At 43.4% G+C, this 288,358-nt stretch overlaps 2 protein-coding genes across 8 annotated transcripts; both read right to left on the bottom strand.

Annotated features, from left to right (window-relative positions):
* Positions 1 to 37,726: 37,726 nt before the first annotated feature.
* On the bottom strand, positions 37,727 to 169,575 carry PRDM2 (PR/SET domain 2). 7 transcript variants are annotated; one of them, XR_011247554.1, is made up of 11 exons: positions 169,449 to 169,575; positions 152,189 to 152,262; positions 134,870 to 134,987; positions 133,172 to 133,275; positions 123,061 to 123,213; positions 113,155 to 113,281; positions 87,627 to 87,737; positions 77,099 to 81,455; positions 57,952 to 58,016; positions 46,723 to 46,839; positions 38,537 to 39,721 (listed from the first exon to the last, which is right to left on the bottom strand). XR_011247554.1 is itself a non-coding variant. In XM_069544901.1 (10 exons), the coding sequence occupies exons 2-9, from the start codon at positions 152,195 to 152,197 to the stop codon at positions 46,719 to 46,721; spliced, it is 5,100 nt and encodes a 1,699-aa protein (XP_069401002.1). In that variant the 5' UTR covers positions 152,198 to 152,262; positions 169,449 to 169,575; the 3' UTR covers positions 37,727 to 39,721; positions 46,696 to 46,718. The 7 variants fall into 7 exon arrangements, 5 of the variants coding, with proteins under 5 accessions (XP_069401002.1, XP_069401004.1, XP_069401001.1 ...); XR_011247553.1 differs by having other exon boundaries at positions 46,696 to 46,839; XM_069544901.1 differs by lacking the exon at positions 57,952 to 58,016 and having other exon boundaries at positions 37,727 to 39,721; positions 46,696 to 46,839.
* Positions 169,576 to 247,304: 77,729 nt separating this feature from the next.
* PDPN (podoplanin) lies at positions 247,305 to 282,763 on the bottom strand. Its single transcript, XM_069546042.1, has 6 exons — positions 282,361 to 282,763; positions 258,464 to 258,582; positions 256,670 to 256,817; positions 250,576 to 250,614; positions 249,923 to 250,034; positions 247,305 to 249,104 (listed from the first exon to the last, which is right to left on the bottom strand). Exons 1-6 carry the CDS (start codon positions 282,425 to 282,427, stop codon positions 249,098 to 249,100), a joined length of 492 nt encoding a protein of 163 aa, XP_069402143.1. The 5' UTR covers positions 282,428 to 282,763; the 3' UTR covers positions 247,305 to 249,097.
* Between the last annotated feature and the right edge of the window lie 5,595 nt (positions 282,764 to 288,358).

The raw sequence follows: 288,358 nt of genomic DNA on the forward strand, positions 1-288,358 counted from the left end.
TCCTTCCTTCCTGCCCTGTGCTTAACTTTACTAGTTACCCTGGTTTCAGCCTGTTTCTTCCTCCAGAAAGTCTTCCCTGACTTCCACGGCTGAGTTGAGCATTTTCCACTGTGCTCCTTTAATTCACGGCACAATAGAGAATCTCGTTTCCACTTGCCCAGTGGCACTTATACCTTATTCCAGTAGCAGAAACAATGTCCTCTAGAAGGTCTCCTCCATCACTGCACACGTCATCCATGGGCTATCCAGTCCAGAGACCTGTCCACTTTAGCCAAAGGGGTGGACACAGGACCAAAGACAAGTCAAATTCTCATGCCAAGCCAACCTGATATTGATCAAGGTAAGGAAAACAGTGAGAATCAAAGACATCAACCCTGGAAAAGACCGTCTGTGTTTCCTATTCCTTAGATCCCTCTAGCTGCTGCCCATTTCTGTCCTTCCCAAGCCTGGCTGTTCAGCTTCTTGTTCAGACCTGTGAACCTTCCCATAGCCTCCCAGTGCACACTGTCTTTGGCTGAGGTTAGCCGGAGTTGGCTTCTGTTAACCAGAAGCCCTGAGGTTCTCTAACATCCCAACCCTCCCTCTGCAGCTACTGACAGAGATCAGTGGCTGTCACTCATCTTCATACCCTCTGCAACGAACACAGGATCTGGCGCCTGGCAACTGCTCACCAGTTTACTGAGTGGAAACTCCTTGTGCTGATCACTGAGTAATGCTGCTTTGATCTGCTGTGTCAAGAGCTGTCAATCTGACACACAACACACACTGATGAATCTGCTTAGGGATGTGAGTGCTGGGAGACAAATATGATAGGCCAGAAAGACATCAGGCTTCCAGCCACATGGACCTGAATTTAGAAGCCAACTCCGGAATTTGTTAGATATTACTCAAAAGCACAGAATTCACCTCTTTGTCTCTGCATCCACAGCATTGTACCTGGCACCTGGGCAGGTGCTCAGGATGTGAGAAATAACAACATCTAAGAACACATCACATAAGCCAGTCTTACCTTCAGCATCCTTAGAGGAAGATCATGTAATTTCCCTCTCTGGACTCTTGAGATTTAAACATGTTTAAGTGTTTAAACTGGTTAAACATGTAACACGGTTAGTGGTCATTATGTATCAACTTCCCCTCTGGTCAGGGCGTGTCCAACCTTCCATGTTTTCCCTAAGGCATAACCATGTTGTGCAAGAAGAGACTTAGTTTAACTCTGCTGTCCCCACCTCCTCCATCCCAGTTATGTAAGTCTAGAGTCTGTAGGGAGGAAAGACTTCTTCCCTCTACCCTCCAAGGTTTCCCAATGGGGCTTGCAAATTAAGACCAACAAGATGTTGATTAACAACAGAAAAATAAATAGAAGTTTCTTAACAGCACACCTGATCATGGGAGAGAGTCAATAACCAGGACCTCAAAGGGGTGGTTAGAACTTAGGGCTTCTATAGCATCTTAACATGGAGAAGACAATGGCACCCCACTCCAGTACTCTTGCCTAGAGAATCCCATGGACGGAGGATCCTGGTAGGCTGCAGTCAATGGGGTCATGAAGAGTCAGACACAACTGAGTGACTTCACTTTCACTTTTCACTCTCATGCATTGGAGAAGGAAATGGCAACCCACTCCTGTGTTCTTGCCTGGAGAATCCCAGGGATGGCAGAGTCTGGTGGGCTGCCATCTATGGGGTCACACAGAGTTGGACACGACTGAAGCAGCAGCAGCAGCAGCATCTTACATTTGTCAAGAAGTGACAAGACAAAGGAAATGGGTTTAGTGGTGGCAAACTGTGGAAAGGTAAATATATAGGGGAAAATAATGAAGGATAAGGGTTGATTTAGTAAGGTTTGCTAGGTAGATTCCTCTGGTGCCATCTCTGGACCAAAGAGAGTTAAGAGTTGTCCTGAGTGATTAAGAACAGTAGAAAGGAGAAGGCAGAGGATTTGTCTTATGTTAGCTTCCTCTCATTAAGTCAAAGTGGTACATTTTAAGGTTGTGCACTCTGAACCCTTTGTGTCATACACAGAAGCTATGACCTAGGATGCGAAAAAAAATTTAAAGCGTTGGTCACTTAGTCACGTCTGACTCTTTTTGACTCCATGGACATTAGCCTGCCAGGCTCCTTTGTCCATGGGATTCTCCAGGCAAGAATACTGGAGTGGGAAGTCCTCTTCTCCCGGGGATATTCTCGACCCAGAGTTCAAACCCAGGTCTCTTGCATTGCAGGTGGATTCTTCACTGTCTGAGCCACCAGGGCAGCCCATGACCTAAGGTAGCAGTTATCTAATGACAGCTCTCCAGAACATGATCACCAGGACTCATGTGAAAGCAAATACAGTGTGATGTAAAGAACATTCCAGAAAAATGCAAATATGCACATATTTACTTCAAATGATCTGAATCTGTACTTAGCTGCCCTGTTAATCTGTTCTCTGAAAACTCTCCCATATCTCCTCCCACCTCCCAGAAGAGCTTAGGAAGTCATGTCTATCTGGAAGAGCAAACACTCTTCTTTATCTTTATCAAGTCTGCAAAGTTTGTTTGTTTGTTTGTTTGTTTTGCAAAGTCCCAGATAATAAATAACCTCCAACCTGGTAATACCAGACCACCTTACCTGCCTCCTGAGAAACCTGTATGCTGGTCAAGAAGCAAAAGTTAGAGCTAGACATGGAACAACAGACTTGTTCCAAATAGGGAAACGAGTATTTCAAGGCTGTATATTGTCACCCTGCTTATTTAACTTATATAGAGAGTTCAGTTCAGTTGCTCAGCCGTGTCCACCTCTTTGCGACCCCATGAATCACTGCATACCAGGCCTCCCTGTCCATCACCAACTCCCAGAGTTCACTCAAACTCACATCCGTCAAGTCGGTGATGCCATCTAGCCATCTCATCCTCCATCGTCCCCTTCTCCTCCTGCCCCCAATCCCTCCCAGCATCAGAGTCTTTTCCAATGAGTCAACTCCTCGCATGAGGTGGCCAAAGTATTGGAGTTTCAGCTTCAGCATCAGCCCTTCCAATGAATACCCAGGACTGATGTCCTTTAGGATGGACTGGTTTGATCTCCTTGCAGTCCAAGGGACTCTCAAGAGTCTTCTCCAACACCACAGTTCAAAAGCATCAATTCTTCAGCACTCAGCTTTCTTCACAGTCCAACTCTCACATCCATACATGACCACTGGAAAAGCCATAACCTTGACTAGACAGACCTTAGTCGGCAAAGTAATGTCTCTGCTTTTGAATATGCTATCTAGGTTGGTCATAACTTTCCTTCCAAGGAGTAAGCATCTTTTAATTTCATGGCTGTAGTCACCATCCGCAGTGATTTTGGAGCCCCCCAAAATAAAGTCTGACACGACACTGTTTCCACTGTTTCCCCATCTATTTCCCATGAAGTGATGGGACCAGATGCCATGATCTTAGTTTTCTGAAAGCTGAGCTTTAAGCCAACTTTTTCACTCTCCTCTTTCACTTTCATCAAAAGACTTTTTAGTTCCTCTTCACTCTCTGCCATAAGGGTGGTGTTATCTGCATATCTGTGGTTACTGATATTTCTCCCGGCAATCTTGATTCCAGCTTGTGCTTCTTCCAGCCCAGCATTTCTCATGATGTACTCTGCATAGAATTTAAATAAGCAGGGTGACAATATACAGCCTTGACGTACTCCTTTTCCTATTTGGAACCAGTCTGTTGGTCCATGTCCAGTTTTAAGTGTTGCTCCCTGACCTGCATATAGGTTTCTCAAGAGGCAGGTCAGGTGGTCTGGTATTCCCATTTCTTTCAGAATTTTCCACAGTTTATTGTGATCCACACAGTCAAAGGCTTTGGTATACTCAATAAAGCAGAAATAGATGTTTTTCTGGAACTCTCTTGCTTTTTCGATGATCCAGCAGATACTGGCAGAGTACATCATGCAAAATGCCAGGCTGGATGAAGCACAATCTAGAATCAAGATTGCCGGGAGAAGTATCAATAACCTTAGATAAACAGATGACACACCCTTATGGCAGAAAGTGAAGAAGAACTAAAGAGCCTCTTGATGAAAGTAATAGAGGAGAGTGAAAAAGCTGGCTTAAAACTCAACATTCAAAAAACTAAGATCAAGGCATCTGGTCCCCTCACTTCATGGCAAATAGGTGGGGAAACAATGGAAACAGTGAGAGACTTTATTTTTCTGGGCTCCAAAATCACTCTAGATGGTGACTGCAGCCAGGAAATTAAAAGATGTTTGCTCCTTGGTAGAAAAGCTATGACAAACCTAGATAGCATATTTAAAAGCAGAAACGTTACTTTGCCAACAAAGGTCCATCTAGTCAAGGCTATGGTTTTTCCAGTGGTCATGTACAGATGTGAGAGTTGGACTATAAAGAAAACTGAGCACTGAAAAATTGATGCTTTGGAACTGTGGTGTTGGAGAAGACTCCTGATTGTCCCTTGGACTGCAAGGAGATCAAACCAGTCGATCCTAAGGGAGATCAACCCTGAATATTCATTGGAAGGACTGAAGCTGAAGTTGAAACTCCAATACTTTGTCCACCTGAAGCAAAGAATTGACTCATTGGAAGAGACCCTGATGCTGGGAAAGATTGAAGGCAGGAGGAGAAGGGGGTGGCAGAGGATGACATGGTTAGATGGCATCACTGACTGGATGGACATGCGTTTGAGCAAGCTCTAGGAGATGGTGATGGATAGGGAAGCCTGGCATGCTGCAGTCTATGGGGTTGCAAAGAGTCAGACACGACTGAACAACTGAACTGAAGTGAACCTGGTGGCTCAGACAGTATAGAATCTCCCTGTGATGCAGGAGACAAGGTTCTATCCCTGGGTCAGGAAAATCCCCTGGAGAAGAGCATGGCAACCCACTCCAGTATTCTTGCCTGGAGAATTCCATGAACAGAGGAGCCATGGGGTGTAAAGTGTTGGACATGATTGAGAAACTAACATTTGCACTAGATAGTAAATACTTTAGGCTCTGTAAGCCACACAGCCTCTGTCATTGCAAGCTACTCATCTCTGACCTAGTATAGTGAAAGCTACAATGGATGTGACTGTGTTCCAGTAAGACTTTTTCATAGGCACTGGAATCTAAATTTCATATAATTATCAGGTGTCACAAAGTATTCTCCCTCTGATTTTTTTTTAATCCATTTAAAAATGCAAAAACTATTCTAGCTCAAGAGCTGTGGGCTGTATTTGCCCTGCAGGCCAACATCTGCCAGCCTCACCTAAATGAAGGCTTAGCTCATCCTTGACACAGGGTGGCCATCATTAGCTGCTCACTCCCCTTTCCAGCCACAGCACTCTCAGGACCCTGCACCCCAGGAAAAAACCTGCAGGGAAACCAGAGAGGAAGTCTACAGGGAACAGAAGAAGCAGAGGCCATGGGGAAAGCTGTGGAAGTAGACCCAGGACAGAAGTCAATTACTTCTGCTTGCTAATTTGTCTAGCCCTGGGCAATTCAGTTACACTGTCTAAGCTTTGGCTTTCTCTTACACGAAATGGATCTATTCCACCTCGTGAGACTGTGAGGATTATGTGAAATAAGCTACTCAAAGCATTTCACACAGCCTGGCACCCAGCAAGAGCTTAATGGAGGCTGGTCCCCCATAGGGAATGAAGGGGACATTCCCATTTTTTCAAATGCCAATTAGCCTGAAGAACATCCACACATTTACAGAATGTATGCACAGAATGTATATACATTCAGAACAAGCTTGCTGAGCCCTGATAAGAGAGAATTGTGTTTGATCTCCTGGGTAAGAATGACCTCCTAAGCTATTCTGGAAGGTGGGAGATGAGCCCATTTTTCGAAGGCAGATCAACAGGGCAACAAGCATGTACTAGTTGGCAGGGGTGGGAGGGGAGTGGGAAGAGGCTCTACTGACTTTGTCCTTTGGCAGCAGGAGCTCAGCCCAGCTTTCCCCTGATACCCTTTTTCTGTTCATCCTGCTCACTAGTAAGGCTTAGCTCTGCCGCTAAATTGCAAGCAATCCCCTTGCTATTTAGCTGCCCTTTTCAAAAGTTTGGATCTACAAACTGCAGCCCAGGTCTTTCTGCCACACAGAGCAAGAGAGCCTCTAACCTTCAGGAATAAATGCAACTGGGGGCCTGGAACAATACAGCTGGTTCATCTAGATTATTCTCAAAATGACTATCAGTAATTCCAACCTTCAAGAACCTCAACAAATTCTGCTGCCCTTCGCAAGTAACCCATGGGGTCGGCAGAGACTGTGGGCCTGATTTCTCCCTCTGTCCAGTCCATCGTCCTCCCTCCAACAGAGGTGGACCCCAGAGCGCACCCTAATGAGCTCCCTGAGCAAGAACTCTGGCTCCAAGTCTGCTTCCTGGAGAACCCAGACAGCGACAGGAGCACAGTCAGCTCCAGGGTCAAATTCCCTGGCCAGACCGTGGGCTGGACCACTTGTGTGAAACTCTTCCCAAGTCTCAACTTCTCACCTAGAAAAGAATCTGTGCCTTTTAATGTGTGTCTGTGCTCAGTCGCTTCCGTCATGTCCAACTCTGCATGACACCACGGACTGTAGCCCACCAGGCTCCTCTGTCCATGGGATCCTCCAGACAAGAGTACTGGAGTGGGTTGCCATGCCTTCCCCCAGGGAATCTTCCCCACCCAGGGATCAAACCTGGGTCTCCTGCATTGCAGGTAGATTCTTTACCACTGAGCCACCAGGGAAGCCCATGCCTTTTAATGGGATATGGATAAAATAAACATGCCAGGCACATAGTATACCTCCTAGATTCATCCTTGGAGATGAGAAGTCTCATAGACATGCTAGAAGCCAAACAGGAAAGACTCTGAAACAGCCAAGGGGATCAGAATACACCACCCCAAATAAGTCGTATTTAATTGATCTCATGCAGGGCCCTGTGGGACTCCAGGGCTCGAGGCTTTTGTGTCTCTCATTTCTTTGATTATAGGAAACAGTCTTCATTCAGCCTCCTTGACTTTCCCTGAGTTCCAATGGGCTGATTCAAGCCATTGGTAATTAGGGAAGGGAGAGGATGCACGACCAGGGGGAAAGAGCAGAGCCTTGGGGCAAGGTCCTGTTTCTCCATCAAAGGATATGCACAACAGAATCTCTGAGCTGCTCTGCAGAAACTGAAACCCCCTCCAGATGGAAGAACTTAATGATTAACAGTGATATGCTGCTACCAAGCATGTGGACCCCAGACCAGTTGGACTAAATGCTGATGATGTCAACTTCTTACCTCACCACCAACACATTAGAAGAATGTCCACAAGATGCTTATGCCCTCTTTGAACAATAAAAGTTCTTACTATTTCCCCAAAGTTGGGATACACAGTTTTGAGGGTATTAGCCTGCTGTGGCCCCCTTTTTGCCTGGCAAAGTAATAAAACTATCCGTTTCTGTTGTTGTCCAGTCACTCAGCTGTGACTGATTCTTTGTGACCCCATGGATTGCAGCACGCCATGCTTCCCTGTCCTTCACTATTTCCTGGAGTTTGCTCAAACTCGTGTCCATTGAGTTGGTGATGCCATCTAACCATCTCATCCTGTCATCCCCTTCTCCTTCTGTCCTCAGTCTTTCCCAGCATCATGGTCTTTTCTAATGAGTCAGCTCTTTGCATCAGGTGTCCAAAGTATTGGCGCTTCAGCTTCAACATCAGTCCTTCCAATGAAAATTCAGGGTTGATTTCTTTTAGGATTGACTGGTTTGATCTTCTTGCTATCCAAGGGATTCCTTTTCTACTTCACCCAGAACTCTATCTCTGAGATTCCATTAGGCACCAGTGTTCAGAGAAGCTGAGCTTTCAGCATCAGCCTCCCCCTATCTGTTGAAGCAAACTCCCCCCTTTGCAAAGGAGTTCCTCTCCCACTTCTCATATCAGAAAGGGCAAAACTACTACTAATCATTTTTTTTCTAAGGTAAGAAGTAGATTTAGAGAGATACACATTCCAGACACAGAATGTGGCCCATCTCAAAAGACACCTTTTTAACAACTGTGTTTGTTTTGGCCGTGCCGCATGCAGGGTCTTAGTTCCCCTATCAGGGATCAAACCCAGGCCTCCCTCAGAAGAAGCACAGAGTCTTAACTACTAAACCATCAGGGAAGTACTTCAGTAGGCAGAATCTTCTGAAGCAGAACCACTCCCAATCACCAGAGAGGACTCTAGACTCTTACCAGCCCAGAGATGGCACCAGAGGAATATGCATAACCATTGCTAAAATAACAATTACCTTCCATTGTTTTCCCATATCTATTTACCTTCCAACAATTTACTACCCATTTTCCTTTGCCTTGTCACTTCTCCATGAATGTATCACTTTTTGTTAAAATGATATATAAGCCTCCAGTTTGCAACATCTATTTGGGGTTTTCACTGAATTTCCATATGGGAAATAAATAAATAAATCTTTTTCTCCTGTTAATCTTTTGTCAGCTTAATTTGCAAGGCTCCAGTCACTGAACCTAAAAGGGTAGAGGAGAAAGTTTTTAACTCTCCAACAACAGCATGGAAAAATAGGGCACATGGACCATAAAACAGGCACATGTAGCTTGTTCATTCTTTTCTACGGTTTGAGGTCTGCTTCTGAGCAGTTATAGGTCAGTGTATATAAAAAGAAATAACCCAGTTATAACACACATTCATTTTCTCTAGTGCCTTGCACAAGCCCAGGCACATATATTTGAGTGTGGACGTTCAAATATCCAATGGATAAATAATTAACTGAGCAGATGGGACAGAGGGGAGGATATGGCTAAGATTAATTCATTCCAATACTTGAACCTTTACTCTTTGCCAGGCATTTTTCACAGTACTTGGAGATATAGCTGTTAACCAGACGACCTATGCCCTCAGAGAGCTCAGTCTAATAGAGTCTATATGGATTAAACAGGCAGTCACAAAAGCATAATTGCCAAGAGCCAAGTGCCGTACAGAAAAATCAAGGGTAGGATGAGATCAACAGGGGGACTCGATTTAGACAAAGGGATCAGAGAAATGTTTAAGTCATTACTTTTTTTTTAATTAATGTATTTTTTATTGAAGGATAATTGCTTTATAGAATTTTGCTGTTTCCTGTCAAACCTCAACATGAATCAGCCCTAGGTATACATATACCCCCTCCCTTTTGAAACTCCCTCCCCATCCCACCCCTCTAGGTTGATACAGAACCCCTGTTTGAGCTTCCTGAGCCATACAGCAAATTCCTGTTGGCTATCTATTTTACATATGGTAATGTAAGTTTCTATGTTATTCTTTCCATACATCTCACCCTCTCCTCCCCTCTTCCCATGTCCATAAGTCTATTCTCTATGTCTGTTTCTCCACTGCTGCCCTGTAAATAAATTCTTCAGTATCATTTTTCTAGATTCTGTATCATATATATGTGTTCAGTTCAGCCACTCAGTCATGTCTGACTCTTTGCGACCCCATGAATCACAGCATGCCAGGCCTCCCTGTCCATCACCAACTCCCAGAGTTCACTCAGACTCACATCCATCGAGTCGGTGATGCCATCCAGCCATCTCATCCTCGGTCATCCCCTTCTCCTCCTGCCCCCAATCCCTCCCAGCATCAGGGTCATTTCCAATGAGTCAACTCTTCGCATGAGGTGGCCAAAGTACTGGAGTTTCAGCTTTAGCATCATTCCTTCCAAAGAAATCCCAGGACTGATCTCCTTTAGAATGGACTGGCTGGATCTCCTTGCAGTCCAAGGGACTCTCAAGAGTCTTCTCCAACACCACAGTTCAAAAGCATCAATTCTCCAGTGCTCAGCTTTCTTCACAGTCCAACTCTCACATCCATACATGACCACTGGAAAAGCCATAGCCTTGACTAGATGGACCTTGTTGGCAAAGTAATGTCTCTGCTTTTGAATATGCTATCTAGGTTGGTCATAACTTTCCTTCCAAGGAGTAAGCGTCTTTTAATTTCATGGCTGCAGTCACTATCTGGAGTGATTTTGGAGCCCCCCAAAATAAAGTCTGACACTGTTTCCACTGTTTCCCCATCTATTTCCCATGAAGTGATGGGACCAGAGGCCATGATCTTCGTTTTCTGAATGTTGAGCTTTAAGCCAACTTTTCCACTCTCCTCTTTCACTTTCATCAAGAGGCTTTTTAATTCCTCTTGACTTTCTGCCATAAGGGTGGTATCATCTGCATATCTGAGGTTACTGATATTTCTCCCAGCAATCTTGATTCCAGCTTGTGTTTCTTCCAGCCCAGCATTTCTCATGATGTGCTTTGCATAGAAGTTAAATAAGCAGGGTGACAATATACAGCTTTGGCGTACTCCTTTTCCTATTTGGAACCAGTCTGTTGGTCCATGTGCAGTTCTGACTGTTGCTTTCTGACCTGCATATAGGTTTCTCAAGTTGGGTGCATAGATATTTACAATTGTTATGTCTTCCTCTTGGATTGATCCCTTGATCATTATGTAGTGTCCTTCCTTATCTCTTGTAGTCTTTATTTTAAGGTCTATTTTGTCTGATATGAGGATTGCTATTCTAGCTTTCTTTTGCTTCCCATTTGCATGGAATATATTTTTTCCATCCTCTCACTTTCAGCCTGTCTGTGTCTTGAGGTCTGAAGTGGGTTTCTTGTAGACAGCATATATATGGGTCTTGTTTTTGTATCCATTCAGCCAGTTTGTGTCTTTTGGTTGCAGTATTTAATCTATTTACATTTAAAGTAATTATTGATATATATATGTTCCTATTGGCATTTTCTAATTGTTTGGAGTTGGTTTTGTAGATCTGTTTTCTTCTGTTGTATTTCTTGACTATATAAGTCAGTTTAACATTTGTTGTAAAGCTGGTTTGGTGGTACTGAATTCTGTTAACTTTCGCTTGTCTGAAAAGCTTTTAATTTCTCCACCAATTTTGAATGAGATCCTTGCTGGGTACAGTAATCTTGGTTGTAGATTTTCCCCTTTGAGTACTTTAAATATATCCTGCCATTTCCTTCTGGCTTGCAGAGTTTCTGCTGAAAGATCAGCTGTTAACCATTTAGGGTTTCCTTTGTATGTTACTTGTTGCTTCTCCCTTACTGCTTTTAATATTCTTTGTGTTTAGTCTTTGTTAGTTTGACTAGTATGTGTCTTGGCATGTTTCTCCTTGGGTTTATCCTGTATGGGACTCTTCATGCCTCTTGGACTTGACTATTTCCTCTCCATGCTGGAGAATTTTTCAACTATAATCTCTTCAAAAACTTTCTCATACCCTTTCTTTTTCTCTTCTTCTTCTGGGACCCCTTTAATTCAAATGTTGGTGCATTTGATATGGTCCCAGAGGTCTCTGAGACTGTCCTCAGCTCTTTTCATTTTTTTTTTTTTACTTTATTCTGCTCTTCAGAAGTTATATCCACCATTTTATCTTCCAGCTCACTGATTGTTCTTCTGCTTCAGATATTGTTATTGATTCCCTCTCGAGTATTTTTAATTTCAGTAATTGTGTTGTCTCTGTATGCTTATTCTTTAGTTCCTCTAGGTCTTTGTTGATTCTTACATTTTCTCCATTTTTGTTTTCAAGGTTTTTGATCATCTTTACTATCATTATTCTGAATTATTTTTCAGATAATTTTCCTATTTCCTCTTCATTTATTTGGACTTCTGTATTTCTAGTTTGTTCCTTCATTTGTGCAGTATTTCTCTGCTTTTTCTTTCTTTCCTTTTTAGTTACTATGTTTGAAGTCTCCTTTTCCCAGGCTTTAAGGAAAGTTTAATAATTTCCTTGAAGAAGGTTGGATTCTTTCTTCCTTTTGGTTTCTGCCCTCCTAAGATTGGTCCAGTGGTTTGTGTGAGCTTCATATAACGTGAGATTTGTGCTGAGTTTTTGTTTGTTTTTCCTCTGTTGGGCAAGGTTGAGTGAGGCGGTACTCCTGTCTGCTGATGATTTGGTTTGTATTTTTGTGTTGTTTGTTGTTTAGATAAGGCGTCCTGCACAGGGTGCTACTGGTGGTTGGGTGATACCAGGTCTCGTATTCAAGTGGTTTCCTTTGTGTGAGTTCTCAGTATTTGATACTCCCTAGGGTTAGTTCTCTGGTAGTCTAGGGTCTTGGAGTCAGTGCTCCCACTCCAAAGACTCAGGGCTTGATCTCTGGTCAGGAACAAAGATTTCACAAGTGGTGTGTTATGGAATTAAGTGATATTAAGACAACTATTCAAAAATGAGAGACAGAAGATGAACCCCAAATGGCAGTTACAAAACCAGGCAAATAATAATTAAAATATTGGAATATACACATATATACCCATGAGCAAAGTGAAAACAGTCCAACAAAAATAAAGTACAGCAGACTGATCTGGCAAACAAAGGAAATCAAAAATCATATTTACCATTTAAGAACAAAAGTAACTTAAGCACAAACTGGAAAACAAAACTAAAGCAAGTTGCCAAGTAGGGAAGCAATGAAAACAAAACTTAACAAATATGTTGAGAGGAAAGAAAAGGAAGAAAGAATAGATACACAAAGTTAAATAGAGTTCAATGAAGAAGATTTATATACATTAAAGATTAACTGCAAGGGGGAAAGAATAGTAGGAAAGGCAAGCAAAAGAATAAATGCAGAAAAAAATATACCCAGCTTTAAAAAATTAAGAATTAAAATTATAAAAAAGAGAAAAGAAAAAAAATGGAAGAAAGAAAAAGGAGGGGAAAAAGGAAAACTACACAGAACTGCAAAAGCCCAATATAGAGGCAGAGGTTTATAACAACAATAGAAAGTGTGACTGAATATACACATATACAGCCATAAACAAAATCAAAACAGTCCAACAAAAATAAAGTACCATAGATTGACCTGGTGAACAAAGGAACCCAAAAATTATATCTACCAGAACAAAACTAATTAAAGCACAAAGTGGAAAACAAAACTAAAACAAGGTGCCAACTGGGGAATAAAGCAATGAAAATAAAACTAACAAATATGTTGAGAGGAAAGGAAAGAAAGAAAAGAAAGAATAGATATGCAAAGTTAAATAGAAGTAAATAAAGAAGATTTATATATGTTAAAGGTTAACTGCAAGGGGAAAAGAACAGTAGGAAAAGCAAACAAAGGAATAAATGTAGAAAAAGTAATAATAGGTTTACAAAATTAAAAATTAAAATTAAAAAAAAAGAAAAGAAAAAAATAGAGAACTCCACAGAACTGCAAAACCCCAACATAGAGGCAGAAGTTTATGACAACAATAAAAAATGTGACTGAGGTGGTGGGGGGTGGGGAGCTCAAAAGCTTAATTGGATTTCTTAGTGCCAATAAAATCAACAACTACAACAGAGGGGGTAAAAAAGAAAAAGAAAAAAAATCCAAAAGAATTTACAGAACAAGTCAAAAAATAATAATAAATGTTTTGCTTGAGTCACTGCTGTCAGAGTCCTTTGCCTCGCTGGGAGTCACAGTCCACCTCACTTCCCTAGGATGCCCTCCAGCACTGCGCTGATCCCTGGACCTGCTGTGGGGGCTGCTCAGATTCTAATCTAGGCCTACTACTGTGTGTTCTTGCCTCCAATGTCCACAGCTATCAGAGCTAGTGTGTTTTCATTTGTGGGAGCTCTCAATGCCTTTCATACATTTCATAGGCAGAGTCTGCCTAGTTGATCATGTGGATTTAATCTCCAGCTTGTATGGCTGGTGGGATGGTTTTGGTTTTTCTTCCTTAGCCACACTGCTCCTGGGTTTCAATTGTGGTTTTATTTCCACCTCTGCACGTGGGTCGTCCACTGGGGTTTGCTCCTGAGGCTGCCCTGGAGGACTTGGGTTTGCCCCTGTGAGGGCCAGGTGTAGAGGTGGTGCAGCTGCTTAGGTAGCAGGGGTCTGGCAGCACCAGGTACTCAGGGGGATTGGCTGCTAGGGTAGTAGGAAAGAGAGTGCTCTAGAAGGGTATGGCAACCAGTATTGGCCAATATGCTCCAGTATTCTTGCCTAGAGAACCCCCTCTGACAGAAAAGACTGGCAGGCCATAGTCTACAGGGTCCCAAAGTGTTGGACAGGACCGAAGTGACTGCATGCATAGACACAAAACTTTTTTTTCTTTTGCCTGTGGAAGCCCTGCCCCGGTGAGAGTTGAGCATGAACGTGGTGCAGCTGCTTGGCTTGCAGGGACCCTGATGGTGCCAAGTGTGCAGGGACACAGACTGCCTCTGCCATAGGAGTTATGGCCCTATCAGAGTCTTTTCTCAAGACTCTTGAGTCATTTCTTAAATGTTTAGGGCTTCCCTTGTGGCTCAGCTGGTAAAGAATCCACCTGCAATGTGAGAGACCTGGGTTTGATCCCTGGGTTGAGAAGATCCTCTGGAGAAGGGAAAGGCTACCCACTCCAGTATTCTGGCCTGGAGAATTCCATGGACTGTATAGTCCATGGGGTCTCAAAGAGTCAGACACGGCGGAGCAACATTCACTTTCACTTATAAGAGCGCAACATATAAGCAAACACCTAAATGATGGGTAAACTAACCAGTAACAGGGTAGGGATGGGGGTGGGGGGCAGTGAGGGGGAAGAACGGCAGGGCACGCACTAAGGAAAGAGCACAGCAAGTGTGACCCAGGCACTGAAAAGCCATCGCTGTGGCTGGGGCACAAGACGATGCTGGCACAGAGACAGAGGCCAGACCACATGGGTGCTCGTGGTCCCCAGGCTTTGGAGTTTCCTCTTGTGCCCAGTGGGCAGGCGTGGGAAGGGTGCAGGCCAAGGAATGTCCTCGTTTAAGTTTCAGAGAGACACTGTCTGCAGAAGAGAGGTTGGGCCACAGCAGGGCAGAAGAGGGAGCAGGGAGGACCTTTTGGCTGTTTTAATCAGGGGATGGTAGCTTGGACCATGATGATTTGCAAAGAGAGAGAAAGGCAGATGGGGGAAGATATGTTTCAGAAGCAGAATGAAAGGAGGTGAAGAAAGAATATTAGAACGGCTTCCAGGCTTATCCAGCAGGCAAGTGAGAGGATGTATGAGCTATTCAGTGAGGCGGGAACAGTTGGAGGAGGAGTTCGTACACTGGGTTGAACCATGTGCACTCAATTGCGTCCGACTCTTTGTTGCCCCACAGAACATAGACCACCAGGCTCCTCTGTCTGCAATATTTCTCAGGCACGAATACTGGAGTGGGTTGCCATTCCCTTCTCCAGGGGATCTTCCTGACCCAGGGATAGAACTCAGGTCTCCTACATTACAGGTGGTTTCTTTACCACTTGAGCCACTAGGGAAGCCCACGTTGAACCATATCCCGCCTCAATCCATGTCCACCAGGATCCATGAATGTGACCTTATTTGGGAATAGGATCTTTGCAGATGTACTAAAGTTAAGATGAGATCATACTAGATTAGGGTGGGCCACATCTACATTGCAAACTGACACTAACTCAAGAGCAGGGCCCTCGGGCCACCCATGCCATGGTGATGGGCATGGACTCTCTACAGCTGGGGCAGGCAGCCACCAGAGAACAAACCAGAAATGAATGCGGCACGGTCAGACTTGCATTTGGACGGCTACATGCAAAGAACATTTGAGTTCTTTTCATTTAATGCCTTCTCCATTGACCTTCTTTTCTGATGTACTATGTGGGACCACAGGTGGGCCCCAGATTCCTTTTTTTTCTACTGCGGCTTTAAGTTTAGCACAACAGTCCCAACATTATTACTTAGCATTTGCCCCCAAATAACCCTTATCAGTCACCTAACACTTAATCACTTAACAGAGCATAAAATACCAGTTCCTGGGAGTCATGTTAAGTGTAGGAATTGGCTGAACCTTCACTGCACTGGTGGCTTTTCCCATGACTTTAAGCACCGCAATTTATAGGGTGATAAATAAAAAGGCATCAGTTTTACCCACCATGGAATTAGACATGGTCCTCAGTCCAGGATTAGGGGCCAAACAACTCACTTAGAAACACCACAAATGTACTGTGGCTTGGTGTATCTAGAGTCAAAGTGTTTCATAAAAGCAAGCAATTGCATACAAACAAGCTCAATAACACCCAGATTCTCTGAAGATGAGCCTGCTGCCTAGCTTTAAAAAAAAAAAAAAAGGATATGTACTAAAAGATTCACTTTTAACAGCTTTTTTGGAGATATCATTCAACTGCCAAATTCACCCATTTTCAGTATAGAACCCAACGGCTTTTCATAAATTTAGAGTTATGTGACCATCATCACTATCTAAAAGGTCATTTTTAAGAAGCTCAGAATTCAGAAAACAAGGAAATCTTTGGGGGTATTTTGGACCACTGTGAGCTCCTGAAAAACACAGATCATTCCTCTAAAAAGTAAACGTATGTGCACAGAAGTATTTTACACACAGCTTCAGCAAATTCTCCTCCATCCCCACCACCCAGAGTTGGCTAAATCCTTAACCAAACCACAGCACAGCCATATCTCTGAGATTCTGCAGGTTTGGTTCCTGATCACTGCCATAGAGTGAATATCACAATAAATTGAGTCGCACGAATTTTCTGGTTTCTCAGTGTGTGTATATAAAAGACATGTTTATGTTATACCATAGTCAATTAAGTATACAATAGCACGATATCTAAAAAAAAAATGTATATACCTTAATTAAAAAATAATATTGCTTAAAAAAATGCTAACCATCATCCGATCCTTCAGCAAGTACCATCATCTGGTCCTTCAGCGAGTTGTAATCTTAGAACCACCAAAATGTGACATAGAGACACAAAGTGAGCAAGTAGTGTTGGAAAAATGATGCCCGCAAAGCTCAATGCAGGGTTGCCACAAACCTTCCCTTTGTTAAAAAATATATATATATATATCTGCAAAGCACAATAAAGGGAAGCTCAATAAAGGTAGGTGTCCCTATAATGGGCAAAGTGACGTCATGTTCATTTTCACGTGACATTGCCTCTCCACTCCCACAGTAAGGACCTCCTTGAAGAAGAGTACTCAGACTTGAATGGGCCACCTGAGAATGGACTGGCCACAAGGACTCCCTCCCCAGCCCCACATTTAATCCCCAGTGCTTTGGCTTCAGTGTCAACAGACTGCTCTTGGGTCAAGAACATAAAAAATATTCTCCATGGCCATCCTCACTAAACTGCTATCAGCCAAAGACATGCAGGTTATTTACTCCCCTGACATTATAGTTGAGCCAGTGGTACAGGAGCAAGCTGGGAGTCTAGACTCCAAGATTCTCAAACTTTTAGGATGCAGTAAACAGAATTCACTTGGGAGCCAAGAGATACATTTCATCTATGGATCTTTAAGTACCAGACACAGAGCCTGCCACACATTCTGGCTGGTAAACAAAGGGAATTTATTGGAAAGAACCTGGGAATTTGCAGAACTCATACAAAGGTGGGGAGACCTGGAATGGAAATCAGCAGCATAGTGGGCTTGCCCCATGTTAGCTGTCTATAGACTCCAACTTCCTTTCTTATTCTGGGGAAATTCCCATCATCTGAAGTACTATTGTCTCAGAAGCCCAAAGGAGGCTCTTTCTTTTTCTCCCTCAGCCCCTGGCAATCAGAAGGCAGGCAAGTGATCCAAGGCTGGCAAACCCCACGCTCCCAACAGAGACTGAATCTGGAGAGAGTAGTAGAGACAAAGAGACAATTAAGAATAATTCCAGAGAAGCTATAGGGGGAGGGAAACTGAAAGCTGAACTAGGCAGTGTGGGTTGGGGGAGAGAGGAGGCAGAGATATGAGCCTGGGGGAGGGTGCGATCTAACACCCAGGAGACTCAGACTGTGGAGGGATGACTGGAGCCAGCTCAAAGTAGCACAGCCTTTCCCACGAGGGTCCCATAGAGTGGCCATCCAGCACCAGGCTAAGTCTGGCCTCTCCATCTCCCAGGAATGCGTCAGGATCTGAAGCACTTTCATGACTTCCGGGCAGCCCTCGGGGCCCCTGGGTCCATGCTGCTGGACCCTGCACTCCTACTGACCCAGGAGCACCAGAATCTTCCAACCCTGGAAATGAACTGCAGTCTAAATGTGAAGTTTGACCCAAAGACAATAAAACTAATTTGGGACTACAAGAAAAATGCTACCTATGGAGAATATGCGTTGATTCACAAGGAGAAGAGGCAAATTAAGAAAAAACTCAAAGACAAGGAATATCAGTGCGCCTTTCCAGACTGTTCTCTCCACGGGTGAGTCACGCTCCCTGTTGAAGTAAATATCAACCAAAGACAGCTTTCAGAAATGCTGGTCTATACTAACACAGCTGGAGAGGCACAGCTGCCCAAAAGTTCTCCTGTCTTATCTACAATGTGGATTTCATGAAATGCACCTGGGTCAAAAGCCAGGCAGGCCCCGATGATGTCCAGTATTTCTTGTATACACGAGAGTCAAAGAAAAAATCAAAACAGAATGTCCTCATTACCTGAAAGACTCAGGGACTCACGTGGGATGTCACCTCCAAGACCTCTTAGGCTTAATTTTGTACAGTTACCTCCTGGTTAATGGTACCAGCCAAGAAACAAGAATCCAGTTCTCCGATTCAGTTCTGTTGTTAAAGGAAATAGAGCAGTACAACCCACCTGACAATATCACTATCCATTGCAATGGATCACACTGCCTCAGCTAGTGGGGAAAGCCCAGGACGCGACAGACACAGTCCAATAGGGAATTCTGGCACCAGCTGGACATTCAGAGACAGCATGATACCAGCAGCAGTAGAAATCCACTGGTTGTGACTTGGGGAATAGATACAACTCCCTGAAACCAGGGTTCAAAGCAAAATTACTGAGAAGATAAGGGCAGCAGATGCCCAGAAAATCCACTGGGGTGCCTGGAGCCAGCCCACTGAGTTCGGCTCTGAAGAACCAGAATCCAGCTGGGTGCACATCTATGTACTGGTTGTCCTGGGGACTATTGTCTGTGGCCTGAACCTCAGCTGCATTTTCCAAAGGTTCCTAGGGATGCACAGGTTATTCCTGCTGGTTCCACAGATCAAAGACAAATTGAACAATAACCATCAAATCGACCACGAGATCCTCTGGGAGACGTTTACACATGAAACAAGTAGAGGTCTTAACTGTGGAAGAAGTCACAGAAGCCCCAGTGAAACTGAATTCTGGGCATCTCCATACCTAGAACTTTCTAGAAGCTGTTAGGTTTAAAAAAAAATTTTTTTAATGTTTCTTAAATGTTTTGTTTACTGCTTCAAATGTAGCTTTTGAAAAGTTTTGTGAGCATTTTAATAGCATTCTATTTTTTCTTACAGGGCTTCCCAGGAGGCTCCATGGTAAAGAACCTGCCTGCCAATGCAAGAAATGCAGATTTCATCCCTGGATCCGGAAGATCCCCTGGAGAAGGGAATGGCAACCCACTCCAGTATTCTTGCCTGGAGAATCCCATGGACAGAGGAACCTGGCGGGCTACGGTTCATGGGGTTGCAGAGTCTGACACAACTTAGCGATTAAACAACAAATAGGAGGAGGGGGGTGGGGAAGAGGGATGGGTAACCTGATGACACAGCGGCATATCTTACTCAGCAGCTGCCAATATGCTTTGGTGGACTGTTTCTACTGAAACATTATTTTCATGGTTCTTCTTCCTTAAGCCTAAAAACAGCCTTGGTCCATGCCCATGTTCCAAGTCTGGTTCTCCAGCCTCCCACCAATGTAAAGTGCCTTATCCTTCCAAGAGCTATCTTGCAGCCAAAACTCTAATTGGTACAAAAACATATCAGACATCTGCAGGGACCTGGAAGCAAAACTTGGGAGAGCCTTCTCAAGGCCCAAGAGTCTGCTCAAGGAACACCAGCTGAGATGTATGACTGCCAACCATTTTTTTTTTCCTGGTGCTTTTTTCACTCTCTCAGAATTCAGAGTCTCAGACAAGGGCATCTGACGGGCAAAGCTTGGGTCCCCATCAGCGACTGAACATTATGCAGACAACTGACTCAGCCTGTCCTAACTAAACCTCTCAGGTGGGGAAGATGTGCCCTCAGAGCACCAAGACATCATCAGAGGGGAAATGGATGCTGAGCTAGAAAAAAATGCTGGGTTCTACTCCACTCCATGAAGATTCACTGTCTGAAAGACTGTAAAGCCATCATTTTCAAATCACTGTGGATGGTAACTGCAGCCATGAAAATCAAAAATGCTTGCTCCTTGGAAGGAAAGCTATTTCAAACCTAGACAGAGTAATAAAAGGCAGAGACATCACTTTGCTGACAAAGGTCCATCTATTCAAAGCTATGGTTTTTCCAGTAGTCATGTACAGATGTGAGAATTGGACCATAAAAAAGGCTGAGCCCAGAGAACTGATGCTTTTGAACTGTGGTGCTGGAGAAGACTCTCAAGAGTCCCTTGGACTGCAAGGAGACCAATCTTAAAAGAAATCAACCCTGAATATTTATTGGAAGGACTGCTGCTGAAGCTGAAGCTCCAATACTTTGGTCACCTGATGTGAAGAACAGACTCACTGGAAAAGACGCTGATGTTAGGAAAAGGAAGACAGCTAAAGGAGAAGGGAACGACAGAGGGTGAGATGGTTAGACAGCATCATCGACTCAATAGACATGAATCAGAGCAAACTCCAGAAGATAGTGGAAGACAGAGGAGCCTGGTGTGCTGCAGTCTATGGGGCTGAAAAGAGTCAGACATGATTTAGCAACTCAACAACAACAACATAGGCTCCAAGAACCGAGAGGTGCTATTTCCTCCAGGTGTCTCTGGATTGAACGTATGTTTATATAACTACAGGGTATAAAAACTGATCTCACATGTGAAAAGGACTCCAGACATCCATTGCATCCTTTGCTAGAAACAGGTTCCCAGGGATCTGGTTGGAAAAAGCAAAACCTAGAAGAGGTAGAATTCCCTAATCCATCCCTGCCTCATCTTTTATTTCTCCCAGATCAGAACTTTTCACTCTTCCTCTAACATAGAGTGGTGCCTTCTCTGTAGAGATGACACGTGACTTGCTACCAGACACTGTGCAAAGATGCTTTCTAAATGCCTGTCATTTCTTCTTTTTCAAGACATCTTCACTTATTTGCTTAGCTTGGAATTGTAAGGATGAGGTGTTTCCTTCTGGTTAAAGTAGCAGTTTAAATGTGAGAGATTAAACATGCATCTATGTCGGTTCCTTCCCAAAACTCCAATAGAATTATAAAGTAATTTATTTTTAATGTAGAAACCCACAGGGGCAGAGGAGGGATGCGATAGAAGACAAAAAACATCACACTTCAGAAGCAGGAAGAATGATGGACAAAGATAATTATCTGTCTTAAGGCAGGGAAAGCTGAAAATGGGGTGCCTGCAGTGTAGGCAGTGGGCAGGAGTGTAGCCTGCAGTGTAGGTTACAGTCCAGGCCATGGAAATCCAGAACCTCAGGTCCTGGAGGTACAAGGCTTCTCTGAAAGGAGAGCTGGGAAACAGGGAGCTGGGCTGGAAGTCTGTAAGAAACACTTTGATTGCCCCCATTCCTTTCTGTTATGCAGCAGAAAATGTTAAGTACACTCCCGGGAGCAGTTGAACCACAAAGTCCCTGGACTCATGAATGTCAATCACAGCTAGGGGTGAGAACAAAGACTGTAATGAAAACAGGGAGGTTAAGAGAAAATCTGTACAAGGGGACTTTGCAGTGGTCCAGTGGCTCAGACTCCATGTTCCCAATGCATGGGGCCTGGGTTCCATCCCTGATTAGGGAACGAGATCCTACAGACAGTTCAGTTCAGTCATTTAGTGGTGTCCAACTCTGTGACCCCATGGACTGCAGCATGCCAGGCCTCCCTATCTGTCACCAACTCCCAGAGCTTACTCAAACTCATGGCCATTGAGTTGGTGATGCCATCCAACCATCTCATCCTCTGTCATCCCCTTGTCTTCCTGCCTTCAGTCTTTCCCAGCATCGGGGTCTTTTCCAATGAGTCAATTCTTCACATCAAGTGGCCAAAGTATTGGATTTTCAGCTTCAGTATCAGTCCTTTCAATGAACATTCAGGACTGATTTCCTTTATGATTGACTGGTTTGATCTCCTTGCAGTCCAAGGGACTTTCAAAGAGTTTTCTCCAACACCGCAGTTTAAAAGCATCAATTCTTGAGCGCTCAGCTTTCTTTATGGTCCAGCTCTCACATCCATACATGACTACTGGAAAAGCCATAGCTTTGACTAGACAGACGTGCCACAGCTAAAAGATCCCACAGGCCACAGCTAAGACCCACCGTAGCCAAATAGACAAATATAAATAAATAAACACTTAAATAAATAAATCTGCATGTGGTATGTCTCCACTCAGCTCTCAGTGCTGGCAATTTGATCACCCTGACACATCCTCTTCCTGGGATTCTCCTCAGAAAACTAGTCATCACAAAGGGAAAACCTATAGACAGAAGCACTCAAGAGTCCCTGCAGAACCCCTTCCAAAAACTGTGAAAGGCCAACAAGCAGACAGACATCCCCCCATGCACATAGAGCTTCCAGCCAGCTGGAGAGCATCACCTGATTATGACAAGACTGCTCAGAACCTGCTAATCCTTGAGGCAGGACTCTAGTCCCCAACCACAGTGGGCTCTGGAGCCAAAGGCCTGAGTTCCAATCCCAGCCTGGCCCCTCGTCAGCTGTGAGACTTAGACAAATGACTTTTAGGTCACTTCACAATACCTACCTCCCGGGTGGAGGATTCAGGAAGAGAACGCTTGTACAACTATTTGAAACAGTGCCCGGAATATGAAAGAACTACATAATGTCTAAATAAACTTGAGACAGCAGTTCTGTAGAAACTCAATGTGTTATGCATGGTTGCAAAAAAATGTTAATTAGAGATGATTTTGTACCCATGAAACTATGGGGTACTTATGCAGAGGAATAGAAAAAGTGTATAGCTCTTAAGAATTTGAAATGACTAAAGCTGAAAACAAACAGGTGAGCAGCAGTACCAATAAAGTAATGGAAAATATAGAAGAATCAAGATCAATTTTCACAAAAAGAAAACTAGACATTTAATCCAGGAGCTAAACATTAAAACAACAGAAGTTCTGGAAAGAGGAAAAAATGTTTTTATAATTTTTAAATAATTTTTTTAATAGGAAACTTTCAGGACTTCCCTGGTGGTCCAGTGGTTAAGATTTTGCCTTCCAATGCAGGCGTGTGGGTTCAATCCCTGGTCAGGGAGCTAAGATCTCACATGCCTCAAGGCCAGAAAATCAGAACATTAACAACAGAAGTGATATTGTAAGACATTCAATGAAGATTTTAATAAAAGGAGTCCATATCAAAAAAATTCTTTAAAAAAAATTGGAAAGTTTCGAGCTCCCAACAGAGTACCCACCAGGTAAACAAAGGAAAAGGGGAGCCAGGCCTAGAAGCACTGTGCCATTTCTGAATATTAGGGATAAAGATCAGATAAAATTCTGAAAACAAAAACAGGTATTAAAAATCAGAATAGCATCAAGTAACTTGATACAGGATCAAGCATCAGGTACATGTAGAGGTGCTCAAACCACTACTCATCAGGAAAATGTAAATCAAGACCAAGAGGAGATATTACCTCATGCCTGTTAGAATCAGTTCAGTCACTCAGTGTGTCCAACTCCTTGCGACCCCGTGGACTGCAGCACACCAGGCTTCCCTGTCCACCACCAGCTCCTGGAACCTGCTCAAACTCGTGCCCATCGAGTCAGTGATGCCATCCAACCATCTCATCCTCTGTCATCCCCTTTTCCACCCACCTTCAATCTTTCCCAGCATCAGGGTCTTTTCCAATGAGTCAGTTCTTCACATCAGGTGGCCAAAGTACTGGAGTTTCATCTTCAGCATCAGTCCTTTCAATGAATATTTAGGACTGATTTCATTTAAGATTGACTGGTTTGATCTCAGTGCAGTCCAAAGGACTCTCAAGAGTCTCCTCCAATACCACAGTTCAAAAGCATCAATTCTTGAGCACTCAGCTTTCTTTATGGTCCAACTCTCACATCCATACATGACTACTGGAAAAACCATAGCTTTGACTAGACATACCTTTGTTGGCAAAGTGATGTCACTGCTTCTTAATATGCTGTCTAGGTTGGTCATAGCTTTTCTTCCAAAGAGCAAGCGTCATTTAATTTCCTGGCTGCAGTCACCATCTGCAGTGATTTTGGAGCCCCCCAAAATAACGTCTGTCACTGTTTCCATTGTTTCCCCATCTATTTGCCATGAAGTGATGGGACCAGAGGCCATGATCTTAGTTTTCCGAATGTTGAGTTTTAAACCAACTATATGATTGCAGTTACATGTAGAATCTGAAAAAGGTGAAATCACAGACACAGAGAACAGACTGATGGTGCCAGAGGTGAGAGGTGAGCAAAATGGGTGAGAGTGAAAGTAACAGTGAAGTCGCTCAGTCGTGTCTGAGTCTTTGCGACCCCATGGACTGTAGCCACCAGGCTCCTCCATCCATGGGATTCTCCAGGCAAGAGTACTGGAGGGGGTTGCCATTTCCTTCTCCAGGGGATCTTCCCAATCCAGGGATCCAACCTGGGTCTCCTGCATTGGAGGCAGATGCTTTACCATCTGAGCCACCAGCTGAAGGTGGTTAAAAGGTTAAAAAACTTCCGGTTATAAGATATATGTTTGCAGGATATAATGTACACCATGGTGACTACAGTTGAAAATACTGTTGATAATACTATATCATATTGAAAGCTGCTGAGAAAGCAAATCAAAGTTCTCGTCACAAGAAAAGTTTTTTTTATCATTATGTGAGGTGATAACGTTAAATTGATTATGGTAACCATTTTGCAATATATATATTTTCCAAATATATATGCATGTATGCTAAGTCACTTCAGTGGAGTCTGACTATGTGCAACCCTATGGAATGTAGCCCACCAGCCTCCACTGTCCATGGGATTCTCCAGGCAAGAATACTGGAGTGGGTCGCCATGCCCTCCTGCAGGGGATCTTCCTGACCCAGGGATCCAACCCCCATCTACTATGTCTCCTGCACTGGCAGACAAGTTCTTTACCACTTGTGCCACTTGGGAAGCCCCTCCAAATATATGTACATATTGCCAAATAACCCATGTCTCTTACCTCTCCTGCACTGGCAGGTAGATTCTTTACCACTAGCGCCACTTGGGAAGCCCAAATATTTGTGTGTGTGTGTGTGTGTATGAAAGTGAAAGTGTTAGTTGCTCAGTGGTGTCCAACTCTTTGTGACCCCATGAACTGTAGCCTGCCAGGTTCCTCTGTCCATGGGATTCTCCAGGCTAGAATACTGACATGGGTTGCCATTTCCTTCTCCAGGGGACCTTCCTGACCCAGGGATGGAACCCAGGTCTCTTGCATTGCAGATAGATTCTTTACCCTCTGAGCCACCAGGAAAGCCCCATATAAATGTACATAAAGAATTCCCTGGTACACTGCTACAGCCTGGGTTCAATCCCTGGTCAAGGAATTAAGATCCCGCAAGCCACAGAGTGCAACCATATAAAAATAAATATCATACAGATATAATCATGTTGTATACCTAAAACTAATACAATGTTATATGTCAATAAAACTGAAAAAAATAAACCTCAACACATGTAAGAGAACTGAAATCATATGTCATGTATTCTCTGACCAAATGGATTCAAACCAGAAATCAGTGATAGGAGATAACAGAATTCCAAGGACTTGGAAATTATGCAACACATTTCTAAATAACTCATGGGTCAAGGAGTAAGTATCAAGAGAAATCAAAAATACATTAAATTGAGTGAAAATGAAAATACAACCCATCAAAGTTTCTGGGACACAGCTATCACTGAGAGGGAAATTTATAGCACTAAAAACATACATTGGAAAAGAGGAAAAGTTTATAATCAGTGATCTAAGTTCCCAGCTCAAAAACCTAGAAAAAGATAAAACTAAGTCAAGAACAAAAGTGGAGGGAAGGAGACACTAAGGAGCAGAAATCAATGAAACTGAAGAGAAAAATATGGAAAACTGATGCAACAAACAGGTTGTTCATAGAAAAGATGGATAGAATTGATAAACTTCCAGCAAGACAGACAAAGAAGAAAATAAAACCAGTATCAGGAATGAGATGGGGATCAAAAGGTTAATAAGGGACAACTGTATACACATAAATTTGACAACTTCAAGAAACTGATTCACTTCATTTAAAAACACAAATTATAACAACTCACTGAATATGAAAAAGGTAATTTGAATAATTCTGTAGCTATTGAGGAAATTGAATTCATAATGCAAAAACTCCTGAAGAAAGAGATTCCCAGGTCCAGATGGTTTTGCTTGAGAATTACACCTAATATTTAGAGAAGAATGAATTTCAGTGTTACACAAAGAATAAAAAGCATTCAGATAAGAGGAAATAAAATGGTCTCTATCTGCAGATGATGATTGTCTATATAGAAAATTCCAAGGAATCTGCCCAAAACTCTTAGACTAGTGAGTTTATCAGTCACAAGATACAAGATCTACACACAAAAATCAATCATATTTCTTATACTTGTAAGGAACACAAAATTAAAATATACAATACTATTTTACAATCATTCAAAACAAAATATTAGATAAAATCTAACAATTCATGTTCAGAGCTTTCATGCTGAAAACTACACAATAGTTAGTGCAGTTAACTAACAGATAAAAGCAATCAAAGGATATCTAAATAAATGGAGAGACATATGTTCATAACTGGAATATTCAGCACAGTAAAAATGTCAAGTCTCTCCAGATGGATATATAGGTTTAAAATAATTCATATTAAAGTTTCAGCAAAGTTTTTTTTGTAGGTATAGACAAGATTATTCTCAAATTCTAAAATTATATGGAAAGGCAAAGGAACTATAATAGATAAACAATTTGAGGGGCAAAGCATAAAGCTAGAGGAATTAGTCTCTACCTAATTTCAAAACTAATTGTAATTAGTTGCAATTAATCAAAATTGGATATTGGCACACAGTCAATTGCCCATATGAAGACAAGAAAAAGATAACACATAGATTGATGGAACAGAGAATCCAGAAATGGGCTTACTCTTACAAATATGCCCAATTGATTTTTGATAAGATGCAAAAGCCATTCAGTGGAGGAAATCACAGCATTTTTTAACAAACATGCTAAAGGAAGTGGATATTCAAAGGAGGGGGTGAACACCCTTGGCCTAACTCTCACATACGATATAAAAATTAATTCAAGGACTACCCTGGTGGTCCAGTGGTTAAGACCCCATGCTTCCAATGCATGGGGCACAGGTTTGATGCTCCTGGTTGGAAAAGTTCCACATGCCACATGGTGAGGCAAAAAAAAAAAAAAAAATTAATTCAAAATGGATCACCACCTTAAATGCAACATATGAAACTATGAAAAACTTAATAAAGAAAATATAATAATGTTTTAACATAGTCAGTAATAACATAGTATCTGTGTATGGTGACAGATGGTAACTAGACTTATTGTGATCATTTTGTACTGTTTAGAAATACTGAATTACTATGTTGTGTACCAAAAATTAACATACAGTTGTAGGTCAACTATGTTTCAAAAACAAACAAAATCATAGAAGAAGAGATCAGATTTGTGGTTACCAGAGGCAGGGGTGAGGAGAGGAAGCATTGGGTGGAGATGGTCAAAAGGTACAGACTTTATAAATCAGTAGTAGGGATGTGATGTACAACATGACTAACATAATAAACATTGTTGTATATTATGGGGTTCCCAGGTGGTGTTAGTGGTAAAGAACCCACCTGCCAATAAAGGAGACCTGAGACTTGGGTTCCATCCCTGGGCTGGGAAAATCCCTTGGAGAAGGAAATGGTAACCCACTCCAGTATTCGTGCCTGGAAAATCCCATGGTCAGAGGAGCCTGGCCAGCTACAGTCCAGAGGGTCACAAAGAGTTGGACATGAATGACTTTGCACGCATGCAAGTTATATATTATATAAGAAAGTTAACAGAGTAAATTCCAAGAGTTCTCATCATACACACAAAAAAGTTTAAATTTTATGTCTATATGAGATAATGGATGTTCACAAAACTTATTGTGGTCATCATATCATGATGTATGTAGGTCAAATCACTATGCTGTACACCTTAAATTTCTATAGTGCTATATTTCAATTTATCTCAATAAAATTGGGAGGAAAATAAAAATTAAGAAAGCAGGAGAAATTCTTAGAATCTAGGGCAAAGAGATTTGACATCAAATTCATGATCCATGAAAGGATAAATTGGTAAGTTGAATTTCATCAAAATTAAAAACTTTCATTTTGTGAAAATCTCTGTTAAAAGGACAAAAAGACAAGCTTCAGACTAGAAGAAAATATTTGCAAGTACAAATTCAACAAAGGACTACAGTCTAGAGTTTATAAAGAACTCTCAAAACTCAATAGCAAAAACCAAACAATCCAGTTAGAACCTGGGCAAAGACATAAGCAGATATTTCAAAGAGGATATATAAATAGCAAATAAACACATGAAAAGATTTGCATCAATAGCCATCAGGGAAATGCAAATCAAAGCCACAATGGCAAAAATAGTGACACCACCACATACCATTCAAAGCGGATCACTCCTACACTGAGAAACATAGAATAGTCCAGCCACTTTGGAAGATTTGGAAGATTTGGCAATTTCTTAAAAACAAAAGTAGGCCAGGAACTCAACAGTGCACTACCAAGAATTTACCCCAAAGAAATGAAAACCACATTCACATAAATACCTGTACACAACAGTTTCTAGAAGCGTTATTCATCATAGTCCCAAACTGGACATAACCCAGATGCATTTCAGTGTGTGAGTGGTTCTACAAACAGTGATACATCCATACCATGAAACCCTATTCAGCAGTAAGAAGGAACAAACTACTGATTCACCCAACAACCTGGATGAATCTCCAGAGAATTAAGCTGGATGAAAAAAGCTGATCCTCAACGGGTATATACTGTAAATAAACGAGTATATAAATGACTCCATTTATAGAACATTCTTGAAATGACAAAGATGGAAAACAAGGTCATTCTCTGGGCTGTGTAATTGTTGCAGGGAAGGGCCAATTCTGACTCCATGTTATATCTGTTTCTTTCACTTTAACTTTGCTTCCCAAAACAAAGTTCACTAAAAGGATACTGTTTGTACTCAATGGTCTGCCTCAGGGAATGCTCCCCCATTGCCTGAATATTAAACCAAAGTGCCTTTGTTCAGGAGCCTGTTCACTTGTGGATGGCTACAAGAAGGAAGAAATTAACACATCCCCTCTCCAAGGTTTGCCATTCTAGGAGATATTTGCAAGGTTAATAGCCTTTTTACTTTATTTCCTCATCTCCCACAATCTCTGTTCTATAAAAGACCCTGGCATCCTGACCCTGATAAGATGGTTTCTTTTGAGACATTAGTCCGCCATCTTCTCAGTCTGCTGGCTTTCTGAATTAAGTTGTATTTCTTACCTCAACATCGCATCTTGGATTTATTGGCCTTTCGTGCAGGCAAGCAGAGCAAGCCTGGACTCGATGATATAAATATTACACCATAGTTACCACCAAGGGACATTGGGCAAAGGATACTTGGAGTCTTTGTATTATTTTCCTACAACTACACATGTCTCAGCAATTAATCTCAAAATAAAGTTTAACTAAAAATGAACTGAACCCCATGGGACTTCCTTGGTGATTCAGTGGTTAAAATTTTGTGCTTCCAATGCAGGGAGCCAAGGGGCCCCAGTTCAACCACTGGCCAGGGAACCAAGATCCCACAAGCTGTAAGGCATGGCCAAAACACTTAACAACAACAAATACAAGGAGGTCATCACTATGAAAGCCAGGACAATGGTTACGTTTGGAGGGAAAGAGGGCAGCTGGGATTGGGACTGGGTGGCTGGCAAAGTTCCATTCCTGTCCTGGATGGTAGTTAGGGGGGAATTTATATTATTCACCAAACTATACATTGTTCTGTGTGATTTTTTTTTTTTTTGCATTTGTGTTTTGTTTTACAGTAAATTAAAAAAATAAAAGATAACAGCTTCTTTGTCTGGTTGCTGATCCAGAAGTTACCAAATGTGGGAGAAGTGGCCTAGCCAATCTGCTATCAACAGGCAATGGGAACAAATAAGCATGCATCATCAGCCATGAGTGGCTTCCCAAGTGGCTCAGTAGTAAAGAATTTGCCTGCCAATGCAGGAGACGCAAGAGAGGTGTGTTTGATCCCTGGATAAGGAAGATCCCTTGGAGTAGGAAATGACAACCCACTACAGTATTTTTGCCTGGAAAATCCCATGGACTGAGAAGCCTGGTGGGCTATAGTCCATGGGGTCACAGAGAGTCGGACATGACTAAGCAACAGGATAGAGCAAGCATCAGCCACTAAGGGTCTATTTGTTGTGCTTAGTCGCTCAGTCATGGCCGGCTCTTCGTGACCTGATGGACTGTAGCCTGACCACGGGCATTCTCCAGGCAAGAGTACTAGAGTGAGTTGCCATCCCCTCCTCCAGGGGATCTTCCCAACCCAGGGATCGAACCCTCGTCTCCTGCTTTGTAGGCAGATTGTTCACCATCTGAGCCACCGAAGAAGCCCAAGGGTTTACTTGTTACCATGACATAAATAACCCTGACTGATGTGCCCACAGTGGGAGTGTGCACAGGTAAAGGTTTCTGGACTTCAGGACTTAGGTATGGGTTTCAAACAGTGAAGCTGGCAAGGAACAAGCCATGCACCCTTGGGGAGGGCTTGGAGAGATTAATAGAGCAAAGCCTCAGATTAATGTTCTCTGTACACCCTGAAGCCCACACTGACTCTACACTCAGCTCTCTCTTCTGTGGACTACAGTCATTTCCACTGTACAGAGGAGACAGGCACAGAGAGGTTCAATGACTTATCAAGGTCACAGAGCTGGGTGGCACAGCTGGTTACCTAATGTGTTTACATAAAAACTTGAAGGATTAGGTACTAAAGAGCCCATCAGTGACAGGATTTCTTGGAATTTTCTCTAGTTTTTCTCAAGTTACTAGTATAATTTCCAGTTAAGAAATAAAAAAATTTCTGGTGGCTCAGTGGTAAAGAACCCACCTACCAATGCAGGAGACACGGGTTGAATCCCTAATCTGGGAAGATCCCACATGCCATGCGGCAGCTAAGCCCACGCGCCACAATTATTGAGCCTGTGTCCTACAGCCTGGGAGCCACCACTACGGAAACCTACAGGCCCCAGAGCCCACCCTCTGCAACAAGAGAAGCCACTGCAATGAGAAGACTGCACCACAACTAGAGAGTAGCCCCTGCCGGCCGAAACCAGAGTGAAAAAGCCCGTGCAGCAACTAAGACCCAGCACAGCCAAAAATAGAAATAAATAAAATTATCATTTTTTAATTAAAAATTCAGGACTTCCCTGGCAGTCCAAGGGCTAAGCCTGTGCTTCTACTGCAGGGAGCAGGGTTTGATCTCTGGTTGGGGAACTGAGATCCTGCATGCTGCATGACGTGGCCAAAACAATAAATAAAAATAAAATTGCAAATTCTGTGTTTAAGGAATCACACAAGCATTGACACTGTGCCTTGGTGTAAGGTAGCACACACAGGTTAAGCATTCACTAGGAGCTGGGCACACCTCAGGCCTGAGAAGTCCCAGAGGGACGGAGGGCCCACAGTACAGGCTGTCCTTTCCTGGACTTCCATGTGAGCATCTGTGAGCACCACACCCCTGCCTTCTATCTCTCTGCACCTTAACCCTGCCAGGAGCACCTAACAACAGCACTTAAGTGAGATGGAGCAGACACAGACCACACAACAGCTGGTGTGGATGGGCTCACTTAGCTTTACCCAGGGAGGGGCAGGGGGCCTACAGCTGCAGAAGCCCTTCCCTGCCCAAGAATGATGGCATTTGGTAATGTGCTGCCAGCTGAAGCCCAAACTGCTCCACTTCCTTGCGCCTCTGTCAAGGAATATTTCCTATTAGAAGGTGAGGCGGTTTAAAAAAATATTTACACATAAAGCAAAGGTCAGAGCCACAACTCTAAGAAGTAGGCAGACGTCAAGAGCCACTTAAATGCTCTTTAGAGTCCTCAGGGCCCCACTTGACATTTGGTGACCTTCGCATCCAAGGCTCAAGCTGTAATTAAGAGCGGGGGTAGCCCCTGCCCCGGCGGCTGGGCTGAGAGCCAGGGCTGGCTGACAAGCGCATGGTGACCAGCTGGAACCCCCGGCCAGATGACTCAGAAGGCAAGGGCATCATGGAGGGCCTCAGCCCGATGAACAGGCTTGCCCGGTTTAGCAAACAAGAACAGAGAACACTCAGTTCTACATTTTCATTTCAGATCAACAACAAAAAAATTTTTTGTAGAAGTAGGCCTCCTGCAATATTTGGGTAGTTACACTTTAAAAAGTCACTCCTTATTTATCTGAAATTCAAACATAACTGGACAGGCTGGATCTTATCTGGCAACCCTACCTCTGAAGCAATGATATTTAAAAGAAAAATCCCCTTATTTTCCCCTCTTCCCACAGAAACAGGCCATGGTATAGAATCAGGCAGAATGTTCCACCCACCTTAGAGGCTGCAAACCAGCTTTTTCACACACCTGGTTTCTATTCCCAGCTCATCAAGGGCTCCTCTAAGGACACTTTACCCCAGCAATACCTCTCAGTGGATCCCCAGTGAATCCTAGGGGCTTACATAGGATAGGTTTACATCATAGTCAACAAGGAGATAGACAGGTAAGGTCCCACTGCCCTCATGGTGCTGACACTCTAGAGAAGCTGAGAAACTAGAGCATCTCAGGCAGTGGAAAAAAGACCAAATGACTGAGCAGTCAGGGAAGGAAGCTGCAGGGAAGATATTTAGGCTGACAGCCATATGGCTACTGGAGGGAAAATCAATGCTGGCAGAAAGATTTGTATGTGCAAAGGTCCTGTGGCGGAGGAGAGCTTATAGAGTCCAGGAGCAAACTGAAAACTGCTATGGCTGGAAGAGACAGCAGGGAAAGGGAGAGCCTTGTGCAGGGGGAGGCTGGGGCCAGAGGGCTTTCTGAACTAGAAAGGAGTTGGGGTTTATTCTAAGTGTTCAAAAATCCTTGGGGGGGGGTGTTTTAGAGGGACATGATGGAATTCAGAGTGGTAAGCACAGACCAGAGAACACACACAGTATCACAGGCTGCCAGAACAGGGCTAGGAGGAGTCAGGTAAGGTGTTTAGGGTGTAAAATCTAAGGAGACTTGTGCTCTCAGAGCCTACCAGCGCCCCTCCCCAAGACCCTGCATGGAAGTCCATAACCAGGGAGCACCTGACCGGGAATGACGTCCCCTGCCTCATCCTACAGTAAACCTGCCGGTTATCTGACCAGCCACTGGAGTAGGAGGGCAGACCAGGAAGACAAGAGACAAACTTAATTTGCAACAGGTTGCAGGGTCCGTTTCCCACCTGGCTGGGCGCGTCCTGCCCCATCCCCATGAGCAGGGGCGTAAATCGGGGCACACGGGGGCCAGGGGGCCTTCTAGGGCACCGTCTCCAGCATCGGGGTCAGCGTTATCAGCCCAACCGCGGGGAGGCAAGGCTGCGGGACCTTCTGAAATTTCTAGACCCCTAGCCTCTTGGACTTCTGCTCCCGGGGCCCAGCTGGGCGTCTCCCCAGACCACTGCTTCTCTGCCGTCGCCTCACACTGAGGTAGGGGTGCCAAACCTCTGTCTTCGGAGCAGGGAGCTTAGGAACTTTTCTTGAGCCCCTTGGCCAAGCCCCTGTGACCTCGCAGGTCCTTTGACCTTAATCAGCGGTAACTGGAAGCACCTGGCTCCCCGGGCCCTGAGCCTCGACGCTAGGAGGGCCCCCTCTGCTGGCGGCCGTCAGCATCGCAGCCTCGGGGGCGCTCTCGGTGGCGGTCGCCGGCTCCCACCTCGCGAACGCGCAGACCCGGGCGGACCCGCTTCCAGGCGCTTCCAGCCCTCGCCAGAGTCCACCACCATCCCGGAGCGTCTGAGTCTAACTCATCCTGGGAATTCCAGACAGTTCTCATCCCTCGTGCGGCAGCCGAAGGCGGCCGCGCGATTCCCTGTTTCCTGATTCCGTCCCCAGCCACACTCTGCTGTTGTTTCTCACCGGACATGGGTGGACTGCCAGTTCCAACGCGATCTGCAAAGCTCCTAGAGGGAGTCCACTTCTGGAGCAGGTCTTCCTTCTCCCAGCAGCGTCAGGTACAGCCTGAGGCTCCAGGAAATGATCAGAGATTGATGCTGGTTGATGTGAATTTGAGGCCCCGGTGGCGCCCGAGTCCCCGGTCTGGCTGAGGCTATGACCCTAGTCCTTGACCTCTGTGCCATTAAACTTGGTGGGGCATGCAGAACTTGCTGCCAGTGCAGGAGGCCCAGACCCATCTGGGCATTCTGATTCAGGGGATGTGGGGGATGGAGGCTGAGACCCTCTTGTTTATCAGCCAGGTGATCCTGGAGGTGAGTACATTAACTGACCTTAAAGAGACACAGTGTAGCTGATTTATACCTATTAGAACACAGGAAGGTGGGGACAGAGGTCAGTCCCTCGTACAGCAAACAAGGGACAAAACTGAAGTCAGTGACTAACCCAAGGCCACACGGCCAGTAAGGAGCAGAGCTGAGATTTAACCCAGCCTGGTGACCTCTGAGCCTGTGCTTCTAAACCCTCACTTCCTATGACCACATGCCTGGGGTGGAGCAAAGTTCCACAGCTGATTGCTATGTTGTGGGGGTTGGGTGGGACCAACCTCCATAGCTCCGGTTCCACCTGCAGGTGTCCTGGGGAAGGGTGGTGGGAGGAGCAGTAAGGAGAGAGTGAGGAACAGTGAATGTTGGGCCTGCAGGGCCTGCGTCCATTTCCTGATCTACACCTGCCAGCTGTGTGACCATGGGCAAATAGCCTAAATGTGAACCTCCGTGTCTTCATCTGTGAACTGGCTATTGAGGGACCACGCGGTTGGGTAAGTGACAGGAGAGGGGAAGTGCAGGGCAAGTCTGGCACGTGACAGTGACTAGTGCCTGTGGGTGACAGCCCTGCGCTAAGAGTCGGAGGCTGGCTCAGATCCCAGCTGACACTGAACAGGTATGAACTGAGTGAGTTGCTTGCTTTCAGGGTTACATTTGGTACAAGAAACCCTAGACCTGCCCCATCCATGTCAAGGTTTACTAGAATGAGAGGAACTATGTGTGTAAGGGTATGTGATGGAGCTGAAAAGTAGTCCATTAATGAATTCTGTTGTTATTCCTTATTGCAAGGCTACTTGCAATTACTAAGAAACCATGAATCTTTCTAAGGCCTAATGTGAAGATTAGGTAAGGAGAATAGTCAGGGTGTGCAAGAGTCCTCCTCCTCCTCCAGGAAGCCCTCCTTTATGCCCCAGGTTGCATGAGGAGTCCCACCTCTATGCGCCAAAGCACCCAAGGGTGAGCGCGGCACCAGCCCCTTTCCTGCTAAAACTGTGTCCTTTCTCTGCATCTAGTCCCCCGCCCCCTTCCCCACAACCTCTGTGAGTCCTCCCTTAGCCAGGCCTGTGGGAAATTTCTCTCTGGTGGTCCAGCCGAGGGGTCAGCCAAGGTGGAGAAGCCTGTGTGCATAGATTTCACCTTACTGGGAGGTTCCACTGTTTGCTTTCTAGATAAGTTTCTTTCAGAAAATGAAAAGTCATGTGTGAGGGTTACTTTGTGTCAACTTGAGCAAGCCGTGGGGTGCCTGGATGAAACATTGTTTCTGAGTATGTCTGTGAGGGTGTTTGTGGGTGAGATTAGCACTGGAATCCCTGGACTCTGTAAGGACTCAGTAAAGTAGGTCACCCTCCCTGGTGTAAGTGGGCTCATACAATCAATCCATTGAGGGTTCGAATGCGACAAAAGGCAGAGGAAGGAGAAATTCACCCTTTTGTCCTGACTCACTGCTTGAACTGGGGACATCTCATCTCCTGTGCTTGAACTGGGATTCACACCATCAGCTCTCCAGGTCCTCGGGCTTTGGGAGAGATGCTTGAACTGGGATTCACACCACCAGCTCTCCAGGTCCTCGGGCTTTGGGAGAGATGCTTGAACTGGGATTCACACCATCAGCTCTCCAGGTCCTCAGGCTTTGGGAGAGATGCTTGAACTGGGATTCACACCATCAGCTCTCCATGTCCTCAGGCTTTGGGACTAAGAATAAATTACACCAGCAGCTGTCCTGGGTCTCCTGCTTGCAGGTGGTAGATCATAGGATTTCTCAGCCTCCCTAATCCTTTGGGCTCCTGATGCAAAGAACTGACTCACTGGAAAAGACCCTGATGCTGCGAAAGACTGAAGGCAGGAGAAGGGGATGACAGAGGATGAGGTGGTTGGATGGCATCACTGACTCGATGGACATGAATTTGAGCAAGCTCTGAGTTGGTGATGGACGGGGAGGTCTGGCATGCTGCAGTCCACATGCTGCGAAAGACTGAAGGCAGGAGAAGGGGATGACAGAGGATGAGGTGGTTGGATGGCATCACTGACTCGATGGACATGAATTTGAGCAAGCTCTGAGTTGGTGATGGACAGGGAGGTCTGGCATGCTGCAGTCCACGGAGTCACAAAGAGTTGGACAGAACTGATCAGAGAGTGACTGAACTGATCTTGTGAGCCAATTCCCATAGTTAATGGTGTCACACACCCCACTGGTTCTGTTTCTCTAGAAAATTCTAATTTCACATCTTTTTAGAGAAAGTGTTTAAGTGAAAAGGCAGAAATCGAGGCTCTTCCTCCTACTCCTCTGCAGTATTGGGGCATGGGCAAAGACCATATGGGGACTGACCTCCTACCATTTACCCACCCCAAACCCAAAATAAGCACCAAACCCAGGATGCTTATCTCTCACCTTCCATCAAAATTCCCATCCTCTCAAGGCCCTGTTAAACTCTGCTAGGATGGTTAGCTCTTCGAAAGAATTCATTTGTATTCACACCCATGAAGATGGCAAAAGTTAAAAAGACAATGACAAAGCCTAGGGAGACTGTGGAGAAATTGGAATCCTGATACTGCTGGTGGGAATGTAAAATAATGCAGCCACTTTGCAGAAGTTTGGCAGTTCCTCAAAATGTTAAGTATAGATTTACCATATGACCCACCAATTCCTTCCCAGCAATATACTTAAAAAAAAAAAATCCACACAAAAATCTTTTTTAGAAATGTTCATAGCAGCATTCTTCTTAATATCCCCAAAGTGGAAATGACACAAAAATCTATCAACCGAAGAATGGATAAATAAAACGTGGCATATCCATACAACGGCATATTTGGCCACAGAAAGGAATGAAGTCTCAAGACATGCCACAACCTGGATGAACGTTGAGAATAAGCAAAGTGAAAGGAGCTGGTCACAAAGACCACTTTTTGTATGATTCTATTTACATGAAATATTCAGAATAGGTAAATCTGCAGGGAGAGAAAGCAGATTTGTGGTTGCCTGGAGCTAAGGGCTTGGAAATAAGAAAGTGACTGCTATTGGGTGTGGGGTTTCTTTTGGGGGGGGGGGTGATTGATGGCTGCACAACTCTGTGGGTATACTAAAAATGATGTATACACATAAACGGATAAATTGTATGGTATGTGAATCTGAGCTCAATGAGGCTGCTTAAAGAAAATAATATATCTGCAATCACAGGAGGCCTTTTTAGTCTCAGCCATGTGGCTTATTAACTTACTGGCTGGCAGGTGGGAGAGGGCCAGGAATGTAGAATGAGCTTGCTCACCAGCTGGGGGTATTTCCATGGGGAGCTTCCTGGAAACCTTAGGTTTCTCTCATGGCTAGAATGGAACCTTCGAGGACCCCCCAGCCCACTCCCACCCCTCAGACACAGAGAACTCCAAGTACCAGAACCAAAATGATCACTCCCACGCCTGTTCCTCACAATCTCGCCTCACATTTTTATTGTTAAATTTTCTTCACATGGCAGATAAATTAACTTTCATTGTTAATTTTCTTCACATGTCCTCTTCTGCAATCCAAACCCACGCTTGAAGACCATCACTGACCAGGAAACACCGCTTTTTAAAAAACAAAAAGACCAACCCACCCACCCCCATTTTCATGATTGGAACATTCGTGACAGTTCTCCTGATAGTCTGAGGGTGAGAGGCTGACCAGCACGTTTGCACATGCAAAAAAAATGAGTGCCCCCAGCCCTCCCACCACATTTTCCGGAATTTTCCACCGGCTGAAGGCGACTTTCCAAGCTTTGGGTTCATGGGCCTTCCTCGCTGCTGAAAGGAAAAACAAACCCTCAAGAACTGAGAGGCTGGGGTACAGTTCATGAGTGTCAACATGGAGGGGACAAAATCGTATCATCAGGATAAAGAACGGCCGCAGATTTTCATGCTCATGAGGGTTAATTTTAGGAGCGGGCCAAAGGATTCCAGTTTGTGAGAATTTAAAACAAATCACGGACTGTAGCTGGGTGGGTGGGAAGAAGGATGGGCACAAGCCAACGATCAGCACTTTTCTGCCCACGTGAGGCTCTCATGAAACTTTCCTCCAGGACCGTTATCAGACCCCATGCTGTAGCCAGTCGACGGATTCATTAAATAACACAAGTTATAAAACTTTAAAAATGGGGCATTTACAGTCAGGGACATAAATACGTGCTTTTAAAAGTGTCTACATACATATTTACAGAGTTGCAAGATCAACCATAATAGCCCTGAAAAAAGTCCTTTTTTTTTTTTTTTTTTGCATGACCATTCCTACATACTCTAAAGGGTCCCCTCTTTCCACTTTGGGTCTGGCGCATCACCATCAAAAATGGGGCTGAGAAGACAGCGCCAAAGTGGTCTCAGACATCCTTGTCTGGGGTCTGCCCCAAAGGCACAAAACCCAAGACCCTCACTGAACTGGGTCCAAACTCCTAGCTCAGCTCACCCGTTTCTCCGAGACATGGACTGCTCCATCAGAGATGAAGCCAGCTCCATTGTTCCCTGGCAGGCGATGGACAGTCTCCGGAAATCTCTTCCCCCACCCCCACCCCCAAGCTTTTTAATCGTCCAACTTATTTTTCGTTTCCCAGTTTCTGTTTGTTTGTTTCCCTTTTCAGCCTATTTGAGAAGCTCAGACACTACAGATGTTGATGGTCCCACCAAGTGAGGCAAAGAAGTACATGAGGAGCTCACCCCCTGCCCTAACCAGATCCCTTCCCGTCCTCTGCCTCTGCCATGGGAGGAGTCTGATCTATAAATGGAGATCAGGACTTTCTCCCGGACGCACAGGGCCTGACGGATGAGAATGGCAAATCTGGAAATGACTCAAGAGCCAGCGGCTCAGATTGCTCAGGCAGAAAGAAAAGTCTTCCAAGTGCAAGGGCCAAGGGGGATGATCAGCGAGGCTCCGAAGTGTCTACAGGCTACAGATTCCCAGAGACATTAGGGGTGAGGGAAAGCGGGGGTGGGGGAGGTGGTGAGGGGGGCCGTGGAAGATGGGGCAGGAGCAGGGCTGGCCAGAAAGAGAACTTGGCCTCCTCCTGAAGGCCTTGCTTGCACAGGACTGGAGCTGACCCCTGGGGCCAGACCCAAGTCCCCGCCGTGGCAAAAGACAACCGGAGAAGCAAAAAGCAGGATCAAGGAGCTCTTGAAAAATTGCATAGTAGGAGGGGCCCTTCCCAACAGGAAGGCTGAGCTGCAGGTACAGCACCTGAGTGTCATCCTCGGTGCCGAGTGACCTACCCTCCAGCCTCCCTGGGGTTCAGGACCCTCGTCTGAAGACCGCAGGCACACGCATACGCACACACACATATACACACGCACTCCTCCTCTCTCGCAGGCTCATGGATCTGGAATAGGTCGGTACTTCCTGCAGGGCAGAAGGCCAGTCCCTTTGGCTTCACTGACTCCAGGTCACTTCAGGTGCTGAGGAGAAAAAGAGAAGAGAAATAACAATGATGACTACGTATTCAAGTGCCTACCTCTTCGAACATGGTCCCTCTACTGAATTTTTCTAGTTAAATTAATTTCGGAAGTATACCACCTGTACAGAAAGAGCGCAGCTTGATGAACTGAGTGAACACACCCGTGTGACCAGCACCCAGATGGAGAAACAGAACATGACCAAACTCCCATTGGCCCCACCCAGGCACCTCTTGAGGATACCCACCCACCCTCACCCCCTAGAATAACCACTCTCCTGACCTAATTACCTGTTTTTATGTATTTACTTATGTTGGCTATTTATTTCTTCACTTATTTTTGAGTCTTTAGTGCTGCAAGCGGGCTTCCTCTAGTTGGAGGGAGCAGGGCCTGCTCCCCAGCTGCCGTGTGCAGGCTCCTCATTGCAGCGGCTTCTCTTGTTGAGGAGCCTGGGCTTAGTCGACCCTCAGCACGTGGAATCTTCTGGGACCAGGGATCAAACCCATTTCCCCTAAATCGGCACTTGGATTCTTAACCACTGGGCCACCAGGGAAGCCATAACCCATTTTTTGACTTAAATAAATGGAATCAACTGGGACATGTGCCTTTTGGGTCTGGCTCCCGCTAGTGTTTTGGAGATGCACCCACCGGAGGATGCACATGCTCATCGAGCATGTGGCCCTGGTTCTTTCAGTCTATGCTATGGGTTCTAGTACAAGGTCAGGCCACTTTCATCTGCCTAGTCCACTGCCCATGCACAGATGGGTGGTTTCTAGTCTGGGGCCATCATGAGTAATGTTGCTAGAACATTCTTACATGTGTCTAGAAGACATGTATGGTGCACATGTGTACGTATTTATACCAAGAGGAAATGCTGGGCAGTAGGGTGTACGTATATAACATATGAACATAGGGTACACATGTGTACACACTTTGCTGAATGTACCCCTAGCAATATAACTGCCGGGCCCTGGGGAAGGCATAGGTACAGCATCCGCAGATACTGCCAGACAGTTTTCCAAAGTAATTACATTGTCACTTCATTCATGCTAATACACTAAACAACCCTGGTGGCAGGTGACACAGATCCCCATTTCAATGGAAGAGACAGGCTCAGAGAGGAGAAGGAACCTTTACAAGGTCAGTCTGATGAACAGAGATAGGGTCAAGCCCCGTCCTGAGCCTGTGTGTGCCCTGTGTCCTGAGGGAGTGGCTTATGCCTCATCCTGCCTCCAAGAAGACCCTGGTTACGGTACTTGGCACAGAAAGCCAGGCCCATGAGTGACTGTTTAATGACGTTTGTTGCCCAGGGTTGACTATGAGCCTGGAGTTGGGCTAGGCCAAGTTCAGGGGCTCAGGTCTCTCATCCAGTGGAATTGGTCATTATTTACTATTACTACTACAGGTACTATCTACTATTGCTATTACTACTACTACTACTAATATAATCATTCAGTGAAAAGAATGATAATTACATCACTGATTTGTGGGAGACTTACTACATACCAGGCATACTAAGAGCTTTTCATGCGCTAACCTTTGCAGGCCTGACAATATAATCGTGAGAGGGGTATGCTCATCCCTTGCTATCCACAAGGGATTGGCTTCAGCACCCCCATTGATGTGTGGCATGGTTAGTCGTGTCCAACTCTTTGAGACCCTATGGACTGTAGCCCACCAGTCTCCTCTGTCCATGGGATTCTCCAGGCAAGAATACTGGAATTGATTGCCATTCCCTCCTCCAGGGGATCTTCCCGACCCAGGGATCGAACCCATGTCTCCTGCATCTCCTGCATTGGCAGGTGGGTTCTTTACCACTGAGCCACCTGGGAAGCCCTCAGAACCCCCAAGGATACCAAAATCCACAGATGCTCAAGTCCCTTATATATAGTGGTGTAGTGTGGAATTTCATTAACCCAATTTACAGATGGGCAAATTGAAACAAGGAGAAGTGAAGTACCTGCCAGGATTATTGGAATGGTGATTCAACTCCATGAAGTGTGCTCCTATGTCAATTTCAACTCCTCACAACCTCAGACCCTCTGACAGGGCTGTAAACAGAGCTGCTCCTGGTGGAGCTAGGTGCCTTAGAGAGAGGGAGCCTCCTTCTGGGTGGAGGCCGGCATGAGCCCTGCGCATAGGAGCAGGAGCAGCAGGAGGAAAGGAAGGCAGGCCAGTGTGCAGCAGCCTGCATTCCCCTCTGGCCAGGTGTGGCTCTTTTGTGTGAGTTTCCTGTGGGTTGTCAAGTGGGATCCATACAAGAAGCCATCTTGCTAGCCCCCGACCTGAAAGGTAGCCCTCCAGGGAGGAGACCCCAGCAGCAGACTGGACCCCTGGGACTGGAGCTGAAGGACAGCTGGCCGAGGCTATGCCAGAGGGAAGTTCCCCTCTCACAGAGACCCTCCACCATCCATTCCCAGGACCCCATGGGAGGGCCAGCATCAGGAAGCCTGCCCCAAGGCCAGCCAGTCTTAGCTGAAGGAGCAGTGACAGCCAACAGGAGCATCATGTGTTGACAAGTGAGACAAGTGAGAGGTGCCAGTCCCTGTCCCAGACAGCCGCTCCTAGTCCCTGCCCTGGACAGCCAGCCCCTCCTAGACCCTCGGGCACAAGTCTGGCTGGTGCCTAGGACTAGAAACAGACAGAGGTGAAATAGGATGTACAATGGGAGTTTCACGCTGGACTGGGCAATGTGGCACTTTGCTACCCGTAAAAGTGAAAGTGCAGGGCTTTGCCTGAGACATCAGGACACGAAGAGGAGGCAGTGGAAGGCAGGTGCTGGAGAAAAGCCAGGCTGCTCTGTGTTGGCCCCTCACTTGGGTCAGGCTGTCCAGTAGGCTGGTCACAGAGCCTCTACCCGGGTGAGGGCAGGAGGATGAACGGCAGTCCCGGGCACGCTGAGGACATCATTTTCCTCAGGACAAAGTCCAGGGCATGTACACGGCACGGACCACAAAGTCCATGGTCCATCTGGGCATCAGCAGACTGACCCCAGGGCTGCCACTTGCCCCTCTGTCTCAGCTTCCCTCCTCGATAAATAGAGGGAGCTGGCCTATACATCCCTTCCTGTACTAAAATCCTTTGCCATGGCATCTCAAAACATCATTCTGGAACTGTGTTAAATACACAGTTGTGTATTAACAGTTGTGGACTGCATTGTGCCCCCACTCCAATATCCACCACCTGCCCACTATTGTACTCCCACTCCCAATGTGATGGCATTTGGAGGTGGGGCCTCTGGGAGGTGATTAGGTTTAGATGAGGTCATGAGGGTGGGGCCTTCATGATGGGATTAGTGCCCTTGTAAGAAAAGATGCCAGGGCTTCTTCCCTCTGCCATGTGAGAACACAGCCAGAAAGTAGCATCTGCAGGCCAGGAAGAGAGGTCTCATCAGAGCCTGATGATTCTGGTACCCCTATCTTGGCCTTCCAGCCCCAGAAGTGTGAGAAGTAAATATCTATTGCTTAAGCCCCCTAGTCTGTGGTATTTTGCAATGGTAGCCCAAGCAAACTAAGACAAATAGTTAAGTAAGATTTTTTTTAAGTCATTTTTTAAGTGGGCAAAGACCTAAACAGGCATTTCTCCAAAGACATACAGATGGCTAATAAACACACGAAAAGATGCTCAACACCTCTCATTATTAGAGAAATGCAAATCAAAACTACAATGAGATATCACCTCACACAGGTCAGAGTGGCCATCCTCAGAAAATCCACAAACAACAGTGCTGGAGAGAGTGTGGAGAAAAGGGAACCCTCTTGCACTGTTGGTGGGAATGTAAACTGATGCAGCCACTATGGAAGACAGTATGGAGATTCCTTTAAAAAACTAGGAATAAAGCTATCATAACAACCCAGCAATCCCACTACTAGGTCTATATATACCAGAGGAAACCAAAATTGAAAAAGATACTTGTGTCCCTTTGTTCACTGCAGCACTATTGACAATAGTTAGGACATGGAAGCAACCTAGATGTCCATCAACAGATGAATGGATAAAGAAGCTGTGGTATATACATACAATGGAATATTAGTCTTAAAAAGGAACACATTTGAGTCAGTTCTAATAAGGTGGATGAACCTAGAGCCTATTAAACAGCGTGAAGTAAGTCAGAAAGAGAAAAATGTTGTACATTAACGCATATGTATGGAATCTAGAAAGATGGTCCTGATGAACCTATTTGCAGGGCAGCAATGGAGATGCAGACAGAGAGAACTGACTTATAGGCACAGGAGGGAGAGAGGAAGGAGAGGGTGGTACAAACAGAAACAGTAGCATGGAAACATATACACTGCTGCTGCTGCTGCTGCTGCTGCTGCTAAGTCGCTTCAGTCATGTCCAACTCTGTGCGACCCCATAGACGGCAGCCCACCAGGCTCCACCGTCCCTGGGATTCTCCAGGCAAGAACACTGGAGTGGGTTGCCATTTCCTTCTCCAATGCATGAAAGTGAAAAATGAAAGTGAAGTCGCTCAGTCATGTCCAACTCTTCATGACCCCATGGACTGCAGCCTACCAGGCTCCTCCGTCCATGGGATTTTCCAAGCAAGAGTATTGGAGTGGGGTGCAGTTGCTTTCTCTGAACATATACACTGCCATGTGTAAAATGGATAGCCAACGGGAATTTGGTGTATGATTCAGGGAACCCAAACCAGGACTCTTAATAACCTAAAGGGGTGCGAAGAGGTGGGAGGAGGAAGGGAGATTTAGGAAGGAGGGGACATAGGTGTGCCTAGGATTGATTCATGCTGAAATATGGCAGAAATCAAGGCAATATTGTAAAGCAATTATCCTTCAATTAAAAATAAAATTTTTAAAATAATAAGTTATACATACTTAATATTGCTACTTAGTTGCTAAGTCATGTCCGACTTTGCGACCCCATGCACTGTAGCCCACCAGGCTCCTCAGTCCATGGGATTTCCCAGGCAAGAATACTGGAGTGGGTTATCACTTCCTTCTCCAGGGAATCTTCCTGACATACTTATTTAAAAATTTAAAACAGAAAACGTCTAAAATTAGGGAAAAAATTAAATAAGATTTTAAGGAGCAAGGTTCAGTCCCTTTGAAATTAAACTGTTGAGTTCTGAGCATTCACTGTTGGTGAGTAAACAGAAGGAGGTGTGAGCTGCAGAGGCAAATAAAATTGGGCTTCTAGGCATCCAAGCACCCAGCTTGGGAAGCTGCACTCATTTGAAACTAAGTGGAAAAGAACACACCTGTCTAGGGTCGCACACGGGCCCCAGGGGAGGGCCCGAACCTGCAAGGCCTGCTTAAGGCTGAGACTGCAGTAGCCGACAGAAACGCCCTAGTCTGTGCAGAAATCACTCCAGCCTCACCTGACCCTCCCTCCGGCTGCAAAGAACACCTTCTCTGAGCTGAAAGCCACTTTCAGCCAGCCCACCAGCATGAAAGTCCACACAGCTGCCACAGGGGTGATCCCAGGACACGCGTGGGACCAGAGTGGGAACTGCTCAGTCCGCACTGCCTGCCTGTTCTCCAGAACACTCCAGCCAAACCTCTCCTCTCGGGGCCCCATTCTTCCCTCTGTAAAGCGGGTGTGAGGATGGTGTCCTGGGCCACCCAGTCCTGAGCAGCACCCATCGCACCGTTCCTCCACTGCACTCCTGACTCAACTCAACTCCCATCTCAGGAGCTGGGTCCCAACAGGCAGGCTCAGTGTCAGCTCCACAGACAGGCTCTCAGGGGGAAGTGGGTTTTACATCCGGTCCCCTTCTGAATGAACTCCCTGAGAAATAAGGCCAGAAACTCCACCTGCTGAGGGAGGGAGAAGGGAGCAAGCCATGGGGAGAGGAGAGGCGGAGGGAGGAAGGCTCAGCACAGAAGACCCCAAAGCTTCAAAACTCAGCCCCTCTTGCCTTAAAAAACTGCATTCTCATTCCAAACAACCCTGGTCGCATCCCCGAACCTGAGTGGGTCCCAGAACTTCAGGGCCACCTGCTAATGCAGATTCCCAGGCCCTGCTCACCAGAGCGCTCATTTAATGAATTGGAGTGGTACCCTGGGGACTGTATTTTTAACCAGTGCCCCAATCATTTGGGCTTCCTGGGTGGCGCTAGTGGTAAAGAACCTGCTTGCCAATGCAGGAGACTTACAAGACATGGGTTCAATCCTCAGGTCAGCAAGATCCCCTGGAGGAGGGCATGGCAATGGACTCTAGTATTCTTGCCTGGAAAAATCCCATGGACAGAGGAGCCTGGCAGGGGTAAGGTCCATAGGGTTGCAAAGAGTCAGACATGACTGAAGCGACAGCACACTCGCCCCAGTCGTACTTGAAATGCTGGTCTTGGGACACAATGGAAGAAGATATGCCATGTCACCAGCAGAGAAACCCAAGCCAGCTTGAGGTCAGTAGCAAAGCCCAGCCCCTCAAGAGGAAAAGTCCAGCTTCCATGAATGAATTCAGGTTTCATCATCAGAAAATCTAGACGGAGGCTTCTGGTTCAACATAAATCTCAGTTTTATATTTTATGAATTAATATTACTTCCACTTTCAAAAACCTGATGGAATAGCCTTTTCTGGGCTGAAAGCCACTGAAGGTTTCAAGTGTTGAATACGATCACTAATACTTAGACTTACCTGGTGTTTATTCTGTGCCAGGCAAGGTTCTAAGTGCTTTCATACATTTGACACTTGCAATTCTCACAATCCTATGAAATAGGTACTATTGTCATCCCCATTTTATAGATGTGGAAACTGAGGCTCAGAGAGAGAGAGAGAGAGAGAGTAGCGTGCTGAGGTCCCACAGCCCATAAGTGACAGAACTGGGATTGAACCAGGTGGTCCAGGGTCCACACTCTCACCCAGTCCCAGTAGGAAGGCCTCCTGCCCCACTGAGCACACAGCACAGTGCTCCAGGAGTCATCACGCCCATCCCCCTATCTCCTGCCCAGCCCACCCCCAAGCCCCGCCCCCAGCCCCTAGAGCCCCAGGAGGCTGCCCCACCCTCTGAGTACCTGTCAGGGAGCAGGCAAAGCACCTACTCTTTGAAGAGGGATCCCTGGAGCTGGGCTGCAGCTGTGGCCTTGACATTCCTATACTGTCTGGTGATGTACGGGGTGGCTGGCGGAGGACATCGGGATGCCAGGCGGAGACTGTAGCTGTGCGGGGAGAGGAATAACACACAGCGTCACCAGGGGCCCAGCCCAGTGGGTGTCCCAGGCAGCACCTGGAGGGCCTTGGTGCTGATGCCCTCTCCGGGCACCTTCAGGCCAATGGGAGGTGAGCTTTAACAACCACCATGCTCCATCTACCTGCTTCCCTCCACTGGGAGGCATGGGCCGGGAGAAGCATCTAACTGCCAGGTTCTGAGACACTGCACAGGGCAGGCCCACCCTGAGGACCCCCGCTGGATGGGCAGGTGAGCCAGGAATGGACACTTGCTGTGCAGATGGCAGCTTGACCACTTCCCCACCTGTTTCATGGGCATTGCTCTCCCCGCAAAAAGCATCTGGGTATCCTTTGGTACCAAGCTACAACCATTGCCTGCAGAAAGGAGAGGAGGGAGGGCTGGGTCCCCTCCAGGCCATTAACTCTGCACCTGGCAGCCATCCCAGTCTCACTGTGCCAAGAACGTTTGTGTCAGGAGTCTCAGAGGGGGTGTAAACCAGGATCCCTTGACACCGTTTGGTCCTATTCGCTTACAGCCCTTCAAATAGGATTTCTTTTTCAGGAAAGCATTATTATTATTATTATTTTAAATAGCTAATGCAGAGACTTCCCTGGTGGCCCAGTAAGTAAGACTCTGTGCTTCCACTGCAGGGGGCACCAGTCCAATCCCTGGCTGGGAAACTAAGATCCTTCATGCTATGCAGCATGACCAAAAAAACTAATAATAAAAATAAAAACCTGAATACTCTATTACAAAAAAAAAGGTAACCAAGACCATTATTCCTCCCCTTCCTTCATCCACCTAACTCATACTTATCTTCCAAATCCTAGCTGGAACACCACCTCCCCCAGGAAGCCTTCCTTCCCTAATTCTTGGATGAGATGCCCCTCTCGTGGGTTCCCACCGCCCCTCCTATTTTTTCATCACAGCACTTGTTATACTGAGTCACAGTCACAGAATCATGTGTCGAATTCCCTCAGGAGCTACGCAGTCTCACGGTCGGGGCGCTTGTCTTGTTCATTGCTGCATCCTCAGTTTAGCGTCACAAAAACAAATATTTGTTGAACAAGAGCTACACAAGGACTTCCCTGATGGTCCAGTGGTTAAGAATCCACTTGCCAATGCAGGGGACATGGGTTTGATCCCTGGTTCGGGAAGATCCCACAGACCACAAGGCAATTCAACTCGTGAGCCACAACTACTGAGCCCACGTGCCTAGAGCCTGTGCTCCACAAGGGAAGCCATTGCAATGAGAAGCCTGCACACCTCAACAAAGAGTAGCCCCTTATCCGCTGCAACTACAGAAAGCCTGTGTGCAGCAATGAAGACTCGGTGCAGCCAAAAAAAGAACGACACATGTGGTGCCCAAACTGTGCTGTTTTACGTGTATCGAGTGTCTTACTCTTCATACATGGGGGATACTCTATTGACTCTCATTTACAGATGGGTAAACGGAGGCACAGAGTGGTCAAGTAACTTGTTCTGGGTCCCAAGTCTGCCTCTCTGGGTAGAAGAATGGAAGTGAGGTGGGTGTGCTGTTCTCTTCCAGGCATTGGCCAAGGCCCGCTCTGCTGGACAGGGCCGAGCTAGGAATGAGGTCCATCTCAAAGGTGAAACATCAGGGTTTCGATTAGAGGTTCTCAGCCAGGGCACAGATTTGGCAATGTCTGGAGACATTTGGGGTCGTCACATCTGAGGGCAGGGATACCGCCACCCAGCATCTGGTAGGCGGGGCCAGGGATGCTAAACTAAACATCCTAAAATGCACAGGATGCCCCCACAACAATTGATCTGCTCAGATATTAAAAGCACCACGATCTGTCAAGAATGCGTACTCAATCTCTCAGTCACGTCCAACTCTGTGTGACCCCATGGACTGTAGCCCACCAGGCTCATCTGTCCATGGGATTTTCCCAGGCAAGAATAGTGGAGTGGGTTGCCATTTCCTCCTCCAGGGGTGCTTCCCGACCCAGAGATCAAACTGGAGTCTCCTGTGTCTCCTGCATTGGCAGGCAGGTTCTTTACCACTGAGCCACCTGTGAAGCTCTCCCAGAATAGAAGAACGTATAAACAGCCCAACAAAGAAGTTGTCTGAGGAAGACTTCTGTCCCTTCCACAAACCAGACCCCCTCTGAGGACCAAGCTTGCAGGTGTGGCTCAGGGCTGCCCCTGTTTCAACTCCTCCCCTGCACTGTGCCATCCAGCCTGAGCGAGATTTAAGGCAGAAAACAGAGACTCCATGCTCAGCAGCAAGCCTGTGCCCCAGATAGACCAAAAGGTCCATGCGGGGGCTTGTGGAGGGCACCCCAGGTTGACAAGACCCCTCGGCCAGCTGACCCAGCGCTGGGAAGGGACAGTCAGCTGCCAGGCTGCCTGGAAACACGGATGACCTGCAGAACCTTGTCCAGCCAAAGAATAAGGGACAGTCTTGGCACGTGGCAGGTACCCCACGCGGTCCCTTCTCTGGGGCAATGTCTCCAGAGGAACAGAGCAGGACAAACGGCAGCTTTGGGGACAACAGGCTAGCATCCTCAATTTGCAGTTCCTTCCTCTCACTGTCACCATCGTCACACATCTATCAAACATTCAGAAACCTAACCAGTCAGGGACTTCCCCAGTGGTCCACTGGTTAAGAATCTGCTCACCAGAGTCCCCTGAAGCTGCCCCCGGGCCCGTGACATCAGATCTCTGAGGTGGCCTCAGGAAAGCAGTGTCTTTTAAGATCCACAGGGGTCTCAATGGGGCTGGGGGGTGGGCTGGGTACCAGGGCCCTGCAGACGGTCCGGGGCTGGCCCCCTGAGTTCTCAGCCCACACAACCCTCACCTCCAAGGGTGGCTCCATGTTATCTATGAGGTAGTGGTAAGTGCGGGTCTAGGACTACAGAACCAGGCTGGGTCTGCTCATCACTGCAGCCTTAACACCTAGTTCTGACTGTATGGACAGCAGACCCTCAAAACATACTGAATGAAGGAGTGAGTGTCAGACTTAGAACTTCTGGTCACCAGGGGGAAGGGACAGTTAGGGAGTTTGGGATCGACATGTACACAATGCTATATTTAAAATGGACAGCTACAAGGATCTACTGCACAGCACATAGAACTCTCTCAATGTTATGTGGCAGCCTGGATGGAAGGGGAGTTTGGGGGACAATGGCTACATGTCTATGTATGGTTGAGTCCATCTACTGTGTACCATAGCATTGCTAATTGGCTATACCCTGATACAAAATTTAAAAGTTAAAAAAAAAACAAAGCAGTGAGTGATCCTAGACCCTAGACATCCCCCACACAGGCATTTCAGACACAGAAATCTGTGCACATTCAGTGCAGAAGCCAGAACCCTGGTTAGTGGGCCCCTCAAGCATCCCGCCTCAGAATCTTGTAAGATGGGTGATGCTCATCATCCGGAACCCAAGGCACCCAGAAAGGGCAGGACGACCACTTCTTTGCTGTCGGAACCACCCCTTCCCTGGGCTGAAGGCACCGGAAGGGCAGGGTTGCCCCGTTTGGCTCTTGATGGTGTCATTTCTGTTTCCAGTGGTCCATTCCTGCAGACATTCCCAGAACGCTTCCTCCAGCAGTAACGGGGCTCTCCGTCTCTCCTCCAAGTTCTTGTTCAAGGGCCTCCTTCTCATTGCGCCTCCTTCTCATTGCACCTCCTTCCCAAACACTCTATTTGAACTGCTCTGCTCTGACACTCCAAGCCTCCAGTCCATTTTTCTTTCTTTACTGTATTCACCACACCAACATGCTTGGTGTCTAACTGCCATTTGCTTTCTGGCTCCATTGCAGGCGTTTTGTTCCTGATGGACCCACATCTAAACCTGTGCCTAGCACACAGTAGGGGGCCTTTCAGTTTTTGCTGGATGGATGGCATGTCTGCTACCTGCTAAGTGTTTTGCCAAGAAAGCTCTGGTAAATGGTGTACACTGAGGTCTTCACCTGGTCATGGTCTATGTGTGACTCAGTGATGCCTAAAGGAGAAAGCACTTGTTTCCAGAGGGAGACTGATGCCACGTGCGAGGTGGCTGAGACATGTTCTCTCTCAAGCCCCAGTGGCTTCTGGTGAAGGAGGCAGCAGATACCCTGAACCACACACGAGAAACAGAAAGAGCAGGAGGGAAGACCAGGGTCAGGCAGAAGATGAGGAAAGGTGATGTGGAAAAGGGCCCAGAGCAGGTCCCAAGCAGAGAGAGTGGTGCAAGGACATCGTGACGATCTAACAGGGTTGGTCTGTCCGCATGGGGTGTCTGCACGAGCTGATGAGTCACAGGCGAAGCAGGCCAGCACCTTAGCTGGTCTTCCTAGAGCTTGAACTCGCTGGGCTCTGGGGACCTGGGGAGAAGGTGATGTCAAGGAGTAGGGCCCATACCTGATCTCTCATCTGGGGGCAGAGGGAAATGAAGGAGCAACAACAGAAACCAAGGCGTGCCTAATGAAAATGAGCTAAAGCTGCCAATCACTGAACAGATCATTTAAGGACATGAAAAGGCAATTCACAGAGAAGTCCAGAGCTGATGAATATGCAAAGATGCCCGGATGCCCTGCAACTGTCCAGGAAGAGTAGTTAACACAAGAGGCCACCTTCCCAGGTCAGACTGGGGACAGGTGCCATATGGGTGGTGCCTGCTGGTGAGGGAAGGTGAGAAGGATGAGGGCTGCCCCCAGGTTCCCTGATACCTGGGGAGGCTGAGCCCACCTGCCCCCATCTCCAGAGAGCATCTCCTCACTCGGCCGGAAGGTCAGAGAGGGGAGAGAGAGCGGAGGGGAGGATCTTATAGGCCTGGCTAAGTTGGGAGCCAGACTATCCCTCTGGACAGCAAGTGATGTGACCCAATGTGGCCACTGTGTTGGACACAGAAGGATAAGGAAGAACAGAGCTGGGAGACCAGTTAGTCCAGCAAGATGGTGGCCAAGGACATTGAGAAGTGAGCAGTGGATCTGGGTTACATTTTGGAGCTGGATGTGGGGGATGGGGCACGTGGATGAGAGTCTAAACAAATTCCAGGGTGGGTAGTTTGTTTAACTGAAAAGGGGAAGACAAGAGAAAACTTGGTCGGGAGCAATGTTTTGAAAGGATCACCTTTGCAACGTTCACTAGACACCCAAAGGAGACCTCAAAGAGGGTGAGTTAAATGAAACTAATGAGCTTGGGGTGGGTCAGCATTTAGGCGGATTGGACAGGCTCAGGGGAGGGGAGAGCCATCCCCTCTCTAGACAAATTCCAGGGTAGGGATGCAGGGACTCAGGATGGGATGTGAAGGAGCAGGGGATGACCGTCAGAGTGGGGTCCAAGTCAACATGTATTTCAAGGAGGAAGAAGAATTAAAGATGTCCAACTCTACGGACGTGTCAAGGAAGACAGAGAACCGATCGCGGCATTTGTTGCCCAGAGGCTGCGGGTAACCTTAGTAACAGCAGCTTCCAGGACATGGTGGAGACAAATACCTGAGAGAAGTAAGCTCAAGAGAGATGGGGAGGAGAGGAACTGAGGCAGGGGCCCAGAGTCCCACCAAGGAGTTTCCAGGTCAAGGGAGAGGCTGCCGGTTCCGGGACAGCGTCTCAGGATCTCTGGGATCCCCACCGTGCTCGCCACCAGGCTGCCTGGGCCTTCTGAGCAGAGATCCCTGCCTGCATCCCCCTGTTTGCCTCTTCCGCCTGCATGAGTCAGGTCAGGAGGGATCTCTCGGGACACAACCCCCAGAGCTGGCTGGCCACGCAGCCGCCGCGGAGTCTTACATAACCCTCCGTAAATTCTCAGAGAGTGATTCATCTCAAGTCAGCGTCTGACGTTCAGCACTTTTGCAGGCAGCGAGGGAGAGGCAAAGGGTGTGCGAGCCGATGCCTAGGTGAGATAAGCTGAGATGACGTCGACATTCTCTGGAGGTGGGGGAAGCCTCAATAGATGGGAGCCGAGGGAGCCACTACCGGCTTCCTGGTACCCACCACTTCCCACTTCCGGGAATGGTTAGCATCCGAAGCAGGCTCCGCCTTCCACTCCAGGGAGGCCCCGCCCACTCGAATGGGACCACCCCCAGCTTGAGAGTCAAGGGTGGGAGTAGAGGAACAGTCCTGGGATGCCGGAGCCTGAACTTCAGTCCTTGAACCACCACCCAAAACTTGCTATGTGACCTCTGGAAATGCCTCTACCTCTGTGAACCATGGTAGTCTTGCTTGTAAAATGAGGATGTCAAACAAGGGGAAAAGGTAATTGTGTATTTACTGAGTGCCTACTATGCCCTGGTCTTCTCCAGGGGCATAAAGTGTCTTGGACTGCACGGAGAGCAAACCAGTCAATCCTAAAGAAAATCAGTCCTGAATATTCACTGGAAGGACTGACTGATGCTGAAGCTGAAGCTCTAATACTTTGGCCACCTGACATGAAGAACTGACTCATTGGAAAAGACCCTGATGTTGGGAAAGATTGAAGGCAGGAGGAAATGACAGAGGACAAAGTGGCTGGATGGCATCACCGACTCAATGGACATGAGTTTAAACAAGCTCCAGGAGATGGTGAAGGACAGGGAAGCCTGCCCTGCTGCAGTCCATGGGGTAGCAGAGTCGGACATGACTGGGCGGCTGAACAACAACAACTATGCCCCAGGAGTTACTGTAGGGCCTTCATTCTCGGATGGGATGGTGATGACCTGCATCTCAGAGAGGAGGAGACAGAGGCTCGAGAGAGGTGAGGAGGCCCCACGAACATGCTCTCTTGGCCAAAAGGGGTACAGTCAAGCTCTGAAGCCAAGACCACCTGACACCAAAGCTTGGGCCCCTTCCAGACACAGTCCTTGTAGTGACAGGGGTCAAAGAGCTCTTTTCAGTATTCCAAAGGGCTTGAAGGAGTGACCCTCTGCACACTGAACAGCCACGTGGCCACCCACAAAGTCAGAAGGCCGCTCTGGGTGGAATCCTGTCAGCTCAGAGGAGCCCTGGCAGCGGCTCTCAGGCTCCAATACTGGAGACAAGAAAACAGTCTTGGTGCCTGCCCCTCTCCTCAGTCTTACGGATTCTGATTTAGCTGGTCTGGAGTGCAGGCCCGGAGGAGTTTAAAAGCCAGTTGTTGAGAGCCTCAGTCTGAATCCATCTATTCAAAGTGTGGTCCTCAGACCAGCATCAGTAGTCTCTGGGAGCTTGTTAGAAGGACAGCTACTCAGCCCTCATCTGACCTTCTGAGTCAGAATCTAGACTAAAAAAAATTATTTATTTTGGCCACGCTGCTCGGCCTGTGGGATCTTAGTTCCCTGACCAGGGATGGAACCTGTGCCCTCTGCCATGGAAATGCAGAGTCTTAACCAATGGACTGCTAGGGAAGTCCCAGAACCTACATTTTTAATAAGATCCCTGGAAAGGCATCTGTGTGCTAAAACTGGGGGAGCATGGGGCTGGGGGAAACCCCTGCAGGCGGCGTGCTCAGTGGTGGTCTAGTTCTGAAATCTGGGGCAGGACCCGGTGCTGAGGGCACAGTTGCAAAGGAGCAACTCCTTGTAGCTCCTTGTAGGTCACAGAGAGGTGCAAATAGGATGGAAAGAGGGAAAGTCAGGAAGGCAGGCAGGATTCTCAGAGATCTGACCCCAGAACTGAAGCCTGCCTCTCCACAGGCAGCTCCCCTCCCTCTCATCAGCCCTGAGGGTGGCCATGGGCTGGGGCTGGCTCCAGGCTTTTAAGCCAGGTTCTTGGGTCTTCAGGCTTCTCTGGTGAAGAACTGCCTGCAATTCAGGAGACCCAGGTTCGATTCCTGGGTCAGGAAGATCCCCTGGAGAAGGAAATGGCAACCCACTCCAGTATTCTTGCCTGGGAAATCCCATGGACAGAGGAGCCTGGCAAGCTACGGTCCATAGGGTCACAAAGAGTTGGATACTACTGGGCAACTGACACTCGCACTTCATTTTCTTTGATCTGCAGAGGCCATATGTTCCCCAACCCTGCTGGACTTTAACTCCAAACACCAAGCACATGACAGCTCATAACACAAGCCGGTCAGTAGGAGGCTGGCCCAGCCAGCAATGGCCCCTGCCAAAGGAAGTTTCCTGGCTGGGAGATCCTGGCCGTGGCTGCCTCTGGTCCTGCCAGGATAGGCGAAGGGCAGGGGATCCCAGAGGCCAAGTCAGCAGCCCATCACTCTCAGATGAGGACAATGAACCAGAGCAAGATGGTAGCCTGTTCAAGGTCACCCTGCAAGCTCTTCTTGGGAAGGAGTGAGGGGGCATGCCTGGTCGCACTGCTTTGTAGGGGACAATGAGGAAGGGCAGCATGAGGCCCTGATGGACTTGGACAAAAGCAACCCTGGGGGGCAGGTGGCCTCCTCGGCATGGCCCAGATGAGGGCACTCCCAGGTTTGTCATTGCCTCCACCCACCTGCTGCCCCCTGGGGACTCAATCATGGATAGTACAGAGAGTCTGTGCACTTCTCACCCACCTGCCCATCTGCCACCAGGAGGTGTTCAGAGACGGTTCCCTAAACGATAAAAGCAGACCAGGAGCTGGCTCCCCATGCAGTCCAACCCTAACTGGGCCTGGTTGTGTCACTCCAAGACCCAATCATCAAAGGCAGTGTCTTCCCAGAAGGTTGCTCTCACCACCCCACTCAAACCAGGGTCCCTCCACACCCTCTCCACACTTCACTCGGAGCAGTGGGTCATGTCTGAAGGATGTCACACTTGCAGGAGATGTCACAGTCTGTGAGGTGCGAGCTGTGGATGAGCAGCCCAGACAGGAGGGAGAGTGGAGCAGACCCCTTGGCGCTCAGCTCTGACCCCTGGCTGCATCTCTGCCGCTCACTGCCTTTTTTTTTTTTTTTTCCTGGAACCACTCGGTTCAAGCCCAGATGCTGGCCCTTCTCTTCTCTAGATGAGCCAAAACAGTCTGCTTTCTTCAAAAGGAAACTTGTAAGAACGGGAGGGAAGCCAAAAATAAAACAGGAACAAATGCAAGTGTGGCAAGACTGACGGACACATAGAAAACAGATTCCCAATTTGGGACAGAAACGGGCTCCCATGAGGTCCAGATGGGAATGCTCTTTGAAACTGTAAAATTCTATAAGGACACTAAAATTTAATTATTACAAACACTCCATCTTTTAAAGTTGTCTAAGACCAAAGAAGCTAAAAAGATTAAGTCAACTCCAGGGATAAACCCTCGCATGATCTGGAGTTGTTGGAACTGAGAGTCCTGATCACAGGATTTCTAGAACGTGATGCCTGCTGCCTGTCCGAGGATATCAATGAGAAGAGGGGGCTGCCTTGATGGAAAGCCTTGTGGGATCTCAGGGGCTCTTTGCTACCCAAGGCATCTTGACCAGCCTGCCCTGGGAGGCATGGGCGTGCCTGGCTGGCAGGGCATCCCAGACGCAGGGCTGGCACAACCAGGGGAAAGACACGCTTGCTATGTGCCTGAACCAGATGTGAGTCAGTGGGTGATGATGCTGCCCAAAGGGCAGGGGTGCTGTGGGCCTGCAGGCATCCTCCTCAAGGGTGAAGGGGACTGGACAGAGGCTGCCCCTACGCCTTCTCCCCATCTCTGCCCTGAGATCCCCAAGGCCTACATCCTGAATCCCAGCTGACCTCAAAGAGGGGGTCCAGTGGCCAGGGTTGGGACAGTTCACCCTTTTTTATTTTTTACAGAGCAGGAAATGGAGGTGATGATGATAAATGACTTGGACACAGGCCATTGACTCCTCTCTGAGCTGCTTGGGCCTCACTAGGATCTTGCACTCCATTTGGTTTGGGAACTGGTCACTCGTGGAGGGCTCCCTCCCTACAGGGGACAGGCATAAGGCACCACCCAGACACTCCTGAGGAGCCCACAGTCTCATGCTTGCAGACGGGGAATAAGATACCTCCTGATTTTCCTTCCTCCTGATCAGCATCTCCCAAACTGAGGTTCAGTGGAACAGGTTTGCCCAGATGCTTCCCAGGTTCTCATTACCCATGCTCATTACAGCAGCCAGCATGTCCATGCTGACTGCATGCTGCGCGCAGTGCCCGCGGCCTGACATGGAATAACAAATGCAGTCTCCACGAGAGGCCTGTGAGGTGAGTACTGCCTCAGTGTATGAGTGAGGAACAAAGGCACTGAGGGGTTCGGCACCTTGCCCAACAACACACAACTGGCTGGCGAGAAGCAGACGTGGGATTGAAGTCAGCCATTTACTCCAGAGCACGGGGTCACGGAGTCAAACAGACATGTCTGTGCAGGATTTCTGAGTTTTTCACATGCCCACAGGCAGTGTAGGTTCCCAAGAGGAGGATGCAGGCTGGCGTTCATCCCAAACGTATGTTCTTCATTTATCTGATAACTATGTATTGACTGACTGCTCTGTGCAGGCCTGGTGTTGGGGGCACAGTGGAGTGCCAGGCAGACATGAATTCTGAAGGCACAGTGACTGCAAGGGGATGGTTTGGGTTATGGTGACCCTCAGAGGGTACCCTTTAAGCACTCCAAAGTTTGGTGTGTGTGTGTGTGTGTGTTTAATTTAGCCTTTTTAGACAGAAAATTTCTAAGATCGGCCACATGACGCAACACGTCCTGAATCTGAGTTCTTATTCTCTTTGGGAGCCAGATTTTCAGCTCTGCACATGTACACACGGCATCATGTGCCATCATGGAGAGGTGTCCTCTGGGCCTATGAAGGGGAGTGAGCCTTGTCCACACATGAAACAAGACCGAGCATCCTCATGATTATCAGCACTGATCCATCAAGCATCTATTATATACCAGACCTCATGCCGGGCAGGGTTAGAGCAGTAAAGTGAACAGACCTGGTGTCTAGAACACTGGGGTGTGTGACCTGGAAGAAGGTCGTTACTTGCATAATACAAAAGCAAATATAAAATTACAAAGTGTGATTAGCAGGAAGGAGCAAAAAGAGAGGATACGAGAGCTCAGACAAGGGACCCGACTGCAGAAACACTGTGTGTTGAGGGGTGGCGGTGCTCTGCATGCCCCCCCAATAGTTTCTGTTGACTGAGCCCTGGGTTCCGTGGAATGTACAGGGCACATTCCAGGACTGGCTTCACTTTACCATGCTGTCCTTTGCTTTGCTTCATTTGGAGGTGGGAGGGGAGGGAAGGAAAAAGAAAGCAAAAAACGTGTAACTTACTTTACCCCAGCAAGAAGAGAGACAGGGTTTCTAGAAGGGATCATTTCTGTCTCTGAAGGCCACTCCTGGGGACAGAGAGGGGATTGTTACTTTGTTACTACCTACCCTCCTATCCTCATTTTCCTGCCTGAGTCTCAAAGCAAGTTTTACACCAGGGGATTTAGGGAGTTTGCAGATGGGAAAAGGACTGGGGTAAGAGCTCATGAAGTCTGTTCATCGGGCCTTTTCTGAACCATGAACTACAGATCTGGGATCTCTTGCTTGTTACAGGAAGCTGGTTTGAGAGTTTTGTGAGCGGCCCTGCATTTTCCTGGGGTCCCCGTGGCTTGCTGCAGATGGTTTCTCTGGTGGAAACAGTCCACCTCCCTGGAGCAGTGGCAGCAAAGCTGGGGTGACTGTGGCTGGTGTGTCTACCTGGACGAAGCTAGGGACCATGCCCACCACCACCGCGGGCCCCAAAATGTTCTACGATGGTGAAGAGGAGAATCACTTAGGAGTGCCAAGTGGAGAGCACCTACTCAAGTCCAGGAGAGGAGCCTGTGGCCCATGAAGGTCCCCTGCATCAGACGGCACAGCAGGCCCAACACCCCCAGCCTCAGTTCTGGGCTGCTCCTTTTTAACTGTTCTCACTCCCTGGGGATGCCAGCTTCATGGTTTTCAGTTTCATGGGTACTCTTGAGGACTCTCAAATTTATTAATACAGTTCCAGCTGGGTCCCTTCCTCTAAAACGCAAACCTGTGTATTCAACTCCCCTCACCTTGAGTGTCTAATGGCATCTCAAACTTCACATGCCCCTACACTGAATTCCCAGCACACATGTACCCCACAAACAGGCTCCGTCACCTAATCACTGAATGGCAACTCTATCCCTCTGGATGCAGAGGCAGAAACACCTGTCATCATCCTTGACTTCTCTTTCGTCCAGTCTTCAGCAAATCTTGAGGCTCTGCCCTCAGAAGATATCCAGAATTCCACTGCTACTCACCACCTGCACTGCTACATTCCAGTCCAACCACCACTGTTTCTTCCCTGCGTTATTGTGCGCACCTCCTAGTATTTCTATTATTGGCCCCTTTCAGCCTATTCTTAACACATCAGCCAGGGTGATTCTTTCAAAAAGCAAGTCATATCATCTGACTCTTCCCTTCAAAACCTTTCAATGACTCCCACTCACTCAGAATAAAAGCAAAATCTTCCCAAGAACTGCATGAGCCAATATGAATTGGCCCCTGGTTACCTCCCTGTACTCCTCTCCTGGTCCTCCCTGTGACCTGGTCCCCTGAGCACAGATGCTGCTACCTCAGGACCCTTGCACTTGCTGTCCCCTCTGCCAAGGGCTTTCCTGCCCCATGTCCACAGGCGTCGTTTCCCTTCTCCCTCCCCACCCCCTCTTCTCTCTAGGTATACATATAGTCCCTTTACAGTCAGGATGCATTTACATGGTAGCCCTCATTTCACTTAATACTCTGCTCCCCTTTCCATTTCACTTTTCCCCACAGCACTCATCAGCTGACACGCTATACAGTTACTTGCTTGTTCACCGTCTGTCTCTCCCAGTGGGACGGGAGTTCCACGAGGGTGGGGAATTTTGTCAGTTCTGCTCACTAGGACATCCTCCTGGACCAGTGCCCAACGTGCGGCAGCCGGCATTGGCCCTGCATTCTTGAGTGAGTGTATGAATGAATCAATGAATGAATGAAGGGCCAAGGTCTACCATCTTTCTTAACTAAACCACACCGATAATGCATCACACAGTTACTGTTCTCCACTTGCTGCTTCAAGTGGAGCAGGAACTAAAGAAATTTTTAAGAGCAACTTGAGTGCAAAATGTTTCTGTCTTTATGTGAATTTTTCAACGTTTCTCACCCACATCTAATTGGATGGTAGGTTTTTAAGCAAATTACCACGAGCCTTTCTCAGCATCCAAATTTGCTTTTCATAAAAAAAACAAAACTCTATGTTCATATTTCATAGGCTTGGATACTATTTAATTCAATCATACACATCCAATAATACTGGCATATTTATTACTATGCTTATTATAACCACAATCGTTGTTGCGTGTTTTTAGTCACTCAAGTCATGTCTGACTCTTTGCGACCCCATGGACTGTAGCCTGCCAGGCTCTTGTGTCCATGGGATTTCCCAGGCAATACTGGAGTGGGTTGTCATTTCCTCCTCCACGGGATCGTTCTGACCCAGGGATCGAACCCGCCACTCCTGCTGCATCTCCTGCTTCGCAGGCAGATTCTTTAACACTGAGCCACCGGGGAAGCCATACACATGATTATGTTTGTATTATTATAAAACATTGTTAAAACAGTGGCATAAACAGGTTTGGAGACAAATAGAGCTGACTCCTGGCTCCATTTAAAGCTGGGCATCCAAGGGCATGGTGCTCCCTGTGTCACCGGGGGAGTGAGGAGCATCCATTCACATGCCGGGTTGGTTAAACGAAAACCAACTGAGCCTCGGCTCTTATCTCGTTTTATCCACAGCTGGGATCCTAACAGCAGTTCAGAAAGATGTCTGGCACCACCCCACCCTCTGGCTCCTGTCTCTGCAAAGTGCACCCACTCCAATGATTCTTTGGTCACGGTGAACATGTGACTTGATGACCTGCAAACGAGAGAACTCTGTGCTGCCCTCCTCAAGGGCTTGTGTGCAGCCCTCTGACTCCATTGGCTGGATCCCATTACACAGAAGCTCTGGCTCACGGGTGAGATGGAGAAACAGCCCAGGTGAGAGGTGCTCTGAGTCCAGTCTGGGCAATAGCTTTGTTTGGCACAGCCCTGTCAAGCGAGTGTGGCATCGTGAAACCAAACAGCGTTTAGGCTCTCGGAGGAAGGAGGCGTTCCTCATTTTGAGCAAAATAACAAAACATGCAAGAGAAGCCATCCATGGCCATGTACTGTAGAGGCTCTACTTGAGAGGGACTCTTTGGTAGATGTCAGAAGTAAAACCGGAGACAGGGAGGAGGACCTTGTTTTGGGGCTTCCCTGGTGGCTCAGCGGTAAAGAACTCGCCTGCCAATGCAGGAAACACAGGTTCGTTCCCTTGGTCAGGAAGATCCACGGGAGAAGGAAATGGCAACCTGCTCCAGTATTCTTGCCTGGGAAATCCCAAGGACAGAGGAGCCTGGTGGACTACAGTCCCTGGGGTCACAAAAGAATCAGACATGACTTAGCGACTAAACAACAACAACGCTAAGTACCTACTGTGTGCTGGGTGTTGCAGTAGGTGCAGGGTGAAGTGAACACCGCACCAGCAGGGCTCTGTGTGATACCTAATGACCTAAGGTCATATATTCCCCTCAAAAAGATACACGAAGAGCAACAATGACCAAGGCATGGGATCCTCAAGGGTCACCTCGGCTCTGACCCTCAGAAGTGACCCTAATTCTCAGGTGGCCCTGGCTCATCTGTCACAGGGTGTTTTATTATATAAGCATTCAGAGATGAAAAATGTCATGAATATATCAAAAAGACTGCAAAAGCAAAGGAAAATAATTAAAAATGAAAACCAGAAGCAAACGAAATGATGAGATGTGGTGATATCATGTCATTCTTTTCCCCCCTTTACAATACCCAGAGGGGAACTCTGAAGTCTGGGTAAGACTCACTGGAGAAGTTGATAAAAATGAAGACTTCAAAGACCCACCACCCACCCCCACCAAAGATGGTGGTTTAGTATGTCTGGAATTCTTAATAAGCCTCCTAGGTGGTTTTCTGATGCAGGTGGTCCCCTAAGTGAACATCCCGGTGAAATAATCGAAACTAGGTGCCCTTCACACAGCTGGAAACACAGGAAATTTACCACCTCAGGCTGAAATTAACTAGACAATACCTACCAGACTAGCAAACTACTCTCCCCTCTAAGCACCTGCCCAGCCAGATTCAGAACTTTACCTAATGGAACACCTGCCACTGGCCAGCACCAATGGGCTAAACAACTAAAATTTCTTCATTTTTAAGGCTATAAATGATTAACACTAGTGTTAATTATTGTGATGAAGTAACTTCACAGAACCAACAAATCAACTACAGTATCTGATGCCAATCTATTGAGGTACATCAAAGGAACTGGCCCCTCTGTGAAGGCCAAGTTAACCCAGGCTTCCTCTCACCAAACTCACTGGTTAAAATTCATTCACAGGAGTCTAAACGTGAATGAAGGAGGTAGGAGGAGACAACACCTATAAGCCCATGCATTGATTATAAGAGAAACTCTGAAAAACTTCTGGAGGAATATCATGAATTAAAGAGGAAAAGCCAGTCCACAGGCAGGGCCAGCAGCCTGGGCGGCAAGTTCTGGGATGGAACGAATATCCAGGCGTTTCCTTACAGATTCAATCACCTGTGAGCACTTGGCACCAAATAAAACATTTATCCCAAACAGAGATTACAGGACAGAGGCATCGGGTAAGGATCAAGGTGCAGGGACTGCCCTGGTGGTCCAGTTTGGTTAAAACTCTGTGCTTCCAGTGTAGGGAGCCTGAGTTCAATCCCTCAGCAGGGAACTAAGAATTCACATACCACAGGAATGGCCAAAAAAAAGATGTACCTTTAATGCAGAATTAAGGTGCTTCTCCTGCGACAAACTTTTGCTGAGGAACTAATTGTGTGCCCTGTCACCAGAACATTCCTTTGATTCTCTCCACGTGTAGAACATGTGCTTTTGTGAGCTTAAAAGCAAGCAAGCAGTCTGCTGTTCAAGTTCAGTGTGTTTTACACTCAACGCTCCCCTCTCTGCAGTGCACTTTGCTTACTAGGGAGGTCCCTGGGTGTTCTCAGGTCCTAAGCGCCTCTTTAGAGGATTCCCAGGTGATGCTAGTGGTAAAGAACCCGCCTGCCAACGCAAGAGATGCAAGAGACGCAGATTCTATCCCTAGGTCAGAAAGATCTTTCTGGAGTAGGAAGTGGCAACCCACTCCAGTATTCTTACCTGGGAGATCCCATGGACAGAGGAGTGTTCATGGCTATAGTCCATGAGGTCGCCAAGAGTCAGACATGACTGAGCACACACAACCTCCTTATTTACATACCACATCAACAGGGCCCCTGTCTGACTTCCCAGCCCACGATGATCAAACACTATTTAAAGGCTGCCAGGGAGTACAGACGATACCCACAAACAGGTGAAAAAGTAGATGGTGAGAGGTACAACCTTCTCCAAAAATACTTGAGCCACATGCATCTCAAGCTTCTGGGTCCTGCACACCCGAACTCTGAGGGTGTCACTTCACCACCACAAAATACAAGGTGCTAATCACCTTGAGCCTTCCAGGAAAGGTGAAATGATGTTCCGGGCAACTTTTGAAAGTGAGGGAAGTAGTAGCTTCATTAGACCTGACAGCAAAACGCCTGTGCATAGAGTCATCCCCCTTCCTGTGTCCAAGACGGACACCGGGCACTTGGCCCGGCCCGGATCCCTGAGCGTGACCCTGCCTGGAATCCTGCTCATGGCACCCCTGGCAGCTGCTCCCCTTGTACAGATGGAAACCCCAAACCCACTTGCCAACCATGGCTTGGAAAGACTCCTATGAAAACAGAAAAAAAAAAACCAAAACTAAAAAGTTGATGCCAGGGAGCAAGGTTTAATCCTCTGGTGCCTCGATCTGCTCATTCTCCAACAAAGCTGGCAGACGAGGTGGCTCCTCACACCCAAGCTGGCTGAGACTGCTCAGCGTGGTCTCCCGAGAACATACAAATTGGACTTGACCAGGAAGGACCGACCACCTGCCAGTGCAGGAGACGCTGGAGATTCAGGTTTGGTCCCTGGGTTGGGAAGATCCCCTGGCGGAGGGCATGGCGATCCACTCCAGTGTTCTTGCCTGGAGAATCCCATGGACAGAGGAGCCTGGCGGGCTACAGTCCATAGGGTCTCAGAGTCTGACATGACTGAGCACAAACGCAGAAAAGACCAAGACTTTCGTTCACCTCAAGCACAAGTTTTAATTCCTTCAAATTAGCTGGTGCTTCTTGTCCACACCTGGGCAGCTGGGTACTAACAAGCCACATAACCTCTGTGCTGGAGGTTCCCCATCTGTAAAATGGGAAATATAAAAGTATTTCATAGTGTTGGTACAATGATTAAATGGGGCAGTATGTGTAAAGCCCTGAAAACAGTGGGCATCGAGTGCTTTGAAACATCAGTGACCATCCTTCTCATTTCAGTGAACTGGGGTCCCTTTGTTAAATTTTCATGGTTTCACAGAGCTAATGAAGTGTTTTCTTCCAAACTCAGCTTTTAAAAATTTACACTTTAACTTTGAAATTCAAAACCGACAGAAAATAAGTTACACAGGGGGATGACAATTTTTTTTCTCCCACTATGATCTGAAACATGATTTCATTTTATGGCTCATTATCTGATGGGAGAAGGGGAAGCAGCTACAGTCAGGAGAAGGGGGCGACAGAGGACAAGATGGTTGGATGGCATCATCCACTCAATGGACACGAGTCTGAGCAAGCTCTGGGAGTTGGTAACGGACAGGGATGCCTGGCGTGTTGCAGTCCATGGGGCTGCAAAGTGTCCGACACGACTGAGCAACTGAGCAACAGTCAGTACGTGAAGTACAGGCCTGCTTAAGGCACAGCAAAGGGCCCCAGGGTGACGGGCAGCAGAAGCCAGGGTGACAGCCACTTGAGCTCCTTGTCTGGTGGAGGCAAGATACGAAGAAGGAAGGTTCTGGCCACCACGACCCGTGCGGCCATGGAACCTCATCGTTGCCCAAAGTCCAGCCCTTTGCACCTGAGCACCAGCCCCAACCGTGAGTCAGATTCAAATTGAGATTCCAGAGGTAAGAGCAACCCACACAAGGGCAGGCACACCTGTGATCTTCACAACCATCCTTCCTGGTCAGATGGACTGTTATTGCTATTTACAGAAAGGAAAGCTGGGGCTCAGAGGTTAAGGAACTCGCCTAAGGCTAACAGAGCTAATAAGGGGACGAAGCCAGGATCAAACATTTTATCCATTTGACAAACACTTATTGAGCAGCTGCTACCTGGCAGGCAGTGTGGGAGATGCTGGAGATCCATCAGTGAACACACTGAAGCTCCTGCTCAGGGAGAACTTTCATTCTAGGAGGGGGCACATTTAGTAAACCAAGCTAACAAATCAAGAAAAGAATGTATGAATGAGCGAAGGGCCTCTGAGAACAGAAGAGCAGAGGGAGGAGACGGAGGGACGAGGGCAGTACTTCAGGTCGGGATGGACAGGTGATAAGCATCTCCAGGTCTGGGCCCAGTCAGTGTCCTTAGCTACATCCCAGTGCCTGAAATGAAGTCAAAGCAAAACCCTGAGGGGCCCTGTGAGGCCAGGCATCCAGAGCTCCCTGGGTACCTCTGCATCCTCAGGTGCTCCAGGCTCATTCACTGTGCCTGGGGGCCCAGATGGAGAGCTAGGACCATCTGAGGGCCTTCAGGAGTGTTTCTCTGAAACAACTATAAGCTAAGCTGAGGTTTGTCAGTTTCCATAAAGAAATCTTTTTCTTCCCAGGCCTTGGAAAGCATGAGCAGTTTCTTCAGCAACTTGTTCCGAGTTCCTCAGCAGTCATCACCTGCCACGTTCCGGCTCTTTCCACCACGGACGGTCACTACATCCCATCCGTTTCGTGGGGCCTCCCCAGCTCTATCATTGTGAGGACTCAAGTCATCACTGAGCGACAGTGGTCACCATCACCACCAGAGCCGTCAGCCTCATAGGAAGACATGCCACCTCCTCGGGCCCAGCCACTCACAGACTAGGCCCCGGGCTCAGCCAGTGGCCTGTCCTACCCGTGACACGTGGAACCCAGGGAATTAGCAGCCAGATAGCTAGGCATTCAAGGCCAATGTTTATTTCCGGCATGCTCCCCAACTTCTCCCCAGGAGAACCCCTGTGCATGATGGCATCAGCACCAGTCACTTGGGGAATGCAGTGATTACAAAGGATGTGTGTGCTCAGCCATGTCCGACTCTTTGCGACCCCATGGCCTGTAGCCCACCAGGCTCCTCTGTCCATGGGATTCTCCAGGCAACAGCACTGGAGCAGGTTGCCATTTCCTCCTCCAGGGGACCTTCCTGACGCAGGGATTGAACTCGTGTCGCCTGAGTCTCCTGCACTTGGAGGCAGATTCTTTGCCACTGCACCACCTGGGAAGCCCATTTAAGTAAAACCCCAGTGAATTTGATGGTTTCACACAGCAGCAAAGAGCTGGAACCAGTGGGGTTCAGAATCGTTTACTGCAGTGGGGCAGAATGCAGGTGATGTGGTCCTTGTCAGACTCGATCGATTTCTCTGTAAATGAGGGCAACTGTTCTTCCTCAGGTGGTGGGAGAGCTTCCTGGGAGTTAGTGCCGGGAGGGAAGAAACAGCCAAGAATACCCTCAGCTCCTCCATGGTGTCCAGTTACACCCTAAGGGTCCTCTGAAAACTGCTGTATATGGGACAAAGTTTGTCAGATCACTGACCAACACCTTCCTGATCAGACTGACCGTGAAAGCTGTTTTCTGAATGGCTGGCTGACTGAATCACTATAGGAAAATGTGCCTGAATTCACAGGCCCAATAATAGCTTTGGAAATAGAAGCCATCTGAAAATGTCCCTAAACTTGAGCTGGGCTGGCAAGGATTGGATGTGATTATAAAAAGCAAGTGAGAAGAGAATGTTACTGCAAGGAAAATTGAATCCACATGAGTTTTAAATAACTTCATTCCAATAGAGAATGTTAAAATATTATATTTTTGGCAGGTATTAAGTTCTGACACAAATGCAATTTTCAATTTAAATTCTACTTAAAAAAAAAGAAAAAAAGAAAAGGCCAGAATTGTATCCTAAAGCCTAACCTCCCTTCTATTATTAACTTATGTGTGAAACAAACTCTAGGTCATTTAAAAATGTTTCCCACTTAAAATTTACACTTAGATTTAATGCTAAGACTCAAGAGGTCATCTAAACATAACACTGTCATACAGTAGGCTCTTGTCTAAACACTGACATGGAAATATGCTTAAATATGTTCTGATTCAGGACATAAAGCAATACTTTCAACTCTATCTGTAGCTTTCTGTCAATATTGAAATGACACCCTACTGAGTAACCCGGGTAGCATCTATCAAGGAATTTTCAAAAACATCGGCTCTTTGTTTGGCATCCTGCTGTGGGTTATAAGCTGGACCTGTGAAGGCATATTCAGGCATGAACTTATTCCATTCAAAGCTTCTATGTTCTCTGGACCATCCGCCTAAATTTCAGGTTGCTTTCTGTAAGAGACAGTTGAAACAGAATTCAGCTGGCCCAAATAAGGCAGAAAACAGAAGCTCATACTAATCCTATCACCCCAGTGGTTCAGCAAGTTTTATTAATAAAAGTGTTCCCAAGTCCTTTAATGGTTCACAACCGAATGTCATTATTGCAGCAGCTGATAATTTACTGTAGCATCACAATGTTTTTTCCCCCCAATTCTTATTTTTAATCCAGAAAGTAAATAAACCCTACACACCCTTCAAGCTCCAATATTTTAAAAATAACTTTTGACAAAAACTTAACCTTTCGTTTTGCACTCAATAGGGGCTTCCCTGGTGGCTCAGAGGTTAAAGCATCTGCCTCTAATGCAGGAGACCCGGGTTCAATCCCTGGGTTGGGAAGATCCCCTGGAGAAGGAAATGGCACCCCACTCCAGTAATCTTGCCTGGAGAATCCCATGGACGGAGGAGCCTGGTGGGCTACAGTCCGTGGGGTCACAAAGAGTTGGACACGACTGAGCGACTTCACTTTCTTTCTTTGCACTCAATGGACAATGTGCTGACATGGCAAGGGAAGCCCCAAGCAACTCTGATTCTGGCCAAACGGGTCAAGGTTCTCACATGACATCTGAGAATACTCATGGTGAACCAGGGGACCCTGGTTTAGAACCACTTCCAAAATCAAAGAACATTATTATTATTAAACAGAGTTTTGTCGACTAATCAGACTGATCTAAAAAGCCAACTGGGGTCCCCTGGTGGCTCATCGGTAAATAATCCATCTACAATTCAGATGTGAGTTTGATCCCTGGGTCAGGAAGACTCTCTGTTGAAGGAAATGGCAACCCACTCCAGTATTCTAGCCTGGGAAATCCCATGGACAGAGGAGCCTGGCGGGCTACATACAGTTCATGGGGTTGCAAAGAGTCAGACACAACTTAGCAACTAAACCACCACCATGAAGCCAAGTGGACCTGAAAGCTCTACGATGGAGGAAGAAGCATGGCCCACGGTTAAAAAAGTGAAACCACATGTGTTCCCATGAGCGGTTCCATACTATCAAGTCTTGCTGCACCAGGAAGAAGCCTTACCCAGAAGGGATGGTTCTACCTGCTCACTGATGCTTGAAAAGCCCTCATTAGAGACACTAGCAAGTCCTGTATTCTACATTTAGAGAAAATGAAGCTTAAAAAAAAAAAAAACAATTATAAATCAACAGGAAGGTGCTAAGCTTGGAGGCAGTTCCAATCCTAGCTTTCCACTTGTGAGCTGTGTGACCTCTGAACAAAAATCACTCTCCGTTCCTGGTGTCTGTTCCCCCATCTGTAAATGATACCCACCTCATGGGGTTCTTGTCAAGTTTGGAAAATGCTCTGCACAGCAGTTCACACAAAGCAAGCACCTGGAAACTGTCAGCTTCACCGCAGGGCTTATCAGACCACCTCCATCACCTTCTGGAGAGGAAGAGGCACGAGGGAGGGGAGTGGGAGAACGCAGGGGCACTGGTGTGGCTGGAGGCAGGGAATGGATGGCAGCGGGTGGCATGGAGCCGTGCTGGGTGGCCCTCAAACAGGACTCTGGGTGGGCATTTGCCTGAAGGGATGAGCAGCTTCACATTGTCCTTATCACACACTCACTCAAACCTCAGGTTCTGTTCCATTCAATGTTTGTTTTTTGAATACTAGACATTTTCGTCTATAAAGAATTTCAATGGTGATACAGATGTCATTATTTTCACCAATATGTATTTCTTCTTTTTTAAAATCCCACAGCACTGCCGTATTTAAGGCCTTACATCCTGCAGGCAAACTCCCAGGAAAGGGTCAAGGCACCAAGAAGGTGGGGCCCCAAGAGGGGCCTCTGAGCAACGCGCTCAGCAAGAAACTGCACAACAGCCTGACCATTCCTTTCCCCCTGGGGACCTATCACCTCTGTCTCCTGCAGGCATATAGCCCAGGCTCAAGACCAGACCCCCAGCTTTCAGAAAACGTGAACAATGCTGTTAGTACCTACTCTGCCAATGTTGAGAACACACAAGTACTTCAGCAATTAAGACCTGCTGCTGCTGCTAAGTCGCTTCAGTCCTGTCCTACTCTGTGCGACCCCATAGACGGCAGCCCACCAGGCTCCTTCCCTGGGATTCTCCAGGCAAGAACACTGGAGTGGGTTGCCATTTCCCTCTCCAATGCATAAAAGTGAAAAGTGAAAGTGAAGTCGCTCAGTCGTTTCCGACTCTTCACGACCCCATGGTCTGCAACCTAGCAGGCTCCTCCGTATGGGATTCTCCCAAGGCAAGACTACTGGAGTGGGGTGCCAGAGCTACAGTCATTATTTTTCCCATATAAACTCTGAAATTCTTCAGTGTGCACTGAAGTCACCTGGGATGATGACCTGACACACTACCCAGGACCCACCGCAAGGAGGTCTCACTTTACTTAAAAGGCTGGTTTTAGGTCCTTGGAGCTGGGAGCTTGAGTGCCACCTCTGTGTTAAGTTTGAGAAGTGCTGAGCTGGGGCCTGATAACCATCTGGAAGCTCCTGAACACACTCCCCTAAGTAGTGCTGTATCAGGACATTCACAGAGACTGGACCCCAAAAGGGCAGCAGCAGCAGGGTTCATGCGGCCAGGGAGAGAGGAGGCCATGGCAATGTCTCCAAAACTGAATGACAGAAATGGCAGACCATTTCCCTCAATTCTCAGCCTCATCTCTGGACTACTTTAACTGTGGCTTTTATATCCAAGTCAACCTTTCCTTGGGGCTTCCCTGGTGGTTCAGACGGTAAAGAATCTGTCTGCCATGCAGGAGACCTGGGTTTGATCCCTGGGTTGGGAAGATCCCTTGAAGAAGGGAATGGCAACCCACTCCAGTATTCTTGCCTGGAGAATCCAATGGACAGAGGCGCCTGGCAGTTCATGGGGTCGCAGAGTTGGACAGACTGAGCTACTAACACTTTCTTCACTTTACAGCCTTTCCTCACCCATCTGTACTCTAACCCACTTTCAAGGCAAAGTGTCCTTTATGTTTCTAATGGTAAGTCCATCCATTCAAAGTGAGGCCAGATAGCAAGCCAAAATACACAGAAATAAAATAACGAATGTATTTGCTGTTGTTCAATCACTAAGTCATGTCTGACTCTTTGCGATCCAATGGACTGCAGCACACCAGGCTCCTCTGTCTTCCAGTATTTCCGAGTTTGCTCAAATTCATGTCCATTCAGTCGGTGATGCTATCTAACCATCTCATCGAATGCACTGTGAGATTAATTTTAGAAGAGTTGCTTTAACGTATTAAAAGTTTCCAGTTATCTAAATATCCACACTCAAATACTAAGGTAGAAGCATCTTCTTGGCCTCCGAGCCTTGGGAGAACTATGACGAAGTGAGAGGTTTTGAAGTAGTAAAAACTGGAGAAAGGCATCACATGCAAGCTGCACAAAAGTGGGGATTTTTGTCCACTGATGTAAACTGGACACAATGTGTATCTAGAACACAGCCTGGTACTCAATAATTTACTGTGATTTTTGTAAAAAACTGTGCTAGAAAGTACTGCTGCTGCTGCCAAGTCACTTGAGTCATGTCCGATTCTGTGTGACCCCATAGACGGCAGCCCACCAGGCTCCCCCGTCCTTGGGATTCTCTAGGCAAGAACACTGGAGTGGGTTGCCATTTCCTTCTCCAATGCATAAAAGTGAAAAGTGAAAGTGAAGTCGCTCAGTCATGTCTGACTCTTAGTGACCCCATGGACTGCAGCCTACCAGGCACCTCCATCCACGGGATTTTCCAGGCAAGAGCACTGGAGTGGGGTGCCATTGCCTTCTCCGAGAAAGTACTGGTAACATCCAAATTAAAAGAGCCAACCTAGACACTGCCAGATGCTCCCAAACAGCTGCAGGGACATAAGGTTTTAGTTAATAGCTTAAAAAAATTTTCAACTCCACAAAGAGTTAAACCCTAAGCCATTCTTGTGGAGGGACCTGAGCGCCTTCTTGGGGACCCTCACTTGATTAAGTATCTGAGTATTCCCACATCCAGGGGGACATGACAGCCCTCACCCGGCTCTTTCAGAGCCGATGGGAAATATGTAAGCATACACAGCCTGGAAGGAGTTCCTGCTAGAAGGAAAACTCGGGAGACCATCTTGCCCACTCCCCACTCTGGGCAAGGCAAAATACTTGCCCAAGGCTAAGCCACGAAGGAGGGGGATGGAGGTGGTTTTTGCCAGGGGCCTAGAGGGACACCCACTCCCAGCTCCCAGAGCAGCGCCCCTTCCAGCTCACAGCACCCGGGGCAGCACCCGGGGCTCCGCCTTGGGTTCTGGGCTCAGCTTCTAGAGCATTTACAGGGGTAATGCTGAAAGCCGCTTCGCACCTCCACCTCTTCCTTCCACACACCTGCCTCCTAAGCCTTTTAGGGTTTTCTAAGCTGGGAATCCATAAGCCACAAGTGTGAACATCTCACTGAGGGAGGCTGATCACACCTTCAGCTTTACCATCCTTTCCTGAACAGCAAGGACACAGGCAGATAAAAAGTATCAGGACAAGTACTCCCATGGAGGACTTTATGAAACTGCCTGTTTCAGCCATTTTTAATCTTAAAAAAAAAAAAAGCCAGCAATTTCATAGCAACCTAATACAAATGTTACAACTTCTTTGTTTCATTCTTTTCGGATCCATAAAAATAAGTCTCCAGACTAGAGTGAACGGTCCACAAGTATACAAAGGAAGCTGACACTCCACGTCGGTGATTATTTCACTCTTACCAAACCTAAGTTCTGTCTATGCACTTAGCACCAGCGGCTGGCTGCATGTCTACCCTTGAGGTGGTATAAAAGCGACATGAATTCACAAATATTCAGTCAATGCCAAGCAGAGACAAGTGGGAGGAGGTGGGCTGGGGGGCTCAGCACTGCGCTTCAGCGACGCAGCCTGTGAGCGCCCCTCCTACGTGCACCTTCATTTTCCCCCTTAACTGACCCCAATGATGTACAAAATGCAGTCCTTTCACAGCTTTCAGAAAGTTTTTTATTGGTTACAATGATATAAAAAGCATCATTTGAATTCCCCTCATCATGAAGTGCTTGCTAGCAACAGCATAAAAAAACCTTTCCATACATTTGACAAGCTCAAATGATTTATTTCATGCTGGAAGGGGAAAACATAGCAAACACCACTCTTGTCTATAATTATTAACCTCTCTCTCTCTCTCAAGGCTACATTGGTTAAAATCAAAGGACAACCCCTTTTGTATGTCATTTTGTAAATTTTAATGTTTTCTTTAGAATAGTCTTTTATATCACTCTCCAACAAGAATAAAATTACTAACAGCAAACTTCAATACAAGAACACTCTCCAGATTAACAACTCAAACAAAAATGTAAAATGTAAATCACATATAATACAATTGAAGCGTCCAAAACAATTTAAATAATTTTAAATATTTTATTTTTAAACTGCTACAAATGCTTTATACAATATTTCAACATAAAGTCCCCATAACAGAAATGTAACAAAATGGGAATGATAGTGAAAGGGTTAAAGTGGCACAAATTCACCAAACAAGTATTAAACTACAAATTTTAAGAGGTAGATTACTTTTAAAGTTGAGAACAACAAAAAAAAACATGAATAAAACCTAGCCATTTTCCACCAACTCAATCATTAATCGGGGGAAGGCAGATAATTCATGGAGAAATGATACCTATACAACTCAGAAACAGGCCAATTTGTTGGGCTTTTTAAATCTCTTATTAGAGACTGAAGTGTAAAACCTGGTATGTAAATTCATTTACACTTACGTGTAGACAGACATCTGCACAAGCCTGTGATGTATCCTGCACACTGACATACAGCTACCATTTCCAACAATATAACAGTTATAAATTAGTGCCAGATAATAATCTGAGAGGATCATGTCCATTTGGATATATAAACATGACACTGGAAGAGGCATAGAAAAGAGTCCATATTCAATCTGGTTTCTTCTCCATTATGCTGGCAATCGGCTTGTGATTAAAAAACAACAAACAAACAAGGAGACAGGCTAAGAAAGAAGCTCAATGCCTCTGTCTACAATTCACTTAAAGGAAAGGCATCAAGAGCTGGTGTGTGTGACCAGAACATTATGAGACGAGTGCATCCAATCTGCCACCCCTGAAATCTACAGTCGACTCCTGATCAAACAGAGAACTTGCTTTGCAAGGTCAGGTTCAAATCGTTCCTTTCTGCGCTATGTGACAAAAACCAGGGCCACACTCAGGTCTGAGTCACCAGTCCCGGGGACCAGGAGCTGGGTCAGCCAGCCCGTCTCACAGCGCCCTCCGCTGTGCATCTCAAGCATCTGTGAGCCTAGCCTGCGGGTTGGGTTCCAGCGAAGGAGTGCATGCCTGATTCTACCCACGGTAACAAGAAGCCCACTGGCAATCAGCTGTGTGTTAGGATTTTTGAGTCAGCTTCAACTGGTCTCAGAAGCTTGGTAGATTTCATATCCTTTGCCATAGTGCTTATCCTAAGTTGAGCATGCAAGATATTTAGTCAATTATTAAGGTTTGTTCTGTTTGGGGGGACTTTTCTACAGGAAGTTCCTAGAAAATAAGAAAACTGAAGATAAATGACACGACACAACCTTCTATGAACTGACCAAGATTAAGAAAAGGCAGGGAGACCGTGGGACAAATGTGAAGACAGCAACAGGACGACTAGGGAGGTCTGCAGGGACGTGCTGGGAGGGGCACAGACGCTCTCCCTGGAGTGGCGTGGCAGAGATGGGATGTGAGAAATCAGCACCGTTTTCCTCTTTTAATCACTTTCATGGTAAATGGAAAAACTTGGTCTGGAATTTTATTTTACTTCTCCATCACTTATTTACATGTCCTTAACTGGCTGCAATGGGAATACAGTATTAAAAAAAAAAAAAAAGTTGCTCTAAAAGCAGTACTGAGAATGTAAAAATGCCTTGGGACTCACAAAGACTAAAGATGGGTAAGAAGGGAGCAGAAAATATACCTCTTTCCTTGTCTTTTTTTGTCTTACAGCCTGGGGAAATGAGCTCTCAGCAATAGCTCTAAATGCAGTTCCACTGACAAGCCACCAGTGGGTTGTCCCGACCAGTGAAGGTGAGCCCAATAAAGGGTTTGCTGGATTAAGAGCTGTAACAGGAGAATCTAGAGAGCAGTATGCCTCTGCAGCTTTGTCCTAAGAAAAGGATTTGGAGCACATGCCTCTTTCACACCCTGAATGGCACAATGGCTTGTGCTCCAGGAAATGACCGAACGGCAAATTCTGCTGAGCCCTCAGTGTGGGATGGAAAACCGACGTCGTTCTCACGGCTGACTGCAAGTGTATACTTGAAAATCTGTGGAATTCTAAACTGGTATTTGAATGTAAAAAGCCTGTGCATTGAGGACCAGCCCTTAATCACAGTTATGAAGAAACACACACAGGAAAAGGGTGTGCTGCCAGTTCCGGGGTAAGTCCTTGAATGTGCAATGGGGAGAGCACAGCAAAAACACTGAAAACAGAATGAAAGCGGGTATTTCCAAACTTGCAACACAAAATCCCCCCTGAATAAAATTTCAAAGTAGAAATACACTGAAAAGGAAAGACGTCTAGTAAACTCCCTGCCAGTATAGGGCAACAAGCATGAACGGAGGAGAGGCTCTGCTAGGAGCCCGGGGCTGGCACAGAGGGACCATTACATCTTTCAGGCCTGTGCCGAGTGCCCCGGCGTTACACCAACTTCACCACAAGGCACCGAAACAACCATAGCTCTCGAAAGAAACACCCCCTCTTCTGCCCAGACAATCAAAATATGGTGTCCCACTGAATGGTCATTTTGTAGTTCCCCAAACACTTTACGATCGCTCGTAAGTGGCCCCTGTGGAAGACACGTGTCCTTCAGGTGTGTCCGCAGCGCAGCTCCTGTGTCTCACACAAGCTGCGGCCACTTTCACGGGAGCCCGCAGCCACCATACACAGCCAGAACAATTAACCCACTCTTATCTGATTCTTGTTTCCTTTTAGGTCAGATTTCATGCCAGTCATGTTAACTCACAAACAAAGCAAAATAATTAAAACTAACTAGAGCAAAGAACAGAGACACAATTTTATTAGGCACTTCGGTCCTCTGCAGTCTTTAAGGGTCCTTCAAAACCACTGGATGAACCTCACTCAGGTTTCCTTTACACAATATTAATTTTTCCATTTCAATTTTACCTTTGAACTGTATAAATGGGATCCAATACAAAATAAGTGATTCTTTCAGATACTATTGGAGACAAAGAGGAATACAGAGTACATTCTAAAGCATCAGCCACTTGGGAAACGTTTTTTAGTACAGTCTGAGAAAATGACAGCATGTTTGGGGTTCTTTAACCTTGGAAAGCACAGCTCAAGAATGTCCTGTTGTTGTTGAACTTCCAGAACACAGACTGAGTACAAGGAGGTACACAGTGAAGCTGCTACTGGCAGGCAGTGTGGACAGCTGATCAACAGGTGTTTACTTTCGCCAGGACTAACTAAGCTCCAAGATGCTGTATACGCACATGCCAGTCAGACACCAGATGCTGAGTGAGAGCTACAGGAACTATTATGAAGAAGCTTAACAAAAAAAAATCTGATCCTTTATTCCTACAGTCCATCATTCCAGTCTGCCCTCCGCTAATGATCCTTCTCTCCATCTTCAGCCATCACTTACAGCACCAGCACCAAGAACTCTGCCTCATCGACTGTGTGGTGGTAACAGCATCTCTGAACCCCTTGTGACCTCTCCAGACAGCAGTCATCCTCCGACCCCCCCACCCCACCCCATCTGCAGTTAACTCTGCTTCTGTTCGCTTAAAATACCAAAGAATTCTGAGACACAAAGTTACAGCCAACAGCCTAGAGTCACGCAGCTCACTCTGAAAGGACAGGATTTCTCAACACTTCACAGAAATTCTAGCTGATGATGAAGAATTTCACCAGAGATGGACCTGCAGGCCTTATGCAGGAAGCAGCAGGAATACCAAAAGTACACTCCACTCACAGGTGAAGTAACTTAGAAAGTTTAAGAAGTCAATGTAACAAACTTAACTCCTGCCCTAGAACACAGAATAAACAGAGAAATCACCTTAGATCTAAGATGAGGTCTGACGTCACAATGGGGAAACAAAGGCACTGACAAGTGGGGGTCCCCACCCACACCTGGAAGAACCACAGGGTCTGGCCTCAGCATACACTCTCTACTCATCCCCCCTGGCCGTGGGAACCTGGCTATTTACCACCCTATGCTTGGAGACATGAGCCAGTGGGGGGTTGGGGGGGACAGGAGAAGACACGGGCATGCAGCATTTTAAAAGGAATAGGGTACCGTGTTTTGATTTATTTTGACTAAGAGGCAAGTTTTTAAAATTGAAACACAAGAAAAGAAAGCATGAGTAACAAAAAGCAGTCTCAGTTGCTACAACCACTCTTTAAGTCACAGAAATATTAAATCAAATTGTAATATGGTTTTAATGAACTCTGCCAATACATCAGAATATAAGACATCTATGATGGGAAAGTTAATACAAGTGACATTGGGATACCACCCAAGATATAAAGGAAGTTTGAGAGAATTTCACCATTTCATAGTAGGGTACTTTGGGGAGCTTTTCATGGCTTCAAATCCAGTTCATAACTGGCCTTATTAAGAAATGGTACCACTTTCGTGAGTCCCACATGTGAAATAAAAGCTATGTGTCCATCTCTGCAGCAGCCAAAGCACTGACCCTCCTCCACGTCTGCCTACACCTTAAGCAACAGCTATTTCCTTTAAATGCTTATGTCAAAATCGTGCAGGAAAAAGGAAAAGGAGCCATTGGGCAAGTGTTTTCTTCCAACCGTCTTTCCCCCCTTGCTCTTGAGCTCTGAACTCCTCTGACCCTGGAGCTCTGCTTACCTGAGGTCCTTCAGCTCCTGCTTGCCACTCCCGTCCTCCTTCCTGTTCTCACTGGGGTCGGCAGAAGCCGCCAGCTGCAGGCTTCGGGTGATCGGCCCCCCACTCCGTTCTCTGGATTTTACACTGAACCTGTCTGTCCGTTTCTTACCGGCCAAGGCCGACTTGCTCTGTAAGACGGCTCTGCTTTTCTGCGCCCGCACGTGCAGGCTCCTCGACGTCTTGCCTGAGAGGGGAGCTGCATGGTTCTTGGCTGCAGCTTTGGGCTTCCTGCTCTCGCTGTGAGTCATTTTGGCCATTCGTATGGGGCTCGAGTTCCTTAAAGAGGCGCTTGGTTTTTTGGACTTGACCGAAGTGGCGAATTTAACGTTCTGCTTGGACCTGAAGGACGAGGCGGGTGGTGGGACCTGTGAGGGGCCCGAGCTGCGAGCTCTGGTCTTGCCCAGAGGTGCCTGCATGCTCTGCATTTTGATCTCGGCGTCTGCTGTCCGTCTGCGCTGGCTGCTGCTGTTGTTTCTGTCACTCCCGGCAGGTGACGGGTGCCCCCCTTTCTTGGAAGAGTGGGAAAGTTTTTTTTTGGAAGGAGAAAGAGGTTTTTTGGGACAGCTGAAAGCAGCATGCTTATTCAGGCTCCCGATGTACGTGAACTCTCTGTGGCAGTATGGGCAGACGTGCGAGGACGACTCGGGAGTGGTTTTGAGGTCAGCCTTTTGCTTTGCAGACTTGTTTTTCTGTAGGATTGCTTTCTGGACGAGCTGGTTCTTTTTCTTCAACGCGTTTAACTTGAGCTTATTCGAGGACATTTTGCTGAGCTCCACACTAAAGTTCAGCCTTTTGGGCTGGCCCATTCGTCTGAAGGCGTTTTTCCCAGAGTTGTCCAGAACCACCACGCCATTTTTGGGTTGCACAGTCTGCTTCAGTGGGACCGGGTTTTTCTTGGGGGTATACCTCTTCTTGTCACTCGCAGAGGCACATGCCAGGATGTGTTTGTGCAGTTCAGGCATGTTGTCCACGCCTTTCCCGCACTTGGTGCAGCGGATGGCGGTGGTAAATGTCTGTGGGATGTTGTGCGTAGTGAAGTTTGTGGCCGTCACACCAATGCCCAGGGGGCTGCGGTGATGGTACTGAAATGGGGGTGGTTTAAAGCTTGGGTAATGTTGGTTGAGGCCCAATCGAACATCTGGATCCTTTGTCTTCATTCCGGAAGCCATTATTTTGATGGTCGTGTAGAGCTCTTCGGAAGAATCGTTCAGCTCCTCCTCTTCTTTAGACGCTTCTAGAGGGTCTTCTGGCAAACTCTGCATGTGCTCAACATGGGCCTTGCTGGGATCCGTGAAGTTCTGGGGCCTCAGGGTGCCGCTTTCAAACTCGTGGTGCGTGCACACCTTATCTGGGTGGAGATCTCGCTGGTGCTGCTGCAGATTGCACAAGAATGCAAACTCCTTTTTACAAACTGAACACACGAAGATGTTCCCAACGCCGTGAAGCATAAAGCGATGTTCTGACAGATCAGTTTTCACCTTGAAGAGCTGCACACAAAATTCACATTTGAAGGGCCATTCCTCAGCGTGAATGGATAAATGTTTGGTTAGATCCTTAATGGAAAGAAAAGGTGATTCACAGACATTGCAGACAAAGTTCCTGTTGAATGTCTCCTGGACGATCTCCTGCTCAGCGGCGGATGGGGCTTCCTCCCTGGCTTTCAGGTCTTCACTCTCTAGTTCCTCCTGCTTAAAAGATATCATGGGGAGAGAGGTTTCCAGATTGTCCCCAGAGGAAACCACGGATGACACTGCTGAGAGAGGAGGTGGTGAAGGGGAAGAGGAGGAGGAGGAAGATGAGAAGGAAGAGGAGGAAGAGGAGGAGGAAGATGAGGAGAGTGTTGGAGGCCCCGGTGAAGCACCAGACATAACAGGCTCCACGGAGGGAATGGGGGACGGCGAGGGGGACACCGTCGGGGAGAGAATTGGAAGTGGGGACTGTGCGGTGGCATTCGAGAGTGGGGAGGGACACGGGTGGGGGGATGCCCCAGCAGAGGGGGCTGGAAGAACGACAGTAGGAAGCAGCGGAGGGGGCGGAGTGGCAACCGTTAACACGGGGGGGCAGGGCGGAGGAGAGGAGGGGGTGGTGGGGGTCAAGAGAGGCGGCAGCCGCCCGCAAGAGAGGGAAGGTGGTTGCAGGGCAGGTGACGATGAGGAAACGTCAGGAGGAGACTCGACAACAGCGGCAGACGAGCTGGAGTTGAGACCAAGGTCAGGGTCTGGCTGAGGATCTAGAGGTTTACAGGGACTGGCGCTTCCGGATGCCTCTGGAGCGTTTTCCACAGGGAGGTCGACACCGTTGTATTCGTTGAGAAGGACCTTCTGCAGCATGCAGGTGGTGGGTTTCCTTTTCTTCACAGCACTGCAGGATGGCTGCAGCACATGGTTTTCTTTGAATTCCTTGCCTTCAGAGTCACCACAGGGCTTTTTATGCACACTGAGATCTAACACAGCTTCCCACTGGACCGGAGCCCTGCCTGGCCCCTCAGCCTTCTGTTTCACACCACTGGACAAATCCAGTGGCTGCTGGTTGCACACACTGCTAAAAGCAGAGCTAGCTGCCCATTCGTTAGACACCTTATATTCATCAAAGCCCGGCGGGCTCCCAGTTTCTCTCTCATCTCTCCCAGACAAACTCCATGCTGGTGAGTTGCTGTGACTCTCTAATTTGGGTTTTTTGGAGCTTAGAACTGCCTCAGTCCACACGGCTTTCCCATCTCCTGGTTTTCCAAAGTCTCGCAGGGCAGGGCTGTGCTGGGGAGAGCTGGGGGGAGAGCTGGTTCGCCTCTTAAACCTGCTTGAAGTCACAGGTAGCATTGACGCAGGAGCGGACACGCAGACAGGGCCTAATTTGGGTATCTCAGCGGCTGAAATCCCTGCAGGAGGAGTTAATTTATCCTGGGTCTGAAGAAGCTGTTTGAGCTTTGATGACAAATACACGCTTTTCTCTTTGTGGAAAGACACCGCCTCTGTGGTTGATATGCTGAGAGGCAGACTCAAGGAACACGAAGGTGTGGCAGGATCAGACTCAGTCTCGGCTTTAATTTTGGGTAACACAGGCGGACTAGCAGTCCTCCGTTTCTTGGACTCGCTGTTTGTGCTGCTGGAAGGCTCTTTAGGGAGATCATCGGTTATAGGGATCTGCGTGGTCTTTATGTTCTGAGTTATTTCCACTGTGACTGGAGTGAGCAGACAGTTTATTCCGTACAAGTCTGCCGAATTGGATTCCATCTCAATAACGTCACAGTTACTGGTGCTGCTGCTGGTCTGAATTTTACCATCAATGTAGTAATTTAGGTTCTCAGAGATATTGCTGGAAATATCCATGATGTACACATCGTCCGCCTCCCCTTCCTCCTCTGGGTCTGTGCTGGGGACATAGACACTCGGGGCGGGAGGGGCCTGCGCTGCTGGGGGCTGTGGCTCTTCCAGGAGGCCCCCTTTCCGCCGCACCCCCTTGGGAATCAGGTGCCGCTCGTGAACTCTACGCTGATGCCGTCTCATATTCGTGTGAGTGCCGAAAACCTTCTTACAGTACTTGCACGGGTGAAGCTCTTTAGCTTCGCCATTCTCTTCTACGACGGAAGGAGTCACTGAGTCCTGGGACACCTTCTCTGAACTCAAGGTCAGGCCGTCCTGCCCAAGACCGGGGGGCTGTGTGTCGTCCTGGGGAGGAGCATCGTCGCTGGGCGCCTTGCTGCCGGCCGGGTCCTCGAGCTTTCGCTTCAGCCCGGCCTCGTGGCGCCGCTCATGGCGCCGCCGGTTGATCTGTGTGCCGAAGGCCTTCCCGCAGTACTTGCACTTGAAGGCGTGGCTGGCCGTGGACATGTGGATGTGCGTGTGCCGCTCCAGCCCCTGCTTGGTTGTGAACTTCCTCTCGCAGTGCTGACATGGGAACAGAAACGTTTCAAACACGTCCCCGTTGGCCTCTTCTCTGGCTCTGGGAGTTTTCACAACAGGGGCTGCCTCCGCAGAGTCTTCAAGGGTTTCCTTTGAAACAGTTTTTGGTTCTTCTAACAAATCCTCGGGCTTCTCATCACACCGGATCTCCGGCTCTCTCAGGGAACTTTCATTTGGCACATCAGCTGCTTCGTCCCCATCTTCTTCCAGCTCCTCCTCTTCCTCCTCCTCCTCCTCCTCCACCACCTCATTCGCCTCACAGAGCACTGCTTCCTGCTCTGCGTCTGGTCCTGTCTGGGGCTCGTGGGCAGGGGGAGGGAGGGCGAACTCCGGAGGCACATCCTGGTTCACGATCTCCTGAGGGACGGCTGGTTGCTCGGTGGCGGAAGCGGAAGGCTTCTCGTCTTCGTCTTTGGGGCCTGGAAAGCACAGGGAGGCAGAAGTAAGGTTAAACACTAGCCACTGGTGATCAGCTTTCATTATCCATATTACTTTCTTTATCATCTAAAATGCGTGAGAGAGATCGTAGCAATAAACCACTCTACATTCTCATTTAAGAAGTTATACTGGATATAAATCCATTTCATTCATTCAACAAACAACTGCAGTGCACCAGGAAGCTCAGTGGGCAGTGAGGGAGGCTTCAATCTGAGCAATAAATGCCCAAAGGAACTCAGGCTCTTCTGTGTTTCCTCACACAGATATAAACATGCTTTTGTTTACAGAAACTGTACTGCTTAAAACTGTATCGGGAATAGCTGATACTGATATTTGACTAGTCATGAGTTCTAATTTTTCATGATTCCAAACTGAAACAAGAAAACGGCTGAACATATTACCAGGTAATATTCTTAGTGGTCTGCCTTGAATGTAACTGATTTGTTCCCTTCTTCTTTACCAAAACTATATGTCGAGAGCTACAACATTTTCCAAAATTATGTGATCTACATTCTTCATGTAAAAGGAACTTTGGAGACCATCTCTTCTGAGCCTTATTAAATTAGCGAGGACCAGAGATCTCTTCAAGAAAACTGGAAATAGCAAGGGAACATTTCATGCAAGGATAGGCATGATAAACTGTAAGGACCTAAGAGAAGGAGAAGACATTAATAAGAGGTGGCAAGAATACTAATGACCCAGAATAATCGGGATGGTATGGTCACTAACCTTGAACAGGACATCCCAGAGTGTGAAGTTCAGGTGGGCCTTAGGAACCATTACTATGAATGAAGTGAGTAGAAGTGATGGAATTCCAGATGAGCTATTTGAAATCCTAAAAGATGATGCTGTGAAAAGTGCTGCACTCAATATGCCAGCAAATTTGGAAAACTCAGCAGTGGCCACAGGACTGAAAAAGGTCAGTTTTTATTTCAATCCCAAAGAAGAGCAATGCCAAAGAATGTTCAAACTACCGTACAAATGCACTCATTTCACATGCTAGCAGAGTAATGCTCGAAATTCAAGCTAGGCTTTAGCAGCACGTGAACAGAGGACTTCAGATGTACAAGCTGGGTTTAGAAAAGGCAGAGGAAACAGAGATCAAATTGTCAACATCTGCAATATCATAGAAAAAGCAAGGGAATTCTAGAAAAACACGTACTACTGCTTCATTGACTACTTGAAAGCCTTCTGACTGTGTGGATCACAACAAATCGTGGAAAATACTTGAAGAGATAGGAATACCAAACCACCTTACCTGTCTCCTAAGAAACCTGTATGCAGGTCAACATGCAACAGTTAAAACTGGACATGGAACATGGACTGGTTCAAAACTGGGAAAGGAGTATGTTAAGGCTGTATAGGGCTTCCCTTGTGACTCAGCTGGTCAAGAATCCACCTGTAATGTGGGAGACCTGGGGTCGATCCCTGGGTTGGGAAGATCCCCTGGAGAAGAGAAAGGCTACCCACTCCAGTATTCTGGCCTGGAGAATTTCAAGGTCTGTATAGTCCACGGGGTCACAAAGAGTCAGACATGACTAAGCGACTTTCACTTCACTTCAAGGCTGTATATTGTTACCCTGCTCATTTAACTTCTATGCAGAGTACATCATGCGAAATGCTGGGCCAAACTGACTTACAAGCTGGAATCAAGACTGCTGGGAGAAATATCAATAAGTTCAGATACGCAGATGATACCCTAATGGCAGAAAGGAAAGAGAAACTACAGAGCCTCTTGAAAAGGGTGAAAGAGGAGAGTGAAAAAGCTGGCTTAAAACTCAAACATTCAAAAAACAAAGATCAGGGCATCTAGTCCCATCACTTCATGGCAAACAGATGGGGAAACAGTGACAAACTATTTTCTTGGGCTCCAAAATCACTGTGGATGGTGACATAGACACAAAAGATGCTTGCTCCTTCGAAGAAAAGCTATGACAAACCTAGACAGCACATTAAAAAGCAGAGACATCACTTTGCTGACAAAGGTCCGTACAGTCAAAGCTATGGTTTTTCCAGCAGTCATACATGGACGTGAGAGTTGGGTTATAAAGAAGACTGAGGACTGAAGAATTGATGCTTTCCAAGTGTGGTGCTGGAGAAGACTCTTGAGAGTCCCTTGGACCGCAGGGAGATAAACCAGTTGATGCTAAAGGATATCAAGTCTGAATATTCATTGGAAGGACTATTACTGAAGCTCCAATATTCTGGCCACCTGATGCAAGGAGCCTACTCACTGGAAAAGACCCTGATGCTAGGGAAAGATTGAGAGCAAGAGAAGGGGATGACAGAGGATGAGAAGGTTGGATGGCATCACCAACTCAACAGACATGAGTTTGAGCAAATTCTGGAAGATAGTGAAGGACAGGGAAGCCTGGCGTGCTGCAGTCCATGGGGCTGCAAAGGGTCAGACAGGACTTAGCAACTGAACAATAACAACAGGTGTGCCTCAGAGAATAAAAAAGAAATCTGAAGTCACTTCCGAGTCCCAATGCCCAAGAGGAGCCCAGTCTAGCCCGACCTGAGATTAATGGTACAAGGTGGTCAGGGAAGGACTCACCAGCAAGATAGGGGAGTAGAGATCTAAAGAAAATCAGTCACACAGATATTTGGTGGAAGGAAGTCCTCTGGATAGAGGAAATGGCAAATGTGCAAGCTGTGAGTCAATAACATGTTAGATGTGTTCAAGAATTGGCCAGGAAGTTGGAGGGGGGTGGGTGCAGGGAGAGAAGGAGCAGAGCAGGAGAGAATATCAGCTCATGCAGAGCCTTATAGGCTGCTGACCTTTATTCTAAGGGGAAACAAGAAGCCAACAGAGAAACAGAAGAGCAACTGAAATAGAGGAGGGTCACTCTCGGTGCTACATAAAGACAGAAAACTGTAGGGGGACAGGGAGACGAGAGGGGCTGAGCACACCCTCCAGGAGAGGGGCCGGGGGAGACTGGAGCGGCCTGAAGATAGTGGGGAGAGGCCAGAGCCTGGATGCACCCTGGAGAGGAAGCTAACAAGCTGAGTGTGTTGGCTGACTATGGTATGAGACAGGGGCAGGGCAAGGTAAGGACCGGTGGTAGTAGGAGAAGGGTCAAAGAGATTCCACAGCAACTGCTGTTAGCCTGTTCACTAGACTGAAGGAAAAGCAAGTTTGGTCTGTGTGCGTTTGTTTGTATTGGGGGGAAATGAAGAGTTTACTTTGGATGTGTTGAAGTCTGAGAAGCCTGATAAGACATCCAAGTAAAGATATTAAGTAGCTAGATATGACTCTCCTCAAACTAGAAAACAGCAGTTGGAGCATGGACCTGGAAGAGGTCACCTGCAAAGCAAATGAAGATAGGGGAATGGCTGTGTCCCCCAGTCGACTCCAGTACCCAGGGGTCAGAGGAATGGCCAGGGAGGATCTGGAGAGCCAAGAGAGGGGCAGCCCTTAAACTGAGGAGGGTGTAATCAGTTGTATCCAGAACTGCTAAAAGGCTGAGTAAGATAGGGCTGAAAACTGAATATGTGATCTGCCCAGGTAGGGGTGTGATGACAGTAACAACAGTTTTGGTGGAGCAATGGACAAATGCCTATTGAAGGTCAGGAGACACGGGAAGAAGAGACAGGGAGACTGGAAGCAACTCTTTCAAGTTCAGCTGTAGAGGAAAGCAGAGGAATGAGGGAGTGGCTGGAAGGGAATCCAGGGACAGCACAGGCCTCTGAGACAGGAGCTATCACAGAGCATTTAATGCTGGTGGGGACAGCCCACGGCACTGCTCTCTCTGCAGGACCACCTAAGTCTCTGTTGAATTACATCTCTTTTTACTGTAGGTGCTTAAGAGTTATGAAAGATTCTGTAGAAGAATCAGAGCTTGCTCTGACTTCTCCTATTTCTATTAACTGGCTCTTCCTTCATTCACTGGACAAAACGTCAGTACCAGGTGACTAAGGCCTCCAAGATCTACTTTACCAGGAGTTAAGCAGGCAGGCAACACCACTCCAATGAATTAATGGTTAAGCCCATGGAAGTACATGGTTAACAATGATTAAGGACAGAAACACAAGGGAGGAAGTATCTGGTGGCTTTGTTAATCAATCACGGGGAGGCTGCAAGGATAGAAGAGGAAAACAAAGCAGGAGCCATCAAACATGCAGCACAGTGTAAATCAGTGTGGACTGAGCTGGAGGCGGTGGGGAGCCAGTAAGATATTTTAAGGCAGAAGAGTGCCATTTGGGAGACGTGGCTGCAGTACGTATTAAGGGACTGGGAAGAGGCAGAAACCAACACCAATGCAGTGGCATTAGGAGGGAAATGCTGGCTGCCTACACTGAGAGATGGCAATGGAAAAATGCAGAAGAGGCAGGAAAAAAAAGTGGCCAGAGCAAGATAAGACACCAGAGTCTGGTTAACAGACTTTGTGATTGCCTGGATACACGGGACAAGGGAGGCTTTTAACAGGCCAACCTTTCCAAACTTGGAGCATATGAGGTATTAACACAAGCAACGATTCTGTCCTAGCCCACCCCCTGCTTCCTAAGAAGGTCTATCACTTTTTCCTACCTACCACCTCATCCACTAGCAATGAGGTTTCTGCCTCTACATACACTCCAGCCTTTTCTCCTCCAGATGCATTTCTTACATTGCATGAGTCTTCCACAAATTGGGAACCCAGTCATCTGATGGTGGTTCCCAGGAGCTAACTCCCTTTTCAAATACATTTTCAACAGAGACCAAGTACATCACTTAAAAAAAAAAAAAAAAAAAAAACCTAAATGAGAAAACAGAAACGAAAATAACATCTCTAAGGCTCAAAAATTTCTTTACAGAATTTATCTTCAGCCAAAATCCATACCGTCTTTGAATGGAAATATTCTATGATTGGTAAATAATTCCAGATTGAAAGCTGTCCAAAGTAGTATGAACCAAAATGTACACAGCTCTATGAACCCAACTGTGTCCACACACTCACTGAGATCTGCTGAGTTTTAAACCTAAAGGATGGCCTGGGAAACAACAGAAGAGTCTGGCCGCTTGCTCCACACACCAACCACTTTTTGAGGGCCAAGCAGAACACGCCCAAGATGCTGACAAACACCAATCAAATACTGACCAGCTGTTCCACAAACAGGTAGACACTATGTATCTTTTTTTCCACAGGACCTGAACTTGAATCAGGAAAAAAAATTAACTGTTCTGAACTGCTGAAGGGGAGAGGGTTCTGTTGGATTGCACTTTAAATGCTGCAAAAATTATAATCCTTTAAGAATGTCATCCCCACAAACAGTGCTAATAAAAAGATTATAAAAGGCATCTACAGTATTTTTTTTTCTCTACAAATGTTTTTTGAAAGAGTCATAGTCTGTATTTTGAAATCAGCCTATTTGGGTCACTATGAACTCTTGAGCAAGCTCAGTCTCTGTATGATTCTGCCACGTAGCAATGTAAGACCACGTCGTTCCCCACCCCCGCTTCTACTGGCCAGAGTGTCAGTGTGGTGTCTCAACTGCATCAGGCAGAGGGCAACCCACCTTCCTGAGCAACTTCAGTCCCTGTCTCTGGGAATTCTTACATCATGGAGGGCGTAGAGTATTAATTTTTAGAAAGAGCTCTAAAGAAGAAAAATTTTGTAGGGAGAAATACAAAGAGATAAGGCAGAAATTTAAATTCTAAGCAAAAAGAGAAACACTTCATTCTCTATCCTTTTCATTCTAACACATACAACCCAAGGTGTTTGATATTTTCAAGTAAGTTTTTTTTTTAACTGAAATACCAACTATTAAGAAGAATATTGCAAGATAAGATGTTCACAAAGTAAATACACCGCTGTGCTCACCACAACACTGTGATTGACCGGCACCCCAGAAGGCTCCTCCTGTCCCTGCCAGTCTGACCTCTTGTCATCACAGATTTGTTCTAGTGGTTCTGAACTTTATGAATTATTTATAAATACAGTCACATAGTATGTTTCATTTCACTTCGTTTCATTTTATTTTAACCAGGGAATAACTTCATCTTGAACAAGGAAGGCTCAGCTTGCCATATTAAACGTAGGCGGCTTTCTTGCTGTTTAACCCTTTACAGTTCTTGGATGATTCTGAGAAGGGCACTGCAGGGAGATATAAAGTCAAAGCAGCTGGTGGGCAAACACACCCGCATCCTACAGGTCCAACTCCAAGCTTACCTTCCGCAGAATCTCTCATATTTGCAGGGCTGGGATCTGGCTCACTTGTCTTCAGCTGTACGTCTTCGGTTTTGTTTGCTTTGTTTTTACTTTCTTGGGATTTTTTCTTCCCTGAAACACAATATTTATTTATTTGTTTGCTTGTCTGTTTGTTCATTTGGTCACTCACTATTATCCTGAATTTTTGGAGGCAATTACTAATTCAAACTATTTCTAGGTAATTATCACCTCAGATTCCTGAAGAAAGAAACAGATGATGACTATGAATACCTCTATGTTATGTCAAAAAAAACAGAAACCCACAAATTCTGTATTTTTGAGAATCTTGGGTAATGGTTCCCTTTATAACAGCTATCAAACTAATATGTAATATATTCCAGAAGAGTTAACAACACTGAATGTCCAAGGAAAATAAGAGAAGAGTACTAAATTTCAACAACACACAAACAACAGGAACTGGCCAAAGTCTAGTTATTTGTAAGAAGCACATGAGAGAAAAGACTATCCAGACTTGTCAAAGTAAAGCAACTGAAGCAGAGATGTTGCTGAACAGCAAGGGATACCATACCCATACACCACGGCTCAAATATCAAATGCAGAGTAATTCTGAATAGCTCACTGTCCGCCAGCGCGGCATTCTCAGGGTCTGGAGGGACTCAACTCTAGGTTCAGCACAATTCAGTATTTCATTAACAACTCAGAGAATGGAAGTCAGGAAATGCTAGCTGCATTCCAAGTAGCAAGAGAGTTCAAAAGATAACATCAAAATGCAACAAATTTCTGATGAGTTGGAACAATAAACTAAAGTCACCAAGATGTTCAACATGGACAAACATTTCCCTATAGAACTACTATGAAAAAAAAGTGAAAGTGAAGTCGCTTGTCTGACTCTTTGCGACCCTGGACTATAGCCTGCAAGGCTCCTCCGCCCAAGGGATTTTCCAAGCAAGAATACTGGAGTGGGTTGCCATTTTCTCTACAGAAGTACTAATGCTGAAGGTTTGGAAGCTCCGCCTCTCTGGGATTTAATCAGAATTTGTGGCCCTGTTCCATTTTTTAAATTCTACATTTCTTGCTCCTGGGAGCTTTTGTTTTTCAGTTTTCAGATTCAGAATAAGTTCCACCCACCTTCCTCTAAACTTTCTTTCTCTTTCTGCAACGCTTCCCCCAACCCGGCCTCAACAGCTCCTGGAACTGTCTTTTCTCTTCAGAACAAGGCTCTTGACACCTTCATCTCTGATTTAGTAAATGACTAGAAACTAGAAACCATTCATAGCTTCTGGAAAATGGTATTCCCCTTAACACTAGTGTAGAGAATCACTACAGAGGAGAGTAACTAATTAAAACATAGAGCACAAATGAAATGAGGTCAGAGACACAAAATATCACCACTACAAAGATCATGATTAAAAACAGAAACATCAACTACAATACAAATACTAACCATCAAAAACACCTCCGTATTTTGTCAGATATTTAAGAGATGCAACAAGAAAAAAAGTATAAGATACTTAACAATCAGCCATTTGATTTGTTAGTCTTAAAAAACAAAATACCATTTTAAATCCCTAAACTCTTCAGCTTGTAAAAAAAAACTGAAGATGTCTCCTGCAATTATATAAAACCTTCACTCAAATTCCTAGTAACACATCACTCCATTCATTTCTAAAGGCAGCTGAAGTTGAACCTGCGACACTAGCGTGTACTTCACTGGAACCACACTCCGGTGGAAAGAAGAGCTGAGAAGTCTGTGTGTAGCTGGCCAATTCGTGTCTCCAGGTGGAAGTGTGATGAATCAATCCCTTCTGCAAGGGGCAAGGATATGAACACACCTTTTCATCTGGTTAGAAGTAACCTCTTCTTTCGAGTCTTTCACGCTTTGCCAACTTAACAGCACTTAGTCTAAGTCTGGTGATGACAAAGGCTCTTGAGAACCCAGGTGTGTTTAAAGGAATATGGATCCAATCAGTTTTTTTCATCCTCACTACGGTATACACTGTGCTGTTTGTGTGTTGTGCCTGGCCCGCATCAGACTACTGGCAGCAAACAAGGCAAACACAAATGATTACTTGGCTATGAATGTAACTGGTCTAGTAACTGCAGTACCAGTCTGAAGGGGTTCATGGAAAGGGTTCCCAGTGCCTGCAGACGCCTGATTCAAAAGTTATATTCAGAACGCGTTTTCCCTGAATCAAAATCCTCAAATAGTTATAAGACATCAGTACTACCTCATGTTCTTCAAACATGCTAAACAATAAAACCCTTTTCTACCAACCTTACTTTCTACTTTATACAAGTATGAATAAATAAAAAGGGAGGTCTAAACTCCACCTCTTATGAATAAACCTTTAAGTCACACTATAAAATTTAATGGAACAGGTGTCAACTTGTACTACAATTTCTTAAAAAACAATGCAGAAAATTTTCTGAAACCTATCAAGCGCTATATGAAACCAGTTTAAAAAAAAAAAAAGGCAAACTGACCTATATGTACAGACTACTAAAATAGTAAAACTTCTAGATTTATATAAAGGAAACCACAGCTTTAATAATACCATTCATTAGTATGTACCAAGAATGAAAGTACATAGCTAAAAACGCTGTTTTAGTTTCCTGCCTAAAAGAATATTAGAACACTTAGCTCATACTGAACTTCAAATATCTTAGTTTTAGACTCTCCTAATCAGTGAGCAGCTATGCCATCACCAAACTACCCCACTCCTCTCTCCGTTGCCCTCACCCCTTGCTGCCCCTGTTATCCTATTTAAAAACCATGACCAGGAAACCCTGTTCTGCCTGGTGAAGAGAAGCCACATGCGGTAGGGACAGTCTATTTGGAGAGCAAACAAGAACACCGACCAGGCTTGCGGCAAGCCCCTCAACCGCAGCACAACTGACACGTGGGGTCAGACTGCTCTCTGTTGTGGGGCTGTCTGAAACATCACAGGACATTTAGAAGCATCACTGACCTCCACCCATTCGATGCCAACAGTGTGCCCCTACATCTGTCTGCGACAAGCCAAAGTCTCCAGATACCGCGGAAGCCTCACCCAAAAGAGAATGTCTCTCTAGGTTAAGAACCACTGGGCTAAACCAATATGGGGTTCCACAGTCTGTGTATTTCTTAAAAATTTTCAAGTATTTGATAATACTAACAAACCAACTCTAAAAACTAAGCAATGGAACAATTAAACTTACCTCTTAAGTGCCTCTGGTAAACACTGGTAGACTTAATTTATGATAGACACCAGTCTACCATGAATCTAATCATCACTAATTAATGGAACTGAGATAATCTAATACATAAAATGATTTTCTCAGTCTTTATCAGAATCCTCTAATGCTCAAGGTACTTCCCATTAGGACCAAGACTAGAGATGAAGGGGCTATTGAAATTCCCCGTCCTACCTGCTATTTCTGTGCTAGAACTGAAGACCACGGTCCCCTGGGAACTACCCAGTCTATGATAGTAGAGCAGTCTGACCCTGGGAATCCTGACTCACTCTTAGGTACGCCCAGTGTCACTCACAAATACCCTACAGCACCTACTGGTGGCACCTACTCCATTTCCTCAAATCAATACATTTCTCCCCCATACCTGGTTTTTGTTCTACATGTAATCAAATTAAAAGTAAACAAAAACAACTTCTAACTGGAAACAACCTGTAAGGACTTCTGCGAAGGGAGGGGCATGTGTTAGTTCTTGTCTGTAAGGCAAGAAGCGCCTGGGAAACGGTTCGGCAGAGCTGCTGGGAGCCTGGTAAGTACACGTGTGCACTTACCCTCAGGTTCCTGAAGGGTCCTACATAGAGGCTCTGCCAGCTGCGTGCTCCACTTGGTCTAAACAAGAAAGATACAGGAATGAAAACACAAGGAAAGTGGAATGGAGACAGTGACACAGAACATGACGAAGGACAGGACAAAACATCATGTATGTAAGGAAAAGAAATACACAAAGATGAAGAAAACTGAATGAAACAGAAGGAAAACAGCAGTCAACCCCTACATCGAGGCTTCCCTCCAACCCCCCCACAAATAATAGTCTTTGTGTTCTCAGTGGGGGATAGGATGTGGTATACTTACTTCCAGCCTATCCCATGCTCAAGACTGATGTCCCTACTACTTAAGTACTGTTCTGCCAGAAGACTCAAAGTCCTAACCTATGTCTCTCATTTTAGAGAGACACCCAAGGACCACCATCATGAAGTCAACGCCTGAGATGACAGAACTAAATCGCCTCTCGAGTCAGAACTAAAACCCAAGGCTGACAGTACCAAAAGTGCTCTACTAACTAAACTATTAATACACTTATTTCTTACAACCCATAATGGCATAATACAAATATCTTATTCTTTACACACCACTTTACATCCATTATTTCACCCACTTTCAAGTGCAGATGAAAGCAAACAAATATAAAGACTTTCACTACATTTATAGAAAAGGAACCATCAAATTGGAATGTAGATATTTTCCATTTCCATTTTATGTTATGCCAGAAACAAGTATCAGTCAACAGCACAGAACCCCAATCTAAGCAAATACATTAAATATCAATAAAGCTGGATTTTCTAGAGAAATAGCTGCCATAGAGAGAAATCCTACACTCGCATCAGCTGCATGTGAAGGACAGCATGTGGCATTCGGCCGCTGGCGCCTGCAATGCAAGGCGCAAAACCAAAACTGCCTGAAGCACCACGTGAATGGCTTAAGCTCTTGTCCATGTTCTACTCTTCCGGTGAGCTAGACAGCAAGGACATTCTAAAGAATAATGTCTCAGTTAAAAATGCTCAGGCATCAGAGAGATGCGAAATTCTATAAGGCCTGCTCAAGTTACATTAAAAATTCATCACAATAGTGAAGGCTCATGCATTTGGTGATTTAAACGAATTAAATTTAGAACCGTATGTAACTCTACGTGCACTGCCTGCCTCCTCACTGGGGAGCTACCCAACTCGGATGCATAAAATCAGACAGAATTCAGCATCAGTGTGCTGAAGCAGGGCCAGCACATCCTTGTTTGGAGAGCTCACCCTCTTACTCAGACACAGAGACGATTCCAAACCAGGCAAGACTCCATCTGTGAGGTGAGACCCACAATCGCACCATGAAAGATCAGCCAGCCCGAAGGGGCTGGGCTGGCCTGAACAGGGACCAACCGTGACCACCACCACCTTACCACCATAGGGTGGGCATGACTGCCACCTCCAGTTCCTCACTCACACAGCCCTTCACCCCTGCTGCCGCAACTCCACCTGGATGGCTACCTCTAATCCTGAAATCACAAAACCCCAAAGTTCTTTACTTGCCTCCCAATCTCTTCTCATCATCTAACAGTTTGATGGCCTTTACAGCTTAAAATTCCTCTCCTGGGCCTTATGCCATTACCAGACTGTCCTCCTCCACTAACCATTCTCTGGCAAAAACCTTCCTCTTCCTCCTGCCCACAGGACACCTGATGATGATGCTTTCACACACGGCTGGATCAAGGCTTTGATAAAGTATCCAGCTTGGCAGAGGATGCAGATCTTAGAGAACAGATGGGGAATAATGGAATTAATGGGCTACCTTAAAAGGTAAGTGAGAGAAGAACCCTAAGACTTGGAGGAGAAGGAGCCGTGAAGACGGTTTAACCAAACTTCACAAATACACTTCTCTGAGCTTTACTTCATTACAAGAATTGCCCAAAATCTCACTGCAAGTTTGTAGTAGATTTGGGACTTTTATTCTCATCCAATTCACTATTCTATCCATTGTGTTCTAACAGCCTTCTTAGTGACACTGTGGGTTCCAATTTCACCCTTAAAAAGAATTAAGAGTACCATCTGTGTTTCAGGCAAGTTTGAGAAATTCATCATGAACAAAGTCATTACACATCTTTTCCAATTTTTGAAAGGCAAAGGAGGGGTTTTCACAACAGCAGGTCCAAAATAAGGTGAAAAGCCTAACTGGGGAAAAGGCATAAAGTTCATGTTAAATGACATGGGATTTAAAACAAAAAAAAACCCACAAACAAACAAAATCTCTAACAGATCAGGTAGTAACCAAGGGGAACCAATGGATAACAGCAAAACTGTTATCTTAAAGTATGGCCAAAACAGTACTCTGTGTGAACTGCTAAAGGGTGGGCAGTCTTAGGCCTCAGCACATCTGGCAGTGGTTTAACATTCTGCAGTGGGTGTGATGAGTAGGGAGAAGAGAAGCTAGAAATGGTTACACAAAGCTAGGTTTTCCACAAGGAATAAACAGGTCATTTCAATATCCTTCATGTATTCTTAAAATAAACAAAATATACTGAATTTGCTACCCTGGAAGTCATCAGAAGGAAACCTGAGGATTGATGCGAGAAACTGCAACCAGAAAGGCTTCCCTGTGTAAGGTCAACAGCATCCCTATACGTAACACAAGAAAGTGTTTATCAGATGACCGCAAGTGGCCATTACAACTGGCCAAGGTAAGATCGGTGGGCAAACAAACAAGCCACTTGTGGCCTTAGCTCCATCAGGCCATGGTGTTTCAAAGAGCAGTAAGATGCAACAACAGTTGGTTTTTACAGAAGTGATGTATAATGTTATACATTTTCTAAAGATTTCTTTTGCACAAAAAATAACTTTGAAATACACCTGGTAGTAAAAATTCTGTTATGCTGTTTGGGCAAAGTTTCAAATCTTTTTCTGTAACCTTCTCACTAAGAGCTGTCTGTAACTCTGGAGGCAAATTATAAAAATAAAACCTCTCCGGTTTTAAGTTGCTCATGGCATTAAAATAGGACTCCAGGCTTTGCTTCAACAGAAACAATGGAACAAAGTTCTGGATTTTTCAGCACTGCAGATCACAGTATAAATTCCTGGAATGCTTGCAGCCCGCGAGAGGGATGGGGGGGCAGGGCGGGGTGCACAGTCTTTGCTGTTGTGGAGCTCTGGCTCCCCACCTCTTCCAAATGTTAGGCTGATGGAAGAACAGCAAAGATCACATCTGAAGGGAGCTTCTAATTTCTCTTTTTAAGAAAAGGCTTTTAGTGGCTTTGGCTGGCCAATTTCAAATATTAGAAATGGATTCCCAAATAAACATTAGTAAATTCAAATTAAGAAAGCTTTAAATTTCCTTACACTCCTGGGAACCTCAAAAAAGTCTTGTGGCATAAACAAAATGATCTCAGAGACTAACTAAATACCTCTGAAACTTAAACAAGCTGCTAGCCTGTTCTGTTTTATAATCATTTTAATTTCTCAAGTTCTTTTCATGGATTTTCATTAGCCTTTGTCTTACAGAAGGAAAAAAGTATCTAAAGCCTGAAAATGAAAGTCGCTCAGTAGTGACCAACTCTTTGCAACCCCATAGACTGCAGCCCATCAGCCTCCTCCTTCCATGGGATTTTCCAGGCAAGGAGGCTGGAGTGGGTTGCCATCTCCTTCTCCAGAGGATCTTTCCAACTCAGGGATGGAACCCCGGTCTTCTGCACTGCAGGCAAATTCTTTACCGACTGAGCTACTGGGGAAGCCCACCAAAAAAGTGAACTGCCAACTGAGAGCAAGGAACTGACTTTACGTTCAGGTATAAGTCCCCCGTGGCAAAACAAATCAGGCCTGGGAGCTGTGCAAGGAGGTGGTGTGCTACAACTGCCTGGCAACCCTAAAACAGAAGGGACAGCCACACCCTTGAGAACTAATTAGTCTTAATGAAAAGGAAAGTCTATTTTTCCCTCTCAATGCCCAATGTAAGTTTTACAATGCAATATCCTGATGAATTAATTACAAAACTTGGTTTAAAAATATTTTCAGGAAGTAAAATCTAGATCTAAATCTGAATCAACACAATTGCAGTATTCGAAATTCATTCTTTACATTTGTCTACAAAAATGCTCAGAGGAACAATGGTCAAGCCACATCACTAATTAATAAAATCAGGCTACAATTCACCCACAGATATAAACCAAAAGGATCTGCATTAAGATGTTGATAGGTGGCTCCCAGTGATGAGATTATTGATGAAGGTATGGTACCCATTTCTCCATCTGTTTGTATTTTCTAATTTTTCTAGATAAACATTTCAATACATGATGCAAAAATAAAGATTTTTTTTTAAAAATGAAATACCGACAAAAGCAAAAGTAATGAGACAACTGAAAAATGTTTCTTTTGGTTGAGATTAACACAGGTGGTTCTACATCAGTACAATCTGGCACTGTGCTGCACAGCAAAAGCCCGTAGTGTCTCTCTTCCCCATTTCCCACCTCAGACACCAGCATAATGTCCAGAAAAATGTGCTCTTCCCGGAAAATCAAATTCACAACAGAGACATAGTAACAAAGATTTAAAGGATGTTTAAAATACATCTGACCCTTTAACAATGCTGTGTGTATGTGTGTGTTCAGGGCGTTGACCCTTTATGAAATAGAAAATTTGTGTGTAGCTTAAAGCTGGCCCTCCACATGTGTGATTCCTCCATAGCTGCTTTTTTGCATCCTGGGATTCAGCCAACCCTAGGTCACTGAGTACTATACTATTCATTACTGACAAAAATTCACCTGTAAGCGGAACCCACAGTGGTCTTCAAGGGTCAACTGAATGCCCACGCATTCACATTATCACTGTGAGCCTTTTGGTATATATCCTTCAACTCTCTTTCCCATGCATCACGTAACTTCAAACAAAAAATTGATTTGTCTCCTCTTTTTGACAGCCATACTATTTGTTTCGGTGCACTTGGGTATCACACCCATAACTATCCGAATCAAAAATCTAAACAACCATGCTGAGCGCCTCCCAGGTATAAGCTAAGGACCAATGTTTTGGCGGTCAACTAGGATAATCATGAGAGTCTTCTTTGCTACCTTTTATTTTGCTTCTCTGAAAATGTAAAATTTAGGCAATGGCATTTGAATATGACATGTTTTGGTAAAGGTTTTAGGAAATTTGTTTATAAACACAAAAGAATGTACAGATACTACTCTGCTGAATCACCGAGCTCTACCACGAAATGAGACACTTTCACACCACTGCAATGTTTCAGACCTTTTGTCACTACTGCTAGATGAGCCCATTCCCTTCTATTCAACACTCAGTCGTCCTCCAGCCCCTCTCATGCCTGCAGATGCACCTTTCTCAGAGTTCCCGGCTGACACCTCTCTGTTCCCACTGAAAAAAAGCCAGGAGTTCTCAGGGGCTCAGCTATGTATGTGGTCCAGCAAAAGACACCCCTCTGGCAAACTCAAAACTGCCCGGGTTGTCTTTCAGATTCAAGAAGCACGGAAGGAACTCAAGGTTGTCTTTCAGATTCAAGAAGCATGGAAGGAACTCAAATGTATTCTCTTCACAAAGCAATTATTTTTTTAAATCACAAGTTACATATAAATTCAACTCCACACTTTTCTTTTACTGACCTCTACCTAAAAGCAAAATCCTACTAGCCTACTCAGGGCTTCCCAGGTGGCACTGGTGTAAAGAACCCACCTGCCAATGCAGGAGCCTCAAAGACAAGGTTCAATCCCTGGGTTGGGAAGATCCCCTGGAGGAGGGCATGCAACCCACTCCAGTCTTCTTGCCTGGAGAATCCCACAGACAGAGGAGCCTGGTGGGCTACAGTTCATAGGGTCGCAAAGAGTCAGACATAACTGACACAACTTAGCACGCACTACCCTATTTAACAACTTATCTCATACTCAAATGTATTAGCCTATTATCAGACTACTAAATCTTTCGTCTACATAACTGTAAAGTTTCTAGAATGATCAAATGAAAGTTTGATTATTTTTCTCGGGTGCCTATTATCCACAAGACACTTTGTTAAGAGGGAATATGTATTTTTGTTGTTTGGTAGCTCAGTTGTGTCTGACTTTTTTTGCAGCCCCATGGACTATAGCCTGCCAGGCTCCTCTGTGCATGGGATTTCCCAGGCAAGAATACTGGAGTGGGTTGCCATTTCCTTCTCTAGGGGATCTTCCCAATCCAGAGATTGAACCTACAACTGATTAGCAGGCAGATTTTTTACTGAGAGGCAGGCAGATTCTTTACTGATAGGCAGGCAGATTCTTTACCACTGTGCTACCTGGGAAGTCCACAGGGAATACATATACGTCTGCCCCAAAGATATTTAAAACGGAAGTTATATGTCTAACTTTGTGAAAAGCAAGTCCCCTTGCAGAAAGGCCCAACTAATGTCAATAAATAGATAATTTCTAGTGGAAAAAAATGTTTCAGAAAAATATGGATTTCCTTAAAAATAAGGGAATGAAGGAAAAACGAAGCAGGAAGGAAGGATGGGATTGGTGGAGGGGGTTTATTTGGGGGTGGGAGGAGGGTGATATAAATAGCCATCTGGCCAGGTAAAGTGAGGAGGCTCAAGGAATTGCTAATAACCCAGCTGCAAGCTCAGGTCCTCCCTTACACCCTGGGTGGGAACACAGGCTCCAGGACTGAGATGACATCAGAAACACTAAATCGCACTCGGTGCCAGCCTCCAAGGACTTTCCCACAGGGTTCCAAGTTGATGCTGCTCTCTTTTGCCAATGCAGGGGTAAAACAATGCCCCCTGACAACAAAGAAGTCTGGGAGGAAGAGCTCACAAAAGACAAGGATTTGAAACACAGCTGCCTCCTAGGCCAGTGTCCATGCTGGGAAAAGGGGTCTCACTTTCAATCCAGTCACTCATTCCATCTGCCCCCCTAAAAGGTTCCTGTGTCCCCAAGGTCACACATCTTCCCTGCAGAGATGACCTCAAATAAGTGAGATCAGACTGGGCTCTCCCCCTCTCCTTCCCTGGTGTTGGGGTGGTATTCTGAATAAAACAGGACAAGAACCACACAAACGGGAATTCATAAAACTGCAACTATACTGTGCAGCCATGGGCCATGATTTGACTAATGATTTGATGTAATCGTGTTCAAGGCAGAGGAGAACTAACTGTGATACATACTGATGACTACCTGATGCCATCTTAGGGAAGGGAACATGCGATAACGTGCATCGAGAACTTTGCACGGTGCTTGACGAAGACTCAGTAAATGGAATCAATTGTAAGGATTATCCACAGTAGACTCTCCTAAACAAATTGCAGAAACCCCACGCCTACAAGTCTAAATTGCCAGCATATGTTCCTTCTTATGAAGACAATAACATTCTGCTTCCCTAACAAATCCGAATTCATCCATTTGTTTTGCTCATTTGTTCTACATTGATTCACAGGATCCCACCCAGATATCATTACAGAAATGTACAAGTCCAATGAGGACAGACGTTTAATTGAGAGGAGACAGAATTAACCAAACACTAACATCCCTATCAATACACATAAATGCTCTAACAGCAGAAGTTGTGAAAGTCTATAACCCACTGATTTTACTGCTTCTAAAAAACACTCTGTGCTTAATTTTTTAACTAAGCATACTAGTGCACTTAACATTTCTAATCTCTTCGAAAAGAAACCTTAGACCTCTCTGATAATCAGATAGCACCTAAGGCTCCCCCATAGTCATGAACAGCCATAAACACAACTGGGGCTCAGGGACACCTGTGTTACTACCTATTTAAGTTGTGAGTCTATGTCAATTTGTTTATTGACAGACTAAAAAGAACCCAGACTGCTGAGACAATACTAATAAATACTGCAAGATAATCAGGACATTTAGTAACTATAACACATAATAGATAAAACTGACATTCTCAACTTAAATAGTAACTTCTAAGAAAATGTCTCTTTCACTTATGTTTTTGCTTGAATTCATATCCAGCAACATGTAAAATGACAAGATTTCCTATGCTGTCATATACAGCACTGAAATAGCTCCAACACACTCACCTTCAAAACTATCTGGCAATTTACTCTAAGGAAATGTATCCAAAATTCATCTAAAATCTCATCTGCAGAAAATAAGATTTTAACAGTAGAGTTACCAGTGATCTGGATCACAAGAAGGTAAGATAGACAAACAGGAAGACAGTGAGCCCCTCATCTAGGCAGCAAGCAAACAGCGAAATATTTACTTCTGCCTGTGTAATAAATCCAATTCCCAGAGTTCTCTAATTCACACTATTTGGGGTAACTAGTAAACAAGACAGCATGCAAGACAGAAGCAGTCTCTCCCACCTGAGGAATTCTCTAGTGTCCCTTTATGTATCTACTTGCAGATCCAAAGAAGCTCCTTACTCTCACTTAATTTGTAATCTACTTCATTCTGTGTCGCCAAAGAAAAATATATGGATTTAATTTTAAAGAGCATGTTAGAAGATGCTGAAACTAACTGTCCATTTTTTAAAATCCAGAAGTACCACCATAGGCCAAGGAATAAGCAGCACTTCCACAGAGCTGACTCTGCCACTGCCCGTGCCCACCAATTACAATGGCATGGACCAAAATCAGTGCACCACCCACGTTCCTGGGAGGCTCTCACTTACTGCTCACAGTAACTCTATACGGTAGGTGTGACCTCATTTTACAGACAGGTAAACTGAAGATTAAAATGTGTAGAGTAATGTGTCCAAGGTCACACTGCTGTTAACTGGTGGATCTAAGGTCTGGATCTAGCCTTGTAACCCCAAGGCTATGTTGTAGAAAGCCACAATGAAATCCACACATTGTACATCTCCCAGAACTCAGAGGTTTAGCCGCATCGGCAAATTTTCCCTTCTTGTCTCCACTCAACACACAGAACTCAGGTTCCTTTTAAACACGTTATCCATTGGCAAAGTATTTATCCAGTTGTATCTGATATGGAAGCAACAGTGAAGGCTGAGCAACACACCTAATGTGCTTTAACACAGAAAGAAGTTGGGGGGAATGTTAAACAATCTATTGTGAAAACAGTTTAACAATTTCACCAACATTTTTTCAATGTTAGCAAATCTGGCCCCACTCCAGTACTCTTGCCTGGAAAATCCCATGGACGGTGGAGCCTGGTGGGCTGCAGTCCATGGGGTTGCTAGGAGTCAGACATGACTGAAGCGACTTAGCAGCAGCAGCAAATTTGGAAAACTCAACATTGGCCACAGGACTGGAGGTCAGTTGGATGGATGACCCACAAGCTGCAATCAAGATTGCTGGGAGAAATATCAATAATCTCAGATATGTAGATGATACCACCCTATTGGCAGAAGTGAAGAGAATCTAAAGAGTATCTTGATGAGGGTGAAACGGGAGAGTGAACAAGCTGAATTAAAACTCAACATTCAAAAAACTAAGATCACTGCATCCAGCCCTCTCATTTCACGGCAAACAGATGGGGAAAAAATGGCATCAGTGGCAGATTTTATTTTCTTGGGCTCCAAAATCACTGCAGACAGTGACTACAGACATGTAATCAGAAGATTTTTGCTCCTTGGAAGAAAAGCTACGACAAACCTAGACAGCCTATCAAAAAGCAGAGACATCACTTTGCCGACAAAGGTCCGTATGGTCAAAGCTATGGTTTTTCCAATAGTTATGTATGGATGTGAGAGCTGGACCATAAAGAAGGTTGAGCCCCAAACAACTGATGCTTTCGAGGTGTGGTTCTAGAGAAGACTCTTGAGAGTCCCTTGGACTGCAAGATCAAACCAGTCAATCCTAAAGGAAATCAACCCTGAATATTCACTGGAAGGATTGATGATGAAGCTCTAATATTCTGGCCACCTGATGCGAAGAGACAACTCACTGGTAAAGACCCTGATGTTGGGAAAGACTGAAGGCAGGAGACGAGGACAACAGAGGATGAGATGGTTGGATGGCATCACTGACTCAATGGACATCAGTTTCAGCAAGCTCTGGGAAACGCTGAGGGACTGGGAAGCCTCGTGTGCTGCAGTCCATGAGGTTGCAGAGTCAGACACCACTTGGCAACTGAAGGAGATTTAGAAGACCTCACTTCTCTAAAACTGAAGAGGGTCATAAATAGTGTTAGTTAAGGATCACTCTTTCTTGATTCAATGTTTTCCACACTCTAATTCAACCATGAATTTAATCTGCTTTGGCATACAGACAGTAATTTACATTATTTTCCAGTCTGAATCACTAAATTTATAATTTTGATGGAGTCAAAACTGAAAATAGACGTTATTAAATAAGCTTCATAAATAATTAAGCTTAATAAATAAATAATAAATAAATAAAATAAAGTGAAAGTGGAGAGTGAAAAAGTTGGCTTAAAGTTCAACAATCAGAAAACGAAGATCATGGCACCCGGTCCCATCACTTCATGGGAAATAGATGGGGAAACAGGGGAAACAGATGGGGAAACAGTGGATAGTGTCAGACTTTATTTTTGGGGCTCCAAAATCACTGCAGATGGTGACTGCAGCCATGAAATTAAAAGACGCTTACTCCTTGGAAGAAAAGTTATGACCAACCTAGATAGCATATTCAAAAGCAGAGACATTACTTTGTCGACTAAGGTCCATCTAGTCAAGGCTATGGTTTTTCCAGTGGTCATGTATGGACGTGAGAGTTGGACTGTGAAGAAGGCTGAGTGCTGAAGAATTGATGCTTTTGAACTGTGGTGTTGGACAAGATTCTTGAGAGTCCCTTGGACTGCAAGGAGATCAAACCAGTCCATTCTGAAGGAGATCAAACCTGGGATTTCTTTGGAAGGAATGATGCTGAAGCTGAAACTCCAGTACTCTGGCCACCTCATGCGAAGAGTTGACTCACTGGAAAAGACTCTGATGCTGGGAGGGATTGGGGGCAGGAGGAGAAGGGGACGAGAGAGGATGAGATGGCTGGATGGCATCACCGACTGGATGGACGTGAGTCTGAGTGAACGCCGGGAGTTGGTGATGACAGGGAGGCCTGGCGTGCTGCGATTCATGGGGTCGTGAAGAGTCGGACATGACTGAGTGACTGAACTGAACTGAAATAAGCTTGACACTCAGATTTGATCTTGTTATCAGATACCTCCAGGTAAAGAAAAGATACATCCTGAATAATGTATTTTAGCAATATAACTCCTAAAGGGCAGTCCAAGTGGCCCTAGTGGTAAAGAACCCACCTGCCAGTGCAGGAAACATAAAGAGACGTGGGTTCAATCCCTGGGTCAGGAAGATCCCCTGGAGGAGAGCATGGCAACCCACTCCAGTATTCTTGCCTGGAGAACCCTATAACAGAGGAGCCTGGTGGGCTAAAATCTATAAGGTCACAAAGAGTCAGACACGACTGAAGCAACTTAGCGTGCAGCACAGCTCCTAAAAATAAGCAAATGTGTAATCTTAAACCCCTTGTTCAGAAATCCAACCAAGATTGAGACTGCTTTTTATTATTTGTTTGGATGACAGTGAGAAGGGAAGCTGCCATTTCACCTCCAGTGTTAATCCTACAAAAATTACAATCCATATATGTAAACAGACAAAAATCAGAACTGCCAACTAATGAGCACTGTGCTGGCGGCAGCACAAATCTGGTGGAGAACACGGGTTTCCACTGATGCCACCACGAACATCTTCACCAAGCAGGGACCCAGGCAGATGGTGGAGCGCAGTGACTTCCCATTCCTCACTGGAACCTGAGACTTTCTGCTTTACTGCACAGAAAAACGGGCTGTGAAAACTTCATAGGTTAAAAACAAAAATACAGCCAAACAGAAAGGCATATTCTATACCTCAAACCGGCAAGAGAATGAAAATTGAAACTAAGAAGCCAAATGGTAGAAAAATAACAAAAGGCACAATTACAGTTAAGTCACTCAGTCGTTCCAACTCTTTGCAATCCCATGGACTGTAGCCCACCAGGATCCTCCGTCCATGGGATTCTCCAGGCAAGAATACTGGAGTGGGTTGCCATTTCCTTCTCCAGGGGATGAGTGGGTTGCCATTTCCTTCTCCAGGGGATCTTCCCGACCCAGGGATCGAACCCAGATCTCCCGCATTAGAGGCAGACACTTTAACCTCTTAGCCACCAGGGAAGAGCAACAAAAGGCACAGAAATTTCAATTCCAAACTGTCCTGGAACTTCAAACAGTACGCATAATTTGGTTTGGGGGTTCTAAACAAGGGTGAACAAACCAGTTTGCCTTCATTTTTGTGGCATGTGGTAGCTCAGGAAAGCTACAAAAGACTGCACCAAGAGGTAGGATTATAAGCACAACAGGAAAAGATTGTTTATCACTGTAGCTTTAATAGAAATAAGGGGGAGGAGGAATTTTAGCCTAAGGAGTATTTACTGCTTTTCTTTTTAACCAAAGCAAAGACAATCCTCTACAACTCTACTTAAGGGATAACACACAGCTATCACATTAAGGGTGAAATCAGATTCTGGTCATTCAGATAATGATTAAACTAATAAGGACACATAAAAATTCCTTAAAGTATCAAAACAGCAAGGATTTGGGATATAATAATCTTACTTTAGAAGGTGACATTTTTATATATCACACATAATGCTGTTATTTTATTAGAATAAACTTTTACCTCTGAAACTATTCAAATATTCTTTGTGATATTAAAATATATTAAATTTAATAACAATTAAAATAACTACACCATCCTACAATGAAAAACTTCTATCAAAAAATATTTTTAAATTTCAGGGTCGTGACCACAAAAATGGGAAGAGGAAATAAGTAGCTACAATAAGAGCTTCAGAATACTGAGCATGGTCTAGTCTCTTACCCATAACCCCTCAGGACTTTTCTTAATATATGTGCCAATTTTAAACCTTTTAAACAATGTTATCTCCCCTTAATTTTTAGAGAAAATTAAACAAGAAAGAAAAATGCTTAAGAAATATGAAAAAATGAAAGCTCAGATTAGTAAGCAGCAGCTCACATACAGTGTGTATGAGGGTGTTATGGACTTACTAAATCTCTACAGGACAACTAAATACTCTATTAATTACAAATCCAAGAAGCATTAAGTTGTAAACATGCACACACATTCTAAAGACTCTACTGTGGGATACACATGATGACGAATCACTCCTGCCCCGCGTGAGGAGGTTTCGGGAGTGCACACAGACAGGTTAGGGCAACTCCTCTCTCCTTCTTGTCTCCTTTCTTGCCTTTCCTCTGAAATGAGTCAAGTCCCTAGAACAGGAACAGCTTTATCAGCAAACAAAACCTCGTAAGAAGCTACTGCTTCAAACAGTTGAGATGAATTCTTCTTAAAGGAAAAGATAAAAAATAAAAAGCCTACCCCCATCAGAAGGAAATGGCAACCCACGCCCAGTTATTTTTGCCTGGAAAATCCCATGGACAGAGGAGGCCGGCAGCCTATGGTCCAGGGGTGGCAAAGAGTCGGACACAGCTGCGTGAACATGAGTGCGCGCACACGCACACACGCATTCTGATAAAACAAACAAAGCTCCTCTTTACTGGTGTCACAGCATAAGAGTGAAAGAAACTAACGAGCATATTTTAACTCAATTATCCAGTAAACAAATCAGAATTACACTGAAAATCAGTTTCTAGACTTTTAAAACTAGTATACTAATTAAAACATGTTCATGATCTATAACATTCAGCTTAAGGGAACTTCTAAAGTTGTTTTCTATTCAGTAGAAATCAGTCAGTCATTCTCAGCAAGAGAACACTTAGCAGAGCAGGACGCTAAACATCACTGGCTTCTTAAAAACGACCAACAAAACAAGACGGAAGAACTCCACAATCCTAGACACAATGCCTCTGCCATCCGCACTGCAGAGGGAGTCAAGCCAAGACAATGTCTCACTCGGTTCCTGTGGTTTCAAAACTGATTTCAAAAATAATACACAACTTAAGAGAAATGAAATATTCATTAAGAAGTTCAAACCAGCAAATTTGTCATTAAAAGAACACTTAACAGACAAGAACTAGAAAGGGATTAAAATTTGATCTGTTAGTTTTTTCAAAAACTGTTTGAGATGCTCAAAGGAATACAATAAATCTATTTAATCCATAAACCCCAAAGCAAAAAATAACTGAAGGCTTTAGTTTTCACCATAACTTAGCTTTCTAACACAAAAGATTTCACTTAATCACACTGCCTTATTATTTAAGATTAAGGTGTGCAATTTTGAAGAGAGCAGTGAAAATTCGTCTTGGCTAATTAGCAAATTCTTATAAAACACTGCTACTTATTCCGTGTAGGCATCCTGCTTAGAAACATTAAGGAACAAAAACTAGGTTTAGGCAAAGTGGAGCCAATTAATTCAGTAGCTGGGTGAACTTGGGGAAATCACAGAAGCCCTCAAGCATCAGTGTCCTCATTCACGAAGGAGAAGAATGACTCCCCACGCTGCAGGGCTACGAGCAGGATGAGCAACGACGTGTATGAAGCACCGAGCGCAGTGCTGGGCAGACGAGAACCATGCTGTCACTCCCACCATCAAGAGAAAGCAGCAGCTCGTCATGTGATGACATGGTGTGCACAGTGTCAAATCCTGAGATACGTCCCTATCAAAACGCAGTGTAATGAATGAATTCAGCCAGGAACTCCCATAACATCTGACACTGGTTTAATCTAAGTGGTAAATGGCAACCCACTCCAGCGTTCTTGCCTGGAGAATCCCAGGGACGGGGAGCCTGGTGGGTTGCCGTCTATGGGGTCGACTATGCCGTCTATGGACACGACTGAAGCGACTTAGAAGCAGCAGCAGCAATAAAGAAAAGCAGTTGCTTTCAGTATTTATCTTCTTCACTTTGAGAAACAACAGTAATGTTTTCAAATAACTCCTGTTTCTCCAAGTCTCTCCAAGTCATTCAACTTCCTAAACTATGCCAACCAAATTATTAACATTAATAAAAGCAAATTTGAGAACTGTCCTCGGCAGCATGTAGCAGATACTGTGAATGCCAGCAAGAGCACCATGCTAGCCTGTCTGAAGCTGCAACTCCCAGTCTGCCACCCAGCCTTTAACTGTAAGAAATGTCTATTAATTTTTAACCAGCTGGAGGGCATTCCTGGGAGTATTTATTCCATTCCTCAGTTCTTTAGAAGCAACTTCAAATATAAAACTATATATACTCTCTCTGTAATTCTATGAACACGAAGTTCATGTAGTGTTAACAGCCCATCTGTAAACAGGAATGTAAAACTGCCTAAGGAAATACTCGGTAAGTTTTAAAAAACAGTAATGAATCCGTAATGTAAAAAAAAGAACTCATATTCTTGCCTAGGCAAAGCACAGCAAATTGTTCTTTACTTCTGTTACTTTCAAGTTACAACTGAATTTTTAAAAATCAACTACTACTGGAACTTTCTACATTCAAGTCTTTTCACCTTTTAGAAAACTTAATCACAATTAATTCTTTTTCTTCCCCTGTATGAGGCAAGTCTCACCTTCAGTTTCCATATGGACAGAAGAACCAGAATAACAACCTTACACAGAGCATAGCATGTTTCCTAACACATTCAATTACGCTATATATTAGGATTTTTCCAATGCAGTTGAAACTCTGCAAAATGCTTTTAAAAATTTTAGTTAATCCTCAAATTTCCTATGAACAAAGTTATACACAGTAAGAATCAAGGGCACAAAAATGCCAACCACCTTATCTCCCTAAATTTAGAGCAATTCAATAGCAGCAGAAGTAGAATTAGAAATAGAAAAAATTCCCTGAATCTTAACTGTTGAAAAAAATACAGAAACTGCACTGAGCTTTTAAAAACAGACCCCCGCAAAAATAGCAAGATCAACTCAGCAGGCAACCATCAAAGGCAGGTCACCCAGTGCTGAGCAAAGGCATCATTCAGCTGGAGGCAGTGAGTTCCCCTGGGGACCAACCAGGACGCTGCTCACTTGAGTCCGAGGGGACAAAGCTCACAAGCCATGAACATCTAATGCCGGAGCCCTATCTCCACAGAATCGTAGCCACTTTCAAGTGGCCCACGCCCTGCTCCAACACTTACAACAAGACCAAGGGATGAGTGCACTGTACGTGGGCACAGAACCTGCCCACCAGACCCCAGAAAGCTCAGGGCCCATCTGTCATCGTCCTCAGGCACCATGGCCAGGCCTCTGTCATTCAGCCACCACCTTTCAGCTCTGGCCAAGGAGCCTCAAACAGAGTTGTTTGGCTGCTAGGGCAGGGCAGGTCAAGACATCAAATGTCACTGAAGCCCACCTGTTCTCTGCTCACTAAATGTATTCTCTAATTTTAACTTTAAACGGAACCAATGCGATCACTTCTACTGCTGCTGTCCTCAACATGTTGTTGCTGTTTAGTCACTCAGTTGCTCCCGCCTCTTTACAACCCCATAGACTGTAGCCCGCTAGGATCCTCTGTCCCTGGGATTCTCCAGGCAAGAACACTGGAGTGGGTTGCTGTTCCCTTCTCCACCTCCACATGTACAACTGGACAAAAAGCAGAGTATTGCGCAGAACCATGTGGAAACCAGGTTTTATGGAAAACTTGGCTTCAAGTTCTGCCTCTGACATTCACTGGCAGAGAGAGCTTGGACAAGTTATCCACTCTCGCTGGGTGTCCATTTCCTCACCTGGAGCCTTACCACGCAGAAGCAGAGGCTATGAGCTCTAGAGCCCTGGAACCACAGCTGCCGAGTCCACGCCCTCTAGAGGCTATGCTCCACAAGAGACGCCACCACCTGAAGAAGCCCGCACACACCACAACTAGAGAGCAGCCCGCTCACCGCAACTAGAGAAAGTCCGCTCAGCAACAAAGACCCAGCACAGCCAATCAACCAATCATTCAATCAAATTATTTTAAAAAGAAGCAGAGGCTAAACGGGATCACCCACAAGAGTGCTCAGTATCCCTCAGCCCTTCTCGGAGCTCATTCCTCCTTCCAGCTTCAGCACCATACAGCCCATGTGGCTCCAACTCTCCATCAGAGCTTCCTGATCCACCTCTGTTTCTACCTGCTGTTCAGCCCAGCTGTGTGACCTCTCATGTCCCTGTGAATTTCTTTCCCCAAATCATTCCCTCTTCCCCTCCTCAGTATTCTTCATAGGAGCCCTCCCCACAGGGCTCAGCTATTCGACCAGAAGGCAACATCACCTCCTCTCCCAAAGGACTCTTGGCAATCCCCACCCTATCCTGGAGCCTGAACAAACATCAGCCAGAACACCTGGTTCTGGTGTTCTGACCTGCACTGAACTCCCATAGGACAGGCAACACACTCCTCCTTAGACTTTCACACTCATCCCTCTAATCTCCCCTAACAATCCAGCACTATGTACAGTGCTGGTAGGAAAGGGGCCAGTATGTCCCCCTGCAAAACTGAGTTTCACACAAAGACCCATGTGGCTTTCTAGATGGCTCTCCCTATACCACACATCTCCCCAGCAATAAAGCACCCACAGAGCTAAAAGAACACCCAGCTTGGTCCCTCTTCCTGCAGCTCTCAGTCCCGAGACGTGACAGGGCCCGTCTCTATGTCAATCAAGTCACAGCCTCTGACAGGCTACCCCTGGCCAACCACCCCCAGTGACATACCTAACAACCCTGACACACATACTTTATTAACTTTACAAGACTTTTCTTGTTCATCTGTTGGCTGGTTGTCCCTGCACTCCCCAGAGTGTAAATTCCCTGAAAGCAGGAATGTGGGTTGTTTTTAGTTCTCTGCTACAGTTCTGGCACCTAGAAGTGTCTGACACAGAAAATATCAATACTTGTTAAATAACCAGGTGTGTGTGTGCGCCAGGCGGGGGCGGGGGGAATACCTCCAGGATTTTTATGTGAACAATTTAAATTATGGAAAGAGATGAAACATTTTCTTAAGTTGGTTATAATTGAACTGTCCTGTAGTGACTGTAAGTCTGTTAAATAAATACTAAAAATTAGCTGATCTCAGGATCTCGGGGACTATTTAAAGTTTTTAGAAAAGATTATGTGACCCTGTTAAGTGATCTGATGGAACTGTGCTCTTTATAGTCATTAATGTTTTTGTTATAAACTTTGTCTTAACTGTCTAGCTATCAGCAATAAAACTACTTGATGCTATAAATAACTCTTCTAATTTCCTCCTCCTAATTTGCTATGAACTGGAAAGTCAACAGGTTAGAATAAGGCCTAAAATTAGAGTGAAGCGGCCTACAGTGCAGCCCTGCCATGGGAGGGGAGACGGAAGACCCCCAGCTTCCTTTGAGCTTTCACAGGTGCTCCATAAACACTGACAGAGTAAATGACTCACAATTCTGTAGCTCCTCAAGAACCACATAAGTAACCGTCAGCCACATTTTGTCAGTGGCACTTGCTGGTACCATGGACCCACAGGCTGCACAGAACTGTTCTTTCCGATCATCTCTCTGGCTCCTGACAGCAATCCAGTGAGGTTATGTAGCACAAGGGCCATTCCACATTATGACACCTGTTTTTAAATCTATGGAAACCGTACCCCCAGACATGGTTTGCCCAGTCACACACCTGGTAAAAACCCGAGTTCTGTGTTCTTCATTCCTTCCACTAAGCCCAGGGGCATTAAGACACTGCTGTTTCTTTAGAGTAAAAAGAACTACGGGTAAGGCTCTGATGCAGCAGAGACATTCTGCTGTTACATTTTGTATTTTAAAAAGAACATTTGCCAACACCATTTACTGCTAGCAAGCACATTCAATCCCTCATTTTTCACCGTAGCTAACAAGGAACAGAAATCAACACAATAAAGACTTCTAAATTTGGCCTGTGTTACCTCACAGATCACAGTCTTCCCGTGGAGCAAATAATAACAACCTGAAACATCCAACACTGGAAACCCTCCCTTCCTCTCCACTTGAAAAGTTTTAATCTGTTCAAGGAACTTCTCATGTTCAATCCCATTACAGGGGCTACTCAGACATGTAAGTTAGGCTTATTTACAAAGGATAGAACTCATAATTCCAGTTCAAAGTGCCTAACATATGTACGTCTCTGGCCACTAGCAAAATGGCATGCTCCCTGGTCAGAGACAATATGAACTGTGTTCTCATAGCACTATGTTCCCTTCCTTCATTACAGGTTTGTGTGAGTCTTTGTTTGCCCATCAACAAATATTTATTGAGGGCCTGTTCCATGCCAACCATCTAGGCACTGATCAGCAACTTACTGATAGAACGTTTGTCTGCTCCCCTGTCTCCACAGGTGCCAGGAAAAAGGCTACTGCTGCTGTTTTGCTCACAGATTGCCCTGTGTGACCTCGCAGAGTGATTGGCACATGGCGGAGGCTTAGCAGACATTAGTTCAATGAGTGACTGAGACACAGAGAGGGAGAGAAGAGAAGGGGTCGCTTTGTATGTAAAGGAATCGGGGCTTTTTACTGCCCAGAACACGCTTCATGATCCACCAGCAATCTGATGAACTCTGAAAGGCACCACATGCAATGCACAGCTGTAGGCATAGCAGCTGTCATGCAAAGGAGCAGAGGCTCAGAACTGCGAAGAATTCAGCCCTTTGTTTCTCTCTGCCTGCCTCCTGACCTAAATGAAGTTAGGTCCATGGTCCATCTACCTGTCAGCTGCCTGTCTTCAACATCTGGCTTTCAGAAATACTAAGTTAATATATCTACTGAATGAAATTTATGTTGATTTATTCTCTGACATCACTGCCTGAAAAGGTATTTAAATGTCTGAGGTCATTTAAATTAGACCTAAAAAGAACTAAGTTAATATAAAAAGCTTCTCCATTTCAGGTCTTTGTAAGCCATAAATTAGCTTTACAGAGAGTAACAAAAACATTTTGACTATTTAATAAATCATAAAGAGCAAACAGGACTCCTTACCAGTAAGCTGTTCAAAGTTTTGAAAGTGAGGTTCATGTACTTATTTTAACTAAAACTTAAGATTCAGTGGGTTATACACAGCTTAGAGTAGTTATAAATAATAGGGTAATAAGAAATATGAACTACTGAACTCAATACAAAAACCCATCAATACAGACAGGTATAAAAATGAAGATGTGTAAGTTCACATACCACTAACAAAAGTTTACTTTCAGTTTTTTCCTCCACATTCAAATTTTAAAAATTAAGAAAAAAGAAAAGAAAAAGGTAATAAAATGTTCTAAACCTGCACACCAAAGCTGAACAGAGAAAAGCCTTAGAATGAAGTTGTTATTAACCTATGACTATATTTAAATATGAGTTAATTAGGCTTAGTAACAGAGTAAAGATCTCCTGCCCTCCAAACTCCAGCCCCTGCAAATCACAACTTACCTGGAAAGGCTGGTGACATTAATCATACACAAAATAAACATTAAATAAAGGAACAATCTGAATTACCTGAAGAGTTTGCAAACAATTATACACTAGGCCTAATATCAACAAAAATCTCAGCACTCACATAAAACAGTAGACAACAGTAAAAACACCTGGCAAATTTTCTAGACCATGATCATCTGATTCATGATCAAAGCACTTAATGATCAAAACTATTAAGAGACAAGGTTAAACAGAGAACATGTAGTCAGGAGAAGGCTCAACAAACTGCCCTGGACGGATTATTGACTATACTGTGAAATACAAAGAATATGTAATAGAACAGTCAGAATGGATTTCTTGCCTACATTTTTAAATATTATTTTTACATTTTTCCAAAATCAAGTTTACACTATGAGTTCATTTACAGTATGACTTCCACCATTCACTCTTCAGTGTTCTAAGTAAAGGACCGGACTCAAGTTCAGATGGCTACAAAAATTTACTTAAGATGTAAAGCGACCCCCCAAAAAAAACGCCAAAAAGAAAAAATTTTTCCTATTACTGACAAACTACCATACCGTGCCTTGGCATACATTCAAACTGGGCTCTATGAAAGACTCACGAATTAATATTGAAATTCTCCATTAAAAGGAGAAAAGAAAGTGTAGAATGCCAGCTGGAAATATGATATATCCAACCAAACTATTTCCCTCCCAGAAATTATCCCCCGCCTTCTATTTAAGTGTGACTACACTTTACCTTTTGTTTGAAAACCAAATAAAACTATCGGAGTTGAGTCAAAAGTAACACTGTTCAACTTCCATTTTGTTAACGGCCTAATTTCAACAAGATCTGTGCTAAAATTTTTAGAGTGCTGCAGTCGTGCGCAGCGCGGTGTTGCGCTGCGTGGAGTGGCCTAGGGCCCGGCCCGGGGAGGACTAGGGGTCGGAGCGGCAGTGCCTTGCCCGGCCGGGTTGGAATGGGGTGGCCGGGACGGCAATACGCGGCCCGTGGAGGAGTGGGGGCCGGGGTGGTGAGAGCAGCGTCCTCTCCCTGCCCCGGGAGGCCAGCGCATCGGCAGCAGCGCGTCCGGCCCTCCTGAACAGTCCGGGAGGATGGGCACGAGGCCGCCGAATCTGCAGACCTGGAAATGTCACTCTCAGAACACATTCTGTGACGCGTCGCTGGCGAATAGCACAAAAAGCTAAGAATATATCGGGCATGCATGGCTTGTAGGGACCGGTCGCCGCTCCCACCCCCAAGTCCCGCGACCCCGGCTGTGGGAGAGGGAAATGACAACCGGCCCCGGCTCCCTCTCCGCGCGCGTCCGCTCACTTTTCCGAGCCGGCTCCTCGGCCCCAAGTTAGCTAAGAGTCCGAGCGCGGCGTCCGGCGCCGTGATTCAGCAGCGCCGGGGGGGCCGACACCAGGCCCGGAAAAGGTCACGGAGAGCCGCGGGCACCTCCCGCGCCCAGATTCGGAACGCGCGGGAGCCAGGACGGCGGCGGGCTCCTACCTTTCCTGCTTTTCGGGGAGCTCCGCTTGCTCCGGGCGCTGGCTCGCTCTTCCTCAATCGCAGCTGCTATCTCGGGGTTGTCTTCCCCATTGTACCAGACCAGGAGCTCCTCGCCCGGCGCGATTGGCTGCGGGAAGAGAAGAGACAGGCGACGGCCCAATCAGAGCGGCGTTTGTTGGCGGGGCGGGGCGGGGCGGGGCAGGCGGGCGGCGCTCTTGACCGGGCGGCGCGCCGGAGGCCAACCCGGCAGGAAGGGCTCCTCCGCTTCGGCGGCAGCGAGCCGGGCGGCAAGGGAAGGGACCCTCTGCTGGAGGGAGGACCTCACTTCCTGGCCGCCTCCTCCCCCGAAGTCCGTCCGGTGGAGGTCGGGATCTGATACGGCCGGTTTAAACTTAAAACTGCTTTATGCTTCGGAATCTTACTGTTATAAGCCTCAAGACTACTCACGAAGAAAGAAAAAAAAAAAACACACCACGGAACCATATTGCCCATGAAATCGAAGCTGATGAGAAAATGTAAAGCGTAGTTTAAAAGAACCGGGCAGTCTGGAAAGAGAAGTGCTGAAAACTAATTATCAGCGCAGGTTTCAAGAGTCCAAGATTAAGTTAAGCATAAGAACCACACGCCGCTGCATACTTATAAACGCAAAGCTAATTATATCACAGCGATGCTAAAAGAGGCGGTGCGGAGGACGTGAGCGCCCTGGCAGCGCGTTATCTCTGCGCTGCTGCCAACCTGCTCCGGTCCTTGGAGGATTCGCTGCCTTACCCTCTGTACTACACTTCGAGTCTACAAGACAACTTCGAAATTTAGAAGGAAATGCCTGTAAATACTTCACGTGTCAGCTCCTAAAACATTCTTAAAGCCATGTATACACCATCATGCGGATTTTACCTAGAGAATAAGATCTTGAAGAAAAGATAATACTGAGTGGAAAGATTACACTCCTAAATAAAACTGAAGCAAATGGCTTATTGGTTTCTCTCATAATGACTCATCTGTCAAAAAGTTCTAAGTGTATCAAAACAAGTAATATTCCACCTATAACCCCGTGAATAAAATAAAAATCCATGAGTCCAAACTGATATGAATGAACGAACAGTCAAGTAAATAAGGAAAGCTCTTCCTTCAGTAGATCCTAACTAATCAATGAAAAAGAAATAATGGAATTAGAAAATCACAACTAGACATTCATGACAGTAATAACTGATTCAGGCAAGAATCATCAATAGATGCTAAAACTAGTAGATGAAAGTTTGAGCAATAATATAGTATTTGCATGATCTCAAAATATCTTCCCATAAAACATTAATTACCAAGTGAAAAACAGTATAATAAGTCAACATCATATGCCTCCTGATACGATGCACAGAAAAGAACACAGCATCATCTCTGGAGATTTCTTTCTGCCCCAAATACATAAATGTGAATTAATCATAATGAAGCTTAACAGAAGGCCAAACTGTGGGGACATTCTACAAAATTACTGATCAGTTCTCTCAAAACTGAAAGGTTATAAAAAACAAAGACTAAGGTGCCGTCCAAACTAAGGAGACTAATGAAACATTACAACTGAATGCCACGGAGTTTTCTTTGCCTAAAAAGACATGATTGGAACAATTAACAAAATTTGAATAAAGTGTGAAAGTGTGTTATTTTCTCAGTCATGTCCAACTCTTTGGGACACCATCGACTGTAGCCCTCCAGACACCTCTCTCCATGGAATTCTCCAGGCACGGATACTGAAAGTGGATAGCCATTCCCTTCTCCAGGGGATCTTCCCCATCCAGGAATCAAACCTGGATCTCCCACATTGCAGGCAGATTCATACTGGAGTGTACAGATTAGCTAATAAAATACTGTGCTAGTGTAAGCATCCTGATTGTGATCACTGCACTATACTTACAAAAGAGGATTGGATACGCTCGTTTTAGGGGCAGGAGAAATTCCATCTAAGATGTCAGCTTAGAAACAACATAGTTCTTCAACATACCTTCTATTCTAGATAAAGCCTTTGAAAGTAAATATTTTGTTTCATTCTTTGCAGAACTCAGTGCTTATGTTATCCAAATTTTAAAATATTCTAAATTCTTTAAGATAAAAGAACAAGCCACTGTTTCCTTTATTTCCCCAAGGATGGCTAAAACCTGCTGTTTTTGTCTTTAAACCAATGTGTTTTCCTTTCTTGAATCAGTTATACCTAAACCAAAAAACTAACACATGCATAATATTATATAAAACATATAAAATTTTAATACATTAAAATATCCATTGCGGATGCCTTTTGGAACCCTTATGAAATAACCTATTTCTGTTGAAGGAATGAGCTTCTATAAATCAACTAATTCTAGTTCCAAGTGTATAGTATGCTTCTCTATGTTTTTATTACAAGTCACATATTTATGAAATGGTGAAGTGAGATAGATAGATATATATATATATATATATATAATCACTTGAATGATTAGAGTTTGCAGAAATATGTAGTGTTAAATAAAACCAAAGTAAAAAAGAACATGAAAAGGAGTGAGGAAAAATCTATCACCCATTTATTCCTAAACAAAACAATATAACCAGAACACTGGCTAGAAGAACCCACCAGACATCTTCAAGATTCCTCCTCGACTCAGCCCAAGTGTTCACATTTATTCCACTTCAACCTTCTGCAGAGTGCTAACTGTACTAGCAACGGGAAGAAGTTGATAAAGAGCACAAACTCTCTACTTGGGAGGGTACTCTTTTGTAGATGCTAAAAACACAAAACATCTCAATATCTGTCTTTACCACTAATACAAAATTTCTAAATGGTTAATGAGCTGGTGAGCAGCTAGATTAGGAGCAACCCAATTTGTTACCTATTGAACACCCTTCAAAATTGTAGTCACTGAGACAACCATTACTTTACTGAGCTATATGCTTCCCAACTTAGTAAGACAGCTACACAAACAACAAGCGTTTAGGAAGGGGAAAATAATACACCTTTTAAAATCAACAATTACTTGCGTCTCCATCGTACTGTTTATTTATTCTGCACTGCTAAGCACATTTAAGGAGGTTTTGTAAGAAAATTTACGTCCCTAGACGCGGGAAATATAAACCCACATTTTAAAACATAAAGTCATGTTGATGTATGGCAAAACCAATACAATATTGTAAAGTAAAAAAATATATATACATAATAAATAAAATGAAATAAAAAAACATAAAGTCAAAAGTCCAAACAAACTTTTAAAAAAATTATTTTGATATTTAACCAAAAAACAACAACAAAAAGACTTTAAACTTGTCCTTTGGGTTCTAACAGGTTCTATAAGAGTGCTTATAGAATTAAGCACTCTCTCTTCTCTAAATATTAGTAAATATAAACTCAAAATGTTACCAGGGCAATTAGCTACAGGCAATAATTTCCAATATTCCTGACAGTAGGGTAAATTAAGAGAAATACTCCAGAATCATGAGAACACACAAATGCTTACCCACCTACAATCTTATCCTGCAGCATGATCTTTTAAAAAGTCAACAGTCAGACAGACTCAACTCTCAAATGGGTGAACAGAACTGAAGACTAAAACTAGTTTCCATACAAGCCAGAAGCCCCACCCCTGATCTGATCCTGCCCTATCTCACTAGCCTCATCCACCATTCCTCTCCTCTCTCCATCTCCTCTCTTCTCTCCTTTCTTTATAAAAAAGAAGGAAAGAAAGAAAAACCAAACAACCGCTGGGCCCCCATCTAGCTTACTCCCACTTCAATACCTCTGCTTCTACCAGAGCCCCTCTTCTTGAAATGCTCTTCCTGTAGAAATGCTTCCCTTGAAATGCTCTTCCTGGCTCCATCTCATGGCAGCATGGGGAGGGAGGAAGTGTGTCCACATTTGCTTTTTCCTGACCTACCAGAGCTAAAGCACCTCCCTGACCATCTGGTCACTCCATCATATTATATTATCTTCAATGCATGTATTGTTCCTGGAAGTTACCTTGTTTACTTGTTCACTTGTTTATTATCTGCCACCTCCTCCATGAACTGGAAGCTCCATGAGACCAGAGACCTTGTCTCTTCAGTTCATTACTACAGAAGAATACCTACTATGTAGCAGACACTCAGCATTTGCAGAATTAATGCAGACATAGAGGCAAACAATAGAATAGGAAAGACTACAGATCTTTCCGAGAAAATTGGAGATACCAAGGGAACTTTCATGCAAGGAAAGGGCACAATAAAGGACAGACATGGCAAGGACCTAACAGAAGCAGAAGAGATTAAGAGGAGGTGGCAAGAATACACAGAACTGTACAAAAAAGGTCTTCATGACCTGAATAACTGTGATGATGTGGTCACTGCCTGGAGTGTGAAGTCAAGTGGGCCTTATGAAGCATTACTATGAACAAAGCTAGTGAAGGTAATGGAATTCCAGCTGAGATATTTCAAATCCTGAAAGATGATGCTGTTGAGGAGATACACTCAATATGGCAGCAAATTTTGAAAATTCAGCAACGGCCACAAAGAAGGGCAATACCAAACAATGTTCCAGCTACTGTTCAATTGCACTCATTTCACAGGCTAGCAAAGTAATGCTCAAAATCCTTCAAGCTAGGCTTCAGCAGTATGTGAACCAAGAACTTCCAGATGTATAAGCTGGGTTTCAAAGAAGCAGAAGAAACAGAGATCAAATTCCAACATTTGATGGAGCATGGAAAAAGCAAGGGGATTCCAGAAAACCATGTACTGCTTCAGTATGTTAAAGCCTTTGACTGTGTGGATCACAACAAACTGTAGAAAACTCTAAAAGAAATGGGAATACCAGACCACCTTACACGTTTCCTGAGAAACAAACCTATATGCAGGTCAAGAAGCACCAGTTAGAACCAGATATGGAACAATCGACCGGTTCCAAATTGGGAAAGGAATACAACAAGGCTATATATTGTCATCCTGTTTAATTTCGATGCAGAATACATCATGTAAAATGCTGAGCTGGATGACACACAAGCTGTAATCAAGACTGCTGAGAGAAATATCAACAATCTCAGATAAGCAGATGATACCACCCTAATGGCAGAAAGTGAAGATGGAACTAAAGCCTCTTGATGAGGGTGAAAGAGTAGAGAGTGAAAAAGTTGGCTTGGAACTACATTCAAAAAACGAAGATCATGGCACTGGATTTCATCATGTCATGGCAAATAGAAGGGGGAAAAGTGGAAGCAGCGACAGATTTTATTTTCCTGGACCCCAAGGTCACTGCAGACAATGACTGCAGCCATGAAATTAAAACTCTTGCTCCTTAGAAGAAGAGCTATGACAAACCTAGACAGCATATTAAGAAGCAGAGACATCACTTTTTCAACAAAGGTCCACATAGCCAAGGCTATGGTTTTTCCAGCAGTCATGTACAGATGTGAGAGTTGGACCATAAAGAAGGCTGAGCAACAAAGAACTGATGCTTTCAAACTGTGCTGCTAGAGAAGACTCTTGAGAGTCCCTTGGACAGCAAGGAGATCAAACCAGTCAATCCTAAAGGAAATGAACTCTGAATATGCATCAGAAGGACTGATGCTAAAGCTGAAGTTTCAATACTTTGGCCACGTGATGAGAAGAGCTGACTCATTGGAAAAGACCCTGATGCTGGAAAAGACTGAGGGCAGGAAGAGAAGGAGACAACAGGAAGAGATGGTTGGATGGCATCACCGATTCAATGAACATGAGTTTGAGCAAACTCTGGGAGATAGTAACGGACAGGGAAGCCTGGCATGCCGAAGGCCATGGGAATGCAGAGTTGGGACACAACTTAAGAGACTGAACAACAACAATGAAGAACTGATGAATAGGTGAATGAATGAAGAGCAGGCTGACAATCCACAGGAATTTAAAACAGTTTTTAATCAGATTACAAACAAAACCAGTGTTGAGATTTCTCAACTATCCAGTTGATAGCTGAGAAGGTGATACAGAGCCCAGAAGAATATCATCACATGTCAGTTATTTACAAAACCTAACCCAAGCTGGTTTTAGAAAAGGCAGAGGAACCAGAGATCTAATTGCCAACATCCGCTGGATCTCGAAAAAGCAAGAGAGTTCCAGAAAAACATCTATTTCTGCTTTATTGACTATGCCAAAGCCTTTGACTGTGTGGATCACAATAAACTGGAAAATTCTGAAAGAGATGTGAATACCAGACTACCTGACCTGCCTCTTGAGAAACCTATATGCAGGTCAGGAAGCAACAGTTAGAACTGGACATGGAACAACAGACTGGTTCCAAATAGGAAAAGGAGTACGTCAAGGCTGTATATTGTCACCCTGCTTATTTAACTTCTACGCATACTACATCATGAGAAACGCTGGTTTGGAAGAAACACAAGCTGGAATCAAGATTGCCAGGAGAAATATCAATAACCTCAGATATGCAGATGACACCACCCTTATGACAGAAAGTGAAGAGGAACTAAAAAGCCTCTTGATGAAAGTGAAAGAGGAGAGTGAAAAAGTTGGCTTAAAGCTCAACATTCAGAAAACGAAGATCCTGGCATCTGGTCCCATCACTTCATGGGAAACAGATGGGGAAGCAGTGGAAACAGTGTCAGACTTTATTTTGGGGGCTCCAAAATCACTGCAGATGGTGACTGCAGCCATGAAATTAAAAGACGCTTACTCCTTGGAAGGAAAGTTATGACCAACCTAGATGGCATATTCAAAAGCAGAGATATTACTTTGCCAACAAAGGTCCATCTAGTCAAGGCTATGGTTTTTCCAGTGGTCATGTATGGCTGTGAGAGCTGGACTGTGAAGAAAGCTGAGTGCTGAAGAATTTGATGCTTTTGAACTGTAGTGTTGGAGAAGACTCTTGAGAGTCCCTTGGACTGCAAGGAGATCCAACCAGTCCATTCTAAAGGAGATCAGTCCTGGGTGTTCTTTGGAAGGACTGATGCTGAAGCTGAAACTCCAGTACTTTGGCCACCTCATGCGAAGAGTTGACTCATTGGAAAAGACTGTAATGCTGGGAGGGATTGGGGGCAGGAGGAGAAGGGGACAACAGAGAATGAGATGGCTGGGTGGCATCACTGACTCGATGGACATGAGTTTGAGTGAACTCCGGGAGTTGGTGATGGACAGGGAGGCCTGGCGTGCTGTAATTCATGGGGTCGCAAAGAGTCGGACACAACTGAGCGACTGAACTGAACTGAACCCATAAAAAGCTTAACCTCACAGAATATAATCACTAGTAAAAGAATCTAAAACGGCCTGATGCATACTTGAGCAAAATCAAAGGTCAAGATTGGAGGAGGTCTACAAAGATTAGAGCTCCGTTACTTCCAACAAAGAAAAGTAAAAATGATAGTACAGGTAGTCAGTAACACTTTGAGTACTTAGGTTAGACAAGGAACTCTTCACAGAATCTTGCACATGTTGGCTTGTTTAATTTTCATAACTGTATTATTAATGTTCAGCTTCCCCAGTAGCTCAGATGGTAAAGAATCAGCCTGCAATGCAGGAGACCTGGGTTCGATCCCTGGATCAGGAAGATCCCCAAGAGAAGGAAATAGAAACCCACTCCAGTATTCTTGCCTGGAAAATCTCATAGGCAGACGAAGCCTGGTGAGCTACAGTCCATAGGGTCAAAAAAGAGTCAGACATGACTTAGTAACTAAACAACAATAACACTATTAATTTTACTATTACCTCCATTTTTACAGATGAAAAAATTAAGACAGAAGGTGTAACTTCTCATGCTTCCCTGTCTTCTTCCCTGTGCTTCTCTTGAAGGCAAAATCTGCTCACAAGGCAGTCTGCTCCAGAGTCCCTATTCCTATTCATGACACTACTGTGCCTTGCCAAAAATAACAGCTACTATTTATTTAGTACTTATCACATGCTAGAACTCTATCCACAATCACCTATGCAATCCTCTTGATAACCCTCTGAAGTCAATATATAATTATCTATATCGTACAAAGAAGGAAACTGAGGCACAGAAAGTGACTTGCCTAAGGTTGCACATCTGGTAAAATCACAGTGACTTGCCTTGGGTCACAGAGCAAGTGAGGATTTAATCCAGGAGTCTGGCTCCAGAGTTCACTCCCAAACACTATTCTCTCTTGCTTCTCAGTGGTTCTTGGCTTTGCCATCAGAGATGAACACACCTCAACTTCAAGTCTGATGAAACCATTGCCAAGTGTCCCAGCATCTCCCTGGGTTCTCTCTGCCCTGGAACCTCATTCCCACTCCCTTGACTGTCTCATATGCACACCTCATTGGTATTTTCTCTCCACCAGGATTCTCCTCACTGATGTAATCAGATGTAACTTCCACTTTAAATAAATTTGAGAAACAGAATGAATTCTTGAATCAAAGTGTGAACCCAATCTCAGACTCCAGTGTAACAAAACTGTACAGTAATGCCTACTAGGAAATCACACCAGAAAAATCATCCAGCAGAAAGAAAATGGGAAAGAAGGTTACAGAAGTTTTAAATAAGAAAGTACTACAAAGAAATATTTCCTGCAGGAACTAGAAGCAAGAACGTGCGTTTAGATGAGAAAAAGGACAAACCAACTGGCTAAAGCCGACAGGGAAAAATACAAAGGAAAGCAAAGGAAAACTAAACAGCTCTAAGATAATTTGCCAAGTTCTAGTGTGAGATACAGTCAAAACTCAGCATGCTGCAAAGATGACCATCATCTTAAATGCTTGCTCATCAAAGAGTTTTCAGCTCCATGGAGATTAAGTTTTTTCAAGGACCAGCCCGCAATCTGTGTCATTTTTAATGAAAGTAAGTGAATAAAGGAAAACCTGCCTTGTAGCAATTTTAGCAACCATATCTAATCCAGAAAGCAGAGAGCAACAATCCTCTCTCTTTAGAGCTTCAAGACTTGGCCTTTTGGGAACATTTCCCTGTATGGTGAGTGCAGATTTGCCTTCCAGGAGAACATGGAAATGAGGGAGACAGATGAGGGCTTGCTTGTTGCAGAGATAACAAACCATTCCAAATTCTAACTTCCCTGAATGTACTCAGTGACCCCTGACCGCACCATAAACTCCAAAAAATGATTTTCCTCTTTTTTTCCTTTAGCAGAAGTAAGAAACATGTTCTGTGTAATTTTCATTCTGAATAAAATTCATGGAAAAGATGGGGCTTCCCTGGTGGCTCAGTGGTAAAGAATCTGCTTGCCAAGGCAGGAGACACAGGTTCAGTCCCTGATCTGGGAAGATCCCACATGCCATGGAGCAACTAAGCCCGTGTGCCACAACCTGTAAGCCTGTGCTCCAGAACCCGGGAGCCGCAACTACTAAGCCCACGTGCTGCAACTACAGAAGTCTGCGTGTGCTACAGCCCATGCTCTGCAGCAAGAGGAGCCACACGGTGAAAAGCCTACACTGCAACTAGAGAGCAGCCCCACTCACGTGACGAAAGAAAAGCTTGAGCAGCGACAAAGACCCAGCACAGCCAAAAATAATAAATAAATACACTCATATTAAAAACATTTAGGCAAAAGAAAAGCTAATCCAAAGCTACATTAGACTGAAGACTAAGAATGTGTTTTCTGTTAACACAGAACCACCAGAGCTGTTGAGTTTCGCACAGTTAGATAAAGTGGACCATCAAGACAGTTCCCAGTGCATTTGTGTCTTAAGAGGAAAGAAGTATCTGCCACATACATGCTTAACTCATCAGTATCAATAAAGATGCCATATGTAATTACTTAACAGAATCTTCATGCTTTAGTGCGCTTCCTCACATCAGCAGTGGCAACTGTATAATTAAAATACAGACCTTTCAGGGTGGTGAATCCCTTTCAAATATAACCCTTTCAAAGTCTGCAAAGTCGTTACTGATAGCCGTGACTAAGGACAGCATTTGAAAAAATGCATGTAGAGTATCTAACAGCAGACTAATTCTAACACTCTTACCTTTAAAGTTTTATAGTAAATGGCCCTGTTGATTTCCAGTGGAAATAAATTTTGCTCTTCTCCTGAGCAAGCCCAATTCACATAGCGCAGCCAGTTCCCCTTCTCTGGATCGGTGGCATCAATGCACATCCATCCCAAATTTGGGTAATAGACCTTGGATGGGGGAAAAGAACAGCTGTTAAAATAGGGGTATCTTTTAAATGTTTCCATTTTCAATTTTTAAGACAATTCCTGTTCATTATATGGAAGTACTCCATAAAGCATTTCACATCAACAGAATAAGCAGCATAAAAAAGGAAATAAAAATGAAAGCTGAGGTCCAAAATTATATAATCCTCATTAGTTATTTTTCTATTTGGGTGTAATTTTTTTCTGCTAAACTTTATGTGCCATATAATAAACGTGCTTGATGGTCTCCAAATCCTTCGCAAACACGAACACGAGGCCTAATGATAGCTCTCCTCCCCACAGAACAGAGAAGTGCAAGACTGCAGCACTGCTCCTCAGCACCCAAACGCCCTGAGCCTCCTGGGCTGTTCAGCAATTCCAGAGTGGGGGTCCAGTCCTGCTGGGGCCCACAGCTCAGCAGGTGCCTTTGCTGCAGTGCTGACGGAAACTTCAGTAAGGAAGCATGCAGTGTGAACCTCCCTCCATGTGGGTGATAGGGCGTGATGCTTTTTCTGCAGACTCTGTTGACCTTAAACACTTCTCTACCCAGAGAATCTGTATTCTGGGAAATATCAGTTTCCTTCTGAAACAAGACCAAAATCCTGACCTGTCTCTGAGGAGTCAGATCAACTCCACACTTGCAAGACAGAAGCCCTCCCTGATTATCCACTCTCCATCAACTCCTCCTCCTAGAGGCCTCTGGCTCTCATGCCTTCATTTAAAGAGAATCTATTGAGCAGCTGTTTCTTACTTTGTAGATACATACATACATACATACATCTATGTTCTACTTTCCCAAATTTAGACTGTAAAACACTTGATTAGGCACTGAAATAGAATCAATTGGTGACAGTCTGTCAAAAACAAAGCAAGAGAAATGAGTCTTCTACTTTCTCCTTTGGAAGAAAGGAGAGAATTTTGATGCTTCCATTTCCTTCCTATAGTCAAGACCCTCACCGCTCACATCTTCTTTTCACATTAAACACTGTTTGTTTACTGCAGGTTTCTTTCCTTCAGGAACAAAGCCTCCACTCTTGGCTCTTCTGGGCATGCCTGTGTCTCCCAGCCCAGGACTGCCAGGGCGGTGCCCACCTTACTGGCCCATGAACACCACTTTCTTCCTGCTAGGGGTTACACATCTGGCATAATGCTGCATGCTTTCCATATTATCTCATTTAACCTTATGCATCAGGTTATTACCCCTTTTTGCCACATGTGGCAATTAAGGATCAAAGATTATATAACTTTCCCAAAGTCACTCACTTAGTTGAGTACTAAAGATGACCTTAATCCCAGCGCTGCTTGACCTCTATTTATCAGTCCCTTCCTTGACCATCCCAGCTAAAACTATGAAGCCTTGTCTTCCCAGCAGCACCCCCAGTTATCTAGTCATCTCCTGATTTATTTTTCTTCATGGTACTTATGCTCTTATTTTCCTACTTAGTAACTGTTTCCCCACACCAGAGTATCAGCTCCATGAGAAAACATCTGAGTCTTTGCATTCACTATAGTACCTCTGAGACTTTGCCCAGTGCCTGGCAGAGTAGGCTCTCAACAAATAACTATGAAATTAATGAAATGATATTATCATACACAAATGTATAACTATCATCATTTAATGAGCACCTACTATGTGACAGGGATCATGCTAGAAAGTGCTTCGCAGTTAACTTTATTTACTCCCCACTAAGTGTCAAGGACAGTATTTTCACTATCCTGTAAGAACCCACAGTCAGTTTATTCAGCAGCTGGTTGTTTACTATAACATCTCTCTGCACCACCTGAAAAGAGGCTATACAGGTCACATCGGACTCCTTTTCAAACTCACTGTCACACTCACTCTCGGCTCGCTCACACATGAGCAGGCACACACACACTCTTCACCCTTGAAAACAAAGAGGAAGTGCAGCCCCACGTGGCATGTGTGGAAGAGACAGAATCACAACACAAAATTTAAACTTCACACACCAAAATAATTTAAGGTGCTTTACTTTAAAATGCTTATGAGATACTTTTGCCAAGTTTCCCAGTATGATAAAATAACAAAAATGGGAATATTTAGTTGGTCTTTTAAGAGTGTCAGTCCCTACTGGTTACTTTTTAGTAACTTAGGGATGAAAAGGCTTGTTTTGATTTATCATAGGAGACAGCAGAGTTCCCACACACTCCCACGCACATACTGACACAGCTACAAACACTGCAGAGATGGTGCTGGAAAATCCCACATAGTTAAAGGCAGCTGGAGAGAAGTAACAAGAGTCTACCTACCACCTGGAGGATAACAGTAAGACTGTGCCAGAATTTCCTGGCTCGCAGATCAATAATGACCCTTGCAAAGAGCAAGGTGTTCCACTTGAGTAAAAGTTCTTATGTAGAGCTCATTTTGTTACAAAAGAGACTAAGGAATCTACTAAGTCACACTTAAACTAAAATGCTCAATTTTATAGAAAAGATGAACACTTCAGTTTTTTAAAAAGTGCAAACTAGTAATTCACAAAGAAATACACATGGCCAAAATCTCAAGGAAAAAAAGTAAATTTACCTAATAATAATCAAAAATAAGTAATTTTTTAAATTCGCAAAATGGTTAAAAATTGTTTTTTAAGGAGGAAAAAAAACCACACAGAATTAGAAAGCAGACGTTCTGCCAAAACGCTGATCATAGAATAAACTGGAATCTTTTTTTGGATCAAACTAAGCAATACTGGCTAAAGAACTTTAAAATGCACATGTTTTAATCAGCATATACACTTGTAGGAATTTATTCTCATGAGATATTGGACAATCACACCAAGATGTATGTACAAAGATGTCCACAGGAGTGTGATTTACTATAGACTCACTGTGAAATGGAGAACACCACAGATTTGCTCAGTACGGTAATATCGGAATATAGTGGAATAATAGACAGACCTTAAAAAATACTGTTGTATGAATGACTAACTGATTGATATGGAAACTTTTACTTCCTGTAATCTTTGATTTCTTAAGAATTTTCTCAGTAGTAAACATACATTAGCTCTATAATTAGGAGAATAAGATGACCAGAAGATGTAGCAATATAATCAGTAGAAAAGACAGCCATAATACACTGATGACTGAATAAAGCCATTTATAAAAAGTATGGCTTAAACATATGAATATATGAAGAGAAAAATGATCTGAAATCTAAATGCATGAACATGTTACTAATGGTTTCCTCGGAAAATGGGATTCTTCATACTTTTCATTTTCCCTCTTCTGCTTATCTGAATTTTCTACCTTCTCTCCACTAATTTAGTATAATCTCTAAGTAAAAACGGAAGAGGGTGGGGAGAGCAGGCTAGGAAGGCAGCCAAGCTCTGTTGAATGCTAGGCTCACACTCCCATCCTCTTCCCATCACTGTCACCATCATCATCACACACACATCTTTAAAAAAATATGTAGCCTTCTCATTTTCACTGAGTTTCACCTGTAACTGGAACTGGGATGAAAATGTGTTTTCACGCAATTTCTACCATAGCTGGAATTCCAACTGGTTTCCAACCAGAGTTAAATTCAGTGACTGATACACAGAACCATATCTCTAAAATGTGACAGAATTACGCTCAATATATGTGCAAGTTACGAGACTGCACATGTACCACCACACTATGAAGTCAGGGTGGGGAAAGACAGGGAGAATGAGACTCCTGTCCTTTCAGGCAGAGACAGTGCCAAGACAGGTCCAACTCACACCCCAGCTCTAACTCAACAATGTTACATAACAAATCTATTTCCACATCCTTATTAGGACCGAGAAATACTCAGCTGACTTGATCCTAAGGAGAGATACTTCCATATAATCAATAGTTCTTCCTCTGTAAACAGTCTCTGTTTACAAAGCAAAGAAAGTGAAAGTTGAAAGTGAAGTCGCACAGTCATGTCCGACTCTTTGCAACCCTATGGACTGTAGCCTACCAGGCTTCTCTGTCCATGGGATTTTCCAGGCAAGAGTACTGGAGTGAGTTGCCATTTCCTTCTCCAGGGGATATTCCCAACCCAGGGATCGAACCCATGTGTCCTGCATTGCAGGCAGATTCTTTACCACTGAGCCGTTTAAAAATTTCATATAACCCTAGAAATCGTACTCAAAATGTTCTGTGTTTATGTACATTTGTATATTTGCTGGGGAGATTTTCGAAGCGGTCCACAACATGCCGAAGACTAAGACTCTCTAGGTAGACTCTGCTAGTGGCAAGATCACTGAACAGGCAGCATGAAACCTGGGCATCCTGACTGACAGCTTCAGAACCTCAGGCAGGCCAACTGCTTTCAGATCCGTCATCTGTGGAAAGATTTAGGGTGTTTCTAGTATTCTTTATTTCACAAAAAAAATCCCCACAGGGTACTGTCATTTGTCTATATAATACCACAAGTATTATAATGCCAAGCTCAGTGCTCCAGAACTGAGGACAGTGCCTGTCACATGGTAAGCTTAACAGAGGGGTTAAATAAGTAAATAAACTCTCAATTTTCTCCTTGTACCATTAACATGCTCTCAATCGAGTAACAAGTTCACTTATTCAGAAAGATGGCTTAATTCTCTGTACTTCAATGTCCCCACCCTCCTGAAGGTACTAAGAGAAGAAGAACACTGGTGCAGCAGTTTCTGTGACAAACAACTCTATGGCTAGCCCACTTTTAAGTAACAGCTTCAAAATCTTTGCACTTCTATTAACCACACTGCTTCACAGCAAACCTAAGATCCCAGACATCACCACGGTCACTCCCTCTCTCTTACACACACAGACAAGGGCTCAGCAGACTTTCTACAAAGGGCCAGGAAATATTTTCAGCTTTACAAACCATACGGTCTCAGTCACAACTGCTCAACTTGGCCACTACAGGGCAAAAGCAGCCACAATCAATATGTAAACAAATGAACACTGCTGTGTTTCAACAAAACTTTATTGATGAACTGAAGTTTGAATTTCATATACTTTTCATGTGTCACAAAACACTTGATCTTTGTTTAAACCACTTGAAAATGTAAAAACCATTCTCAGCTCTTGGACTGCAAAAACAGATGGCAGGTTGGATTTCCCCCATGAGCTACGTCTTTTCTTAGGACATTCTGCATGGTGTAGAAGTGGGAAAGGAACAGTAAGAGCTGAGCAGTACTTTCTGACAAAAGGGTCTACAGAATCAGCTGGTTGACTTCTCTACTCTTTTATAGTTTTGTCCATTTTTTAATCAAAAATACTTTGAAATTAGAAGAACTGAGATAGCAAAAATTATGAAATGTGCTTGTTAGTAGCTGATCATAACAGTGCTGAATGATAAAAAGTTTGTTTTCACTTCTGAAAAAAAAAACTATTCAATATTAAAGTCTCATTATACAGAAATAAATTCTCTATCAATTTTAACTGAAATGCAATTCCACTTCTTCTCTCTACCCTCTGGACTCAAAATTTGTTGCCTGAATAATTACATACAAATGGAAGCAGTGGACTATCAGTTTTCATTGATAAGAAAGAAGGGGAAAAACTATCAAAAAACATCAACAATATTGGTTTTAAAAAGCTAGGAAGGAATATTCACCCCTGGTGGCTATATGAGTTAGTGCAATCCCTTTGGAGGTCTGTTAGGAAATTTTACCGAAACTTAAAATGTACATAACTTTTGACTCAACAATTATACTTCTAGGAATTTATCTTAAGAATTAAGAAGACAACCAGACAAGTGAGCAAATATGTATATACAGTTAGTTTGATATTTGGAAGAATTTGGGTTTCTTTTTTAATATTATAGAAGTAGAGATGACTTACAGTGCTGTGTTCATTTCTGCTGGTACAGCAAAGTGATTCCATTATATACATAAGTATATTCTTTTTCATTATATTGAATATAGTGCCCTCTCCCATACAGTAAGTATACCTTGTTCTCTGATCCTATACTAGCATCTGCGAATCCCAAACTCCCAATCCTTCTCTCCCAAAGAATTATTAACATCACGGAAAGACTAAAACTACTTAAATGTCCACTGGTTTAACAGTGGAAGGATACATGGAATTCTAGGTAGCTATAAGAAATAATGACGTGGATAAGCATTTGAAGTGGGATATACATTTGACATGTACACATCTACAACATATTAAGATAAAAAAGCATGTTACAAAACTGCATACTATACTGTTTGATCTCAACTGTGTATGAAATGTCTAGATAGAGTGTTTGTATAGGTAGCTGTGTGAGAGAGACAGAAGAAAAACAAGAGGCAAAGAAACAGAGTTAGAAGAATGCATGTCATGGTGTTGACTGGTGATTTTTACTTTCTCATTTATAATTTTCTGTTTATATTATTTTGCAATGACCATGTATTACTTTCATAATTTAAAAAAGACTTATTAGAAGGTACAACACCATGAGTGGTCCCTAATGTAAACCATGGACTCTGGGCAATAATGGTGTGTCTGCTGTAACAAATACCCCGTTCTGGTGGAAATGAAGCCAGTGAGGGAAGCTGTGTATGCATGTCTCATGGAGGTTGGGGCAGGGGGGAGAAGGAGATATAGAAACTCAACTTTCTGCTCAATTTTCCTGTTAACCTAAAGTGCTCTAAAAACTAAGTGAAAGTGAAGTCGCTCAGTCGTGTCCGACTCTTTGCAACCCGTGGACTGTAGCCCACCAAGCTCCTCCGTCCATGGGTTTCTCCAGGCAAGAATACTGGAGTGGGTTGCCATTTCCTTCTCCAGAGGATCTTCCCAACCCAGGGATTGAACCCAGGTCTCCCACATTGCAGGCGGACACTTTAACAAGGCTATTCTTAAAAATACATATTAAAACATGCAAACAATTCAAAAGTTCTGTTCATTAGAAACAATCTGAGCCCCACAGAAGTGAATGTGAAAGGCTTCAGAATACTGCACGTTGCTGTGTGTGTGTGTGTGTGTGTGTGTGTGTGTGTGTGTGTGTGTGTGTGTGTGTGTGTGTGTGTGTGTATGTGTGGCGGTGGGGGGGGTACATGAAGTCCAGTGTTTGGCCTGCCAGCAATTCCCCACCAGGAACTGACCACAGAGTACTCTCCTCTTTCCAGAACCTGACTGTTCCATGCATTCACCCTGAGGATACTCTCCTGTTTCTCTCCTGTTATTTCTGATATAATAGCATGCTTTCAGTGGAAACTTAGAGTACTGAAGGCTGCATAAGATAGTCAAGTGCTCAAGAAAAGCAATTTAACACTTTCTCATAGATTAGCTTTAAAATGGAGTTCTAGTGGAGGCGAAAGACCAGGTTGCTAAAAGATAAACTGGTCTTAAGGGGCTGTAATGGACGAACAAATGCCAGGTGAGATTTTAATGATAAGCAGTATCTGTGACATTAAGAGGAGGCATTCTGATGCAAGTCAGAGGATAACACCAAAGTTAGAATAAGTTAATGGGGAAACACTAAATTTTACCTGGATTTTTATTTTCTTTATAAGAAATATGTACATTATAATTTTTGCTTCCTATACTTTGCCAAATACATACTTCCACATGTGTATGTCAAATATATCTACTTCTATTTTAACAGAGCAAAAAGGTTTAGAGATTTCTATATGGAATATAGACCTCAGAGCTGAAACCATTTGAATGACATCCAGATTTTTTTTTTAATTGCAGGGAAGAAAATCCAGCCTTGACAAGAACTAAATCTTTAAACCTAACAAGAACTGGCCGTGTTATAAGGATTCCCAACTATGGCAGAACATAAGGAGAAGTATCTTAAATTAACAATGGGATGTTAACAGGAAAAACTGAATCTCTAATATCTAATACATCATGGCTCCAAATTATACTTTTTAAACAAGCTACTACGAATTCATACTTTAAGAATTTCAAGGCAAATGAAACCTAATTAACAAAAGGTACTATTAGTAACATATAAAATGCCCAACAATATCAAATTGTTATGTTGAGTAAAGCAGGTACCACAAACTTAGGTTTAATATTAATGACATTTGTTCAACCTTAGATACACACAGAACTAGAGTACGTGTTCTCTGGTTCCTCACCAGGATTAATGCTAACCTGATAAAGCATGTCTGTTGGTTTCCCTTGTGAAACTTCTAAAATTAAAAATACAGTTTATTTCAGAACATAATTTTGTGGTTCAGACATTTTTAAGCATTTGGCCATTATCTTGAATAATTAAATTTTTTTTTTGGTTGGGCATTTTTTCCACAAATACAGCACTCTTTTAACTTGAAAGTTGTGAAATAAGAAAGTAATTACTCCCATGGTAAATCATCATTTCCTAAGTCCCCTTGGGTTAAATATCACTATATATACTATAAGAGATTCAGAGAAACTCTCAAAATTACTGAGAGAAACTGTTAGAATTCTCAAGGCAAGAAACACTGTTCACAGCACTGAGAAAAAGAGCAACATACCACAGACGGACAGACACCACAGAACTTCTTGACTGAAACTCCCCAGACATTTCCCAGGCAAATTTTATTTTTAGGCTTTTATATGTTTACATGTTAAACAGATGTGATTTCCACCTAAGACAATCTGACAGGAATGCTTTTCCTCACCACCAAAAAAACTTCTCTGGCTGGGAGTCATGCCATTGAGTTCCACAAGAACCTGAGGAGTTTCACGGAGGCTGCTGACCTGAATTAGATTTAATAGAAATGCTTAATTCATAGGCAACTCTTTAAGAAACAATAATGAGATATTTTATCTTCACAGCTTTCTTCATGAGATTATTTTTTATTCTCCCCATTTTTAAATGGAGGGTTTTAGGGCCCAAAGGTTAAGGGCCCTACCCAGGTCACAAAGGCAGGATTTGAACCCTGGCTCAGTCGGTCAAAGAATCCAGCTGTAATGCAGGAGACGGACTGCAACACAGCCAACCTAGGTTCGATCCAACCGAGTTCAACCCCTGAATGGGGAAGATACCCTGGAGAAGGAAACGGCAACCCATTCCAGTATTCTTGCCTGGGAAATTTCACAGACAGAGGAGCCTGGCAGGTCCATGAGGTCGCAAGAGTCGGACACAATTTAGTGACTACACCAGCGCCACCAAACCAATGAAGCATTTCTAACTGCCTACTGTCAGGCAGCAGGACACATGGACACGTGGTTCTGCTCTGACAACACCCTCCACACGTGTGCCCACAAAGGGAGCCTCTCCCTCTGGTCTACACCGCTTCCCTGCATAAGGAGTGTGTGACCGCTCCCCATCTTCCAGGATCATTGAGAGAATGTGAAACAAACAGAATGAAAGCCTTTCTAAAAAGTCAAAGCACTACACAAACACGGCTTCTCAGGTGGCTCAGTAGTGAAGAATCGCCTGCCAGTGCCGGAGACACAGGTCCGATCCCTGGGTCAGGCAAACTCCCTGGAGAAGGAAATGTCAACCCATTCCAGTATTCTCACCTCGGAAATCCCATGGACAGAGAAGCCTGGTGGGCTACAGTCCATGAGGAAGCAAAAGAGCTGGACACTACTTAGGGACTAAACAACAACAACTATATACACAGTGTGCTAAGTATGTCCAACTCTGAATGTTTCAGCAACACAGAGATTACTTTCTAAATGACAGAAAAGATCCTAACTGTACTTTATTGATATTAGCGGCCACCTTGGTGTGTCTTTTACTGGCGTTCGTCTGCAAGCCTATAAGTGGCAGACCAAACTCTCAGCTGCAAAGCAAAGCAAAGCAACCTGAACAAGGCAAATAAAACGCCAATTTGACATTTATTGTTGAAGACAGCAAAGCACTTTCAAACTACAAATGTGAATAGCAATCTGTATCCAAGGAAACACATTTTCTATTAAAAATATTCTTTATTTTAAAGAACATGTTAAGTTGACTGATTAATTTCAGAAGGTCAAATCCTGAGAAGATAAATCCTTTAAAATAAATCCTTTCAAATCCTTTAAAAATGTACTGAACTCTGATAAGCAAAGGACAAGGAGCATTTCTTACCTCCCACATGTATACATTATTCTTAACCTGAGATCTTTTTTTCTTGTCACCGACAAATGGCCCAAACTTTTTGCCTTTTAAAATTGGTTTAGTGGCCCAGACACCTAGAAAATAAAACCAACAGTTTCACAATGCATTGTGGTTAAAGACTAAAGCACTAAAAGCAATTCAGTTACTGAAAAGACTAGTCACCCTAAAAGCAAGACAATGTTAACTGAGATCACAGAAAATCAAACTAAATCAAGTATTCAAAGGGGATTTTTATTTTTCTTCTCAACAGTCTTCTGTATTCTTCTAATAGCCTGTAAAGAATCTATATTGTTTTATAAGTAGGAAAGATTATCTTATGGTTTTATTTTTAATTTTTACATGTAAAATTACCCAGAGAGCATAATCACAAACACTTGGAGAAGAGATAATCACAACAATTAAGAGAAAAAAAATATCAAATGCAGTAAAAATGCAAAGTTCCTCTTTCTCCTTTTCTACAGATTTCAAGTTGTCAAAAAAAGAAAAAAAAAAAAAAAGAAAGAAAAAACACCCTTAAATGGTTAGAAACATAGTGTCCTGTAGTAAACGTTTTTGAAGTTTCTTTGCTCTCTGCTCTGTTTCCTGAAAGCTTAAACAACTCACTCTTCAGAGTTTAAACCAACCAAGACGTATGCTGCTTTGTGGTATTCTCAGGGGTATTTCTATAGTCTTCCCAGTGACCATAAGGCAAACAAGATGCAGAAGCAGCGGGTAAAACAGCAGGAGACACCCGTGTCGATGGACCCAGTGCCACAGCAGCTCTTACTGACAGCACTGCTCTGAACATGCTCCCTTGCCTTCTGGGCTCAGTTTCCTCATGTACAGATGAAGGCTGTGGTCTCAGCCACTGGCTCAGCCATGATGAACTAATTCCACCACCTGTAAATCTGCTATGAATCCCATTTGATATCCCAGCTAATAACTAATTAGTGGAGAGATAAAATCAACCACCTTCATGAACAAATTACTCACTGAATAATTCTCAGCAAGAATTAGGAAAAGCATTTATTAAAAATTTATTCACACACATATATATCAGAATATCAGAAGAACACCTTTAAAAAAGAAAACAGGACATAAACGTGATTTCTTCTAAGACTGTACTCTAACTTTTGTAACTTATTTCCTTAGCCTTCTATCTAAAGATTAGAACACAAAAACAAGACTCAATACAAAAAAGTTTGGCTATATTCAACAAGAAATTCTAGGAAGAAGCATTGGGACATGCTCATCATTCAAATACCCACTGAGGCCCATGAAGAGCATCAGTTACTGGAGGCATAAAGATAAGTAAGAAATGAAGGCACTCACAATCAATGCAAGTGATGGATATGAAAACAAATACGAAATAATGAAATAAATATAATACCATCATCACACTCAAATCACAGTGAGATCAGAGGCAGAAGCAATATATTCTGCGGGAAGAAGAGCCCTGGGGAGACTCAAAGGAAGGGGCCGCTCAGGCTGAGTCACGAAGGAGGGTGGGTGTGTGCGAAGGTGTTCCTGTCCACCCTGGATTCTTAACTAGAAAACAAACTCTTCAAAACAAGCCAAGAGTATATATGTGTTGCTTTTGGAGTGAGCTCCCCACCTGAGAAGCCCCCAGAGGAAGCCTGGCCACAGCCCGCTCTCCCTGCCCTCTCCTCCCCTGACCCTAGCACTCACCAATCCGAGTTTTGTCAACAGCAGATGGGAAAAGCCTCACTTCCTCCGGAAGTCCTCGAAGCACATGTTCAGGTACCTCGGCCAGGGTCTCCGTGGTTGCCACAGGCTCAGCTGCGTTCTGCAAGTTAAGAAACAGAAGGATAATACCAAAAAGAAGAAAACCCAGTTCTGTTTTGACTTTTTTTTCTGGTCCAATAAACAAATATGCAAAAATGTAAGTGAAACCTAAAGCTGGCAAGCCAGACTAAAACGATGATGTCAAGCATTTCAGAAGGTGCTTTTTTGCTTGTTTGTGAGTCTCCAAAGGAAACCACGGTAACCTTCAAGCACATCTGTGTTCATTTCGTTTGCTCCAGCCACCTGTGACCATTTTAAAAATATGTAAACCTTCGGCACCATACTGTTTTAATCTCCCACAGAATCTGGTAGCAAATTACATCTTAAGCTTACTTTTAAATCAAAGACTACCATCAGCATCTTAGGATGTTAAAAAAAAATTAACACTCCCTATTTAAGTGAACACTTTTGGCACATGCTGTAAAGGCCATGCCAGCCAACTGGACCCCCATCCCATCTACGCTTTCATTCCTCCACCAACAAAAGCCTGACAATTTCCAGCAAGAACACTACAATTTATTTTGGGCCCTCCACGGAAGTGTGACCTTTCCAGGAAACAGTACTATATCACCGTATACCAAGTAACTAAACAGCAACACCTCCTCAAAATTACAGTCTCAGAGAAATAGAGAATTTAGAAATTACTAAGTATATGCGAAAATTCATTGTAAGTATTATATAAAATTCCTATTACATTTGTATCTGAAGGAATGGAAAAAAAATAGAAATCTAAGGGAATAGAAAAGGGAGAACCGAGTCAACTCATAGATCATGACTGTTATTCTAAAACTAACTTTCAAATCAAAGGAAAATCAGGTGGCTATTAACTGGCACCACATAGACCCTAAAGAATTGATGTGCAGATCACGACCCTGCTAAGAATGATAGGTTTTGTAGTCTGAATGTTCTTTATTTTACTTCGCAAAGGGAAATATTTCTGAAGGACTTTCAAAGGGACCAACATAGGCAAACAGCAAAGTGGAAGTTTAAGTCACTCAGTCATGTACTCCTTGCAACTCCAGGGTCTATTGCCTGCCAGGCTCCTCTGTCCATGGGATTCACCAGGCAAGAATACTGCAGCGGGTTGCCATTCCCTTGTCCAGAGGATCTTCCCAATCCAGGGACCAAACCCGGATCTCCTGTATCACAGGCAGGTTCTCTCCTGTCTCTGTGCCAGCAGGGAAGCAGCAAACTCCAAGATAAAATGAGTAATTTTCCCACAATGACGATCTTGTAGTTTTAAGACTGCTTTGTGCCAAGAAGAGAGTATCATTCAAATTTCTATACTCCTAGCATTTCAACTTAAAAAAAATATCAACAGGCTGCTTGGAAAGAAGTAGATCCCACAACAACAAGCAAATTATTGTGAAAGTCTGCTGCTGCTGCTGCTGCTAAGTCGCTTCAATCATGCCCAACTCTGTGCGACCCCATAGATGGCAGCCCACCAGGCTCCCCCATCCCTGGGATTCTCCAGGCAAGAACACTGGAGTGGGTTGCCATTTCCTTCTCCAATGCATGAAAGTGAAAAGTGAAAGTGAAGTCGCTCAGTCGTGTCTGACTCTTAGCGACTCCATGGACTGTAGCCCACCAGGCTCCTCCGTCCATGGGATTTTCCAGGCAAGAGTACTGGAGTGGGGTGCCATTGCCTTCTCCAGTCAAAGTCTACTCTGCTATTTTGAGTTGGAATGTACAAAAGTGGGCACATAAGGCCTGGGGATCGTTCCCTGGACAGGGCAGATGTGACGGTGTGTGTACTCCAGAAGCACACACACTTCCATCCTGCTTGATTAGGCCTTGGTCCTGACAGTATCACCAAGCACAAGTTCAACACCTTCCTAAACATGCGAATATCAAAACTGCCCCAGAAAATGATCTTATGGTATTTTTTAGTAGCTAAAGTGTGAATAAATTTAGCACACAAATTTCTCACTTCTGAATACAGTACTCTCATTTTTAAAAAATTTTAATCTATAAACCAGAATTTTGGAAATATGACTAAATTTTTCAAAAGAGGGAAAAGGTATTACATTGGTAACTGATATCCAAGCTACATAATAATTATTTTTAACTTGGATAAATTAAACAATATTAACAGGCCATAGCCACAGTCATTAGCACCTAGCCAGTTAGTATGGTAAGTGGGAATTTCCTTCCTCTTTTTCAGAGTGAACCCTAGAAAAGATTCTAAAGGATGTGACACCATCTAACCTTCCCAGGAACTTTGAAAAGACAGTGTGTCAGCTAATTCAAACTGATACTTCCAGGCACTATTACGATAGCTACTCAAAGACTCAACGTGTACTGGAACTTCCTTGGGCCTCAGTGCAAGGCACTGTGCTAACCATCTTGTGTGTAAGACAGTTTACTCCAGATAGCCCAACAGGAAGGCCCTGTTAGTGCCTCCTCCCAGCTCCCTGCCCCACTACCACACACACACAGAAGAGGAAATTGAGGCTTAGGGAAGTGGTCCAAGCTGCCCAAGGATAGGAATTGAGTCTCTATCCCCAGAGCCCAAGCCCATAACCACTGCGGTGTTTACAGTTAAAATTCTGCTAGATCGGCTTTGAGGTCCTAATGTAAAACATGGTGACCCTGGTTGATAGCACTGTATTACAGAACTAAAAATGCTAAAAGAGTAGAACTTAAATGCTCCCTCCTCCTCCCTAAAAGAAAGAAAAAGAGAAATATGCAAGCTGATGGGTGTGTTAATTAACTGGACAGTAGGAATCCTTTCACAATGTGTAGGTATATCAAACCACCACAATGTACACACAGTCTAAGTATCTTACAGTTTTGTCAATTATACCTCAGCAAAGCGAAGAGTTCAAAAGGAAGATTCTGTTGAAATACAATCTAACAACTTCTGCCCTAAAATCTCCAAATTTCCACAGAAATGTCAACAGGAGATGGTAACCTAAGGCAGTGGTCATCTCCACAAGAAATTTGTAACTTGAGTCTAAGTTGGAGACCATCTATATTAAAATTTCTGAGACACCTGGGAATATAAAGGATGTCAGCAGAAGTACCATAGGAAAAAGAAACAAGAAAAATTCCCATATACATACTTACTTGCCTTTAGCAAATCCATGATTTTTAATTTGGGCTCCTTTAGTTAGAAGAGGAATGCTTTTTTCCTGTTTTAGTATCCTTCACACTACAACAGGGCTCAACTAAAACCCGAGGACCTCCTTCCAGACACTGGCCAGCTCCAGGGCCGTCCTCTCACCTCTCCAGCTGTCAGAACCCCCACTGTGATGCCTGCTGCTGGAAACTGCAGGGAACATTTTTTAGGAAGTCAGAAGTAGTGGTAGGATGGCTTGCCTAAACAGAACCATCCTCTCTCCTTCCTTATTTTTCCTTCATAGCTCTTATCACAATTTTAAATAATTGCTTGTATAATTATGTTTACTGTACCTCCCCCATCAGACTGCAAGGAAGACAGATGGCATCCACCTTACTCCATGCTCCATTCTCAATACTCAGCAGCAGACCTGAAACATTTGTCACTTATATACTTGAATGAATAAGTGATTCTTACAAGTTAACTTAAACTTTTTAGAAAAAAGAAGGCTGGGAAAGCACAGCTGAGTCATCTATCTGAAAGTATTTTCTCTATACATGCCTGAATTTGAGATAGGTATTTCTGGGTCAATGTAAGGATTCTTTTTCAGAAAATGTGGCACGCTCTCAATTTCAAGCAATCATTTGACAAGTAAACCTTTGGAACAAAAGCATATTTAAAAGAAAATTTTACTTCTCACCATATCCATAATTGGGAAACTGGGGTTTTATATATATATTACATGTAATACTATAATCCAAACAGGGTAACCTTGGTTTGTACACTAAAGAATCACAGGCCTGGGACTACGTCTCAGGTTGATTTTCTCTAAAAGAAACTGAAGTGTCTCGATTTATTACAAGATTTCTGAGTCCATTCTGTGAGCCAGGTAATGTTTTAAGCATCACACATACCTCAATACTGTGTCACTCTAGTGAAGAAGATGGACAAAATTAAACAAAGATATACAGTGCTTGGTAGCTATTGATGCTCTGAAGAGAAACCAAGAATGAGAACAGGACACAGTGAAGGGAGAAAGGAAAAGGTGTCTTTCAGACAAAGTGCTCATGGGAGACCTCTCGAGAAGCAAGAAAGAAACTGGATGACAACATGCAGGAAAAACAGGCCAGGAGAGGACCTTGCTGAGACAGGAGTAAGTGTGGTGAATTCAGGGATCAGACAGGCAAAGAGACCGACATGTCCAGAGCTGTGGCGGGGGAGGGACGCAGGGTAATGCCACTGGAGAGACATGAATCACACAGAATGAGAGGGGCAGAGGCCAGGCTGCACACTCCTCCCTCCAGACGAGCCAGCAGCCTCCCAGAGGCCCATCTCTGCTGTCCTAGAATCAAGTTCAATTCAGTTCAGTCGCTCAGTCGTGTCCAACTCTTTGCCACGCCATGGACTGCAACATACCAGGTCTCACTGTCTATCACCTACTCTCAGAGCTTACTCAAACTCATATCCATTGAGTCAGTGATGCCATCCAACCATCTTATCCTCTGTCATCCCCTTCTCCTCCCAATCTTTCCCAGCATCAGGGTCTTGTCAAACGAGTCAGTTTTTTGCATCAGGTGGCCAAAGTATTAGAGTTTCAGATTCAGTCAGCATCAGTCCTTTCAATGAATATTCAGTACTGATTTCCTTTAGGATGGACTAGTTGATCTCCTTGCAGTCCAAGGGACTCTCAAGAGCCTTCTCCAACAGCACAGTTCAAAAGCATCAATTCTTCAGTGCTCAGCTTTCTTTACAGTACACCTCACATTCACACATGACCACTGGAAAAACCATAGCTGTGAGTAGACAAATCTTTGTTGGCAAAGTAATGTCTCTGCTTTTTAATATGCTGTCTAGGTTGGTCATAGTTTTTCTTCCAAGGAACAAGCATCTTTTAATTTCATGGCTGCAGTCACCATCTGCAGTGATTCTGGAGCCCAGAAAAATAAAGTCAGCCACTGTTTCCCCATCTATTTGCCATGAAGTGCGCAAAGAGTTGGACACGACTGAGCAACTGAACTGAACTGAACTGATGGGACCAGATGCCAAGATCTTACTTTTCTAAAGGTTGAGTTTTAAGCCAACTTTTTCACTCTCCTCTTTCACTTTCATCAAGAGGCTCTTTCGGTTCAGTTCAGTTCAGTTGCTCAGTCATGTCCAACTCTTTGAGACCCCATGAATCGCAGCATGTCAGGCCTCCCTATCCATCACCATCTCCGGGAGTTCACTCAGACTCACGTCCATCGAGTCGGTGATGCCATCCAGCCGTCTCATCCTCTGTCATCCCCTTCTTCTCCTGCCCCCAATCCCTCCCAGCATCAGTCTTTTCCAATGAGTCAACTCTTCGCATGAGGTGGCCAAAGTACTGGAGTTTCAGCTTTAGCATCATTCCTTCCGAAGAAATCCCAGGGCTGATCTCCTTCAGAATGGACTGGTTGGATCTCCTTGCAGTCCAAGGGACTCTCAAGAGTCTTCTCCAACACCACAGTTCAAAAGCATCAATTCTTCGGTGCTCAGCCTTCTTCACAGTTCAACTCTCACATCCATACATGACCACAGGAAAAACCATAGCCTTGACTAGACGGACCTTAGTCGGCAAAGTAATATCTCTGCTAGTTCTTCGCTTTCTGTCATAAAGGTGCTGTCATCTGCATATCTGAGGTTACTGATATTTCTCCCAGCAATGCTGATTCCAGTTTGTGCTTTATCCAGTCCAGCATTTCTCATGATGTGCTCTGCGTAGAAGTTAAATGAGCAGGACGACAATATACAGCCTTGCTGTACTCCTTTCCTGATTTGGAACCAGTCTGTTGTTTTATGACCAGTTCTAACTGTTGCTTCTTCACCTGCATACAGATTTCTCAGGAGGCAGGTAAGATAGTCTGGTATTCCCATCTCTCAAAGAATTTTCCAGTTTGCTGTGATCCACAGAGTCAAAGGCTTTGGTATAGTCAATAAAGCAGAAATAGATGTTTTTCTGGAACTCTCTTGCTTTTTTGATGATCCAACAGATATTGGCAATTTGATCTCTGGTTCCTCTGCCTTTTCTAAATCCAGCTTGAACATCTGGAAGTTCACAGTTCACGTACTGTTGAAGCCTTGCTTGGAAAATCTTGAGCATCACTTTGCTAGTATGTGAAATGAGTGCAATTGTGTGGTAGTTTGAGCATTCTTTGGCACTGTCTTTCTTTGGGGTTGGAATGAAAACTGACCTTTTCCAGTCCTGTGGCCACTGCTGAGTTTTCCAATGTTCTGGTATACTGAGTGCAGCACTTTCACAGCAACATCTTGTAGAATTTGAAATAGCCCAGAATCAAGGCCCAGGCCCATTTCAAAGATTTCTGAAACTGATCACTGTGACAAGTACAGTAGAAACTATGAGGAGTCTCTACTTACCTGTTATGTAACAAAAAGCATAAGAACTCTTGAATTCCCTACTTAGTGAAACAAGTTATCAGTGAACTGATCTGGAATGGTAGTATCAGATTTAACATAGTAAGATTAAGTTAGTAAGCTATGTAGTTATTAACTATTAACTGATCTCCTTAATTCTATGTCACAAATTCCTATCTCAAAGTGAAAGAAAGTCAGTATCCCGTCTCTGCCCCAATCAATGGCCACAAGCATCTTGCCCATCACTCAGTCACTAACAAACACCTCCCAAGTGCTGGCACATGCTGGCAGGGAAGACACAACGGTTAACACAGCTGACCCAGCCCTCCTCCTCAAGACCACCAGCAGAGGGACTGCTCCTGCTCTGCTTCCTAACACAAAAAACCTTACAGGTATTTGGAGTCTCCAGTTGTGACTTTGCTGCAGAGCCTCTCAAAGGTCCTCTATGCTTTCCTGTGATACTCATCCTCTGAACAAGGGTGACCTTCCAAGCTGGATGGCGGAAGCTCAGGGAACAGGACTCTCACGCCTTCCTCTGGGCCAAACTCTGTGCTACCAAGCACTTTCCACACATGGCCTCGGAGAGTCCTCACCATATTCACAGCAAACACTGACAGTACTTAAGGTACTAACCAGGCACAATTCCAAGCTCTTTCTGCAGCACCTCATGTAATCTTTACACTACCACCCGGCGGTGGGTCCTGTTATAACCACATTTTACAGATGAAACTGAAACCTGCCTGTGCTCACAGCCAGTAAGTGGCAAAGCTAGGATTCAAACCCGAACAGTCGGCTTCAGGGGCAAGACTCTCAAACACCATGCCTCAGAGGAGCCCGGTCGAGTAATTTTCCCATATCACAGAGTCATGGAGCCAAGTAAACCCATACAGGTGTCCACATTTTCACTACTAAACCATCACTGCAACCCGGAGATGCCTGGAAAGTCCCTTTCGGGTATCCATATGGTCAGGGCCATTTTTATAATCATACTAAGATGCCACCTGCCTTTTTGACTCTCAGGTGTGTACTCTCAGGAGTTTTCTGGAGCCTTTGACATATGATGATGTCATCATTCCACTGGCTAATGGAATGTGTGATTGTTTAACCTTGTGTTTTCAATATTCTGAGTCATGAATAAGGCCTATAGTCTGACTAGTATCACTGGACCATGTTGATTCCCTGTTGTTGATACTGCACTGGAGTAAAAACGTTACCATCAGGGGAATTTGAGTGCAAAGGATCACACAAGGCTCTACTATTAATACTTTTACAATTTCCTGTGAATCTATTTCTCCCTAAAACCTGTTTCAATTGCACGGGAAATATCTAAATACATAATTGACGTAAACAAAAATCTTGAGGATGGCTGGACTAAGGAAGACCACCCCTGACCTTCTGGCATATCCTAGCTCAGGACCAAGAGGCAGAGAACAGGAGTGTGTGGTGACAAGAGGATCAAGGAAGGAGGCCGGAGCCACAGAGTCAGGCCCCCTCACCCTCACAGCTTCCTAAGTACGATGGGAGGGGCTGTTCCCCTACAGGCACAAGGGTTTGGCTTTTTTTAAGGGTTTCATGGCTAATCACTAAAGAACAACAAGTAAAAGAGACTAGAACAAACTGAGATATATTAAAGGCAACAGCTTTTTGTCCCATTTGGGCTCCTGTAAGAATGGACAAGGAAAACAGAGTTCTTACCTTCTGCTTCTAAGCCCCAGATGGTGGGACTGCTACCATCTCAGCAATGCTTGGGGATTCCCAAACAAGTGTGTGTGTGTCTGTGTGATGGTGGGGCTGCTGCGATCTCAGCAAAGGCCTGGGGATTCCCAAAGGAGTGTGTGTGTGCGCACTGTATGCCCCTCCCCATCCAGAGGAAGCCTGTCCCCACAGTCCTGCCCAGCAGGGTCCCTATCAGGCCTGCTTCCCACTCTTGCCTTTCACTGCACACTACACTCTGACACACTTGCAGTCTGGCCTGGTTGATGGTCTCGCTAGCAAACAGGTCCCAGACACACAGGGCAGGCCTGTTTCACTTGCCTCACACCCAGAGCCCAGCACAGATGCCTCGCTCAGAGCAGTGGTCACTGTGAGCAATCAAACAAACAAGTGTCTGACAGTCAAGTGCCAGGAGGTACCGGAGCCATGATGGCTTTAAGAGGAGACGGACTCAGCTGGTAACGGAGTCTAAGGAAGTGGATGAGACCAAGAAGCAGAGAGCAAGAGAATGGTGAGGACCAGCCCTCAGGACACCACTGTTTCAGGGTCAAAGGAGCAGAGGAGACCTAGACGAAGACATCCCAGAGGCAGGAGGGGCACCAGGAGCATGGTGTCAGAAAGGCCAGGAAAAGGTTCAGGGAACGGAGGGAGGTCAACAGTCAAACACTGCTGGTGAGCCTTTAAAATATGCTGTATCTGATCCCTCCCTCCGATGCCCGCTGCCCATCTGTTAAACCTGAAATAGCACAGCAATTCCCATTTTTCCAACAGATGTCCAGTTGGTGCCCCTTGTGCCAGCACCAGCTACCCTAGGAACCGAAGAAAGCAACAAGGAGGAGGCGGGGTCCTGCCTATTTGCTAATGCAGGAGACTGATGGGGAGTTCCCACTGGGACCAGTGAAAGAAGACTGTGATAATCAGAGATAAGGAGGGAACTCTGTTTTAGTTAGGGTAGCTGGGGGTGAGGCAGGCACATCTCAGAGAAGATGAGAGAGACTTGGTCTTGAAAGATAAGAGTGAGCCATGTGGGAGGACTAAGTGTTCCAGAGAAACATCCTGAGGAGACAAAAGCTTTGGCAAGTTTACGAACCAAAAGAGGTCAGGTCAGAGTGAGCCAGGAGAAAGCGGAGGCGGCCGCCACCAGGTGCTGCAGCACCTTCACCACCAAGCCTCAGAGACCAGCCTTTGGAGAGCGTGGGGCACTGCAGGGTTTGGAGCTGGGGCGTGACAAGATGTGATAAAGCCTCAGGGCTTCACATTTATTACTTGCTTACTCTTGCCCACAATCACATGGGATGGGAACCACTGCTATCCCTATTTAGCAGGTGAGAACAAACACCGAGAAGGCAGTGACTTGCCCAGGTTCACACAGCTGGAGAGGCAAAGCCAGGACTGAAGGAGAAATATGAGTCACAAGACAGCAAAGGTGAGGCAGAGCTCAGCTGCCCTGTAACCTTCTCTAACGAAGCAATAACATCTGAACAAAAAGAAAGGTAAGCCTCCTGTCATAGTGCCCTCCACAGTTATGTAAGGAAATGCTGTTCGAGTTGCTAATTTCTTTTTCAAATTTCAGAAATAACCTAACATTTGCTAACCAAAAGACAATGTCCTGGATTTTATAAAAATTGCTATTTACCTAGTAGAACACATGATTCAAAATGAGATTTAAGTGCTGTCATTATTCAATGCATTAGTTTCCTAAACTACACGTTCTCTAATTGAGGTTCAAGTTATAACAGATTGGAATCACTTTACTTGGAAAGCTTTTTTAAGTCTTTAACATCAAATTGGTATTTAGAGTTACCTACAAAAAATAAAATTCTATATTAATGATATGCTACAACAGCAAAAGTGGTTTTGATATTTTATACCATACATTTTTAGGATTACAAAAAAAGCAGGAGAGACACTGAAAATGAAAGACAGCAGCCATCCCATAGTTTCACCAAATCTTTAGAAATATTACAAATGGATTTCTCTAGATGGTTAGATGGTCTCCCATAAAAGATTTCCTGTAAAAGGAATAAATAAACCATTAATATGCAGAACCAATGGATCAGTCTCAAAAACATATGCTGGCCAAAGGGAGATAAACACGAAGGAACACATACTATATAATTTCATTTACCTGGAAGTCTTGAACAGAAAAGACCAAACCACAGGGACAGAAAGCAAGCTAGTGGTCACCTGGGGTAGAGGCTGAGGGGTGCAGAGCAGCAAGAAGGAACTTTTGAGGATGATGGAAATGCCCTATATATTGAGAGTGGTGGGTAGTGCCATGAGTGTGAACATTTGCGAACACTCTTTTGAATGAGTATATTTTACTATATGTAAATTACACCTCAAAGTTGATTTTAAAGTAAAATAACTAAGTGAATCCTACACTCTCTCTTTAAATCATGCTAAAATGAAACTTGATCCTTGGAAGGAAAGCTATGACAAAATTAGACAGCCTATGAAAAAGCAAAGACATCACCTTGCCCATAAAGGTCCATATAGGCAAAATTTTGGTTTTTTCAGTAGTCATGAACGGATGTAATAGTTAGACCATAAAGAAGACTGAGAGCCGAAGAACTGATGCTTTCGAACTGTGGTGCTGGAGAAGACTCTTTTGAGAGTCTTTTGGACTGCAAGGAGATCAAACCAGTCAATCCTAAAGGAAATCAACCCTAAATATTCATTGGAAGGACTACTGCTGAAGCTGAAGCTGAAGCTTCAATACTTTGGACACCTGATGAGAAGAGCCAACTCACTGGAAAAGACCCTGATGCTAGGAAAGATTGAAGGCAAAAGGAGACAGACGTGGCAGAGGATGAGATGGTTTGATAGCACCACCAACTTAATGGACATGAATTGAGCAAATTCCAGGAGACAGAGGGAGGACAGAGGAGTCTGGTGTGCTGCAGTCCATGGGATCACAGAGTCAGATGTGACTTAGTGACTAAACAACAACAACAAAAATGAAAGTTTAATGCTCCAAGAAAATAAAGAACAAAAATGTCAATGCCATAGAAAAAATTCTTCAAGGTTTTTCTTTAACCCAAGTCAAGCATTATTTTGTTCAAAAACCTCCACAAATGTCCCATCTCCCTAAGCAAAGCCCACTCTGGTCCTCACAATGACCACAGGTCTGATCCAATACCACATGTGGCCTGGAACCAGTCTGCTCCATCTGCTCTCCACAGTCTCAGATACAGACACTGGGTTTAGCACATAGCAGAGCAGTGGCACTGGCTATTACATAAGACTGCATGTGACGTCTCATACTAATGTCTTCATTTTTAAGAGTATAAGAAGAAACAAGCTTTACTGACATTTCACTTAAATTTCTATCAGTAACTCCTTTTATACACTTCACCCAGAGATTGACTGCAAGTCACTGTATCAGTTTTAACCTATTTAATTAAAGCACCTCGTTTCTTAAATATCGATTTGACCAAAACCAGCACTGGGGTGGAGGTGGGGGGTGGGGGGCAACAGCAGTAGGTGACAGGAGAGTTCAGATTCAATATCCCTTAAGTACACAACATAGTATATTCACAATACAATACATATTCCTGCACAACAGACTAATACTAATCACCACAGCAATTGTTGTCACCAGCAAAAACATCTGAATCAGAGAGTATTAAAACACTCAAATTCCATGAAAATTCTTCTTTGTTTAGACTTGCAAACAATATTCTTGGTTACTGTTCTAGATGCTGGGGAAAAAAAATAAAATAAAACGAGCTTCAGTCTCCTGAAATAGCATTAAATTGTACTTGGTTAAGGAATGAGTGAAACTGCAGAAAGGATAAGCAGATAAGACAAAGAACAAGAAAATCACATACACCATCTTTGCAAGAGAATAGCAGTCAAACAGTTCCAAAAACACATTAAAAAGTGTCCTCTTTCAGAAGGCTGGCAGGTCCATTAGGCTGTCCAGCTGAAGAAACTGTCCTCAAGTATGGTGTTAATAGTGAACAAACATATTAGCACACTCTTGCTCACTAACAATCTCATCTCCCCAGGGCAGGAAAAGTGACATTCTACAAAACCGGAAATCAGAGTATGTCTCTGTCCAGTGGCTTCCCATTGCATTTATTTTTTTAATGCATTTATTTTTGGTTGCACTGGGTCTTTGTTGCTGCGTGCAGGCTTCTCGCTGTCGTTAACTTCTCTTATTGCGGAGCAGGGGCTCTAGCTGTATGGGCTCAGCAGCTATGGTTCCTGGACTCCAAAGCACAGGTTCAGCGGTTGTGGCACGTGGGCTTAGTTGCTCTGATGCATGTGGCTTCCTGAACCAGAGAGCGAACCCATGTCTCCTGCATTGGGAGGCAGATTCCCATCTATTGTGCCACCAGGGAAGGCCCCTCCATTGCATTCAGAATAAAAGATAACTTCTCATGGCCCTTAAAAGTGAAGTGAAAGCGTAAGTCGCTCAGTCATCTTTGACTCTTTGCGACCCCATGGCCTGGAGCCCACCAGACTTCTCTGTCCATGGAATTCTCCAGGCAAGAATACTGGAGTGGGTTACCATGCCCTTCTCCAGGGGATCTTCCTGTCCCAGGGATTGAACCCAGGTCTCTTGCATTGCAGGCACATTCTTTACCGTTTGAGAATACCCAGGAAGTCCTACAAAACTGGCCCTCACCTCTCACATCAACTTCATCCTATCCAGAGGCCCTAAGGCTCACCGAGCACCAGCCCCGACTGCTCTCTGTTCCTTGAACCAGCAAGCTCATTCTCACCTCACAGTCTATGCACTCACTATTTGTTCACACTGCCAATAATTTTCTTTCCCCAGAGCTACACACATCTGGTTCCTGGTTATTACTTGAGTCTCTGTTCTATTTTTAATCAGTTCTTCAGAACAGCCTTCCCTGACCATGTACTCCAGAGAACCTTCCCCCATCTTCACCCATCATTCTTTATCACATTACCTTATTTCACCGTCTTCACAGCATTTTTCACTATCTGAAATTATCTTGTTTGTCATCCTGCTTTTTAACTGTCTCCCTCTAAGAGAAGGTAAGTTACAAAGCACAGCCCTTGCCTGTCTAGTTCCCTGCAGGCAGAATTCACAACACATGGGATCCAGTCTATGCAGGACAAAAGAGGGGACGAGAGAACATTCAGAACAGCTAAAGTAATGCACTCTGGATCTTTCCATTATTCTGACAGCTTATTACAATTCTAAGAGTTGGATCTGCAGCATCAGTGATTAAAAGCGTATTTCAGTATGTAAAATTTCAGAACAAGTTTGGAAGGCTAAATTGCTTTGCTACTCATTACTGACAATACCATGGATGATTGATCAGTATATTAAGTTGCTGCCGGTGGCTCAGCAGTACAGAATCCACCTGAAATGCAGGAGATGCGGCAGAAGCCACAGGTTAGGTCCCTGGGTCAGGAAGATCCCTTGGAGAAGGAAATGGTAACCCAGTCCAGTATTCTTGCCTCGAAAATCCCATGGACAGAGTAGACTGGCATCATGGGATTGCAAAGAGTTGGACATGACAGCAACTAAAACAATGGCAAATCATAAATCTATTATACTGACAAAGTTTCATATATTCATAGCAATGAGTTATATAATGGTTCTTAAGAAAAACTGTGTGACTCAATAAGTTAGTCATCAAGACACCTGTATTAAACCATTAGGGCTTAAAACTACACAATGTTATACATCAAAATATCTTGATAAAGCAGGGGAAAATCACTGGGCTCTACCTAAATAGTATAGTTCTCTTCTCCTCCTAAGCACCTCATAGGTTTGCACTGCTTTCCCCTCTTGAGTTTTAAATTAGATGTAGCCATAGGAATAACTTTGGCCAATTATGTAAAAGACATGTGTACTGACACAAAGCCTCCGTCATCCTTGGTTCTTAAGCAACTATTAATACAATGGTAGATCCACACTGGATGTTAGCAAGAACAGGAAATCAGTTGCTGTATAAGATGCTGAGATTTTGGAGCTGCCTGTCTATAAGTACCGCATAACACAGCTCATCCTGACCAGTACAGCAGTATAGCGTGGGAATCAAGAACCTGGGCTGTGGAATCTGACCAGCCTGGGTGTGACACAGAGCTCTGCCACTTACTATTTGAGAGATCATGGGCCTCTGGCCTTAATGTCTTCATCCATAAAATACTTATCATACCTACTCTTCACAGAGAGTTAGACACGAGTTGGACACAACTTAGTGACCAAACCACCACACTCTTCATACAGTGGCTGCAAAAACTTACGAGAACATATATGTAACACACACTACAGTGCCTGGCACGTTGATTCAGTACTCACTAGACAGCAAGTGGCATTAAACTTTAGCACATCTACTTTAAGCCACTATGAACATATTTACATTATGGGACTTGGTGGCCCTGGATGTTCTATAAGCTAAAGCATTCTAAACTCTGGGACAGCCAATTATAAAGTTCTGGTTTCTCCTAGAAAAATCTAGGAAAAGATAAGAATTGTGGAACATCTCAGTTAACAGGGATGGGTGTGGAATGATAGTGAAGCAAGCAAAAGATATCTATGATTTGAAAGTAGAAAGAAAAGAAAATGGAGACTGAGGGGAGACGGTACAGTGTCTGGAAAGACTGGGTTCTAAATTAGGAAGATAAGGGACAATAAGAAAAGGTTGAGTGCTGAGAACAGACAGAAAGAGAAAATAAGCAAAAAGCATGTGGGCCTAGAGCTTTGTGGATCCCAGGGCTGAAGGGGGAGATACAGCCTGGCCTGCTAAACCTGTAACGCCTTGGAACAGTGATTGATAAGACAGCAGTTCAAATCGCTGCTTCAACAGTCAGTGCTTAAAATGCCAGAAGGCTTTGGACTCTGTGGTTTCTTCTAAAGGACTTACTTGTAAACAGTATGGTATGCTGACTCCCAGGATCCTTCAGTCCCTAAACCTCAGCTGTCAGGCATGTATAAATGACAGACTCCATGATATTGTCTTAGAAACTTAGATACCAACCATAAGATTCACCAAAGCAATGCTGACCAGGCCCTAGAGAGAAATATCTAACCCTAAAGTCATCATCAAGATTTTCATTAAAAACTAACCCTGTTCAAGTTAAAACTTGCTTAATATCTAAATTTTTGTGTAGTTGTTTTGAGGCTTTTCAGGCACTTACTGCTCAATTTCACCGGCTGAAAATAAAAATAAACACAAGAGGGAAAAACAGCAAATGTCCTGAAACAATTCATAATTTTTAAAAATCATGGAGATGGGACAGTTGTTGAAAAATACTCACAGATTGTATGTCATGATATAATAATCAGGTCTCAGTATCATAAGACTAATACTCTTCAAAGAATAAAGATATAACTAAAGATGCTGAAAATTTTACTATAAAAAGTGGACATTTTTATAATCCAAATAAAAGTTTCATCACTACCAGACCACTAAAGTTACACCCAAATCAGAAATGTGCTAGCCATTAGAAACATAAGAGGACCCTTTCCCACTGATATTTGGCATCAAAGGGAGTCCTCTGCAAGAAATTGTAAAAGAGCCAAAAAAAGAACTGGTTATTGCTCCAACTCTTTGAATGTCATGTGGACTTTCCTTAAATGCAAGTTCTTCTGATATAACTGCAATATTAAAGCAAAAGTGTGAGGTGTCAAACAGGTCTAAATATACTTGAAATAAAATATTACTAGCTTAGTACAGTTAGCCACCTGAAATAAATGACACTGAAGAGTGATGCAACCTAAGTGATGTCAATATTAAGATTCCGCTTTGGAACCTTTCACCATCATTCTAGTCCAGAATCAAGACTCCTCTAACAACAGCTCTGAGACAGTAGAAAAGCAAGTTCCATGAGGAGACAAGATCAGCATTAAGACTCAATCTTAAAAGAGGAAAATAAATGAACTTTATGACATGTATATGCACATAACTTTGATGGACAGTGACTATGAAAAAATCCATTCTATTCTCTTTTTCCCTCCCCCATCTCACCATTTCAAAAATAATTTGCCTTCAAAAGCATGTCAGTAAATCTGCAAGCTTTAAGAATAATAGAAACCATGTGCCCCATGTGTTCGCCAGATTCATTTTTTATGATGTATGGTCCTCTGCATTAAAATCAACAAATTTTTGATAAAGTAATGAAAATAAATCAAAAGAATCCATTCCAAAAATTTCACATCTCTCAATCTCAACAGAGGACTGAATGTATTAAACCTGGTCACCTAATGAAATTGAACTTGTGATCTCCAGCAAGAGGCACCTGTAAAGAATAAAAAAGGTGTCTGAAGTTTCAGTTAATAAAGATATTTGTCAGTTGAAAAATGTTTTCAAGGCTGAGAGTTTTAAGCTAAGCACCAAAAATTACAGACTTCTCATATTTAAGTTCTTTCCTTCATATTAAAAAAAAAAGTTTTATAAAGATGTCAAGAGAGAACGCTTCTAATATCCATACATTTCTGTAACTGCAAGTGAAAAGATATTAAGACTAGAAAACAAGAATCCTACCTTAGAATATATAAAATCTACATAATTGGTTCTACTTATCAGAACACCCTTAAGGCTACAGAATTATTTAATCTCCAGGTAATCCCACACCCTCCTGTAAGGAGAAACATATCTTATGTTTCAATATCCATCCTCTTGTTTTTATTCTAAATTGGTTTTTAAAGGACAGAAGGCTTAAAGTTTCCCATTCAGTTTTGGTCTCTAAAAATAACTTTCAATTTTTTCCTTGCAACCAACGAGTTATTACAAAATAAAAAGCACTAAAAATGGAAGCTTAATAAGCTTCAAAACAAAAAAATAACACCAGAGAAAGCAAAAAAAAAAAAGTAAGCCTGAACTGAGGTCCCTAAGAATGCCACAGAAATGCCAACTCACGCCAAGACAATGCACACTCCATTCCACGAACAAACACACACTATGAAAATGACGAACTAATGAATGGTATTAAGCAACAGAAAGGAAAATCTAGGAGGGATGAAGGTGTGTGTTACTATCTTTTAAAAATTAAGAACTGGTCTAACATCTAGATAATGTATTCGTATAAATTCTTATTTTTAAACTCACCTGATTCATTTTCAATTCCTGTTGTGTTCTGAAAAGATACACACAACAAAGAAACTTCTTTGATTACATGAGCCCTAAAAAGAAAAACAGACAATTGTGATATGTACCTGCCTACAAATTTACAGTGATTTAAAACCACATACAGAACTGTAGAGTCTGCTCAAAGGACTATTCATAAAGCAACTCCGTGCTAGATCAACTTCAATCTACGCTAAGAACTTACTTTGCAGATTTATTATCTACAATAAAATAGATGTCTTACTATCCTTTACTGGGGCTTCATTGTACTCTACAATTGAAAGCAGACTCATTAGAATGACATCAGATTTTTGCTTTGGAACTGAAGCATACCTAAGAAGAAATAAATTAGCTTTGTTAGCAGAAACACAAAGCAGTGCTGAGTAATTTATTAAGCAACGTAAAGGTTCTTCTTTGACTTACATCAATACTGTGTTGAATACAAACACAATCAGACCCCTATACATTATTTTGTTTTTCAAGTTCCTGAAGCAGAAAGGGTGAGTTTACTAACATTTCCATGGAGATTTCTCTTTGAGAAAAAGAATGGAAACCTTGTAGTAAAATGCAAATATTTTAGTAAAAGCTGTTTGCAAAGAACTACAATTACTCCTTTAAAATTTTTCTTCAATTTATTCATAGTATAGGAATGGGAAGACAGAATTATTTCTTGCAAATGCAAATGACATCCTTGTTTCTACAGAACAATCTCTGAAGATGGTCCTTTCTGCAACCTTCTCTCTTAGGGGTCATTCATAACCTATGGAAATGGTGAAAGTAGCACTGCCACTGTAATATTCTTGTTTTCATCATGCATATATACACATCATTAAATAGAATTCTATTTCTTCACGGATTTACCTACATTCATGTTTCTTTCCTAGACGCACAAGACTCACGTTGCACTTCATGTTCTAACTGCTAATACCCCAGGAAATTATAACTTAGGGACATTCTTCATCCTAAAACATACTGCCTAGCCCCTATCACCAAGAACAGTGCTTTGACATTTCTCTCGGTTTCATTAATAAGGATTATTTCAGATTTTTCTCCTTGAGGTCTTTAACCACACTCACCTGAACACCTTTAACAGTCAAAGGCACTGTATTTAAGTTAAGGCCTAGTCACCTGAACTAGTTTTTATTCATAACTGGCACAGGTAATGTATTTGACAACTTGCAATTTGTTAGAAAGCTCAGTGCTAGCCAAATCAATATACACTCTGCAGAAGTAAATACGCAGTGAATATGATTTCAGAAAACTGGTAATTAACCCATGAAGTTCATTCCTTTAACTTTATAATATTCAGCATCTTTCTCACATACATTTAACATGTCCTTCCTTAGCATACATATTCTTCACTGAAATTAAGCCTTTTCTATTATGGCTATACAGTTCCACCAGGAGGGCCCTGGTGACACCTGAGGCACCCAGGAGTGAAAGAAATGGCAGGGATTTCATCTACCCTCTCACTACACTTTTATAAATGGATTTACTAACACTGGCCATGAAGACTAGCTTTCCGGGGGAAGGAAAAAACCCCTGTAGTAAAATGCAAATGTTTTAATAAGAAAGATCTTTGGAAAGATGTTTTACCATTTCCTTTGCTCTGTCTTTTCCTTCTCGCAAGAATCATTGATTATCATTAGGAAGCTTCCTCTAAGACAACCAGGCTCTGGGCTACCGTCACAAACCAGCTCAGTTAATTTTCACAAGATTAGTTTCTCAACTAATGACAGAGAATCAAGGAAGCTAAAATTACTTGGTAACTTTTGTTTCTGCTATGGCTTCTGAACCATATTTCACCAGCTTTTTTATTCCTGCCTCACCTTGCACCTACTATATGCCAAGCTCTACTTCTGAGCAGTGAGCAGACAGATCCCTGCCCTCTAACAAATAAGCAAGCAAAATGTGTAGTATGTCAGATAATCAAAGTACTTTTGAGAAAAACAGGCACCTGGAGAGGGAGACAGGAATTATCATCTCTATCGCAACACTGGCCAGTTAATCCATCACATGGTCAGAGAAGGCCTCACTGAGAAAGCAGAAAGTGAGGAGCTGAGAGTCAACAAGGGATGGAGGAGAAGCATCATAAGAAGTAAGACTGTACACAGCAGACAAGAGGCCAAGTGCAGGACACAATGGTACAGAGTGGGGTGGAGAACAGGAGAGACAGATTTAAGCATAAACTTTGCAAGGTAAGCACTGTTCACCAGAATAGCTACAGCTTTTTCATCCAGAGATGGAAAGCCACTGGGAGGCTTACGGTGGCAGAAGCGACCTAGCGTGACTTAGATTTAAAAGGAGACTGTAAGGGAGTAGGGTGGAAGCAAGCAGACCTCTTAGGAGGCTAATGTCCCCATTTAGGCAAGAGATGATGGCGCCTTGGCCCACATAGGAGAGATGGGACAAGTCAGCAGATCCTGATCTATTTTTAAAATAGAGTCCCCAGGATTTGCTGCCAGATTTGATGCTATGTATGGGGAAAAAAAAAAAAAGAGGAAGTCAAAGATGACACCAGGGTTTTCATCCTAAGGACATGGAAGGATAGAGCAGCCATTTTCTGAGATGCTATCTCCTTCTTTCCATCTGCTTTTCACTTATTTTCCCTCTTTATTTAATAAATTTTCCCTCCCTTTTCCTCCCCTTTCATAGTTGCCAGCTCACAGGCACAAACCAAACAACTCAGATACTGTGACATCTAAAAATGAAGAGCTAAAATATTAAAGTACTTAAAACATCTTACTCTTTCATTTATTTCCATGAATCTCAATTTTTTAATGAAAACTTGTAATTCAGATTGTTACATGAGTTAATAATAATCTGACTTTCTACACTGTCTGTTTCCTCTCTGTCCAAATTAGATGGCATTCATCCTTTCTTCCGGAGAAGGCAATGGCACCCCACTCCAGTACTCTTGCCTGGAAAATCCCATGGATGGAGGAGCCTGGTGGGCTGCAGTCCATGGGGTTGCTAAGATTCAGACACGACTGAGGGGCTTCACTTTCACTTTTCACTTGCATGCACTGGAGAAGGAAATGGCAACCCACTCCAGTGTTCTTGCCTGGAGAATCCCAGGGACAGAGGAGCCTGGTGGGCTGCCGTCTATGGGGTCACACAGAGTCGGACACAACTGAAGCGACTTAGCAGCAGCAGCAGTATCCTTTCTTCAGGCTTCCCTGGTGGCTCAATGGTAAAGAACCAGTCTACCAATGCAGGAGATGCGGGTTTGATCCCTGGGTCGGGAAGATCCCCTGGAGAAGGAAATGGCAACCCACTCCAGTATTCTTACCTGGGAAATCCCATGAACAGAGGAGCCTGATGGGTTACAGTTCATGGGGCCGCAAAGAGTCAGACACAACTTAGCGACTAAACAGCAGCAACAATATCATTTCTTTCCAAAAACTAGAAGGACCTTAACATCTTTAAAGGCTCACTACTTATTCTTGATGCTGTATGCTTGGACCCTCCTCTCTATCACTTCTAATCCTAATTGCTAAAAACAAGACCCTCTTTTTTTTTTTCTTTCTCTCTCTTGACTCACAATATTATCAGATTATATATCTAAAATATTTTACAATAATCAAAAACATCACAAATCTAACACTGACTTCTCAAATGATATTTTAAATTAGGATATTAAACTATACTAAAAGCAAGAGATGTTACAATAAAAGAATTAAGATTTTGGCAGTGTCTCTCAACACAGGACCATTGCATTTTGAGCTGAGTACTCACTCCAGTGCGGGACTGTCCCTTTCATTAAGGCCACTTAGCTCTGCACTGCGAAATCAATGCCAGCAGCTCCCTCTGAGCATCTTGTCAACCAAAACTACCCACACACATATCCCCAGATCCCCTTCTGGTGAAGAACCTCTGAACTGTAGTAATCATGTACTAGCTGCACTATGATAATACATTTTAAAGCAACTATAGATTCTAAACTCTGTTATTGGAATAACTTCCTTAAGATTCCTCCAGGATTGCAAAACCCCTATGGAAGTGCATGGCAATTCTACGTAACTTTTACATTCAGTGTTGACTTTAACAGCACTGATTTATATACCCACCTTTCTAATACAGTTATCTCAGGGTCTGTGTTTTATCAAACATGGTAACTTGAAGTATCAATCATACCAGTGTAGCGGCCGAGAGGAATCTTTTCACACCCACCACTGAAACTGAGGAAGTCTATCAAACTTTAAATAAAATGCTTAATAATTAAGTTCCTCCAATTTTCCAGTGGCAAATAATGAAAAACTTAAAATCCTGGACTTTTCTGACCATAGATTCTTAGTTTCTTGTTTGGATTTCTATGCCTGACCAAACCTTCTTTAAAATGTCTACATTTCCTTCCATTCTACCTGCTGATGTCTTTCAGATAAACTACATTAGACAGATTCACAAATTTAGAGCATGTGAATTTCTATCACCAAATATACTTCACTAACAGCACATACTCTTAGAAAACTAAAAGTTTGATCTTGATTTTACTGATCCAAGGTTTTAATAACATACATGTACTTTACTTTTCAAGATACTGCTTCCAAATTCTAGGACAAATCATCTGTACAAATATTTAATTTAGTAATATCATAAAGATGATTTAACTATATCAGTATGATCAGTATGAATACAGCAACAATAAAATAATTAGGAGGGTCTTTATTCAAATACTGGTCCCTTAGAAGGTCAAGACAATCTGAACAACTATTAAGCTGATGTCATCTGACACGGCAGCCAGAGACCAAAAAATCTAGAAATATGCAGGAAACCCCATACAAACAGGCAGTTTCAGGGTCAGACCATCCCTGCAGGCCCAGCCATACTTCTATCACATCATCTGAGATAAGGCAGATCAAACAAAAGACAGACACAGACTAACATTAATGCAATACATATAACACATCAAACTGTCGTATCTGTCCTTTGTAGACTTGTGAAGCCTACAAAACAATATGAAAAGCCTTTAAAGAAAAAGCAATAGCAGATTCTTTAAGACTAGTCTAAGTCTGAGAGGAAGGGCAAAGAGTTAGGAAAATAAATATTTGATTTGCACATTCACTATGTGCACGCTAAGTCACTTCAGTTGTGTCCGACTCTTTGCGACCCCACTTTGTAGTCTGCCAGGCTCCTCTGCCAATGGGATTCTCCAGGCAAGAACACTGAAGTGGGTTGTCATGCCCTCCTCCAGGGGACGTTCCTTACCCAGGGATTGAAACGGTGTCTCTTATGTCTCCTACATTGCAGGCGGGCTCTTTACCACTAGCACCACCTGGAAAGTCCACCTGTAAGTTACTGATATTCAGTTCAGTTCAGTCACTCAGTCCTGTCCAACTCTTCGCAACCCCATGAACTGCAGCACACCTGGCAACTCCTGGAGCTTGCTCAAACTCATATCCATCAACCATCCATTCTCATGCAATGCCATCCAACCATCTCATTCTCTGTCATCCCCTTCTCCTCCTGCCTTCAATCTTTCCCAGCATAAGGGTCTTTTCTTTTGACTCAATTTAGGTTTTTTTTTGGGGGGGGGGGGGGGCGGGGCGCTATTTGGAAAATAAATTATTCGCTTAGAGGCCACTGTTATAATTATTTTCTTAGATTACAAATTCCACATTGTAACATAAAGATTGGAAAAAATCAGTCTTTATTCCAATCTCAAAGAAAGAAAATGCCAAAAAATGTTCAAACTACCATACAATTGTGCTCATTTCACATGATAGCAACTAACCAGTTATGACCAACCTAGACAGCATATTAAAAAGTCTGTCTAGTCAAAGCTATGGTTCTTCTAGTAGTCATGTATGGATGTGAGAGTTGGACCATAAATAAAGCTGACACTGAAGAATTGATGCTTTTGAGCTGTGGTGTTGGAGAAGACTCTTGAGAGTCCCTTGGACTGCAAGGAGATCCAACCACTCCATCCTAAAGGAGATCAGTCCTGGGTGTTCATTGGAAGGACTGAAGCTGAATCTCCAGTATTTTGACCACCTGATGGGAAGAGCTGATTCATAAAGATCCTGATGCTGGGAAAGATTGAGGCAGGAAGAGAAGGGGGCGAGAGAGGATGAGATGATTGGATGGCATCATTGACTCAATGGACATGAATATGAGCAAACTCCAGGAGATAGTGAAGGACAGGGAAGCCTGGCGTGCTACAGTCCAAGACGGTCAGACACAACCTAGTGACTGAACAACAACAAGATAAAGACTCAGAAGAAACTAACTAACTGGACAAACAGTAAAACAGAAATAAGATAAGTGGCATGACTGCAGCAAAATTTTAAAAATCAAAATTACGTTGAAAACATGGACTAAAAGAAAAAGTTTTAAAAATATCACTGTGTAAAAGAAGTCTTGGAATGTTTATGACCTACATAAGAAAAGAAAAATAATTCTAAAACTAATCACTACATAAAGCAGATCTCTCATGGTAAATGAATATCACTGTGGCAAACACCGAGATGATCAACCTTTTAGCAGAGTAGATTTGCAGATTTACACTGTAAATCTTAACTTTCTCTGACCAAAGATTCTTGCAGTCCCCAGAAACTTTTAGAAAAATAATTAAAATATCCAAAGCATGCCAACTTCTCAAAGGCAGTTTTCATTAACAAACACAGCTAATGTACTATCAAAAACTACCATTCACAATTCCTACCAGAAGAATGGAATCACCAAGTTACAATCTATAAACTCCAGCTATCAAAATGAAAGCATCTAGCATCCATTCTTGGGGATTAAGAAGAATCACATAATTCATAAATACTGAATCTGCCTAGGAATTTGCTAAATGAAGTCATTCAGTTTCCTTTTCTAAAATTATACATAAAATACCACTGAAATAATCATCCAGAACATTTAGTTTCACACTGAAAAATATACCCCCAACTTTCCTTTAAAACGACAGGCTTTCATTAGGGGGTGGGGGGGTGGGGTGGGTGTGTGTGTGTGTGTGTGTGTGTGTGTGTGTGTGTGTGTGTGTGTGAAGAGAAAAAAACAGATTTGAGAATACAGCAAAGATTTGGCAACCCTTTGGTGAGTGAAGTTAAAGTCACTCAGTCGTGTCCAACTCTTTGTGACCTCATGGACTATACAATCCATGGAATTCTCCAGGCCAGAATACTACAGTGGGTAGTCTTTCCCTTCTCCAGGGGATCTTCCCAACCCAGGAATCAAACCCAGGTTTCCCGCAGTGCAGGCGGATTCTTTACCAGCTGAGCCACCAGGGAAGCCCAAGAATACTGCAATGGGTAGCCTTTCCCTTCTCCAGAGGATCTTCCAGATCCAGGAATCGAACCAGGGTCTCCTGCATTTCAGGTGGATTATTTACCAACTGAGCTATCAGGTAATAACCCTTTGGTAAGTCGGACAATATGAACTCTTACAGCTTAAAACTTCTCATGCCTCTCACCCTCTAGAATGATTTCTAGCCAAGGCAAAAGCAACAGTATAACAGCACATCAAGAGAGGAATTTCCCAAACTCAAGTGTGTATTAAGAGATATAAAGAACTTAATGCTCACAAATAAATCAGTAATTTATCCTATTTCAATATATTGGTTTCCTCAGTGATACCTTGAAAACCACAGACAAATATCCCAGGGCCTGATTCCCCAAATTCATAGAGCAGAGTGTCCTGACACCAACCTAAATAAGGAGGCAGAGTTTAGAGAATTTACTCCACGTAGAACTTGCCGGGCTCCCTGGTAGCTCAGATGGTGAAGAATCTGCCGACAATGCAAGAGACCTGGGTTCAATTCCTGGTTTGGGAAGATCCCTTGGAGAAGGAAATGGCAACCCACTCCAGTATTCTTGCCTGGGAAAGTACAGGAACACTGGAGCCTGGTGGGCTACAGTCCACAGAGAGCAGAGTCAGACACAACTGAGCAACTAACACAACACAGGAGAACTTGACATTGACAACGCAGTTCCCCTAAAAGTGAGAGGAAGACGAGATCTGCTGTTTCGAATGGCTTCAGAGCCACAGAGCTCTGATGGGATGAGGTTGATTACTTTTGTCTGAAATATCTCTAAGTTAAACAACACCATAGTAGAATGTTTAATAAGAGACCAGCAGATAACTAGGAGAGTAATATGAATGCAAATTTAGATTATGGCAGTCTAGGGGCCTTTTCTTCCCCTAAAATATCTCTCCATTACTTGAAAAAAACTTTTTTTAATATAAGGGAAAATTTTCAAGAAACACCTCTCCGAGCATTCACTAATAAAGAGCTAACAATAAATGTATAGCAAGTGCTGATTATTTATCATTTACCTGGTAATGTTAGGGATGGCTATCACATGCACTCTCTTACTCTAAAGTGAAAGTGAAAGGGCTTCCCTGGTGGCTCAGCTGGTAAAGAATCCACCTGCAATGTGGGAGACCTGGGTTCGATCCCTGGGTTGGGAAGATCCCCTGGAGAAGGGAAAGGCTACCCACTCCAGTATTCTGGCCTGGAGAATTCCATGGATTGTACAGTTCATGAGTTCACGCAGTAGCAAAGAGTCGGACATGACTGAGCAACTTTCACTTTCTTATAATTCTGATTAAATGTATACACCTACGTCATTATATTATGCTGAACATATAATTTACTACATCAAAACTTTTAGGTTTTGTTTTGGGTTTCTACAAAAACTCTACAGGTGTTCTAGCCAGTCTCTGCTGTCTGATGAGAACTATGCACAGATTCAAGATCATTATTATAATTCCCATCTCTCTGCTGAAAATTATAACTAACCAACTGTTGACTATGTATTCTCCATATATTCTGCAAAACAGCATTAAACTCAAAGAATTTCCTATAAAATGATGCTTTTGTAACATCTTCCCATGTTAGCTGCATTAAAAACTTAAAATTATTATACAAGGAAAATTAAGCTGATTCTTTTCTCACATCCAAGCTTCCAACTCAAACACAGACTTTCTACAAGGAGTTGCCCCATGACAGCTCACTTCACAATTTCCCAAATAAAATGTACTCTCAATTAACCCTTCGAGTTACTATTCTTCACTGGAGTTCCCAAAGCAGATGTAACTGATGTGATTAAACATTAAAAATTAAGGGACTTTCAGGAACCCTGCAAAATACTTGTGAATTTTCTGTAAAGGGGACGAAAGCTTCAGTACTGTGAGGAAATGGTCTTGCCACTCAATATGCATCTTTTCAAACCTGAGCGTCAATATAGTCATCTTACAAGTGGCTGCTCAGAGGCTTTCTGGTTTCTCCTATACAATAAAGTATATAGGAAAACTCACCCTCCACACACTACACATAAATGACAAGGAGACTTCTGAAACTCTTAAGTGAACAACCTATAGCAAAATTACAAGTTACACCAGATAAGAGTAACAACTATATTTTGCTAATATGCCAGGGTCAACAGTCAGTGCATTTCTTGAGATTTTCTCCCAGGAGTTTATTATTATTTTGGTAGGGAGCAACTCTTCTACTTTAAATGAGACCTGAAGTTTGGAGTCTATCCTCTAAATATGTAACTATTTCTAGTCTCAACAGCATTTTAAAGTAACAGCAACACCTACAGTTTGCAGGGGCTTCCCCGGTGGCTCAGTGGTAAAGAATCCTCCTGCCAGTGCAGGAGACCTGGGTTTGATCCCTGGGTTGGGAAGATCCCCTGAAGAAGGAAATGGCAACCCACTCCAGTATTTTTGCCTAAGAAATCCCACGGACAGAGGAGCCTGGCAGGCTACAGTTCACGGGGTCGCAAAAGAGGTGGACACAACTTAGCAACTAAACAACAAAAACTGTTTGCAAAGTGATGTTTGTGTACTGCTCTACAGTTTAAGTAAAGAGACACAGATGTATAGAACAGCCTTTTGGACTCTGTGGGAGAGGGTGAGGGTGGGATGATTTGGGAGAATGGCATTGAAACATGCATATTATCATATGTGAAACAGATCGCCAGTCCAGGTTCGATAGACAGGATGCTCAGGGCTGGTGCACTGGGATGACCCAGAGGGACAGTATGGGGAGGGAGGTGGGAGGGGGGTTCAAGATGGGGAACACGTGTACACCCATGGTGGATTCATGTCGATGTATGGCAAAACCAATACATTACGATAAGTAATTAGCCTCCAATTAAAATAAATAAATTTTTAAAAAAAGAAGTTCTAATACATATACGAATTTTTATTGTTTAAAGGAAAGTATGTTTCCTCAACTTCTCCACGACTCAGTAACTGAACAACACATCTTCTCAAAATAAATAATTAGTGGTTCTGGTTTCAAGGTAAAGAGGAATGCCTCCCCCTAGCCGGGGACTCAACATATGACACAGAGGATGAAGGACCACCTCTTGGTGCCACCGGCTGGAGTAAGCCAGGCAGTGCCCCTCAAGTCGGGGTGTGTGCCGAGCCCACAGCTTTGTCACACTGCAGACGCAACAGTTCTTGGGGCATCTGTTGTTGTTGTTCAGTCACTCAGTCCTGTCTGACTCTTTGTGACCCCATGGACGCCAGCACGCCAGGCTTCCCTGTCCTACACCATCTTCCGGAGTTTGCTCAAATCATGTCCACTGAGTCAGTAATGCCATCCAACCATCTCGTCCTCTGCATCCCCTTCTCCTCCTGCCTTCAATCTTTCCCAGCATAAAGGGTGGTGTCTGAGTTCAGGTTAAAAGTAAACCTGACATGTAGGAAATGTTCCTCAAAGATAGTGAAGAAGTCAGTATCCACCCAGTCCCCTCCTGACACAAATCCGGAGGGTCTTTAGAGAAAGATGGAAAAAAGGATTTTCTTAAAAACAGAGCCAGTGAACGCGTGTGGCAGGAGGAGCCCAGGGAAACAGCCTGCTTCCAGGGCTGCCCATCAGGAGGGCAGCTTTGCCCTGGGGTGGGTAACACGCCCCAGAAAAGTTTGAGAACTGCCACAAACCAAGTGAGGCCTAACAATGTAGGAAGGTTAAACTGACAGGTTAAGAGTGAAGAGGAAGGAGAGGAAAGGGCAGCCAGAAAAACTGGGGCCAGGCAAGCCAGCTAAGAATCTGGATGATAAGCAATAAACCTTTGAAACCCTCATGATAGCAGAAAAGAAATGAAAAATGTGACTAACGCTGTAGAGGAAGAATGAACAGAATGTGTTTTCAAACCTAACAGGACGTAAAAAGAGATGGTGAAGATGAGTTCAACAAAATCTGGAATGTAACTGACAAGAAGAATGAGTGTATTTTAAAGACAGATAAGCCAGGAGTACAGGTAGCATTTAAGTGGAAGGTGGTAAGTTCCATTTTAGAGACTCTGAGAAGAGGGGCCAGACAGCCATGGAAAACTGCATCCATTAAATGGGGAAAAAAGTCCCAGCACAGACTGTCTTCAAGGCGGGGGACTGAGATTTAGAAGTCTTCAGCCACAAGGGGGTGCCTAGGGACAGAGGAAAGTGTGTTGGTCTAGTCGCTGAGTCGTGTTGCCCTCCAGGCTCCTCTGTCCATAGAATTCTCCAGGCAGGAATACTGGAGTGGGTAGCTATTCCCTTCTCCAGGGGATCTTCCTGACCCGGGGATTGAATCTGGGTCTCCTGCATTGCAGGCAGATTCTTTACCTTCTGAGCCACCAGGGGAAGACCCAGAGACAGAGGAAATCCCAAGGGAAAAAATACCCAGCAAGAGTATAGAAGACAAAGGACTGGGCTTTGTGAAAGGCATGGAGGAAAGAAGGAAAAAAGTTTCCCCTTTCACCATGTTCAGCAGAGGGAGGATGGGATAAGTAAAAAAACTTTAGGACTCAGAAATAACCTGGAAGGATTTCTCTTCCAAGAAATCCTCGTGCCACATTACCCTTCAATGGGCTTCCCTGGTGGTTCAGTGGTAAAGAATCCGCCTGCCAATGCAGGAGATGTGGGCTGGATTCCTGGGTGGGGAACACTCCCTGGACAAGGAAATGGCAACCCACTCCAGGGTTCTCGCCTGGGAAATGCCATGGACAGAGGGGCCTGGCGGGCTACAGTCCACAGGTTGCAAAAGAGTCAGAAGTGACTTAGAGACTAAAGAACAACATCCCTCAATACCTATTTTAAAAAAAAATTAGGCAAAATGCTAGTTTTGTTTTTGAAAAACCTAAAGAATCTCAAATTGCTTGCTCACATGTTCATCTGTTCATCTTAAAATATCTGAATAAAAGATGGAGGTAATCACTGTACTCACTTTTCAAATACAAAGAGGAGAGAGAGGGTAACTGTCCTACCCCTCCCACTGCCAGAAATAATGCCGCCCCTGAACATAGCTGGGATATAGTTCATCCTGTATATCGAGGCAGCACTCTATTATCAGAGAACTGCACTGACACAAAATTCATCTCCCAAACCAAGGGGACTGAGCTGCTCAACAACCTCAGGCAGCAGAGCTTCACACATCTGTCCTAAGACTCCTTCCTTTTTAAAATTCCTTCTTTTAGGTACTTTAATATTAGGCCTTTCAGGATGATGGCAGTCCCGAGAATAAATCTCATGGACTGGGAAATATTTAGGATCTAGTTTTCATAATGATCCTCCAATGTATGCTTAATTTACGTGGTGTTAAAAAGGCTTTATGAAATGGGCAGCATTCATACTTGTATATAAGGGCTGGTGAATCTCACAACTCTTTTCAAATATTGACGGCATCATTTAAATTACTTGAAAATGCCACAGAATTTTTCCACCAGAATTTAACATAGTCTTAGTGGAACTACATACAAGCACATGTAAAATCTGTAGGTGTTACCAATTTCCAGACAGGCTGCCCATTGTAATCAAACTAACAGTTGCATTTTGCTTTCCATATTTCAGGCAAGCTATGCCAAGAAATAATTTAGCTCTTTCAAAGCAAAGCCTATCATATGATTTATTGCAAGAGGTACAAAATATCCTTTTCACTGAAATGGCTAGCAAATATATAAGTATTCAGCTGCATGTTCCAAAGGACTAATAAATGAAAACAGAGTAGATGACATGAACCAAGACTCTAAGAAAAAACATTATACTGTACTGAGAAAAATATTATAAGCATATTTCACTCCAAATGAACCAGATTTATTACATACAATAACTCTAATTCATGCTTCAGGGAAGTGGAGGTAGGGAAAGAAAGGCATTCTCTTTAAGAAAAAACAGTTAAATGACATAAGCATTCATTCCAGTGAATGAATGTGATTCTGTATATTCAGATATTCTGTCATTCAGAAAACAACTCCATTACCAAATGTGGTTCAAGAGCGCCTCTCTTTTTTTCAGTCAGTTCTAACACTATTATTATTATTACTATTATTACAACTTATTAAAGGTTACTTATGCCACGATAAAAATTCAATCTATACTATCTATTCTTTTAAAGAATTCAAATAAAGACCTGACAACTTACATTTTTCCCCCCAGGGGAAGGTGCAGGTTTGTCACAAATATCAATAACCTATCTGTAAGTTATAAAGTAATAAACTTAGCTAAACACTGCAAAAATCAATTTTATTTCTTCAGGACAAATTTTTCACTTTCAGTTCATAACCCTGAATTGTTTTTTTGTTTTTTTTTTTTAAAAAAGGAAATTTTAGAAAAAATTAGTTAGGCTTCTTCCTGCAATATTCAAGGGGCTGCTTCACGAAGTTCCATTTTCTAGAAGAAAAGACCACTGTTTTTGTGCTATTCAGTATAACAGACCACAAGCTTAAATTATTCACCATGTTTCAAGTCTATGAAAATTTAAAGTTCATAATCATTTAATCTACATACTGGGAATGCTGATCCTTTATCAGGAAAACTTCTCCATAGTTTCCGTGTTACCTCAAGTTCCTTTATGTCTTGCCATGAAAGGGGCACCAAAGCAAAACTGCCGAAAGTGACCATTCAACAAAGTCATAAAATTGGGAGTGCCCTAGTGGTACAATGGTTAAGACTGTTCATTGCCAATGTAGGAGGCACGGGTTTGATCCCTCACGGAGGAACAAGGAGCCTACATGCCATGCAGCACAGCCAAAAGATTTTTTTTAAAAAATTAAATGGACAAAGTCATAAAACCAAACTCAGGAAAAGAACTTCCACCTGTAACAAGCCTGTTCCCTGGCTTCAAGGGGAACTTCACATAAACGAGTGGCATATATTCTTACAGTTCTTTGACTACAGAGATTCCATAAACCGCTTCTATGATTCAACCATCCAGTGAGATGGGCCTTCCTTTAAAGCAGTGGCTAAAAACTGGGGTAGCTCTAAAGGGACATCTTGCAATGTCTGGAGGGTTTATGGATTGTCACAACTTGGGCGGCGGGGGTGCCACTGGCATCTGGTGGGCAAAGGTCAGGGACGCTGCCAGATATCCTACAGGGTACAGGACAGTTCCCACGACAAAGAATGATCCAGCCCCACAACCATGTTGAGGTTAAGAAACCTTGTTTCAATGAGATCTAAGTAGTACTTTCAGTCACCCTATGAAGATTATATTATTGGCTATAAGTATAAGCATCTAATTTCGAAAGGAGAGGGCCAGAACAGTATCCCAGACCTCTAAGCAAACCCTCGGAGGAGCGAAGGCATCGCTGATGAGCTCTAGGCAAACTGCACAGCCCTGGACAGATGTCAGCAGGATCAGCAGTCACCACTGTCGGGTAACGTCCCCATCACCTGGAAACTCCCTGGATCTACATGTTGCCACACAAGCTTGACAATTTCCCCGCACTGTCCACCTACTCCCTCTTTGCTCCCCACTACGGAGTTTTCTAAGGCAGCCCACGGGCTTTTTTTTTTCTTCTGCGCGAGGATTAAAAACAGCATGAAAAGCAAGTCAGAAGACATGAAAATAGTAAATAACCTAAGGTGCTTTCCATCCCGGAAAGTCTATGATTTAACAGGACTTAAAAGGTTTGTAAATCAGATCTGGAACTTGAAAAGAGCTGGGCAGCTTAAAGAAACAGTCCCAGGAATAAACAAACATCTAAGGTAAAATAATCATCAAAAGAATATTCGTGCAGATATATGTCTGTAACTGCACAGACCCAGATGAGGGAGAATAAAACGGAGCTGAAATGGAGTGCTATTTCTTCAAACTGCACTGGCAGGAAAAATGAGTCTTTAGAGGATAAAAAACAGAATTTATATTTTTCACGTATCTTAAAAGATGACAGGGCTTGAAAATCCACAATAGAAAAAACTTTTAAACAAATCTTAAAGAAAAGAAAATCTCAAGCTGTTGAAACCTTATTGATCAATACGGAATTGATAAATAAATTATGGCCCACCCTATACAATGTGGCCATTAAAAATCGCATTGAAGATTTAGTGGCATGGATATATGCTCACAATATCATAAAAGAAGAGAGATTATAAACAATATATAGCATATGATATCTATCCCGTACAAAGTGCAAACATATAGAAGTGAATAAATATAAACAAGGAAAGAAAATATACACACACACACCGAGAGACAGTAAGGAGGAGGTCTGCCAAAATGTTCACAGTGGTTATCTGACTGGGAAGGGAATGGTCTATTTCTATTCCTTCTTTGTGTTTTTCTCTATTTTCAGTGAGAATCTTTTGTTCCGTTTTGTACTTACAAAACTAACACGTTATTACAGATTTACGCCCAATTGTTTCAGGAACTGTCCACAAAATGAGAAAATACAAATGTGAACCTGCCGACTTTTCAGTGAAAAAAAAACCATCTTCAGAATCAACAAAAATGAACCTCTACTGAGCGCTTTGATTATGCACGTGGTGATTTTCTAAGCACTTCAAATATATTAACTTATTTAAACCAAACGGAATTAGATGTGTAAAAAGAGCCCTGGAATACTAGAAGCTGTGAACAAATGTCAGTCCCACTATGAATTTCAATCTCAGTTCCCAACGCTTGAAATGAGGGAGCTGGACTATCTTTTAAGATCCTCTCAAGGCTATACTGAGATTCTATGTGTAAACAATGTGGGCAAATGAGTGTTTGTAAGGAAGCCTACAGGAGAATGAAGGGGCAGCTGCATGCCACCTCAAAAACAAGACCCTTCTAAAAAGGAATATATAATATGTCTCTCAGTTCCTCCTCCTTAATATCTGTACAGCACATTTCATAACATGTTTTAAAAAAAAATGTTTAAAGGCCTACATTTCCCCAACATACTTGCATGCAACTGATCAAATCGAGATGAAGTCTGGCATCTTAAGAGAACCACTGAAAGGGTCTGTTTGTTGTTAAAAGACTGACTGCTTTTAACAATAATCCTGTAGTAAACAAAAACTTTAATATTTTAATCGCCTTCTGGGTAGGGCCATTTTAGTGTCTGATCAGAGGGATTTAAAAGACTTAACTGGGATTCACCAAAACGCGTTCTGAAATAAAACCAAAACCCCAACATAACGCTCAATGGAAGATGAGGGGCCAGCATGCGTGTCCTCTCTCTGGGGAAATTACAGCTGCGTAGTGGAGGTACTGTGGACTCTCCGGGTCGACGTGGGATTGTTTCCGAAGCTCGTGTCTGGACACATTGTGGGCAGGGGTTTACGCGTGGGTCGGGAGCCACCACGGAGGTGAGGGTAAAGACGCTGACCTGCTTGGTCTACTTCGTGTCTCTCCTGCCACCATCAAAAATAGGTTCGTGGGCATCTTTGGTAACAAAATGCGTAAGAGAGAAATGCGCTGTCTGTTAAACACAAAAACACCGGTGGGTCTGTGATGGGATTATCGCGGGAGAACGTTTCCGAGCTTAAACTACACTTTGTGGATTTAGGAAACACAAAGACGCGAAACACTGAACAAATTCAGAATGCAAGTGTGAGAGACACGTTCGGTTGGAACACACAAAAAGAAGAACAAGATCACTTGAAATTGGAACGGCCCTGGGACCGGTGGGCACCCTCGCGGGCCCAGGACCGGGATCCCGCTGGAGTCGCAGCCGCCCGCCCGGCGCCGCCGCCCGGCAGCCCACCCGCGTACTCCCCGCGGGGCGCGCGGCTAGCCAACGGCGACAAAGCGGACCCCAGAACTTCCCCGCGCCGGGGCCCAAGGCCGGGCCCGGGTGCTCGGCGCGGGAGGGACGGACTCCGGCCGCCCGCGGGCCGCGCCTCATAGCGGGGGGCGCCGCGAGCGCGGGACGCTGAGACCTCGAAGGGGGCGCGCCCGCCGGCCCGCCTGGCCCTGCGCGCCCGGGTCCCCGGCGTGTCGCTCCCGCCGCCGCCGCCGCCTCGCTCCTCGCGGACAGAGACTGGAGTCCCGGCGCGGAGCCCGCCGCCGTCCCGGAAGCCACCCGCCCTGGCTGCTTCTTACCTGGCTGCGCCCGCCGCGCCCCGCGCCTCAGAGCGCCGAGAGCCGCCGCCCGAACCGCCGCCACCGCTCCGCCCGCCCCGGCGCCCGCGGCCGCGCCACCGCCATCTTGGCTCCGGTCGGAAGTGACGTCGGGCGGCGCCGGCCGCGCGACCTCCGGGACCCGCGCCGTCGCCAAGGGCCGCGACCCCCGACTGCGCAGACCCCCGAGGCGCCTCCAGCGGAGGACCCCGACCCCGGCCTCACACACCCGGAGGGCCCCGACCCGGGCCGCCCTGGCTCCGAGGTGTGTTCGCCCGGGATCCCCGACTTCGGTTCTCGCTGGCACGACGACCGGGACTGCTCACGTCCCGACACGCGGCCGTCCTCACAGGGACCCCGAGGACCCCGGCGGCCAGGCCCGGGCTTGCCACCACCAGTCTGCCTGCACCAAAGGCTTGGGATTCTGCGCAATCGAAAGTTACTAGGAGAACCTGGAGGGAAAAAGAAAATGGCTTCATCACTAAGTCCCTGTCAAATGAGGAAACATAGACCCCTTTCTTCACTCCTGTCTAAAGGACCAGTCTACCTACCCCCAAAAGATCCAGCTCCAAGGGGAGGATGCAGCTGGGTTTATTTGTTCCTTCGTTACAAAAGAGTATTTCTTGCCTGCTGGCCATGTGGCTAGCAGTGCGCTACGTGCTGGGAGTAACGCACAGACATGACATTGGCCTTGTCCTGTGGAACTTAACTGTTTACAAATGAGGAAGTAGACAGCCAGGATGATGATGAATGAATGCTCTCATGGAGATGAGCCTAGTTGAGTCGGAGGTGTCTGTTACAGATTTCCGAGGAGCGACATCTAGCAGGAAGTCGTCGGCAAGGAGTCCGAAGTGAGGGAGAAAGCTGCAGGCTGAAGATGAGATAGAAAGTTGGGTTATATCCCATATGGATAGTATTTAAGGCCATGACTACTTGAAGATAAAGCCCTGAGAATGGAATCAGGAAGAATCTAAATGAAATGGGCGGCATAAGGCGCCTGTGGAAAGGACCCACCCAAAGGAGGAGACACACTAAATTAGATGCAGTTGGTCTCTCTTTGGAAACTTCTGAAGGAGCCTACAAATCTGTTTATGTAACTAGGGTTTAATTTTAAGAAAACATGATGAGTCAACGTGCATTATCATCTTATTGTGAAGGGATGATGCTAACGACTTAGTCTAGTATAGTGAACAAATCAAGATAATAACCTCATCAGATAAATAAGTGAGGGAGACTCTACCACCCATATTCCGCCCATAATCAAAACACCAGTATCCAAATAAACCTAAAAAATAAAATAAAAGCTATGTGCCATCTGGCATTCAAAAGCGTGCAAAAGAAAATAAAGGAACATATAAAAGTGACACAGTGAGCCAGAAGGTGTACTAGGAAGCAACATGCCAAGAGATGGTGGAAAATGGAAAAGAGTGGTTGTCCTCCTTGCCATTCATTTAAATGGGTGTTTTAGTTTCCTGTTGCTCTTGCAGCAAATTATTGCAAACTGGGTGGCTTAAAACACCAGAAATACATTCTCTCACAGTTCTAGAGGCCAAAAGTCTAAAATCAGTATCACTGAGCCAAAATCAAGACATCAACAAGACCACTCTCCCTCTAGAGGCCCTAGGGGAGAATCTTGCCTCTTGCAGCTTCTAGCAACTGCCAGCATTCCTAGACTTGCGGCTACATCAGTCTTTAAGACCAGCATCTTTAACACTGCGCTCCATCCTCTCATCCTCTCCTCCTCTGTGTGCAGTTGAATTTCCCTCTGCCCTCCTCTTCTAAGGATACATGTAATTGCATTTGGGACCCACACAAGTAACCCAATATAATCTCATCTCAAAATCTCTCACTTAATCACAAAATCCTCTTTCCATGGTGGACTAGGACATGAAAATATCTTTGTTGTTGTTGTTTTTGAGTCAGTAAGCCCACCAGGCTCTTCCGTCCATGGGATTTCCCAGGCATTCCCGAGAATACGGGAGTGGGTTCCCATTTCCTTCTCTAGGGGATCTTCTCCACCCAGGGATCCAACCCAAGTCTCCTGCACAGGCAGGTTTATTCTTAACACTGAGCCACCTGCGAAGCTCAAATTCGTATTCTGGGGACATTATTTAGCCTGCTAAATTGAGTCTATCTTTAGCACTTCTTAATTCCACCTCTTCAGCCATTGTGTATTTTTTATCTGCATATGTCTCTTGAACGTTTTATATTTTTCAATTTGTGCTACGTCTCAGGAAAAATAATAAATATTTTCTCAATTTAATCCAAAAAATATATGAACTATTGATAATACAGTGTGATTTCATGAGTGTTCATTATCTGTCTGATATCACTCTTTTGCCTCTTTGAAAAGGTTTTAAAAGGCAAAAATATTGCTAAAGGAAGAAGGAAGGATTTTGAGACATTTCATCACATCTCATGGGCCATTTCTGTATCAAGGGATGGAAATGTAAAATGCAGACTTTGGATCTACAACAGGAATGAAACTCCATTCTACACAGATACATCTAGCACAGGTCCTGGCTGGTTTTGTACCATGGCATGCACAACCATTATAGAGGACAGTCGTCATTTGTCATCCCAATACCCAAAACTGTGTCTAGCACATAACAAATGCTGCTGCTGCTGCTAAGTCACTTCAGTCGTGCCCGACTCAGTGCAACCCCATAGGACGGCAGCCGACCAGGTTCCCCCGTCCCTGGGATTCTCCAGGCAAGAACACTGGAGTGGGTTGCCATTTCTTTCTCCAGTGCATGAAAGTGAAAAGTGAAAGTGAAGTCACTCAGTCGTGTCCGACTCTTAGCGACCCCATGGACTACAGCCCACCAGGCTCCTCTGTCCAAGGGATTCTCCAGGCAAGAGTACTGGAGTGGAGTGCCATTGCCTTCTCCGAGAAGAAATGCTAGACAGAGCCTTTTAATGGGGAAAAAAAAGTCTTCTCCCTGCTTCTTCGGATGTGGCTGGATTTCAGCAAATATGTGTGGACCAAAGACACTGTGCTTTGGAAAGACACCATATGGTTACAATAGGAGCCACAGAGCTCCTGCTAAGCATCCATCCAGGAGACCTACAGCAGTGCTCCTAAAAACATGAAAGGCCTTACTGCCAAGATTAAAGAACTTACAGCACATTGCCAATGGGAAAGTCAGTGGACTTCAGATTACCTGGATGATAACAATGGTAACTCTCCACTGGCTTCCATTCTGGGTATTTTACATGGACTCTCTCATTCATCCTCATAGCACCCGTATGTGATAAGCACTGTCCTCACTTTACAGATGAGGAAATGGAGGCCAGGAAAGCTTAGAAACAACTAGGTTTGGGGGGAGAGGGGTGATTGGTGTGTTTGCTTTTAAATATTATTTTTGGCTGCATCAGGTCTTAATTGCAACACGTGGGATCTTCTTGCAGCCTGTGTAGTTGTGGCATGTGACCTAGTTGCCCCAAGGTATGTGGGATCTTAGATCCCTGACTAAGGATAGAACCCACATCCCCAGCATTGGGAGCATTCTTAACAACTGGACCACCAGGGAAGTCCTCAGAACCAGGTTTTGAACCTAGACAGCTTAGCTCCCTACTAAGCTATCTAACAAATTAACTTACTCCCCTCAACTAAAAGAAACGTGAGAACTGCTCTAGACAACTCTGTCACTACATGCTCTCAACTGTTTATTCCCAAGATAGTTGGGGTAGTAGTTGGGAAGTATTTTTTTAAATACCTGTATAAAGTGAAAAGTGAAAGTTGCTCAATCGTGTCCAACTCTTTGCGACCCCGTGGACTATATAGTCCATGAAATTCTCCAGGCCAGAATATTGGAGTGGGTAGCCTTTCCCTTCTCCAGGGTATCTTCCCAACTCAGGGATCGAACCCAGGTCTCCCACATTACAAGCAGGTTCTTTACCAGCTGAGCCACCTGCATAAAGAGACCATTCTAAATACTCTCCCTGGACTATCAGAGAAGAACATGAGCAGATAAAGGATGAAGTGTCTAAGGGCAATGACATCAAATGAACCCATGTTTTGTTCAAATAATACATCACTTACTTTTTTTTTTTCTTTTAGAAACACTGAGCCCCCTTTCCTCCTGACTGCAAGTTGTGTTGAATGAGATCCAGAGTCTCTTCTCCCAGTTTCTCCACCTCACCCTCTCTGCTCATCATCTCTCTGCCAAGTCACTTACCCAAACAAGGAATGACGTCTGAACAAGCACACCAGCAGCCAGAAGATTCGAAGCTTGGATTCTGGGTTCAGATTAAAGATAAATGAACGAAGTTCAAAGATGGAAACTCTAGGGACTAAAGAGACAAGTTATTGCATGATGGACACTTTTGGCTGCACATTTTCAATGAAAAGACTTGTGCAGCCTCCAGATATATAGAGGAATCTTAACAGTGGTGAGATGTAATGGGAAGAAGGGGAAAGGCGGGAACCTTTATGAGGGTTAATTGGTGCGTGAACTTGATACTATGTTTTTGTAATCCTTACGACAGCAGCAACAGTGGCTGCTGCTTTTCAAGTGAAGACAATAAAGCACGGGCTGTAAGGGGCACAGTGGTGGAGAGGCAGAATTCAAGGACTTGTCCAGGGTCAAAGTCCACAATTGCTCTACTGGCCAGACCACTTCCCAGGCATCAAGGTGCTCTTAGCAATACGCTTTCTAGGCACTAGGAAGAGTACAGAGGTACACCAACCTGCACACCAAGAACTTAGGATCTAGTGGAGCAGACTGGACTTGCTTACAAAAGTGCAGCAGGGCACAGTGTAGGTCTAGAATAGACCAGATTGGGCACATTCAAGGTGGTATGGCCATAGACTAAGATGAGAACAGCATCCTGTTGCTCTGTATGTGTTCCATGAGGGTTTGCTCCCCACTCCTTTTTTAAATATTTCAATATTACTTTAAGGCAACCTACTGAATGTGAGAAAATATATCTGATAAAGGGTTAATATCCAAAATATATAAAGAACTCATACAACTCAATAGCAAAAAAAAAACATCTGATTTAAAAAATGGGCAGAGGATCTGAATAGACACTTTTCCAAAGACATATCAATGGACAACAGGCACATGAAAAGGTGCTCAACATCATTAATCATAAGGAAAATGAAAATCAAAATCACAATGAGACATCACCTCATACCTATGGTGGCTACTATCAAAAAGACAAGAAATAGCAAATGTCAGCAAGGATGTAAAGAAAAGGAAACTCGTGCACTGTTGGTGTTAATGTAAATTGATACAACTGCTATGGAAAGGCACATGGAGTTTTCTCAAAAAATTAAAAACAGAACTACCATATGATCCAGCAATTCCACTTCTGTATTTTTATCTGAGAAAATGAAAACACTAACTCAAGAAGATATATGTACCCCCATATTCATTGCAGCATTGTTTATTGTTTATAATAGCCAAGATACAAAAGCAACCCAAGTGCCCATAAATAGATGAATGGATAAAGAAATGCAATAGACACACACAAACAAAATGGAATACTACTCAGCCATAAAAAATGAAATCTTATCATTTATGACAGTATGGATGGGCCTCAAGGGCATTAAGTGAAGTAAGAGAAAGATAAATATCATACTATCTCATTTATATGTGGAATCTAAAAAATAAAACAGCAACAACATCAGAAAAACTAAGAGATTATAGATACAGAGAACAGAGGTGGGAGTGAGGGGTGGGCAAAATGGATGAAGGTAGTTCAAAGGTATAAGCTTCCAGTCATCAAATAAGTCACGGGCATGAAACGTACAGCATGGCAACTATAGTTAATAATACAATATTGCAGATTTGAAAATTGCTAAGAAAAAATCTTGTAAGTTCTCATCACAAGAAAAAAAATTTATGTATGTGTGATGACAGATGTTAACTAGACTCATTATAGTGGTTTTGTAATATAACTAATATTAAACGCTTTTTATTTTTTATTTTATTTATTTACTTTTTGGCTGCACCTTGCAGCTTGTGAGATCTTAGTTCCCCAACCAGGTATTGATCCTGCAACCCCTGCGTTGGAAACGGAATCTTAACCAGTGGACCCCTAGGGAAGTCCCTCAAGTCACTTTTTTTTTAAAGGGTGGAATGTTGGGGAGGGGCTGCACAAAAGTGAATGAATTATTATTTTGTACAGTTGTGGTTTGTCTGGTAACCTTTTCTGGATTGGAACAGCAGCAAAGAATTGTATAGAAAGACGAGAAAGAAAATCAACTACAACATGCTAACATTTCTAAAAATTCATGACCCCTAAAATAAATGTAATCCATCCTCTAAAAAGATTCAGAGTACTGTATCTAGATTTTTCATCACATCTCTTATACCACATTTTTAGAACCAAACACATTAATAAATCTGTTAAAAAGTACTGAATTTCCCACACAGAAGTCCCTACGTAGCAGCAGTCTCTCCTATTTCAGAACCACTTGTGTAACAAGCTCAAAGCCAGTGTAGTTTTGTTCTAGAGAATACAAAGGGAAGTTTATGAAAGACTTCATCTTCCTTGAAGGCAGAATTAATTCACTGATACACCACCATGAGAGCATGAATAAAACATATAGGTTGGCAACAAAGACATAAAGTGAAAATCTTTTTCAGCAGGAAATAGCAAGCAGCATGAGAAGGAATAGAAAATAAATCAGGTAGAGAAATATGCAGATAGCCCTGAGGAGGTAAAGCCTTGACTTGCATTTGTTTCTGCAGATTGGCAACTCTTGTGTCCCTTTCCAGGGTGTCCACAGACAGGACAGCCTGTCCTACCTACCCAGACAGAGCTCATTCATCATCAACCTGAACAATGTGTCGCACTAATTTCCCACTTCTCACCATCCACACCTACATCCTGGAAACTCTTTGCTCTCTGTTTTCCTTCACCTTGATTTTCATCTAGAATTCACTCTTCACCTCTTCTCTCTTCAGCATTTTGATGAAATCCCCGCTTAGGAGTTAAGTTCGATTCCTAGAGCTGCCTTAACAGAGTATCACAAAACAGGATGGCTTAAGACAATAGAAACGTATCCTCATATTTCTGGAGGCTACTGCTGTTGTTCAGTCACTAAATCATGTCTGACCCTTTGAGACCCCATGGACTGCAGTGTGCCAGGCTTCCCTGTCCTTCTCTATCCATACCTTGCCTGGATTCTGGTGGTTTCCTTGTCGTTCCCTGGCTGGGAGGATACATCTTTCCGAATCTCTCATCTTCACATGGTCACGTTCCCTCTGTCTCTCTGTGTATTCATATGGCCTTCTAGTGAGAATTCTAGTCATTGGCTTTTGACGCACCCTAGTCCAATAACATCACTGACTCAACGGACATGAGTCTGAGCAAACTCTGGGAGATGGTGAAGGACAGGGAAGCCTGGTGTGATACTGGCAGAGAGTCAGACACAGCTTAGTAACTGAACAACAAGAAGTTTAATATGACTTCATCTTAACAAATTACATCTGTAAACCCAGTATTTACAAATAAGATCACATGGATCTGGGTGTAAACGAATTTTGGGAAGGGGGGACACTATTAAACCCAGTATAGGAGTAGAGCCCATATTGATGGTTTCATCTTTATATGAATCCATACAATCACTGTCAGCAATTAATCAAATGCTAGTGGCGCGAATGCATGAGTATATTTTAAGTCCCAAACATATTCTACACCCCATAGAGTGGAAACAAGGTTGCACATACCTGCATTATCTGCACAGTGGTAGACACTTGTTCCTTCAATAAATAATATAGATTGATAAAAACCTATGCACTGTCTTGTAATTTAAACGTGAACTGTGAAATAGAAGCACATTAGCCATGTTCAATTCAGTCACTCAGTCGTGTCCAACTCTGCAACCCTATGGACTGCAGCACGCCAGACTTCCCTGTCCATCACCAACTCCCGGAGTTTACTCAAACTCATGTTCATTGAGTTGGTGATGCCATCCAACCATCTCATCCTTTGTCATCCCCTTTTCCTCCTGCCTTCAATCTTTCCCAGCATCAGGGTCTTTTCAAATGAGTCAGTTCTTAACATCAAGTGAAGAACTGATTGGAGTCAGTATTGGAGTTTCAGCTTCAGCATCAGTCCCACCAATGAACACCCAGGACTGATCTCCTTTAGGATGGACTGGTTGGATCTCCTTGTAGTCCAAGGGACTCTCAAGAGTCTTCTCCAACACCACAGTTCAAAAGCATCAGTTCTTCAGTGCTCAGCTTTCTTTATAGTCCAATTCTCATATCCATACATGACTACTGGAAAACCATAGCCTTGACTAGATGGACCTTTGTTGGCAAAGTAATGTCTATGCTTTTTAATATGCTGTCTAGATTGGTCATAACTTTTTTTCTAAGGAGCAAGCATCTTTTAATTTCGTGACTTCAGTCACCATCTGCAGTAATTTTGGAGCCCAAGAAAATAAAGTCTGACACTGTTTCCATTGTTTCCCTATCTATTTGCCATGAAGTGATGGGACCAGATGCCATGATCTTAGTTTTCTGAAAAGTGAAAGCGAAGTCACTCAGTCATGTTCGCTGTTTGTGACCCCATGGACTGTAGCCTACCAGGCTCCTCTGTCCATGGGATTTTCCAGGCAAGAATACTGGAGTGGGTTGCCATTGAAGGTTGAGTTGTAAGCCAGCTTTTTTACTCTCCTCCTTCACTTTCATCAAGAAGCTCTTTAGTTCTTCACTTTCTGCCATAAGCGGGGTGTCATCTGCATATCTGAGTTTATTGATATTTCTCCTGGCAATCTTGATTCCAGTTTGTGCTTCATTCATCCTGGCATTTTGCATGATGTACTCTGCATATAAGTTAAATAAGCAAGGTGACAATATACAGCCTTGACATATTGCTTTCTCGATTTGGAACCAGTCTGTTCCATTTCCAGTTCTAATTGTTGCTTCTTCACCTGCATATAGATTTCTCAAGAGGCAGGTAAGGTGGTCTGGTATTCCCATCTCTTTCAGAATTTTCCATAGTTTGTTGTGATCCACACAGTCAAAGGCTTTGGCATAATCAATAAAACAGAAGTAGATGTTTTACTGGAACTTCCTTGCTTTTTAGATGATCCAAGGGACGTTGGCAACTTGATCTCTGGTTCCTCTGCCTTTTCTAAATCTAGCTTGAACATCTGGAAGTTTACAGTTCACTTACTGTTGAAGCCTGACTTGGAGAATTTTGAGTATTACTTTGCTAGTATGTGAGATGAATGCAATTGTATAGTAGTTTGAATGTTCTTTGGCATTGTCTTTCTTAGGGATTGGAATGAAAACTGACGTTTTCCAGTCCTGTAGCCACTGTTGAGTTTTCCAAATGTGCTGGCATATTGAGTGCAGCACTTTAACAGCATCATCTTTTCAGATTTGAAATAGCTCAACTGGAATTCCATCACCTCCACTAGCCATGTTAGCGAGACCATCTTAGCAAGAACTCTAGGCCTGCTGTGAATTCATTTTTCTTCCAGTTTAATTTGACTGTTTGCCTCCTCCACCCCTCCCAAACATTTAAACTTTGTTGTCATCCCCAGATTCTTTGGCTAACAATAGAAGTAATGATACCTTCCCAAAGCTTCCCAAACAGGTTCAGGAGGCATGGCATTCCTTTGTCACAGAGATCATCATTTAATATAAAGCATTCATACACAGGTCACAGCTGAAAACAACACCTGTTGATACCCGCCAGGGCTGAGACACCTGAGCCTGAGCCCCTATTCAGAACCTACCCTTTGTCCAAGTTATGATTAACTTTCATTAATTGTGGAGTAGTGATTTTTCCCTAAGTGGATGTCTGGAGATAAATGGGGTTGTTATATCTGGACTGGAGGTGCTAGTGGACTCTAGTGGCAGAGGACAGTGTGTGTCTGTGTGTGTCTGTGTGTCTGTATGTGTCTGTGTCTGTGTGTGTCTGTGTGTTCGTGGCTCAGTCGTGTCAAACTGTTTGCAACCCTGTGGACTGTAGCCCTCCAGGCTCCTCTTCCAGGGGATTTCCCAGGCAAGAATACTGGAGTGGGTAGCCATTTCTTTCTCCAGGGATTTCCTTCCCATCCCAGAAAGGCTGCTCAACATTCTACCATAGACAGGACAGCCCCCTCCATGACAAAGAACTGTTTTGGCCCCAAATGTCCAAATGCTGACAAACCCTACTGTAGATTATTTTGCCTTTTTCCAGTCTCACCATTAGACATGTGTCTGCCCAATTGAAGTGAGTGAGTGAGTGAAAGTCACTCAGTAGTGTCCAACTCGTTGTGACCCCATGGACTATACAGTCCATGGAATTCTCCAGGCCAGAATACTGGAGTGGGTAGCCTTTCCCTTCTCCAGGGGATCTCCCCAACCCAGGGATCGAACCCAGGTCTCTGGCATTGCAGGCGGATTGTTTACCAGCTGAGCCACAAGGGAAGCCCCTTTGAAGTACAAAGCAGTAACTCATTAAGGAAAAAGAGTATTTCTCAGCTTGTTTTTCCTTACCTTCTGCATCTTAAGTTTTAGACATTTTCCCCCCGTTGTCCTTCCCCTGCCATGAAATTTTAATATCATAGCTATACCTTATATCTGGGGGCTTCCCAGGTGGCGCTTGCGGTAAAGAACTCACCTGCCAATGCAAGAGACAAAAGAGGCTTGAGTTCGATCCTGGGTCGGGAAGATCTGTACAACTGAGATTTTTACACTCTGGTGAAATACCATGGCTGTAGTCACTTACAAGCAAACAAATATTGTAACAGGGAATAAATCAATATTTTATGAAGGTTTTAAACAGTTTTTTTAATTGTGGTAAAATACACATAATATAAAAGCTACCATCTTAGCCATTTTTAAGTGTACAGTTCAGTAGTGTTAAGGTTTCTTTTTGTAACTCGCTTATTTCACTTAGCATAATGTCCTCAAAAGACTATATTTTTGCCATTGAATGATCTTGGCACCCTTGTTGAAAATAATTTGACTTTATATGCACCCATTTACTTCTGGGCTTATAAATGGCTTTTAAATATAAATTTAGCTCCTATATTTCTTCTTGAATATATTTGTTTCAGACTTTGAAAAGTTCTTGGTGTTTTGTTTTTAGAATGTACGGCCAAGAATTTTTAAACGTTTTATGGCTTAGATTTTTGTATCTCCCAAGAAACCAATTTTTGCCCCTACTTAGAATGTATGAACCCAAATCAATTTCATTCTGAATAAGGGATAAAAAATTGATTGGCACAAAGGTTGAATACACTGATCAAAATAGGGATGTTGTATCCATAACATATCATTCCCCCTATAATTTTTAATAATGAACGCTGTTCATGCCAAGTGTATTTCCATTATAAGATCAGGACTATGCTTAACAGAGCCAAAGAGGAATCTTGCCCAAAACCAGCTGGAACCCTCTAACAATGGGAAAAAACTGAGCTCATACTGTTGCTACTTGAACTAAAGATATCAGTAAACTCAGATTCCACTTGGACTAAAGAGGGACCTTGCCTATTTCCATATGTATTTCATGATGCAGTATATAAAGATGGCAATATAGAAAGTTTAATATTAACAATATTTGAGAACAAATGTCAAAAAAAATTAACTAGTAAGACTGAAACCTCTTAACATCTTTTTATGCCAATCAGGGTTATATCTACTTTCAGAGACAGCAAGCACCCAATGCCTGAGAAAGCCGCACACCCTGGGCAATGTTTATGGAACGTTTTCTACTCCTGATAGGATTAAAAGTAACAGTCATTCCTATGAATTGCTTCTTATTTACTCAGGTGACATCGCAAATTGCAATACCCCAACCATTCATTGTGGTGAAATATGGCAATTATAGTTACAGCCAAGCAAAGAAATATTTTACTCCTTACACGCTCCTGGAGATGGTGAAGCACAGGGAAGCCTGGCATGCTGCAGTCCATGGGGTCGGAGAGTCGGACATGACTGAGCAACTGAACAACAACAAAACTAATCTTTTATGTAGGATTATGAAAGGCTCTTCAATGTAAAGCTGGTTCCGGTGTTTCTTTTTAAAATACTTGATTCAGTATTAGAAAACTATTTTAGTGTTCTGTTTTTGTTTTTAAGAATTTGTGGTTAAGAATCTTTGAGTGTGTATGACTTCTTAAAAGTCATACACATTCTTAAAGTTTGGTGCATAATATCTTTGGGTCTTATTTTTATACCTGTGATATTAAGGAGCTAGACCAAACCCCTAAGAGTCCTTCTAGTTCTAAGATCTATTATTCTGATTGTTTATATAAATAACTGCAGAAAAGCTTCATAATTGAAAGCTTCATAATTGACAAGAGGGATATTTTGGGTTAAAAATAGAGTAGTTGGGATATCTCTTACTTTGTGAAAAACACTCCAAAAATACACATTAAAAAAAAAACTAGCTAAGTAAAAATCATATGCAATTCACTTTTTATTATGGGCGACATACAGAGAGTGAACAAACATATGCAAAACAAAGAAAGCCATTCAGTCAGTAGCGCCACCTGGGAAGCCCCCATAAGAAATCCACCAACAATAAATGCTGGAGAGGGTGTGGAGAAAAGGGGACCCTCCTACACTGTTAGTGGGAACGTAAATTGGTACAGCCACTATGGAGAACATTATTGCTACTGCTGCTAAGTCGCTTCAGTCATTGTGTCCCACTCTGCAACCCTGTGGACTGTAGCCTTCCAGGCTTCTCTATCCATGGGATTCTTCAGGCACAAATATTGGAGTGGGTTGCCATGTCCTCTTCCACGGGATCTTCCCAAACTTGAGATAGGGATCGAATCCACATCTTTTATACCTCCTGCACTGGCAGACAGGTTCTTTACCACTAGTGCCACCGGGGAAGCCCAGACCACCAGGGAAGTCCCTTAATGCTAATCTCATCCAAAACACCCTCCAACTTGATACATACAATTAATCATCACAAAGAGATAGTAATACTGTGAAATGGCATCTGATCATGCTTAATATAATGGAAATGTAGCATTGGTACTAAGCATATTATAATAATATTAGGTAACAGTACAGCTAGAATGTAAAGAGCCTCTTGATAAAAGTGAAAGAGGAGAGTGAAAAAGTTGGCTTAAAGCTCAACATTCAGAAAACTAAGATCATGGCATCTGGTCCCATCACTTCATGGCAAATACATTGGGGAAACAGTGGAAACAGTGGCTGACTTTATTTTTGGGGGGCTCCAAAATCACTGCAGATGGTGATTGCAGCCATGAAATCAAAAGACGCTTACTCCTTGGAAGAAAAGTTATGACCAACCTAGACAGCATATTAGAAAGCAGAGACATTACTTTGTCAACAAAGGTCCATCTAGCCAAGGCTATGGTTTTTCCAGTAGTCATGTATGGATGTAAGAGTTGGATTATAAAGAAAGCTGAGCCCCGAAGAATTGATGCTTTTAAGCTGTGGTGTTGGAGAAGACTCTTGAGAGTCCCTTGGACTGCAAGGAGATCCAACCAGTCCATCCTAAAGGAGATCAGTCCTGGGTGTTCATTGGTGGGACTGATGTTGAAGCTGAAACTCCAGTACTTTGGCCACCTGATGTGAAGAGCTGACTCATTTGAAAAGACCCTGATGCTGGGAAAGATTGAAAGCAGGAGGAGAAGGGGATGACAGAGGATGAGATGGTTGGATGGCATCACCAACTCAATGGACATGAGTTTGGGTGAACTCTGGGAGTTGGTGATGGACAGGGAGGCCTGGTATGCTGCAGTTCATGGGGTCACAAAGAGTCGGACACGATTGAGCGACTGAACTAAACTGAACAGCTAAAATTTTTTCTTTTTCCTTTCAGTGATTTTTATATTGGAGGCCATGCTTTCAGATAAACTTGGTTTTTCACAGACCTGCAATATTTCTCCTTAAAGTGTAGCATGAAATGCTTGCTGTTGAATCTTCTGCACTTGGTTTCACTTTGTTCTTTATCCGTGCACGTGAACTTCTAAGTGAGGATTATTTTATGAAAAGGAAAAAAATGTGTTAAAGAAAAGACAAGCTTCATCATGTTTATACCCATCCGACCTTCACAGAGACAATAATGAAATGGCTATTAGCCTGGATGGTTATCTTCTTCCTGTGCAGAAATCCACCCCTCCCAACCTTCTCCTTCACATCTCAAAATGTCCCTTCCTCTGCTCTGCTCTTGCGGGCATCTGCTCCCATCTCCCTATCCAGCCTTAGCTCCCCGCAGATGCAGACACAGTGAGTGACAGTTTACACATTTCCTCAAATGCATCATGCACCTGCCTCACTTTGACGCTACTGCTCTCCAGAATGTTCTTCCCTCGCTCCCTGCTTTGGAGTGTCCCCAGCCATCAAGATTCAACTTACTGCCTTCTCCCTCTCTTCCTCCTCTTACTCTTCTTCTTCCTTCCTTCCTCTCTTCCGTCTTTTTCCTCTTCTCTTCCTCATCCTCCGTATTCTCCTTCTCCTCCTCCTTCTTCTTCCTGCCTTCAACTTACTGCTTTTCTTGACCCCCAGGTGGAAGCCCTCTTTGGATCCCCTGGAATGTGTATCTCTTCTAAACCACCCTTGTGTTAGCATGCATCCTCCAGTTACTTGGTGTTTATGTCAGTCTGTCCCCAGGAAGCTATTAGAAGCAGGAGGGTAAGGACTGTGAGTTACTTACCTCTGTAATATGGAGAGCCGGCTCTAGTTCTCAGGGCTGTTTTGGACTCTGCACTTAGCTAGTCCTGGGTTTGCATCCTACCTCCACCACTAATTGGCTGGATGATCTTGTTCAAACCACTCAACTTTTCTAGGCCTAGGTAAATAACAAGAATAATACCAAAAGTATAATCGTAATAATGATAAACTTGCCTCAGCAGGGGGTAGTGAAGACAGAGATCAACGTATATGAAGCATTTGTCACCATGCCTGTCATATACTAGCAAGGTGCTCACCTAACAGAGATACCCTTTCTATCTCCTCTGTATCTGTCACTGTGCCTTACCTATAGTAGGTTTTGTAGAATGAATAAATGAAAGATGACATGATGAGTTCAGTGTAGTGTGAAAATGAACCTGAAGAGTGTCCCTCACTCTGATGCAGAGAAAAACTAGATGAGGCTGAAGTTGACATTACACCTTGCCAAGGTAATAAAAATAAGGGAAACAATTTATTCTTATTCTCTCAGAATTTCAGAGAGAAAAGTATTTGAAGGTAAAATTCATTAAAAAAAATCTTAACAATCAAACTCAAATGGCTCATTTGAAATTGAAAGTGAAAGTGAAAATCTCTCAGTTGTTGCGTCTAACTCTTTGTGACCCCATGGACTATACAGTCCATGGAATCCTCCAGGCCAGAGTACTGGAGTGGGTAGCCCTTCCCTTCTCCTCTTTACCAGCTGAGCCACAAGGGAAGCCCAAAGGGTCATTTAATGTCCCTAATATGACCTATTCCTCGTCTTTTAAAAATAGAAGACTCGTTTCTTTGGCTGCAGTGGGTCTTTGTTGCTGCGTGAGGGCTTTTTCCAGCGGTGGTGAGTGGGGGCTATTCTTTGCTGTGGTGTGTAGCTTCTCGCTGCAGTGGCTTCTCTTGTTGCAGAGCATGAGCTCTAGCCACGTGGGCTTAGAAGTTGCGGCTCTAGGGCTCTAGAGTGTGGGCTCAGTTGTTGTGGCCAGACATAGATCAATAAAATGGAACTGAGAGTCCAGAAATAAGTCCATATATTTATGGTTAATTGATTTTTGATGCAGGTGCCAAGCAATACAATAGGGACAGAATAGTCTTTTCAACAAATGGTGCTGGAACAGCGAATGTGTGTTTAGTTGCTCAGTCATGTCTGACTCTTAGTGGTCCCCTGGACTATAGCCCACTAGGCTCCTCTGCCCATGGAATTTTCCAGGCAAGAATACTGGGGTGTCATTTCCTACTCCAGGGGATCTTCCTGACCCAGGAATCAAATCCACATATCTTGCATCTCCTGCATTGGCAGGCGGTTTCTTTATCACTAGGGCCACTTGGGAAGCCCAGTACAACTGAAAAGCCACAGGCTAAAGACAGAAGTTGAACCCCTATCTCTCTCACCAAACACAAAAATCAGCTCAAAATGGATCAAATGATCAAGTATCTAAATGTAAGAGCTAAAATTGTAAAGGTTTTAGAAGAAAATGTAAGAATAAATTTTCATGAAATGAAACTTGAATAGATGGTTTTTTAGACATGACAGCAAAAGAAACTAAAGGAAAAAAAATAGATAACTTGGACTACATCAAAATTTAAAACTTGTGTCCATCAAAAGCACACTGTCAGGAAAGTGCAAAGGCAACTCAGACAATGGGAGAAAATATCTGCAAATCATATATCTGGTAAGGGTCTAGAATCCAGAAATGTATACTCAACAATAAAGAGAAAAATAGCCCAATTTCTCAAAAAGGCAAAAGACTTCAAGAAACTTTTCTCCAAACAAGACTTCTAAATAGTCAATAAGCCATGAAAAGCTGTTCTACCTAATTAGTCACAGGGAAATGCAAATCAAAACCCCAGATACCACTTTATACTCACCAGAATGGCTATCATCAAAAAGAGAGACAATAACAAGTGTTGGCAGGGAGCAATTAGATCAATGGAAACCTTCATACACTGTTGGTGGGACTTGAAAATGGTGCTGCAGCTTTGGAAAACTGTTTGTCAATTCCTCAAAAGTTAAACACAGAGTTACGATAGGACCCATCAATTCCACTCTTAGATATATATCCAAGAGAATTGAAAACATATGTCCACACAACAATTTGTACACGAATAATCAATACAGCATTGTGCGTAATATCCAAAAGTGCAAACCACCCATCAAGTAATGAACGAGTGAACAAAATGTGTTGTAATTCATACAATGGAATATTGTTTAGTCATAAAACAGAATGAAGCATTGATGAAACTTGAAAACATTAGATGAAAGAAGTCAGACACCAAAGGCCACATTTGTGTGCTTTCATTTATAATATATATTCAGAATAGGTAAATCAAATTCATAACACAGAAATCTGATTAATGTTTGCCAGGGTTAGGGGGAGAGAGAAATGGGGAGTGATTGCAAATAAGCATGGGATTTCTTTTGGGGGTGATGAAAAATTTCTGGAATTTGATAATGATGATGATTGTACAACTTTGTAAATATGCTAAAAATCACTGAATTCTGAACTTTAAAGAAGTACAGTATGTGAATTCTATCTCAACTTTTCAGTTGTAAAGACAGTCAGATGTCTGTCGTTGACTTACATACTTTGAGCATAGTGTGCAATAAAATGAACAGGAAGTACTCTGGAATATACCAGAGCAAATGTTTCCCAGACAACTCTGAAAAGAATGCTAAGTGAATACATTTCTTTGATCTGCAGAGTGTCAAAATGGCAAGATAATAAAGGCTGCTCTTTCTTTCCTCCCAAAACCAACCTTGGAGAAACTATTGAAAAATGAACAAGCCACAGAGATGTGGCTTCCATAAAGTAAGAACAGAAAACAGTAACAAAAGGTTGGAAACTCTGGCTAAAACCTGTCTTGATGTGATTGTGGGTATATGTGATTCTGGGTGGTGGAAGCTGCAGTGTCACTAAGGGGTCAGGTGGGAGGAAAGATTTCAAAGTTCTGTTCTCAATTCTTCCCCAAAATGCTCTTAAACAATGATTATCTCCCTTTCCCTGTGGAAATTCTGGGTCACTGGTGTTTGAGGGTACCACAAGTCCCTGCTGGGCTGAGGCATTGATGTATATGATATGTATGCATATATATGTAATACATACAGATATTTATACATCTTGAATTTATTAATTGCACTTTTTGAATTTTCAGATCTTTGCTCAGCATAATATATTGTGAAAGAGAAGCGACCCAAAAAAAAAAAAAAAAAGAACACACCATCTTTTTCTTGCATATTTTCCAGTACATATGGAAAAAATACCCAAAAAAGTAGACCATGAATTAGGCCATAAAAGAACCCTCAATAAATTCCAGAGGAACCAAGATCACATACACCATATTGACCAAGTTCTTCAGCCATAATGCAATTAGAATTTCAGAATGCAATATGACTACAAAAATACCATATGTCTGGAAAACTATATCTTAAAACACTCTATAGGATGCAGAAGAAATGAAAAAGGGAAATGAAGAAATTCATAGAACTGGATGATAATGAAAACAGTTCTCCATAAACTTGATAATACAATAAAGACCATTTCTATCATGATTGGTGCTGTGCTTAAGTAGAATATTCCACAAGCTGGAACCTCTTACCTGAAGATGAAATGACATAGTCTTTAACATTAAGTTCATAAGGGATTTGGATTTATAAGGAGACCAAGCTGTGGGGCATTTCTATTTCTTTGGTCACCACTTCCTATACAATATTACAAACCTCTGTGTATAGTTCTTCAGGCACTCTGTCTACCAGATCTAATCCCTTGAATCTATTCATCGCCTCCAACATATAATCATAAGGAATTTGACTTAGGCCACACCTGAATGACCTAGTGATTTTCCCTACTGTCTTCAATTTAAGCATGAATTTTGTAACAAGGAGCTCCAGTTCTTGTTTTTGCTGACTGTATAGAGTTTCTCCATCTTTGACTGCAAAAAAACGGTAATCAATCTGATTTCGATATTGACCATCAAAGAAGGAGACCCAGGTTTGATCCCTGGGTCTAGAAGATCCACTGGAGAAGGGAATGGCTGCCTCTCCAGTATTCTTGCCTGGAGAATTCCATGGACAGAGGAGCCTAGCATGCTACAGTCCATGGGGTTGCTAAGAATCGGACATGACGGAGCAACTGAAAAACAACAAAAATCTGGTGCACGTGGTTCAAAAGTTAAGTGTTTGCTTTTTCCCCCTGAAAAAAACAATACTTTTCTATACTCACTAAAGAAATAACTCATTGATGTGTTGTTGAAAATAATCTTAATATCACACCCAAATGCTTCAGGCAACAGGAAGAAATGGTTGCTATGCCAACAGCAACTGAAAAGGGGACAGGAATTCACACTCGGCTCCTTCCCAAGCGGAAATGGAAATCTTCCAGAATGAATGTGACATTCTGGTTGTGGTAGCCTGGGAATGAGCCCTGGGAAGTAGCTTTCCTGGGAGACCTGTTCGTGATTTCTGGTCCTTGTTCTAGTTTGTTCATTACAGTCTGAGTGAGCCACCCACTGCCATTTTCAATAATGCAAACTATTAGTGAGAAACTTCTCATTTAGTGTATGAACTGGACAAGTGTTATTTTTCTCTGCCAGACATTAGGCCCCACTTTTGATATTAATTTGCTGTTGTTGTTCAGTTGCTCAGTTGTGTCCAATTCTTTGCAACCATATGGACTGCAGCACACCAGGTCTCCCTGTCCTTCACCATCTCTTGGAGCTTGCTCAAACTCATGTCCTAAATTTTTTGTGGGAAATTTCCCTTCCTTGCTCCCAGACCATGTCATTCATGGGCTGCCATACTAAGTGTGAAGGATGGGGAGGAATCTAGGCCTGCCCAGTGGGCTCCTGCATTTCCTGGGGCAGACATTGTTTTAGATCTAGGAGGATGAGTCTGTCTTGGATCTGCCCTTCAGGAGACTTTTCTAAGGTTTATTTCTTAAAAAAAAATTGTTTTTTGGCCTACAATGCAGCATGTAGAATCTTAATTCCCTGACCAGGGAGCAAACCTGTGGTCCCTGAAGTATAAGTGCAGGGTCTTAACCACTGGAGAAGTTCCCTTTTTTGGGGCAAAATTTTTGTTGAAGGAGATATTTTCTGTCCTTTTGGAAACAAAGACAATAAGGTATGTCTGTTAATATATTATGCATATATCATGTGATACCTTACATAATAAGGTATGTATGTCTAGAGTAGCTTGGGGTCATATTTATTGCCACATGGACAGAGGGCCTAGAATTAAGGTAACACAGGAAAAATAAAACCAAAAAGAAAAATGGAGTCAACAGGTGAAGAGGGACTCATTCTTGATTACTTCATTAAGTCACCTAGATCCAGTCATTCCTAAAACTGGAGAACCTCTGAACTTTCTGATTATGCAAGCCAATAAATTCTGTTTTTAGGTTAAGCTAATTTGGGATTTATCACTGGCAAGAGAAAGTTGTTGTTCAGTCACTCAGTCGTATCTGATTCTTAGCAACCCATGAACTGTAGCACGCCAGGCTTCCCGGTCCTTCACTATCTCCTGGAGCTTGCTTCAGCTCATATTCATTGTATTGGTTTTACCACTGGCCAATAAAGCAACTAATGAAAAATAGAAAAACAGAAACCTGTTGAATTTGGAGCCAGACTTTTGGCTCAACCTACCCATCATTAACACACTATGGATACCTTCTTAAAAGAAGGGACAGCACTATTCTATTCACTGATCTAAACAATTCTTCTTCTCTCTCTCTTTTATTTTTTTTTTTGGTTGTGCTCAGTCTTTGTTGCTGCACACTGACTTTCTCTAGTTTCAGAGAGTGGGGACTGCTACTACAGGTTTCTCATTGCAGTGGCTTCTCTTGTGGAGCACAGGCTCTAGGGCATGGGAGCTTGGTAGCTGCAGTGCATGGATTTAGTTGCTCTGCTGCATGCTGAATCTTCCCGGACCAGGGATCGAAGCCACGTCCCCTGCAGGCAGATTCTTAACCACTGTGGCACCAGAGAAGTGCAAAAACAAGTATTATTCTTAATTTTAGAAATGTGCTTTATTTGGTTTACAACATAAAGAACTATAATAAAATTTAAAATAGGCTGAATTTTAAAATAAATCTGGAGAGCTGTCTGTACACCAAAAAGCCATTAAACATCCTACAGGTGCTGCTAGTTTGAGAAACCCAGGCTGACGTTTTCCCCTTGTGTCCCATCCCCTTCCACAGTGGATTTATGACATTCCAGTTCTACTTGGAAGTATGTCTTTTGGACCCCTTTTCAGGACACCTGTTGAAAAAAGTTTTAACGGGATGAGACTTTTGTGTAAACACGTTGGTCCTTTTGCGGGTTTATGGGCAAATATTTTGGTTGCTCTTCTGTACTTCCATCTTGAAATTGGTCATAGGTCACACTCTGCTCCTCTGAGGAGGGTGTTATAAAGAAAAGACTACAGGACTTAGGAAAGGAACTGAGAACACGTGTATTAACAACTGAGCAACTTTGTATGCACGAGTGACTTCTGGAAGGGAGAGACCAGATTACATATCAATATTTACATGGAAAGAGTAAAAGTACCATCACACTTAATGAGAATTTTAAACCTCTTCTTGCTATCACTCTCATTTGCACTTGAAAAGAGCTGTCAGTCAGAAATTTTTTTTCCCCTTTGGTTACCGGAGAGATGATTCTCTTGGAAGGATATATATTTCTTTTTTAGGCTGCAACATGCTTTGCAACTTAAAAGTGCTCATCTTCTTGAAATCATGTGGGCTTCAATTTTCAAGCCTTGAATTAGAGGGATATTGCCCTGGATAAAAATATATCCACGGGAAAGGATTATTTGCAATTCAGAAATGTTAGCCTTGTTCGTTTGGTGGAAGCCAAGTAAGTTGGGACTGATATGGTAATCTAGTTTATAGTTTTTAAAACCATATTTGTCTTGGTTAAAGTAATGCAAAGATGAGCCCTTTCCCTGACAGCTCAGCAGGTCTCCCAAGCTGTGACTGCCAAAATGGTAGAGACTGACAAAAAAGGAGAAAATCAGTTCTATTGCACAGTGAAACCTATTGCTGAGGTTTCTCATTAAAAAAGAAAGGAAAGAACAAGTGAACCCCAGGACTCCTGAACACATCTGTAAGGTGTGAAAAGCAGCAAGGAATCTAAATCAAACTGAATTTAGATTTCTAAGAGAAGCCCACACCCACCTCCCCACCAACCAAGGGTTAAGATATTTAACTTGCCTATTAGCAGAATTGCCATGCTCTTTCTTGTCTTTGCTTTAACATCAACCATCAGATATATATATATTTTTTCCCCTCAGGGGTATGCTTTGTATTTCAGTTCTGAATTTAGTTTGCCTTGGCTTTGCCAGCTCCTTTTGGCAGGCGGCAGTCACAGGTGGCTGGGTGCCTGAAGCACCAAGCCTTCCCACCTGGCCCTCCTCCCTAGGTTTCCATTATGGACTCCTTGGTTAGCTCTCAGGCTGAACAGCCCCAGACTCTGTGCCTAAGTCACATTTGCTTTGCTCTCTGAGTTCCCAAACATGGTGCAGCACTGATAATAACCTCTGCTCTCAGCTGTCCTGAAAAAGGAAAGGGACAAACATTGGGGATCGCTGCCTCCCCATCACTCTGGGGCTGGCGTGCTCCTATTTCCTACCCAGCCTCTTGTTGGTGTGCACACTGGGAAGTGATGCCCAACACCCCTCCACTCGGCTCCACATGGTGGGCATGGACAAAGATTTCCTTCAGGCACCATCTGCATCACAGCCCCCTCCCTGTCTTAAGTCAAGAGAACAGTTTTGCTTTTGTTTTTTTAATGCATTTATTTTTATTTTATTTTTGGCTATGCTGGGTCTTCGTTGCTGCACAGGCTTTTCTCTAGTTGTGGCGAGTGGAGACTCCTCTTCCTCGCAGTGCAAAGGCTTCTCATTTCAGTGGCTTCTCTTGTGAACCGTGGGCTTTAGCACACGCAGACTTCTGTAGCTGCAGTGTGTGGGCTCAGTAGTTGCAGCTCCCCAGGTTCTAGAGCACGGCCAGGCTCAATAGTTGTGGCACTTAGATTTAGTTGCTCTGTGGCACGTGGGATCTTTCCAGACCAGGGATAGAACCAGTGTCTCCCGCAATGACAGGCAGATTCTTTACCACTGAGCAACCTGGGAAGTCCCAAGGGGTCAGTTTTGAGTGCTCTCATTTCACGGCTCTTTGAACTAAAAGGGTGATGTGATATAGTAGAAAGATGGTGGTTTTTGTGAAGTTTCACCCAATTTTGTGACTTTAAGCTACTTAACCACAGTTCCCAGTTGGCAAGATCTTTGTGAGGACCAAGAATAATGTATTCAAGGCTTCAGGGACCTGGTGGTACTCAGACTAGAGGGTCAATTTCTTTCTTTTTTTAATTATTTTTTCATTGAAGGATAATTGCTTTACAGAATTTTGTTGTTTTCTGCCAAACCTCAACATGAAACAGCCATAGGTATACATATATGCCCTCCCTTTTGAAACTTCTTCCCATCTCCCTCCACATCCCACGCCTTTAGGTTGATACAGAACCCCTGTTTGAGTTTCCTGAGCCATACAGAAAATTCCCATTGGCTATCTATTCTATAAATGGCAATGTAAAGTTTCATGTTACTCTTTCCATACATTTTCACCCTCTCCTCCCCTCTCCCCATGATAAGTTTATTCTCTGTATCTGTTTCTCCATTGCTGCCCTGTAAATAAATTCTTCAGTACCATTTTTCTAGATTCTGTATATATGCTTTAGAATACAATATTTATCTTCCTCTTTCTGACTTACTTCACTCTGTGTAATAGGTTCATCCACCTCATCAGAACTGACTCAAATGCATTCCTTTTCATGGCTGAGTAATATTCCATTGTGTATATGTACCACAATTTCTTTATCCATTCATCTGTCAATGGACATCTAGGTATTTTTGATTCATATTCTAGCTATTGTAAACAGTGCTGCAATGAATAATGGGATACATGTGTCTTTTCCAATTTTGCTTTCCTCAGGGTAAATGCCTAGGAGTGGGATTGCTGGGTCATATGGTGGTTTTATTCCTAGTGTTTTAAGGAATCTCTGTACCATATTCCATAGTGGCTGTACCAGTTTACATTCCCACCAACAGTGCAAGAACATTTCCTTTACACCCTCCCCAGTGTTTATTGTTTGTAGACTTTTTGATGAGGGCCATTCTAACTGGTGTGCAGTGATATCTGATTGTAGTTTTGATTTGCATTTCTCTAATAATGAGTGATGTTGAGCATCTTTTCATGTGTTAGTTAGCCATATGTATGTCTTCTTTGGAGAAATGTCTGTTCAGGTTTTTCCCCCACTTTTTGATTGGGTTGTTTGTTTTTCTGGTATTGAGTTGTATAAGCTGCTTGTGTATTTCGGAAATTAATCCTTTGTCAGTTGTTTCATTTGCTATTATTTTCTCCCATACTGAGGGTTGTCTTTTCACCTTGCTTATAGTTTCCTTTGCTGTGCAAAAGCTTTTAAGTTTAATCAGGTCCCACTTGTTTACTTTTGCTTTTATTTCCATTACTCTAGAGGTGGGTCATAGAGAATCTTAATTTATGTCATTGAGTGTTCTGCCTATGTTTTCCTCTAAGAGTTTTATCGTTTCTGGTCTTACATTTAGGTCTTTGATCCATTTTGAGTTTATCTTTGTGTATGGAGTAAAGGAAGTGTTCTAATTTCATTCTTTTACGTGTATCTGTCCAGTTTTCCCAGCATCATTTATTAAAGAGGCTGTTTTGCCTCATTGTATATTCTTGCCTCCTTTGCCAAAAATAAGGTAACTATAGGTGCATGGATTTATTTCTGGGCTTTCTATCTTGTTCCATTGGTCTATATTTCTGTTTTTGTGCCAGTACCATACTGTCTTGATGACTGTAGCTTTGAAGTATAATCTGAAGTAAGGAAGGTTGATTCCTCCAGCTCCATTCTTCTTTTTCAAGACTGCCTTGGCTATTTGAGGTCATTTGTGTTTTCATATGAATTGAGGGATTTTTTTGTTCCAGTTCTGTGAAAAATGTCCTTGGTAATTTGATAGGGATCACACTGAATCTGTAGATTGTGTTTGGTAGTACAGTCATTTTCACAATATTTATTCTTCCTACCCAGGAACATGGAATATCCCTCCATCTGTTTATGTTGTCTTTGATTTATTTTATTAGTGTCTTATAATATTCTGTGTACAGTTCTTTTGTCTCCTTAGGTAAGCTTATTCCTAGATATTTAATTATTTTTGTTACAATGGTGAATGGGATTAATTCCTTAATTTCTCTTTCTGATTTTTCTTTGTTAGTATATAGAGATGCAAGTGATTTCTATATATTGATTTTGTATCCTGCAACTCTGTTAAATTAACTGATTACCTTTAGCAATTTTCTGATACTATCTTTAGGGTTTTCTCTGTACACTATCATGTCATCTACAAACAGTGAGAGCTGTACTTCTGGATCTGGATCCTTTTATTTCTTTTACTTCTCTGATTTCTGTACCTAGGACTTCCAGAACTATGTTGAATAATAGTGGTGAAAGTAGACACCCGAGTGTTGTTTCTGATCTTACGGGGAATGCTTGAAGTTTTTCACCACTGAGAATAATGTTTGCTGTAGGCCCATCATATAGAGCCTTTACTATGTTGAGGTAGGTTCCTTCTATGCCCATTTTTTGAAGGGTTTTAATCATAAATATGTGCTGAACTTTGTCAAAGGCTTTTTCTGCGTCTATTGAGATTATCATATGGTTTTTATATTTCAATTTGTTAATATGGTATATTACGTTATAGATTTGTGCATATTAAAGAATCCTTGCATCCCTGGAATAAACACAACTTGATCATGGTACATGAGCTTTTTGATGTGTTGCTGAATTCTGGTTGCTAAAATTTTGTTGAGGATTTTTGCATCTATGTTCATCAGTGATATTGGCTTGTAGTTTTCTTTTTTTGTGTTGTCTTTGTCTGGTTTTGGTATCAGGGTGATGGTGGCCTCATAGAGTTTGAAAGTGTTCCTTCCTCTGCAATTTTTTGCAGGAGTTTTAGAAGGATAGGCATTAGCTCTTCTCTAAATGTTTAATAGAATTCTTCTGTGAAGCCATCTGGACCTGGGCTTTTGTTTTTTGGGAGATTTTTGATCACAGCTTCAATCTCAGTGCTTGTAATTGGGTTGTTCATAACATATTTCTTCCTGGTTCAGTCTTGGAAGGTTGAACTTTTCTAAGTGTCTGTCCATTTCTTCCAGATTATCCATTTTTTTGCCATACAGTTGTTCATAACAGGCTCTTATAATCCTTTGTGTTCCTTCACTGTCTGTTGTAACCTCTCCTTTTTCATTTCTAATGTTGTTGATTTGATTCTTTTCTCTTTTTTTCTTGATGAACTGGCTAAAGTTTTGTCAAGTTTGTTTATCTTCTCAAAGAACCAGCTTTTAGTTTTATTAATCTTTACTATTGTTTCTTTCATTTCCTTTTCATTTATTTCTGTTTGGCTCTTTATGATTTCTTTCCTTCTACTAATTTTGGGTTTGGTTTTTTTTTTTTTTTTTGTTCTGCTTTTTCCAGTTGTTTTAGGTATAAATTTAGGTTGCCTATTAGCTGTTTCTCTTGTTTTTTGAGGTAGGATTGTATTGCTATAAACTTCCATCTTAGGACTGCTTTTGCTGCATCCCATAGGTTTTGAGTTGTTGTGTTTTCATTGTCATTTGTTTCTAGAAATATTTTGATTTCCCTTTTGATTTCTTCAGTAACCTCTTGGTTATTTAGAAACATGTTGTTTAATCTTCATGTGTTTGTGTTTCTTGCAGTTTTTTCTTGTAATTGCTATCAAGTCTCACAGCATTGTGATCAGAGAAGATGCTTGAAATAATTTAAATTTTCTTAAATTTACTGAGTTTTGATTTGTGACCCTAGATGTGGTCTATCCTAGAGAATGTGCCATGTGCTCTTGAGAAGAGGGTGTATTCTTGGGCATTTGGGTGGAATGTCCTGAAGATATCAATGAGATCCATCTCATCTAATGTATCCTTCAAGACTTGTGTTTCCTTATTAATTTTCTGTTTTGATGATCTTTCCATTGGTGTGAGTGGGGTGTTACAGTCTCCTACTATTATTGTGCTACCGTCAGTTTCTCCTTTTATGCCTGTTAGTGTTTGTCTTCTGTATTAAAGTGCTTCTATGTTGGGTGCATAGATATTTACAATTGTTATGTCTTCTTCTCGGATTGATCCCTTGATCATTATGTAGTGTCCTTCCTTATCTCTTGCAATCTTCTTTATTTTAAGGTCTATTTTGTCTGATATGAGGATTGCTACTCTAGCTTTCTTTTGCTTCCCATTTGCATGGAATATATTTTTCCATCCTCTCACTCTCAGTCTATCTGTGTCTTTAGGTCTGAAGCGGGTTTCCTGTAGACGGCATATGTATGTGTCTTCTTTTTGTATCCATTCAGCCAGTCTGTGTCTTTTGGTTGAAGCATTTAATCCATTAACATTTAAAGTAATTATTGAGATATATGTTCCTATTTCCATTTTCTTAATTGTTTGGGATTGATTTTGTAGATCTTTTTTCTTCTCTTGTATTTCTTGGCTATATAAGCCCATTTAACAGTTGTTATAAAGCTGGTTTGGTGGTACTGAATTCTGATAACTTTTGCTTGTCTGAAAAGCTTTTCATTTCTCCATCAAGTTTGAATGAGATCCTTGCAGGGCACAGTAATCTTGGTTGTATATTTTTCCCTTTCAGTACTTTAAATATATCCTTCCATTTCCTTCTGGCCTGCAGAATTTCTGCTGAAAGATCAGCTGTTAAGTGTATGGGGTTTGCCTTTTATGTTACTTCTTGCTTCTCCCTTGCTGCTTTTAATATTCTTTCTTTGTGTTTAGTCTTTGTTAGTTTGATTAGTATGTGTCTTGGCATGTTTCTCCTTGGGTTTATCCTGTATGGGACTCTTTGTGCCTCTTGGACTTGATTGACTATTTCCTTCTCCATGTTGGGGAAATTTTCAACTATAATCTCTTCAAAAATTTTCTTATGCCCTTTCTTTTTCTTGTCTTCTTCTGGGACCCCTATAATTCAAATGTTGGTGTTTTTATATAGTCCCAGATGTCTCTGAGACTATCCTCTGCTCTTTTCATTCTTTTTACTTTATTCTGCTCTTATTTTATCTTCCAGCTCACTGATTTGTTCTTCTGCTTCAGATATTCTGTTATTGATTCCTTCCAGAGTATTTTTAATGTCAGTAATTGTGTTGTTTGTCTCTGTGCATTTATTCTTTAATTCTTCTAGAGCTTTGTTAATTGATTTACATTTTCTACATTTTGTTTTCAAGTTTTATGATCATCTTTACTATCATTATTCTGAATTCTTTTTCAGGTAGTTTGCCAATTTCCTCTCCATTTATTTGGACTTCTGTGTTTCTAGTTTGTTCTTTCATTTGTGTAGTATTTTCTGCCTTTTCATTATTTTTTTTAACTTATTGTGTTTGAGGTCTCCTTTTACCAGGCTTCAGGGTTGAATTCTTTCTTCCTTTTTGTTTCTGCCCTCCTGAGGTTGGTCCAGTGGTTTGTGTAAGCTTCCTATAGGGTGAGATTTGTGCTGAGCTTTTGTTTGTTGTTTTTCCTACAATGGGCAAGGTTGAGTGAGGTGGTAATCTTGTCTGCTGATGATTGAGTTTTTATTTTTGCTGTTTTTTTCTTTAGATGAGGTGTCCTGCACAAGGTGTTCCTGGTGGTTGGGTGATGCTGGGTCTTATATTCAAGTGGTTTCCTTTGTGTGAGTTCTTATTATTTAATACTCCCTAGGATTAGTTCTCTGGTAGTCTAGGGTCTTGAAGTCAGTGCTCCCACTTCAAAGGCTCATGGCTTTATCTCTGGTCAGGAATGAAGATTCCGCACATGGTGTGTCATGGCATTAAGTGAGATTAAGACAAATATCCAAAAGGGAGAAACCAAAGATGAACCCCAGACAAATGGCAGTTACAAAATCAAGCACATAATAATTAAAATAATGGAATATACACATATACACCCCTGATCACAGTCAAAACAGCCCAACAAAAATAAAGTACAGTAGATTGACCTGGCAAACAAAGGAAATCAAAAATTATATTTACCAGTTAAGAAAAAAACTAAAGCACAAACCGGGAAACAAAACTAAAGCAAGGTGGCAAGTGGTGAGTAAAGCAATGAAAACAAAACTAACAAATATGTTGAGAGGAAAGGAAAGAAAGAAAAGAAATAGATATGTAAAGCTTAAACAGAGGTAGATGAAGAGGATTTATATACATTAAAGATTAACTGCAAGGGGAAAAGAATAGTAAGAAAGGCAAACAAAGGATAAATGTGGAAAAAATATAGCAGGTTCAAGAAAATTAAAAATTAAAATTATTAAAAAGGGAAAAGAAGAAGAAGGGGGGGGGGTGGAATAGAAAGCTCCACAGAACTGCAAAAGCCCAATGTAAAGGCAGAGGTCCATAACAACAATAAAAAGTGTGCCTGAATATACATGTATACACCCATAAGCAAAATCAAAACAGTCCAACAAAAATACAGTACAATATATTGACCCAGTCAACAAGGAAACCAAAAAGTATATCTACCAGAACAAAACTAACTAAAACACAAACTGGAAAACAAAACTATAGCAAGGTGCCAATCAGGGAGTAAAGCAAAGCAAATAAAACTAACAAATATTTTGAGAGGAAAGGAAAGAAAGGATGGATATGCAAAGTTAAATAGAAGTAGATAAAGAAGATTTATATACATTAGAGATTAACTGCAAGAGGAAAAGAACAACAGGAAAAGCGAGCAAAGGAATAAATGTAGAAAAAATAACAATAGGTTTAAAAAATTAAAATTAAAAAAAGAGAGAGAGGAAAAAAAAAAGGAAAACTCCGCAGAACTGCAAAAGCCCAACGAAGGGGCAGAGATTTATAACAACAACAAATGTGACTGAGAAAAAACCAAAAATCTCAAAAGCTTAATTAGATTTCATAGTGCCAATAAAATCGACAACTACAACAGAAGGGGGATGAAAAAGAGGAAAAGAACCCAAAAAAATTTATAGAGCAAGTCAAAACATAAGAATAATGAATGTCTTTCTTGAGTCACTGCTGTCAGAGTCCTTTCCTCCGCTGGGAGTTACAGTCCACCTCACCTCCCTAGGATGCCCTCCAGCACCGTGCTGATCTCTGGACCTGCTGTGGGGGCAGCTCGGGTTCTAGTCTGGTCCTACTCCTGTGTGTTCTTGCCCCCACTGTCCACAGCTGTCAGAACCAGTGCGTTTTCCTCCGTGGGAGCTCTCAATGCCTTTTATATATTCCATAGACAGAGTCTGCCTAGTTGATCATGTGGGTTTAATCTGCAGCTTGTACAGCTGGTGGGAAGGTTTTGGATCTTCTTCATTAGCCACTCTATCCCTGGGTTTCATTTGTGGTTTTATTTCCACTTCTGCATGTGGGTCGTCCACTGGGGTTTGCTCCTGAGGCTGCCCTGGAGGAACTGGGTTTCCCCTGTGAGGGCCAGGTGTGGAGGTGGTGCAGCTACTTAAGTCGCAGGGTTTTGGGCAGAACCAGGTACCTAGGGGAGTTGGCGGCTAGGGCAGCAGGAAATACAGTGTTCTAGAAGGGTATGGCAACCAGTATTGGCCAATACGCTCCAGTATTCTTGCCTGGAAAACCTCCCTCCCTGACAGAGAAGCCTGGCACAGTCTACAGGGTCACAAAGAGTGGAACACGACCGAAGAGACTCTGTGTGCATAGACGCAAGACGTTTTTTGCCTGTGCCAGTTCTGACCCAGTGAGAGTTGAGCATGAAGGTGGCACAGCTGCTTGGCTTGTGGGGCCCCTGGTGGCGCCAAGTGTGCAGGAACACAGACTGCCTCTGCCGCAGGAGTTATGGCCCTATCTGAATCTTGTTTGAGCCTCTTGTAGCTGGTGATCAGAAGGCCTCTTTGGCCCGTCTTTCTCCGTAGTTCTACCCATTCACGAACTTAGAGGGCTCCCTTGCCTGGGGTCCTTCTCTGTTTTTCTGCACATCAGACACTTAAAGGGGCCCCCTGGGTGGGGTCCTACTCTGTAGTTCAGCGCCAGGAGTCTGATGGGCCAGCCTCTCTATTGTTCAGCTGCTGATGCTGGTGTGTGGGGAGAGAAACGCTATGGTGACGGCTCCACCCCCTTCGTGTGACTCAGCAGTATTGCTTTGCTTCCCTGGCTGCCCAGCCTTCCTCCACAGGCATTTCCCACCACAATCTCCTCCCTCACATCCCCTCGATCCTCCCCTCGATCCATCTCTCCGAAGGCAACAGCAGCCCGCGCCCTGGGATTGCTCCACAATCCCCAAACTCCAGGTCCCGGCTGCTGTGCCTTCCAGGGGACCTGCATCCCGGTCTGAGGTGTGTATAGTTGCGACAAGGACTGCCTGATTCTCGTTCCATTTAGGCTGCCAGAGATCAGCTGTTGCACTCTCAGCTTTGAATGGTTCTCCCCTGACTCAGTTGCCCTCATATGGGGATCAGACCCTTGCTTCAGTTCCCTCACCTACCAAGGGCAGGTCCAGTCTCACTAACACTCCTGTTTGTCCCCCTAGTTCCTTGTCCTACCTGGTTTTGCATGGTTCTGTATATTCTTTTCTGCTGGTCAGGTACTCCTGTCGGCTCTCAGCTGGTGTTCTGCGTGCACTTCTGTGTCTAAAGGAGTATTCCTGATGTATCCGTGGAGAGAGATGTACTCCATGTCCACCTACTCCTCCTCCATCTTGTTCTCGCCATGTTTTTTTCTTTTTTAAAAATTATTTATTTGGCTACAATGGGTCTTAGTTGCGACACACGGAATCTTCATTGTGTCATATGGATCTTTCCTTGTGTCGTTCGGACTCTCTAGCTGTGGTGCCCCAGCTCAGTAGTTGTGACACGTGTGGCTTAGTTGTTCTACAGCGTGTGGGATCTTAGTTCCTTGACCAGGGATGGAACCCATGTCCCCTACATTGCAAGCCCAGTTCTTAACCACAGGACCACCGAGGAAGTCCCCTGGAGCATCAGTTTCATGATCACTGGTTTTTGTTTTGTTGTTTTAAGAGGCAGAAATGATACTGACTTGACTTTTTAAAAATTTCTACCCCTAGGGCACTCACTGATGGAGCCGTTTTAACTTGATCCTCCTAACCTGGAACAGGCCTTCCTTTATGCGCAGCACTGTTTACGCGGAATGATACGCCCCCTCGTGGCCATCTGGAGAGTTGCAGCTAATTTCCCTTTTCTCTCATTCAGGTATTTAAAAGATGCATATTCATTGGAAGGATAGATGCTGAAGCTGAAGATCCAATACTTGGGCCACCTGACGCGAAGAGCAAACTCACTGGAAGAGATCCTGATGCTAGGAATGATTGAGGACAGGAGGAGAAGGGGGCGACAGAGGATAAGATGGTTGGATGGCATCATCGACTCAATGGACATGAGTTTGAGCAAACTCCAGGAGATTGTGAGGGACAGGGAAGCCTGGTGAGCTGTAGTCCATGGGGTCGCAAAGAGCCAGCCACGACTGAGTGACTGAACAACAACAAAAACAACAAAACATGCAATATCACTTCCTGACCTAATGATGGGAAATGCGTAAAGAGAGGGTTAAGGTCACTGGAGATGAGATACAGAGGTTGCCTTCAAAGAATTAAGGTAACCAGTCAACCCAGTTTGCCTGGAACTGAAGGATTTCTTGGGACCCAGACTTTCTGTTCCAAAGTCCAGCAAGTCCTGGACAAACCAGGACACTTTTGTCCTCCATGGTTTATCCCATTCACTGTTGCTGCATGGAGACAGGCCTCTACTGGGGTTAAAACACAGGGCTGGCAGTTTCCCCGGGAACAAAGATTAAGAAAAGTCTGGAGAATGGTGCAGTTTCCTGAAAGGGCAAGGCATCTGATCAGAGGCAAGCTGGGTGAAGATGTTACCTAAGGATAGTAGGTCCTTCAAATGCGTATGAACAGCTAGTGCTGGACATTGATTGGCTTGGTCTCAGTCCCTTTAGGATGGGTCTTTACCTAGGGAAGCCCTGTGTAGATTTATGAACAATTGGTTAACTCTTCTCGTTTAGCAAGATTATTTAAAGGTGATTTTTCTTTCTACCATTGCATCCCACAGAGACAAACTGGGAAACTCAAGTTGCCCTTTTCATCCTCCAGTGCTTTGCTGATTTAAACAGTACAAACAAATTGCAGATTAATATCCTCTAACTAATTGCTGGAAGCTAAGAGAATGATTATGATTTAGTCATGCAGGGTAGAACAGAAGTAAAGAAAGGCACTGTGCACAGAGGAAATTGGAAGGGAAACTGAGAAGGTAGAGACTGTAGTCACCTGGGCTGGCAGTGGGCCGGGACCACACAGCGAGCTCCCACCCACCAGGTGCAGCTGTCTTAACAAGTGAACCAGAGTGACCTTCTGGCCTTTTTAGTCACTTTTCAAATTACCCAAGCACCACCCCTGTTGGTCCTGGGAGGTAGCCTTTGTCCAGACTTGTCCAGTTTAGTCCCCCCAGGGAATCAAAACAGATCAGCTGACATGGTAGACGGCTATTTACTTCAAGACTTTGGCGTCTCCTTTCTGCAGCAATGCTGCACAAAGAAAGCTCTCAGGTTGTCATCATTATTAACAGTGGTTTTCAACTGGGGGGTGATTTAGTCAAACGGGCATGTTTGACACTGTGGGGAGACATCTTGGTTGTCACAACTTGGTGGGTGATACAGGCATCCAGTGGGGCTTTCCAGGAGACTGGGTGGTAAGGAATCCACCTGCCAATGCAGCAGCCATAAGAGATGCAGGTTCAGTCCCTGGGTCGGGAAGATCCCCTGGAGGAGGAAATGGCAACCCACTCCAGTATTCTTGCCTGGAGAATTCCACGGACAGAGGAGCCTGGTGGGATACAGTCCATGGGGTTGCCAAGAATAGGATTCAACTGAGCACACACACACATCCATATCCAATAGACATCTAGTGTGTAGGGCCAAGGATGATGCTAAACATTCCATGATGACAAGACGGCCCCTATGATTGGGAAGCATGCAGCCCCAAACACCCGTAGTGCTGAGGCTGAGGAACTCTGCAGATGTCATAGAGGGACATGTTCTTCTGGTCTCATTTTTCTCCAAAACAACTAATTTAAACTTTCACATTGCTGCAATGGAATGCTGTTTGCACTTTTCCAGAAATGTTCAACAAAAGCAAAATGTAGAATATGGTGAGGGTGATATTATAAGACTGATAGTTTCATCAATTTGGGGGACCAATGGAAAGAAAGAAACGAACTCCATTATTGTAAACTTGTGTGTGTACTTAGTCAGAAGTATTTGAACTATAAACCAAAGTATAAAATAGCTATTTATGATTCCAGGCTAATATATGTCAATGGGGAATAATACATAAATCTATTTTGGGTTAAAGGATGAGAAAAGTTTTTTAATTTTTTTTTTTTAATTCCTGTTAGAGGGAATTCCCCTGCAGTCCGGTGGTTAGGACTCAGAACTCTTATTGCTGAGGGCCCAGGTTCAGTCCCTGGTTGGGGAACTAAGATGCTTGCATGCCACTGGTCCAAAAAAATTAAAAAGTTGCCTGTCAGAGGTGCATTAGAACAGACTCTGGAGTCTGATGACATCCTATCTTATCTCTACCACTTCAAACTTTATCACCTGTGGCAAATCAGTCATCCTTCTGGAGCCTCTTTTTGTTCTGCACGTGTAAAATGAAGGTGGTATTGGTATTCATGCCATTTTTGTGCAAGAATTAAATGAAGTCATCCATGTAAATCTCTCATTCTTGTGCCAGCATGATTTAGAAATTAAAGAACATTTCCCTTCCCTGTGTATTGTTTGTCAGTTGATGTGTCTTTCTTGCTGCTAAACTGTGAGGCCAGTAAGGACAGGTTCTGAGGGTTTTATCTCTGAAAGGTCAGCATTCACCATATAGTGGTTTCATTTATTTATTATTTTTTAATTGGAGTATAGTTGCTTTACAATGTTGTGTTCTTTTCAGCTGTACAATGAACTGAATCAGCTATATATATATATAATATAATTAAGTATAACAGTATTTATATAATATATAACATATATACACTATGTATTATATGTATTGTATAATATATAATATTTATAATATATAATATTATATAATATAATTATTAATATATTATTTTTATTGGAGTATGGTTGCTTTACAATGTGTTTTTTTTTGGCTGTACAATGAACTGAATCAGCTTTATATATGCTGCTGTTGCTGCTAAGTCGCTTCAGTCGTGTCTGACTCTGTGCGACCCCATAGATGGCAGCCCACCAGGCTCCCCTGTCCCTGGGATTCTCCAGGCAAGAACACTGGAGTGCGTTGCCATTTCCTTCTCCAATGCATGAAAGTGAAAAGTGAAAGTGAAGTCGCTCAGTCGTGTCCAACTCTTCGCCACCCCATGGACTACAGCCCACCAGGCTCCTCCGTCCATGGGATTTTCCAGGCAAGGGTACTGGAGTGGGGTGCCATCGCCTTCTCCGAGCTTTGTATATAAAATAATATAATTATATATAATATATAACATATATTATATACGTTATGTATTATATATTTTATTATTATTATTATATTATTATTTTTAATTGGACTATAGTTGCTTTACAATGTTGTGTTCTTTTCAGCTGTACAATGAACTGAATCAGCTATATATATAGAATAATATAATTATATATAATGTATATTATTTATATAATATATAACACATGTACATTATGTACTATATGTAATATATATAATATTTATAATATATACAATATTATATGATATAATTGTTATTAATATATTATTAGTATTGGAGTATAGTTGCTTTACAAAGTGTTTAGTTGCTTTACAAAGTGTTTTTTTTGGCTGTACAATGAACTGAATCAGCTATATATATATAATAATATAATTATATATAACATATATTATTTATATAATATATAACATGTACATTATGTACTATATGTATTATATGTAATACATATAATATTTATAACGTATATAATATTATATGATATAAGTATTATTAATATATTATTATTATTGGAGTATAGTTGCTTTACAAAGTGTTTAGTTGCTTTACAAAGTGTTTTTTTTTGGCTGTACAATGAACTGAATCAGCTACATATATATATATATATATATATATATATATATATATATATATATATATATATATATACACATGTGTAGTCTCCCTCTTGGACCTCTCTCCCACTTCCCTATCCCCCAATTCCACCCACCCAGGTCATCACAGAGCGCCGAGCTGAGTTCCCTGTGTGACACAGCAGCTTCGTACTAGCTATCCATTTTACACACTGCAGGTAGTGTATGTCGATCCTAATCTTCCTGTACATCCCACCCTCCTTCCCCTCTGTAGCCCCATGTCCTTTCCCTACGTCTGCATCTCTATTCCTGCCCTGGAAATAGGTTCAGCTGCACCATTTTTCTAGATTCCACTCATACGCCTTAATATACGATACAGATGAATAGATAAAGGTGTGGTACATATCCGTCTTAAGTTGTTTCAGCTGTGTCTGATTCTTGTGATACCATGGACTGTAGTTTGCCAGGCTTGTCTGTCCATGGGATTTTCCAGGCATGAATACTGGAGTGAGTTTCTATTTGCTTTTCTAGGGTATCTTTCCAACCTCCGGGACTGAACCCACGTCTCTTATGTCTCCTGCACTAGCAAGCAGGTTCTTTACCACTAGCGCCACCTGGGAAGACCAGGTGGTACATATATATACAGATGAATGGATTAAAAAGATGTCATACATATATACCATGGATATTACTCGGGCATAAAAAAGGGATGAACTATTGGTAATTTGTAGAGATGTGGATGGGCCTAGAGTCTGTCATACAGAGTGCAGGAAGTCAAAAAGAGAAAAACAAATACTGTATATTAACACATAGTGATTTTAAATAAGCATATGTTGAAAAAACAGATGAACCAGTGAGTGAAGGGAGGTATGAATGTGACGGGAACTGTGGTCCTACTGACTGTAGACTCAGTGAACGGCGAGTCCTAGGCACTGGGCTGAGGTCGGTGTGGAGGCAGCAACAGTGTAGGACTCTAACTGGAGGTAGAGCTGGGCTTGGCTGTGACTGTGTTTAGTGATTCTCCTATTTTGGTCTTGAGAGAGGTATGCAGGCTGCTGAGACGCTACCTGCCTGATTCTTGGAGATGCAGAGTCTATGAGCTTCTTTTCCATTTGTGCTTGGCAGTTGAGCTCCAGAAGAGCTTACCATCACAATGGAACTCAACAAGAAGGGAGTCTTTAACATCTGAAAGTCCAATAAGCCACAGGCATTAAAGGACATTGTCTAAAACACATACACCCCAGGAAAAGCATAATTCAAAAAGATGCACACACCTCAATGTTCATTGCAGCACAGTTTACAATAATCAGGACGTGGAAGCAAACTAGATGTCCATCAGCAGAGGAATGGATAAAGATGTGGTACATATCTACCATGGAATATTACTCAGCCATAAAAAGGAAAGGAATTGGGTCATTTGTACTGAAACGGATGAACCTACAGTCTGTCACACAGAGTGAAGTACGTCAGAAAGAGGAAAACAAATTTTCATATATTAACACATAAGTATGGAATCTAGAAAGATGGTTCAGACACAGATGCAGAGAATGAACCTGTGCACACAGGAAGGGAGGGGAGGGTGAGAAGAATTAGGAGAGTAGGACTGATACATAAACACAACCGTGTTTAAAATAGAGAGCTAGCAGGAAAGGTCCATCTAGTCAGGGCTATGGTTTTTCCTGTGGTCATGTACGGATGTGAGAGTTGGACTGTGAAGAAGGCTGAGCACAGAAGTATTGATGCTTCTGAACTGTGGTGTTGGAGAAGACTCTTGAGAGTCCCTTGGACTGCAAGGAGGTCCCACCAGTCCATTCTGAAGGAGATCAGCCCTGGGATTTCTTTGGAAGGAATGATGCTAAAGCTGAAACTCCAGTACTTTGGCTACCTCATGAGAAGAGTTGACTCATTGGAAAAGACTCTGATGCTGGGAGGGGTTGGGGGCAGGAGGAGAAGGGGACGACTGAGGATGAGATGGCTGGATGGCATCACCGACTCGATGGACGTGAGTCTGAGTGAACGCTGGGAGTTGGTGATGAACAGGAAGGCCTGGGATGCTGCGATTCATGGGGTGGCAAAGAGTTGGACACGACTGAGCAACTGAGCTGAACTGGACTGAACTGAGAGGGGTGGGAGGGAGGCTCAAGGGGGAGGGGATATATGTACACATATAGCTGATTCATATGGCTGTATAGCAGAAACTAACAACATTGTATAGCAATTATACAGCAATAAAAAAATATTGAGAAGGTAACAGACAGAAAGGCCAGGGGTTTCCAAATGGAGGAAATAGGCTACAAGTGTCAGACATTTTTTATCTCTCCCTTAAGTGGCGGGAGGAAACACACCACAAGTGTCAGAATTTTTTCCTTCTTTATACAAGATTAAAAGGAGGTTTCTCTTAAAATTCTGTGTTGCCACGATGACACCTTGTTCCACCTGAGCTTAACTTTTCTCAAACCTTGAGCCAACCAATGCATTTTTCTCATGGAAATGTTTTTCTTATGTTAATGAAACTATGTATTTGCTTTGGAATTTGCCTTTCTTCAAAATGGTTTCACGTAAGACTAACTTTTTTTCTTTTCTCAAACCTCGGGCTGATAATAACTCAACAAGCCAGTATTCATATCAATTGTTTTGTGGCTGGGGGAGGACACACCTCATGCCATCCTATCACAAAAATGCGTGTTGTGGGAGAGGGGCCGGGTGACACTCCCTCAGCCTTGAGGTATCTCTCTTATCTGATTAATAGCTTTCTAACAGACATAAATCATCCAGCTAAAGACTAGCAGGAGGGCACTCTTTCTTCCCCCTTCTGATGTCTATGTCAGAAGCTTTATCTATCTCTTTTATACTTTGATAAAACTTTATTATACAAAAGCTCTGAGTGATCAAGCCTCATCACTAGCCCTGGATGGAATTCCTCTCCTTTAGAGGCCATGGACGGAGGAACCTGGTGGGCTGCAGTCCATGGGGTCGCTAAGAGTTGGACACGATTGAACGACTTCACTTTGACTTTTCACTTTCATGCATTGGAAAAGGAAATGGCAACCCACTCCAGTGTTCTTGCCTGGAGAATCCCAGGGACGGCGGAGCCTGGTGGGCTGCCATCTATAGGGTCGCACAGAGTCGGACACAACTGAAGTGACTTAGCAGCAGCAGCAGCAGCAGAGGCCAAGAATCCTGGCATCTTTCCCAGCTCAGCAACAACCTTTCAATATTGTTATATATTTTGAGCCAATTATCTTTCAGAAGGCAAAAGCACACCCATAGGAACTCCATTGTGCGTTTGGTTTTATAAATATATTCATATATATATATATACACGGGGCTTCCCTGGTGGCTCAGATGGTAAACAATCTGCCTGCAATGTGGGGGACCCAGGCAGAATCCCTGGGTGGGGAAAATCCCCTGGTGAAGGGAATGGCTACCTCCTCCAGTACTCGTGACTGGAGAATTTCCTGGACAGAGGAGCTCGGTGGGCTATAGTCCGTGTGTGCGTGTGTGTCCTTAGTCGTTCAGTCATATCTGACTCTTTGTGATTCCTCTGTCCATGGGGATTCTCCAGGCAAGAATTCTATGGAAGCAAAGAATCAGATGCGACCGAGTGACTAACACACACACACACACACACACACACACACACACACACACACACACACACATACATGTATAATTTCGCAGTGTACACAAATTACACACGAGGCTTGTGTATCTTTTTTGAAATATGTGTTAGACCACATTACCTTACGAACAATTACAGACCATTACAGAACAAAAGTCTTTACTAGTAAATTTTATTCTTCAGTAAGAATCTTTTGAACTGTGTTTTAACTTTTATTTCTGGGATTTCAGTCTGACAGAAACCTCCTTGGATAACAGAAGTGTGTTTTCTGGTCCTTTCCTTTATAGTCACAGAGGATGCCCATTAGTGAAAGTGTTAGTTGCTCAGTAGTGTCCAACTGTACGAGCATTCATCCAGTTTAATCCTTCCTCATGACCATCATGAACTAATACTACATGCATTTGGACTCCACAGATTTTCTGGGTGTGTAAACGGGCTTCTCATGTGGGACTAGTGGTAAAGAACCTGCCTGCCGATGCAGAAGACATAGGAGATGCAGGTTTGATCCCTGGTCCAGAAGATGCCCCAGATCAGGGAATGGCAACCCGCTCCAGTATTCGTGCTTGCAAAATTCCATGGACAGAGAAGCCTAGCGGGCTGTAGTCTGTGGGATCACAAAGAGTTGGACACGACTGAGTCACAGAAGTAAGCATCATGACTGTGGCCAAGCAGAGTAGTTACCAATGTTAACTTTGCCACTGAAGTCCTTAATTCTCTGTCTATTTAGACCCTGCAAGACAGTGTCAGAGCTGGCTCAGAATGTGATTGGTGAGTCTATTTGAAATTCTAGATTTTCCATCACAGGGTGTTGGATGTGATACATGGGCTGGGTTCCAATGGTTAATAATTGCTCTCAAGGACAGCTAGAATATCCTTCAGGGTGAGACACCAAGACACTGGTATGTACTTACATACTCCCTGCAGCTGTACATATTCAAGGGTAGTTTTTTTTTTTTTTTCCAAATACGAAGGTTTTTCATTGCCTTCCTTAGCCACTCCTATCCTGACTTTGCTCCAGGAATTCTGACAACCCTGCTGTGTAAGTGGCTTATCCATTTTTAGCTAAATAGCACTCTTCAGCATTTAAAATAAAGATGTTTGTGTTATTTAGTTGAGAGGATAAAAATCATGTACTATGTTTTACTATGTTCATTCGCTAGGTTGTGTCTGACTCTTTGCGACTCCATGGACTGCAGCATGCTAGGCTTGCCTGTCCTTCAATATGTCTTGGAGTTTGCTCAGACTCATGTCCATTGATGCCATCCAACCATCTCATCCTGTCACCCCTTTCTCTTCCTGTCCTCAATCATTCCCAGCATTAGGGTCTTTTCCAATGAGTCGGCTCTTTGCAGCCAGTGGCCAAAGTATTAGAGCTTCAGCATCAGTCCTACCAATGAATCTTAAGGGTTGATTTCCTTTAGGATTGACTAGTTTGATCTTCCTGTTGTCCAAGGGACTCTCAAGAGTCTTCTCCAGCACCACACTTCCAAAGCATCAATTCTTTATGGTCCAACTCTCACATCTGTACATAACTACTGGAAAAACCAAAGCTTTGACTATATGGACCTTTATCAGCAAGAGATGTCTCTGCTTTTTAATGTGCTGTCTAGACTTGTCATAGCTTTCCTTCCAAGGAGCAAGCATCTTTGAATTTCATGGCTGCAGTCACCATCTGCAGTTATTCTGGAGCCCAAGAAGATAAAATATGTCACTGTTTTACTTTTTCCCTTTCTATGTACTATGAAAGGCATCTAAAAATGGTTGAGAAACTGTTAGATTTCCTTTTGACAACTGTCTTTCTGTTTTCCCTGGCAACTAGTGTCTTCATTAATTCTTGCCACTAGCTGGTGCTAGGATACCATTTAGTAAACACGCAATTGCGTTGAATCAGCCTAGATCAGTCACCCTAAGTGGGTCATTCCTCTTTGTTTGACATCGTGCCCTTATGTTATTTCCAGTGTGGAGGAGGCAGGTCTTCCAAGCCTGCCACCCCCAGCTGCACTTACAAACAGAAAAGATTTCCTTCTCAATGAGACAAACTTTAAAGTCTCTTTCAACACTAGAAGTTTCTGATTTCATTATCACTTTTAACACAGAAACTTATTTTTATTACTCTTGAATTTTACACATAGTGATTTGTTTTGGCTAGAGACGGTGAAGGACAGGGAAGCCTGACGTGCTGCAGTCCACAGGGTTGCAAAGAGTTGGATGCAACTGAGCAACTGAACAACAAAAAGATCTTAAAGACAAAGGCAATCTAAAAAAATATTAATCCCAAGTATGCTTTTAAAATGCAAAACTATGAAAAGACAGTAAAATGATCAGTGATTGACAGTGTTTAGGAGGCACAGATGACTAGGGAGAGCTCAGAGGAATTTTAGGCAGCGAAACTACTCTGTATGATATTATGATGGTGGATATGTGTCATTTGGAGAAGGAAATGATAACCCACTCCAGTATTCTTGCCTGAGAGATCCCACAGACAGGGAAGCCTGGTGGGCTACAGCCTATGGGTTTACAAAGAGTCAGACACGACTGAGCAACTAAACAACAGCAAATACATACCATTATACATTTTCCCAAGCCCACAGAAGATACAATACCAAGAGGGAACCGTAATATAACTATGGACTTATGAAGTGTCTGGGTAGGTTCATCAGTTTTAACAACTGTGTCCCTCTGGTAAGGGACGTTGATAAAGAGGAAAGGCTATGCATGTGTGAGGACAGGTGCTATATGAGAAATCCCTATACTTTTGCTCAGTTTTGCTGCGATGTGAAACTGTTCTAAAAACAAAATCTTTCAAAACCTGAAAAAAAAATTAACCCCCAAATCTGTGTGGTTAAAGTCCTCCTTGAAGGAAACCATAAGGCTAGATAACCAGAACTCTTTTTATTTTACAATTTGACATTCATATAAATGTATGTGTGTGTACTCAGTCGCTAAGTCATGACTCTTTGCCACCCCATGAACTGTAGCCCACCAGGCTCCTCTGTCCATGGGATTTCCCAACCAAGAATATTGGAGTAGGTTGCCATTTCCTTCTCCAGTAAAACTTCCCGACTCAAGGATTGAACCCACATCTCCTGCATTACCAGTCAGATTCTTTACCACGGAGCCACCAGGGAAGCCCGATATAAATATATAAATTTATATATATATCAAACTGCCAACATCTGTTGGATCATAGGAAAAGTAAGAGAATTCCAGAAAAACATCTACTTTTGCTTCACTGACTACACTGAAACTTTTGACTGTGTGGATCACAACAAACTGGAAAATTCTTAAAGAGATGGAAATAACAGACCACCTTACTTACCTCCTGAAAAACCTGTATGCGGGTCAAGAAGCAACAGTTATAACTGGACATGGAATGACAGACTGGTTTGAAATTGGGGAAGGAGTATGACAAGGCAGTATATTATCATTCTGCTTATCTAATTTATATGCAGAGTACATCATGCGAAATGTTGGGCCAGATGAAGCACAAGCTGGAATCAAGATTGCTGGGAGAACTATCAATAACCTCAGATATGCAGATGACACCACCCTTATGGCATAAAGTGAAGAGGAACTAAAGAGTCTCTTGATGAAAATGAAAGAGGAGAGTGAAAAAGCTGGCTTAAAATTCAACATTCAAAAAACTAAGACCATGGCATCTGATTCCATCACTTCATGGCAAATAGATGGGGAAACAATGGCGATAATGACAGACTTTATTTTCTTGGGCTCCAAAATATCTGCAGATGGTGACTGCAGCCATGAAATTAAAAGACACTTGCTCCTTGAAAGAAAAGCTACAACCAACCTGGACAGCATATTCAAAAGCAGAGACATTACTTTGCCAGCAAAGATGCATCTAGTCAAAGCTATGTTTTTTTCAGTAGTCACGTATGGATGTGAGAGTTGGACCATAAAGAAGGCTGAGTGCCAAAGAATTGATGCTTTGGAAGTGTGGTGCTGGAGAAGACTCTTGAGGGTCCTTGGATCAAACCAGACAATCCTAAAGGAAATCAGTCCTGAATATTCACTGGAAGGACTGAAACAGAAGCTGAAACCCCAGTATTTTGGCCACTTCATGCAAAGAGCCAACTCATTAGAAAAGACCCAGATGCTGGGAAAGATTGAAGGCAGAAGGAGGTGGGGACAACAGAGGACGAAATGGTTGGATGGCATCACCAGCTCAACGGACATGACTTTGAGCAAGCTCTGGGGGATGGTGATGGACAAGGAAGCCTGGTGTGCTGCAGTCCATGAGGTTGCAAAGAGTTGGACATGACTGAGACTGAACAACAACAAAAATAAATATTGATATACAAACACATATGATACAATTAGCATTTATGTTATTTTCATATGAATTCACCATTAGACTCTCAATCCAATACCACAGAGTTCTTCCTCTGCTTCCTATTTATATTTTCCTAATTCGCTGTATTTTTCTTTGTATTGCCTTACTGTGTATTTCTGGACTCCTTTACAATGTTGAGTAGTAATGATTAGAGCAGGGATCTTTGTCTTGTCCCTGATAGCAAACGAAGACTTTTCACCATTTTACAATTAATGCATTTTCTGTAGGTTTTTAGTTTGCTGAATTTTGTCATTAATATGTATTCAGTTTTATCGAATGCTTTTTTGCATTTATTGAACCAATATTTGATGTTTCTCCTTTACTTTCCGATGTTGTGAATGCATTCATTAATTTTTTAAAGGATGAACCGAACTGACATTCCTGGTATAAAAAAATAAACTCAACTTGGTTTTTTTATCCATTTTAAATAGAATGCTTGATTTGGTTTGTTAATTATTTTTAATAGAAGTTTTGTCTCCAGGTTCAGGAATAGATTGACTGGCTTATTTTCTTTCTTTTTTGTCTGTCTTCTTTGGGTTTAGTATTGAAGTTATGCTAGCCTCACAGAATAGGGTTGGCGTATTCTCTTTCCTTTGAAAGAATGTGTGTGAGATTAGAATAATGTCTTGTATGAGAGTTTGGTGAGAGTCACCAGGAAAGCTATCTGAGTCAGGAATTTTTTTTTTCCTTTTCAAAACTATTTTAATTAGAGGATAATTACTTTACAATATTGGGATGGCTTTTGCAATTCATCAACATGAGTTGGCCGTGGGTATACATATGTGCCCCACCCTGAACCTCCCTCTCACCTCTTCCCTCATCGCATGCCTCTGGGCTGTCACAGAGCACCAGCTTTGGGTTCCCTGCATCATATATCAAGCTCCTTACTGGGTATCTATTTTACATATGGTAAGGTGTATGTTTCAGTGCTATTCTCTCAAGTTGTCCCACTCTCTTCTTTCCTCACTGTGTCCAAAAGTCTGTTCTCTATGTCTGCGCCTCCTTTGCGGCCCTGCAAGTGGGGTCATGGTTACTATCTTTCTAGATTCCATATATATGTGTTAATATATGATATTTGTCTTTCTCTTTCTGACTTTCTTCACTCTGCATAATAGGCTCTAGGTTCATCCACTTCATTAGAACTATGAGTCGAATTTTTAATGGAAAAAAATTTTACCCCCAATTCAATTTCTTAAATGGTTATAGAAACTTTCAGGTGCTGTATTTCCTCTTCTTAAAAAAAATATATATCTATTGAAGTATAGTTGACTTACGATATTATGTTAGTTTCAGGTGTGCAGCATACTAATTTGTATTTTTATAGATTATACCCTCTATAGCAAATACAATGTTGACTATATCCCCTGTGGGCTTCCCAGGAGGCTCAGTAAAAGATCCTTCTGCCAGTGCAGGAGATGCAGGGGATGTGGGTTTAATCCCGGGGTCGGGAAACTCCCTTGGAGGAGGAAAAGCAACCCACTCCAGTATTCTTGCCTGGAAAATTCCATGGACAGAGTATAGTCCAGGGGGTCACAAAGAGGCTGATATGACTGAAAGACTGAGCACGCATATCTCCTGTGCTCTACATTACATTCCTGTGACTTATTTATTTTATGTGCTTAGTCACTCAATCGTGTCTGACTCTTTACGACCTCATGGACTGTAGCCCACTAGGATCCTCTGTCCATGGGGATCTCCAGGCAAGAATACTGGAATGGGTTGCCATGCCCTCATCCATGGGATCTTCCCAACCCAGGGATGGAACCCAGGTCTCCTGCATTGCAGGCAGATTCTTAACCATCTAAGTCACCGGGGAAGACCTATTTATTTTATAATTGGGTGTTTGGTCCCTTTAAGTCAATTTTGCTATTCTTTTATTAAGAATTTGTCCATTTTGTGTAAATATTCAAATTTATTGCCATACTTTTGTTTATCATATCTTATTTTCTGTTTAGTGTCTATGACACTGATAGTGTACCCTTTTGGGGTCAGCGTGGCCTGCAGCTTGTGGGATCACGGACCAGGAATTAAGCCCAGGCCCTCGGCAGAAAGGAACATGGAGTCCTAACTGCTGGACTGCCAGGAAATTCCCAGTGTATCTTTTCCTTTTGATTCCAGATAGTATATTCTCTCTCTCTCTTTTTTTTTTTTCCAAATCACAGAAGTTTGTCAGTGTCACACATTTTTTAAAGAACTAATTTTTGTTCTTATTGATTCTCTCTAAATATTTGTTTCCAATTATTTCTGTTGTTTATTATTGCTTTCCTTATGATATTTTTTGTGGGGTGATCTTTCTACCCACTCACTAATGTCATTTTAGTTAGCAATCACTTTTGTTGTTTTTCAGTTACCCAGTCATGTCTGACTTTTTGCTACCCCATGGACAGGAGCACCCTGTCTGTCTGGAGGGGTGGATCTTCCCGACCCAGGGATGGAACCCAGGTCTCCCGAATTGCGGGCAGACACTTTACCATCTGAGCCACTGGGGAAGACCATAGCCTTTGACTATACAGACCTTTGTTGGCAGAGTAGTGTCTCTGCTTTTCAACACACTGTCTAGGTTTATCGTAGCTTTCCTGCCAAGAAGCAAACTTCTGATTTCATGACTGCAGTCACCATCTACAGTGATTTTAGAGCCCAAGAAGAGGAAATCTGCCACTATTTCCACCTTCTCCCCTTCTGTTTGTCATGAAGTAATGGGGCCAGATGCCATGATCTTCATTTTTTGGATGCTGAGTTTTAAGCTGGCTCTTTCACTCTGCTCCTTCACCATCTATCACTTTACTGGTAATAAATGCATTACTTAACTTTAATTCCATAGCTGGTTTGGTTGAAGTCTCGGGCACGACTTCACTTTCACTTTCACACATTGGAGAAGGAAATGGCAACCCACTCCAGTATTCTTGCCTGGAGAATCCCAGGGATGGGGAGAGTCTGGTGGGCTTCCGTCTATGGAGTCACACAGAGTCGGACACGACTGAAGCGACTTAGCAGCAGCAGCATGGCATACAGGAGATCCCTGACTAGGGATCAAATCTGCACCCCTGCAGTGGAAGGGCAGAGTCTTAACTATTGGACCATCAGGGAAGTCCCTAAGGCTGACATTTTGATTTTTTCTTAGACAGATGAACTTCCTTGAAGTCTATGGCTGTGGTTCAGCCACCTTACTGAAGCCACTGAAAGCGTTTGGCAAATGTGGGGTCTTTCACCATTACTGAAAAAACAACACAGAAGTTCATGCTCTGCAATGTGTTGATAACTTCAGTTATCTTCAAGAGGTGAAGAATCACAGATTTTATGACAAGAAAGTGCAGAAGAAAAGTTTCATCTGTTGATAAAAATTTGCTGACAATTCCATTTCTGAGTTAAATGCATATATCACCTTTCAAAATACTTAGGACATTTTCACAAATTGAGTTTCATTTTATTATGCTATCATCATTATAAATTCTTTAAAAATCATTGAACCAAGTTCAGAAATATCCATTGCATGATTATTCTGAATTAATGTATCTAAAGTATCAACTTCAGCATTAGTAAAAGTACCTTAGAGCAATTCTTCCGATGGGGTTACAAGACAGAAAATGTTCTCAGGGGCAATTCTTACTATGATTTTTGGCCATGCTGTGTGTCATGAGGAATCTTATTTTCCTGAGCAGAGATTGAACCTATACCCCCCTGCATTTGAAATACAGAATGTTAAACCCTGGACCACCAAGGAAGTCCTTTAGGGGCAATGTTTTGTGACATGTGTGAGCCACTGTGTTTGTCAATAGCAAATATCAGATTCTTCTATCCCCAGCTGTATCTGGTATATGATACTGCATCCAAAATCGAGGGGAAGCAGATGGCCTCAGCAGCCTGGCTGAGAAGAATAGTTTTCTCTTCCTGGCTTCCTGTATAACATTATTCATTGCACTGGTATTGAGACAGAAATATAACTAGTACAGTTTAAAAGCTCTAAAATGACAGGATAGAAAGAAGCTAACAACTCTTCCCCATAATGTTGACTTGTACCTTTTAGAATACCCTTGAATTTTAACCTATCGATGACAAGGTGGTGAAAATTTGGAGAAAGATGTTGTCTTACGTTAATGATGAATATACAATGAATCAGAACATCTATCATTTCAACTGAGTTGAAAACATAATCAATCACAGACACTAGGAAAATATTCTGTCACTCATGTAGTATGTCAAGATAATTTCAAGGTGAACCAAAGATCTAAATTATAAATTAAATTATGTAAATGCAAGAAAAGAAGTAGGTGAACTCCTTTGTAATGTAGAAGGGGAGAAAAACCTTATTAATTATGGCTTGGAATCCAGAAGAATGGAGAAAAAAAAAGACTGTGAATTCAACTACCATAATCAAAGCAAAAACTTTTTAAAAGATGAAAATAGTATAAGCAAATCCAAAAAACAAATAACAAACAGGGAAAATAGTTGCAACCTATATCACAGATAAAAAAAATTATAGAAAGCAATTCCAAAAGTTGAGAAGAAAAGGAGTGATTTTTATTTTATTTTTTTGTTTATTTTGACCATGCCATGCAGATTGTGGGAGTTCCGTTTGCCATCCAGGGATTGAACCCAGGCCATGGCATCAAAGGGCTGAATCCTAACCACTGAACTGCCAGGGAGCTTTCAGTGATTTTTACTTTAACGGATGAAAGCTTCAAACAGTTCATAGAAAATGAAAAGTGAGTGGTCTTTAAAGATGTGAAAAGATGCTCAGCCTTACTCATAAAATGAGAAAACCACACTGTGATAACATTTCTCACCTATCGAATTGACAAAAGGTGAAAACTTTGACAGCACACACCATAAGCAAATGTGTGGGGAAAATTGGAATTCTCTTACATTCTCGGTAGATGGAGAACCATTTGACAGTATCTAGCAAAATTCCATATGCGTTTACCCCCTGATACAGCAATTCTATTTCCAGGAATATATTTATTTCTAGAAATATATGTTTATAAATATTTTATTATATAAACATATAATTTAATATAAATATAAATTATTTTATAAATATAAAAATTATAAATTTATTTATAAAGTATATTTATTGCATATGTATATTTATATATTCCTAAAAAAATATATTCCAGGAATTCTGGTGATATATTTGCAAACAAACAAAATGACATGTTTATGTTATTCACTGCAATATTCTTTATAATGTAAAAGACTGGAAACAAGCCAATACCCTTCAATAAGGAAATGTTTGACTAAATTATGAAAAACCTAGACAATGGAGCACAACCTATCATGAAAATGATGAGGCAACATCTCAATATACATATATATATGGAGGGCTATCCAGGATACATCGGCAAAAGAAATGAAAATATCACCTGAAAGACAGTGTATCTAGTATAGCACATTAAACAATATCTATTTATTTATTTGGCTGTGTTGGGGCTTAGCTGTGGGATGCAGGATCTTCATTGCCTCACGCAGTATCTTCTGTTGTGGCACGTGGGCTCAGTAGTTACGATGCTCAGATTCAGCAGGTGGAATCTTAGTTCCCTGACCAGGACAGGAACCCTCATCTTCTGCATTGCAAGATGGATTCTTAAGCACTGGACCACCGAGGAAGTCCTAGTATATCACCTTTTGAGTGAAGGTGGGGAGGAAATACACACGCACACAAACGCTTTCTCATATTTTCTTGCGTTTTCAAAGCCAGAAGGACGAATAATGGGAGAAGTATTGGGAAGAAGGGGGAATGAGAGGCAGAAACAGGAAAGGAAATGAGGCTTCTCTGAATATATCTTGCTAGAAAGCTTTGAGGTTGGAATCAGGAATTATTTTACAAATTCAAAAAAGAAAATTAAATCAAAAGGAGAGAGGGGCAGAGGGAAGGAGCATTCCCTAAAAATTGAAAACAAATAAAAACTAGTACTAAATTTCATGTCAACTTGATGTCATATCACAAAAATATTAGAGCTGCTTCAAGTCACTTTTGAATGTAACATTTGAACTGTACATCATTATTGGGATATATTTTAAGGTCAAAAAATCAAACTGCAAAGAAAATGTAAACTTCATTCAATAGCCTTGTTAATAGCAATATTGGCATTGCAATTCTTAAATTATTATATGTGTATCATATTTTAATGAGTCATTGCAGCAATAAAAATTGTTCTTAGGAATGAAGATTTATAGTATAACAGCAAAGACACACGAATATAAAATCAAAAAAGTAAAGAAAAACCCCAATGATGTTAAATTTGAAGCAGAAAAATCACTGTGAATATTTTAGGCTTTTTCTCTTTGAAAAATATGTATTTCCTAAATAAATTAACAGAAGCATAACAGCTCGATACAATGAACACACCGTTTCCTGCTAAAACAAACTGGGCTTTGTAGAGAAATGGCTGAGTTCAAATTTGAAGCAGGAAATGTTTGAGTTGATCCTGGGGCTTCTCATGCCAGAAGAAAGGACATCATTAAAGACTAATGGGCCCATGTCAAAAACTCAGTTTGTGAGGTTGCTGTGGCCTGAAATGGGACAATCTGTGTGTCAGAAAGAATAACGACTGGAACTGATTAACACAAAATAAATACATAAGGCAACTTCCCTGGTGGTCCAGTGGTTAAGAATCCACCTTCCAATGCAGGGGACTTGAGTTTGATACCCAGTTGGGGAACTAAGATCCCACATGCCCCAGGGCAACTAAGCTTGCATGCTTAAGCTACTAGGAAGGCATGCCCTAGAGCCTGTGCTCTGCACCTAGAGAAAGCTTGAGTGCTGCGACAAATGCTCAGCATCAGTTCTCGGCCGCTCAACCATGTCCAACTCTTTCCGACCCCATGAACCCCAGCATGCCAGGCCTCCCTGTCCATCACCAACTCCCAGAGTCCACCCAAACGCATGTCCATAGAGTCAGTGATGCCATCCCGCCATCTCATCCACTGTCATCCCCTTCTCCTCCTGCCCTCAATCTTTCCCAGCATCAGGGTCTTTTCAAATGAGTCAGCTCTTCACATCAGGTGGCCAAAGTATTGGAGTTTCAGCTTCAACATCAGTCCTACCAATGAACACCCAGGACTGATCTTCTTTAGGATGGACTGGTTGGATCTCCTTGCAGCCCAAGGGACTTTCAAGAGTCTTCTCCAAAACCACAGCTCAAAAGCATCGATTCTTTGACACTCAGCTTTCTTTGTAGTCCAACTCTCACCTCCATACATGACCACTGGAAAAACCACAGCCTTGACTAGATGGACCTTTGCTGACAAAGTAATGTCTCTGCTTTTTAATATTCAGTCTAGGTTGGTCGTAACTTTCCTTCCAAGGAGTAAACATCTTTTAATTTCATGGCTGCAGTCACCATCTGCAGTGATTTTGGAGCCCCCCAAAATAAAGTCAGCCAGTGTTTCCACTGTTTCCCCGTCTACCTGTCATGAAGTGATGGGACTGGATGCCATGATCTTAGTTTTCTGAATGTTGAGCTTTAAGCTAACTTTTGCACTCTGCTCTTTCACTTTCAACAAGAGGCTTTTTAGTTCTTCTTCACTTTCTGCCATAAGAGTGATGTCATCTGCATATCTGAGGTTACTGACATTTCTCCCGGCATTCTTAATTCCAGCTTGTGCTTCATTCAGCACAGCGTTTCTCATGATGTACTCTGCATATAAGTTAAACAAACAAGGTGACAATATACAGCCTTGACGTATTCCTTTTCCTATTTGGAACCAGTCTGTTGTTCCATGTCCAGTTCTAACTATTACTTCCTGACCGCATACAGGTTTCTCAAGAGGCAGGTCAGGTGATCTGGGATTCCCATCTCTTTCAGAATTTTCCACGGCTTATTGTGATCCACACAGTCAAAGGCTTTAGCATAGTCAATAAAGCAGAATTTGATGTTTTTCTGGAACTCTCTTGCTTTTTCCATGATCCAGTGGATGTTGGCAATTTGATCTCTGGTTCTTCTGCTTTTTCTAAAACCAGCTTGAACATCTGGAAGCTCACGGTTCACGTATTGCTGAAGGCTGGCTTGGAGAATTTTGAGCATTACTTTGCTAGTGTGTGAGATGAATGCAATTGTGCGGTAGTTTGAGCATTCTTTGGCATTGCCTTTCTTTGGGATTGGAATTAAAACCAAGATTTTCCAGTCCTGTGGCCACTGCTGAGTTTTCCAAGTTTGCTGGCATATTGAGTGCAGCATTTTCACAGCATCATCTTTCAGGATTTCAAATAGCTCAACTGGAATTCCATCACCTCCACTAGCTTTGTTTATAGTGACGCTTCCTAAGGCTCACTTGACTTCATATTCCAGGATGTCTGGCTCTAGGTGAGTGATCACACCACTGTGATTATCTGGGTCGTGAAGATCTTTTTTGTACAGTTCTTCTGTATATTCTTACCACCTCTTCTTAATATCTTCTGCTTCTGTTAGGTCCATACCACTTCTGTCCTTTATCGAGCCCATCTTTGCATGAAATGTTCCTTTGGTATCTCTAATTTTCTTGAAGAGATCTCTAGTCTTTCCCATTCCAGTATAGCCAAAATAAAAAAAAAATTTTTTTAAGATTTGTATCTAGAGTATACAAAGAACACTTAAAAAAAAAAACTCAATAATAGAACAAACAATCCAGTTCAAAATGAGCAAAAGTCACCAAAGAAGATAAATAGATATCAAATAAGCATATAAAAAGACGCTCAATATCATGTGAGTAGAGAAGCATAAATTAAAACCACAATGAGGGACTTTCCTGACAGTCCGGTGGCTAAGACTCTGGGCTCCCAATGCAGGGGCCAAGGTTTGATCCCTGATCAGGGAGCTAGATCCCACGTGTTGCATCTTAACAAACAAATATGTATATTCATATATATATATATTTGAATCAATGGGTTCACAGTAATAATCAGAGTGAGAATGAAGAATGGAAATAGTAGCTCTACAAAATTCACTGAAGCCACTACTGGTAGCTGGGGCATCAACACTGTAATGGACCAAATGTTTGTATTTCCCCAAATTTATATGTTGAGACCCTGACCCCTAATGTGAAGGTTTTGGAGGTGGAGACTTTGAGGGGAACTCAGGTTTAGTTGAGGTCATGAAGGTGGAGACCCCATGGTGGGATTAGTGTCCTTTTAAAAACAGGAGATCCCAGTTCAATCCCTGGGTTGGGATGGTCCCCTGAAGAAGGGATAGGCTACCCACTCCAGTATTCTTGGGCTTCTCTGGTGGCTCAGACAGTAAAGAATATGCCTGCAATGTGAGAGACTTGGGTTTGATATCTGGGTTGGGAAGATCCCTCAGAGAAAGGCATGGCATGGCAACCCATCCAGTATTCTTGCTTGGAGAATCCCCATGGATTGGAGAGTCGGACATGACTGAGTGAGTGAGCACAGCATGGCACAAAAACAGGAAGGGACCAGAGCTCCCTCTGTTTCACTCCATCATGTGAGTACACAGCAAGAAGCTGACCGTCTACAAGCCAGGAACAAGGTCCTCACCAGATACTGAATCTGATGGCGCCTTGATCTTGGACTTTGCAGCTTCCAAAACTATAACAAAATATGTGTCTGCTAGTTAACCCAGTCTGTGGTATTTGTTATAGCTAGTTAACTCAATCTGGTATTTGTTATAGACCAGAGGAAACTCCTTACTCTAAGAATTGATCATTAAAGGGAAAGAAATAAGCATTTATCCTGCTTGTTCTATATGAACTGTATTTTCAGGTTCCTAAATAGCTCTAGCTGATGAGGAAAAGTTCTTTTTTGCAGGAGAATTCCATCTAATGGACTTACAAGGAATAATTGAATTTAAGTGGTAGGAAAAAAATCACTATTTTCAACTTCTAATTGTATAATTGGTCCAGAAATTGAATTGATGCAAAACCTAATGGAAAATGATTGACAGGGAAGTTTACAATGGAAGGATCAGACTGCATCACTAAATGTAGCACAACCAGATTGGATGGTATGAGATAAAATAGAAAGTACATCCATAAATAGAATACAATAGAAAGTACCACTGTGAGATCTTCTTGCCAAAGAATCTAATCAAGACTTTAGATCTCATCTTTAGTTTACAGGAGAAACAAGAGACAGACTAATATGTTAAAGGACTTCAGAATAAAAAAATGAAAGAAATGTAGAATATGGGGCATCTTATAGAAAAACTGGTCCAGTTTCTAAAACAAGTCAAGGGCGTAAGAAGGACAGAGGGAAGAGGTAGTGGTTGTTCCAGATTAAAAAAGAACTTAAGAGCCATAGGACATCAGAGATAATGAGTGGAGAAATTAGAGTATAAATAGACTAATACATCTAAGGACATGACATGACGGTATTATGGGGAAATGGCCTTACATTTTAGAAATATCTACAGAAATTTTTCAAGGCAAAATGACAGAGTGTTGAGGATAAGATTTAAATACCAAAGGGGGGAAGAAAGAGAGGAAGGAAAGAAGGAAAGGAAGAAGGGAGGGATAAAGAATGGTTTGATAAAGCAAGTGCGATGAAATGAAAGTGCTAATTACTAAATTGGAGGAAAGGGTCTATGGGGGGTTATCCTATTCACTGTGCTTTTGTTATGAAAAATTTTATAATAAAAAATGTAAAAAATAAAACAATCATTGAGGCTCTTTGCCAAAAAGATTTTTGAAGATCAATATCTCACCACTGGATGGACCTTCTGGACAGGAAGTTTCCTGCCCGCTGCTCCCGACAGTGACTTTTGCAAGGGGTTAAGGGAAGGGCCATTCAAAGACAGGTGGGAGTGCTCCAATTGGTCATGTGAGCTTCAGTGACTTCAATACACACTAAAGAAACGTTTGATTTGGAAACCATCCTTGTCTTTAACTTAACAGGCCAATTCAAACAGTTCATTTAGTAGAAGTGTTCCACAGCTCCTAGACTTGCCATGGCTGCTTAAATTATACCATGAAAAACTAAGTGGTTGGTTTATTTCCAAAAGGAAATATTTCTTCAGTGTAGACACATTCAAGGACAAGTGATTTTATAAACTAGGCTCAAAAACAGTTAACATACAAAGTAAGGAAACACTGGGTTGTGTCAACAATGAACTGTGTGATCTTGAAGTTCCTTAATGGTAGGTTAAGACTTTGTTCAGGTGATTCCCAATCCCCTTGCTTCTTTGAACTGTCCCATGAGCAGCAAATGTCCTCTTATGGGAGGTGCTTGAACAGAACCTGAATTACGAGATAGGACACAGAACTGGCAGAGAATTCTAGAGTCCTTTAGACTCTGAGATCCTGTGATTCCTTGAATCAGTTGTCGGTGTACCACAGGCATTGTCCACCGGAATGTCAGCGTATGTTCTAAACTAAATGACAGCATGGAAGTCTGTTGACAAATGAATTTTTTAAATCCCCGAACTCCTATTCTGTGACTGGACAGCTGTCTTACGCGGTTAACCAATCAGATTCGTTCGCCTGATGTACAGCAAGCCAAACGCCAAGACGCTGAGATTTGCGGCAGAGAAAGGGTTTAACTTATAAGGCAGCCAAGTGAAGAGATGAGAGAATAAATCTCAAATCTGCCTCCCTCAGGGCTTGGAGTTCAGAACACTAGTGGGATAAAGATTCAGGGGAAAGGTGATTGGAAATAAGAGAACGGTAAGGTTATTGTCCTTCTGCACAGGTGCAACTGAGCTACAGGCTTCTTCATGCGATGGATGTTCAGAAAACGGAGTGTTAGCATGTTCTGAGGTTGGATTGTTGGGCAAGACCAGTTGGAGGGTCAGTAGTCCTAACCAGACTCAACAGGCTCAAGCTCAAACTCGACACAGCTGACTCCAAGTTCCTGAAAAACAACTCCGGCAAACATCTTATTGTTTTGGCTACATGAGACTTGGAGGACACGCAAGTATTTGTAAAACAATTAAAGTGAACCCAATCAATGAAGGCAGGTTATAGTCCATTATTTATTAAGCAAGTTCCAGTTTAACAGATCTAACTGATGACTACCCTCGGTTTCAAATCCTATCTGGAAGATTTCTCTTCTAGAAAACACAGTACCTTGTCTCTGGATCGACTGGTGGATATTTGGTTTTTTAGAGTAGTGATTCTGGGCATACTAGGATGTGATCCAAGAATTTCTGAGGGATCCTGGAAGCCTCTTCAAAGGCAGAGGCTCTGTTTTCTCACTTATCTGTGATTTTCTTCATGTACTTCAACCCCCGAACCTACAGCTTGAATTTGGAAGCAAATATGAAAGTCCAGCTGTCTTCTGTTATATCAGATGTTAGGAGATTTGGAAAAATGAAAAACAATGTTTTTCACAAAACGTTTTCAAAAAATTCACAAAATTGTTTTCATCTTGGAATATATAGTTATTTTTCATTAAACTATGTTTTCATTAAACTATATCATGTTTTTTAACTGTATTTTGAAATGAATGTATGTGTTGTCACTTCAGTCATGTCTGACTCTTTGCAACCCTACAGACTGTAGCCCACAAGGCTCCTCTGTCCATGGGATTCTCCAGACAAGAATACTGGAGTGGGTTGCTACTCCAGGGGATCTTCACCACCCAGGGATCAAACCCCCATCTCTTACATCTTCTGCATCAAGAGGCAGGTTCTTTACCACTAGTGCCACCTGGGAAGCCTAAACAAAAGGTATTTGGTTTTAAATAATATTTTAATACAAAGTGGTCCTGAGATCAAAAAGTTTAAAAGTCACTGTTCTAGGGAAATGACCCCTTTTACTTCTTAATAAGCAGGAAACTTATCCTCGAAAATAGCTCTTTACGGAAGATGCAGATGAAGAAATGGAGTCTCAGAAATAAAGCTCCTTATCCCGAGGGCCTCAGCCCCAGAAGACCTCCTCTGTCTTCTCTAGAGTGTGGAATTTTTCCACCTGTTCTATATCAGGGACTTCCCAGGTGGCTCAGTGGTAAAGAATCTTCCTGCCAATGCAGGAAACACAGGAGACTTGGGTTCAATCCCTGGGTTGGGAAGATCACTTGGAGAAGGAAATGGCAACCTATTCTTGCCTGAACAATCCCATGCACAGAAGAGCCTGGAGGCTACAGTCAATAGGGTCACAAAGAGTTGGACACAATGAGAGACTGAGCACAGCTGTTCTAAATCAGTCACTGACCAGGAGACTGAGCTCCAAGATTGACCTAGAATGACTGTTCAGGGATAATGGATGTTGGGGAATCAGTCACAGATGACCCATTCTCTTTACAGATGAAAAGTCTGTGCAGTGACAATGGCCAGAGGAAGATGCAGTTTCTCATTACGGGTCAAATTGTCCTCACTGGCTACAGCAGCATTCATCCCATGATATCTGCTCTCAGAGTTTGGAGATGGTCACCAATGAGCTGGGAACCAGGAAGACTTGGCACCACCTGGTGTAGCTTCTGTGTCCCTCTGCCCCCTCTGACAACCAGGCTTGTTGCTTTAATGATTGCTGGCAATGTCAAAGTCCTTTCAATACAACCCCATGATTTCCCAGCTCCTCAGGTGGCTCAGTGGTAAAGAATTTGCCTGTAATGCTGTAGACGCAGAAGACAGGGGTTTCATCCCTGGGTCGGGAAGATCTCCTAAAGAAAGAAATGGCAACCCACTCCAGTATTCTTGCCTGGAGAATCCCATGGACAGAGGAGCCTGATGGGCTAGTTCATGGGGTTGTAAAGAGTCAAAAATGACTGAGCAACTGAGTATGCAATTGATTTCCCAATGACATTGCCCTGGCATGCAAATCTATAGTTGTGGACTGTCCCCATAGCAGCATGAAATGTTATAATTTTCCAGAGCAACAGTTCACTTGAAGAAATGATCATTTCCATTTCTTGAATGCACATTCAGAGTCAAGAAAACTGCTTGCTTTGAAGAAAAATTAACATCCATCATAGGTAATGTTGAACGTCACCTGACAAATTTAGGAAAGTTAATGCATGCAAATATTTATTTGAGTTCTCAGGCTCAATTCAAGGCTGGAGACACAGCCTTCATCCTGAAAGAGACTCTGTGGAATAACAATAGATGGGCTGAATTTCATCCAAAGCTCCAACCCAGAGCAATGCTGTTGTTGTTCAGTTGTTCAGTTGTGTCCGACTATTTGTGACTCCTTGGACTGTAGCATGCTAGGTGCCCCTGTTCTTCATTATCTCCCAGAGTTTGCTCAAATTAATGTTCACTGAGTCAGTGATTCTATCTAACTGTCTCATCCTCTGTCACCACTTTCTCCTTTTGCCTTCAGTCTTTTCCAGCAGCAGGATCTTTCCCAGTGAGTCAGCTCTTTGCATCAGGAGGCCAAAGTATTGGAGCTTCAGCATCAGTCCTCCCAACGAATATTCAACGTTAATTTCCTTTAGGATTGACTGGTTTGCTCTCCTTGCAGCAATCCTGCCAGGCCACAGTTGCCTCTCCGGACTCCCCAGTGTTACTTCTGGAGGAGCTGTGGGGCTGGTAACTCAGAGCTCACACTAATCTGTAAGCTCAAACACAGATGGAACCTCCTTTCCAGTTAAGTCTCAGTCGTGTTCAACTCTTTACGACCCCACTGACTGCAGCACACCAGGCTTCCCTGTCCATCACCAACTCCTAGAGCTTGCTCAAACTCACGTCTGTTAAGTCGGTGATGCCATCCAACCGTCTCATCCTTTGTCATCCCCTTCTCCTGCCTTCAGTCTTTCCCAGGATCAGAGTCTTTTCCAGTGAGTCAGTTCATTGCATCAGGTGGCCAAAGTACTGGAGATTCAGCTTCAGCGTCAATCCTTCCAATGAATGTTCAGGACTGATCTCCTTTAGAATTGACAGGTTTGATCTGCTTGCAGTCCAAGCGACTCTCAAGAGTCTTTTCCAACACCACATTCAAAAGCATCAATTTGAGCCTCCTCTGGGCACCATCTTCTACCATTGTCAACCAACAATCATCTCATCTGGGGAACTGGTTGATGTCCCAAATGGATATGATGGGAAGAAAACACAAAAATGGAGAGTCAGTATAACATCAACTGATCTTAGTGGGAACCAATGGCAGAACCAGGACTCTCTGGTCTCCTATTGCTACTAGGTTAAAAAACTGAATCCTTCATGTTGAGGTTTGACAGAAAACAACAAAAATTCTGCAAAGCAATTATCTTTCAATTAAAAATAAATAAAAAATTTAAAATCTCAAATATTAAAAAGAAAGAACCTGAATCCTTAACATGCTATGAGGCTGGACCTGGCCTAGCCCTACCCACTGCCTGGCCTTCTCTGGTTTCACTCCCCTTGCTCTCTGCATCCAACCGTACTGGCCTTTGGTTCCTTAAAGGCCTTTTTGTCCTTTCTGCCTCTGGGCTTCCCTCCATGCTGCTCCCTCTGCTGGAATGTTCCTCCCCCATGTCAGTGCCCCTTAATCCTCCTAGGCCTTCAGATCCAGCTCAAACATTACTTTTTCAGGAAGCCTCTCAGGAAGGTCTCCTTTAGATCCAACTCAAACATTTCAGTTTCAGGAAAACTTCCTCAAGCTAGTTTTCATGTCCCTGCCATATATTTTTATATCCTTTTCTTCCTAGTTGCTGGTGGGATTATTTGATCACTGTTGGTGTCTCCAACCCCCACGACAGAAACATCCATCCAAATGGGATGTGTTCTATTCCATTTCTGACACTTATCATGTTCTTTTTTTGTTTTGTTTTGTTTTTTGAGCATAAAGAAAAAATGTTTTATTGTTCCATAAACATTAAAACAATTTTTTAATTGGAGAATAATTGCTTTGCAATGTTGTTTTGGTTTCTTCTGTACAACATGGATCAGCTATATGTACACATATGCCCCCTCCCTCTTGAGCCTCCCTCTTACCTTCTTTCCACCCCTCTAGGTCATCACAGAGCACCAAGCTGAGTTCCCTGTGCTATACAGCCACATCCCACTAGCTGTCCATTTTATACATGGTAGCATATACATGTCATTGCTACTGTCTCAGTTCGTCCCACACTCTCCTTCCTCCGCTGTGACCACAGGTCCGTTCTCTACATCTGTGTCTATATTCATGCCCTGAAAATAGGTTCACCATACCGTTTTTCTAGATTCCACATATATTTGTTAGTATATGATATTGTCCACATTCTTGGAACATAGTTGGTTCTCAGCAAATATTGTTTGAATGAATAGTGGTCTACTCACAGTTCTCCAACCAGAATTATTCTCTTAGAATAACCAAGGTTATTCTCTTTTCAGAGATTGCTTTACGTGGAAAATGGATCTTCTGTGAGCTTACCCAAGTATTCCATGTGACAGCCAAACTCTGCATTCTCTTCCATCTCTGTGATGCACCTTTCATCTTGCTTTCTAGAATTCTCACCGATATAGGTTGGGGCTGGCACCCTTTCAAAGTGCTATTCACCTTGGTGTACCAGTAGGCTTTCTTTCAGAATCCCCTTAGCCTCTATGTTGCATTGATAAAATAGTCTCCAAGATTCCAAAAGTACTCCCTGTATCAGTTATCTGCTGCTGCATAACAAGTGACTTCAAAGGTCAACATCTTAAAAGACCTCATGTTATCTCATAGTTTCCTTGGCCTGGAGACTTGGGAGCTGCTTAGTGGGGAGGTTCTGGCTCAGAATCTCTCAAGAGGTCACAGTCAGGATGTCAGCGGGGCTGTGGTGAGTGGCAGTGATGGTTGGTGCTGAACCATCCGTTTCTAAGACGGCTCACTCACATGGCTGACTGGTCAATGCTGGTTGTTAGGAGGACTCAGTTATCTGTCATGTGGATTTTTCCACAGTCTTCCTCAGTGGCTCAGTGGTAAAAGAATCCACCAACAAATGCAGGAGATGAGGGTTCAATCCCTGGGCCTGTACTTCTCCAGAGGGTCAACTGAGCATCTCCACAACATGGCAGCTGACTTTCAGTCTTTTTCCAAGAGTAAAAGCAAGAAGGAAGTTGCATGGCCTGTTATGAACTGACCTCTGAAGTCACACTCTTTCATTTCTGCAGTATTCTATTAGTTACAAAGGTCAGTCCTATTTTACGTTGGAGAGGTCTACACAGGGTGTGAATGTCATAAGATGAGGATCCTTGGGTGTCATAACTATAGATTTATTCACTTTAACTGGATCCAACCTTTTTTTTTTTTTTTGCACATCAAACTTACTCTCTTGCCCCAAACCTTCTAACAGCTCCTCATAACACAGAATAAAATCTAAAGTCTTAACCAGACTTCTTACCTAAAGGCCTCATGTGATCTAGCCACCCCTCATTTCTGCATTCTAATTTTCTTTTTTTCCTAAGATTTTTTTTTTTTGATGTGGACTATTTTTAAAGTCTTTATTGGCTTTGTTACAGTATAGCTTCTGTTGTGTATGTTCTGATTTTTTGGCCTCAAGGCATGTGGGACCTCAGTCCCCTAACCAGGAGCTCACCCTTCATGCTCTACATTTGAAGGCAATCTTAACCCCTGGACTACCAGGGAAGTCCCATGCATCCTCATTTCCTAATTACTCTCTTTCACTCACTCCACCAGGCACACTGGCCTTTTTCTGTTTCTCTCCAAACACCAAAATTCTCCCAGGACCATACATAGCCCCCTCCCATGTTTCGTTTCATTTCTTGACTCAGATATTCACCATTTCCACCTACTCAGAGGTCTTTGTCTCAGAATAGGATCCTTACCATCCTCCTCTCTCCATCCCTTTCTCTGCTTTGTATTTCTGAGTACCAGTTGTCACAATCTGAATTTATATTGCACGTTTGTGTTTGTCTGGGGTGGGACCTTCTCTGAAGTATTCACTCCTCTAGCCCTGAGTCTGGTACATGCGTGATGCTCAGCTGCTATTTGCTGAGTAAATGAATGATTGGATAAAGTCATGTGTTTAAAAAAAGAGAGAGAGAGTTGGGGGTTGTATTTGATTCATTGGTGGACTAATTGGTAGTCTAAAAACTCTTACTGGTTCATGACAAAAAGTCCAGAAACAGAAAGTAAATACTAAGAAAATTTTATGGCAATTTGATAGTGCTGTGACATCCAAGGTCATGACTGGATGGACTGATCTTGTTGGAGTAGAAAGCCTCTACTACACCAGTTTGGGTGCTGTTGAACCTGTATGGCGAACCAAGTATGATATATGCTACAAACCAGTTGTCTACAGTCAGACCACTTTAAGATAGAGGGTATTTTATTTATTTATTTGAAGTATAGTTTATTTACAATATTGTGTTAATTTCTACTATACAACACAATGATTCAGTTATGTACATACATACATTCTTTTTTATATTTGTTTCCATTCTGGTTTATCACAAATTAGAATATATTTCCCTGTGCTATACAGTAGGACCTTGTTGTCCATTCATTCTATATAAATAATTTGCATCTGATAAGCCGAGACTCCCACTCCATTCCTCCACCACTCACCCTACCCCTTGGCAACCGTATGTCTGTTCTCTATCTGTGAGTTTGTTTGTGCTTCGTAGATAGGTTGATTTGTGTCTTAGATTCCATATAGTATTTGCCTTTCTCTTTCTGACTTACTTCACTTAGTATGATAATCTCTAGGTCCATCCGTGTTGCTACAAATGGCATTATTTCATTATTTTTTATGGCTAACATTTCACTGTGTATATATACTGCATCTTCTTTATCCATTCATCTGTTGACAAACGTTCGGGTTGTATCCACATCTTGACTGTTGTGAATAGCGCTTCTGTGAACACAAGGGTGCATGTATCTTTTTAAATTAGAATTCTGTCCAGATATATACTTAGGAGTGGGATTGTTGGATTATATGGAGATTCTATTTTTGGTGTTTTGAGGAACTTCCATACTATTTTCCACAGTGGCTACACCCCTTTACCTTCTTACCAACAGTGTAGGAAAGTTCCCTTTTCTTAAAATGAAGGGTATTTCAAAGTTAGTCAGCTATGATCCAAGTGCTTATAAAATTCAGATTCCATTTCTTCCATTGAAAAATTACTTAAGTGCAATTGTGGCTTTTCAGGATAAATGGCGATTGATGATGGATTGAATATAAATTCTGAAAATTGAGCACAATTTGTTTTATTTTAAATAAAATAAGTACCCCGAGCTTGTCTCATCACACAAAATTGCATCCTCTGGAGGGATCTGCAATGCGTGTCCTGAGTTTCAGGGTTCAAGTCAAGACTTTGGTCTTCTTCTTGAATAAGGAGGCACTATAACTCTGGTGTAAAAGTATTAGTCAGAGACCCCAGAGAATAAAGTTTAAGCTTCAGTGATGTGTCAGAATATATTAGGTGCCATCAAAAGAGATTTTGAGATGCTTCCCTGGACTATGGTATTTGGATGCAAATTTGTGTTTTCTCCTATTTCTATTTAAAGCAGATTCTGCCACATGTGTGTAATGTTTTAAACATAATTTTGAGTCTTGAAGCCATCAAAGAGTCTATTCTTTCCTGTAATCACTGGCTTTTACTGAATTTCTTCTATATATAAGTCAACACTGGACTGTGTGTATCTTTTTTGTTTTTACCATCTGAGCCACCAGGGAAGCCTCTCCTTTTAGGATTCATCATGAATATGAAACTAGCTGTTTGTATGAGGACTTTGGCCTGAAGTGATATTCAGATGTTATTTCTAATTTGACCCTGGAGAAGGAAATGGCAAACCACTCCAGTATTCTTGCCTGGAGAATCCCATAGACGAGGAGCTTGGTGGGCTAGAGTCCATGGGTCCCAAAGAGTTGGACACGACTGAGCGACTTCACTTTCACTTTCTGATTTGAAGCCCAGGCCCGTGCAGTGGCTGTTGGGGCTTCCCTCTGATTACTGTAAAGAGATCCTGGAAGTCTCAGAGGATGTTGGGGCCTTCTTTCCAGAAGATCTTTGATTTCCATGGCCTCTCTTAAGGCGTCTGATGGACCCATTGAAGACGATGAGATTCTCTGGATTTAAGAATCACAGGGATTGATTCTAAATGTGTTACCTCTTTGCTGAATGCCTCGGACCACTCCCTCCCAGATTAAATAACAATCACCAGCTCCTCTCCCCCATGCTCCTTTCTATTCCGTGTCCAGGACACTCAGTGACCAGGTCCAAGATCCTCCAGACCAGAGTGATGGGTATGAACCTCCTGGATGCTGGATATTACACTCGAAACTATGTGAAAATACAAAGGACCTAGCCTGTTAAAATGGGCTCAGAATTGATTTGCACAGGGGTTTTAAGTGCTGTGCTCCTCAACTCAGGAATTAATAAGCAACGAGTTGAATAGAGATATTTGTCTGTTTACCCAACTGTTTGAAACTGGGAGGAGCCTGTGGGTTTGGTCTGATGCCTAAATCTACAGATGCAGACAAAGAGGCCCATAGCTGGCGTGATGCTGGCTTGTTTACTGAGTGGACTCAGACCACGGCTAGAGGGCTGAACAGGCTGTGACTCAGGCCTGTGTTGCTCTTCTGGTGACCCCCTGGGTTTCATGTCCTCCACCTAGTTGCTCACCGTGGCTGCCTTTCATCGTCACCCCCTCTCCTCCCACCGGCCCGCGCCGAGATGGTGGCCCAAGCTAGGCTGGGATTAGCTGAGAACTGTTTTCAGGTCTTGGGTCACTGAGGTGGTCTGACCTGAGGGCACAGAACTTCCTCCCTGTAGGCGGTAGTGCTTTGTACATGGGGCCCTAAGGGAGAGGGACAACAGGATGATTAAAGGTTTACATGTCTTGCTAAAATGATCACCTTTGGAAGTCCCTCTGGGGATTGGGGTGAGACCTCTCTGTCTGCAGCAGTGATCTAGAGAGTCAGGGATGGAAGGTTAAGGGCATACCAAGATCATTTGGGATACAGAGGGAAGGTTTGAGAACTCTTCTTTTTATTCAGTCCATCTCTTCAAATAAAGAAAGAAGTGAATCCTTTCTAATATTTGTTATGAAATCTGGTGGAGATCCACAGTTGGCCAAAACGTTTTATTCAGGTTTTTTAACATCTTACAAAAAACCGGAATGAACTTTTTGGCCAACCCAGTGTATGCAATTTATAAACATATATTGGGTTACACAAAGGTATTGAACTTTTTTTTTTTTTTAATCCTACAAAAACGACTGTTTTCATGTGAATTAATCTAATACTACACTGGGAGTGAGCACTCACATTTCTTACTGCTACAGATCAAAAGGTTTTGACCACACTCTCAAACCAGTACTGCTTTACCCTGTAATTGCTTCTTCAAATCAGACCTTAAGCCCTGGAGTTGGGACATCAAGCTTTTAATGGCTCTAGTCTCTCTGGAACACCTAGCCTTGATCCCATGTTAGTACAGCCAGAGGCAATGGAGAAGCTCGATTAGTTTGCATTTTGCTCCAGGCATGCCTCTTGGAGTGGGAAGTATGAGAACTGTAATTTGGGACGTGGGGCTTTGCAGTGTGGAATTTGAGCCCAAACCTAGGAAAGTGAGATTTCCTTCCCAGAACCTCCTTCTGTGCCTTCCCCCTCTCCCACTCCTATCCCCCACCTCCTCTGTCAGGTCCTTCCCTGGAGGATGTTGTTAGTCTCTCAGTTGTGTCTGACTCTTTACGACCCCATGGATTATAGCCAGCCAGGCTCCTCTGTCTATGGAATTCTTCAGGTGAGAATACTGGAGTGGGTTGGCATTCCCTTCTGCTGAGGATCTTCCTGACACAGGGATCGAGCCCAGGTCTCCGGCATTGCAGGTAGATTCTTCACCACCTGAACTACCTGAACTACATGGGGTCATGTCAAAGGCATCCAGAGCTCCTCTTGCCTCACACCTGAGTTCTGGGTGGCCCTCTGGGTGGAGTGTGAGTGGAGAGCAGGGCCATCAGTCTGTGTGCTGCCGCCACGGCTTCATGGCTGCAGAACTCACAGGAGCAATGATTTGACCTTCCTCAGCAGGAGCGGTGCCCCATGAGTTGGGTTACACCAAAGAGTAAGATTTTATGAAGCCAGATCCCAGGTCTGTGACATAGACATGGCGGAGTGTGCAGGAGGCAGGTGGTGGCTTCCACGGCATGACTTCAGGCACCCTCGCAGGGTCTCCGTTCAAAAGGTCTCTCATGTCGGGGTCCCTGCGTGGGTTAGAAAAGAATTTCCAGACATGAAGTGGAATGAGAAGAGAATAGAGTTTATTAGCACGTAAGACTCTATTAGAAGAGTGGGTTGGCTCAAGGTAGAGTAGACCCCTTTCACAGGCTAGTAGCCAATTTATAGCCTCACAAGAGAGAAAATTCCTACCGGAAGAGCGGCACTAGGTGATTGGTTAGGATGCTATAGGGTAGTGAATAGGGTGGGTATTTTACCTAACATGGGGTCAGGGAACTGGCCAGTTTAGATCAGGAAGCTCATGGCAACAGTTGCTATGGGGCTGCGTTAATTTCAGAAATTTTTGTCCTGTGACCTTGGTACAAGGCTCCACACTATGACTTTGGTATAGGGCTCCACATCTTACTCCCGGTCCCAGTGCCTCAGTTTCCACCATCAGTGTTACTCCTTCGATATTCCTAGATTTTGAAAACAATTTATTTCTCTAGATGAGACATAAACATTCATCTGAGTGAGCTTCTATAGATATAATGCCTTATACTAGAGCCCTATAGTGAAAAAGCCATGGATGTGGGGCTGTACCCCCTTCAGCCACTATGGGATGGCCTTGGGTATTTTCAATCATTCCAACTTTTGGCTTCCCCACCTAAAATAAAGTGTTAGTTGCTCAATCACGTCCAACTCTGCGACATCATGGACTGCAGCCCTGAGGCTCCTCTGTCTATGGAATTCTCCAGGCAAGAATATTGGAGTAGGTAGCCATTCCCTTCTCCAGGGGATCTTCCTGACGCAGGGATTGAAGCCAGGTCTTCCGCATTGCAGGATGATTCTTTACTGTCTGAGCCACCAGAGAAGCCCTAAGAAAGGGCAACAGTGATACATTTCATGGTTATTGGAAGGACTAGATACATTACATTCATGTAAGACTATCATCTATCACGAGCTTGGATGCGACGGTTGCCTAATAAATAACACCTTTGACTGTTTTATATTGCTTTATAATTTATAAAACACTTGTCACATACTGTTTTTCTCAGATGCAGTGTTATGAGCTGGGGTGGACTGTGTTATTTTAATTTTTACAGAGTAAACTGCAAGTCTGGTTTTTCCATCCTCTCTTTTTATTAAGATTTTTTTTTTGATGTGGACCACTTTTAAAGTCTTTATGAATTTGTTACAATATTGTTTCTGTTTTATGTTTTTTGGTTTTTTGGCCACTAGGGATGTGGGACCTCAGCTCCCTGACCAGGGATCAAACCCGAATCCCATGCATTGAAAGGCAAAGTCTTAACCATTGGACAGCTGGGGAAGTCCCAGATTTTCCCATCCTTGACCTTGAAGATGGTTCTTTCTACTCTGTATTTTTCCTTTTAGGTGGATCTGTTAGTAGTCTACTGAGCACAGACCTATTGAAATGGAGGCAAGACTAGGAGCCTGGGGTGGGGGGAGGGGTAGATGAAGAGGAGGGAGGTAAGCAGCACAGAGAAATTCTTAATTTTGTCACAACCATCTCTGGTATTGTGTAGCCGTGTGACCACTGTCTGACAACAACCTGTGAAAACCATTGCCGTTGTAAGTTGGAGGTCTATGACTGAAGAGAGCCTCTCAGACCCCAAACAGTTTCTCCTTCAGCCACCAGACCCAAAGGATTATTATTATTGGCACATTTGATGAGTCATTAGAATAATTCCATCTCCTTGTTAGCATCGATGGCAGTGCCTGACTCAGAAGAGGTGCTGGGTGAATATCTGTTGAATGCTCACTCAGTAGATTCGGGGTTTTACTGTCATTGAAGCCTTTCTGGGTTAGTCACCACAAAGGGTGGTGAGGTGAGTACAGCTGGACTTGCCTTTGTGTTCCACTCATCCTGCAGGGGTTGACTTTGCCTATTGTTTTAGGTCACATTTCTTTCACCATGGATTCTTCCAATGTGAGTGCAAAATCGGAATGACAGTATGGGGAGGTTTAGTAACATCTGTCTGTCCCAGAGGAAGCGTAGTGGCTGCCAAACCATTGTTTGCAAGAATCAAGGGAATGGCTCAGGTCAGAGTGGAAGAGGTGTGTGTCACTTTCCATCTGGGATGGGCTGGATGGGCAGAGGGGAGCTGCCCTTGCAGATGGGTTACTCAGCGGGGATGGTAGGGGATGTTTTATATTTCCTAGGGCAGCTGTAACAAATGACCGCAAACTGGGTGGCTTAAAACAACAGGCATTTTTTTTTTTCCTCACAGTTTCAGAGGCCGCAAGTCTCAAATGAAGGAGTCTGCAGGTGAATCTCACTCTGGAGGCTCGAGGAGAGATTTCCAGCCTCCTCCTGCTTCTGCGGGTCCCCTGGTGTTGCTAGGGTGGTGGCTGCATCACTCTGACCTCCGCCTCCATCTTCCTGTGGCCTCCCCTATGCTTTACCGCTTCTGTCTGGGTTTTCCTCTTCTTCTAAGAACACTTGTTACTGGATTTACGGCCCATCCAGTTAATCAGGAAGATTTCATCTTGAGATAGAGCTTTAACTTAATTATGTCTGCAAAGACCCTTTTTCCAAGTGAGGTCACCTGCACAGGGACTGAGGTCCAAGCCTTGGGCATATCTTTTGGGGGCCACAGTTGAACCCACTACAGGTGAGTTTGGAGCGTTACCTTCTTTTTTTAAGATTTTTTTTTTACTGTGGACCATTTGAGAAGTTTTTATTGAATTTGTTACAATATTGCTTCTGTTCATGTTTTGATTTTCTGGCCCTGAGGCATATGGGACCTTATGTCCCCAGTCACTTACTAAACCTGCATTGGAAGGCAAAGTCTTAACCACTGGACAGCCAAGAAAGCCTCAACTTTCTGAAAATGGTACTGATAAAATGATATGTGGAGAAATTCTCAATCAACATCAAGAACTCCTTCAGTTCAGTTCAGTCGCTCAGTCGTGTCCGACTCTTTGCGACCCCATGATTCACAGCACGTCAGGCCTCCCTGTCCATCACCAACTCCCGGAGTTCACTCAGACTCACATCCATTGAGTCAGTGATGCCATCCATCCATCTCATCCTCGGTCGTCCCCTTCTCCTCCTGCCCCCAATCCCTCCCAGCATCAGAGTCTTTTCCAATGAGTCAACTCTTCGCATGAGGTGGCCAAAGTACTGGAGTTTCAGCTTTAGCATCATTCCTTCCAAAGAAATCCCAGGGTTGATCTCCTTCAGAATGGACTGGTTGGATCTCCTTGCAGTCCAAGGGACTCTCAAGAGTCTTCTCCAACACCACAGTTCAAAAGCATCAATTCTTCGGCACTCAGCCTTCTTCACAGTCCAACTCTCACATCCATACATGACCACAGGAAAAACCATAGCCTTGACTAAATGGACCTTAGTCTGCAAAATAATGTCTCTGCTTTTGAATATACTATCTAGGTTGGTCATAACTTTTCTTCCAAGGAGTAAGCGTCTTTTAATTTCATGGCTGCAGTCACCATCTGCAGTGATTTTGGAGCCCCCAAAAATAAAGTCTGACACTGTTTCCACTGTTTCCCCATCTATTTCCCATGAAGTGATGGGACCGGATGCCATGACCTTTGTTTTGTGAAAACTAAGCTTTAAGCCAACTTTTTCACTCTCCTCTTTCACTTTCATCAAGAGGCTTTTTAGTTCCTCTTCACTTTCTGCCATAAGGGTGGTGTCATCTGCATATCTCCTTGTTGTTTAAAAGAGAGAAATGTTGAATTTAATTTTTGTGTGCATAGCAGTTCTTTTTCATTTCAGAGAAAATGTCTATTATGGAATCTTTTCATTTTTAACATTTGCTTCATAAATATTTTGGACTGTGGATCACCAAAAGGATTTTTCTCAGGAGCCAACTTCATATTTTTAAATTCTTTTTCTTCTGCAAGTTAGAAAATCTCTTCCAACATCTGGTATATCACTTTGTACTTAGAAAAAATGCTGACTCTGAATCTCACGGTTGTATTTTTATTAGAAGTAATTAACTAGCTCCAAAAATGTTTTCATGAAATATAGGTGAATATTTCTATCATTTTGAAAATAATAAATGTATTTCCTTCCAATATTTTCATATAGGAAAAAAATCAGACAGTCATTTGCAGGAAAATGGATGGGTAGAGACAAAGAATTATTGTAAATTTATTGGCCACTAAATCCAATTAATTTAGACCTTCTTTCTATGAGCATCACATTCATAAGAAAGATGCCAAGTAATTCTTAGTCAAGTCTGGATATTTAAATACCCCCCAAATTAATTCATTGAGAAAATGCTAGGGTTTGCTAAAAATACAGAGAGTAATAACAAAGTCCCATATACCTACCACTCAGCTTCAGCAAACCCTAGCATTTTCTCATATTATTATATAATTTTTTTTGAGAAATAAAAATTTGTCAAGTATCCTTATGACATCAGTTTCTTCCTTCTTCTCATCCCAGAAGGACCATTCTCCTGAATAGGGTGTATTTCAATGGGAAATGTGTATATCTCTGCATTTTTCTGTATGTTTAAAATATTTCCAAATTAAAACGAAATAAGTTCTGTATTTTCCACAGGCTGAAGAAACTATGTTTCCAAAATATACTACTGTTGAGCTGATAGAGATGCACTGATCTTAAAATGTGGTCCTTGATAGCTCAGTTGGTAAAGAATATGCCTGCAATGCAGGAGACCCTGGTTCAATTCCTGGATTGGGAAGATCCCCTGGAGAAGAGAAAGGCTACCCACTCCAGTATTTTGGCCTGGAGAATTCTATGGACTGTATAGTCCATGGGGTTGCAAAGAATTAGACACGATGGAGCGACTTTCACTTTTACTTTAAACAATGGAGGGCCAAAGACACCTGCTCACTGCTGATGATTCAGGCATTTTGTAACTCTATAATTTTAGGCAACTGTTTGAGCCTCAGTTTTGTTATCTGTAAAATGGGGATAATCTCTGTCTTGCCTACTTCGCAGGGATGTTGTGAGAGTAAATGAGGCAATGGTAATAGAAGTAAGAAGTGATCTTTGGAATAATTGCTGCTCATGATTGAGCAGTATCTGTGTTTTCAGACAGGCACTAAACATTTACTATTTCCTTTAAGGCTGATAACAACTCTAGGATATAAGTATTATTTTTACAGAAAAAACAGTAAAGCTCTGAAACATATGGTTTTCCCATGCTCTTTCTTCCAGAACCAACTTCTGCCAGCAAGGAAGAGGCAATGACTAGGAGAAGGAGGACCTACAATGTTCTGTGACCCACCTGTGACCTGGCACAGGAAGTTCTGACCAACCAAGATAATGGTGAATAACCAGGCTGTGCAGATTTCTTTGGACTTTATAGATCTTGGAAATAGAGAGTGAATCAGACCATTAGTGGCAGGAATCAAAACTGAGAGAACACACAGAGACAGGATGCCAAAGTGGGGGGAGGCAGGTGTGTTTAAGGGGACACCACTGGACCATATGTCACGTGAGTTCTGAGTTAGTGCAAGTTGTAAATAAGCAGAAGCCAGGAAGCATAGAATAGATGCCCAGAAGACAGAATTGGTTTGTTGGTTGGTAGTGACAGGGGAAATGAGGGGTTAAATCACCCTCATATTTGTACATTGACGAACACTCATGTGGTTGTACCAGTCAAGGTCCCAGCTAGAAGCATATGGTACCCTCAAAAGAAGGATGGAGAAGAGTTGGATAAAGGGACAATTTACCAATGGTGACACAGAGTTAAGGAAACCAACAAGGAATGATGAGGCTCCTAGGATGAGCAACCATGGGAGTCCCACAGTCCTAATTAGGCAAGAGGAGGAATTTGTTACTGGAACCTGGCCAGACATATAGCTTTATTCAATAGGAGCTGTGACTTTAAATTTTATTTATTTATTTATTTTATTTTTGGCCATGCCATGTGGCATATGGGATCTTGATTCTCCAACCAGGGATTGAACCTGTGTCCCTTGCATTGAAGAGCATGGAGTCTTAACCAGTGGACCATCAGGCAAGCCCCAGGAGCTGTGGCTTTTGGTAAAGAAACACAACTACCAGTAACATGTTGACCTGACAAGGAAGGGGCTGGAGAAACAAATACCCCAACCTGTGTCCTTTTTTTGGGTGATTTGCTTCCCAAATCACCTGTCAGTGCCTCCCACTAGCCAAATCCAACCAGAACCTGAAAAGCAAGAGAACTGGTCCATTCAGGTCTGCCTGCCTGGTCACAGAGCCAGGTGAGAAAAGAAGAAAAAGAGATTCAGAGTGACAAATGAAAACTGTCCAGTGCAGTGATGGAAGTGTCCAGATAATTCAGAACCCAGCACTGTTGAGAACACTCTCACTTCCTTGTGGTTGCGCTTTGCTACTGCCTGGGGATTCCCATAGGGTCTTTCACCCTTGTTTTCACAAGTAGCCATAGAATATGAAGCAATGCATGAAGACACCTGGGTGAGTCTCTGGTCCTTGCAATCAAAAGAGCCTAGAAACGTAAAAGTGTTAATGCATTTCCTCCATGGTGGAAATGGGAGAGCCTGGAACCAAAGCCACTAGAATCTGGGTCTAAATTCAAACTCTTTCCTCTCCACGAAAGTGGCTATACAAATGTGATAGTGGCCCCCTGAAAAAGTGTAGAAGCTCTGAACATCAAATTATTTTGTGGGAAGCCACTGGGACAGATCTTAGAATGTGGTGGTTAAATGTGCAAAAAGATGGCTTGAGAAGGTCGCACTCATGGAATACAGACCAGGTAAGAGCAGGGAGAGATGGAAAGCAGATGTTTAACTTTGCAATAATGATAAGTAAGGTTCTGCTCAAGGATCTTGAGAAGAGTGGCCGTGTGTACATAAAGGGTAACAGAATTGTTCACTTGCTATGTGCGAGGCACTGCTTCAGGGGCCAAAGATGAAGCAGAGAACCGAACAGACTCTTGCCCTCCTGGAGCTTCTGGTCACTGAAGCTGTGAGAGTAGATAAGCTTTCCAAGGGAGACGCGAATAGTGAGGCTTAGATATGCCTGTGAGGAAGAGGATGAAAGAAAGACAAGGAAAGAACCAGTGGAGCAGCAAGCAGAGGGCAGAGGGGCAACTGGCTTGGGAACACGGTGGGAAACCAAAAGCAAGAAGGAGGTCCACAGGGCTGACTGCTGGGGCTTGTTCCCTAGGATAAGACCAAGTAGAGGCAGCTGGCATTGACAAATGGGGGAAGCTGGGTCAGAGCAAGTCAATGGGGTGGGTTGTGGGAGGTCATGGAGGCACCATTACAGTTAAGACTTACAACAGAAGTGCCGTGCAAGGAGAATTGGATGCCTGGGTGGAATGAATTGGGAGACTGGGATTGGGAGGTATACAAGAATCTGCCTGCCAACGCAGGAGACATGAGTTTGATCCCTGGGTTGGGAATATCCCCTGGAGTAGGAAATGGCAACCCACTCCAGGATTCTTGCCTGGGAAATCCCACGGGCAGAGGAGGCTGGTGGGCTACAGTCCATGGAGTTGCAAAGAGTCTGACACGACTAAGCGCACACGCATGTTTAAAACAGATAACAGTGAGAACTTACTGGATTAGCTCAGGGAACTCTACCCAATGCTCTGTGTGACCTAAATGGAAAGGAAATCCAAAATAGAGGAGATAGATGTATAGGTATAGCTGATTCACTTCTCTGTACAGCAGACACTGTCACAGCAGTGTAAAGCAACTCTACACCAATAAAAATTAATTAAAAAAAGAATTAGATGCCTTCATAGCACTGGTAACTTGATGTGGATATCATTCTCAAAGGATCTGGTCCTCAGATTTACGATCCTGAAATCTTAATTGCATAAGAATGGAGCTGATCCTAGGGCTTAAGTCATGCCAATCAGATTCATTAAAACTGATTTATAACCCCACATGACAGATTGATAATTTTCAATGAGTGAGATTCTTTTTCAGTGTTGGGTGTATTTGTGCCCATTATCAAGAGCACCCCATCCCAGCATTAAGCTGCTTGGGAAACTGAATTACTCATCAGAGGTTGTTCAATGGTACAAATGAGAACAAAGGGAAATAGCTAATCCCGAGGTGTATGTCGGGGCTTCCCAGGTGGCACTAGTGGTAAAGAACCCGCTTGCCAATGCAAGGAGACGTAAGAGATACGGGTTCGATCCTGGTCGGGAAGATCCCTTTGGAGGAGGGCATGACAACCCACTCCAGTAGTCTTGCCTGGAGAATCCCACGGACAGAGGAGTCTGGCAGGCTACAGTCCACAGTGTCATAAAGAGTCAGACACAACTGAAGTGACTTAGCACACACATAGGCACTGTGTGAGGTGTATGTCATCCAGGCAATGATGGAATACTCCTCTGGTAACCCATCTGCCTACCCTGGACCTCTAAATCTTGGAGTCCACTAATGCTCTGATCTTCAACTTGTCTTTTTCCATTGATGCTCTTGGTTATCTCATCAGTATCAATGACATCATGTATTAACAACTCCCAAATTATGTCCCCAGCCAGATCTCTGGCTTAAACTCCAGACTCATACAGCTAGGTGGCTGCTTGAGATACCCTTACTTGGATCTCTAACAGACATCTCAAATTCTGCATGTTCAGCACAGAACTGCTCATCTCTCCCAAACCTTCTACATCCACAGCCTTCCCTGGTGAGTGATGGCAGCTCCATTTTCCAATCGCTTAGGTCAAAATCATTGGCGTTGTTTTGAGTTCTCTGTTTTTCTCATATCCCATGTCTGGTGCATCAGATAATCCTGCGGACTTTCTTCAAAATACAGCCAGACCAGACCATCTCAAGACACCTCCACTGCCATCATCTGGGTCTGAGCCACCACCATTTAAAAAAAAATTGTTTTATTTGGTTTAATCGAGTCTTAGATGTGACATGAGGGAACTTCATCGGGTCACGTGGGATCTTTCCTTGTGGCGGAGGGGCTCTCTAGTTAAGGCATTTGGGCTTAGTTTCTCTTCAGCATGTAGGATCTTAGTTCCCTGATCAAGGATAGAACCCACATCCCCCACACAGCAAGGCAGATTCTTAACCAGTGGACTACCAGGGAAGCTGGTAAGACAGTATCAGCTCTTGCTTAGATGATCACACTGGCTTTTTCTCTGGCCAGTTCCCAACCAGAAATAAAGAGTGTCTTGAAATATAATTCAGATTATGCCACTCCTCTGCTCGGGACCTTCCAATGGCTTCTGTTTAGATGGGCCTCACCACCTCTCTGGGCTCATCACCTACCGTTCTCCTCCCTGCTCATTCTGCTCTACCATTCTGAGTTTCTCTGCTTCCCCAAACATGCTCCTACCTTGGGCCTTTAATGTTTCCTTTTTGCCTGGAATGTTTTCCTTCGGATGCCCACTTGGCATCCCTCTCTTGCCTCTTCTAGGGCTTTGCTCAAACCCCAGTGGGGTCTTCCTTGCCTAACCAAAGCAACGCTGTGGTCTCTCTGCCCTGCTCTTCCTCTTCCCTTCCCCTGCTGCTTTTCTCCATTGCCTCGTCCACCCCCTAATTTCCTACACACACTATGGTTTATCTGTTTATTTTGAGCACTGTCTGTCCCCCATGGTAGCTGGGAAGGGAAGGAAAAGGAAGGCTCAAGCTTTCCCTTCACTCAGAACATCTTTTCCCTTCCTGAGTTTACCCACAGGGCTCTGTTGTGGTTTAGGTTGTATTCAAGTACTTATTTGAGACAACCTCTCAGGTAGCATTCAGAGGGTCACCATCCCTTCAGGAACATTCCCCTTGTGACTGGCAGGAGATTGTTTTCTCAATCCCCTGCCATCTGTGGAAAATTAAAGGCAGCAGGAGGGAAAGGGGTAGGAAAGAACATGGGAGGAACAAGGTTTCAGAAAGATGCATGGGACTCTGTGCGGTGGCCTACAGCACTTGGGTGCAGAAAAAACATTGGGTGCTTTGCGCCTGTGTCTGATAATATGACCCGCAGGGTGAAAAGTGCTGAGGATTAATGGTTGGGGAATCCAGGCTGGCATTTTGCCCGAATCATGTGTGCTGGGCTAATGGGCCAAAATCTCACATTCTTTACACCAGCCTTATTCTTCTCCAAGAGACTTCACATTTATCCTGCATGTTGCCCATGAACTGTGGTTACATCCTGTGCATTTATTAAATTAAAAGCCCATGGATCTACTATACATCCTAACCTGGCTTTTCCCCTCAACGTTATTGAAGTATAATTGAGAAGTAAAAATTGTATAAATTTAAGGTATACAACATATTTTGATATAAGATGCTGGTCAAAGGATACAAAGTTTCAGTTATGCAAGATGAATAAATTCTTAAGATCAAATGTGCACTATGGTGACTATAGTTAACGGCATGGACGGTAGCTTGCCAGGCTCCTGTCTACGACATTCTCCAGGCAATCCTGGAGTGGGTTGCCATTTCCTACTTCAGAGGGTCTTCCTAACCCAGGGATGGAATCCATGTCTCTTGGGTCTCCTGCATTGGCAAGTGGATTCTTTACCACTGTGCCACCTGGGAAGCCCATAGTTAATAATACTGCATTGTATTCTTGAATTTACTAAGACAGTGAGTGTTCTTGCCATGCACACGAAAAAGTAATATGTGAGGTGACAGACATGTTAATTGTCTATCACATGATAGACATGGTAATCATGTCACGAGGTATATTTACATCTAACAAGCTTTTGGGGAGAGCAAAGAGAAATGCTTGCTTTCAGGGAACGCCAAGTTCTCTGATGCTTACAGGTACATAACCATGTGCTCCAACTGTATGTGCTAAGATCCAGCTCTATTTCAAAAATTCTACTTCCACTGGACTTCAGATCAGCAAACAAAGTTTTTATGTCAGAACATGCATTATGCCCCATCAAAGCATTTGTCAGGAGCAAACCTGGATACTAAATCAATATAAATTAAAATAAAGATGGAAAGAGTTAGAGGTTAAGTTACTCATTCTTTGTTCATTAAAGCAGAACTAAGTCTTGTGTTTTGGTTTCAACCTGGTTCTCCCAGGTTGAAAGAAAAAAGGGTTAAGACGATGCTCTGTGTGTATGTTAGTTGCTAAGTCGTGTCCGACTCTTTGCAACCCCATAGACTATAGCCTGCCAGGCTCTTCTGTCTGTGGAATTCTCCAGGCAAGAATACTGGAGTGGGTAGCCATTCCCTTCTCCAGGGGATTTTCCTGACCCAGGGATCGAACCCAGGTATCCTGCATTGCAGGCAGATTCTTTACCGTCTGAGCCACCAGGGAAGCCCAAACGATGCTTTGCTACCTCACAAACAGTTAACTGCAGCACTGCTTGGTCCCCAGGCATCTCTAAGAGAAGAGAGGATGGAGTTGCTTCCTTAAAGTCCCAGTGCTTTTGGCAGTCTGTTTGGTCCCAATAGTTTCCTGCGGGTGGTGTGTATAAATTGACACTTGACATAGCGGATGGCCTGGGAGTCTGTGGGACTTAGATGGATGTGGTTAGTTTTCTCCTAGAAAATGGCTAGTTTCAAGTCCTCTCCTGTTAGTTTTGCCTAGAAACAGGCACTCAGGATTCCAGACATCTGGCAAATTCAACAACCCTGCCTTAACAAAAACTGAGTATTATGAGGAAGGTATGATGCTAAATCCAACCTCTACGAATAGAGATAGGGTTGGAGGGGAGAGACGCAGGTGTGGCATTAGAGTCCCACATGGGGCGGTGCGGGAGTAGGCAGACTGACGGAGGGCCTGGTTGCTCCAGTCTCTAGACACTGCAGAGTGCTTGCGCTGAGGGTCAAGAAGCAGTGAGATGTCCCAGGAACAGGAATTCTGCAGCGATGTGCATCCCACGCCATAGGCAGTTAGAAAACCTTCACAACGGTTATTACCACCTTTTCTTAGGCGGTCAAGCCCTACCCACCTGAGGTCAGGTTCCCAGGTAGGCTGGCAGGAGCAAGGTATAACTGTTCCCCTTTCCTGGCTCCAGTCTCCAGGGCAAAGAAATCAGGAGCCAGGCAAAACCTGATTAACATTTTGTGACCAGAGTGAGCAAAACTAATCCCAAAGTTCCACTTTTCTTCCCATTCCTCCACTTGACCTTAACTTCCCTGCTTTGGCAGAGCCCTGGGTAAAAGGTCCAGTTATATTTCTTCCCCATGGATGTACCTCCTATGACCATTTATAATTCACTCTCAGTCAAGTCAAGAGGCAGATGTTTATATAATGTGTAATCTTTTCTGGAGATGTACTCAGGGGTGATCCAACCTTGATGGAGATTCCCAATCACAAATCTGACTCACTGTTATACTCAATCATCTGTTTTATTTTAAAACATGTCTACACTGCATTGAGCACAACACAGATGTGACCAGGAAATCCATAGCCCTGTCCCAGCAGGTGATGGGTCCAGTGTATGACTTGGGGTTGACTATTATTTTTCACAGTAAGAAAAAAAAAGAGAATAAGAAAGAGGAAATTAACATTATTCCCAACTCCTGTTCAGAAATCTGAGTGATGAAATGGAAGGGTATTTAAGAGATTCATAAAGCATTTCCAAAGCCCGTTTTCTCTATCAGTTGATGTTCAAATATTGAACCTGGGATATTGGACTAGCTGGACTTGAGTGACACAAGGGCATACCGTTTAAAATTACATCCACCCATTACTGCAAAAGGTAGGGGAACAGGCCAGGCTTTCTGACTGATGGTCTACTTTTTCCTGTTTTATGAACCTGATGAATTCAGAGGCTATCAGAAATGTATAACCACAGCTGTGACACAGCTCAGCGTAAAATCTTTTTGTGTAGGGGAGTGGCCTATGGGAAGTGTCCTGAGCTGCATGGTGCCAATACAGAATTGTCAATCATGACCCCACTGAAATATGTGGGATCTTGTGAAAATCAGAAACAGCTTCCATTTTAAGATAAAGTCTCTAAATCCAGTTGCTTTTTAAAAATTAGCATTCCCATTTCTTTCCTCGGAAGCAGAAAGTAAATGCTAGGAAGCTGACAGGTTTTTGTTTGTCACAAGCACACACAGGGTTTGGGGACCACTGCGGCTCTCAGTTCCTGGAACACCGGAGCCTCTGGCATCACTGGGCCTCCACAGCCTTTTTTGCACCCAGGGCTGAGGTCCTCATATTGCAGAATAAAGATGCCAATATGGAGGACTTGGGTGATGGGGAAGTGAGAAGGCCACCCCGTCAGGTCTGGATCTCTATCATCTGAGCAAAATGGAAGCAAAAAATTTATACTTGTATACAAACAAACCTTTGACTCATCAAGTCTTCGATGGAGAAGACAGCAGAGTACACCGAGACCCTTGGTGTGAGAAACAAAATGCCTTCCCCAAAGTAAGACTTCTATTTACGATCTAAAATAGATGTCTTTGAAATGCTTTATCTGGACCAGTGAAAGCCAGTTGCTAATTACATATTATACAAGTATAAATTTTCTACTTCACTATCCATACCAAATCAGGCTCTAAAAACGGACCCCACTGGACCAGAATGTGTATGTTTAACAGATCAGAAACTGCAAAGGACTTATGCCACTAACCGACATAGCTCTACTCCCAAGGACGCCATTGGTATAAATATTTTCAGATTCTTTCGCATCTTAACAATAACAGAGGAGAGTCAAAACAAAGGCTAATTACAAAGACAAAAACAAAGACAATTACAGCTTCTGACATTCACTGAATGATTGTGTTGGCCATAAAGTTTGTTCAGATTTTTCTGTAAGATCTTACGGTAAAAACCTTAACGAACTTTTTGGCCAACTTAATCTATTGTCTGTTTAGTTACAAATCAGGTTTAACACAGCTTTGCTCCATTTTCTATGCATTTTGCCTTTCAAATCACACACAAAATTTATATTATAACTTTTTTTTTCAAAAGACAAAGGCTTATAGGAGCACGTCTTATGAATACTCTTTCCTTAGGTTTTAGCGAGTGGAGGGATCACCATGGATTTTGAGTGTGGTGGTGAAGCAATTCCACGGGTCATCTTCTCCATGTGCTCAGGGACGAGGGTCGGGGGGATGTCGGAAACTCTTTTTTAAAATGTATTGCAGGACAGCACAATTCTTTAGCACTTTAGGGCCTGTGAAGACAAAGAGAAAGGTGACTGTCACTTCATTTACTGGCATTGTGACTACTAACCTGGTGAGTCATTGTTCTGATGGTCCTTTTTCTACATCTTCCAGTCCTGGGTCCTGGGGCTCTTCTCTCCCTGTTCATCCCTCTTCCAGGCCTGATTCTCAGGATAAAATTCAGGCCTGACCTAGGGTCAGGTTCCCGGGCATTTCCAGACCCATAAATCTGCAACTGTATTTCGGCTTGTGTCCCGTGACCACCCCCTCCCCCAGTCATATAACATTCATCCTCTCCCCATTTAATCATATATTATCTCCCCAACAGAAATAAGAAAATGTTTTCCTCTGGCTATGAATTTGAAATGCTCTGAATTCCTAGGAAATTTTAATGGAGAAATAACTCCTTTCCTTGGGTGCATGAATGCCTGTGGGTCAGGAGTGGAGGGAGGGGCCCCAGCACCAGTGGAACTCCTCATCGGAATAGGGTCCTTGCTCTGCCACTAATGTTCTTCTGAGAACCACCTGCCTCTGACGACTGGTAGTAGGGTGATTGGGTATCATTAAAACTTGGTTTGGGTTTTCCTTCAAGTTCACTGAGTCGGAAAATTAAGAGGTCAAATTGGGTCAGATTGAATGGAAATCAATCAATAGCTGAAGAGCCATCTGGGGTGCTCTCTTGGAAACCTACAAGGGGATGCTTCAGATGCAGTGCTTAGGGAGGTTGGTGGCTTCTGCACATGATCTTTATTTAGAGTGTGTGTTAGTTCAAAGGTTGGAAACCAGTCCCTTCATTTACCTATCACAAGAGCCTAAGGTTTATACTTACGAGTATCGTCCCGACATTTTCCGAACAATCACAGAGATGATTCCACCAATGACTGCGATGCCTAGTAAGACCCCAACAATGATTCCAACCAGGGTCCCCACTGAAAAGCCACCTGAATGAGACAGAAAAAAAAAAGCATAGTCCCCAGTTGAACAATACAGCAGCAATAAGCAATGTCATAGGCCTACTGTAGATAACAAATTATGCTCTATGTTTGTCTTCTATCTATCTAGTAGGAGGTGACTTAGAAGGGGAGAAAAGCTGGGGTTAATCTAATCACAGAAAGATTTCTGGATCTCAAGATATATCAAGCAGCATATCACTCTGACTAAGTGGCTTCACTGTTAATTACTGGGTAGCTTTTGTGTACACAGGGCTATTAAATTAGCCCCTATTTCCATTCTTAGGAACCATAAATTGTGATATGACACCATTCTCCACAGCTGTTGTGAAGACTCACTTGTGATTTGCTTATTTTCAAATACAGGCAATTCCCTTTTCTCTCTTAAGAGATTTGAAACATTTTCAAAAGGTTTTCTGCTCCCAGATGATTACAATCCAGGAAAGAATGTTAATTCATCACAAAGATTAAAGTTCAAAGAAACCTTCTTAAAAACTCCTGTAAGAAAGTTTTGATAACAAAATCAACCCACCTTTCTGAGTGCTTTTTGGTTTTTCTCCATCTGTTTTCCCTATAAAGAGAGAGTTGCAATGATATAGAATTATTAGGAGTTAGTAACTATAATTTAACAATTGGCAGAAGATGGATTTACTCTAAGTGAAAGGTAGTAAAACACAAGCAAAGAGGATAATTTCTTAAGTAAATTGGATCAGGGGACTTTTAAGCAGGCTCTGATGTGATCCTGTCTTTAAAACTATTATTTATTGAATTTATGAATGCTTCTTCACACCTATGAGTCCATAGTTTTTCGGTAAACGTTACTTTTTTCACCACCCACTGTAGAGAGCAGAATCAAGGTAACTCACCCAGAGAGATCTTAAATAAATGGCCAAAGATTTCAGAAGTTAGGGTAACAAAAGAATCCAAGGCTGTTGATTTTTGGTGCAAAGTCAAGATTATGAAAAACTCACCCATTGGGAGGAGGTTTATTTTGAAGAAACATCATTTTGAGAGCAAAATGTTTTGGAAGTTGTGGTCAAGACTGTGATATCACCCATCTTGTGATATCAATTTCCTTTTCTCTCATAGAAAATCCAGATCTTACAGGGCACTTAAGCTTAATGAGACTATACCCTTTGTATTTTCAGTTCATTCAGTTTAGTTGCTGTCATGTCTGACTCTTTGTGACCCCATGGACTGCAGCACACCAGACTTCCCTGTCCATCACCAACTCCCGGAGCTTGCGCAAACTTGTGTCCATTGAGTTGGTGATGCCATCCAACCATCTCATTCTCTGTTGTCCCTTTCTCCTCCTAGCTTCAATCTTTCCCAGCATCAGGGTCTTTTCTAATAAGTCACTTCTTCCCATCAGGTGGTCAAAGTATTGGGGTTTCAGCTTCAGCATCAGTCCTTCCACTGAGTATTCAGGACTGATTTCCTTTAGGATTGACAGGTTTGATCTCCTTTTAGTCCGAGGGACTCTCAAGAGTCTTCTCTGACACCACAGCTCAAAAGCATCAATTCTTTGGTGCTCAGCTTTCTTTATACTCCAACTCTCACATCCATACATGACTACTGGAAAAACCATAGCTATGACTAGACAGATTTTTGTTGGCAAAGTAATATCTCTGCTTTTTAGTATGATATTTAGGTTGGTCATAGCTTTTCTTCCAAGGAGTAAGTATCTTTTAATTTCATGGCTGCAGTCATCATTTGCAGTGATTTGGGAGCCCCCCAAAAATAGAGTCGGAGAAGGTGATGGCACCCCACTCCAGGACTCTTGCCGGGAAAATCCCATGGGCCGAGGAGCCTGGTGGGCTGCAGTCCATGGGGTCGAGAAGAGTCGGACACGACTAAGTGATTTCACTTTCACTTTTCACTTTCATGCATTGGAGAAGGAAATGGCAGCCCACTCCAGTGTTCTTGCCTGGAAAATCCCAGGGACGGGGGAGCCTGGTGGGCTGCCATCTCTGGGGTCGCACAGAATCGGACACAACTGAAGCGACTTAGCAGCAGCAGCAGCAGCAAAAATAAACTCTCTCATTATTTCCGTTTGTTTCCCCATCTATTTGCCATGAAATGATGGGACCAGATGCCATGATCTTAGTGTTCTGAATGTTGAGTTTTAAGCCAACTTTTTCACCCTCTTCTTTCACTTTCATCAAGAGGCTGTTTAGTTCTTTTCCACTTTCTGCCATAAGGGTGGTGACATCTGCATATGTGAGGTTATTGGTATTTCTCCCGGCAGTCTTAATTCCAGCTTGCGCTTCATCCAGCCTGGCATTTCTCATGATGTACTTTGCATATAACTTTAATAAGCAGGGTGACAATATACAGCCTTGATGTACTCCTTTCCCTATTTGGAACCAGTCTGTTGTTTCATGTCCAGTTCTAACTGTTGCTTCTTGACCTGCATACAGATATTCAGGTGGTAGGTAGGGTGGTCTGGTATTCCCATCTCTAAGAGTTTTCCGCAGTTTGTTGTAATCCACACAGTCAAAGGCTTTGGCGTAGTCAATAAAGCAGAAGTAGATGTTTTTCTGGAATTCCCTTTGTATTTATGGCGCTATTATTATAGGATTTCTATCTGCAGCTAACTCTAATTTAGTGGTTCAAATGTGAATATTATTTACCTAGCATGTGGATATAAGTTGCTTAACTATGAATACCTCTCTGGAAGTAAGAAATAACAATTTTTTCTTTAGATAATTTTTACACAATTCTATTAAAAAATAAAAGGCCTTTTGTTTCTCCCATCAACTTCTTGGTATACTGAGCCCTTCACTCTTCTGGGTGGTAGTTGTTTATGAAGAAAAAGTCAAGAGGCCTTAATTTAATGAGACAACAGAGAGATGTGATTTAATCAGGCTCAGCTCTAGAATCTTAGCTCATGATTTGAAAAATATCAGATATCCAATACTCTCCTAATCAAAAGTGGAACCAGCCAACCATCAACTATAAGACAGTTACTTTTTCTAATGGTTGATTTGGGAAGAAAAGAAGTTATCCACTCTGTATCAGGTCCATCTTCAAAAAAAAAAGACATCCTTTCAAGGTGGCCCCAGAGTTGTCATTGTTCAATAGCTAAGTTGTGTCTGATTCTTTAAGACCCCATGGACTGCAGCCTGCCAGTCTCCTCTGTCCTCCACTATCTCCAGGAATTTGCTCAAACTAATGTCCACTGAGTCAAGTGATGCCATCCAATCATCTCATCCTCTGTCGTCCCCTTCTCCTCCTGCCCTCAATCTTTCCTAGCATCATGATCTGTACCAAAGAGTCAACTGTTTGCATCAGGTGGTCAAAATACTGAAGCTTCAGCAATAGTCCTTCCAATGAATATTCAGGGTTGATATCCTTTAGGATTGACTAGTTTGATCTCTGTGCAGTCCAAGGGACTCTCAAAGTCTTCTCTAACACCACAGTTTGAAAGCATCAGTTCTTCAGTTCTCAGCCCTCTTTGTGGTCCAACTCTAACATCCATACATGACTACTAGAAAGACCATAACTTTCACTACATGGACGTTTTTTGGCAAAGTGATGTCTCTGCTCTTTAATGTAATGTCTAGGTTTGTTATAGCTTTCCTTCCAAGTAGCAAGTGTCTTTTAACTTCATGGCCCCAGAGAACAGGTCCTTGAACCCATCTCTTCCTGCATGAGCTGACCCCATGGCTCTAGAACATTTACATGGAACTCAAGCTAATCATGCCAACTCACATAAAAAAACAGCTGGGAGACTTCTGGGTTTGAGGCCTGCCCAGAAGAAAGGTGTCATCCTATCAACTCCCTAAATGTTATACCTGGCTGACAACTACCAGTAGAGACAGGTCAAACATTTGCTTTTCATGTCTTAACATGGTGGCTCATGACACAACATACTGGGCTCATAACACAACATTACCACCATCATGACACCATTTTCCAGAAAATATATTACCAAAATAAAGTTTGTGGATGATTCATCACTAAATTAAAGTTTACTAGCCTTATACTCCCTAAGCCTCTTCCCAATTACACCGACTGTGATCACTCGAATGTATCATGCACATGAATATCATCAAACTTGGGCATTTGATGGTAAAGGCATTTGCAGTCCTAATAAAATTACCTCTTAAAAAGTCAAGTATTCATAATTACATTTTAACTCACATGTGAAAATTTCTTGGAACATTGATGCATGAAGTAGGAATGTGTCATAAGTCACAGTATTTGTGACAGGGTGGGGAAGAGGACAGACAAGAAAGTAATCATGAGTATTTTCCAGGAAATTGAGACATTTTCTTTTTAAGGAATAGGAGAAATATTCTGGTATGATATTAAAAAAAAAACACTCAACTTGGAATGCTCCATTTTCGGCTTGCCATGAATAAGCTGTCAGCTCTTATTACAAATGATCAATGCTTCTCCAAAATTTTGAAATGTTTCCAATGATTAATTATATTGATTCTTTCCTTGTTTAACCCTATTTAGTTTGCTCTGGTGTTTAATGCCAACCATTTCTTTAGTATCTTAGAGTAACCCATAGGCATCATTTTCTAAGCATATGATGAAACTTTTCTATCTTTGTAGTAGAATATGCATAATATAAACATTACTATCTTCACCAGTTTAAAGTATACTCTGATGGTATCATGTACACTCACCTGGTGTGCAACCATCAGCCCCATCCATCTCCATAACTCTTCACCTTGCAAAACTGATACTCTCTACCCATCTCCATTCCCTCCCCTCCCCAACCCCTGGCAACCACCATTCCGCTTTCTATGATTTGACTACTCTATGTACCTCATCTAAGTGGAATCACAGAGTATTTGTCTTTTGGTGACTGGTTTATTCCATTTAGTCCTCAAGGTTCATCCATGTTATAGCATGTGTGAGAATTTTCTTCCTTTTAAAGGCTAAATAATATTCCATTGCATGTATATGACACATTTTGTTTACCCAATCATCTTTTCATGGACAGTTGGGTTGCTTCCATATTTCAACTATGGTGTATAATGCTGCTGTGACCATAGGTATACAAATACAAAGCATTTAAAAAATCTGCAAAAGTGCTTTAGAATTTTAAAAACAGGTTGGTGATTGGGAATTGTATATCAAACAATAAGGACTAACTTTCTAGGTGTTCAGCTGTGCAGCTGGCTTTAGGAATCATGGGTTCAGGAGAGGTCCTTATGTTTACTTTCATTTAAAGATGAAAACACCTAACTAGGTACATATGATAGGAAATTGCTCAGGTTAGCAAGCATTCATTGCAGTTACTAGAAGATTAGTCCCTTTTCTCTTCCACCCTTATCTACTACAAAATAAGGCATATTTAAAAAATAGCCCAAACACCTGAATTTCTTTCAAGAAAGCTCTGGAAATAGGAAGCTCTTCCTCTTACTAGGTTGTAATGGCAATCGTCTTTCCTCACAATCATTAGTGATGGTCTAAACCTCATAATAGTGATGCAGACTCAAAGCTGTCCTTCAGGATTTCTCCCCAAGGTGCGCCTCCATTCACATTGCTGCATATACCAGCTGTAAAGTATAACCCCAAAGCCTGGTAAGACAGGCTTAGAATAGATTCTTGCATCATGTGTACAGATATGAACTCAAGGTACAGTAAGATGGTAAATGTTAGCAATGTTATTGCTGTTTAGTCACTAAGTTGTGTCCAACTCTTTGTGACCCCATGGACTCCAGCACACCAGGCTCCTTGGTCTTCCACTATCTCCTGGAGTTTGCTCAAATTCATGTCCGTTGAGTTGGTGATCCTATCGAACCATATCATCCTCTCCTGCTCCCTTCTTCTTTTGCTTCAATCTTTCCCAGCATCAGGGTCTCTTCCAATGAGTTAGCTCCCTGCATCAGGTATTGGGAACTTCAGTTTCAGCATCAATCTTTCCAATGAATACTCAGGTTTTATTTAGTGTTGAGTGGCATGATCTCCTTGCAGTCCAAGGGAGTCTTCTCAAGGACCACAGTTCAAAAGCATCAATTCTTTGGCATTCAGCCTTCTTTATGGTCTAACTCTCATATCCATACATGACTACTGGAAAAACCATAGCTTTGACTATACAGGCTTTTGTTTAATGTGCTATCTAGGTTTGGCATAACTTTCTTTCCAAGGAGCAAGTGTCTTTTAATTTCACTGCAGTCACCATTCATAGTGATTTTGGAGCCTAAGAAAATAAAATCTGTTATTGCTTCCACTTTTCCCCCTTCTATTTGCCAGGAACTGATGGGACTGGATACCATGATTGTAGTTTTTTGAATGTTGAGTTTCAATGTTAGGACAGAATCTACTAAGATATACATAGGTTGGCTAACTGTTACCCTCTTGCGTGTCAACACAAAGTTTTTTTGTGTAGCATTATATCAGCTTAGGGTCAGCAATATCACACTAGTAGCTATCTCACTTACTTTTGTGGGGGCATTATCACTGGGTGTCATTTGAAGTAGAGAGCAGAATTCAACAACCCAATAAATATGAACTCTGAACCTACCACACAAAGCTTGGTTCAAAATTAGTGCTTACATTCCAACACATGCCATATTGATGATTATATTTGTCCCTGGATTTTGGGGAATGCATTGATGGTGCAAAAGAAGATCAACCCGTACTGGGGTGACTGTTTTTCTTACCCTGGGAGTGACTAGTCGCTGGTACGTGGGTATGGACTGTGCTCTTGGCAGGTGTGCTCTTGGCAGGTGTGCTTTTGGCTGTTGTGCTTTCGGCAGTTGGTAGATCTTCTCCGTGACTGTGTGTTACATTCTCTGTTCCTGTTGGCATCTATTGGAGATATAAAAGGCAAAACAGAAATAAGACTTAATACTGTAAAATATATACTCTATCTTATGTCAGAAATGGACTTAAAGTAGCTTAAATATATAAGCTATATGATGACATAAATTTAAAGTGGAAACAAGATAACAAGCACAAGAAACTAGAGTGGAGACAGGAATAAAATCAGGACAGGAATAAAATCATGTCAGAAATAAATCCCAAATGTTGAGCATGCTGACTTCCTGAGGTGTAACTTTTTAGAAAATACTGGGTCACTAGTCATTAATCCTTTTCCTCCCTTGAACTTGAAGGGTACTTTTTTTCCTGTAACGTTTATTCAGCACATATTATGTTGTATTATTTTTAATGCCCTTTCTCCCCCAGAGCTTACCATTTGCTATGCCCTCTAAATACCTCTGCATTAACACCACAAAAAATCCCTAAGAAATAAGTTCTATTCTTTTTTTTTTTTTTTTTTTTAGTTATTTTTGGCTGCTTTGGGTCTTTCTTGCTGGGTGTGGGCTTCTCTAGTTGTGACTCGAGGGCTCCAGAGTGTGCAAGCTCAGTAGTTGCAGCACATGGGCTTAGCTGCCCCACAGCATGTGGGATCTTAGTTCCACAACCAGGGATTGAACCCATATCCCTGCACTGGAAAGCAGATTCTTAACCATTGGACCACCAGGGAAGTTTCAAGAAGTAAATTCTATTATTAGCCCTATAATATGAACAAGGCTTAGAGAGATGAGATAATATGCCCAAGCTCACATAGTCAACAAGCAACAGAATAAGAATTGGAAATGGTTCTGTTCGACTCTAAAGTTCATGTCAATATAGCATTCAACAAGCTAATGAGTACAGGCAAAAAAACAAACAAACATAGATCAGTGGAATTATATCAAGCTTAAAAACTTTGTGCATCAAAGGACACAATCAACAGAATGAAAAGGTGACCTATGGAATGGGAGAAAATACTCACAAATCATATTGTCTGATAAAAGTATACAGAACTCCTATAAATCAATAACAAAAAAAATCTAATAACTTGATTTTAAAAATGGGAAAAAAGACTTGAGTAAATCAATCTCCAAATATGGTACACAACTGCCAACAAACATGCAAAAGATACTCAATCGCACTACTTATCAAGAAAAACAAATCAAAAGCACAATGAGATTATCACCTCATACCAGTTAGGATGGCTACTATCAAAAGAACAGAAAATAAATTGGAACCATTGTGCACTGTTGATGGGGTCGTAGAATGGTTGCAACGCTAGGGAAAACAGAATGGATGTCCTCAGAAAAATTGAAAATAGAACTAGCATATGATCCAGCAATGCTACTTCTGAGTATAAACCCAAAAGAATTAAAAGCAGGGTTTGGAAGCTATTTGCACGTCCATGTTCATAGCAGCATTATTCACAATAGCCAAGAGCTGGAAGCAATCCGAATGCATGAAGAAAATGTAATATTTACTTACATACAGTGGAATATTATTCAACCTCCAAAGGGAAAATATTCTTACACATGCTACAACATGGATTAACACTGGGGGCATTATGCTCAAGTATACTGAAATAAGCCAGTCTCAAAATATCCTTGCATGTGATCACATGCCTATGAAGCAACTTCCTCTCTTCCTGCTACACTCACCGGAGTTGCCAAGGATTCTTTACTGGCAGCTGGGGTTGTCATGTAATCTTCCACACCCAGGGTCGTCTGCTCATTTTTCACACCTGTAGTCACATCATCTTCTGGGCGGACCGTGCTGGCTGAAAAGGGGAGACTGAGTCAGACCTCCAGGTGAAATCATATGGGCAGGCCTAACTGGTCAGCTACAATCAGATTTTTTGTTTTTCATTTCTTTTGGGTATTTTGTCCTTTTTAGGGAGTTTTCATTCTGGCTTAACACAAACCATTCTACATATATAGAACAGCCTGGTCATCTCCATTGTAAAAGAAAGGAAGATGGGACTCCAAAAAGGTGAAGCAGCCAGACCCTCCCTGGTTCCCACTGAGGCTTGCTGGACTCTGTGTGTGTGTGTGTGTGTGTGTGTGTGTGTGCTGGACTCTGTGTGTGTGTGTGTGTGTGTGTGTGTATGTGTGTACACCTTGACTTTTCTTTCAATAATGAACCTGGGTGTGTGTGTGTGTGTGTGTGTGTGTGTTTACACCTTGACTTTTCTTTCAATAATGAACCTGATTCTTTCTGGTGCCATTTCATATAAAGAATTAATGCATTTAGGTTAATAGAATTTCATACAGACCCAGAAAAATTCTCAATTAGAGTCTGGAAAGATTTCTGAATATACTGATTAGTAGGCTCTCTGTTATAAAGAGTGAAGTAAGTTGGAAAGAGGAAAATAAATATCATATATTAATGCATATACATGGAATCCAGAAAAACGGTACTAATGAACCTATTTGTAGGGCAACAGTAAAGACACAGACATAGAGAACAAACCTGTGGACGCGGTGAGGGAAGGAGAGGACGGGGCGAATTGAAGAGAGCAGCATTAACATATATATATTACCATGCAAGTGTCAAACTGTTGGCCACTCAGTGTCCAGCTCTGACACGCCATCGACTAGCCTGTCAGGCTCCTCTGTCCGTGGAATTCTCCAAGCAATACTGGAGTGGGTTGCCATTCCCTTCCCCAGGGGATCTTCCCAACCCGGGGCTCAAACCCAGGTCTCCTGCATTGCAGGCATGGTCTTTACCGTCTGAATCACCCGGGAAGCCCCATCCATTACCATATGTATTAATAAAATAGATACCCAGTGGAAATTTGCCGTATGCCTCAGGGAGCTCAACTCAGTGCTCTGTGATAACCCAGAGAGGTAGGATGGGGTGGTAGTTGAAAGGAAGGTTCAAGTGCAAAGGGACATATGTATACCTATGGCTGATTGATTTTGATGTGTGGCAGAAACCAATACAACACTGTAAAGCAATTATCCTCCAATTAAAAATAAATACATTAAAAAAAAGAAGTAAAATAAAGCTAGATAATAAACTTAAAAAAAAAAAAAGTTGATTAGCAGGCTCTATCCCAAACCTACTAAATCAGAATGTCCAAAGGCAGGTGTTCCTTCTTGTTAAAACCGACCTCGTGCTCCATTTGATTTTGAGACTGCTGTCTGCTTGAATGATTAAGCCCACTGGCTCTAACTACAGACCTCATACAGATAGACATAGAGGTTGACATAGAGCTCAACCTCTTCTTTTACAGTTGGGATCATCATCTACAAGGGAGGATCGGTAATATACTTATAAGAGTGCTGAGATAACTAACAGAACTTTTAGTGCACCCAGAGCTAAACTAAAGAGAGACCTCACAGCCCCTGGCCATGGCTCTTCGGCATCACCACGGGACGAATGGCCCTGTTGTGCCATTGAAAAAGGTTTCCAGACGAGCAGGGAGTAGGTGGGGTGGGACCGCAAGTTGATTTCCAGGACGCAGGGGGGACAGGGACGCAGGGAGGACAACTTGAAGTGGCCTTTTCTTCACACTCTCCTGCAATGATTGGAGTTTATCCTGACTGAGTAGGAATGCCATCTCAATTCATCAGTAACCCTTTTCACAAGTTAAAACAAATCTGACTCATTGGTCACGGGTTCCCTCCCCAGACTCAGAGTGGCTCTGGAAGAAATTTCGTGACTAAGTACAGTTGCAAAATAAGCAAGCACATACAGCTCAGGAGCAAGAGGGAGGGGGTGGTTGGAGACTTATGTGCTTAATTAAAGAGCAGATGTCCGGCCCTTGCCTTAAAATTCCTTCTTTCTCTTGTGCTTAGATAGCTCAGCCAAAGGCACAGCTGATAAATATTTGATCATAGCTTCTTTGCTGATGCACAGAAGAAGGAAGCCTCTAGAGTAAATTCTCTTGTTTCATGAGCCTTCTCTTTGCATTGAGTACTACTGATCTGGTGCTGCCAATCAGTGCTTCCCAAGCGTATGCATTTTTTTCTCATCTCGGGTGGGGAAAGGCTTTCATTAGTTAGCAACTAACTGATACCTCAGTGCCAGCAAATAGATTGCTCCCTTTCTGGCTGGTTGCTGGGGTGGGAGTAGGGGTAGTGATCAGCTCTCAATAAGGATTTAAGATTATGATCGCAGCAAATGTTAAATGTATTTATCAACTTCAAGGAGAAATATCCCTTTGCCAAGCAAGCAGTCTTTATTAAAAAACTTAGCATTCTATTTTCTTTTCTTCTACTCCAGGTTCAAATACACTTAACAAACCATCCATTTAAAAACATTTTCTGGTGTGTTCAGCAACATCACTTACCATACGGCATCCTCTAGCTTTAAAAAGCAAAAAACCACCCTTGCTTAAAAAAAAAAAAAATAAGTACAGGATTAAGTTAGTTAAAGTTGAATTCTTTCGTAGAAAGTTCAGTTCATTGAAAGCCTAACGAGAAAAATTCCTTCTTGCTCTTTTCTACCCTTGGCCCACAGAGCCAAGAACTAAAATTGCTCTGAATAGACAAAAGGGCATTTTATGAATGACACTCATGATGAAGAGGCACGTCTTTTGTCTTGCTGCCCTGGCATTCTTTTTGCTCCCTGGGAAAGTTGATCTTTAACAAGAGATGTTCACTTGTCCCTCTCATTATTTCAGCTGAAGGCTTTGCGGATGAACTGCTGAGTGTCCAGCCAGCATTTGACATCCTTTTCTCTTGAATGGTGAAATTCAAATCACGTGTTGCTGTCTTTCCTCTCCAGTCATTTTCTTCTTCCTAAGACACGTGTGTGCATAGTCAACACACACATCTGTTTATGTAAATGCAGTAACAAACCCGCAATAACAGTCTGTTCTAGAGTGATGTCCCCTTGTGCTCACATGAACACCTTCCTGCCACTCCCAGCCTCCCCTAGCCTGTGGGTCAGAACCAGTGGAAATTTTCAACTCTGTCTGTAAGCCATCCACATGCTTTGGAATTGGTGTGTACATGTTATTCTTTTAAAAACTACTATTTCTAAGAAGATGATGTGATAAATTGATTTGACCCTAAGGTGTTTAAGTTTGAGAGCCAATAACCACTGAAGAGATGTTTATCGGGGATGAAAGTGCTAGTTATGAATCATTTTTTGTTTTGTTTTGTTTTTAATTATGAAAGTATGACAACACATTTACAGGAGATATGGAAAATACAGAACAAAGTTACATTGTTCTGCATTTTCATATGTATTAAAATTACATATTACAATTATTTTTTAAGTAGATAAATTAAGATTTTTAGTTGGAGCTTCAATATCAAACTCTCAAAACTTAATAGAATGAATAGACAGAAAAGCAGAAGGATATAGTAGACCTGAAAACCACTATGAACCAATTCAACATAATTAAGATTTATACAATTTTCGCACAACAGCAGGATACAAATTCTTTTCAAGTTCCCATAGACTGTAAACCAGGAGACACTGGAAAATATCCAGGTGCATAAAACAAGATGCAAAAATTTCATGGCCGAAAAGTATTGGAATCATTCAGTCTGTTCTCTTATCACTGTGGAATTATGTTAGAAATCAGTATCAAAAGATATTTGAAAATAGCCCAGATATTTTCAAATGCAATGTGTCATTTACCAAGAGAGATCTTTGATTTAGCCATTGAAAGCCTCAATAAAGTTAAAACACTGAAAATACACAGGGTGATTACAGAGAAGGAACCATTAAATGCTAACTATCAAACTGAGAAATTAATATCAAAGATTCTTTAAAAACTTCATGGATTTGGAAATGAAATGTCCACTTTTAAATGATAGGTATATCTAAGAAGCCGTAACAAGGAAAATTAGAGAATATTTGTAACAGAATAAAAACGAAAAGAGAATTATCAGAATTTGCTGCATGCAGCTGAAGCTGCTGGATATAACTAAATAGTAACACAAGGGAATCATTTTAATCTTTGCATCAAAATTTAATAGCCCAAAGAAATCATTCTAGTTTTCATATATTTATGGGATGGCATTTCATTTACAATATTTAGAATTTGATGGAACATTAATTACACTGTCACTGTGATTGTCTTACAACAGTCCCAAATTCTTGATTAAGCCTTTGAGTAAGTGTTTCCAATCTTTTGATTTTATTTACATTTCTCTGATTTGTGGTGCTGAGTTGTTCCTTATGTTTGCTGGTTGATGGCAGCGTCTTCTCTTGTGACCATTTTTCTTTTACGGTATTCATCTTTAAATAATTTTAAAATCTTCTTATGCCTTAAGAGTATATTCTTGGATTTCCTCCCCATTTAGGTCACCACAGAGCACTGACTAGGGTTCCCTGTGCTATGCTTTAGGTTCTCATACATAGTAGTGTGTATACGTCAGTCCCCATCTTCCAATTCATTCCCCTTTCCACCTGGTGTCCACACATTTGTTCTACATCTGTGTCTCTATTTCTGCTTTGCAAATAGGTTCACCTGTACCATTTTCTAGATTTCACATTTACGTGTTAATCATATTTGTCTTCTCTTTCTGACTTACTTCACTCTGTATGACAGGGAACTAATATATAACCTTTTCTGGCATCTGATCCATATATTACATGGCTAATTGGTTCATAGCACTCATCTGGCACCATTAAATGAATCCAGAGGGGACTTTCCTGGTGGTCTAGTGGTTAAGAATCTACCTGCCAATGCAGAGGACTTTTGATCCCTGGTCTGGGAAGATTCCACACACCACAGAGCAACTAAGCCTGTGTGCCACAACTACTGAGCCTGTGCTGCAAAACAAGAGAAGCCACCACAATAAGAAGCACACACACGGCAAAGTCAGAGTAGAGTAGCCCCTACTTGCTGCAGCTAGAGAAAACCGCCACACACCAATGAAGACTCAGTCCAGTCCAAAGTAAATAAAAATAAATTAATCCAGAGAACTGAAATAGCAATAGGAAAAAGGAAAGGAAGCAAATGCAACCTAAGCTCAAGTCTCATTTAACAAAATCAGGAAATAAAGCATATTTCTTTAAGTTTTCTGGGATAGAATAAAGTGATAAAACAGAAAAATATATATTCTTTGGAATAGATGCTGCAATAATTTTTTTAATTAATTGGCATGTGCATATATCTTGTAAGTGGCAAGGTCTGCCATTAGTCAAACTTATTAAGCTTGTTTTACCTGAATATCATACTTACAAACTCTTTCTCAAGATTATGTAAATATTCATCTACATTTTTCTATAAGTTTTTGTTTTTACACTGAATCTTTCTATTTGTCCTGTGTTTATCTTGAAGCCAATGTAAAATGGGAATATAAATTTGATTTTCATCCAAAAATTAAGCTGGTGTGGTTGTCCCCACTTACCAGATGAGCAAAGTGAGGCTGACAAAGACCTTCCTTGACCAACCTTTGTTGAAACTCCTCTGAGCCCTCCTCTCAGTGAGGCCATGTCCTCAGGCTTCAGTGTTTATCATTACAGAGTCTAGTTTCAGCAAGAACCCTGCTAAGTCAGTTTATAGAGAATCACTTGATTCTCTCTAATCAAGTTCTCCATCTCCCACCTTTGATTTCTAAATCCCTGGCCTGCCTTTAGCAAGAATCGTGTTAGGCTAGTTTAGCAAGAATCCCCCTACCTTTGAGGTCTCTTCTTCACAATTTTCCATCCACTGCCCCTCTCTCTGCTTCTTGGCTATGAATCCTCAGCTGTCCCCGTTGTACTCAGAGTTGAACCCCATCTCTCTTCCCTGAGGCAATAGTCTTGAAAAAAATCTTCCAACTGTTTGAACAAGTATCAGAATAACTTTCTTTAACAAGGTCAGAAGTAGTTGGCCTGGTCAGTGAGCAGATGCAAAGCCAAGTGTTTTGAACTGCTCGTTGGCCCCTCAAACCCTTTTTTTGTGCCTCTGGGGTAGCTGTTGCCTGGAAAATGCCCTTCCTTGGGTTCTGACATCCTTCCTTTTCACCCCCATCCTCACTCTCCCTTAAATTATAATCCTGGTTACAGAAAGCAGTTGCTTCCTTGAGCATCTCACCTCCTCTTATGAGACACCATCTGTTAGAATCCCTCAGTCTAATTATGTAGTGACCACAATCTCTATTTTCCTCAAATGAGTTCCCTTTCTAGGACTGAGGTTCCAGAAGTGGCAGGTTAGAAGACAGGCGTGGTCTGCCTTACAAAGGCTGTACTTCTCAGAGCCGAGGTACTCTTGGCTCTACAAAAACAGGCAGCAGCAATGATGGGATGGAGATTGGAGCCTTTCTTAGTTCACCTCTATTTTCCAGAATATTTATTTCACACCTACTACATGCTGGGAGTTGGTGATGGACAGGGAGGCTTGGCGTGCTGCAATTCATGGGGTCGCAAAGAGTTGGACACGATTGAGTGACTGAACTGAACTGAACAGAACTGAACTGACATGCTGGGGGCTTCCCTGATAGCTCAAGTGTAAAGAATCTGCCTGCCAGTGTAGGTGAGGCGAGTTCAATCACTGGGTCAGAAAGATCCCCTGGAATCTGGAGGAGGAAATGACAACCCACTCCAGTAATCTTTTCTGGGAAATCCCATGGATGAAGGAGCCTGGTGGGCTAGAGTCCACAGCGTTGCAAAGAGTCGGACTTGACTGAGTGACTAAACAATGATACCTGCATGCTGGGCCCCATTCTCGGCACTGGAAACAGAAAAGTGAACCAGGTGAGGTCTCCATTCTCATGGATTTGGATGCTGATGGGGTGGGAGAGGAGGAGGGGCTCTCAACAGGCAGACAAGGAGAATCTCAAGCTGGTGTTCCTGCACCCGCTTCAGATCTCTGCTTAAAGGGCATTTTCTCAGGAGGCTTCTTGACCACCCACTGAAATCATAACATACCAATTAGTGAATTAGTATATTCACTGACTATCCCTCTAGAACATAAGCTCAGTAAAGGCTGTTTCATCTTGATGTCCCCATCGTCTATGATACTGGCACAGAGTAGACACTCAGTATTTGTCGAATGACTGAGTGATCTCCAGGTAAGTGAAAAGCTGGTCTCACTAACCCTGAGGCCCAGACTGCAGCACCACACACTTAAGAAACAGGCTGATCAATGTGGCTGGACAGTGAGACAAGACCGGGGAGGGGTAGAGGGCCAGACTGGTGGAATTCTGTACACAGGCGTTTTGATTTGAACTTAATTTTACAGCCAGAAGATGCTCTGAGTGTGGGAGGGACCTAACTCCAGCCCCAGGAGCCACTCTAGTGCCACAGAATAGATGTAGGTGTTGGAAGATGCCAGCGTCAGACTGAAGCTGAGCATCACTTAGACTGTTGTCCAGGCAGAAGTGGGCAGTGCTTACACCAGGGCAGAGCAGCAGGAAGGGAAAGAACTGGACAGGTAATAACTGGAAAGCATCTAAAGTCACTATCCCAACAATCAGAAATAAGCATGAAACCTCAGAGGCGAGGCTTTTACTGTCTGTTGCCATTCTGTGGATAACAACGTTTAGAATATGAATGGATGAACTGAGTAAAGCAGGATGTTCCCATATGGTGCTGAGTCCTTTACTAGATTTTACCTCATGCTTTTTTGGGGGAGTGATAAGCACTCAATTCTAAAGGAAATCAACCCTAAGTATTCATCAGGACTAATGCTGAAGCTGAAACTCCAATACTTTGGCCACGACGCAAGGAGCTGACTCATTGAAAAAGACCCTGATGCTGGGAAAAGATTGAAGGCAGGGTGAGAAGGGGATGACAGAGGATAAGATGGTTGGATAGTATCACTGACTCAATGGATGTGAATTTGAGCAAACTCTGGGAGATGGGGAAGGACAAGGAAATGTAGCATGCTGCAGCCCATGGGGTCGCAAAGAGTCGGGCATGACTTAGCAACTGAACAACAATAACCAATTAACAATGTTGTGATAGTTTTGGGTGAACACCAGAGCAATGCAGCTATATATAAATGTGTCTTCACTCTCCTCCAAACTTCCTTCCTATCCAGGCTGCCACATAACTTTGAGCAAATTTCCTTATGCTACACAGTAGGTCCTTGTGATTATCCATTTTAAATAGAGCAGTGTGTACCTGTCCATCCCAAATTCCCTAATTATCTCTTCCTGCCATCTTTCCCTCCAGCAACCACAAGTTCATTCTCTAAGTCTGGGATTCCACTGTGTCTTATGAGGACAGCCTCCTAAGTCTCCTTTGTAAGTTTTGGCAAAGAGCCTCTGTCCACTTTCCATCTCCACGTGAGGGAGAAGTTCTCTGTGGTCCTTTTTCTATTGACCTGAAGCTTCAGAATTGAACGGCTGGAGATTAAAGTGGGAAAGTTGATTTTAAAAGAAGTCAAGCTGAGTTACCCTCAGGCTTTCAAAGAAAACTGGTAGATTAAGACATCTTTCATGCTGTCTGGATTTTCTAGCATCTTGAGCTGCTCCAGCATCTAAATGCAATCCTTTGAAGATGGATGACTGCATGGCCTTGGAATGACTTTAGTGGCCATCGAGAAGTAGAATGCTCCTTTTCTTTTCTTGCAATATCCTAGGAAGTTCTGGATTTTCCCTGTAGGAAAAACTGTAAGATAACTTACAAACAAATAATTCCAGTGAAATTTGGGAGATGTAATGTTTTTAGAGGGAGGTCAAAACATGTATGTAGAAAACAAAACCAAAAAGGTCTGCTTCTGAGCCTTTGCCCAGGCTTTTACATATTATTTTTCTATCATGTTTCAAAACTGTGCTCAGAAGCCTGAAAATAAACACACCCCAAACTGCAGGGAGGTGCCAATCTCCAATGTTTTCCAACTTTCTGTAGACCACCCACTGTGATCTCCAAGATAACTCAGATCTTTATACTATCTTTCATCTTCATTCAGAACATCCCAAATAGCTGTTTGATAGCGCTCCCTTAAGTTACCCTGAATCGGGTTTCTGCAACCGGAATAAAAGGTGTTTGGACTTTGCTTTTATTTATCACATCTTTTGAGTGACCCCTCTGGTCTCACAGGCTGGCCCACATCCAGAACTTGTACAGCCTTTCTTGGGAATATTGAAAGCCATTTGCTAATCCAGAGCCCTACATCTGACTGTCAACTCCTGGCAGACCCAGGGTTGTGGTCAGTACAATCACTGATGTGGTCAATGGGTTTCCCACCCACCTCCACCCCTTCCAAGGATCCTGGTAAATTGCTTAGCAGATCAAAGTTTGGACCAAAGAAAATCCAGGCAACTCCGAGAGGGCTTAGCCCCACCACTCAGCATCCCACAGGGATGAAAGCACTCTTAATTTTCCTCCAGGCAGCACAGTACTACTCATAGCGCATACCATCCCATATTCCCCATGTCTGGCACCATAGGTAAGTATTTAGTAGGCGTTTGTTGAGTGACTGACTGAATGAGTACAATTCTAACCAAACAGGAGATTTCTTTTGAGTTATCCCTTATAACATTCCTGCCACTCTCCACTGTGCTTCACCCATGAGTTGTCAAACACCTTCTCCTGATGAAAGGACAGCAGGGCTGAAAACAGGATACTTCTCCTATAAGGATGAACTCTGCTGCTCTGCTCTTTGATTTTTAATGGGCAGCAGCCCGCCTACTAACTGTGTCCGGTCCTGTCAGTCCCTCCAACACAGGGCTGAGACTGCTCAGTTGGCATCGGCAACGTGTTCCTCTCCCATAAAAATCAAGAGAAACATGTCAAGGCTGCAGAGATCAGACAGTTGTCACTAGTTCCTCTAGAGAAATCAGAAGAAATGCTACACAGTAATATTGGGAGCAGTGACCATCCCCTGACTTCAGAGAAGGGGCTGTTATGCTCAGTGGCCCAAGGACGCCTTTTGGTGGGGAGCAGTTTTCTCTGGGCTCTGGATGGGGTGGTCCCGGTGGGTCACCTCCCAAAGTTGAAGGCCGTGTTCTGAAAGTCTCTGCAGCTGCGCACAGCAATCGAGAAAGGGGAGGGGCTGGCGATGGCTGGGGACTCCTGTTTCATTTCAGAAGGAAGGACTCATGCCAAGTCATTGGCAGGCGGAAGGTGCAGACTCATAGGCCATAATATACGTCTCCAACCAGATCCACTCTTTCCCCTTCGACGGAGGGAAAGGAATTGAGACATACTGTGTCAACTTACCAATCTTCCCAGTTAATTCCCATGGTCACCTATGAGGAAATTAGTTTAATTTTTGTTTAGTCACTCAGTTGTGTCTGACTCTTTGTAAACCACCAGGCTCCTCTGTCCATGGGGTTTCCCAGGCAAGAATACTGGAGTGGGTTGCCATTCCATTCACCTGCCTTGGCAGGTGGATCCTTTACAACTGAGCCACCAGGGAAGCCCCAGATATTTTAATAATGGTGACCAAACATTTGTGCCAAGCACTCTCTCTTGATCTTCACAAAAGCCTTGAAAACTAACATCATCCTGTTTTGTAAATGAGGATGGTAGGGCTGAAAGTAAGCCACCCACCCCACGTAGTCAGCAAGGGGTGATGCAGGGGTTACACATCAGGATCTGTCAGACTCCAGAGAAATCCCCGGCTCTAACCACTGTGTAACACAGCCCTCATGTGTATTGGTCACTTTCCCACAGCTCCCACTCATTTTCCTCCCCAACTCAATCCCATCACTGCCCATCCAGACCCTACCTATGGTCCAGGTGAAACATCTCTTTCCTCAGAGACCACTCCCCCCACCCACAACGCCCCCCCACCAAGGTGTCAGGAGGAAGTACCCTCCTCTAAACTGGGGTTGCTGTTGTTCAGTGACTAAAAGTCATGTCTAACTCTTTGCAAGCTTAATTCATGTAAACTCAACTCATGAGCTCCCTGTGTTATACAGCAACTTCCCACTAGCTATTTTTATTTTCTCCACAGACTGCAGCACACCAGGCTCCTTTGTCCTTCACCGTCTCCTGGAGTTTGCTCAAACACGTCCATTGAGTTGGTGATGCTATTCAACCATCTCATCCTCTGCTGCCCTCTTCTCCTTTTGTTTTCAATCTTTCTTAGCACCAGGGTCTTGATAACTCTGCATTCAAGACTTTCTCCCTGCTAGCAGTCTGTGATAGCTGAATGAATGAATGAGTATTTTCACTTTTTTAGGACTGAGGAGAATGAATCCACTTACCCACTCACTCTAACTGCAAACAGGGCTCAGGACCCCTCTTCAAATGTTAAAACTTGAGGTTGTTGGTTACAACCTCAATCAAGATTACTCAACCTGAGGGAAGGTCTCTCTCTTGGCCAAAAGCAGAATGTTCTCAGTAAAAGAGGAAATGAGTCCATAGTGCTGTAGACTGGAATCAACACTGTTGTATAACTTTTCTGGGACCTGGCCAGGAGGCCACCTCTTAGGGAGAATCGCTTAGTTATTAATACTTGAATAATCAAATGACTAAGGCCGGCTTTAGAAGTGCTGGCCTGGAACACAGCATCTCAACTGTGTTGGGAAACCCTCACCATCTGCTCGGAAACCGAGCTTCTGATTCATGCAGGGCTGTCAGCTGAGCGGGCCCTGATTTCGCAAGAGTGAAAAGAGAAGCCCCTTTGGCTCTGACCTCACCATCCACCCATACAGCTTGCAGACAGCTCAGCTGTGAGCCCAGGAGGATGAGGCCCTCCAGGAATGTACAGGATGTGGCTGTGTTTCCACTGACTGCCCTTGGCCTTGGTCTGAAGCCTGGTTTGGGAGTTTGAGGTGTGCTTTGGTAAAATTTTTTAAAAATAATACTCTTAGTTAGAGGGGATCTCATCTGACCCTCTTTGCCATCTTTTTCCCCTTGTTCAGATGAATGGGGAATTCAGGCAAAGTGAGGCTTATTATTTCTGTGCCATTTTAGCTGAGTTTCTCTCCAGGAACCCATCAGACTAGATGTCTTACCAGTACCTCAAACTCACTGTGTCTGTAAGACTTTGCATAACTTACTGTTCTTTCTCATGAAATTGGTTCCTTATCTCTCATCCCTCCAATCTGATTTCTATCACCTGCCTTCTTGTCATTCCTGCCAAAAGGCTGGGTTTCTTCCCTTTTCCTCCTGCCAAACGTTTTTACCAACCATATGTTCTTTTAAGTGCAGAATAAGATGGGTCCTCCTCTCTTCTCTAAGGAGTGAGAGATATATATCAGACAATTAAAGTACAGTGATAAGAACAGCCAGAGTGATTTGAAAAAGAATAAAGAGGAGGACTAACACTTCTCAATTTCAAAACTTACTACAAAGAGTAAGTACTATTACTGTAGTATGTAGTACTCCTGTACTACTACAGAGTCAGCACCATGTGGTACTGGCATAAAGACAGATGTATAAGCCAACAGAATCACATTGAGAGTCCAGAAATAAACCCACATATTTCTGGGAAAGTGATTTTTTAAATTTATTTTTAACTGAAGGACAATTGATTTACAATGTTGTGTTGGCTTCAGCCATAGGACAATGTGAATCAGTCGTAAGCATAGATATGTCCCGACCTTCTTGATCTTCCCTCCCACCAATCCCCCATCCCAACCCTCTGGGTTGTCAAAGAGCATTGGGTTAAGCCCCCCATGTTATACAGCTACTTCCCACTAGCTATCTATTTTACATACGGCAATTACGTGTTTCACTGCTACTCTCTCAATTTGTCCCATCCTCTCTTTCTCCCATTGTGTTTACAAGTCTATTTCCTATGTCTGCGTCTCCATGCCTGCCCTGCAAATAGGTTCATCAGTACCATTTTTCTAGATTTCATACATATGCATTAATACATGATATTTGTTTTTCTCTGACTTATTTCACCCTGAATAATACGATCTAGGTTTATCCACCTCACTAGAACTGACTCAAATTCATTCCTTTTTTGGCTGAGTAATATTGCATCATATATATATATATATATATACACACACACTGCTGCTGCTGCTAAGTCGCTTCAGTCGTGTCCGACTCTGTGCGACCCCATAGACGGCAGCCCATCAGGCTCCCCCATCCCTGGGATTCTCCAGGCAAGAACACTGGAGTGGGTTGCCATTTCCTTCTCCAATGCATGCAAGTGAAAAGTGAAAGTGAAGTCTCTCACTACAACTTCTTTATCCATTCATCTGTCGATGGACATCTAGGTTGCTTCCATGTCCTGGCTATTGTAGATAGTTCTGCAATGAACATCGGGGTACATGTGTTATGGGCAAACATTCTGACAAAGGTATCAAGTTAATTCAGTGAAAAGAATCATCTTTTCAACCAAATGGTATTGGGACAACTGGCCTTCTTCATGCAAAAGAATGGAGTTGGACCTGTATTTCACACCACAATTAATTCATTAAAATTAATTTCAAATGAATCATACACCTCAATGTAAGAGCTACAACTATACAATTGTTGGAAGGATATATAAGATTAAATCTTTGTGACCTTGGATTAGGAAATGGCTTCCTAGATAAAACACCAAAAGTAGAGGCAACAAAATAAAACATAGATAAATTGGACTTCATCAGTTTTTAAAATTTGTGCTTTAGTGAATGCTATCAAGAGACTGAAAAGCCAACTCACAAAGTGGGAGAAATGCTCACAATTCTTATGTCCGATAAAGGTTTAGTACCCAAAATATTAATACATACAGAATTAAATAATAAAAAATGACTATTCATTTTAAAACTAGAAAACAAGATTAGATACTTCTTCAAAGATATATAAATGGTCTTTAAGCACATGAAAAGCTGTACAATGTCACTGGACATTAGGGCCATGCAAATCAAAATTATAATTAGATACCACTTCATACCCATTAGGATATCTACAATTTTTAAAAAACAAACAAACCACTCAACCAAATGGGAAATAACAAGATTTGGCAAGGATGTAGAGAAATTGGAACTTTCTGTACTGTTGGTAGGAGTGTAAAATGGAACCAGTTTGGAAAACAGTTTGGCAGTTCCTCAAAAAGATAATTGGTAACTGAAGAATTGATGCCTTAGAATTGTGGTGCTGAAGACTCTTGGGAGTCCCTTGGCCAGAAAGGAGAGCAAACCAGTCAATCCTAAAGGAAATCAGGCCTGAATATTCATTGGAAGGACTGAAACTGAAGCTGAAGCTCCAATATTTTGGCCACTTGATGTGAAGAGCCAACTCATTAGAAAAGATGATGCTGGGAAAGATTGAAGGCAGAAGAGGACAACAGAGGATGAGATGGCTGGATGGCATCACTGACTCAATGGACACGAGTTTGAGCAAGCTCCAGGAGACGGTGAAGGACAGAGGAGCCTGGGGTGCTGCAGTCCATGGGGTTGCAAAGAGTCGGACGTGACTGAGTGACTGAACAACAACAAAACGTTAAACAAAGAGCTACTGTGTGTGTGTGTGTGTGTGTGTGTGTACATAGTCACTCAGTCATGTCTGGTTCTTTGCAACCATTTGCACTATAGCCTGTCAGGCTCCTCTGTCCATGGGATTTTCCAGGCAAGAATACTGGATTGGGTTGCCATTTCCTCCTCCAGGGGATCTTCCAGATCCAGGGATCGAACCCATGTTTCCCAAACTGCAGGACTCTTACCACTGAGCCACCTGGAAAGCCCAGAGCTACCATGTAAAAGTGAAAGTTGCTCAGTCATGTCCTACTCTTTGTGTCCCCATGGACTGTAGCCAGTCAGGCTCATCTGTCCATGGAATTCTCCAGCCAAGAATACTGGAGTGGGTAGCCTATCTGTTCTCCAGGGAATCTTTCTGACCTAGGAATCAAACTGGGGTCTCTGGCATTGCAGGTGGATTCTGTACTAGTTGAGCTATCAGCCATCTGAACTACCAGGGAAGTCCCTGAGCTACCATATGACCCAGCAATTCTATTCCTAGGTGTATCCTTGAGAGAAATGAAAACATATGTCCACACAAAGACTTGTACATGAATGTTTATAGCAGCATTATTCATAATAACCCCAAAGTGGAAACAACCCAAATGTCCATCCATGGATGAACGGATAAGCAAAATGCAGTATTAGCCACACCATGGAGTATTATTCAGCTATAAAAAGGAATGAAATTCAGACTCATGCTACAAATGCATAATCCTTGAAACACCATGCTAAGTAAAAGAAACCAGACACAAAGTACCACATACTATATGATGACATTTATATGAAATATCTAAAATAAGCAAACTCATAAAGACAGAGAGGAGATTAGTGGTTGCTGGGGGAAATGGGGGGACATGGGAACAACTGCTAATGGTTTGGGGTTTTGGAGGAAGGGGTGAAAAAATATTTTAAAACTGACAGTGGTGATGGCTGTACAACTCTGAATATACTAAAACCCACTGGACTGTCTATTCTAAAGGGGTTAATTTTATAACATGAGAATTACATATCAATAAAAATTTTAATATAGTGATGAATGTTATAAGATGTGAATAAGAAATCAAGAAATGAGGAAAGAATAGTAAGAAACCTGGAGGATGCTTGGTGGCAGAGAATAAGAATCCGCCTACCAGTGCGGGAGACATGGGTTTGATCCCTGGTCTAGGAAGATCCCACATGTTGCCCGCAATGAGAAGCCCGTGCACTGCAACTGAGTCGCCCCTGCTAGACACAATTAGAGGAAGCCTGTGTGCAGCAAAGCCAAAAAAAAAAAAAAAAAGAAACCTGGGGAAATACTGTGCTCTAAGTCTTGCTGGCTCTTATTCCCCCAAATCTGCTCTCATTCTCCCGTGTGTTGTCATTACACTTAGTCTCTTTACCTCCTGATTCTGCCTTTCCCCCCAGACTAGTCCCCCCCATAAACTAGATTCAATCCCATGTGGTGCCCTTATCATTACATGTCCCCCGACTGCCACTATTCATGGCCCACTCTGCTCCCATTTGACTATTACCTACAGAAAAAGGTTTAGCTTACACTCACCTTGGATTCAGCCTTCTCTCAACAGATTTCCTGCAATCTCCCAACTCGACAGCCTTGACTCCAGCCAGCCTCCATGGCTTTTCCCAGCGCTGGATGCCCATACCTTTTCCCACACAAACTCCAGATTGTTCTAATTTCTGTGCATTTGCTTGAGCATTCCTTCCTGCCTAGAATGCCCTTCCCTACCACCCTGTCCAACCAACCCCACCATTTTTTACAGCCAAGATCAAGTCCCATCCTCCTCCGAAGGGTTTTTCCAGTTCCCAAGGCCCACAAGAATCTCATCTCCAAACCTGCATCTGGTAATGCTGTGTGTCACACAGGACATGCCATTTTACACCACCTTTTCTGTTCTTATTCATATACGTCACACACATCTGCCTTGCCTCTCTGTGTGAACTGCAATCCCATGTATGACTCCTTTCTAACTCTTATTAAGATATGTGCTCTATAAACACTTACGGGGACAGGGATTATGTCCTTTAACTAGGTACCCCAATATCAGTCTAGTTATTCAATCTGAATCACGTATCTAACAAATAACTGATGTTATTGCTGTAAAAGTTGCTTGAAGAAATCAACTGGCTGGCAACTCTGAGAGTCCTTGGCAGCTTAAATCTAAGAATAGCTGGCTGTTGTGCTGAATGTTTAGCAATGTGGGTTCTGGGGTTGGACCGCCTGGAATCAAGTCTCACCACTGTTATTTACTAGCTCTGTGTCTGTGTGTAAGTTACTGAACCTCTCTGATCCTCTTTACCTATCTATAAAATACAAATAATTCCGATCTTCAAGTTATGTTGGATGGATTAAATGAAGTAGGGCTTGCAAAGTGCTTGACACTAAGCATTCACTTCCTAGGTGAGGCAGGGATAAAGAATCTGCCTGCCAAGCATGAGACTCAAGAGAAGCGGGTTTGATCCCTGGGTCAGGAAGAACCCCTGGAGGAGGAAATGGCAACCCACACCAATATTCTTGCCCGGAAAATTCCATGAACAGAGAAGCCTGGCAGACTATAGTCCATGGAGTCCCAAAGAGTGGGACACAACTGAGCACAGGACACACACACACACACAAAATGTTATTATATATATATATAATATATATGTTATATATAACTATCCATATAGTTAGAACCCTGTATGGAACAACTGAGTGGTTCAAGATTGAGAAAGAAGTGCGACAGGGCTATCTGCTGTCACCCTGTTTGTTTAACCTATACGCTGAACACATCATGAGAAATGCTGGGCTGGATGAGTTACAAGCTGGAATTAAGAGAGGAGAAACATCAACAACCTCAGATATGCAGATAATACCACTCTAATGGCACAAAGTGAGGAGGAACTAAAGAGCTTCTTGAAGAGGGTGAAGGAGAATGAAAGAGCAGGCTTAAGACTAAATATATTAAAAAACAAAACAAAACTAAGATCATGGCATCTGGCCCCATTATTGCATACGAAATAGAAGCGGGGAAAAGGTGGAAGTAGTGACAGATTTCCTCTTCTTGGGCTCCAAAATCACTGCAGATGGTGACTGTAGCCATGAAATCAGAAGACGGTTACTTTGGGGCAGAAGAGTGATGATCAACCTAGATGGTGTGTTGAAAAGCAGAGACGCTACTCTGCCAACAAAGATCTGTATAGTCAGGCTATAGTCTTCCCAGTGGTCACATAGGGTTGTGAGAACTGGTCAGTAAAGAAGGCAGAACACCAAAGAACTGATGTCTTTGAACTGTGTGTTGGAGAAGATTCCTGATAGTCTCTTGGACAGCAAGGACATCAAACCAGTCAATCTTAAGGGATATCAACCCTGAATACTCACTGGAAGGACTGATGATGAAGCTGAAGCTCCAGTATTTTGGTCATCTGATACAAACAGCTGACTCATTGGAAAAGTCCCTGATGCTGGGAAAGATCGAGGGCAGAAGGAGAAAAGGGTATCAGAGGATGAGATGGCTGGACAGTGTCACCAATGCAATGAATACGGACTTGGGCAAACTCCTGAGATGTTGAGGGACAGGGAGGCCTGGTATGCTACAGTCCATGGGGTCGCAAAGAGTCAGACACAACTGGGCAACTGAACAAAAATAACATCCAGTTACTGGGTTTCCCTGATGGCTCAGATGGTAAAGAATCTGCCTGCAATGCAGGGTTTGATCTCTGAGTTTGATCTCTGGGTTGGAAAGATTCCCCTGGAGAAGGGAATGGCTACCCATTTCAGTATTTTTGCCTGGGAAATCCCATGGACAGAGGAGCCTACTGGGCTCCAGTCCATGGGGTCACAAAGAGCCAGACTTTACTGAGCAACTAACACTTTCACATTTCAATGCTAATATATAGTTAATGCGTGAACATCACACATCCAGAATCTAGTTCCTTTAGTTATACAGATTCAGAAATTTAATTTTATTATAGGGTGATCTAGAGCAGATGAAATCCTTTCTCCCTCAGTTCAGTTCAGTTGCTCAGTCGTGTCTGACTCTTTTCGACCCCATGAATCACAGCACGCCAGGCCTCCCTGTCCATCACCAACTCCCAGAATTTACTCAAACTCATGTCCATCAAGTCAGTGATGCCATCCAGCCATCTCATCCTCTGTCGTCCCCTTCTCCTCCTGCCCCCAATCCCTCCCAGCATCAGAGTCTTTTCCAATGAGTCAGTTCTTCGCATCAGGTGGCCAAAGTACTGGAGTTTCAGCTTCAGCGTCAATGCTTCCAATGAACACCCAGGACTGATCTCCCTAGTCACGCTCTTATGAGTCCAGGAATTCAAGCATACCTAGATAGGGAAATAGTTCTTCAGTGGTCTCTACCCACATTTGTTACCCAAGGCATGCCCTTCTCAAGAGTGAAATACCTGAAATGCTGTCTGGGGCACACAGAACAAAGACTAAGGGCACGTGGGGGAAATACATTTCTAGGCTGTGACAGAACAGCCCGAGGGGCACTTGGACTGAGACCAGAAGCCCTTCAGCCACCAGACAGGATACCTTTACAGTAGCCATTAGCAAGGATACCATTTACCTTGCCTACTCACAGCGAAGTTACTCAGTGAATATTTAACTAAACGCATTCCTCAGGCAGGACAAGTTTCACATCATCTAGTCCTTACTCCTTTCCCCTCCCCATCTAGATTCTAGGCAGACAAACTCCTCCAGGCAGGATACCATTCATTGGATCACAATTTTGCTTAAGTAAGCCATGTTTCAACACCCAGATGAAGACAGTGTGATGAATTACGGAAATACTCTCATTAGTAATGTTGACGCATCTTCTAGAGGCCCTTCCCTATCTGCTACAAATCTAACAGTGACAATTATTTCCATTCCCCCAGGGCTCAGTGACATTCTCTCTTTACTGTCTGGAACCCTGACCCTCTGGACAGAGGTCACCTTCCAGAAAGGTGATTATGCTATTGCTAAATTTGTTGTTTTTGTGTTTTGTGGGGTTCCCCGCCCCAATATAAAATTTAGTGTTGCCCTAACAATTTCAGTGTGCAGCTCCTCAGACAAGTAGGTATATGAGGTGGCCAGATCTACAAATTTCCCTCAGAGGATTAAACCCATCTCCTCCGAGCAGTTCCTGAGGCAAAGGCACTGGGCCAGGTGAAAAATGGGGAAAACCCATCCGTCCCCACCCATTGGAGCTCCAGGGAACACTTGCCCTGGACTGGCCGCCAGGAGTAGGCGGGCTGGTGGGCACTGGGGTGAGTCTCGAGGGAAGGAAAGCAGTCACCTTGGTTTCCTGCCTTGGATGAAGGTGGCAGAATTCCAGTTGCTCCCTAACCTGGCTCCATCTCATAACCCTCAGATAAAATGCCCTATCACTTCCCTTTCCCCCAAGGCTTTAAGAAATCAGTAGGGAAAGGATTCAGAACTCCAATCAAAAGGTGCTTTTACGGCTTTCCTGGCGGCACGGTGGTAATGAATCAGCTTGCTAACGCAGTTCGATCCCTGATCTGGGAAGGTCCCACATGCCGCAGAGCAACTAGGCCCGTGCGCCACAACTATGGAGCACGGGGGCTGCAACTACTGAGCTCACGTGTTGCAACTGCTGAAGCCTGCTCACCGTACAGCCCGTGCTCCGCAACAAGAGAAGCCACTGCAGTGAGAAGCCTGTGCACCGTAACTAGGGAGTGGCCCTCAGCTCAGCTCAACTAGAGAAAAGCCTAGTCCAGCAATTAGGGACCAGCAACGGACCCAGCGCAGCCAAAAAATAAATATTTAATTTTTTGAAAAGGTGTTTTATCTCTTTTGCTCACCCCTGTGGGAATCCCAAAATTTATCTCTGTAGCCCACCTGATGACCCCACTCATTTGATTCTCTCCCAACAAAACACTTTCACTGAGTATTTCTTTGGAATGCCCAAGGAGTGGGAGGGTCCTTGGAGAGCCTTACAGGAGTTGATTTAACTTCTTCAAGTCTCACAAGGGTATATGAGCCTCTCCTCTCTCAACATCCTCCCCCGTAATATTTCCACAAGCTGTAACCTGGCACGCCTGTTCTTGGACGCCAGAAATATGACAAATATTCAGATAAGCCAGTGGAATTTAAAGCACACGTTCATCTTTTGCTGGTAAGGACTGAAGTGCTATGCTTTATGTTAGGTGTGCCTTCCTCAAAAGTGCTTAGAGTTTCGTATCCAGCATATCAGGAGGCGCTGAGTTTCTATTTGGGGAAAGCATCAACAAATCCTATTGTAATGCACTGCGACATCTTCATTCTAAAAGGAATATTACGGTAGGTATTACATGTAAAGAACTTTATATACCTTGAAATTTTTTTTTGTTTTCATGTTTAAGGAGTTTAAAGCAAGGTTAACCTTTAATTTCAAGTTCAACCTTTTTTCGCCCCCAATATGTAATGCAGGTTTAAAAAAAAAAGCATGAGGTTTGGAGTTAAGCCTGTTTTTGGAATCTGGCATATTTTGAAGATAATAATGTATAATTTAAGGATGCATGAGGATTTAATGAGGGAACCGTGACATTCCTGGCATGTGGTGGGAGATAGGCATGGGAGAGAGGTGGTGTCCCTCCCGCTCGGTCACACCATCCATCCACCTTCATGCCAAGGTTGGGGGTCCTTGTAATTCTCGGTATGTACTTACTCCCTGGTTACTCATTTCAGAGGCCAGAGGAAGCGGGGGGGGGGGGGGGGGGCGGGGGGGGTGGGGGGCGGGGGGGGCGGGGGGGGCAGGCCATCGCCTACCTCTGATCAGCCTGGGTTCCTCCCTCTTGCCATGTCCCAGTGTAGCCTTCTCACACGAGGATACTTTTTAGAAATGTGCTTTTCTATATTAAATGCTATCTTGGATCTCACATGCCAGTGTCATCAGAGCCTCCCTCGAGAAGGCTCTAACAGACCTGAGATACCTTAAGTGCAACAAAACTCTTAGCAACTCCAAGCCTCCGAAACTGGCAAGAGTTTTGGGGAAAGCACAGGGAAATTTGTTCATAGCATGATTAATCCTGGGTGGACTGGTCCGGGAAAAAGCACATGTGGGTTTTCAGGAAGCAGCAGCCTGCAGAATTTCACGAAATAAACGATCTCATGGAGTGGCCTGTGTACATGTCTTAGATGAAAGTTCAGAGTGAAGGTGGGGCCTGACAGTGGAGGAATATGCCAGATGTGTGGACCACTGAGCTCCTTTAAATCCACTAACATCTCAAGAGACCCAGAGGACATCTCAACCCAGAGGACGAGATTGTACAACTGAACCAGATTATAACTTTAGAAGAGGGAAGCCCAGTAGGGAGTAGACTCCTAAGAGAAGGATAATAAAATTCATCACCATAATTACCCCTAGTTTAGCTCCCCGACAAGAGCCCACAATGGCTCAGCTCAAAGAAGTTATTCATCCATATTCAAGTTGCCTCGCTCATTATCCTCAGACAAAACCCCTCCTGGGCCTCAACTCTTCACCAGCAGCCTAGAAACTCTGCATTGACACACAGCCCCAGGGGACAGGGCCAGGGTGCTTCAGTCTTTCCCAAATGAGTTGCTATTACTAGAAGTGGCTGGTTTTTCAGCCACAACTATTATTTTTAATTATTATTACTTCTTTTTAGGAGTACCTTTGATATTCAGAATTGGCTTAAAGATAATTACAGCTAAACTCTCCCTGGGGCAAGAGGGTTGCAGGGGAGAGGGGGAGGCTGGGGGAGGGGAGAGGATGCCACCCAGTGGCCCTCTTTCCTGAGCAGAGCTGGGACAAGGCTCAGTTTGGGGGGCCTCCCACATCTTGCCCTGCTGAGCACAAAATGGTGTCATTTGCACAGTCTGGCCAAAAAGGAAATGTAACTGAAATGCAGAGCCATGTATGTGGCTCTGGAGAGAAGTTCCAAAGATAGGACCGCCATGAATAGCTCACCACCCAGCAAAAAGAGGGCTTCCCATCCAGATGGCACAGGGGTAAAGAACCCGCCTGCCAATGCAAGAGATACAGGAGACTTGGGTTCAATCCCTGAGTCCGGAAGATCCCCTGAGGAGGAAATGGCAACCTGCTCCAGTATTCTTGCCTAGGAAATCCCACGGACAGAGGAGCCTGCTGGCTTACAGTCCATGGGCTGACAAAACAGTTGGACACAACTGCACACACACGCACAGCACAGAGAGCACCTCAATCTCCACGAAGCAGACAGCGCCGCACAGGGAAACACACCCTGAACCACTCACTAGCCTGGAGCTGGGTATTATTGTCTTTGTGCAGAGGCCTCCTTCAAGCCCCTCCCTTCAAGCAGGATTCCTCTGGCTCCAGGCCTACCTCCATCCTCAATTCGGAAAATGTAAGAGTTTCATTTCCTCAATCTTCAACTCCAAAGATCCCTAGTTAGCTTACAATGACTTCAACTAATATTCAGTGAGCAACTACTAAGGGCCGGGTATTGTTTGGTCCTGGAGATCAAGGTGAAGACACAGCTGTGTCCACAGGAGCTTATATTCTACAGTGGAAACAGATCAAAATAAAGACCCAAGAAAAAGAAAACACTGACCAATGTGACTGGAGGTTACCAACGCAGCAGCAAGGGGCAAGAGGAAGAGAGGTAAGAAGAGGGAAGAAGGAGAAGATAATGAGAGTGATGGGCAAGCAGTGTTCTCATTCTCAGATCTAGAGAAGTGAAGGTCTAAGGAGTCACCAACACGCCGTCATTGACACAGTTGGCCAAGTTCCACACGTGGCCCCAAAGGAAATTAAACTCCTGCACTCAGGACCCTCCAGTTCAGTCCTTACCCCCACACACTATCCTCTCCACAGAGGATAACGAATCCCCACTGATCCGGCCCTGAGTGTGTCCAACGTGCTGTCTTACAGACTGGCAGCCCCCAGAGGGAGGCCGTCGCTGCACAGGGATATCCCACTCTCATCCCCGACCCTCACAATTCTATGGAGCCAGTACTTCTGAGGCCATGAGCATGTCTCCAATACACAGCCCTGGAGAAAATCCCAGCGCCGCCGGTGGACGGCGCCTGGCTGCTAGCCTTCTATCTGTCTCTCGGGCGCCAGCAAGGGTTGGCAGGAGGTGGGTCGCCCTCAAGGGACCCTCTGCTCCCCACCTGCTACCTGTGGATTCGGGGTCTTTTCCTGGCACCCCGCTCAGCTCTTTGCCTGGGACCTGTCCCCGGCTAAGCCGCCGTCTCTCCTCCCGGGGCCTCCAGACTCCGGCGCGCACACTGCTCCCCCGGGCAACCTCACATTCCAGGGCCCGGCAACCCGCAAGTCCCGGCTCGCTCGTCCCCACCAGCTAGCTGCTCGGGGAGCTCCGCCCGCTGGCCTTACCTCCTTCTGCCAGGACCCAGAACGATGCGCTTCCCAAAATGAAGAACAGAACTGGCACCTTCCACATTTTTCTTAGCTGACTTGTTCTTTGGGGTTGGGGGCCGAGCAGCTAGTTTCTGGGCTGGGGAAAGATGAAAAAGCTCCGTAGCCAGGGGCCTTCCCTTGATGAAGCGCGAGAGTGGGGCCTGGAAAGCGGGGAGCAAAAGTCCCAGGACGGGAGGGGTCCCCAAGTTCCTTCGCTCGCAACAGCCGCAGAAGAAGCAAACTTTGCAGTTGGTAACTTTCGGGTCGGAGTCAGCATTTATCTCTCCCGAGGAGGGCGGGGAGAGTCCGCGCGCTAAGGTGGTCCCAGTCTCGGGTTCGCTAGGACCGCCCCCTGCCTGTGTTTGGCCAGAACGAAAACGATGACCTCAGGCCAGGTTTAAAGTTACAAGGCCACAGCTGCGGGGGCTGCTAGGACCCGCAGATGGGTCCCGGCAAAGTTGGCTTCTATTTGTTCCCCGACAAGAGGGAAAGGGGGCGCATGCAATAATTGATTTTGGGGGGTAATTTTAAAACTGTATTTGTTATTCTCTCTCTCTCTTTTTAAAAGTAAGGCACAAGCTTGGGTTTTTCTTTTTATAAGAAGTAAACTCTTTCTTGTGTGGCCAGTCATTTTAGCACCAAGCATGGGATTGATCTTGTAAATATTGAATTTGATGGCATTAAAAAAAAAAAATGCTGCCGTCCTCCTGTCGGTGGGCCAGAGGCGGTTCCCGCTGGTAAACTGCGCCCTTGTTTAGGGGCTGGGAGCGGGCGGGCTCCGGCTGGCGTAGGGGGTCGGGGGTGCATCCCTAGAGAGCTGGGAGCTTGGCAGGCTCCTGAGATTCCGCAGTTGTGGGGAAAAAGCTGAGCGCGCGATCCAACCTCTCCCTACTTTGGTTTCAACGCTGCGGGGCGCGGGCCCACCCGCGCAGTCAGTCAGTGGGGTGCCACAGCCCAAGAGTGTCAAAGGGACCCCCCCAGGTCACCAACCTGTGGGCACTTCCCGCTGGGGCTCGTCCCTTCTAATCCTAGACCTTGGCCCCCTAGTCCCCATTTTACTGCTTCTGATCTCAGGTACTGGATGTTAGCAACAAGAAGAGAATTTGTTTTATTTCCTTTCCAACTCTTGGAATTAAATATTTTTCTCTTAAGGGGAGGCATTGGAAAAGTGGTCCACTCCCAAATGCCGTAAGTTCCATTCAACAAAAAGAGCCAGAAGATAAATGCCCCAAAGCTCCATCCTGGAGTGAAAATTGGTTTTTTTCCGATCCTTAGGAGAAGGCCAACCCCTAGATTCCAAATTTACTTTGTCATAAGAATTAGACAGGGAGATTGTAATCACATCCTTAGGGAATTCCTAAGGCAGAAACCCCAAGAAAGTTTAGTAAACAGAGCCCCAGGCAGCCCTTCTCAAACACCCGTGACCCAGTCAATCACTGTTAGAATGCTGTAAAGCTTCCTGGGGAAATTCTGAATTTCTAACAATCTCCTAGGTGAAGTCTTGTCCTGGGGCTCTCAGGTAGGTGCTGACACCTGAAATAAGGAGAGGAAGAGACCTAGGAGAGTGCAGGGGTTGGAAACATAGAGAGAAAACTGTAGATAGGTTATCTGAACTAACTTCCCCATCATGTTCATTCATTTATTTGTGTCATTGCATTAAGTTCAGTTCAGTCACTCAGTCGTGTCCGACCCCGTGACCCCATAGACTGCAGCACTCCAGGCTTCCCTGTCCATCACCACCTCTCAGAGCCTGCTCAAACTTGTGGCCATCATGTCGGTGATGCCATCCAACCATCTCATCCTCTGTCCTCCCCTTCTGCCTTCACTCTTTCCCAGCATCAGGGTCTTTTCCAGTGAGTTGGCTCTTTGAATCAGGTGGCCAGAGTATTGGAGTTTCAGCTTCAGCATCAGTCCTTCCAATGAATATTCATATTCAGGACTGATTTCCTTTAGGATTGACTGATATGATCTCCTTACAGCCAAGGGACTCAAGCGTCTTCTCCCACACCACAGTTCAAAAGCGTCGATTCTTCAGCGCTCAGCTTTCTTTATAGCCCAACTCTCACATCCATACATGACTACTGGAAAAAAACATAGCTTTGACTGGATAGACCTTTGTCAGCAAAGTAATATCTCTGCTTTTTAATATGCTGGCTAGGTTGGTCATAGCTTTTCTTCCAAGGAGCAAGCATCTTTTAATTTCATGGCTGCAATCACCATCTGCAGTGATTTTGGAGCCCCCCAAAATAAAATCTGTCACTATTTCCATTGTTTCCCCATCTATTTGCCATGAAGTGATGGGACAATATGCCATGATCTTAGTTTTTTGAATGCTGAGTTTTAAGCCAGCTTTTTCACTCTCTTCTTTCACTTTCATCAAGAGGCTCTTTAGTTCTTTGCTTTCTGCCATAGTGTGGTGTCATCTGCATATCTGAGGTTATCAATAGTTCTCCCAGCAATCTTGATTCCAGCTTGTGCTTCATCCAGCCTGGCATTTCACATGATGTGTTCTGCATAGAACCTAAATAAGCAGAGTGAAAATATACAGCCTTGATGTTCTTTTTGAACAAATTTTGAACCAGCCTGCCTGGATCTTCCTGGATTAGGGATCAAATCCATGTCTCCTGCATTGCCAGGCAGATTCTTTACCACTGAGCCACCAGGAAAACCCCAGATTCCTACATTCTTGTGAAAGAGTTTGAGCTCTTAGAGTAACTGGCGAGATAACAGGGACATTTAACCAGGAACTCTGGGACCTTAGGAATTATCTCTTTTAACCTCAAGATATCCTTTGCACTAAAAACACTGATAATACCCATTTTACATCCAAGGAAACAGATTTTCAAGTAGTATGGTTTCCCAAGGGGCTTCCAAAGCCAGTATGCATCAGATTTGCCTGGTTAAGATTAAGATGCTGAGAAAAAAATTAAGACCCTGAGAGCTGGACCCCACTTTAAGAGTTTCTGACACACAGGTTGGGGTTGTACCTGAGAATTTGCCTTTCTAACAAGTTCTCAGGCCCCACTTGGAGATTCATTGATTTAGAGACCACACAGATTGTCCTGCTCTCCTGGAAGGATGGGTGGAGCCACAATCCCTCTGTTGCAGGACTTGAACCTGTTGGCTAGTGTGCTCTCTTGCTTAAGGATCTGGAAAGAGAGGTCTGTAAGTCACTTCTAAAAGTGGGATCCTCCCCTGCACCCTCAGGTGGGGGCCAAGATGTAGAAGGAGCAGAGCCAGAGCCCCCAGCCTGGGACCCTCCTCCCTGAAGGATGCTGGAGAATGAGCGTTAGGGTCACTCCTGTGCCCTGTGTTCCCTGAGGCCTCTGCACAATCTCAGGGCAGCAGGCAGAGCTTCCCCGGGAAGACTTCTCAGCATCTTCTCTGGCTTCTCAACACATACGGCTCCAGAGCTGAGATACAAATGATATTAAAGGCACCTCTGTGACTCAGGGATAAATGCTGGGCTTAGGTGAGTGAGTTGGGTTCAAAATGTATCTAGCAGGAATGTGGGATGAAGCTGATAGCAGGGATGGTGGGGGTGGGGGTGGGGTGGGGGGTGGGGAATAGTTCTGGGGCTGAAGGAACCCACTTTACTAGAAAGAGCCTCAGTGTTTAGGAATCACAATTCAGCTCCACGGTGGCCTCAGTCAACCTGAGCCTCAGTTTCTGCTTCTTTGAAATGGTGTGCTATTCCCACTTTGGAGGGTTCTATGCACAGTTCAGAGTAGAACTGCTACGGTTGCAGTTGATTGCTGTGGTTGCAGTTTGCTGCTTTGTTGGTCTTTTTGCCAGGCCTAACCTGGTTCTCAGCCTCTCTTGTCTTCCAGTGACCATCTGTGCCCTTGAACCCTCAGCCAGGCCTAGCCTCCAGGGGAGAGGTTCTTTTTTTTATGTGGACCATTCTCAAAGTCTTTACTGAATGTGCCACAACATTGCTTCTGTTCCATGTTTTGGCTTTTTGGCTGTGAGGCACGTGTGATCCTAGCTCCCCAACCAGGAATAGACCTTGTATCTCCTGCATTGGAAGGTGAAGTTCCAACCGCTGGACTACTGGGGAGGTCCCCAGGGATGTCCATTGACATGGACTCTATGGAACTGGTTCCTTTTGGCCTAAGGAAACCCAGATGAACAGGAACTCAGCATGAACTCATCCCCTGCTAGTCCAACCCTCACTTTGAGTCTGCTTCCTGAGTCTCTTGGATCCCTGTCTGGCTCCCTGAGCCCAGGGTCCCTTCTGGAAACCTGATTATCTCCCAGTTCTACTCAGGAAGCAGTGTTCCACATTGAGACCCCACCAGGTGGCTGGTTCCTGCCATCCCACTATTGGGGAACTGGCATGGCTTTCTGAGCCACTGGGTTACCTCTGTTTGCCAGAGTACCCCATTTCTCTCCAGGAGTTGTGTCAATGCTGAGTACCCCTCCTACCATCAGAGTCAAATTGTCACATGCCCTGTTTCAATGGGCAGCACACAATTCTTCTTGACTCCCTAAAACTTTTTTGAAAAACCAGGTACCAACTCTTTTTTCATGATAGAGTTAAATAAGTATATTTTTAATGGGAAGTAGGGCTACCCAGGTGGCTCAGTGGTAAAGAATCCTCCTACCAGTTCAGTAGATTCAGGGGACACAAATTCAATCCTTGGGTCAGGAAGATGCCCTGGAGGAGGAAATGGCAACCCACTCCAGTATTCTTGCTTGGGAAATCCCATGGACAGAGGAGCCAGGCAGGCTACAGTCCATGGGGTCACAAAGAGTTGGACATGACTGAGATAGTTAGCTTAGAAACCCCAGGAGGGAATTGCAGATAGAGAGGGAACTTTAGCGGATTTGGGGAGACTGCAATAAGATTAATGATCACTCAAGAAAGCAATGGGAAAATTCTGAAACAATGTGGGCCTGCTTGACTTGTGCGTGTGTACTGCTCAGTCACATCAGTCTGACTGTTTACGACCCCGGGGACTATAGCCCGCCAGGCTCCTCTTCCACGGGATTCTCCAGTCAAGAATACTGGAAGTGAGTTGCTAAGCCTTCCTCCAGGGAATCTTCCAGACCCAGGGATCCAATCCATGTCTCTTACATCTCCTGCACTGGCAAGCAAGTTCACCTGGGAAGCCCTTGCTTGACTCATAAAGCAGAACAAATTATTTGCATCAAAGCCAGATTGGCTTAACAGTAGAATCTAGCTACCTTGCTTAGCAACTAAATTACCATGCAACAGAAGCACAGGACATGCCCCCAAACAATAAAACAATGGTAGCTTGAGACCCACATCCTGCCCAGTGAGCTCAGTGAGTTAGTGAGCCCCAAGCATGCTGTTTGGCTCGTAAGACATGTTCTTTGCACAATACTCACCACCCGCCCCCCCCCCACCCCCCCACCAAACAATAAAACAATAGTAGAGAATAAGGCTTACAATCTGCCCATTGGTGTCATCAAGTTAATTATCCCTAGGACATGCTCTCTGCACACATAAAAAGCAATAATTTGTGGACCTAATTTGACCACGTGGGGACAAGAAGATGCCCCTGCTCAACCTGGAGGAGGAGCTAACACAGAAGCATGATATCTACTCAAGAAAGACAAAGAAGTTCTTCCCCTGCTCCCAACTTTTCCATTGACTATAGAACTGTAGTTGAATAAGTTCTTGGGGTGTGGCAAGCCCTCACCCACCCACAGGTAAACCTAACAAGTGCTCTATTCTAACAAATCACTTCTTATCTATCACTTTTGTCTCTCGCTGAGTTCTGCTCTGTACTGAGACATGAAGGACTATTTATCAGAACTCCTTGGAGCCCCCCTAATGACACCCAAACTGTTTCAGTAGAAACATAACAAACACATCATAAAGAGAAATAAGATGAAGTCTGACTGTAATTGGAAAAAAAATCATGTTGCGATTTGATGGCATAATGAATAAGTGCACTGATCATGAAAAAATTAAATAAAAATTTTACCTATGAAATTTTAACCA

The sequence above is a fragment of the Ovis canadensis genome, chromosome 12, assembly GCF_042477335.2.
Source record: "Ovis canadensis isolate MfBH-ARS-UI-01 breed Bighorn chromosome 12, ARS-UI_OviCan_v2, whole genome shotgun sequence".
NCBI classification, from domain to species: domain Eukaryota; kingdom Metazoa; phylum Chordata; class Mammalia; order Artiodactyla; family Bovidae; genus Ovis; species Ovis canadensis.

Excerpts from the sequence above, each read along its gene's own strand:
- PDPN (XM_069546042.1), bottom strand. The coding sequence starts at position 282,427 with ATGTGGAAGGTGCCAGTTCTGTTCTTCATTTTGGGAAGCGCATCGTTC. Across the intron at positions 258,583-282,360 it reads CTGGGTCCTGGCAGAAGGAG|CCAGCACGGTCCGCCCAGAA; the intron begins GTAAGGCCAGCG and ends TCCCCTTTTCAG. Across the intron at positions 250,035-250,575 it reads ACCAAAAAGCACTCAGAAAG|GTGGCTTTTCAGTGGGGACC; the intron begins GTGGGTTGATTT and ends TGTCTCATTCAG.
- PRDM2 (XM_069544900.1), bottom strand. Across the intron at positions 81,456-87,626 it reads TATGAGAGATTCTGCGGAAG|GCCCCAAAGACGAAGACGAG; the intron begins GTAAGCTTGGAG and ends TGTGCTTTCCAG. Across the intron at positions 46,840-77,098 it reads CAGGAGCTGAAGGACCTCAG|CTACAGTCTCCGCCTGGCAT; the intron begins GTAAGCAGAGCT and ends CTCCCCGCACAG.